Source organism: Engystomops pustulosus, chromosome 8 (assembly GCF_040894005.1).
Source record: "Engystomops pustulosus chromosome 8, aEngPut4.maternal, whole genome shotgun sequence".
NCBI classification, from domain to species: Eukaryota; Metazoa; Chordata; class Amphibia; order Anura; family Leptodactylidae; genus Engystomops; species Engystomops pustulosus.
In genome coordinates this window covers 84341002-84545959 of record NC_092418.1, presented here as the reverse complement: position 1 = coordinate 84545959, position 204958 = coordinate 84341002, and the positions used below count along the sequence as shown (strand labels likewise).

At 41.2% G+C, this 204958-nt stretch overlaps 2 protein-coding genes across 3 annotated transcripts; one reads left to right on the top strand and one right to left on the bottom strand.

The window, feature by feature from the left end:
- Window positions 1–2765: 2765 nt before the first annotated feature.
- ITGA4 (integrin subunit alpha 4) lies at window positions 2766–88356 on the top strand. Of its 2 annotated transcripts, none has more exons than XM_072121582.1 (28): window positions 2766–2834; window positions 4629–4750; window positions 25318–25424; window positions 26168–26294; window positions 26761–26828; window positions 28580–28709; window positions 31020–31105; window positions 33117–33179; window positions 34477–34614; window positions 41676–41784; window positions 55874–55968; window positions 57222–57312; window positions 60105–60150; window positions 60856–61010; window positions 62622–62776; window positions 66049–66201; window positions 70049–70125; window positions 75416–75563; window positions 76589–76687; window positions 78594–78670; window positions 78936–79025; window positions 79685–79772; window positions 79862–79969; window positions 80122–80241; window positions 80601–80720; window positions 81410–81505; window positions 82235–82354; window positions 85215–88356. In XM_072121582.1, exons 1-28 carry the CDS (start codon window positions 2782–2784, stop codon window positions 85305–85307), a joined length of 2934 nt encoding a protein of 977 aa, XP_071977683.1. In that variant the 5' UTR covers window positions 2766–2781; the 3' UTR covers window positions 85308–88356. The 2 variants fall into 2 exon arrangements, with proteins under 2 accessions (XP_071977683.1, XP_071977682.1); XM_072121581.1 differs by lacking the exon at window positions 2766–2834 and adding an exon at window positions 3995–4332.
- On the bottom strand, window positions 88114–188757 carry CERKL (CERK like autophagy regulator). Its single transcript, XM_072121583.1, has 13 exons — window positions 188451–188757; window positions 154623–154862; window positions 135106–135237; window positions 125425–125488; window positions 112530–112672; window positions 107979–108053; window positions 107309–107486; window positions 105956–106018; window positions 105361–105386; window positions 91282–91390; window positions 89856–89952; window positions 88856–89022; window positions 88114–88441 (listed from the first exon to the last, which is right to left on the bottom strand). Exons 1-13 carry the CDS (start codon window positions 188728–188730, stop codon window positions 88360–88362), a joined length of 1656 nt encoding a protein of 551 aa, XP_071977684.1. The 5' UTR covers window positions 188731–188757; the 3' UTR covers window positions 88114–88359.
- Between the last annotated feature and the right edge of the window lie 16201 nt (window positions 188758–204958).

Here is a 204958-nt window from a genome sequence, read left to right as displayed (position 1 = left end):
CTAAGCAGTGTAACAAAGCTATAACTGAGCATTAAGTATTCATTTGTCTGTTGAAAACTGAACTAGGCACATAGTATGGCGCTAATGACTATACACAGTATGACGCTTAAAATGAGTAATAAAATCCACAGTATAACGCTTCATTGATATGCAAAGTTTATATTATGGCTACATTTTTGAGTAATTGGATAGCACTTTAGCAATTTCTTAATCTTGATTAAATTGACTTGAAAAATTGACTTGAAAAAAAACCATTTAGAAACACTTGACCGATAGATCCAGGGACATTGCGAAAGCAAGAAAGTATAAAAATGTTCAAAAATGTGCCATCAAATTTACATAGGGATAAAGGGGAACCTGATATTTATAGTTATTATATATTTTGATAATTTTGTTATTTATTATTCAGTACAATTATCAACCTAAATGGACATCTACCACTGATATGACAAATGTCCTCTTTAAAGATTAAAGGACTAAAAATGTTAAATTATTCTTCATAACCTGGGTACAAATCTGTGAGATCAGGGATAAGAGTATCCAGAATGAATTTCCACGTCTCTGGCTTACGCTGTAGTTACTAAGCACGGAGGACTGGTGATAAAAATAGCACAAGAACACTCTGTCCAAGTTTGTTTCTGGTTTCTATGACACTTGCTATGACTAAACCCTATTTTCAATAATTATAAAGGTCATTTTGGGTTTCTACATGATGGGCGTGTGCCATACTTTAACCATGCACTGGTCCATTTGGAAGAGTTCCCTTTTCAGTTGGCATGAAGGAGTCCTGTGTGAGACACAGCTGTAGGCTCCCCACCCTGGGAGGGTCATTTGACACGTTCAAAAGGGGATCATGTGTGAAACATGACAAGAATCAAGAAATGAGATAAAACCATCTTACAATCTGACAATGTGCAGTAATGTGAGACGTCTTGTTCACTCCTTAAGACAGAACAACAGATTTGAGATTCTTGATCCAAGTTGGATTTCAGTTTTTCTTGGATCACATCCATTGCTCCAGTGCTGCCACTGATCTTCACTTTATTGGAAATTATAGGAAATCTTTGCATCCTCTTCCTTTTTGTTTGAGGCTAGATTCACATACTGAAGGCCAATGATAACCTCCTTGCAGCAATCATTAGAGCCTGGATATTTGGAAGTGGATCAAACTTGGAAGATAAGTGCCACAAACTACAACCCCTGAAATTCCGCAATTCCTGGTGCACACCAGGAATTGTGTCTTTTTCCCCCTTTACCAAGTAGCATGGAGGGGCATGAAGACAGGTGTGCCTAGTGGCAGAGTTGGTCGGCCTGAGGTGTTTGTTCCCTGGGCCTTCGCACTACCTTTATGAACTGGCAAAATCTATAGTGCAATTTTAAGCAAGGCTGGGCCTGGCATTATATTTCCCAGCAACCCAACCCCTGCTGGATTTATGGATTTAGTAGGGAGCCAGAAGGTGCAGGGGTGGGGGGAAATTAGGATAAATTCCTGGGCTTATGCATATTTCCCCCTTTTCGCAACCTCCACGCCAAGTGTGCATGAAGGAGTATGAAGGGAGGTGTGTCTGGTGGCGGAGTGGGACAGAGTGGGGGCTAAAGCCTGATAGATCTGGTTGGTGCCGGGGGGCTGGGTGTAACTTGTACACTGGCACCAGCATATGGCAAATCCCACCAAGTGAATGCCATAAATATCAGACATATGCTGGTTCCACCTTTTTCCTTGGACCCCTTAGACAGTTGTCTGTATGAGGTTACTCCAACCCCTTCCCACTGCCTGGTGAATGGAAGTTGTGCATGTATCCAATATTTCTAACATCATAAAACAAATGTCTACAAACCCCCTTTTTGGGGTACAAGTAGATGGAAATCCACATCTGACACATTGACTACTTAATGACTGTTTTACATGAGCACCAAGCTCCTGAGTCTAGGAGGCTCATTATCAAGTTCTGGTACTGACACATCAATCCGAAATTGGCATGAAAAATAATTCTAATTCCCTAAAGATCATACAGTAGATCCTTTTTATTTAAATATGTGTTACTAAATTGAGTCCTGACCCCGAAAGCAACAACATGAAATGATCTTCTAGAAAAATTGTATCCTATGATTTCAAGGCAATCCAAATCTCCTGCAGAGCTGCAGGGGAAATCCACACCCTCTGGGGGGTTCTCCACTATCTATTACCAGACTACAGGGAATTTTATGGTTTTGGTCTGGTTTTCATTTAGACACTGCTGGGGGTATAACCTGCAGTCTTCACCATGCTGACAGATACTAGGAGAAACCACAGGGAAACCACAGGGCCGACCTGTATTATTTTACTATTGCTCTTTTAGCTAACAGAAGCCACTCTGAAAATAAGATAATGAGAAGGAGTGAATCTCTTGGCTGTTATTATAATAGTGTGAAGCTTTACTATAAGTGGGGGATTTATCATTCTGAATGAGAAACTTATGTGGGTTCAATTTAGAGTAATTTTGCATATTTACTTTGCTTATTACAATGTTGAAAAGAGAATGTGGTTACAACTAGCTTGCAAATTGGTGAATACCAATTTTTTTAAATGTTACTTAAAAAGTCATGAAAATTCTGGAAGTAACATCTCAAGATGGAAATGCTAAAGAAGAAACTGTTTTTGAAGGTGCTAGATTCTTGCGTTGTTTCTATGTTGGATGGAAGTCATACCTGGTGCCTTCTCTTCTGTTTAGGGTGCCCCAATTGCATTATCTTCTCCATTTGGTCTCACCTAAAACCATTTTACTGGTCTGAACTGAGGTAATGGGAGGAGACGAAGCTTTTCTGCAGAATTTGGAGAAATCCTACACCAAAAGGTATGTTGACTCTTCTTGCCCAATTTAAATTCAGATATTGTGATTTCAGTAGTGGGTAGCTTTCAAGGACAGATTAAGACTGCCATGGGCCCTGGGCCTTATATGAATTGGGGTTTCACAGGTTTTGACATTTAATGTCTACATTAAGTTCTATAATAAGCTTCTTGGGCGTGTCCCTTTTGTCCACATTCAGTTTTGCAGTTTAATAACTTTTGGAGGACCTTTTAGGGTCCTGGAAAAGCTCTTGTACACATGTATGAGGAGATGCCTCTCCTTATTATCTGTAAAGGGCAGTATCAAACTAGGTGAGTAGTTTGGGTGGCCATGGGCCCCCTAGAAGCCATGGGTCCAGGGCTCCCGCCCAAAACTCCTCCTTAATAAGTTAAGCAAAATTCACCAAATTTCTGGGGTAATAGGACAAAAACCTTTTTTCAATCACGTCTATGACAAGTACAAAAAGAGCCGTGACTTATCTGAAATAAGTGTAATGTGCCATGTAAAGTCAGAGTGGCCCGATGTTAGGACAACCAATGCCACAAAATGCACAAACATTTTAGTACATTTTCTGGTGTAAAACTAAACCATCTAACAGGAGGTGTAAAGTTAGGCTCGAAGTAAGACTAAAACTTAGTTGGGCATAGTCTATAACTGCAATAAATTTACTATCCAGTTTTTGACTATAACCTGTATAACTTTCTAAAAGTTATACAGGTTTCAAAGTTTAGAAAGTTATACAGGTTTCAGGATATCTCCCCCGTTAATATTTATATGCAAATACTTCACTATGAATAAACAAGGCCCCTCCTGTGGTCCCCCAAATCCTCACCTTGGATATGACAATGTTAAAATACAGATACAGCATTCAGATACAGTAGAACTTTTTGTTAAAACCAAAGCCCCTCTTTAACTACTCAAGCGATACAGCGGTAGTATAATCACTTGTCTAAATAAGCAAGGCCAAGTATTTGCAGTAGTCAACTGGAAATAATAAAATGTTGTAGTCGTGTATCATCCATGCTACACGCAGAGGGTGTAATTACTAGAGAGGACACACGTCCAGAGGAATAGGTTCTGACTGTGCAGTCTCTGTCCTGGAGCAGCAAATTGTTAAAGAGAGGAGGGGGGAGGAAGAAGGAGTAGGGGGCGGTAACCTCAAAAAGTTTTTCTCCCTGAGCTCTACAACATGGGCTGCTGGATGCTGGTTACGGGCAGTTATCCTGCAATCACAAGGCTCCAGTACACACAAGTATCATTCCAATGCTATGAAGACATTACTTTGGGGAAGGCAGTAAAATTGTAGAATGATCATGAAGAGAGGAGAGAGCTGCAAACTTTTCAAAGCGTCCCACATCTGGAGTCTTACGCTGATCTGGGTGCTCGCTGCAAACCCTGCTGGAACTTACAATATAGATGAAGAGAACGCTTTGGTTTTTAAGGGACCAGCTGGATCACTCTTTGGCTATTCTGTAGTCTTCCACAGCTATGAACGAGAGAAGTGGTAAGTGTTCACATGAATTGTAGCACATGTTTGCCATCATGAAGTTTGTTGCAGCAATCCCTGCATTACATCATGTTCAAGAATGTGAAGCTGGTTGCTATCATCTTTTTTTAGGTTATAGTGCATGTTCTATGCTATTTTAATTACAGTTATTAAGGCAATTGTATTGAATTTCAAGTTAATATATATATTTTTTTCACTTTTTCTAGTATGTTTTTTTATTTTTTGTTATTTATCATTATTTATTTTATTTTTACTATCATTTTGGTATTTATTTGGTTACTTTTTCATTCCAGGGTTATCGTTGGTGCACCAAAGTCCAACCTGACCAGATATGATGATATTGTCACCCCTGGATCAGTTTTTAAGTGCAACCTTACAGATAATGTTAATGGAGAATGTGAACCAATGTTTGTGGGTGAGTGTTCATAAAGTTTATGCTATCAAACAATCCCTTTTAAACTTTAAGTTTATCCCAGGGGACCCAACAATCAGCTGGTATATCCAGGTTAATAACTGTGACACATATACAGGGTGCTTATACTTTAATGAAATGAATGGACTTCTACAGTATGTGATATAATTGTGGTACTACAGAGCAGGAATCCACACTTGTTGCTACCCTCAGGTCAGGATCATGGGAATTGTAGTTCACCATAACAGGACATTCCATTGGTTACATGGCTTTCACTAATATTTTCCCATTTTTCTCTCTTCCACGAAATATTTGGTGTTGCACAATGAGTTTTTTTGTACCAGAACATTACACCGTCATGTGATTGCTCTGCTTCAGCTCATTATGAACTTATGAACCACTTCTACTATTCAATGGACACTATTGAGTAGGAGCCACTGTAACAATCCATTAGTCAATGGCGGAAAGGTCTAATTCTATTTGTATACGCCTCATTGAAGCCAAAGTAATCTGTGAATCTTCGGGTGAACTATTGATTTGTAAAGCGCTACGGAATTTGATGGCGCTATATATAAATAAAGATTATTATTATTATCAAACAGCCAGGACGCTCTGAATTGAACTCCTAGGTTACGTTTTGTGGTTTTGGAATATATTGATTTCACTTAGGTCTGTTGGAGAACTTTATGAAAAGTATTTTCGATAATTGTGTAAATATGGACGGATAACGCTCCATCTAATATGTTCTGTCCCTCAGATAATATCAGTAGCTACTACTTCAAGGAAATGTCTGATTGTTTGCACACAGCATGGGGTGTACTACATACCTCCATAGAAGGCAATTTACAGGTCCCATCCCATGCATAGAGCATCCTCTACACGTAACAGAATGTGAATATGGGAAAATTCATATACAAATATGGCAAATATAATAATAATAATAATAATGTCTCTTGTATCTGAAAGATTGACTTCAACTGTACTTTGTGTAGATTGTTGCCATCATTTGCAATGTTTTAAGAAAATGAGTGGTCTAGAATATGTAATTGATGTACATAGAAACTAAACAGTTCCATAGAGTAACATTCACCCCAGACCATGGTGAAAATACTTAATTTTTGTCTATTCTTTATATATAAGAAAACCACAATAAAACCAAAGAAAATAATAGCAAAATATCATACTATTCCATACAAAGGTATAAAAAAAAGTTCACAAAAGCTATACACATCTGTTTTACTATGGAACCCTCTGGGTGATGGATATCTCTATATGGCATCTGCTTCATGTATACATCCTGGCACATGCTTTAAACAGAGGTCAGGCTGTGAAGTGAACACCCACCATAGTAACACATACTTTTTTACATTTGATCTGATCTACAATACAGTAATAGGTGACTTATGTAGTATCCCAATTAAATATTTATATTATTTTTCATTAACATAAACTCCGAAATGTCTTTCATTTGTGTAATTTTTCTTTTATTATAACAAATGAATGAACATCCGCACCCGGTTCTGTAAGTTTTATGCCACCATTGTCACTGCTTTCGCATTGCGTGTGAACAATGACATCCATTATTGTGTTTCACAATTAGATGGGGCTCAAGGAAGCTTGTTGTAGTGGATGTGTAAAGGATGTGTATGTTTTGGAAAGAGGGTGGGGGGGATGGGAATTTATCACATCTGCTACATTACATGCCTTGGTGGGATGTTCTGTGCAGGAAACAGAGTTGATCTGAAAAACACAACTTCCTTAAAGTTCTAAAGAAGAGGTTGGTATCCTGTGGTTTCTCAGATGATAGAAAACCTAACACTGTAAACGCTCTGCCTATAATTATCTCCAGAAAATTAATTAACTAAAGTTATCACTACTTGCTATGATTTCTAAACCGTATGTATAGCTGTATGTTCTGCCCAACATTCATAGTTCCAGTAGAATTAATAACTAGATTCTATTGCATGATCCGGTACACACAATGATATTATATACCATACATTCTCCAGGTTGATTGGTAAAGTAATATCGCACATATATTGACCTATAAAATATAAAAAATATCATCTGATTTAGAATCGGAATATGTGCTATGTTCCAGAACATGCCATCCAAAAAAAACTTTCAAACATGTGCAATTGTTGGTTGCAAACAATAGACTTATGGTCCGTTGTTTGCTGCCAATGTGACATTAAGGTCCGCTCAAGTGCCACAGACAAGAGAAAAAACGACCTCAGCCACAGACATTGACAGCAATGGGCAGGAATAAGACTGAACTATATAATTGGGCAGTTGGCTCATAGACAGGGCTGTGTTAATGAACCCATAGAAATACATGTGGCTGTGTGCTAGCTGTTGGCTAGCACGTAGCCAAAATCAATGTCCGTGTGCATGTGGTACACATGGTACTTTAGGTAATGCCTATATCTCTGTAGTAAAGTACTATAGGGACATAGTACTGTGTGCATGACATCCTTGTGGGTACAGTGTGCCCTAACAAGGGTCTATGGATGTAAGCTGTAAAAATAAATAATTATATTAATTTTCTACAATCCTGATATAAAATAAGACAAATGCAAGGTTTATTGGTCAGGGGCGTGTGGATAGACATGCAGATGCTTCCTTACATAGATCACAATTGATGGTGTAAAGCACAGTCACAGCTCACAATGTAGAGCCAGAGGACACATGCTTTGCTTGCAGTTTTTTTAAAGTTCAGGGTCAGAGTTGGTGACCTCTCAGTACATTACTGGCGCATGTCTAATATAAATAGTTCATGTCCAATAAAGATGACATTTTGTGACAGTCTAGGGCCTCTAGGCTCTATTTCATCTGCATTTAATATCTGGATGCCTGGTTACATAGATCTGTTAGGCATTTTAGGTTTCTTTTGCAGGGTTTCCAGTATTTTAGATGACACAGAAAAACTACAATTGAAACCAGGCAGACCATATATAATTCATCAGGGCACAATGTATCAAAATTTTGAGACTGTTCATGGTGCTTGTGCTCATGTTCGACTTTTTTTTGTGCCTAAGACAGTCTCTCTTCGAAGTTAGTCATTGTCTAGTTTGCTGCAGTTTTCCCTGAATCATCTGAATCCAGATGTGAAAGTTGCAACTTTTTTAAAAAGTTGCAAATTTTGTTGAAGATATACCGCTGCCCCCTGACCAGGCGTATAAATGAGCTTAGAACTGATTGCAACTTTTGGAGACCTTTTGTGACCTATGTTTTAAAAAGTCGCAAATTCACTAAAGACCAAACGCCTACATGTATCAATAAGTAAAAAACGCTAAGATAAATCTGACCAGCAGAAAAGCCAAGAAATGTCCTAAAAACAGATGACAAAGCCAGACTTATGATACATGTGCCCCATTGAATCCGCCAGGATTCACCCTGATCTATCTAAGGGTGGATCGGGCATATTGCCTATGACTTGTCATGAATGGAAGGTATAACTTATTTGGAAACGACCTTGAAATGCCCATATACCTCCTCTAACTAAAGCTATTCCATCCACCTCCTCTTCTCTACACTATCATACACATGCATTCTTGGTTTGGCTCAGTGTGCATGTTTCCCTCTCAATAGGAGAGGGGGTGACCTGCTTCCAAAAAGCTGCCCCCAGAAAATTATAGACTTTATACCCCTTTGCTCCTTTGAAGTATGGAGTCTATGGGTGAATATAGGCCATTTAGAGTACCACAGCCTATTCTATAAAAAAAATAGTAATCTCAACTGATTCCAATGGCACCTGATGGACCCCACTGACTTTGTTTCGGATAGCAAAAGTATTGATTTATGTTATTTTTTCCATAAAATGAATGAATGTCAGACGGAGGCTCCAATGGCAATATGAGCGCTCTTCCTGCAATGGGCCCCTGTTTATGTACATTTCTCATGGGGTAACCATAATTTAGAATATTTTTGTGTTCTTTCAGCGCATTGGGCTTCCAGTCTGGACAGGTCCTTTCCTTCACAGCTCCATGGGAGAATGAAAGTTATAACAGCTGTGAACACATTTCTAGCCGTTCTTTCCTAGTACTCAAGTGGGTTCCTTATGGTTTAAATCTTACAGTGAGAATTCAATATGGGGAGGAAATGTCCTGATATTCTCCATATCTCACCAGGATGCTGCGCAGGACTCCACATGTCTCACCTGTCATGTCCTATCAGCCAGCTCTTCCTGACACAGATCTAACTAAATATCAGTATAATATCCTTTCACTTGACAGATTAGGACAGCTGACGGACCTATATATAGTGGAGATATCTGTTTTTAGGCTGGGGTGGGGGTCTGCAATTGAATCAATGATATAACTAACAGGCCTCCAAATATGGACACAATACTAAGCTGGAGTGAATACTGGATTATCCAGTGGAAAAAGGGATTGGGTCTGCTCCAGTTGGGTTCAGGAATCAATGCATTCCTGAACCCAAGTAGCACCAACCCATTCACTTATTCATCTATCCAACTGTGCACACAGATAAAAAAATGTTGATTTCCTTAGGGTTAAAAGACTAAAATTGTGGCTTACCTTTACATGTATGATAGCTACATACATGTAGGTTGTGGGTGTTGATTTGGAACATGTCCCAAATAATATAACCTGACTTTTGTTTTTGTAATAAATAAATTTGGCCATATGATTCTGTCTGGGATAAGCACTTTACTGCTAGGAATTTACCTTATAGTTTCGGCTTTCAACCCATCTTCTTCCGCTATGCAGTAGGTAGGTTGGACCTTCCAGCTGTTTTACTAAGAAATCTAAACTATTACAGAAAATTACAGGGAGTATATTTCACAATGGCTACTATTCTTTGTTTCTAGATTTGCTACTATTATCAGTATAAAAGGCATCATAGTGGAGATACCGTAATATACAACAATATTATATTAGCTTTAACTCTCACCACTAAAAGGACATCTTCCACCAGGATCAGGGAATGTAAACCAAGCACACTTACATGCTGGTGTGCACCTCCTCTGTCAGGATCTGCTTAAAAAATTATGCAAATTAACCTAAAGGACTCCGGACTCTATGAACAGCTATGGAGCTCAGAGCCCCTCAGGCTCATTTTGCATATTTTCAAAACCTTTCTTTATATAAAAAAGAAGGGCATAAGGAGATAAAAAGAAGAGCGGATCCTGCCAGAGGGGTACAAACTTGGATGTAAGTGTGTTTGGTTTACAATCCTTCATACTGATGGATGTGAATTATGGAAAACATAGTAATAAAAATGGATTGCAAGTAATGGATTGTGCTCCTTTAAGAGGGATTTTTTGCAGAAAAACTCAAGATTTGGCCAATGAATATAGAGAAAAAGCGACAGCTCTCACTATCTGATCAAAACGAAGTGATCTTACAATATCCACTTCCTTTTTCCTATTTATCACACTAATAGGAATTCCTCTTTCCTGGACTCGCAATAACATCCTATTACTTGACTTCTGCCCCCCACTAACATACAGACTCCACATATCAGAACTGTCTGAACATCCAGTAAGATAAAAATAATATGTCAGTTTAATGGGGATTTTTTTCCTTGTTAATAGTTAAACGCTTTTTTCTTTACTTACAAAAAGTGAATAAAGTGGTGATATGGATAAAAGTTGCTTCATCTGGGCAGTACTATAGATTTAGCACCAAGGCCCTGGAGCCTAAAGTTACACTTCTAACAACGAAGCTGCATTCTGCTTATGTGACAAGTGTGGATATATCTAATTTAGGCCAAAGCCATGGTGCTATGATACAGATGTTTCCTTTCTCACCATTCTTCTGGAAGTGACACGATATGTGTGAGATATTTTCAAGTAACTCTGTAAATCTTGTGAACCTATATGTATAACCACATTTTGACCTAACCTTTAATAACAAATTCTCCCTTGTAATTATGGGAAGTAAAAGACTTTGCCAATTAAGGCATGTGGAGACTTATATACATTGGGGCTTATTTACTAAGGGTCCGCGGCCGCACTTTCATTGGCTTTTCCGTCGTTTTCGGCTCTTCAAATTTTGGCGCGGCTGCGCTGGCTTTCATGCAACAGAAATGGGGGGTCAGGCCGTCAGACGATCTGGCGGTTTCGGACTAAGCGCAGGATTTAAGTTTCAAATTATGTCACAAGACCATTCACTTACATACACCAGGAAGAAGAAGGTGAACTCTGTCGGACCTGAGCAGAGAAGCGACACATGCAGGATATCGGGTGCACGATCTTTGTGAATCGTGCCAAAGTGCATGATCGTCGGACACTCCATATTTTGTGAACTTCAGCAGCCAGGTAAGTAAAAGTGCCCCATTGACTTCACTGGGGGATTCTGGAAAAAATGCAAATACGTTTTATGGGATAAGGAAAACATTGCCTCTTTTGACTACCTTGTAAGGCAGCCCCCTTACCATCAAGCATGACTTTCAGGAAGCCTAATACCATGATGCGGGTTCAAAGCCAAACAGTATATCTATTTCAAAAGTAACCAGGCTTCTTGAAAGTCATGCTTGATGTTGAGGAGGTTGCCTTACAAGGTAGCCAAAAGAGGCAATGTTTTACTTATTCCTGGAAACTGTATTTGCGTATTTCCTCTTATAATTCCAGCATTTAATTTTTATGTTTGACTCTTGCAGCCAGTATTTTGGAATTCGCTAACATTCTCCAAATTCTAAGAAGCAAAGAATTAGATTTTTCCCAATCAAAGTAATCTAGAATCTATAAATATTTGGGTGGTAAAGATGATAACAGTTTTCTTTACATGTGAGAAAAATATCTGCATGTAGGTATTCTGTAGTATATCTGTAGGTATTCTACATTTTACTATAAATTAATGGAATTTTGAAGGCTACACATATTCAGTAGTATTGTCTTCAGATTAGTCTTTGTCCCCTGTGGAGCTTACATTCCAACTTCCTTAATTTAGAAACATTTTGTATCAGGACTCATTTCAATACAATTGGCTGTTCTGTATGTATTTGGAGCGCGGAGGATATCAGAGTATCCGGAAGAAGTTCATGCACGCATGTGAGAATACTGTATAGAGAATACTGTATGCGGATGTTGCCTCTGGCTGGATTTGAACTTTCGTGATACTTTTTGCGTCTTTGTGTGTGTCTGGGGCCACTGTTTAAGTCATTGGCGAAAAGGATCATGGATATTTATATTTTACTTATTTGTAGGATCTGAAGAATTTGAGAGTGTGTAAGAACTTCTTACTTTGTTCCCTCTATTAACTTTTTGCTAACTATCTTGTGTCCTAATCATTAAAGCAACCAAAGAACCAGCCATAAGGAATCAATTGGTTGTGTCTCATGTTGTATGTTTTTGCCCTGTAGGGTGGGGGGTGACTGTTTAATTGATGACAGGCACCCCTGACCTCTCTCTCTCCATCAGCAGGGGACGTTCCCTAGTTTTCATTCCTGTCTATGGACAAGCATCGGTCATCCATACTAGATCACTGTATCAGATAGATCCCATTTAGTATTATCTTTGTCATTGATATCTGATTGTCATTCCTATGTGTTTTTTGTAATGTTTTATAACAGATAGCATGCCACAAACCAATGGAGCATCTTGTTGTGATTCCTTGATGGACCATCTCATCCTAGGTGGATTTGGTTTGCTACCTTGTGTGTAGAATGCTTGTATTTGCCATATACATGTTGTATACACATATTGTAGAGCAGTTTTGGAGGAAGGACTTACGTCAGAAGTCAATGAGCCATAAACTCCTATGTGTGGGAATGTATGGCTAGTGGATAGGAGGGATCTGAGAACTGGAGGGCATGTGTCCAGTCAATTAACCTTGCTCTTAGGTCACTCACATGGGAGAATTTTGAGGGATGACTGTAGAAGGGTATAGGAAGAGTTGTAACAGATGTAGAATGCAATAGTATAAAACTAAGGCAAAATGTTCCAAAGTGACATATTAACAGTAAGCAAACAAACTTGTCATATGGTTGTGACATGAAGGTCATATAGTAGAGGATGTTTATTTGGCTTTGTCAGGGTCTTACTTTTTTACCCATTTTAGCACAACTGTAAATGTCTTGTTAAATCGCTGTCTATTATCAATGAAAGCAAATGAAGCTATTAACAGAGTAGAGAAAAGTGGATGTAACATTTACTGGCAAAGACAGACGTGACTCCTCTTGGCTCCTCTGACTGGCACACATCCTGTAACCTTACAATAAAAATAAGAGATTGTCATTCGGAAATTATTAGAGGCTTTCATAGGTCTTCTAAGCTTTCAGTTATCGCTCACATACCAGGTATTGGCTTCCTTTACCACATTTTAGTTTATAAAGGGCTGAAATGAGATGGCATGGGAGCATCAGGAGGGCACATCATTCATCAAAGAGAATACTTTTTAAAATTGTTGATTTGTAGTAGGTCATCATACGTTACCAATCTTTGGTGGTGCCTTTGATCCAACAAAGTAGTACCCCCATGCAGCCCCCATTACATACAAGTAAACAGTATAAGGAACCTTGCACCCAAACTTTATATACAGCCGTCTGCTACGTACTCTGCCAGATAGAAAGCATGGCTGCCCATTTTTTTATGGAGAGGTGAGGAGCTCTCACTGCCTCCCTCTGCAAAAAGGACACTGCAGCACAGATTTATTTTCTAATTTGTGCCAGTATTCTGTTGGTCTGTGTACATAAATACATGTGCAAACTTACTGCACGTGTAGTGCGTTTCTGACAGTATTGTGTCGCGGCTGTACTGCGCACATAACTGGGCGTTCCGGTGCACATTCGCACCGTGCACCACATTTATGTCGCCAAGTCCAACAAAAATGTGTCACATGCCCATCAAACTGAGTGCACCAGAAAAATATCTGGTGCACACAGTTCATGCACCAGAAGATCTGGTCTTCATGAATGTGTCATGCGCTGCATATTAGTGAGGCAAACTGCGTGTAATTTGCCTCACTAATAGTAAATCTGGCCCTATGATTACTCTCCTGCTGTATAACATGCATATAGAACTCTATGTTCAATCTGATCAGCTCATCCTGCTCTATAACATGCTGCCTGTAATTAGGACATTGGCCCACATTTATTAAAGCCTTTGTGCAAGTTTTCTGTCAGACTTTGCACCGAAAAGAACGTGCCAACTGCTTGCACATGTATTTATAAAGTGTCTGCACCAGTTTTGTGTCACGGCTGCTCTGTGTCCGACAAGACAGAAAAAAGGTGCACCTAAAGGGGCTGTTACTGCTTATGTGCCACAATTGGGTCTGCCCCACAATTCTGCCGCATGAGCAAAGTGTACCAAAAAATGGTGCACCAATTTCCTGTTGGACTTTGCACTTTCTTTCTAGTGCACATGCTTGAACTGGTATGTAAGAAGTGTCTGAAACACATTAGGTCCCGTGCGACCATTTTGTGGGGCGGCTGCATCATGCTTCATGCGACAGTCAGCCCGTGCACCAGATTTAACATGCAAAGTCCGAAATAAATGTGTTGCACCAAAAAAAGTGGTGCACTCTGTCGGAGCAGTGCAGGGGGCGCCAGATTAATGCAGAATGTGCTCCAGAAATCCTGAATCTGGCGCCCTCTGCACACTACACAGGCAAACTGCACACAGTGAAGACTGCACTGTCCTTAGTCAATGTGCCCCGGCACAGTTTACACTATTTTTGAATAAATGTGGGCCACTTGTTCAATGTAAAAGATTAAGTTTAAAAACATTCATTTTTATGAAAACGATTTTCATAAAATAGTAATAAACCTGTAGAAGAACAGTAAGCAGATGTAACTTCCCTTGGCATTCCTTTTGTGGAATATCACAAAGATGTATAATAGTCTGGTAAATTATTTGGCAGCTGTATAGTAAATCCTGCCATGTTCTTGTACACATGTGGTATAGCTACAAACTGTTTCAATCAGGTTTTAGCAATTTCTGTGAAAAATCATGAATTGTAAAAAAATAAAAACTGCCAAAACCATATGGGAAAATCCCATGTACGGTATCCCTGGAAGCCTCCTTGGAGGTGGGAGAGCCTCCAAATCTAATAATAACCAGACATGGATGCTTTATTGAAAGGGGGTTGAAAACATGTGTTCTGTCTATGTTTTAGGTAAAAACTATGTCATGTATATACAGATGTGTTCAGGCCATTTGCTTTGTACCATGGAAGGGCTGAAATTTGCATCCAACTTGCACATTTTCTGGCTCTTAACCACAGTCCCTGAATATACAGGTTTATTTAAAAATATGTGGTGACATAATACGGGCAGGATATACATAATAGAAGAGTTTGTTAAGAAGTGTTTAGAATGAGGGAGATTTATCAGAACTGTCTGAAAGCAGAACTGTTCTAGTTGCCCAATCAGAGCTCATCTTTGAAAATTCCCACAGCTGTTTATTAAATCAAAGCTGAGCTCTGATTGGCTGCCATGAGCAACTACAACAGTTCTGCTTTCAGACAGTTCTGATAAATCTCCCTCATCAGATGTTTCTACACAGAAACGTGGGCAAAGAGTTTAGATATAGTAAAAAGAGATACAAAATCATGTAGCTTGTGTATTGGGTGTGCCCGGTGCTAGAATCATCCTTTATGCAAGATCATGACCACTGTAATGTAATTCCACAACTAATAAAATATCTTTCATGTGACACAAATGTGATTAAAAAGTACATTTTTGTTTTACTTTTGCTGTACCCTACAGCAATGATCAGAATATGATCTATTATAAGTAGAAGTCTGCATTCGGTTATAATTTTGGGCAATGATTAGAAAATAAGATTTTAGATATTTTGGGGCAAAATTTTAAATAGTGTCTTGATGAGATGTGCCATCTTTTTCACTAAGACACAGGCTGGATGATAAACTGATGGACCTTTAGACACTGTATGACACAACGGGAGGGATTTATCAAGGATCAATTGTGCATGGAGGGCTGGGGAGGGGGTAGATACACTAGCTATAGTCTGTTCTTGTCACAGGTTACAGCAAAGTTCTATACCAGGCAGGACTGGAGCCTCTTAGGATATCTGGTGCTTCCTGTGGGGTGGCTTGAACATCAAGCGCTTGTTAAATACCCTCCCTATATACCCTATATCAGTGGTGGCGAACCTATGGCACGGGTGCCAGAGGTGGCACTCAGAGAGCTCTTTCTGTGGGCACCCAAGCCTTCAAACCAACACAGAGTGCCAGATACGACTCAAGGTTTCCTCCTGTGGTCCAAGACAGCCCAGGACGTGCTCACCAATATTTTAAAGCGATATCCTTGGCTGCCAGGAATACAGGAGGAGCGAGAAGGTGTGGATAGAGATGGATTGTCATTTGATCTCCTGCTCTGGGTCCCCTGATTCTTCCTCTTCAGGGGACTCTGGAGGGAAGCTACAATCCAAATTTCTCCATCATCTATCTATTGTATTGGTGAACTCAGGACACCAATGTGATTAAAACCTGTGATACAGCAGGGATCAATAAGTTACTGGCTAAATTGTCATGTTGGCACATTGCAACATACAAGTGGGGTTTGGTTGTAGTTTTGGCACTCTTTCTCCAAAAGATTCGCCATCACTGCCCTATATGGACAATTGTACACTCACCCAGACACCAATGGTATGCAGAGACTGCACCAAGCACAGCGCCGTACATTGTATAGTGGCTGTACTTGGGATTGCAGCTCAGCAACATTCACACTGCAAACAGGCTGCACGATAGATGGATGTGACATCAAATTCTTTTGCAGTGCCAAGCATCACAAAAAGACAGGATGTAAACAATGTAGGTATTCTTTATTCAAAAATGAATCATTTAAAAACAACTAAAAAGCACTTCCAGTGCACATACAAAAAATCCAGCAGCTCCCATACCACACAGTTTTAATCAATAGGTAAATATATATATATATCAAGAATCTTGTGATGACAAATCTATATGTATTAGGCCTAGGAAAATATCAGTCACTCAATATAATTATCACCTAGTTAGACTCAATTCATATCCTATATTAAATATTATACATTTCCGGCCTATCAAAAAAAAAAAAAAACGGGTATAGTTACCTATAATGCATAGAGAGTATGGAGAGCTAAAGGAGCCAAGTCCCAAATTCTTTTACAGCATAGTAACTACTTCAAACAGCTGATCGGCGACGGTGCTGGGGGTTGGACCCTTACAGATTTGCTAGTGATTGGCTCTCCAAAACAAAGGGGGTAAAAATGAATTAAGCAAAATAGCAATAATTTCACTTGGTTTTCCTATTCCGGCTAAGGTGCGTATAATACACTCTTATTGTGTAGACATATTGTATACCAAGTTAACGATAAAGCTAATGTGATCGGTCGGTAACTTCATGATCCACAAGATGATATCTTCCGTAAACTGATGTAACGTACGTAAATTTTAGACCACATAACCGTTATTTGATCTTTCATGGTGTCTAAGTAATTTCCGCAAACTTGAATTTCTGTGAACTCCCTAAATGAATGTAACTGAGTTATAATGTCAGACCAAGTAATCTTAGAGCAATGAGTCACATGGCTGCGTGCTATACAGCATAAAGCCACCTTGACGTATCTTCAACAGTAAGTTAGTGAAACTCAATAGTTTCTATTTTAGGTTTCTTACTAGGGGCTGGATGTCTTACTCATAACAACACAGTGACATCACATGGACAGTATGGTTTGCAACCCATAGCGTACAACTTCCAACTCTGGAGAAAATCTATGAGTTTATTCACATATATCAGTTGCATTAGTTCTTTTATCCTCAACTTATAGTAAAAAATACTGATTTAGAGAAAATTAACCATCAAAATAAATCATGATAAACCACATAGACCCAGACACCATGACTGTGGTAATCTTCTTAGATTTGTTATTCTATGGTCTCCTCCATTCTAAAATCAACTGCTTACAAGCCAGAAGGGCTATGGGTGTGTTAGAAGTGCTTTGGCTTCACAAGGCTGTTGTTACACTGCAGCAACACATTTATGTCTAACCCTACCCCTGCACTTCATGTGATCAAAGCAGCAGTAAGTACACAGTGGGAGGGGGGGGGGTGCTCCTTCAGAGTGTACCATCCTGTGAATCTGCAGCACGGAGGGGCCCATAGCCCTTCTGGCTGATTAGTATAATTTTAAAAGTTGATGTAAGAAGGAAGGAGGCCATGGATAACAAATATCATAAGATTACCACAGTCACAGTTTCTGGATCGAAGTGTTCTAGTTTGTCATGCATGGTTCTGATTTCCTTTAATATTGAGAAAAAATGATGCAATTTTTCATCACTAAGATATGTGAAAGCTCGGTAATGTATATGGGCAGCATTAGCATAATTAATAGGGGTTGGCCATCCCTCTCAACTTTTGTGGAAGTGAAAGAAGGACAAAACTTGCACAGAGCGTAAAGTTTTTCTTGTCCCATATTCTACCCCCACACAGTACAATTCCCCTTTTGTTCCCTACCTTCTCTTCCTCACATTGTTCCCCCCAGCTCCCTGGCACATTGTTCTCCCTCTCCCATTGCGGCCCCTGTATATTGTGCCCCTCCAGCTCCCCCTCATATTGTGCCCCTCCAGCTCCCCCTCATATTGTGCTTGTCATCATATTCTGCCCCCCGGCTAGATATCATATTGTGCTCCCCTCGTTTTACCTTCAACTTGTGCCGCCCAGCTCGTCCTCCATAATTCCGTCACATAGAGTGGATGCCCTGGGATAAAACTTCCGCCACCCAGGAAAGTGGGACAAAATGTGAGATTGTCACCTTGGATCCAGGACAGTTGGGAAGCATGGCTGGCCACTTATACCAAACTTTAACAGGGTGAGTATAAGACTAATAAGGTCACCCATATTATACTTAACCTGATAAAGGAGCCATGGGTCACATGACCCCTGGGTAGCAAAACTCTGGACTTTCTATCACATCATGTGTCCTGCTGACTTCTGGCGGATGAAGGGAGGCCAAGCTGACAGTAATGCCTTTGTTATTGCCACTCCCAAATTAGTGGTTGGAGGGGCATCAGGATGCATCATTACAAACTATTAAACCTTAACTTTCTATATACTTCGAGATCAGGCTAATAATAATAAGAGCTAAGTGGGTTTTAAAGTTTTTACACATTCTTATTGTTAGGAGATTGCTGATAGAGCATTTGCTACATATGTGTTACATATTACATGTGTAAGCTCCCAACCTTTAATAACCTCTAAGGTTTATTGAATGTAAACTTCTTCAGATAATAGGAGGGTAGGATAGTAGGAATAAGGAGAGTGCCTTTGTGTTAAGGTACAGTGTCTCACTCTTCACATTTTTGGAAATGTTTTATTCTATTTTTTTCATGGGACAGGAGATATGACCCTTTGATATAATGTATAGTAGTCGAGTACAGATTGTATGTCAGTGTACATTTCATGTGGCCTCAAAATAACTCAACACAAAGTAATTAATGTCTAAACTGCTGACAACAAAACATACAGCACTCCAAAGTGTTATTAGGATCTTACAACATTGGAAATGCTTGTCACGGGTTCAAAGCCCATAGGATCCGGTCTGTCGTCTGTCCCTGGCTGCAGTCTCCATGTCATTAGTTCCAGCTGAGAGAACATTGCCTAAGGCGACATGTAGTTGCTTAACATAAGATTGTAAAGTCCTACTTCTTTACACCTATCGATAGTGAAGTGGTCGTAAAGTGATACTTAAGTGTCCACAATTGTGACACAAGAGTCAGCAGAAATCCAAAGCTGCTGGTTTCCTGAACTAAAACCATCATATTTTATAATAAACCTGAATTGTGCGAAGATCTAACATGTAATATAGTTTATGTGACGTTTGCATACATCATGACAGTGTTCACACTGTTACATAAATTGAAGAAATCTAAAAATATACATCTGATGTTTGCCAACTGAACCCTCAAGTTAGGTGGGATCTCCCGACCATCCTATGGTTTATGTGGCCTCCTAACTCTGGAGTTTGAGGAGAGGGTTTCGCATGTTAGATTTCCTAGATGTTCCTAATACTTTCTCTTTTCGAGGAGGTAAGCAAGAGCCAGGGAAGTCAGGCATCACATGTCTCCCCATCCTCTACCTAGTCAATACATAAGCAAACTCAAATGTTTGCAGATCTGGAGACATATCATTAGACGAAAGGTAGGCAGATCCTCTAACATACAGCAGAACAGGTTGACCTTCCGATATGTTTGGGTATTGTATAAATATCTTGACTCCCTTCCGATAGCAGAGGTTTAGGAAGTTGGATTTCAACATGGCAGATACTTTATTTTCTCTCTTCATTGGATTTCCAGGGAATTATATGGACTATTCTCACTTTTATTACTTACTTTTCCTTTTTACAATGTTTGGCATTTTCATGGAAGACAGCTAGCAGTTGTGTCTGGCATATGCCGTTCCCCTCTCCCCATTGAGAACACATTCATGTGAATGGAGTTTGGGAGGAATAGCTGTCTGCTGATCCCCTGTGTGTACACAGCTTTCTTGTGTATGTGACCACCTTGAGGCTACTGTTGTCCTGTCTTCCCCAGTAATTACATTTCATTAGCCATTTGTTGTTTATTAAGGCAGGCTTTGTTCCTTAATTGACCATTTTGTTTGTGTCCTGTTGATTTTGGCTATTGAAATTCCACAAATTTTAGACCCTTCTAGACTGGTACTGAGCAAGAACATTAAAGGAAATCTGCGATAAATCAGGGACACTTACTTATAAATCCAGGCATCATGATTGCAGTATTACTTATATTTGTTATCCATGGCCTCCTTCCTTAGGGTAGATTTCCTTTAAGTGGCTCTTTATTTTAATGTCTTTTTTATTAATAATATTTGGAATCTCACCTCCTGGATTTTATGTTGCTTATTCCATAGTTTAAGCAGAATAAAATGTAATTCTTTAGAACAATGGTAGTAGGCTGCACAATGGTATCAACCCCAGATATGTATTGAGCAGACATTGTGGGTTAGTAAGGCTGGTGAATGTGGTTGTGCAATTTGTATAGTGGTTGGGGCACAGTCAGTCTTATCTTCTTTGGTTACAGTTTGTGTTTATTTGAGTATGCCTGTGTGATTTCATGGATCAAGATAAAGGGGTTTGCAGAGGATCAAATGTAATGTCTGGAAATGTTATGCAATCTTTAGGGGTGTATAGACTCTCCACCTTCTCCTCTGATGGAGGAAATGTTAATGTTGGCGTCCAACTTATAGTACAGAATTGTAGAGCGATGATAGATAATATTAATAAATCTTTAACTTAGTCTACAGGACTTAACAGATCATGGGGGAAATATACAGACATAATAAGAAATAGCAAAAATAAAATAACATTGTCAGATGAAACAATAGCCTTGCTCACAAGAGCTTACACTCTATGTAGAGGAAGGGTGACAGTGCTTGTGCAGTGGTCCAGACAATCTTTACAAGGTATTAGAATACATAAATAAGTGAACTAAATAAATACATGTCAGAGATATATTTTTCTAGAAGATGCCATTTTGAACCAAGCGGACGCCATTTTGTCATAAGCCCAGGTGTCATGCTGACCAATATCAGCCATATTGTAAAATGTCTATTCATCCCATGATTCAAACATAAAGTTCTGTCCTTGACTCTTGTCCTAAATATTTCCTTCAGCACCAGTTTATCTTATGGTGTCTTCATCACAGGACTTTTGGTAAAAACATTGTCTCTCTGGAGACAGTGCTCTGTGTGAGAAATAATATGTAAATTTCATCTTCATGTTTTGGGAAAGTGAATTTAGCTGGCCTATAGCATTGCAGTATTTTATCACCTTTTCACGCCCCTATGCAGATGATTGGATGTGTTTTATATATACGGCTGCGCGCTAATAAAGATTGTCTGCATTTTCTAAGAGACTGGTGTGTCTTGGTTTCTGCTCTCATCCCGGTACCAGCAGCCATTTTTGGCTAGCAGGGTTGATTCGAAAGTCACCTTAGAACCGAAGGGCTGTTTGAGCCCCAGATAAAGATCTTCTACAATACAAATTTAGCATGAATCAGTCATCAGCCGTTATCTTTAAATTCATAGTTGGAAGTTAGAGCTGCAGATATCCAGGCCGAATGTAACTAAAAGATGAGATTCTCATCTTTAATCTCATACCAGAACCTTGTATCTAGCTCCTATAGCACCCAAAATAGAGCACCTACAGCACGTGCTGATTCACTAGCAATTACGGTTATTTTGAGGCTTCTATACCAGTTTTCTGTCATAGAAGCCCTAAAAAATCTCCCCCATAATATGGAATTGGATCTTTAACTGTAGCTAACATTTTCGACTATGACTATATGTGCCCATATCTCTGGTTCTGTAACTCTCAGAACCACAAATTGCAGTTTGAAGGGTGAAATTCTCTTAATTAATACAATACAAGATCCATGGTTCTAGCCTCTGAGCCTGACTCTTGTCGGCTGATTTTCACATTTTGGAGGTAGATGGGCAACACTGCACATAAAAGAGGGAATTCTAGAAATAATACTTTATATCATATCTAAAGTGACTACTAGTTTAGCGGGGTAAAAGTGGAGGACCGTTTCCCTTTAAATTTTTTTTATACAAGTTAAAGGAATGTGGACTGAACACACAAATATAAAGGGAATGTACCACATGGATGCAGTACCTCTAAACCAAGCACCTTACGAGCTGGGGTGCGCCTCCTGAAACAGGATCCATTAATTTTAATGCTAAGTTTTTGAGAAAAACATCTTTTAAAATTCTGCAAATTAGCCTCAGGGGCTCCTGTCTATATCACAAAACCCCTGCTGCATCCATTGTCTGATAATTAATTACGCCACCATTCAGCATTTCTGGCTCGTTATTGTCAAGTGGGCGGTCCTTGGCTAAGCAGACATCCTAGCATTACCCACCTAACAGTAGAGCACCTAATTAATATAGTATGTACTAATAATCTTATTGGTATATTGTGCCAAAATTAAAATATACAGCGATATCAGAAATATAAATTATATATTAGCTTGTATAGCATATACATGCTACGTGCTTCAGCCATACTTTTTTTTTTAAGGCTTTGACTGGAAAATGTGAAATAGAGAAGAAGAAATGTCACCATGATGTTTTTAGTTTCACACAACAGATTTTATCTAACATAATGAGAATCTTCTTCAGTCAAGTATATGATGAATACGTGTAAACCAAGGCCACTAACCAAACCTCAAGCCACTAATTCACCACTCTTAGAATTGCCATGGTTACAAGAGGTTATGTTTTGAAAACCATAAAAAAAACAAATTTCAAAAATGAAAAGTAACTAAAATTTAATATGAATCTGTATCTACTTAGTGATGAGAAATGTAGAGGTTTTTGAATTGCTGATGTTGTCTTTAAGAAAAATACTTGTAGTTTATATTTGTATCATAATCCTGACATTAATAATAGGAAGTGCAGTTTCTCTGTTATTCTTCTGCAAAATTTCTGAGAGTAATAAAACTTCTTAATATGATCAATATAATATTTTAGATCAAAGTGGTTGGTACCGTGGTAGCCTGTTAAGGGACGTTCAGGTAGGGTTTGAAATGTCCTTTCTAGGACTCCCTTTTTGCCTAAAATAAGTCAATTTTAGAGGCTGCAAGAGGATTTTTACTTTAGATGCTCATATATTTTGAATCCTATAGTACCTAGAATTATGGCTCAGATATTTGTAAATGTGACATTGATTTTTTGAATAGCAAGACACTGTGGGACATGTATCAATGTGGTTAGAGAAGACTAGACTTTTGCTGCGCCCTATTTATCACAATGTTGATAAATCTTGGGTAATGTAAGACCGTTGAGTCCTTCTGTGCACCTTCTATTAGTTGGTCTGCTGTCAGCTCTAGTGATGAGCAAACCCGTTAAAATTGTATTTTATAATCCTATCGGCACTGATTGCAGTTGTTAATTGCCGCATGCAAAGTAGCGGTGTCATGGGTGCTCCTGCAACCAACTTACCGGGTCGCAGGTGCACCCGCGCCCCTCTCTTTGGCCCTGCTCTCCCCGGCATCATTCACCTGTCCATGCTCCTGCTCCCGTCGCCGGCTTCGAAGCGTGCATGTCCCCGTCTCCTAGGGCGTGCACACCGGCACTCCTAGATTTAAATGGCCAGCCATTCCGTTGTGGCCTCGGAACTGTTCCTGTTTATGCTCCTCCACTGCCAGCCCTGCTCTGCCTCTGACCCTTTGCCGCCTGTCTTGACCTCCTGCCTGTCCCTGACCACGAATTTGCCTTCTGACTATGTACCTCACCTTGGCTGCCACCACGGACAAAGTTGCACCTGTGGAACGACCTGGTAGTACCACACCGCAAGAAAATCCAACCCGTTCTGCGGCGGGCTCCAGTGAAGCCCACTTAGACTCCAGTCCCAGGTGTTGGCTTATGTCATCGTGCGCGGTGGTCCTTTGGGTCCACTACCCGTGAAGCCTGACAGGCGGATGTGAACCGTGGGGGATGAGCCAAGTCGCTCATCACTAGTCAGCACCTAAATGTGACGCAATATTTACATTTTTTTTGGTGCATTGACTTGTTCTAGAAATTAGCTTTACAGTTTTGGATATTTATCTTTTATTCCTGCCGGACTTGCTTGTTTTTCTAGTAAGGACCAGAATGTTTTCTCACCACACATGAAACCGAATACTATAGCCTGGTATTTTCTGCTTCCCAATATTAAATACATTTATAGAATGCGTTAATGTTTGTGGGATCCTATAAATGAAGATTCTTCTCAAGTGGAGCCAAATATGATTGTGGTTGCTTTTATGTCTGTTAGTTTATAATTGCAGTCAAGCATGTGGCTTCCATTACACTTTCAATAACTCGAAGTGCACAAGGTTGCAGTATTACGGTCCTCTAGTGTTGATTTTTACCACCTGCGTAGGAAATGTGCCACAAAGGCACAAAAGCAGAGACCAACCATGTACAATAACATTTCCTACAATATATTGAGCTTGTCATTAGTGTTGAGTGCATCAAAACTGCAAAGAACAATTGGAGCAACATGCACATGGAGCCAAACCAAATCATTTAAAAAATTCAGATTCGTCAACTCGAATCTTAAGTGGTTCGCTCATCCCCATTCACTGGTTAAAAATATTTTTGCATTTTTGGTGTAGTAGTCAGACCAGGTTTCTATTCATTAGAATGGTGACTAGGCTGCAGTGACTTGGTTCAACCACCTCACTGAGAATGAAGCTGTCTGCTCCTTCTTCAATACTTTGTTACCAGCTGCTGAGAACTTCTGATCTGTGGGACCCAACCAATCTGATATTGACAACTTAGCTAGAGAAGCGTTTTCACGCTGCCGTAGCAGTTTTCTGGTCGAATGCTACATAACCAGAGGGAAGCGGCTCTGGAGTAATTCAATGGAGAGAGCTCAGAGCAGAGCGGGTATTTGGGAGTATATATGCATTTTTCACAGTCCTGCTGCTACCAATAATACACACAAAAATATGGTACACAGATCTCTAGGGCAGCTACCTAAAACCATCTGTAAATTTGCATGATGGGCTCACTTTAATCTTGATATGTGTCCTGAGGATGTAATAAAATAATGGATATGTTATTTAAAAGCCTTTATTTTTACCCATTGTTTTTCTTTAGGTGAACCAAATGGTAAGAGATGTGGAAAGACTTGCACAGTAGATCAAGATAATCAATGGATGGGGGTCAGCCTCTCAAGACAACCAACAAAGGATGGAAAAGTATTGGTAAGTACAAATATTGTCATTTAAGACTGCAAAGGTGCAGTGTGAAAGTGCTGGTTTTTGGACTGAGGATAGCCATCAATATCTGCTCCTCAAGATTAAAGGGAACCTGTCATCAAGAACAGGCACAATAAACCTTACTCTACCCCCTCTGTGCTTTTGTTGAAAAGTGCAGTGCTGGCGTCCCAACTTAAATCTGCATCCTCCCATGAGTACAATCGCTCCCCAAATTTTTCTGCCTTTGATTATATTGGGTCCACTCAGTTGTTCCCACATAGTGCTCACTGCTAAATTCACCATCAATGATGGGGACATTATTCTGGTTACTATTCAGGACAGGAAGTGTAAAGAAAGAGGACTTCCTGTCAGCTCAGATATGAGGAGACATTGAGCTTTTAATCAAAAGAGGCAGGCATGGTTGACTGGCAGCCTGGACAAAATATTACTCTTCTATTCAGAATATGACGCATCTATACTCATTTGCATATGAGAAAAAATGGCTGTATTTAAGGAACATAGCCTCAGTGGCAGATCATTTTAGGTAATATGAGGATGACTTTTAACCACCAGGTTTACCACCAGGTATTACTGGTGTGAGGGGTACAATTCTGGTGAAAGAACTTTCTTTGAGTCTCAGACTTTTTTACAAAATATGGCCCCTTTTTTCATTTACTGCTGTTGAAGGAAACAGGAAGTTTCCTGACTTAAACATCAGTTTCAATACCTTGTTATTATTTTTCTTGCAGGTTTGTGGCCATAGATGGAAAAATGTTTATTACAAGAATGAGCACAAGCTGCCTCTTGGAGTTTGTTACTCAGTACCTGCAAATTTACGTACAGACCTAAGCACTAAGATATGTCCATGTTATAAAGGTAAATTCCAAAAGATATGCAAAGTCCTGCTGAAGTCAATTGACTTGTGGTCGTAAGGTTAGAAGTGGACCATGCTGCAGACCGGAGCTTTGGCTCCTATGTGCATTATAACCTTCTGTACATGTGTATAGGTCATGTCCACCTAAACTTTTACTATTATTTTATGCTTTATACTTTATGAATTTTCTGTGAGGTCAAAGTTGTGTGTACACACTGTGTGCAAGGCAAAGGTGGAGTCTATTTACATGGCCAACCATGAGTAAAGAGTGTGAAATTGTATTTTTGCAATTTTCTACAAGTTTGTAGGTTTGGCATAGTCCCATACTTTATGTGTGTTTTTTACCTTTCGAGATTTCCAAATTTTCTTCTTTCCCCCATCCCTTTCTCTGGTTCAACTTAATTAAATCTAATCTAGGTTATTCTATGCTGTATGGTTCTATGTAACCAATTTGTACATCTTTTGTAGATTTTAGTAAGAAGTTTGGGGAACTACATGGCTCATGTCAAGCTGGGATTTCAAGCTTCTACTTGGATGTAAGCTAGTCCTTCCGCATTTAATTGTTATCTATTTCTGGAAGTAATACAGTAGTCTGTATTCACAAGATAAATGATATGCGTTTGATTTGTACAGGTTCCACTGCTAAGATTTTCACCTATCACACAAATTGGGTGCATCTCATTAAAGGGAATTTACTATCAAAACCAAACATGGATAAACCACGCACACCTACTCATAAATCCAGGCACTGGTAATCTTCTTATATTATATCCGTGGCCTCCTTCCTTCTTAATTCAAACTAAAATTATGCTAATAATTCAGAGAGGCTCTGGGGACTTTACCAGAGTCCCTCCTTGGTGTAGCTTTACAGGTTGTTACACTGTCTCTCCCTCCCTGCTTCCTCAGCACTGTGACCCTCCCACTGCTTGCTGTGATCTCACACAGTGGGAGTTGGGAAGTGTTCCTGCAAAATGTAACAGCCTATGAAGCTATAACACATATGGGCTCTAGTAATGCCCCCCAGAACCCTTCTGGCTCATTAGAATAATTTTAAAAGTTGATTTTAGAAGTAAAGAGGCCATGGAACAAATAATAATAATACGAATAACAAATAATACGAATATTACCACATTCTCGGTGCCTCGATCTATGAGTATGTGTCCTTTGTTTATCATGCTGGATTTTGATGGTACATTTCCTTTAAAGGACACCTAACATTTGATTTGATGCATTATGAAGCAAACATACCTTGAGAATGCTGTAGCTACACTGATGCAGGATCACATCTTGGTTATTCCTTGTGCTGAGTGGTTTTGCTGATAAAACAATTATAAAATTATGATAATGAAGCTGTCTCGCTTCAGTGGCTGGTTCATGGCTTCTTAAAGCATGAGATATTCACTGGTTCACAAGATGATGTAATCCATGGGTTGTGCCTGAAGGCAGAATAATCAATGGCTGCACCATCCCTTAGCTACTGTGTGTGAGTGATCCAGCTCAGGTTGATTTGTCATGTCTTGACCAAACTCCATGTGCATTACACGAGCTCCTAGTGTAATGTGTTTATGTCGGCAGCCAGACTCACCCAGTTTTCCAAACTTCCTGAATGTTTTAATAGTTTTTTCAGCAAAACCACTCAACTCAGGGATTAACCAATATATGACCCTGCATCAGTGTAGCTACAACATTCTCAAGGTATGTTTGCTTCATAATGCATCAAATCAAATGGTAGGTTTCCTTTAAATTTCTACAGAGCTGATAGAGATAGTTACATACAGCTTTGAATAGAGTTGCAACATGATCAGTGGAAGTATCAGTGATGAGAACCCAGTCACTAATCCAATGGATGGAGTATGTTATTAGTCTGGGAAACCCACTTCAGGGGGATTTAACCCTTTTGAAGTTGTAAACAAGAATAAGCTGTGATAGTTTTTTTTAATGGTCAGCCACAACAATGTTTCTGTACTAGATTTTTTGTCCCCTGTAAACTTAGATTACCTGTAGGAAACAAGGAAGCCATCTAGTTGTGGTCTTCTTGGATTAGCTAGTTCTTTCTGTACAAATTACTTCTGCAGGTGTCCAAAGATGTTATAGACCTATAACTTGAAGGAAAGTTAAGGTTCTTCTGTCGAAGGATGATTTGAAATTTTAAAATTCATGACCTGACTGATCTGATACCTGGTGGACCTACTTGGTAGCATCTCACGTCTGGTCCACGATCAGTCATCCTGTCACCTTCACTCTTGGAAAAACTAAAATAAATTGTGTTTTTGCTGCTTATTTGCAGGACTTCATTATCCTGGGGGCACCAGGCTCTTACTACTGGACTGGAGCAATCTTTCTCTACAACACAGCAAGCAACCATATCTACTCCTATAACAATGTTAATAATACCATCAAATATGGGAGTTACTTAGGTAAAAGTATATTGATATTTACGTAAAATTTAGAGATATACTGTATAAGCCAACCCCAGTATAAGCCGTGGCCCCTAATTTTACCACAAAAACCTGGTAAAACCTATATTTTTTTACTCAAGTATAAGCCAAGTTTGGGTTTTCAGCACATTTTTTGTGCTGAAAAACTAGGCTTATACTCGAGTATATATGGTAATTTGTTTGAAGGCAAATTTATCTGGTTGTTAAACGTTCACATATTATGGTAAGAGTTATGGGTTTTCTTTGGAAGAATCAGCTTTGTGATTTAGAGTCAGTAAAAGGGTAAAAAGGCAAAAATTTGGAATCTCTTATTGTTTAGAAACAGGAAATTATTCTTGCATTAGCCTTTAGTGCATCAACCTAATTCTTTACAGGTCACTTCCCCCGAGATGGTCACATTCATTTCATGAGTGAAGTTACTTTTGACACTGTATTCTGAAGATAAGTCCAGGAACAATCCACTATAAGACCATTTTATGGATTGGATTTACTTTTTACCCAGATAGACATTATGACCAGCAATGGTGATGCTGTTAGACACTGAAGCCCACATTTATCAAAAACAGTGCAAACTGTACCATGTGTAGTTTGCCTGTGAAGTGTGCAGGGGGCGCCAGATTCAGGAATTGTGGTGCACCGTCTTTATGAATCTGGCGCACCCTGCACTGCTCCGGCAGAATGCATCATTTTTTTTTCTGGTGCACTTTATTCATGCTGCAGTATTGTGGCGCAGACACAATTGTGGCACATTTGGGACAGAATTTTGGAGCACGGTCCGACTAAGCAGTAACACGCCCATTTAGGTGTACATTTTTTCGTCTTATCAGACACTGTGAAGCCGCGACAAAAAACAGACACAGACACTTTCTAGATACATGTGCAAGTAGTTTGCATGTTCTTTCTAGTGCAAAGTCAGACAGAAAACTGATGCAAACACTTTAATAAATGTGCGCCTGAGTGTCCGAACTACAATCAAAAACCACATAAATTTCTGAGGACATCAATACAGTAGAAAGAAGGAGTAGAAATTTGGATTATCATTGTAACCTGAAGAGATAGAATTACGGGACCTAGAGCCAATGTATCCCTGACCACCTCTCTCGCTCCTCCTGCAGTTCCAGGCAGCCAAGGATGCATTGCTTTAAAATGGGCATCATCCTGGCACTACAGGAGAATACTGAGTCCTCTCTGGCAAACTCTGTGCTGGTGTGATGGCCAGTAAAATTATAAAAAATAGTTATCTATTGTTTTTGTTGTTTACCTTTCATGCACAAGACAGGAAGATCTTCATGCACCTCACCCAGAATGGTTTGCATTAAATTCGTGTATTTTTGCTCAAGGACAAAGGAAGTGGTTTCTTCATGTATGTTCTGTATTTGTCAGCTGGTTCTATTAGGTTAAATGTGAAAAAAAATGTGTGAATAAATACATGATCTGCCATGTACAACACGGATTCTCATACCCGAAAAATATGACAATAACTGTCTAGGCCCACCACTAAGTCGGGTGGGCATATGGTGGCGCAGAGGAGGAGAGAAAACAGTGCTGCATGACTGTACACATAGGGAAAAGTTAGAGAATGTTTTATATCTTTCCCCTGTGTACGTAGTGTAGTAGAATTACAATTAATACATGACCACTAATGCGAAGTAGTAAATTTAGTGGTCAAGTATTAATTGTAATTCTATTACACTTGTAAATGTACTACTTGCAACTTTTGAACAGATTATAATGTGATACTAAATGTGAATTATTCTACCATAATGTATCTTTTTTATTACTGGATATTTGGGGTCTTCTGTTTGTTTGAAGCACTTATTTGTGCAATTTTAATCGTTTTTAAAAATTGATTGAATTAATAAAGATGTACTTTATACTTTGATTATACTTTGATTATACGGTACTTTGATTATTTGTGGACATCCGCTTTTCTTTATTCAAATGGTGCCACAAGTGTGTGGAACCATACCGCCACTGGATCGTCATAGCCACCTATGGGGACGTATGTTAAGCCGCAAATTTGCGGCCGGATATATGTCCCCACAACGGTTGTGTGAATGGGGCCTAAATGCTGTTACTGGAACAAAAAGAAACTCAAGCAATGTGGCTTCCCCTATAGTTATTCATAGAAAAGAGTAGTTTCAAAAATCAACAAAATTTGTGATATGTTACAACCACTTGTCAACAAAACTATATATTATGATATATATTCTGATATATATTATCAGATGAAGTTCATTTATATTTATTAACATTGCCCAAACTAAGATATCACGGTTTGATTTCTAGGTTACTCAGTTGGAGGAGGACACTTTCAGTCACCGAACAGCAAAGATATTATAGGAGGAGCCCCACAACAAGAGCAGATTGGTAGGGTAAGGGAATGTCTCGTTTCACTATTATTTGTTTGGACACTAAAGACAATTCTACTTTTCTTGTGTTATTTTATATCCTACCCATAATGCTCAGCAGGTATGGAGCATTCATTTGTGGAAGTTGGGTTAGTTACTATTATTAAGGACAACCAGTCCTGTGATGTCTGTCGCAATATGTAAAAACAGAGGGAGTGAAGCTGAACCCTATAATGTATAGGTTTATATAGTATGGAACAGGATTTCTGCATAACAGTCTTGGGGGATACTGACAGGACTCCTAGCAGAGACAGTAGGAGTCCTGATAACTCCTCCCACATAGTATGATTCCTGTATTACTGTGTGCATACAGAAGACTGTCAATTTACTGTCTGCCAATTCAGCACCCAGGACTCTTACTGTCTCTCCTGGGAGTCCTGTCTTGACAATTTTACTTCAAATTGTTCTTATTTATCTCTATTATGATACATTGCTTTGTATAGTAATATACGCCATAATCTTTTATATTACAAATATAAATTGCCCCTCTCCTTGAAAACCAAGTTTAAAATAATCTACATCTGTGATATATATTCTCTCTATATGAATGAAGCCTCCAGGAACTATAGAACTACTTAGGTTTGTTTGTGGCTGAAAGAGTTTACCCACAGCTTCAGGGCATTAGGTCAAACCACTATACCCTCTACTTTCAGAGGATTACGGATGAAGATCAAGGTGATACAGTCATAGTTTGTACTTTCTAGACTTTTGAAGTAACTAAATATAGTGAAAGATGTTGAGCTACTATTCATGTATGCATGTACCCTATATGTTTGTATATTGTGATTGTTTATGAAACATTACATTGCAAAACTTGTTTTATGTTTGTTTTGTTGGTTATTATACTATTCTCATACTTTGGGGGTTCCCTTATACTCTTTCCATTTTTGGACACTTTGTCATATTTGGTGCTCCCCATAAACAGTGCAGTGTTTGTGACTACCTGTCCATTCCATTCACAGCAATCTTAGTCCCAAGTAGAATGGGATCACAGAGTTGACAGGACAACTGTTCTGAAAATAGATGTGGTCATCTGGATTCTGGATCTATTAACCCCTTAAAGGAAATCAACCAACAGAAACAATACACTTACACACTTACATGTCAACAGCGGCATAACTTGAGGGGGTGCAAAGGGTGCGGTCGCAACTGGGCCCAAGAGGTTAAGGTGGCCCATAAGATGTCATTTTCCCATATGAGAAGATTACTACTATAACCATACATTATAGTCAGAGGCCTGGTACAGACTTTGCACTGGGGCCCAATAGTTTTAAAGTAAGCCACAGTATGTCTCCCTTCATTATGGATCAGTTGTTATTGTAACTTCAAGTGGTGTCATTTTATAAAAATTGAGTTTTAAAAAATGAGCCCAAGGCTCTCTGCATTACGTCATCTGAGCCCCTAAGGCGCTGATGTCTTTTAATAATTCACTCCCCCGTCCACTTAGTCTCCGCCTCCTCCTGCCCCCTCTACAGCCAGAGAGCCAGTGATGCCAGTGGGCTCTCAGCAATTCCTGCGTTTGCGCAGACAGTATCCACATTGCTACAAAATTTACACCATTTCTACAAAAATAAAACCGCTTCAAGTTACAAAAATAACATGTTTTGGGGTTAATATTTATGTGAACATATTCATTTTTTACATTTCTAGAAACTTCCTTTTTAAGCATGTCCATCATCTAACATCTTTTAATGTTTGACACTTCTGATAAAATTTATCAGATTAGAGCAGAGAGGTAAACCGTTCTAGTTGCTCTTGATAACCAATCAGAGCACAGATTTCATTTTATAAACTACTGTGGGAAATTAAAGATGAGCTTTGGTTGGTTGCCATGAACAACTAGAATAGCTCTGCTCTCAGACACTTAAAGATCCTATGACAAAATGAGAAGATAAGACTTATATTATATAATAAGATAAGATAAGACTTTCTCCATATTATTTTTTATAGTGTGTTTGCTTTGGGGTTTTTTTAGGTCTACATCTTTGCATTTGATGGGACAGAGCTTCATATAATTTTTGAAGCAGAAAGCAAAAAGGTGAATTTCATTCTATTTCATTTTATTCTAAAGATATACAATGTCATTATATGTATTTGGGGTATATGGGTGTGGATACAAATGTAGGAGCTGTGGAAAAAGAATGGCCTCTCGAGCTCTGGTATTAATGTGGCAGCCCTATACTATTTACCCAGTGTACCACATACAGTATCTACTCAGCAGTGAAGGGAATGCTCCATGTAAATACTGTGTAAAGGGTTTGGATGCTTTTGCTCATGTTTTTTGTATAGTGGGTGTAAGTGTGGGCGGGCAGGATATTAGGTAAGTTACCCATATACATCTATTAAAAGTTCTGCTTCACCTTCTTGATATGTAAAGTGACGCTTCCTGTCTTTTACCTTATGAGCCAGAGATTCCTGACCATAAAATGGCTGCAGATGGAGGGTCATGTGATCTCTAATTGTCCATGAGCAATTGCCATGCCAGGATCTTGATCTTATATTCATGAATACTATCATAAGGTCCTGGCAGGGAGATTGCACATGGATTTATAAAGATCACATGACCCTCCATCTGCAGTCATGTTATGGACAAGAATGTCCGGCTGATAAGGTAAAAGACAGGAGACCTCACTTTACATATCAAGAAAGCAGAGCATGTATATTGGTAAATTACCTAATATCCCGCCCCCACACTTACACACTCATTACAATAAAACATGAGGTAAAGTTGTCAATCCCATTAAAGGTTTGTCCAAATTGTCCAATATTATCATTTCTTGGGATAATCAAGTCACCATTATCCCAGAAGTCATAAAATGCCTAAAATAAGAATGAAGTCCCACAGGAAATACGGATTTTTTAAGCCATGATGGGAACTATGTTATATGTTCTTACTCATTTAGGAGGCCTGAGGTTAAATAACATGTTCGTCCTCATAACCAGACTCTACTGGATGGGATATTTTCTTTTCATTTCCCGGAAGTTTGTCCTGACTCTACATTCCTGTGTACATGCTTCTTCTCAAATGGGGTTTCCCACAGAGTTGTTTGAGGACATGGTGCCCTATAAACTAATTGGCGCAAAGAATAAGCTCCAGTTCTGTCAAGTGTGATGTTGTTGTATGCTTTTATTCCACTTGAAAATACAAAAAAAAAAATCTATGAAAAAGGAATTTTAACCGATAAGAAAACACATCGAAAGACACATCCTGCGTGTTAACATGCAAAATTGTCATTGTCCATATGGTGAATAAATACTACCAAGTGTCTCCTACAAATAATGAAGGATGGAATCTAATTCTCTGTGCCTCTTGTTCTACATGTTTGTTTCTCTAGCTTGGCTCATACTTTGGGGCGTCTGTATGTGCCGTGGATTTAAATGGCGATGGGTTGTCAGACTTACTTGTCGGAGCACCGATGGAGAGCACAGTGCGGGAGGAAGGGAGAGTGTACGTCTACATGAACAACGGAGGAGTGAGTCATTTACTTTAACAATATAATATGGTATAATATATAAGTTATAAGAGGATTATATTGCCTATTGATTGTACTTACTCTTTTAATGTTTTAATAATAATGAAGAATTGTGGTTGAAAAGCCAAGAATTTTAAGTCATTGTCAGCTCTATGTTCAATGAAACAGTGGTATCTTTCTTATCTGTGTATTTGTGGGGGGATTGACTGCTCCTGGTCATTCCCCCCTACTGAAGGTTAATTACAGCTGACTTACAGGGCAACATCCCAGCAAGCCCCTTCCCTGTTCTCACAGCCACTACTCTGAGTCTGCAGTCATGGTCCCTGGCTCCTACTCCAGCTTCCATAGGTTTTATAAGTTTCTTAAAGGGCCAGTGTGTGCATGAGCACTTGTGTTCCCAGCCTATGAAGGCTCACTAAGGGCTATGTAGTCAAGGATGCTCCATTCCTCAACGTCCGAACCAAGGAACTTAGTTTATCTAGTCCTGCTATACAGAGCTCTTGTTTCTGCTGATGACTTATATTTGACCCTTGACTTGTTCTTTGACTGCCTTCCTGATCTGTAACCCTACATCTATGGCTTGTTTCTGATCCCATGCTGCCCTCCTGGATCTTCTGCCTAATACCTGGCATTGTTTTTACACTGCCTGCCCTGATTTTGGACTGTTCCTGACAACTGTCTTGCCTGATCCCTCAGGTTCAAGCACCGATGGCCGCTATGCTAGCTATTATCCACATTGGGACTGCCACAAGAGGTAGCAACCTTGCAATTTGTCCACTATGAAGATCAGATCCTTGTATAGGGGTGAAAGGGTGAATACCTATGAGTCAAGATAGAACAGCAAGTTCCCAACCCACTGCTTATTACAGTATAACATATATTTAAAGTTTTCTGACCCCTACTGTCTCCAATAAATACTAAGAATAGCCTTTTAATTTATTTATTTAAGTTTTGGAGAACTCCTTTAAAGGGAACCTGAGTGTAGAAATTGCCCTAGTAAACCACTACTAGTCTATTGTCAAGCAGGTTAGCACCTTCAAGATCACGTTTGTTTCATGGCCGGCGTGGAGGCATCTTCCAGAAAATAAGCTTTCACATGCGATATAAAATAGTTGTTTAAAGTTAACGAGGCGGAGGGTTTAGTACTAAAGTCATGGTCTTCCCACCTCAATATGTTGCCTCTGCTGTGATTGAGATCATACACCAGACTTATGGAGAGCTGGTAATTGATGTTCCTGGATGGAGGACTGTCAATTACATTGCAGGGAATGATCTGAGGAGAAGAGAGCATGACTTTAGTACTTATCTCTCCGCCTCCATGACTTTCTTCAACCAATTTAGCTAAAGCAATATAGATCCTCAGATCTTTTAAAGTTGATTTTCTGGATGCTGGTTTATTAGGTCAGTTTCTGCTGACTGGTTCCCTTTAATGTATTGACTACATACATCCATAGAAATCTGTATATACATGACACATTTAGAGATGCAGGAAATAAAGTTGTGATCATATGTATAGTGGAGTTCTTTTGTGATTTGCTGGTTTAGCAAATAAGTGTATTTTTACATCATGTATTGTGCTGTTTCTTTGTTGGTTGTCTAAACTTAAATATTTACGAATAAATTGACAGCTGAATAATACCTAAGCAGTCTCCTCTGATTGGACAGAGTGAAAAAGGGTATGCAGGGGTATGCCACCAATTGTTAACATCAAGTTGCTAATTTATTTAAAAATATCTAGGAGACATAACAGAAAAATAACACTACAAATAGTTAGAAGAGATGATCCAAAATTGTTATTTCATGAGGAACCTGTACAAATATTTGCTAAATTGTAAATGAGAAGAGAATCATCTTTAACGGCAGAGAATCTCTTTAATTTAGTAGATGTTTGGAGAACCCGAGGTTATTAACACATAAACTCCAGCTCACTAGGGTAATAAAACTCTATGCTTCACTGCTTTATAGTAAAAGATTACAGTAAAAGTGCTAAAACAGAAAGACTATTTCTTCTCCGGTGTTTATGAGCCGAAGCTCCATATAATTGCCCGAAGGCACAGTGCCCTATAAACTAATGGGCGTAACCAATAAACCACATTTCCCGATGTTCCTGTTGTTTGCCTTTTTTCCACTTAGAGTTGGGTAAAAAGAAATCTTTTCCATAGATGTTATCTACAATCTGAATAGATGCAAAAGGTCTTATTTCCTGAAATTGCACATGTAACAAAGCCTCCAATAATAACACAGATATATTCCAACTCAACAACATGAAGATAATAAAAATTAAGTAAATCTCTTTTTGCTAATTTTCGACAAATTCTTTCATTAGGGTTGGGGTTCATGTTAGGGTTAAGATTAGGGTTAACCCTACCTGTTATGCTAACTGTAACCCTAATTTAAAAAAAAAGGTCAAAAGTGAACAAAATCAGATAGGCTTTTTTTTAAATAAAAAACTAGAATCTTGCCTAAATGTGGTTATGTACCACTTTGGAGCCACATCAGTCCGTCTACTGTAAATCAGGGAAAAAAATGGATTTGATTCATTGACAGAAAATCATCAGATTTGTTCCAAATCTACATATCAATGAATCGACTGGCTCATCTCTAGATGTCAGGAATCGGTGAACAGCAAGATCTCTTGATAGCTGAAGGTCCCGGGGTTGGTCATTGAACATGCATGCATAGAGGTCCCCATTCTTCCTGCTTCCAATAAACAGACCTATAGTCGACTCACATACAAGGAGGAACACCAGTAATTGATTCTCACCTGTAGAAGGATCTCTCAGTATCATTATTAGGTGATAATTTTGGATGACAAGCCACTTCACAGGTCACTTGCAAAAAACTGCAACTTAATACAATGTTCAAGCAAAGTGACAACATTAGGTGATAATGCTGTTTAGGATGGCATGTTCTCCAGTAATCGTCACCTCTCAGGCACTAACGCCTCGTGTTAGAAGAACCTGCAGTTCTGTAATTAGACAGAAGGTTATTCATTATCTTCTCGCCTCATCTCATTCCCATAAATGGTTACGTTTTGGTAGAACGTGAGATCATTCGCTAATTGCCAAGTTACATTGAGATCCATATTTGATACATCTTTTGTTCTGCCTAACCAAGAATGTTAAACATTGGTTCCACTGTAGAAACCTTTGTCACAATGGAAACCCCAACACAATCCATATTGCATGAATCCTATCCATCTATCTATCTATACATCTCAATAGTTCCTCTTGTCCTGATGCATAAAAAGACATTTACACACAAAGAAACCTGCACAACCAAAGGGTAATTTAGAGTAACAAGAAGCGGCCAACACACTAATATAGCAATCAAATAGCACCAACAAATGACAAAGGGAAGTGTGTATCGGCCAAAAAATCTATACAAATCTTTATTAAGCATTGACACCACATAACATCAGATTAAAAACACCTAAAAAGTACATAAGTACATCCTACCATGACCCATGTATAAGACCACAATAGATCAATACATATCACATTGCACCAACAAACAATAAATATATTGCCTTTTGTCCCATACAAATAAATCAGTATGAACTATAAACCATACAAAATGTTGTTTGCAATCAATAAATGTAGTTCACACATGAAAAAAAATGCATACAACACTGATGGAACAGATGGCATACTCTAATGAAAAAAATAGCTGATCAGCGGTACATAATTACCAATCCATATTGTTTGTAGCAAGCAGAGTGTTTATAGGGGGCAATGTGGGCAAAATATGCCACGCGTTTCGTCGCTATATGCGACTTCCTCAGGGGTCCTTGACTGGACCAGGGGCTGGTCCACAGGTTCTACCACAATACTTACCCTAAAAGTCCAACAATATACAACTTAAAATTGCAAGTTACTAGGGTCTATCTACTAGGGTCTTGATGCACGTTGGGCCCCCAGAATACTTGTATCCCAAGAAACTCGAGTCCAGCACTGAGCCAGATGCATGTGTTTTCATTGGGGAGAGATTAAGCAGCTGCATCTAACATCTAACCCTTTATATTCTTACCTGCTACCACATCCCGTGATTAAAACCTTTTTACAGATAACATTTGCTTGACTTGTATACCCAGCATATCTGGTGCAGATCACAGGGGTGAATAATATTCATGTCTTGGGATGTGAACATGTTAATAAATTTCCTACTTTAAATTTCCTAATAGTAGAAAGAAGTTGAAGATTGGCTTTGAAGAATGAATTGGATTATTGCTCTGTGATACTCACTTTATTGCCTTTAGTTACTGAGTATATCATATCATGTATAGGTATGGATGTATAGATGTAGAGATAATCACTTGTTGCGATCACTTTATATCAGAGCGGCGCACGACTCTTCGCAGGCCCATGTAGTTGTTTTGCTGGACATCTCTCTTCAGTTTCATACTTGTCCTGGTTTTTTCGATCTGGTTGTTCCCACTATGATATGTGGTTGAACATATCTATTTCTATCTATATGTTTGTCTGTTTCCTTTCCGGCTTAGATACTTGCTTACGCAGTGTGAATCTATGGGTGTGATGTGATTCATCTATTTTCCTGTCCTGTAAGTTAGCACCTGCAAGAAGGGGGGGGCATGGGTGCTTCATCTTGTCTTTCCGCATGAAGGCATCTCATCTAAGGGACTTGTGTAGTTTCATATGACCTGTTTGTATAGTGCTTTGTCATCTCTACACGGGTTATTTATAAATACTCCATATAACATCATGTAAAAAAGGCAAATAGGGTGCAGGCAATTGAGGCCTAAAGAATGACCTATAGAAATTGTACAAATATGTCTAGTCATTTTATTTTTAAGTTCCCTACCTAAATTTTGAACTATTTTTTAATATATTTTGCACACTACATCAGAATTCTACTACTACTACTACTACTCTAATGGAAGATAGAGCCTTAGGTGTTTTCCCCTTAAAAATATTGGGTTGACAATTTATCAGTATAGATTCAAAGCTTTGCATTATACTGATATGAAATTATGTCTATTAGATTTCTGGATGTAAGGTGTTAATCCACAGATTTACTATCCCTAATATAGGGCAGTCAGTGAGTGGTTGGGCTTGTTTAAATTGTGCCTTTTATTCCAACGTTGCCGTGTAGCTATGCACATAATGCAGAAGCTGGACCATTGGAGGAAGATACTTTATTACAACTATTTATTATGAACAGTTAATAATAGATTTTACTTAAAGGTAGGGATAAGCAGACCTGTCCAGGTTTTGGCAAGTCGACCTAACCGAAACCTTAAAGTTTGATCCAAACCTGCACACTTACCCAACCCACCCCCACCACCCGGGTAACACCAGAGATTGGTGCTGGTACCAATCTTTGGTGTTACCATTTAAATGCTGTCATAGAGGAGCCGGAGATCATAGAGTAAGTGATGGTGCTCTGCTGGCATTTAGATGTCTGTGCCAGTGGTATTTAAAAAGTTGACACTCGTGAATGTTGCCGGCTGGTGTTACCGGCAGGGAAGGAGGGGTTGTAGGAGGGGTTGCTGAAATCCAGGTCCATTCATCAGTACTTAAAGGAGCAATCCAGGATTTAAAAATATGGCTAACTTTTCAATAGAATAGGTTCCTATATCCGATGTTCGAAAATACACTCACCCCCACGGGTACACTGGGACAGGAATCAAACAGCACCGTGCTCGGTGTGGTGGTGACACCAGGTCATCGCAAGTTGGCTCACATGCACTTAAATGGTAACTTCGCTGCTGTGACTCAGTCCAGCCACTACACTGACAATGGAGCTGTCTACTTTCTGTTTAATTTTCTGTGGGGTTATTTGGTGTTTCACCTGTCTGATATTAATAACCTATCAATATTTAGACTATGTTGGTGTCACATATAATAATGTCACTTTGTGTTTACAATGAATACACGGCTGCTCGGCTAATATAGGACACATCTAATATTGGACACGGCTAATATAGGACACCTAATACAGAAATACCATTCACTCTCATGCAGGATGTCCGTTTTAGGTTGAATTCTGCTCTGTACCCAAAATGAAAATGTTGCAATGTTCCATACGAAAGGAAATTTCTGTTGTTACTACCGCTTTGGTTTTGCTTGCGCCTCTTAGTGAGCGTCTCAAAATGTTTTCCGTAAGATAAGATAAAGGAACATCAGTATAAAATCTGATAAAGATGCAACTGCTTGTGTCGAGTGATCTACAGGATCAGATATGGAAACCTTGTGCCCTGAGCAGTGTGTCAGGGAAATGATTAGCTTTATCTACCATTAAGATGCGGAGAGCGGAGTAATTTCTTTCTTTTTTTACACGCTTCTTAATTTTTCCATTTTCAAGAAGCTTTAAAGGGAACCTGCCATCAGAAATTGACCTAATAACACATTCCAGATCATGCTTCTTTCATGACCTAGTGTGGTGGTGTAACTCAGAAAATCAACTTTGAAGTGAGATGTAAACTGGGGGAAAATGTAAAGGAGGCAGAGATTTTAACACTGAAGTCAAGCTCTTTCTTCCACAGAAAGCCCTTCACTATAATTGATGGTCCTGCATCCAGCGACATCACTAACCAGATCTCCTGAAGTCCAGAAGAGGAGGCATTTAGAGTTCCCCACCTTAACTTCAGTGTTAAACTCTCCACCTCCTTGACTTTATCCAAACTATTTACATCACACTTCAAAGTTGATTTACTAGTTGATGCACTGGACCATGAAAGTCATGAAACAAAAACTAGAAGCTGTTACGCTGCCTTACAATATTCTTGTAGTGGTTATTAGGCCAATTTCTGATGACAGGTTCCCTTTAACCTCTCATGAACCTATGACGCCTCAACCTATCAGGACTAAGGTAAATATTTGCCTAGATTTTCAAATCTAAATTCTAGATTTATTTTCCAGTTGGTAACGAGCATTTTAATACATTTCTAGGAGGGATAACAGGGGAAGGTACAATGCAGAGTTGTATTACTACACTTTACATTCACAATAACTATTATCTCTGTAGCACATAGACAATGCACAGCATGCAATCGTACGATGGAAAATATAAACTTATATATACCTTTTATTCATTTCAAGGGGCAGATGTCAGAACTTGATTTCCAACTTTCTGGAAGCGACTTATATGCAGCAAGATTTGGAGAATCGATAACTAATCTCGGAGATCTTGACAATGACGGATATGAAGGTATTTTTTAATATTTTAGGAGGGCAATCTAATGTATTTCATGACATACTGTAGCTACAGCAGTAGGTCACAGGGAGCTGTAATAGATTGTTCATGTGAAAAAACTCTTGTGAAACTGAATGTGAAATTCAGCTCACTACTTCCCCTTCCGGACATCGTCTTATACCAGCTGAGCACAGGCCTCCCCCGTTGCAAGGGTTAGTGTTGACTTACATGACTTATATTCTGTGAATATATATATATATATATATATATATATATACTGTGCTACTATGTATTTGTGAATAAAGGTTTTTGGATACTGTTAACCGAAGCTGGACCATAAACTTCTTTCGGGAGCTGTAATAGAATAAAATGGCAACAAAATATCATGCGCTGTGCACCGTTCCAAAATTGGCACGTGGATAATGAGGCACAAGGCCAATTTTACTTTAACCTGAAATATTCAGCGGGTTGGACCTGGCTTCTAGTGTATCAGTGGGGTGGGATAACTAAGAGGTAAGAACCTCTAGGTAATTCTGGTAGTAGCATGCTGGGTGCAAAAATGATTTAAAGAATCCACTATCAAAATCCATCATGATAAACCAGGGGCCAGACATGGTGTCTCTGGTAATCATCTTATATTTGTTATCCTGCCTTCTAAAAACCTACTATAAAATTATACTAACGAGCCTAAAGGGTTCTGGGAGGTTTTACTAGAGCCCCTCCGTGCTACAGCTTCACAGGCTGTTTCACTGTCTCAGCCCTCCTCCTTTCTCCCTCCCAATGTGTACTAAAACTCCACCTGCTACTGCTGAGAGATAACAGCAGGAAGAGGGAGCCCATCAGGCGCATTAACATAAATTGTTAATAATAAAGTTGATTTTAGAAGGAAGAGGGCCATGGTAAAAAATATAAGAAGATTACCCCAGTCACTGTGCCTGGATCTATAAGTGAGTGCCCATGGTTTATCATGCTTGATTTTGATGGTAGATTTCCTTTAAGACTGGCACAAGATGTACCAGTATACATTAGGCAACTGTTTTGGACCAACTTAGTTCACAATAAATTGTAAAAAAAAAAATTATAAAAAAAATCAGCACCAACTGAAAAAAGAAGACAATTGGGTGCACAATCAAAGAGAGGTTATGACAAGCCCCTATTTACACTAATGTAAAACAAAAAGGGGTACTATATTCACCCACTTGGATGAACCCTCACATGGATGGATGAAGTACCCCCTTTTTTGTTTTGCCTTATTCATTGTTTTTTTCTGCTTAGAATTTATAATATTCAGTTTATTATCAGGTCATTTTATAAGAAAAAGTCTTGTAACATCAAAAAAATATTCAGTACAAGAAGCTGAATAGTTGTAAGAAATGATACAAAGATAAAACTCGGAGTAACAGCTTCATCTTACAATACTGAAAGTTCCGTCTATTATGAGAGATGGGAGAGGTCGGTGTTTTTATGGCTCTGCACTTATGTCGCTCTCCTCTGCTATAGTTAGTTCTGCCTCGCAGATTGTTTAGGGTGTGTTCACATATTTAGCTTATTTGACACAATTTTAAAGTTGGAAATAAGTTTTCTATTATAAAGGGAGAGGACATATAAAGGACAAATAGTACTTCCCATTTTGGTAAGGAAAAAATACTTGCACAATTCATTTATTACAGGTAGTTAAATCACCATCACAGATGTCTTCTGCACCTGTTGAAAACACATGCATGCTTTACCGATCTGAGCATGCATGTGTATAGGGGATTGAAAGAAATAACTACTTGGATAACAGCGATTTAGTAACGGCTAGGGAGAGAAGATTAAAATTTGGAGGTAAAGAATCTGCAAGTAAAATAAGAAAAAGGTGCTGATGAGGAAAAAGATGATACATTTGGGATGTAGCTGATCTCGGGGTGTGACTTTAAGATGCAAGTTCTTTAAAATTTTGAGCCCGAGCCCAGAATTTCTATTATTCTTTAAAGTATGACATTTTCTTTACAGAATGGGAGGATTAAGATTTTAGCAGACTGCTCCAAGATATTACAAGTATAATTGGACACTATATTCCCACAACTCAGACACCTGTCCTGCTTTCTAGATTAGCTCATTTAAAGGGATCCGTTCATTAGATATTCAGAAAGTAACCTGATGTCCTGTTGTAATACCAACATTCCCATATGTTGGTCATTTCACAGTACTCTACGTATAAATCTCTCTGTAGCAGTCATGTGGGAGGATTGGGGGTGTATGTTTACATACAACCTACAACAGACTACTAGGGTCTGTTATGGTGTTGATAAGGGAGTGTAATTCTAGAATAATTTAACCGGTGGTCCCAAGAGTGAATAAATGAGAAACTAGTCAATATCTATCCAAATTTTATCTCCACTAAAGTCTTACTATGCAGTAGATGTTCTTCAAAGATTGTAAACCCATACTTCAACTAGAAGTCAGGGCTCTAGGAAGAGAAATCCTGCCATAACCAGAAGGATACATTAGGCAATGCCCAAAATGACTTCCAGGAGGTTGGAGAAGGCTTCCATGATCACCCAGTTTTGCCCAGGAGCCCCAGGCTTGTCCCATTCCCCTTACCAAGTCCCCGCTCAGGGAGTATTGACTTTTCAAGTAAAAGGGGTTTATTTACAGGGCTCCGTGCCTAGCACCTCATCCTGGAGTCATGACCCCAGAAATTCTTCAACAATTGAGACGCTTTCAAAAAGTATCTGCCTTCCTGAAACCCTGACTTATCCTTGGGGGATCAGTACTCTGATTTGGCAAGCTCTGTATAGTGCTGTGTAATCTGTGAGTGCTATATGCATGAAAATGCAATAAAAACTCCACCTAGACTGCCTGGATGGGCACTACCTGATGGACGTTTCCTGGAAACTGTCCGCCACCTGGAGGAGACAAGTCGAATCAGGTTCCCCGGGGGTGCCTACTTTTTTGAGAGACTACAGGTCCTGGGATAAATTTTGCCACCACCAGGACAAGGCACCAGGAACCAATGGTCTCCATTCGGTTGGTCACAATTTCTAATACTTCCTGGTCTCAGAATTTCATTTGTTCTAGTTTTGTATTCCTTGGTTAAAGCCTGCAAAGATAGTGAAACTTCACATTTAAATTTCAGTGTGTGCCATGTACATACAGGGTGTGAAGATGTTAACCCCATGATGGGGTCATTGTTTATTTATATAAATACATGTAGAACACTGGGAAGGGGGGGGGACCTACAGCCAAGAGACTAATCGCTCCAAGATATTTAATAGACGGCTTGTCACTTTCTACAGCTGTCATTACAAGTGTACATAAACAAACACTGGCCATATGTCACTATTCCACTATGTAAATATCTCAAGGCTACGGGTAGCACACGCACTGCAGCCTTGAATTCCATTTGCAATATTGATCATGTTATTTTTAGGCACCGATAAAGGTCTAATTTAATCCAATAAAAGTTTCATACTATTGTTGTTGGCTTTCACTGTATGAATAACATAGCAAGTTAAGTATATTTGCTCTACAATGTTTTCAACAGATTAGATACTTCTACTGTTACATCTGTGTCAGAGTCTTCCTCAGAAGATGCAGAATTTCTATTTGGTTCACGCTATTCGACAGTCTGAACAGTTCTCTAGTGGCTGGGCTACTGACTGAATCTGGCAGACCCAGCTCTATTCTGGACCTGCTCAGATTCTCAGAGCTCTGCCCTTCTCACCTGGACAGACTTAATATTCAGATAAATATCCTCTGTTTGCTATACTCATTGCTGGTTAAAGGAAATCTACCAGTTAAAAAAAAAAAAAAAAAGTAAAAAACATAATTAGCAGCACCGAGAGCAGGGACAATATGTCCGGTGCTCCAGGCTGCCAATTGTGCACGCCCCCAGCACCTCCCACTCTCATGCTGGGAGCATGGGAGAGGGAGGCATCTATCATGCAGGGAGGCGTGAATTCTCACCTGTTGCATGGCAGTGAGGTGCGGGAAGTGCATAATTTGTCTGGTTTAATGTCCATGCTTTGGAGTGAGTAGGGACCATCTTTGTAGTTGTCTCGTATTGCCTAGGATACACTGAAGTAAACAGGCAGGGCTGTAGAGGGGCAGGAGTTTTAGTGTTCACTGTCTTGTCCAGTGTCCCCATTACATCTACTACAGGCGGTCCCCTACTTAAGGACACCCGACTTACAGACAACCCATAGTTACAGACAGACCCCTCTGACTTCTGGTGAAGCTTTCTGAATGCTTTACTATAGTCCCAGATTGGAATAATCAGCTGTAAGGTGTCTGTAATGAAGCTTTATTGATAATTCTTGGTCCCATTGCAGCAAAAATTGTTTAAACTCCAATTGTCACTGGGGCCAAAATTTTTTTGTCTGGATCTACAATGATAAAATATACAGTTTCGACTTACATACAAATTCAACTTAAGAACAAACCTCCAGACCCTATCTTGTACGTAACCCGGGGACTGCCTGTACTATGGAAAGATGGCACAGTAATCAAAGGGGTATTCCGGATTCAGAAAATTAGTGTTTTTGTTTTTATAATTAAAAGTGCTACAATTTTCTAATATACTTTCTGTATCAATTCCTCATAGTTTTCTAGATCATTGTTTGCTGTCATTCAACAGGAAGCTTCTATATTTACTTCCAGTGGACAGAAATCTGTTCATGGCACAGCTCATTATATCACAGAGAGTAATCAGAGCTGTGGGTTATAAGAGCCGTTCACCTGTGTGACCATGGTCAGATTTCTAACCACTGGAAGTAAATATCGAAGCTTTCTATAGAATGACAGCAAGCAGACATCTAGAAAACCATGAGGAATTGATACAGAAAGTATATTGGAAAATTGTATAACTTTTTATAATACAAACAATAACATTAATTTACTGTAATGAGAATATCCCTTTAAGTTTTAGAGTGTGGTTAATGGGTTTAACTGTGGGAGGAACCAATGGATCTCTGAGTGTCTGTGGGGCCTAATGGCATCCCTGGCCCATAGCAGTGCTCATAGTGCAAATTTGGCATTGGTGCTAGAAGTTTTTCCTCTGCCAAGAATTTCTGTCTGAGATGTTTACAAACAAAGGCTTAAGAATAAAGTTCCATTTCAACGTCCCAATTTATCAAATCACTGACATTGTTTATTCATGATTGTTTTTTGGTTTTACACTGTATTTAATGCAGATATACACTCACCGGCCACTTTATTAGGTACACCTGTCCAACTGCTCGTTAACACTTAATTTCTAATCAGCCAATCACATGGCGGCAACTCAGTGCATTTAGGCATGTAGACATGGTCAAGACAATCTCCTGCAGTTTAAACCGAGCATCAGTATGGGGAAGAAAGGTGATTTGAGTGCCTTTGAACGTGGCATGGTTGTTGGTGCCAGAAGGGCTGGTCTGAGTATTTCAGAAACTGCTGATCTACTGGGATTTTCACGCACAACCATCTCTAGGGTTTACAGAGAATGGTCCGAAAAAGAAAAAACATCCAGTGAGCGGCAGTTCTGAGGGCGGAAATGCCTTGTTGATGCCAGAGGTCAGAGGAGAATGGGCAGACTGGTTCGAGCTGATAGAAAGGCAACAGTGACTCAAATCGCCACCCGTTACAACCAAGGTAGGCAGAAGAGCATCTCTGAATGCACAGTACGTCGAACTTTGAGGCAGATGGGCTACAGCAGCAGAAGACCACACCGGGTGCCACTCCTTTCAGCTAAGAACAGGAAACTGAGGCTACAATTTGCACAAGCTCATCGAAACTGGACAGTAGAAGATTGGAAAAATGTTGCCTGTTCTGATGAGTCTCGATTTCTGCTGCGACATTCGGATGGTAGGGTCAGAATTTGGCGTCAACAACATGAAAGCATGGATCCATCTTGCCTTGTATCAACGGTTCAGGCTGGTGGTGGCGGTGTCATGGTGTGGGGAATATTTTCTTGGCACTCTTTGGGCCCCTTGGTACCAATTGAGCATCGTTGCAACGCCATAGCCTACCTGAGTATTGTTGCTGACCATGTCCATCCCTTTATGACCACAATGTACCCAACATCTGATGGCTACTTTCAGCAGGATAATGTGCCATGTCATAAAGCTGGAATCATCTCAGACTGGTTTCTTGAACATGACAATGAGGTCACTGTACTCAAATGGCCTCCACAGTCACCAGATCTCAATCCAATAGAGCATCTTTGGGATGTGGTGGAACGGGAGATTCGCATCATGGATGTGCAGCTGACAAATCTGCGGCAACTGTGTGATGCCATCATGTCAATATGGACCAAAATCTCTGAGGAATGCTTCCAGCACCTTGTTGAATCTATGCCACGAAGAATTGAGGCAGTTCTGAAGGTAAAAGGGGGTCCAACCCGTTACTAGCATGGTGTACCTAATAAAGTGGCCGGTCAGTGTATACAGTATGTGTTTGAAAGCAGGTATTTATAGAGCACAAGAGTATATAATATATAAATGACAAAACTTTTGTTTTAAAACACAGTGGTCAAATAGAGAATCCAGTAAGGCATGAGCAAATTTGTCAATGATAGTTGGAAAATCACAGTAATGAATACAATAGGCAAATATAATTATTTTACAAATTAGTCTGATTTAATAGAAATAACTAAATAGGTGAACCTGTTTAGGTTTGGGTTTGGCCAAGTTTGGGGTTGTGGTACCAAACTCGAGCACTCAACCCCAATGGTAACACCCGTGATCAGAGCTGGCATTGATCGAGGATTTCACTCTTTAAGTGCAGCACATGCGACACGATTTTACAGAGGATCGTCGCTCCCAATGATACCATCGAGCATGTGATTCCTTCACCATTTAAAAAGTTAACACCCGTGATCGTTGAATTTGCGGTTTGGGTCCTCTCATCAATAGAAATAAATATATAAAAAGAATCTCTATACATGTACATGTACGATTGTACTGTTAGTCCACCCAGAAAATCCAGCATCTCAAACCCTAATAAAATCACCTATTTAACAAAAAATGTTATGTACTTCTTTAGTTCCCCTTTGGCACTTTTCCAACTCCCTCTTTTCCCACCATAAATCTTCCATGAAAGAGTTTTTAAAACATTAGATAAAAAAACACCAAAAGGGACACCCTTTGAGAAAAAAATTAAAAAGCAAAGAAACATCTACAACAGCAGTGGTTCTATGGTCTCCAGGACTCATGGATCAGGAGAGGCGGGGTCATGTAGACAGTGGACCGCCTCCAGTCCAATAGGAACCTAGAGACTGAAGATCCAGTGATGGAATTGGATGCCTGCATAGAATTTCCGAGGGCTTGCACCTCTATAATAGTTATGACCCAATTCAAAAGTTTTTTCAAAATGTTATAAGTGAGATTTTCAAATAGTGAGGAGGAGGAGGAGAAGCTAAATTTGCAGCTCCTTCATGTTCTATACCCTCGGGGGAGTTAGTGCCAACACTTCAATATTTCTGTTGGATCTCCCAAGCTTTCTGTGCTAGTGTTGGATTTTATCATTTTTATGTAAAAAAGAATTTGATCAAAGAAAACTGATCTTATTTTTGATTCTTAAATATACAAGTAAAATCTAGAAGCCATATTCCAAAAATAGTTAATTCACTAACATTGTGAAACCGATGAGGACAAACTAGAAAGCTACCATTTTTATAACGTTCTGGACAAGGGGTGGGTAAGGTAGGTGTCCCCCTTCGATTCCATAGAGTGGGAATTACACTATAATACAGTAGGTGTTATAAATGATAATGTTCTGTCTGTTGTAGATCCCTATAATACTATTAATAGCAATGACTTTTCGCCTCTTTTCATTCATACGCTTTGTTCTGCTTTTACATTTTATTCTATGGTAGAAAATGCAAGGTAATCATATAATTATTTTCTGTCGGTGGTCAGGCTTGGCCTTAAGACTCATCATGTTCATCTCACTTGAGCTCTCATTTTCTCTTTGGCACCAGTCTCGGTGATTTTGGCTCAGTTTCTGAAATGTGATCCTTTCTCTTTATATATAATGATTGGAGTCAGCTGCTCTCTGTCGATTCTTGCATTCTTTAGGCCAATGATTGACTTGACGTTTGTTCTGGAATATACACTAAGGCTGACGATGCAAAGGTCATGGGTTTACAAAAAAATATGGTTTTCATGCAAGTTCCATTGAACAGACAGCCAAAATATCTGATATGGGGGGAGATGGGAATCACAGTAGCACGCTCTAGCAAAATCACAACCCAGATCTATGGGTCTAAAATCATAATTACTGTGTCCATCAAAAATAAGTAATTCCTTTCCTTTCTTCAAGAGAGGAGGTTACACGCTGGGGCATCGAGAGAGGACAGAAAATATTGGCATGCAAGGGGCTTGATAAACCTCGTTAAAGGGAATCGGTCACCACTTTTTTCACAAATACAACTAGTGACATGTTTCCATAGAGTCTTATTAACTAAATGGCACAATTTTTAGCTAAAAATTGTTTCCCTAACATCCCCATAAAATAAACTTTGTTATTTTATTTACAGCTAGATCCTGAACAAGTTAGAGAGAGTCACTAGTCATTTCCACTCATTAGCATGCCTTCTTACCATTTAGCACTTCATGTCATGGGATCAGATTGATGTCATCGAAGGTCCTTTACCCACTAACATTTGCAAAATCTACTCCATGTATGTATCTGATCTGATGAAATCACAGCAGGCTCCATGGACTTCCACTCCTCCCCATCCTCCATGGAGGCTGCTGTGATTTAATGTGATCAGATACATACATGGTTAGATTTTGCAAATGTTAGTGGGTAAAGGACCTTAGATGACATCACCCTGGTCACATGACATGAAGTGCTGAATGGTAAGGAGGCATGGGTCATGCCAAGGAGTAGAAATGAGTAAGGACTGGAGAACACTCCCAGTTTGACTCAGATTTGGCTGTAAGCCAGATATGATATGAACAAAGTTCATTATATTTGAGGGAAACAGTTTTCAGCTAAAAGATGGCGTTTATTTAATAGGGCTCTACGGGAACCTGTCACTAGTTCCAAAAGATGTGGTGACCGGTTCCCTTTTAGCCTCACAGAAGTGAATGCAGCTGCTAATATGTGGTTCATTCATAGAGAGGACTTTTGTTCCCACATTTTAGTGGAACTCTATAGATATTATTCATCTATAGCTGGGTTCCCGTTCATTTTGCCCTTCCAGTGTACAGTTATATGGACTGTGACATCACTGGGGACCTCACTCTTGGTCGTTGACACATATGCTCAGCGGAGTTTGGGGGATGAATGCAATACTTTGCATCTGTCCACCATTGAATCAAAAGGCCTCCGCTAAACATACACATCGCTCAGCTATAGGGAGCGGGGTGGAAGTTTGCAACTTTCTACATGTTTCCGTCCTGTGGTTTAGAAGATATATACTGTGCAGACACAAAGTCTATGGGTACGCTCAGCACATACATCGGAAGCGTATACATAAAAGGTGATGTGAATGTTGCCTAAAACATAGCATTTTTTTGCTTCATTTAAAAAATTAGCTTCTAAAGTCCACATTTATTTTGTTATGTCCTGATACGTAAAATCACAAAATTGGAAGAGGATCAATTTTGTAATATTTTTGATAATATTAAGGGTAAAATTAATTTTCTACTCTATGTTCAGATTGAGTGTTCTATCATTTTCACAGACAGAAACTTCTCATTTGTGCCCGTACTTCCCCTATAGACACGCAAGCAATGATATTTTTTCTTTGAAGTAATTATTGCTAAAGGACATTAAGAAGGAAGTGGCCTTGAGAAGCTGCTGGAAAAATACAAAATATACAGAATTGAAATACATAACTAAATCCAAATGATGTCCCCATAGATTTTAAAGAGTTGCAAAATGTTTCCTGAAAACAAGGGGTTGAAAAGGCAAAGTAAGCAAAAGTTCTACAGTAAAAGCAAAGACAACATAGAGCAGAAGAGCCTGGAGAGTAGGCGTCTTATTGTTGTGAGGCCAGGATCACCCAAGTAGGGTTGTAACCTAGAGTCCCACATGGATCTCCCATTGAAAGAATTTTCTAGAACTTTGTAGATGATGTTTATGAAGGATACATTGCTGGTTCCCATCGTAACCCTGGTGAGAAAATAATAATGTAAACTATGCATCTGTCACGCTTGCTATATATGAGCCCTAGACACCTTCTTGCATATCATCTGCTTCAGCGATGTACATGTATGTAGGTCAGAGGTCATGTACATGTATGTAGGTCAGAGGTGTCATGGCAAAAATGTGTGATTTTAGTACAAATGACAAAAGTATGCAGTAAAATTGAAATACGCGTCAGCCAGGAAAGGGCTAGAAGATCTAAGAAGCTTTATAGGCCGAGCTTCCACCACGATGGGAGAAGATGTTTCTGTATATTGTGATGTCGCTATAGTGTTGTATTTGTTATATGTAACCTCAAAGTATATATTACATTTACAACAACCCAATTTTAAATTCTTCCAAAAAAACATTTGTGATGCTGTATTATGGTATATACCAGCTCAGGGGCGTTACTAGGGTGGTAAAAGATCCGGGGCACAGGCCCCAATGTATCACACTTTCAGTAATGGCCACTCGTGTACAGAACCCCTCACATGTGATTGTGCCAATAACAACTTTACTGACAGTATATACAGTACAGCTACGGAAACCACAGGAGAAATCCCTACTTGTGCCATCCAGTGCCTGCAGGTGACGTGTCCTCTATCGTCTCCATTAGGAGTATCCACGTGTCCTTCCTGTAGAAGACATCTTATATTCTTCATTGTCCCGTCATCTTGGCTCTCTGAGGCTGCGGTCACATGTTAACATAATGTTAACACACACATTGTCAACACTTTGTTAACAATTACATTAACATTGTGTAAATGCAATGTTAACAACAATGTAATTAGGCAAATCTCCTCTTCAGATGTTTGAAAACGCATGTGTTAAACATAAACAAAACGCAACATTTGAATGCAGGCTGAGGGAGCGTTCACACATTGCAGTTAAAACTGCATCACAATCAGTTTTTGGGTGAAAGACATTTATGGAACAGTTTTACCCTTCCCACTCAAATTCACCCATTCAGTTCATGTGTATGTGACTGCCCCCTGACAGGGTTATCAAAACACATGTGTTAACAAAATGAATGTGTAAACACATTGTTAGCGCGTGTGTTAACATTGTGTTTATGCTGCATTTTGTAAACGTAAATGTTAACAGAAATGTAATTAGGCAAATCACCTCTCCTCAACGCAATGAAAATGCAGGCCAAAAGGCAACATGTGAATGTGCAATCAGGTTGTGTTCACACCTTTGCCTTGGATTTAAGCACTACAAGACATCAGGTGCTTGTTACCAATCGCATGCTTTTCACTGGAAATGCATATGATATCAACCCGAGGCCATCCTAGTGCCATGTGTAAACACACCCCAATGAATCTCTCCCACATAGCCCCTCAGTAATGCCCTCATGTTCTCCCCCTTCTCTCACCTCACTGGTGCAGCTCTCTGCTCAGGCTTCCCTTGCAGGTCATGTGATCATGACATCATCACAGGTCCTGTAGCCTTCAGGTAGTAATATTCTCCTGCAGGCTACAGGAGCTGCAGGGGAAAGCAGAGCCTAGTGCACACTTTCTCATCAGGATCTATGCAGGGCTCTGGCTTTTGACCTAGCGATGCACCTGTACAGCTAAACCTGTGGGATTCACAATTTATTGTTCACAATTCCTGCTCAGTCTTTGAGTGTCTAGTGGGTGCTCCAACTCAGGGACTATCTATATATAATATCTATCTCTGCGTGCATTAACATACAGATTGGGATCCTGCACAATATGCTCAGCTCATCCTGCTCTTTCACATTCTGCCTGCAGATAGGACAGTATGATCAATTCACTCATCTTTTGCTGCTCTATAACATCCGGCCTGCAGATAGGATACTATATACTAGTGATGGTGAACCTTTTAGAGACAGAGTGCCCAAACTACAACCAAAATCCACTTATTAACCGTGAAGTGCCAACATGGCATTTAAGGCAGTAACTTATTGCTACCTGTTCTTCCACATCTTTCAATCGTATTGGCGGTCTGAGGCAACCAATGCAGTTGAAAGAAGGAGGACAAATTCAGATTATCATTGTAGCTCCTCTCCAGGGTCTCTCCGTACAGGAAGAATGGTGGGTCCAGCAGGATGACTTCCAATGATAATGAACTTCTTTCAACGCCTCACTTTTCAAGCAGTTCTAAACAGTCAATGAAGTGTTGCTTTAAAATAGCGCTGTGTGCAGCATCTCTTAAAGGGGTATTCTCGCCTCACCTACCACAGCTAATTCAATGTGAACTGCGTATGCGCTAGCTATGCACGTTCACATATTCCCGGCAGGTTCAGAGAAGCCTCATTCTAAGATCCTGCGCGGCCACCGCTGCTGATGAGCAGCCATGGCCGTATCTAGTGTCAACAGCGGGTTGTTACTAGGGGGAGGTAAGCCCCATTTACAGTATATTATGGGAATATAGGTAATTTTTTTTAATTAACAATGAATTGAAGAAATGTTTTCGGGGGTTAGGGATCTAATTAACTGTAGTAGGGGAGGTGGAAATACCCCTCTAAGTTGCCTGGGACTGCAGAAAGATTTGGTGGATTTGTTCCTGTCTGATGAACTCTGTCTTGGGGCAATGGCCTGAGTGCCCAAAGAAAGGGCTCTGAGTGCCACCTCTGGCACCGGTTCCATAGGTTCCCCACCACTGCTATATACAATCTGCATAACTCCTCCTGCTCTATAACCTACTGACTGCACAAAAAGCACTACATACAATCTACATAACTCCTTCTGCTCTATAACATGTTACCTGTAGATTGCTCAGTTCTTTAGTTGCACACACATAGAACACGGTATATCGATCTATACCACCATTTGGAAAAAAAAGGTCTGGACCGCAAATTGCATAAGCCCATTAAACTCTTCATGGTGACTTTTTTAAGGGGTCCCTGCACTAACGGGTCTTGGTCCCTACTGGCGCTGTGTTACGAGGTCACCCTGAAGGGGTTAGTGGGTTTATGCAGTTTGATCAAAATGTAACTAAGAACCTTGAGTTTGTTTTATTCATGTAGCCTTGCGGCAACAGATCTTTGTAGGATGTGTGGATGTGCGGTCCAGATCTTCCTTTCTCCCAATGTTACTTTATATCAATCTACTCAGCACCTCCTACTCTATTCAATGTTGTATGCAGGTAAGACACTATGGACAATCTGTTTAGCACCTTTTGCTCTATAAGATGCTGCCTGCAGATAGAATACTTAGCACAATCTGCTCAACTCCTCGTGCTCTATAACATCCTGTTCAGATAAGAATCTATTAAGAGTCTGCTAAGTACCTCAGGGTCAAAGGAGAGGAGCTGATTAAGAATTGGAATATTTTTTAATAATAGACTATGTAAAATGAGACTATTGTTCAAACTATCTTGACATTAGCAGTGAAAATCGATTTACATTAGATTTCCCATCACTGCTTGCACCTAATCTAATTTGCATAATCCAGATGGTGCAATGATTTGTCAGCTCATTATGATTTGTAAAGTGCTACGGAATATGATGGCGCTATATAAATAAAGATTATTATTAATATATGCTATTCATTTCTATGACACACAAACACACACTGTTCAGCATCCAAGTACTGGTGTTAAAGAACCCAGATAAGTTAGATAGTTAGGTCTCTTTGACCTTTATATATAATACTAAAAGATGCATATTTTCTAAAACTACAAAACCAGGTTAGCGATTTTATCTCTTTATAATTTGACAAAAATTTAATTTTCAGGGAAATGGAAATATCTCACGCAATTAATAGGTGATGTACAACATCGCCCCCTAGTGTTTCAACAAGATTCTTCTCATGTTTGCAAGTCATTCTAAAATGTTCTTGAATTCCCTATTCTTATATATACATATAGAGAGAGAGAGAGAGAGAGAGAGAGAGAGTATATATAAATGTGTGTATATATATTTATATATATATATATTATATGTCTTTTCATTGGTTGATAGTAGTTTTTTTAATGAATGCATATTTTACATACTTTGTGTCTTCAGATACTTTACTTTCTATAACTTTTGATTCAGATGTGGCAATTGGAGCCCCCCATGAAGAGAATATGAAAGGAGCCGTTTATATTTATAATGGACGAGAAAAGGGGATTACACTGACATATACACAGGTATTGTTCCTCTTCATTTTTCTTCACTTGGGAGAAGCATCCTGACTATCATAGAAACTCTAAAGAGTCTGTATAGTGTAGGACAATTTAAAAATTCAAAAGTACAAATAAAAAAAAAGAAAACTAACCTTTCCATGATGTATGTGATCCTCTGTTTTGCCAATCACCAGGGAACCCAGTCGTCAGGCCTGTGGATAGGATTCAAATGTTTTAAAGGGGTTGTCCAGTCACAACAAGTAACTTGCCGCAGCAGTGGTATCCTCACAGATCACGACAACTGGGACCCATGTTACCCTCAAACGTGTAGAGCTGTTGGTTGTGCATGTGTCCTGCTGCACAGTACTAGGCTACCTCAGTGACAGTGCACATGTGTGATCCCCACATGTGTGACCCCCTAATCCATCCATTTGGGGTACAATGGACTCTCAATTTCTTGATTCCTGAGGGTCCCACCGATGGGACCTCCACCAATCAGCGAGGTATGCCTTATCTAGACAAGCCCTTTAATTATTAAACCTGTAAACCTATGACATAGCACATGCAGTACAGAATTGTCCTAGTTTCAGGGTCACTTCAGTAGCCAATATAGTAAGTAGGCACTTTACTGTCAGATGGGTGGTCCTGGGCTGGGCACCACCCATCTGTCAGTTGGGATTGGAAAATAATCACAAGATTGCTTCAGAACGGTGAGGTCTAAATAGAAAGGGAAGTTACAACTACAAAAAAAGTCAGTGGAAGAGTGCCCTTTAAAGGATGCAGAGAGTTGATTGGAGTGGAGAAAAATGCAAAAATCCTAGTAAATTCAAGCTTTGATAGATCAGGGAGTAGGACTCTGGGGGTTTTATCATGGCATAAACGCCTGAAAAAAGGCATACAAGCCGTGGTTAGGTCGTAATTCCCAATGCAGAGCTGGGAATTGTGACTATGCTGGGCCGTGGTGCTGTGGTGGTGGTGCTGGGCCGTGTAGTGGGCCAGTGTGTTGTGTTTCTATACTGCGTATGCGCAGAGCCTATAGCATTGCACAAATTCTACACCAGAACACACGTGGCATAATTGTGTCCTGCTGTGAGGAGGGGGAAGTGCATTAGGGGAGCCGCAGGGAAACTTCGCTCAGCCGCATAAATGTGTCTGAGGCAACGTTTACACCAGGGCCCTCAACTTTTGCACCCCTAAAGTCACATTACAGTATTAAGTGAAAACATCATCTTCGATAACAAGAATAATAAAAAATCTTTTTGTCTGCTTATTTACAGAGAATACGGGGACAGAATCTTGGCTATTCATTGAGCACGTTCGGACAGTCAGTTTCTACAGGATTAGATGCAGATGGAAATGGATATCAAGGTAAATAATTGGGGGAAAAAACTTTTTAGGGAGTTTGTAATAGATCAGAGATAAATGCTTAATAGAGATGAGCGAGTATACTCGTCCGAGCTTGATGCCTTTGCTCAGACGAGTATTTTCCCTGATCGAGCAAAATACAGTGAACAACAATGAAGAATAAAGTAAAAACAGCATCGGGGCAGCAGCAGCATGGAGACATGGGGCAGCACGGAGACATGGGGCAGCACGGAGACATGGGGCAGCACGGAGACATGGGGCAGCAGGGAGACATCGGGCAGCATGGAGACATCGGGGCAGAGAGATCGGGGAGACTTCAGTGGAAGAAGAGCAGCGGATCCCGGGACAGCGTATCTCCCGACAAGTAAGCAGATGTGCCGAACATCTGTAATCTATTCTTCACTGTGTTTTTCACTGCGTTTTTCACTTAAATGATCCTGTGTTCACTGTGTTCACTGTTTTTATTCTATTCTTCACTGTTCTTCACATCTGCTAACTTGTCGGGAGATAATATACGCGCGGAACTGTGAAGAATAGATTGCAGATGTTTGCATACATCTGCTAACTTATCAGAAGACATTCTTTTTCAATTAAATAACACATTTTATTCCCGAACCTTGGTCCCTTTGAAAAATGCTCGAGTCTCACATTGACTTCAATGGGGCTCGTTATTCGAGACGAGCACTTGAGCATCAGGAAAAGTTTGTCTTGAATAACGAGCACTCGAGCATTTTAGTGCTCGCTCATCTCTAATGCTTACCTTTCCTCTCATCACTTTCTGTAAATAGCTTCTAAATCTGCCTTGTTCTTCCAAGTTAGACTGATAGTCTTAGAGGGGTCAGATTACAGCTGTACACAGTACTCCATGGAGAGGAGAGGGGGAAATCTACTGTTTTCACAATGTGCTGTGTATGGGAGATATCAAAGCAACAAGTTTACTCTGTCCATATCTGAGGCAACTGAAAATTAGAGATTGAGGAATAAACTGTTAAAATGCAGAATTCAAGTCTTAATGGTCAGATACAGTAGTATTTCTTGTGAAAAGTCATCGTAATGCAAGTTCTGGAGCAGTTTATGGCACCATAAATAAGGAAAACCATCTACCAGTGACTCCAAGTTGGAACTTAGCTTCGGCTCACACTCTTCCTAGACTGCAGGGTACAAAATCAATACCTTTACAATCCATTATTTCGGTGGGTGTCATTTCACAGCCGTGTACCAGGAAAGGTAACATCACAAGATCTGCACTAGCTCGAAAGGGACATTTTTTGGAAAGAAATTCAGTTTAAAATAATGATTAAACATCAAGATCGGGCAGAGGTGTCATAGACATTTTAAGAGAGGTGTCAGCACTACTTTGCCGTTGACTGTCTCCAGCTCTGTCTGAAGGAATCCAGGGACACTGAAGACACAACTGCTGCCCTTCAATTACCGCAACATGTCAGAAGATTACAAGGTGGATTTCCTTTTAAAGGATCAATCCCTGCGCAGACAGTGAGAGAGAATTCCTGTGTACAGCGCCAGGACAGAACAAGCCTCGTACATCACTCTGACATTAGGGAGACATTCATACAATGCACCAGTGTAGGGATATTGCCTGGAGACAGCAGGATCTGCTTTGTATTATCCCAGGCTAATACACATAGTGTAGCGTGTCCTTACACATACAGCACTGCACGGACAAATGTCTGAGCACAACAACTGCTGATACATAAGAAGCTAAAATGTGCCCACTCCATTTATAAAACTTATATAACTGATAGCTATTATTTGGGCACTCTCTACACAAGGAGCTGTTATTTGGGCACTCTCTGTATATGGAGCTATTATGTGGGCCCTCAATACCCCTACATATATAGAGTGCCGATATAATACCACTATATATTATATGGGCACTCTGTGTATGGAGCTATTATTTGGGCACTCTATATTTGGAGCTATTATTTGGGAACTCTATACTTGGAGCTATTATTTTGGCACTCTACGCATGCAGCTATTATTTGGGCACTCTATGTACGGAGCTATTATTTGGGCACTCTATGTATGGAGCTGTTATTTGGGCACTTTATATTTGGAGCTATCATTTGGGCACTCTATACTTGGAGCTATTATTTGGGCACTCTCTGTATATGGAGCTATTATGTGGGCCCTCAATACCCCTACATATATAGAGTGCCGATATAATACCACTATATATTATATGGGCACTCTGTGTATGGAGCTATTATTTGGGCACTCTATATTTGGAGCTATTATTTGGGAACTCTATACTTGGAGCTATTATTTTGGCACTCTACGCATGCAGCTATTATTTGGGCAATCTATGTATGGAGCTATTATTTGGGCACTCTATAAATGCAGCTGTTATTTGGGCACTCTATATATGGAGGTATTATTGGGCACTGCATGTATGGCGCTGTTTTTTAGTTACTGTATGTATTTGGTTATTTTATGTATGGAGCTATTATTTTGGCACTCTATACATGGAGCTGTTATTTGGTCACTATATGTATGGAGCTATTATTTGGGCCCTCTATATAGTAACATAGTATTTGGTCCCTTTGTGTATAAAAGTTGCTCTGAGAATAGTTTCATCATTTCAAATGATTTTAATCATTTGAAGAAGGTCTGGAACAGTTGGAAAGCTTTAAAGTAAAACCTCAGAAATATAAAGAATCCTCTCCAGAGTTATGGCACCAGTGTTTATACATAATGTTAGAAACTGATTGTTTGTACATTATAGTTTAAGCATTTCCTTCTGCATATTATTACTCCATGTATTGTTTCTTTTACAGATGTCGCAGTTGGCGCATTTCTTTCTGACTCTGCTGTTCTGTTAAGGTGAGGCCGTATCATTGTTTTATTAGTAGTATTATTATTATATTATTATCCTGGATTGTTGTACTTTTTTTGTACTTTTATCAAAAAGTACAAAAAATGGAAATAATTCAAGGTCAGGAGTACTGCCAGAAGTTCGGGATTAGTTCACCTCCTCCACCTGAGAATGGTTCCAGAATTCTACTCTTTAAAGGACATCTACCACCAGGATCAAGAATTGTAAACCAAGCACACTTAAATACTGGTGTGTAGCCCCTAAGACAGGATTTGCTCTTCTTTTAACTTCTTATTCTCTAGTTTTAACAAAAACTTAATGGAGCCTGGAGCCCCTCAGGATCATTTGTATAGTTTTTAATGCCTTTTATTCTTAAAAACAAGGGCATAAGAAGTCTAAAGAAAAATGGATCCTGCCAGAGGGGGCACACACCAGCATGTCAGTGTGCTTGGTTTACAACTCTTGATTCTGATGGTAGATTTTCTTTAAATGCCATCGGCACACTTACACTAGGATTGCTGCATTTAAGGGGTAACAGGTATGTGGCTTGGATGTAATGGGTAACACCTGCGATAGGTACCAGCACCAGAAGTTAGAGGTGAGGGCAAGGGTTTGAACCTAAATGGATCCTCTCATTCTTTACCAGCAATAGTTAATTTTTTTTAAAAAAATTCCGAAATATCCACATTCATATTTCTCTTTCTTACACTTAGGACAAGACCAGTAGTAACTATCAGCGCCTCCTTGAAGCTGCCTGATTCTGTAAATCGGACAAGATTTGAATGTATCGAAAACGGGTATCCAGCGGTGTGCATGAATGTGACAATCTGCTTCCAGTATGAAGGACGGGGTGTACCTGGTCACATTGGTAAGATAACATGTCGAATAATGGGAGGGTGCAGTATTTTTCATATTAAATATATATTTAAAGGGACATCATTTAATGGGATGCAGACTATATAAATGCAAGTATATTAGCGATTTTAGTTCATATTGGCCTGTGGAGTGTGCAGGGGGAGTGATTCATGAATTGTGTATGGCAGTGCCAGATTAAAACTGGTGGGGGCCCTTCCAATAATGTTTTTCAAAGTATATAGCCAGCAAGCCCCTGTAGTATATAGGCTGTCTGCTGACGCAAAATAATAGACCTTATACTTACCTCACCTTCATTTCTAGTGATCCCACGATGCTGCAGGCTCTTCCTCGGTTTTCGGGCAGCTGCCGACCTCTGAAGACACAGCTGCCATCGCTGGGGGAGATCGCCAATGCATGTAGTGATCAGACGCCGTCATCACTCCCATCACAACCTGCTGCCGCCGAAACAGTGCATCGGCGATCTCGTCCAGTGATAGCAGCTGAGTCTCACTGACATAGCCGACATCCTAGACCCCTATATGTGATGCTGCTCATCACACATAGAGACAGTGGTGTCCATCGGGCAGAATTGTGGCGCACGGTCCAACTAAGCAGTAACAGCCCCATTAGGTGCACAGTTTTTCTGTCTTGTCGGACACAGGGCAGCCGCAACACAAAACTGGCGCAGACACTTTATAAATTTATGTGCAAGCAGTGTGCACGTTATTTCTAGTGCAAAGGCTGACACAAAACTGGCGCAAACGCTTAAATAATTCTGGGCGTTTGTTTTGGTCATGAGCTAGCCACACAAACGGCAGCTAACTCGTGGCCCCATTACTTTCTATTGGGCATGGTGTATGCACCATGCATCACTGTGCCATGAACCTGCCACAAAACATAGGGCACATTTACTTACCCGGTCACCGGACTTCCCAGACAGTCCATTGTCCGACGATAATGCACTCTGCCGCAATTCACTAAGATTGGGCACCCGATATCCTGTGCTTCTCTGCTCAGGTCTGCCGGAGTTTACCATCTTTTTAGTTGTGCATATAAGTGCTTGCGCTTGCGACATAATTTGAAAATTAAATCCTGCAGTCAAATCAGTCGGACCTACTGATGGCACACCTCCTAATTTGTGTCGCATGGAGACCGGCGCAGCTGCGCCACAAAAATGGTCATGTCCACCACAATCCCAGCGAACACACTTATTGAATACCTGTAGAAGCCGTTTTAGCCCCGAAAACTGTGAACAGTCCGACAAAAGTGCACACGTGACCCTTAGTAAATGAGGCCCATAGAGTAACTTTGTTTGCAGTATCCTGTGCCGGCTACAACTCGACAAATAGAGCTGGACAACTGGTGTTCGAGTGTTCAGATGTTCAGGGGTGTTCTAGCCTGGGACTAAGACATCTGAGTGGGAATATGCAATTCCCTGCAGCTGGATTTCCCTATATATGTAGATATTACACTTGGCTAACAATTCATTTCTACAAAAACTTATATTTATTCATATATTTATAAAATTATTTATACTGTATATTATTCACTATATAAGATTGGGATTTCTTAAGAATCTGAGATAAATAATAGTTTCTTATTTATTCCTATTCTTTCTTTTCAGTCTTGCACTATAATATCAGCTCTGATGTGAGAAGAAAGAAAGGCACACCGGCCAGATTCTACTTTTCTTCCAATGGAACAACAGAGGTTTATTCTGGGAAAATTGATCTTCGACAGAAAGCTGAAAGTTGCAGAACGCATCAAGCATTCATGAGGGTGAGCTAGATGTCAGATATTAATCTATGATGGGATTTTTGCAATATCCTCTGACCAGTTTTATATGAAGTGGAATAACCTTAATAGAAAAAACACCTGTAACGTCTTTGAGATGTCCTTGGCTGGGCCTGGGTTATATGGCTATAACTACCCTGGAGGTTGGAGAGTGTGGTCACATTAGGTTCTTGGTCATGTGTTCTTGGTCAATGTGACCCATTCACTAGTTAGATGTGTCTGAGGGGCAGGTATTGAAATATTCCCCGCAACTGACATTAATTGCATATTCGTAGAGTGTCTTTGTTGGCCAAATAAGGTGGGAGACACTTCAATCAAAGACTGAATAGAAAAGTTCTAGGTACTCGCTCTTATCCATGTGCCACCAGTTGGCAGTGATATCTGTTACTCCATTCAATTATTTGGAAGTTATGGAAAAAGCAAAATGACATATCCTGTACTAGGAATTGGGTACAGCCCGTTGTTTAAAAACAATATTGCACCAATATTAGTATTAGCATGTATCATATGCTGGTGCATCCTACGCCAGTGTATGATCTGAACCCCATTCTCCCCCTCACACACCGAGTATACCAGGAGGCATTGCACCCCCAGGCAATTCTACACCAGGTCCTACCTCACTTAAAATTTACTAAAGGCAGCGTTAGCAGACCATAGCAGCTGAGAAGGGGCCCGCAGTGTCAGCATCCAAGCTTACACACTAAAGAATGGAAGATGTGCAGCATTATATACATATTATACTGCACATTGTACAGCATAATATGTATAAAATATGTATAAGTATATATGTGCACATCTTTCACAGTACACAGCAGTATCGGTAGCTTAGATATGAAATGTCGGTGGTAGAGGAAAGGGACAGTTGAACGACAGGACTAGGGATATCTCATCTCTAATTCCTGCCATGTACTTGACCCATATGATCAGCAGATGTTGGGACAGATCCGTGTGTATGTATGTAAGGCTACATTCACACGAACATATGGGGAACGTATATATGGCCGACATATATACGGCGTATATATGTTCCCCATACACTTCTATGGCCTCACAGCGCTGTACGGGAGCGATATGGACATGTCCTCTTCTTCTATGGAATACGGCGCCATGCGCTGTGTATTCCTATGGAGAGGGGCGGGGGTGAGCATCCCCTGCTCCTCTCCCTGGCGCCGATGTATGTCCACCGTACTAGGGTACGGCGGGCATACATTGTGTTAATGTAGCCTAACAGTGTATAAATTTGTGAGTTTACAAATATGTAGATTTTCTGAGGGGGTAGGGGGTCCCATTCATAAGTCTGCTATGGGGCCCTGTCTCTCCTAGTTACGCCCCTGATTAAAGGTAGTGCATAGGCGCAGGATGTCTCCTCCCCATGCCAGCCCCCTCCAGAGCCTAGGCACCGCCTCCTCCCCACCCAAGAGGTGTGGCAGCTCTACACCAGGAATTGCAACTAAGTCAAGGTTTTTACGACTGTATTCAGACCTACAAGACAAGACGAATCCAACCCAATGGTTGATTTTTATGTGAAAAATGATAGATAGATAAATAGATAAATCTAATAAATAGATAGATAGACAGATCATATCTCACTGAAGATTATGAAGAGCTTGAAAAAATCTGCTTAAGAGTTAACATTGCTGCCTACACAGTGCAAAGTCCGAATTTCTTTATAAAATAGTTTAAATACATCTAGCCTTTAATGCCATACGGTCCATTCCTGCGGAAAATTGTATAAATGGCGGTGATTTCATTTTCAGCACTGTCATGTTTTCCATTTCAATGCAATTAATAAATTATCATATAATTATTCATGTAAATATTCATGCAGTATATATTATGTTCACCTCCGTGGCTTGGCTGCTGAAAATCAAGCAAACTATATTAAAAGTGGCTGACTTTTATCACATTTTTTATTCTTCAGAATATATTCACATTTCATTACATTTGAAAGGAGAATAATTACTAGCCAATTAATTCTCTCCTTAAAATATGGGAAGACATTGACTGTAAATTGTGTTTCTGGTTGAAGTTATGTGGGTTGGCTTGTTACATTTTCTTGAAGAATATAACTCAAAATGATTCCTTGTAGTAATTGGACCTTGTGCACAAGACAAGGTTCCCCCTGCTGCTCTGTGAAACAGAAGTGTATTTTTTACAAGCTTCTAAAAGTAGTAATTAAAGGGAACCTCTAGGCAGAAATTGACCAAGTACAGGCAGTCCCCAGGTTACGTACAAGATGGGGTCCGTAGGTTTGTTCTTAAGTTGAATTTGTATGTAAGTTGAAATTGTATATTTTATCATTGTAGCTCCAGAAAAAAAAATTTGACAATTGGAGTTTCAAAATTTTTTGATGTAATTGGACCAAGGGTTATCAATAAAGCTTCATTACACTTTTAAGCTGATTATTGCAATCTGGGACTATAGAAAAGCATCCAGAGAGCTTCACCAGAGGTCACAGTGGGCAGAGGGCTCCGTCTGTAACTATGGGTCATCTATAAGTCGGGTGTCCTTAAGTAGGGGACCACCTGTATACCACTATCTGTATGTTGTGGAGTACGTTAACACCTTCCAGATCATGTTTTATCATGGCTCAGTGTGGTGACATCATCCAGAACTTTGGAGTGAGATTTATTACTGAAGTCAAGCTCTCCTCCACCTGAGAATGCTCCTTCTGACATTATGCACTAGACTTCAGGAGAGTTGATTGCTTATGTATCTGGATACAGGAGCGTCAGTCACAGCAGGGACAAAGGAAGAGGGGCAGCAATCCAAAACTATAGTAGCTCAAATATAAGGTGCACGCAGCCGAGGGTCCTGGCGCTCAGAGAAACCCCATGCGGACATAGTAATTGGAGAAGACCACAGCACCGGAGGAGTTAAATTCCAACGAGTCTTTATTTACAATTCATCCAGGCATAAAACAGCGACGTTTCGATTCTCATTGAATCTTTATCAAGCATCACAGCAGGGGGTGTTCTTAGGAATGGAGAACTTGACTTCATTAAAAAACACTCCGCCTCCTTGACTTTATACAATCAATATACATCTCATTCATTGTTGATTTTCTGGATGATGCCACCGCACTGGGTCATAAAAGAAACATGAACTAGAAGGTGTTGATCTGCTTGACAAAAATGTTAATTAGGTCAGTTTTTGCTGACAGGTTCCCTTTAAGTTCATAATGAATGGACATAAAATTCCTGCATAAAATGACCAATGACGATTATAATGATATTAATTTGTTCATTTTTTCACAGAAAGACGTAAGAGATATTTTGACTCCGATACATATGGAGTCTCGCTATTATCTTGGAAAACATATTGTATATAAAAGAAATGCAGAAAAGTTCAAACCGCTGCAGCCAATCCTTCAAAAGAAAGATGGAGAGGAAAATATATTAAAGAGTGTGGTAAGTAAAATATTATTATAGAACTCACTTTATTTCAGTTTATGTTATTTAAATGGTAAATAACTTTTCAACAATCTTTGCATTAAAGGGGTTGTCCGAGTTTAAAAAAAAAAAAACTATATGTGGCCGGGAGCGGGCTGCCTAAAACAATAAAGCTGTACTTACCTTCCGGTGCCCTCCCGTATACAGCGCTGCTGTCGCTCCGGTCCGGGGGCGATGTAAACATACATGGCCGCCGGAGCAGCGCTGCATTCACCTTCACATGGCCGGAAGCTGAATGCAGTGCTGCTCCGGCGGCCATGTTTGTTTGCATGGCGCCCGGACCGGAGCGACAGCAGCGCTGGATACCGGAGGTCACCGGAAGGTAAGTACAGCTTTATTGTTTTAGGCAGCCCGCTCCCGGCCACATATATTTTTTTTTCAAAACTCAGACAACCCCTTTAATTGATAGTTCAGGTGAGAATACCTTAAAGAACATCTACCATGAGAATCAATGATTGTAAACCAAGTACACTTACATGTTGGTGTACCCCCTCTGGCAGGATCTACTCTTCTTTTATCACTTTATGCCCTTATTTTTACAAAAAATTTACTTTAAAACTATGCAAATGATCCTGAGGGCCTCCGGGCTCCATCATTTGCATAATTTTTAAAGCCTTTTTTTTGAAAAACAGGGGCATAAGAAGCTATAAGAAGAGGAGATCCAGGTCACACACCTGCTTGTAAGCGTGCTTAGTTTACCATTCTTGATCCTGGTGGTAGATTTCTACTAAGGGCTTCTTTCTGATCTCTTGTTGGTGTTATGATAATATGAATGTTATAAATGTTGATGATTTGTCAGTAGTCCACTTTATACCAATCAACCGGGTACTAATCCAGGACAGACAACCTTGGTTCTCCAGAGATGAAGCTTACTTTGTTGGATTTCAGACCACCAGACATTGACAATGGTGTTAGTATATAATGTCCATTCAGCTCCACATAGCAATCCTCTGTATCCTTCCACCCTTCTTTCTCTCTCTCTAACTACCCAGCTTTATAGATTATTTCCCACTGACTAGCATGTGGAAGGTATCTTATTGGCTACAGCAGAGATAACTGGAGTTCCCATAGCTGTAGGTGGCTAAATAGTGACAACTGACCAAACCTCTTCTCTATGAAATGCAAATGTACACAATGGCTGTAGGAGGTTATGGTGTGATACTAGAATATTTACAAGGGCAAAACGCATATTCTTAGGGTCACTGAACAATATTATGTATGGATGTAACATTACACAAAATTATAAAAAAAAATTTGGAATTTTCTTATGACTAAATATTTGTCCTTCAGTTTCTTTATTTTCATCTATATCATTGTCATATGTAGTTAACCTCTAACCTCCTTCGACCTCCTATTCCCAAGGGACCCCCAATCACTAGGATCATATGACAGTGGTATCAGTGATTTAAGTAGTGTACACATAGTGATCAGTGACCGTGCCACGGGAATGGGGAGCCCAAGAGGGTTAATTACATATTCCCCCAACAACAACCCATAGGAGTTCTCTTGTAAACCCGAAAAAACCCTTTAAAGGAAATTTACCATCAAAATCCAGCATGACAAACCAGGGACACTTACTCATAGTTCCAAGCAGTGAATGTAGTCATCTTTTTATATTTGTTATCCACGGTCTCCTTCCTTTATAATAAAATCATATTTTAATATGAAGCTAATAAGACAGAAGGGCTTATTTATGTCAATTGTTCTCACCTAAATGGAACCTTGATAAAGTTACACACACATTTTATAGTTTCCATTCATTTCACCATCAACACTAGAGTGAGCTTATTCCCCAATTTGTATGATGATATGTAAATGAGTAGGTATGAGTCAACTTCTGAAGAGTAGAGTCAGTTTTCTCCCAGGCTTCCAGTGAACCACGCCTCCTTCTTTTGATTGACAGCTCTGTGTCTCTTCAGACCGGAGCAGACAGGACGTTCTCTCCCTTTCCTCTTCAGAATGATGTCCCTCTCACGTGCTTGGGGAATTTAGCAGTGAGCACTGTGTGGGAAACTGCCAAATTATTTCACACAATGTGCAATGGGCAGGGCCAAGTGGCAGTGGGCGTGGCCACATGAAGTGGGTGGGCCAACATAGACAAAGGCAGAACAAGTTTGGGTTTTACTGGTGGGAGGAGGCAGATTTAAGTTGAGGCACCGGCGCTGCCTTTTACAACAAAGCCGCAGTGGTGGATGAGTCAGGTTTATTGTGCCCATTCCAGATGACAGGTTCCCTTTAAGTCATTTTATGCAGTATTCAAAGTTGCAATCCATATGGCTTGCTGCCTAATTTTCCCATCTGGCTGGGCTAGATAAAAAACTCTCTACCCAATTTTGTATTGGGGTTGTGTAGTTACACTAGATGGAACCAGGGCCTATCCTGATGTGTAGCAGTTCCCCAATACCAAAGTTATACTGTAAAAAGTCTATTTAGCAATGGATCAAATCCTACTATAAATATGAGGCCATCCTGAATATTTCGTTTTTCTTCACTGCGTTGACTATAAATTTTGGTTCCTCGTTCTGTTCATTGTCACATCTGACAATTCTCCCATTTTACGAATCGTCAGTAGGTTGTCACTATTGCTGTCAGGCTCTTCATCAGATGGAGGGTTCGCAAGGTGTAAAATGCACACTAGTGCCAGGGTAACACTGTCAAAACATGTCAAGTAATCCTTATGAGGTTTCTATGAAGTGGCGCACGTTGTGGGTGGCAGATGGCACTTTTCCTGTTGCTTAATTAATAACATTGAGACACCGTGTTCCCTTCAATGTGCTCTGTACTGGGGAACACAACTCATCCAAAATCATCTCATTTCATGGTATATTTTTTTAGGAATTGTAGTGTATTCATGTTTGGTAACTGTTAGAATGTGTAGAATATACAAGTAATGGCACATGATGATCACTTATACGAGTTACTGGTATGTGGTTCAGTATCACTGGTGGCAAATCCAATGTCAAAGGAACCTGGGACTTGCCAATCCGAATGTAATATTTGAGTGTCGGATGGGGAATGTAATGTCTATCATAATACAGTTATAATTTTATACTGTTTATGCTCCATATACAACAAATTATTTGGCAATGGTTCAAATGGTGACCCCTCAGCCCTATATGTAATGAAGAACAGTCAGGCAGCTGGATTTCAACATACTCCATTCTTTTGAGATCTTGTTTTTTGTGGGCTAAGATGTATATTTTAATGTCCCTTGTATTACCCAGTTCCATTCTGTATTGAGAATTATTAGAAGAGCATAACATGAACAAAATACTAAAATTAACAGTAGACCTTCCGTTCCACATATTGTTCCATATGCAGAAGCTTAGCTTTAATCTTTTGGTTCTTAATAGCAGAAAAATCTAACTTGTACATCTTTATATACACATTGATAGCAGAAAAAAATGATTGCAGCGGGTAGCACAGCATTCCTATGATGCCATGGTCATTATTCACCATGGCATCTGAGGGGTTCAGCAATCATTGGTCCCCAAATCCTTCCCCAATCCTGTGTAGAGGTTACTGGGAGAGATCAGAGGGTTGGACACCAGAATCCCAAGGAGCAGGAGAAGAGTGGTATAGTAATTAAACATGGTGCAATGATAATAAGTGTTTTATACCCACTTATCTTTATTGTAGGCCTTTGTCTATTCTTGTGTACATTGTATTTTATTACTCACTTGGAATGAGGTTGTATGGATGTACAATACACTTTTGGTACATGAGAGTTTGACAACCCAAGTGTCAGGCCTAGAGTTCATTTTACATTGTGTGATTAATAAGTACTTTATGTGTCTTTTGTCAGGTTTCATTTGCACGGTACTGTGCCTTGGCAAACTGCTCCGCCGATTTACAGATCTCAGGAAAAGTTTCCTTCCCGGGGTGAGTAGATCCTGTGTTAATCCTGTATTTCATTTTTTCCTATAGACGTTTCAATGGTTTGTACAATCTGTGCTGTTCAGTGATTCAGTCTTTTAAGTATGATTACAGTCATTACTATTTATATATATATATATATATATATATATATATATATTAGGAAACATATATTTATACTATATATATATATATATATATATATTAGGGAACAGTAAACGCTCACATCTGAACTGTCGTTAACTATTTGTATTTGTGCATTTTTTATTATGAATATGACAACTCTATCGATGGTACTAAAGCAAAAGGATAAAGAGGATCCCACAGTAGGCCCAGAATCTAAACATATAAAGAACCCCATAGTTACCATTGGAAACAACCTAGCTCCCTTCTATTGGTGCTTAATAAAACAATAAAATAAAAACCAACTACTTACCTCTCCCTGTTCCCCAGCAGCCGCTCCCAACTCCTTCTGTTGTGTGCCACTCTGAAGGGGACAGATGGGATGACACCATCAAATTGCATCTGTCGACCTCTGTAGCTCACAGCAGCAGTAGAGGCAGAGTGATAATGCAGAGAGCAGATGGCTTATCACTGTATTCAACAGCGGGATAAAGGCCTGAAAACCAGGACTGTCCCGCTGGATCCGGTAGGGTTGGGTGTATGTGTACTTTATGAGAAAGAGTATTAGGTTTTGATTCCTTTGAATAAGCTTACTTGGTACGCAGTTCAGAAGAAGATACAAGCCTTTGCTTTGACAAATAAGATCTAGTGTCAATTTGCTAGGACTAAGTTTCTGCAGTCTCATATACTGCTGAATATATATATATGGAATATTTCCAATTGTTACATAGTTCTAGTATTGTATAGACGTGAGCTTTAGTATGTTAAATAATAAGGACAAGGCGTAACTGGTAGATAGACAGCAATAACATCAGTAGGTTATCAGTCAATTAGCGAGCACTAACCGGCTGCCATTTCCAGGGGCTGTACAGGAGCGATATGCTATGTATTGAGATCACACATTCACATTTGCCCTGTATCAGTGCTTTATCAGCACAACATCGGCCAACAAAGGGTGTCCAGCGAGAAGAAGGATTAGCCGTAATTGAAAAAGTAATGTTATCCCCGGCTTATCAGAACTACTGCTCGCTCCCTTTGTTCTAGCTCTGGGATATAATAAATCATGGAGAATAAACACCAAGCCCGGAATATAACCCAGGGAGACTGTAATTATTCTTACAAGATTTAGGAATAGCGAATGTCTGTCTAGAATTCAGGAGACCCCTACGGTTTTGTATCAGAATGTGAGCATCATTAAATCAAGGCTTTGCGTAGAGATATACAGGCGGTCCCCTACTTAAGAACACTCGACTTACATACGACCCCTAGTTACAAACGGACCTCTGGATATTGGTAATTTATTGTACTTTAGTCCTAGGCTACAATAACAAGCTATAACAGTTATCACAGGTGTCTGTAATGAAGCTTTAGTGTTAATCCTGATTCTTATGACAATCCAACATTTTTAAAATCCAATTGTCACAGAGACCAAAAAAGTTCTGGCTGGGATTACAATGATAAACTATACAGTTCCAACTTACATACAAATTCAACTTAAGAACAAACCTACAGACCCTATCTTGTATGTAACCCGGGGACTGCCTGTAGTGCAGAATAGCACAGTATAGACTACAACATAAAGTCCAGCAGATCTTCAGAAATTCCAACTTTTGCTTTTGTCCATATAATGTTACTAACTGGTTTGTGGAGGTCCAACTGAAGGAACCTCATCAATGGATTGAGGGAGAGAAGAAGGGCAGTCACTTACAGGCTAAGGAGTCTTATGGGGGTCCAAAGTTGTCTATTCCAAATACAAGGTGGTCTTAAAGGGTTTTTTTCCCAAAACAAGTTATCCAAGGATAGGGCCTAACTTGCTGATCAGTGGGGTCTCAGTGATGAGAGCTCCACAAATCACTAGAACGGAGGGTCCGATGGGGTTCCAGGTACCTCCGTCAATCTCTTGTCGCTCCCGAGATCAATTGAGCAGACAGCCTCACATGTCCATTCTGCTCTCTTCAGCGCTATGGAGCTGACAGCGTGGTGCTCGGCAATCTCCGTCAGCTCCATAAAGAGAAATGGAGCAGAACGGCTGTTAGCTCCATTAATACTGGGAGCGACGAGGGGACAGATGGAGGTACCTGGGACCCCATTCGACCCCTCGTTCTCGTGATCACTGAGACCCCCCACCGATCAGCAAGTTTGGCTCTACCCTTTGGATAGGGCCCAACCCCTTTCATTGGCAATGACTCTGTAAGAAGTCTTATTTCCTGACCCTATTCCAAATACATAAAGCACCAATTCTATAAATGATACATAATAGTTGGGGGGCTTGTAAGCTTTTGGCACTGGGGCCCTCCAACTTCAATGAACACCTCTGTTGAGACCCCCCAAGCGCTGACTATAGAGTAACATTTACTCTTGTAGTAAAATAGATAATTATACAGTTATACTGTTTTAAAATGATTGTTATCTAGGTCAGCACGGAACAGATGTGCACGTTGTTATCTTTTGAGGAATTCATGTGATGTCTTCATTTTTAGAAACAAGAAAGTTCTAAAAGATTCTTAAGGACAATGCCTATTCTTAGCTCATCTTACAATCTATTGTATGTAAGGGGGACATCTTTACTCAAATACCCTTCCATAAGGCTTGATCTCCAATTCTGCTGCTGTGAACTGATTTACAGTCTCGGCTGGGTCGGGAAATATGGCAGCACATAAACTGTTTAAATCTGGTTTGGACACAGATCTGTGTAAACAGCCTAAGGGCCCATTTACATTGCCGTTTGGGGGGAGTGATCTGGTTGCATGATTTGTGGCCAGATCACGCCCCCCATAGATCTCTGTGGCTCCTGGTTACAGCACAGTGAACACATCACGCATCACCGAGTGACCGAGTCGGGTATCCAGTCGTCTCCCTATGGAGGGAGGGGGTGAGGAGCGCTCACCCCTCCCACCTCCTGCGTTGAGCTCCTGTTTTTATAATTGGTGCAAATGGTGAGATACATGCTGGAATTACTAACAGGTTCCAACTCAACTTTTGGCTCAACGCGCTCTCAAAGATATTGAAATCTACACCTGGTTTGGTCTTATATAAATGTTAGCAGAGCCGATTCTACCACATTTGCTGCCTGAGCCAAAAATTACAATGCCGCCCCCCTCTTCTTCCTTTGTATTGTGTATTGTACTGGAATTATAGTATGCACAGCACCCCAATAACATATATAAAGCATCCCCCAATGTGTTTCAAACTAATATCTCCCATCCTGTTATTATCAGGTTACATACAGCTACTAATGATACAGTTCCACCCTGACTAATGAATATATGCATCACCCCTTAATATATATACTGGATGGATATATATATACAGATCTCCTCCATCTTTAAATAAAATCTGGCCCCACATATACAGCCAGCCCAGCTTAGTTATATACCGTACCCCATATACAGCCGCCCATATATATATTCCCCTCAGTTTCATGTATATATGGGCAGCAAAAATAATAAAACTTATATTTACATGCATTCCATTTGCTCCAACGCTGCGTGTCTCTCTTCTTCTCCCGGCTTTTGTCAGCCCTGTTGCTGTGTCTCGGCAGGGCCACATACTATGCAGGGACACAGGCGATGTGTGATGACATCACAGTGCCTGTGTCCCTGCATAGTACGCACAATGCCGACAGCCTAATACATGAATTAATCTTAGAGAAACAGTTGCAATTTATTTACCTGGCAGCAACAGGCGCCCAAATCGTACACACTAGAGTATCAAATTTTGCCGCTCCCTGAAGTGCTCTGCATTCTGCCGCCTGAAGCAAGATAGTCATCTCGGCAGATGTGGCCCTGTATATTCATTATAGCCTGCCGCCGTTTTTCATTGGTAACCTTCTGTGGATAAACACCAGTTCCTGATCATTCTTATGTCACACGGGTGCACAAGATATTGTAACACACAGCTCTGATTACTGTAACGAGCCATGCACCTGTGTGACATCACGTGACCAGGGAACGGTTCTTATGAACAGGAAGTCAGAAATGAAGCTTCCTGTTGAATAACCGCAAGCAAAGATCTAGAAAACCGGGAGGAAATGACACAGGAAATATATTGGGAAATTGTGTAACTTTTCATTATACAAACAGTATCAATTCTTTGCTGAAATGGGAACACCCCTTTATTGTAGCAAACTTTGAACAAGACGAGACAAGAGGGGCTATCAAGACTGACATGAAAAATTCAGTCTTGATTAATGTTCGTCAATCACTTCTTGTACATGTTAATCTTACCTGTTGTCTTCTTATGCATAGGTTATATTATATATTAGAATAATGTACATTATATATATACTGTACACTGTAATACTGGATAACCTGTCTATAAATTCTACATTCCGGAAATCAAAACCGAAAAGAAATTTGTTCCTCTCAGTAATTAATTCATTTGGAATTTTTTTCCCCTCTCTTTGCTACAATTCCTAATACAATAAGATATATAAATAAGCACCAGGACGACGAAATTCAGCAATTAAATTGCTACAAAGCCGGCAATATGTTTCTGTGTAATTTGCTGTTGTCTTGGAGCCTGGCTGTTTATGCAGCGCTTTCACCTTCTGTTGCTGATGTCTGTGCCAGCTTCTCTCCCTAAGGTGTACAATGAGTAATGCTTTAGTTTTGTGCCAGAACATTCTATAAATGTCACTTTCATTTGTGTGATTTTGTTTTTAGAGTTTTTTTTTTTTTACTGTATTAAAATGTATTGAATACATCTGTATTTCACTTTCATACAAAGCCTGCTGTTTTTTTTTATTCACTTCATGAAAGATTTAAAGCTATATTTCCCGATCTATCATCATGGATATATATACAGATACTGTAAATGATAGACATCTAAGTTGTCTTGAGGTATATAATCTTCTTATATTTGTTATCATTGGCCTCTTTCCTTCTAAAATCAAGTTATAAAATTGTGCTAATGAATTTAAATGGCTCTGGTGGGTGTTTCCAGAGCCCCTCCGTGCCGTAGCTTCACAGGCTGTTACACTGTGCAGAGCATGTTTCCCCTCTGCACAGTGTAACAGCCCATGACCGTGCACGATAGACCTCAATAGGGGCTATGACTTGGCTGCTTCTTCTGCGGCCAGCAAATATGGCCTACTTATACTGCAGTATCCTAATTTTTTGGATAAATATATAATAAAACTTTATTTACTCGATATCTGGGGGTTTTTTTACAGATCGGAAAACAAAACGTATCTTGTTGTTGGAGGCACGAAGACTGCAATGATCAATATGTCTCTGTACAATGCTGGGGATGATGCCTACCAGTCCACTCTACACATGAGACTTCCTAAAGGCGTCTACTTCATCAAAGTTCTAGATCTGGTAATACTCATCATAATGCTGTATAACACACAAGACAGAAACCCCTACCCAGTATAGTTATCCTGTATATCTGTATTAGTTATTTATACTTCTTCTTTATAACTATATGTGTACAACCAAGTAAAAGGTATAGAAAGGTAGAGTTTTTGTTGGCCCTGGTGGGCTGTAGATTGGAGGACGAGTACTAACACAGATGAGTTGGCTTTCCCCATGTTGCACCCAGATTAAATGTACTCCAATAGCTATAGGCTACTGTTATGCTACCACCATCTCTATACAGACTTGATTTTTTTCAGCCAAGTATGCATGTGTTCTGAAATGAAAAGGGAATTGCTGACATACACCTGGTAGGGGCTCATCTCCCTTAAGACCAAGAGAATTGGATATGAAAAGTTCAATATACAATGTTTTTATGCAGCTAAGGAACTAGCAACATGTAAGAAGGTGCCCCTCGTAGTGTATGTATGTAACTGTAACCTTATAACTGTAACAAATGCCTGGACACTATGAAATTCACCAAAGAATTTCCCCCCAGGGGATCAATAATGTACTATTGTATTGTATCCAGAGTTAGGGCAGCACCATACATATCAGATCAGAGCTATAGAATGGCGCCTCCACCACCCCATCCAGAAGTAATATATCAGATTATTTTGTTTTGTATGTGGCTTCTATGTGCAGTGTCTCACACCCATGCTGCCGTCTGGTGTGAAGAAACACTATCTTTATGTTGCAGGTTCTGCTTTGTAGCAGGTGACTGCTCCCCTGATGCTGCCCCCCATCTTATTGCAGATGGTGCTGCCTGAGGCAAGAGGCTCAACTCACCTCATGGCTGGTGCATCTTTGGCTAGACACACAGGATCACATCATCTAACCCAACCTTGGATTTCTTCTACACTAACCTTGTACCTTTAAAATAAACCTATTTCAGTGGCCCATGTCTAACTCAGATGTCCCTTGTATTACAGATTTTTCTCTTAATATGTTTAATGTATAAAACTATTATTTTTATCTTGGGTTTTCAGCTGGAGAAACAGATAAACTGCGCGGTTAATGATGAAGAAGATCAAATGACAAGACTGGACTGTAACATAGGTCATCTTTACGTGGACTCCTTCTCAAGAGTAAGTTCTCTAGAAGACACTAGATTTGGTCTGTGTGTGGGGTGGGGACGGACAATACTTTATTATGAGGAATGGGGGACATCCAGCCGAAACTTGAGAACATGAGTAGTTTTTGCAATTCTCTATGATCAGCACTTTTTTTTTTAGATGTAGAGGTGGTAAATTGCTCGAAATTGGCATGAGGAATAGTGTGTGAAATTGTAAATTGGTCACACGTAGAAATATCACAGCCAACGTGTCAGCGAAGGGGGAGGATCAGCGCTCCAATGCACAGGGGAACAAGGAGCATGAACCATGAGTTACATGTCCCAAAATATGAAGAGATTATGATGAGGATTGGTAAAAATGAGCAGTTCATCTTCAGGGTTGACCTAGAAGATCTCATTTTAAATTGAGCGCTTACCCAAACCAAGGTACCTAAAAATTACTTGATAGCAAAGGTCAATAATTGATGGTTCGGACTATTTGTAAGTCCAGTCCAGTAATCTTATGCAATATTGTTTAGATCAGGGGAGTTATATGCAATATAGGCAGCCCATGCTTGAGTTTGGTAAGATGGGGTCCAGCACTAGTTGTTCTGAATCCGTTTATCTATTGGTTGTGAAATTTGGGAATTGGGGCAAAGGTTACAATAAGCTTTTACATTGCCTTACAGTTGGGTAGATAAAAGCACAGTCACTCGTGTTAGGTAATCCTGCAGCGGATTAGTGCTCTAGTCAAATGGGTGTGTCCCGAAAATGTCAGTCATTACTGATTGGGCAGAGCGTGAGGAGACACACCCCTGAATAAGAGAAGAATTGTACAGCACAGAGTCAAAATGTTGAAGCACTTGAAGTAGATGAAGTTTACATTCATTTTCTTTTATAAATGATTTTCACTTTAAAGTTGATGAAATCTTTCAACAAACGTTACCTACACCTGTAGTCCAGTGTGTGCACATTAGGAGTAACACTATTTCTGGTCATTATGTGACTTATAATCTTCACTTTCTAGCAGCTATTCTGTTTGCAGTCTGTATCTAGAATTTGCACTCCTCTCAATGCTGGTGATTGGAGACCTAGGTGCTGTGACTCCTTGCTTCCCTCCCATTATGTAATTTGACACCTCAGTAAACCTCTGTCCTCTTGCTAGCAATATGGAACTCAGCAGAAATTTTGGGGTTAGGAGGGAAGATGATAGGAGCCCAAGTAAATGGGATGAAAAGTACTTTACTCAGATGAGTTAAGCTGCTCACTACACGCTGCTGGCAGGGAGGCAGGTAATGTGAAATAAAGTTTGTAATAAAGTACTGAAATGTTTTAGAATGCTAAAAAAAATCAGCATAGCGTTACTAGGAGAGGCCGGGTCCATAGCAGACTTGTAAATGGGGCGCTCCTTCTCCCTTAAAAAATTGTATATGTTTGTTTACGCACAAATGTGAGTTACAATTACACAAATTTATACATTCATATATACACATATTTATATACATTCAGTATATACACACACTATATGTACATACATACAGCATATACACATACCTACAATACCACATAAACCTTTGCAGCATATACACATATACAGTGTATAAACACACCACACACACAGAATACACACCCAATACCCTGGTTACTGGGGCCCTCTGACGATGTGGGCCCCATAGCAGCTGCTATATGGCTGCCACCCCTGTAGTTACGTCACTGATAGCATAGGCTATTCCGACCTGTCACCACCTTAAAATGACATTACTGGAGACAGGTTCGCAGGTTTAAATAAATATGGTAAAAGTGTTCCAGAGTATTATCTGTATTGTGTCTAGGTTATCGTTTGTTACCAATGTTTAGTTCATCATTGGTCAGATGTAGATGTGAGAGTAACCTTTCAATTACCACGGATTCCACAGCATTTTTTATTCTTCTTCCCACAGCAAGATTTTGTCTTTTTGCTGGACACCAGTTACGTCAGCACCACAGAAGATCTTATAATCAATGTCAGTGTGAGCTGGTAAGTCGCATTATAACGCAACATAAATACACTGTATTATGGTTCATGATAAGGCCACACATGGTAACTTGGGGGTTAAGCAGTAAGAGATGTTATTAGGCAGGTACCTGGGTATCATAACTCCACTAGGGGTGGTATGAACTAAACATGGTGGACGATAACAATTGTGTAAGGGCTCACTCAGAGGTTGTAGTTGGACCTCATTATTTTTAGCATACAATGTGTTCTGTTACTTTAATTCTTGTTTTTATTTTATGGAAACCAGTCAGAACGAAGTAGATGAGGGCTCCTTATGGAACAATGAAGCCATATTCACCATAGCCACAAGATATGAAGTCAACGTAAACGTCGGCGGGTGAGTAACAAGTTATTTCCGCTCCTTAAGATAGTGGTGTATTATATTGTATTGTGCTCAATAACATCAGATACAGAGAAAAAAATTGTGTTCTATTTTGTTGGTTCGATTTTCGTTCTAGTCCCATAGGCAAAGAGTTTGTATGCTCTCTCTGTGTTTACGTGGGTTTCTTCCGGGTCCTCAGGTTTCCTCCCACACTCCAAAACATACTGTTAGGTTGTTTGGATTGTGAGCCCCATGGGGACAGGGACCAATTTGTCAAGCTGTGTGCAGCGCTGCGTAATCTGTGTGCTCTATATAAATAAAGGAATTATAAGCATTGATGGGGATTACAGAAAGGACGTGCATTATAAGTAGCTGCTAAAATGAAGATCTGCATTTTGGGGCAGATCTATGAAGTGCTGGCGCTCGCTGGATGCCAGAGGTTCAAGCCTTTTGAAATATACCCAGGGTGGCTGGCGCACTACAGTTCATGCCTGGCATAGAATTGCGCTGTAGCTTGTGCATTGACCTGGCCCTCCGTGGCCCAGAACCACATCCGACCCACTCTAGTGGTCTAGAGGAGGAATTACTGACAAGTGACTCTGCTTGGTATTGTAGGTGTAATAGCCATGATAAATCCCCCTATGCAATCAATTCTCTTTTTTTCTTGTTTGTAGTCACGTATCTCCGATATCATTCGTGTACGGACCTCCAGAAGATGAGGACATACTCTGTATCAAAGAGACTATAGAATACACATTCAGTGTAAGGATTATACATGGGATACAGATTTACCCTCTACTCTACTGCCAGAGGAATATGATGTCATCAATGGATGTTTTGTTTCATTTAAGGTGATCAACGCTGGACCAAGTCTTGTCTCCAACACCACATTTCAGATTATGATCCCCAATATATTTGCACCAAGAGACTTCAAACTCTTTCATATTTTGGATGTCAAGGTAAGTTATGTGAATCGTAAATATTTTATACTTCACCATTGATCTTTTTTGTAAAGTAGATACTGATTAAGTTACCCCAAATCTGGAATCTCTGGAATACATGATTTTCCATCTACTGCTTTATGACATGTTGCAATTTTGTTTTGTTCCAGACAAATTTAGGAAAATGCCATTACACTTCTAACACAGATGTATGTGACTCGGTGCCAAGCAATAGAACAATATTTGGTGATTTAGTGACATTCTTCTCAAGGTCTGGAGCCAGGAATTTGGTAAGTAGAGAGATGAAATCTCACCTGGCCTCTAGTGATAATGAGATGGCTCTGCAAATGTGTCAAAGGTTATACGGCAAAGCTAACATGTTACATAAAATATCCACCAATGGTGTCTGCTCTAGTGGCCATTTGTTTCTTATTAAAACTATCTTGGATGTCCCTTTCTGATTATACATTCACTTATGACCAAATAGAGGTATAAGTATAGGGGAGCAATGGCTTTGGTTGCCTTGTACCCCATATTAGGAGACCAATACATCAATGATGTGTCATATGTAGAGGATTTTCTGTTGGGGGTGGACTCTTGGCACATGTTCTCTATATAATCCTTCATCATATATATGGTCCATTCCCAGTACTGCTTTGATGATGACACAACCTGTCTACGTATTGACTGCACATTTGGAGACATGGAAAGCAACACTGAAGCAACTGTGGACGTGAAGATTGAAACAAACCATGCACTTCTAGAGCTTGTAAGTAACTGAATACAAATGTTCCGAAAAATTACAAACTCTCCCTGCTTAAAAAGGACACTTTTCTTCTGTTCCGTTTTTTTAATCAATCCCATGATATCTCAGCACAACATCAAATGACCAGCCAGGCACAGAACCATCATTTCTATCTGAGGATGAAAATCCTCCTCATCTAAAGGACATAGAGAGAAACTGAGAGGCTGACATGTGAAATATCATAATGGAGCACATGGGAAATTTTTGTTCATTTTGGCCGGCATGTCCTTTTTACTGATCCACTCCATGTGACTTGGTTTTTGGTTCTTTACTTGTAGATACATTTTGATCTTATAAGTGCTTAGAATGATCATTTATTTGTAATGAAAATTGCTAAATCGGGAACCAAGGTTTTCTAAAATTCCACATTGACTATAAATGGTAGTAATTGCTACAACCAGAGGTTGGACTACCTAAATTTTACAAAATTTAACAGTAAGAAGAGGACCACCTAAAGGCTGCAAGCAGCACTGCACTTACAATAAAATACCGCACGTCTGTATTGTGAGATAAAGTGCAGTAAAATCAGTCTGAATGGTGCCTGAATATTGCACAGTGTTTGTTTAATGTTAATGTATAGATTTTTAATGAAATTGTATTTTATTCCTCTTCCATAAAGCTAAATATTTTTTTTTTTGGTTTTTAATATTTAGGAAGAAGTTTCATCACTACAGTTCATCACATTAGGAAAAGTGAGGTCTGAAGAAAACCCTAAAATTATCTATCTCAACCAGGAGCATTACACACATGTAAGAAATGGAAATGTTTATATCAGTCGATATAATGGGGAGGTTTATTGCTCAAAATGTGCCATATATTGTCTAATATGGTTATGGTTAGCTAACCATGGGGGGTTCCGTATCAGGATGGAGCCTGGGTCCACCATTAGATCTTCTAGTACTATGGGGAGACCTTTATATATAAATTTTTTGGTGAAATTGGTGGGACTATTTGATAGGAATTGATGGAGGTTTGGTTCATTACATAATTTTATCTGGTGGTCCCAAGGAACCCCAGTCCGGACAGGATCATTCTCTCAACCTGCCAATAGACATCTCAGGCAGTGACTTTGCCCTTAGAAGAAACAATTGGGGATGCAGAACGTCTAACACGTGTCATTGAGGGAGAATTCACACCCCAAATACATTGAATTGTTGGCAGATTCTACCAACTTTGTTTTGATAAGCAACATTAATTTTATTTGTATGGACATCCATCAGCTGCCAATACACATTAGACAAAAGTCGGCCAAACATTGCAGGACAATGGTCATCAAATTGTCCAATGAAGATCTCAGTGTAAACTGTATTGAGAGAAGCTGCAATGCCTCCGTGTGCACATTTGACATGTTCATATATAGCGGGAAGGGGAAGTACTGCAGTCATAGCTGAATAGGATTCCTCGATATGCAACATATTTTACATGAATGTACAAACTGTGTTTCTTTCTTCATTGTGTGACTTGTCCTTTTTCTGCAGGTTCTACTAGAAGCCGTTCACAATCAAAAACCAAGAAAATATGTTTTATATTCAATAATTGGAATAAGCTTAGTGCTGGGACTTCTGCTATTCTCCCTCATGACATTTACCCTATGGAAGGTAAGATTCTGGCTTCTCAACCCTATGTTTGGTGATTTAAAGACTTTTAACACCTACAGGAGCCATTGTCTTTTATTGATGCAGAATAATTTTCTAGGTTTTAAATACAAAACATTTTTATGTAATTTGTAAAAGCTTCTCTATATGGTCATTGGTTTCTGTCTTGTGCATAGAAATCTGTCAAAAAAGCCTCTGGGCAGACTTCTTTATCAACCTAATTGAGTGCTTTAAACCTCTTAGTAGAAGACAGATAAGACGAACTAAGGCCCCTTACACACTATAAGGTGTGATGCATCCAACTCACATCACACTCGCAGCATGTGCTGGCTGGAACGTCCAGTCCCAACACTGACAACCGGAACCGACATGCTGAAATCACTTCCGCTTGTCAGCATTCGGGCTGGAAGTTCCAGCCAGTCCATGCTGCTAGTGTGATGCAAGTTGGATGTAAGTGTATGAGAGGCCTAAAACATCAGAATGCTTCTATAATGGATTTCTCTGAAAAGAGAAAAACCAGCCTGCAGAGAATGTGAGATCTACATCACCTTTAAAGGACATCTACCCCCAGGATGAAGGATTGTAAACCAAGCACACTTAAATGCTGGTGTGTGCCCCCCTCTGGCAGTTTCTGTTCTTCTTTTAGCTTCTTAGGATCTTGTTTTTACAAAAAAAAAAACCTCTTAAAAATTATGCAAATGAACCCAAGGGGCTTCAGGTTCCATAGATATGACTAGAGTCTGGAGCCCCTCAAGTTCATTTGCATTATCTTTAAAACCTTTATTTCTTAAAAACAAGGGCTTAAAGGGAACCTACCACCACCTTTTAAGGGCTAATCCCCACATCCCTGCAATCTTTAGCAAACTTTTATTCAGTATATATGTAAATTTCCGTACGCGGCTACTGGGGCATGGAGTAGCCGGAGCTGAGGCCACACGTTGCGGCTACTCCACTCCCCCGTAGCCTTTTTGTTCCGCCTACCAAAATCTGCGCGCCCTCGTCCGATGATTCTTCCATCTGCGCATGCGCAGAACAGCGGGCCCGAGGCTGCACGGTCATTGATCCGAACCCGGAGCCACTACACATGCACAGATGGCAGCATCATCGGACGAGGGCGCGCAGCTACGACGAACTTTTGGTAGGCCGAACAAAAAGGCTACGGGGGAGTGGAGTAGCCGCAACGTGTGGCCTCAGCTCTGGCTACTCTACGCCCCAGTAGCCGCTTACAGAAATTTACATATATACTGAATAAAAGTATGCTAAAAATTGCAGGGACGTGAGGACTCACCTCCTATAGGTCCACCTACCACCCGTTTTACCTTTATAGGTAGATATGTGGTGGTAGGTTCCCTTTAAGAAGCTAAAAGAAGCATAGATCCTAGCAGAGGGGGCACCCACCAGTATGTCATAGTGCTTGGTTTTTAATCCTGGTGATAGATGTCCTTTCTTTCCCATTGCTGTGCCTATCGTGCCTTTTTAAGAAGTCTTAGCACCAGAATATTGGTGCTCTTCGGACAATTTCTGGCACACACTAAGAGCTGCAAAAGACTGGTTTATGGGGTTCTTTTTCACCCTTATGAATGTGGAGACAGTTCTCACCTTTCTCAGTCCTGTGCCAATTCATTAACTTAAAAACACAGACCGCCAAAATTGATAAATGCCCACACAATGGCCCACATTTATTAAAGCCCCAGTTTTTTGTTCGACCTTGCATGTTCTTTTCAGCGCAAACTGCTAACACATGTATTTAAGAAGTGAAATGTGACGTGGACGCACTATGGGGCACATTTACTAAGGGTTCGGCAGACACATTTTTGTCGGGTTTCACATTTTTCCATTTTGCGTTGAATTGCCCCGTTTTTTTGGCGCACGCAATCAGATTGTGGCGCATTGGCGACGGCTTGCATGTGAAACAAATTGGGGGGCGTGGCCATCGGACAACCCGACTGATTCGGACAAACCGCGGAATTTAAAAAGCAAATTGTGTCGCAAGATCAGCACTCACATGCACCGGGAAGAAGGTGAAATCTGGCGGACCTCAGCGGGTTAAGCGACAGATGCAGGAAATTGGATGCATGATCTTAGTGAATCACTGAAGTCCCGGATCCTCGTCGGACAACACACAGCGGAGATCGCGACGGGATGGGTAAGTAAATGTGCCCCAATGTTCTGCTCTAAAAGCAGCAAAAAATTGTAGGTGCACTATGTCGGCCTATGTGGGCCTATGTCTACAAAGCACGGAAACATACCCTTAATGCTGATGAGCACAATAAAGGGGCAGGATAATATGTATGAATGTGGTTTAGTGCATGCAGCCCCTACATAGTTCTGATACGAATTAGTCCTAGTCTTAGTCCCACTGGTCAAACTTTGAAGGTCTTTACTGAGGACAAGCCCTCAATGATTAGAATCCAGTAAGATAGCTATTTAGACTGAGATTCCCTCTATAGTTCAGAAAAGAGTGGCTCCTGATGTGGTGGACCTAAGCTGTCATACAGTTTCTCTTTCACCAGAAATCTGGCCATGGTTTCCCTTGCAAACACACTTCCAGGGGTGCCGGGAGCAACTCTTATCTTAGAAACCCCTTTAAATATTTTATATAACCAAAATAAAAACCAGTTCCCAATAAGGAAAACTAAATCTCGATTTTCCGCTTTGTCGCCCAGAAGAATTCATCACCTTCCGATATCTTGGTGACAGATGTACATAGCTGTGTTCACACGTAGTCGACTTATTCAACACTTGATAATTAAAGAATCTAATCTATGAACATGTCATCCATCATGATACAGTTTACAGCACTTAAAATGATATCTCATTTGGGTCAGACCAAACCTAACTAAGTTGTATCATTGTTCCCTAGATGGGATTCTTCAAGAGAAAGTACAGATCACTGGAACCAGACGAAAATGGAAAAGAAAGTTGGAGCTTCCTTACCCAAGAGGAAAAAGAATAGAAATAAACATATTTCTGAACTTATAGATGTTTTAAATATTCCATAAATTATGGGAAAAACCACAAGGAAAGAAATGAAGTTATTTTTCTTTACAGAAGAGAACTGATTTTTTTCAGATATTTATCTAGAACTTATCAAGAACTTGTGATGCCTCCAAAAGATGTCTATTTCATGAATGGATATGTTCACGACTTCTTCATGAATATGATCAACCAAGGATCTCAGGAAAGTGACAATTTTATTATTATAGAAGAAATGCAATGAAACCCCAGAGTAGGAGCTTATTGCATTTGCCGGTTACGTGGGACTTCATTGAAGAGAGACATGTATCACTGGACAAGGTGATCCCTGGTGGAACATCTGAGGTGCTAGAGGTCTCCTAAGCATATTGCCTTTCATTTCAGCTGAAGCGACTTTGTTCAAAAACACTACGGCTCGTAGGATCACCTTTCAATGTATCAGCATTAGTTGGCAACTGTTGACAGTAAATGTGGGCAGGACCTACCGAGTTATGAAACGATTTTAGAAGGTCCTGCTTCCGTGCTGACTATGGTTGTTAGTTTAGCCTTCACCTTCTTTGCTTCTTGACCAGTATGTGATTCAGTGCTGCATAGTCACCCCACTGTCACTCCAAAAAGAAGGGTCTACAGGAACTATGGTTTAGTAGGGTGAGGAATTTGCTCTGGCAATGAAGCCGAATTGAATGTAATATGGAATGTAATACATTTCCACCCAAAACTTGGCCATATATAAGTATTTCAGCTTAACCAAATAATATTAATACAACACCTATCTGTCCAATTGGTTTTGACCATTTCAAGACACTTTAGCATTGACCCATGGAAGACACTGATGTGGTGAGAACCATTTTTGGTTGGCGTTTGCATATGTTCACCCTTTTTAGTGGTCCTATCCCAGCAAAAATGTTGCCAAGCATGTCTGTTCGCATAATTTATTGTTACATGGATAACCTGAATGTCCTTTATGATTACCTGATGATGGAAGTTGGGTGTTAATGGATTTAGGACATCTCTCACTCTGGAAACCTGACCTGTCCCACATCACATGGACAGAACAGTAATTTGGATGGAGGTTGTGTAAGGTTTCATTTCTCCTGTGGTGACAAATAATCTGTAAAATTTTGTTTATTTTTTGGTTACATACAAAAAATATCAAAACTGTATTATTTTTCCATGCCCATTACTGCAAATACATGGAGAGCAATTTCTGTCCTGAACCTGTGATCGTTTTTCTTGGCATGAGAGGGGAGCACCAGCGATGCATTGCCAGTCCTTGCACAGTAATGTATGAGTAGATAGAATCTGAGGTAGGGTTGTAGGTTGCCTTTTGCACACTGAGACATTTACATGCACACACTGAATACATAACATAATTCTTGTTTCGTTTTGGTTGACTATAAGTTTCTGTGTTTAATAATTTTTCCTGTACTTGACAATCAACAGAGACCCGGTCCGACCTTACAGAGAATTGTAATGACAATCAATTTAGTGTAAAATGGGACAACATGCAGCATGTTATAGAGCAAGTGGGTTGAAGCAGAGTATAGGGAAAAGACTCAGTATGACTTCCCATTTGTCCTTTCTATGCTTAGAAACAGTTACCTAGTCATGGGGAGGTCCGACCAGTGGTTGGTCCTCCACGTGTGACTGAGTAGACGAGGATCGCTGTCAATGACTGATAGGAAGGCCTCATGACTTGATAACCCATACACATTAGATGAAAATGACCATCTAGAAAATCTGGAAATGGCTCTCTTTATTCATCACCCGAGCATGAGAGACCTTGGAGAGTTTTGATCTCTTATATATGGAGGTCATAGTATAGAAGAACAAAGATAGAAATCAAAAAACCTGATTTTCTACTAACAAAGTATTTATCAATCAATTCAGCCTCTCTTGCTCCATAACAAGCTGCCTGCAGATTACACTACATTTATGCTGACAGGTTCCCTTTACAATGCCATTTCGTAGCCTTTAAGGGGGTTCTCTAGTTTCCACGGAATCAAAATATTTGGTTGTCTGATGTAAAATATAAAATGTGAAAAAAATATTGACAAAATATATCACCACTTTTTTTCTACCTGATAAATGTCCAGGAACCTTTTGGGTCATTTAAAATGGGTATCAAAGAATATAATGACAAGCACAAGACCTAAAAACATGGAGAGCTCCTTTAAAGGAAACCTGTCTCCACATTCTGACCTATTGCAGCCAATATAGCACTCTATAAAGTAAGGGTCACCCTGTTTTAGCTAAAAAAAGCAGATCTCTCTATCACCATAAAATCAACTTTATACTCTTACCTGGCAGCACCAGAACCAGCAGCGAATCAGAGGGGGTGTTTCCTTTTCCGCCAGATTTAACCACCCCTATTCTAACTCCCAGCTACTCCTCCCCTTCTCGGTCTCGCTCCTTTCCAGCTCCGGCAAGAAAGATGATATTGGGAGAGGGGAGGGGTAGCTGATAGTGAGGGGTGGTTGGGTTCGGAGGTAAAAGAACCACCCTCTCTGACTCGCTGCTGGTTCTGGCAAGCTGCCAGGTAAGAGTAAAAAAGTTGATTTTATGGTGATAGAGAGACCTGGGGTTTTTTTAGCTAAAAAGGGATGTCCATTACTTTATAGAGTGATAGGTTCCCTTTAATCCATACAAACGGGACTTTAGTGAATGAATAGGTTAATTCCCCTGTGTAAAAGGTGAAAGGTTGGAGAGATAAACGATAAACGAATTAGACTGAAAAATGGAAAACTGCTTTACGAAAACTTCATTTATTGCACATTTTTTTTAAAAAATGCTACTACAAAAACTAGTGCAGGTTTACAAATTCTATAAAAATTTATATTGTAAAATAGGCTTTGTTCAAATTTTTTTTTTTATTTTGTGGAAGAATGTTGTACTATTGTCTAAAGTGTCGATGAATTGTATATTTGTGGGCGTGATCCGTTCTCATTGAACATTGTCATTCTAATGTCTCTGCTGCCACCAATCAATAAAAGTGACATTTGTATAAAATCAGGATACAGCTTTTTTTCTGGCTACAGACAGTTGCATGTAGCTTTCGCCTCGTCCAGTTCCTCGATGTTACTCCCGTAAAGATTTATGAGCTCAGGATGTAAGCTGGAAAATAAAAGAACATGTATATTAATCTTGCTGAATATTCAAGGACTAAACTAAAAGGGCTGTCGGGTTTCACATACTTTATTACAGGATGCAGGTCTTCTCTGCTGAAAGGGGCTGATGATTTTTGGGGAATTTATAGTCTGGGAATTGTGTCAAGTCAGAGAAAAAACATCACTCACCTGTTATATGTCCCCTGGTCCAGCGCCAGTAGCCTATTCAGGAAGTAAAGTTGCTATACAGGAAGTGATGTTGATCACATGTCACAGCTAAGGCCACTGATTGGATGTGGCATTCATGTTATATTATATGTTGTCCCTTACAGTCCAGCTGTAACACAGTGGAGACCAAGTCACTGGTGCTGGAACAGGGGAAAATATAAGTGGGGACCAAAAGTCGCTAGTCATCACTCACCGAACATGAACTTCAGAAGATGCTTCCAGTAAATCCCCATCAATATTCCATGGGTGAAGGTCTTCACTAAGCTCCGTATGTTCATAGAAGCCATTGCCATTTTGAGTGTTTTGGGGACAGAGTTTTACTTCTTTAACCAAGTGTGTTTCAACAAAAGGAAAGTCAAACTAGGAAGAAAAATTTTCATTCTTACAACTTAGAAGATGTTTTTTGATTATTTCAATGGAGGGTGGACTGCCTGAATCCCCATCTATTGTACAACAGAAAAACTTAAACCCCAAAAATTCACACCTGAGGAATGCTAAATGTCCCACTCCATTCATCCAGGAGCCCTTTGTTTAGAGGATGATGTGAAGTTAAGGGTTTTTCAGATGACTGAGGTCAGCCCGTGACTCACAGACCTGCAGGGGGCGGATTTGACAGACCGACTACAGTGCCGGAGATGGGACTCCTGCTGTTCTGCAGGGAAGCAGGGACTCCTTGCATCTTGTTTGTGTCCATTGCCTGAAATCTTACCACTTTACATCTGTGATTCACAAAGCAACCAAGGCAATTAATTAGCCATAACAGGAATACCACTTTATTGAGGGCTTGTCACCTCGTTCTGACATGTCTGCGGACACTTCTACAACTGGAAGAACCCAGTTTTACAGCTCCAGAATTGTAATTTTATGAAAAACATCATTATTTAGGATTATAGAAATAATAGGAGTTGCATGTAATTCTACTACCCATGCACATTCTTGCTGTAAGCTACTTGTAAGGTAAGCAGCCGCTCCTATTATAGGATACTATAGCTTCCTGTCTCTCCTCCTCAGCACTGTACTCTAAATAGTATGGGAGGGGGGGGATTACCATGGACTAAGCTGCAATAAACTGATTGGAAACTTCCAAATCTGTCACATAATGGCTAATGTATCCTGATGGGACTCAGGGAGTTAAGACTTCTTAAGAGGTCACTGGTATTAATCTGCCCGGTATTTAACAACTACTTCCCTACCTGATTTTTCTGAGTAGCGTAACGCTTCAAGTGCTTCACAAACTCTGGTCTGGAGGTATTTCGTACAATGATCAGCTCCATTGTGCCATCATTTAATCTAAAGAAGGAGAAGATAAATATAATTCACGTTATTATTAATGTCACAAGACTTTGTAATCTTTGACAGTGCATGGGCTACTATTTGTTCCCCTATGTTGTAAGGATTAGTCCCCATGTGTCCTTACAGCGGAGGCCTGGGACATATCCCACTGTAAGCTCATACGGTGAAATACATTCTCATCTTCCTTCTCTCCCCTCTGAAAATAGGAGGAGGAGCGAACATTGGTAGCAGCTATTCATCAGCTGATAGCAATGTTCAGGGTGTTTCCCCAGTATTGTAACTGTCCTATGGACCTCCCAGAGAGTACGTTCAGTGGAGGCCCGAAGTGTAGGCAATACAGTAGCATCTGTCCCCCCATTGCCTCCAATGTCCTCCGCTGAACACAGATGTTGCTCAGCAGAAGGGAGCAGAATGGAAAGGCGGCAAAAATGATGTCCCCCACCTGCAGGTAAAAATCTGTAGATACGCTTAACTTATACACAGGGAGCTTTCCTGGCAAGTGTGCTGAAGATTTTCAAAAAATGTGGTGTGAATGTAGCCCAACTCTGTAATGTTAGTGGGCACCGTAAGCGGGACAATAAAGACAGGCCCGCACTTACCTGCACCAAGAAATAGAAGGTGAACTCCGGTGAACTCCAGCGGACCTCGGCGCAGCAGCGACACCTAGTGGATATCAGCGCACGGACCTTAGTGAATCCCGGTCGGACCCGAATCAGCATCGGAGAACCCGCCGCTGGATCGCGACTGGACCAGGTAAGTAAATCTGCCCCACAGACGCTTGGAAAATGCTTCCTCGGGATTAAACGTGTTACCATTCAATGGGGATCTTGTGTCAAAACCGTTTCAGGGTTTTATTTTATGTGCTATTAATTTATAGCCACGCACAAAACCTCAGCACTTCCATATTTGTTATCATATTTGTTAAGTGCTATGGAATATGGTGGCGCTATATAAATAAAGATTGTTATTATAAGCAAGGTATTTTCTATAATATGATATACAATAAACCATTTTCCATGATGGTTGGGATGGAGCGACACGTCACATATCTCCGCTGACTTCTCAGCTACACACCAGTGCTGGTAAGGCTGGTGCTGTAACCCGGCCTGCTGTTATAGTAATACGATCGCAGTAATTATATGTGAAATATTCCAGCTAGACTACTTGACCTAATTTTGCAGATCCTATAATTGTCTCTAATCCTTCACTGACGGCAACCTATCTTGGGAGATCACGAATCCTTGAGCAATCTGTAGAAACGTTTTCACAAAAGTTTAAATGAAGCCGGTGGTGGGGGCCGAGGTGACGCGTGTAACTTCTACTGACCTGGTGTTAGGTGCGAGGCCTCCTGGGGCCAAGGAGCACAGGCAGGGGATTGCCATAATACTGACATTCAGTAGCTCACCCCCAATGTGCTTCCACTCATCCTTGTCCTCTGAAAGAGGGAAACAAAAGAAGAAACTGAAAAGAATGTATCAAAGTAAGTCTGTAAAAGCAGCCAATCACATCAAGGTTATTGTGTTTTAAAGGGGTTTTCCCACAAACGTCACTTATTTCCTGTTTGTAGCGTCCTAATTTTGGTTCCCCATTTTAAGTTCCAAAATACCATGTGTAAATTCTGCAGATATATATATATATATATACATATACACTCACCGGCCACTAGGTACACCATGCTAGTAACGGGTTGGACCCCCTTTTGCCTTCAGAACTGCCTCAATTCTTCTTCAACAAGGTGCTGGAAGCATTCCTCAGAGATTTTGGTCCATATTGACATGATGGCATCACACAGTTGCCGCAGATTTGTCGGCTGCACATCCATGATGCAAATCTCCCGTTCCACCACATCCCAAAGATGCTCTATTGGATTGAGATCTGGTGACTGTGGAGGCCATTTGAGTACAGTGACCTCATTGTCATGTTCAAGAAACCAGTCTGGGATGATTCCAGCTTTATGACATGGCGCATTATCCTGCTGAAAGTAGCCATCAGATGTTGGGTACATTGTGCTCATAAAGGGATGGACATGGTCAGCAACAATACTCAGGTAGGCTGTGGCATTGCAACGATGCTCAATTGGTACCAAGGGGCCCAAAGAGTGCCAAGAAAATATTCCCGGAAAGAGATACAAAAACCGCCCTAGGGCGGCACAAAGGAGCCCATATCCTGACAATAAGGAGTGGCGATTAAAACTTAACTTTTATTTATGAGCTAAAGTATACAATATAGGGTATGAATAGATACTTGGTGCTCAAAACAGAATTCGTGATTTAAAAGCACAAGTGTCCTAAATGAGGTGGCCTTAGGGTATAGGATCGTAGATCTGTGTATATAGTAACATCGGAGTGGGCTGGACTCGGGTAGTGATAGCTAGTATGGCAGATATACAAACCTGAACGCTATGGGTTATTATCATTTAAACCCAAGCGTTGATTCCTGTGGTATGGGATCAGTGAGATCCCAGACTTATACAGGAATCTATTGCGGTATCCACAGCCCACAAGACCCTAAGTCTATCCAGCCTACAAAACCAAGGTACCACCCCTAGATAGGACCACTGCAATTTAAAATAAGAAAAGAAATTAGCCCCCCGACATGTTTCGCCAGTGACCTGGCTTCATCAGGGGTCGGGCTAATACTAATCGGCGGCGCTGTCTCGCCGGGTATATAAAGATCTTAGCCCCTCCCCTCTGAGGGTATTTGACCTATGGGTGAGGCGGTTGCTCGCCGCCACCTACTTTTCTAAAGTGATTGAAGTGTAACAGAGGTGGGTGGAGCCGAAATCCGTGCCAATGGAGCGGGGCCAGGGGTGGTGCTACCTCAGACAGCTGGCGATGACACTCACCAATCCCTGCGAGCGAGTGTGCGCATGACAGGTTCGGCAGTGTTGATTCAGCGGTGAAGACGACTGCGCATGCCCAGGTACTTTGCCTCCGGAGTACGGCCGGCGGAGAGATGCTGTCAGCAATAGAGCTGACTGCGCACGCTCAGGCACTCTGTCCACAAACGCCACGGTGGAGATCAGGCAAAATGCACCCATCCGCTAGGTTAGGTAGGTATACTTCTGAGCATTTCCCATATAATATCCTAGGTCAGTAAAATGGTGCATAGAGGGGGAGGGGTATATGGGTATAGAATTCTTGGTTGGCACACCAAGTAATGAATATCCATCCTTTAAGAAGTGATGAGGTATACAATACCACTTCTAATAAAGACAAAAAAAAAAAAAAAAAAAAAAAAACTTTAAAAAAAAAAAAAAAAAAAATTTTTTTTCTTTTTTTTTTTTTTTTTCCCTTTCCCTTTTTCTTTTTGAAAAAAATGAAGAAGATAAAGATGCACGTAAGTGGCCCCTTAGAGAAATGCTGCGAAGGTAAAGCCTTCATTCAGGCCCGATGGGCTCAGGGATTTAAGTCGGTGGATCCATCTGGCTTCCAACTGTAGAAGCTTATGGTCGATGTTTCCCTGTCGGGGTCCCGATCGGACCTGATCTATGGCCCAGAAACGCAGGACATTGGCATCTCCTTCATGATGCAGTCTCACATGTCTGGAGATCGGGGTATCCTTCCCTGTCGTGATGGAGCTGATGTGACTAGATATTCTCCTGCGGAGCTGTTGGATCGTCTTGCCCACATACCATCGTGGGCAGGTACATTGTGCCACGTATATCACAGCTGTGCTTTTACAATTTAGATGGTATTTAATCGTGTAGGTAGAACCATCTACTGGGTTAGTGTATGTTTTCGTTTTTAGCATCAACGGGCAAAACGAGCAGGACCCGCAGGGATATGAACCTTGTAAAGTGCTCCTTGGTCTCTGGGCCGATTCAGATGATTCACTAAAGTGACTGTGTACTAAAAGATTGCGTAGATTTAGGCCTCTCCGATAGGTGATAGTGGGTTTTGCTGTTAGTTTTTCTGCTAGGTCGGGGTCAGCCGTGAGTATTGGCCAATAGCGAGACATGATGTTCCTAATGGTCTCAGCGTATGCATCATATGTACCGATGCATCTGACAATTTGTTCAGTTGGTTGTTGGTCTTTTTTGGCAAACAGTGTGTTCCTGTCAGTGTTCTTGGCTCTCGCATAAGCTTTATACAAGCATTTCTTCGGGTAACCCCGACTCCTAAACCTACGGTAGAGGTTGTCGCATTCCTTTTTAAACAGGGCATCGTCAGAACAGTTTCTTCGTGCCCTCAGGTATTGTCCTATCGGTATACCTGACTTGAGTGGTTGCGGGTGCCAACTCTGCCACTGTAAAAAGCTGTTGGTGGAAGTCGGTTTCCGATAGATATCCGTTTTGAGGCATCTTAGTGAATCCATACTGATTGTTAGATCTAGGAAGCAGATCACGTTCTCATTGATCTCTGATGTAAATTTCATCCCGATCTGATTACAGTTCAGTTGGTTGACGAATTCCTTAAATAGATCCTTACCTCCCTCCCACAGGATAAGGATATCGTCAATAAATCTGCCCCAGTATGATATATACTGGGTGTACTTGGTGTATTCCTCGGAGAACACTATGGTGTCCTCCCACCATCCAAGAAAGAGGTTGGCGTATGAGGGCGCACAAGTCGCCCCCATCGCGGTCCCCCTGACTTGGTGGTAGAAGGACCCATTAAAGAGGAAGTAATTGTGAGTAAGAATGAAGTACAACAGTTGGAGTATGAACTGATTGTGTTCTCTGAACTGTATCGCCTTAGTGGTCAGAAAATGTTCGACTGCCTTCAGGCCCAGCTTGTGCTCGATATTGCTATACAAAGACTCCACATCTAGACTAGCAATCATGGTGGTATGGGTCAATGGTAATTCCTGAATTTTCTCAATGATATCCTTCGTATCACGTAGATACGAGGGAAGGGCTACAACAAATGGCTGCAGCATCTTATCAATGTAGACGCTGCAGGATTGTGTGAGACAATCGCAACCAGAGACAATCGGTCTCCCTGGAACAGGGGATCGACATTTATGCACTTTTGGTAGAGCATAAAATGTGGCTATGGTAGGATGTTTGTTGTAAAGAATTTTATATTCATCGTCACTAATCAGGTTCGCATCTTTGGCTTCAGAGAGAAGTAGATTCAATTCACTGATATATTTTGATGTGGGGTCATTATGGAGGACTTTATAGGTGTGTCTATCCGATAACAATCGCATGACCATGTTTATATAGTCCTTGGTGTCCATGACGACTGTGTTGCCCCCCTTGTCAGACGGCTTCACTGTCAGATCATGGTCATTTCGAAGTTCCTCCAGTGCCCTCACCTCATCAGTGTTCAAATTCTTGAAAATGTGTTTCCTGTCCATTTTCAATCCTTCAATGTCTCTAGAAACCAGTTGTACAAAGGTTTCTATATTTTTATACTTAGAGAAAGGGGGGGTATGTTTAGACTTAGGTCGCATATCTGTAAGTGGTGCTCTTATGTTGAGTGAGCCTACAGTGTTTTCCTCTTCCAGGGTGAGAAGTGCTTCCAGGGCTTGTGTTTCCCTCTGTCTAAGTCTTTTTTTGTCCGTGTCTGCCTCTTTGTGCCACTTGTGTAATGCCAACTTTCGTGCAAATAAATTAATGTCCTTGATCCACAAGAACTTATCGCTGGGGGGTGTGGGTGTGAAAGTGAGACCCTTCTGTAATAGTGCCAAGGTGTGTGGAGAAAGTGTTTTGGATGACAGGTTGATAACTAGATTTTGTGTGGAATCATGTATTGGTGGGGGGATTATTTCATGTTGTGCCCCCACTTCTCGCGATCTCTCTGTGGTGCACACAGGGCTTGTGTGCCTAAAAAAGGTGACGGTAGGGATGTGGTTGTAAGGTGTGGGATAATCGAGGTTTGAGTGTTGAAGGTAGGTAATTGCATCGTGGTCATGGTGGAACGTGGTGTTTCTTGTGTAGATCTTAGTTCTGTGCTCTGCAGTGGTGTCATTATCGGGTTGAGGGGACACAGTGAGTTGTTTACAGATGAGAATGAAGATGAGGTAGATGGTTGTGGTCCTGTGGAGGAAGAATTGTGGGCTACTGTACATACTGGTCCTGAGGAGCGGCTGTCTAAGTAACTAGTGTTATTCGTTGTTCTCTTATGATGCGGTGACTTACGGCTCTTGAGATTTTTACGTTTTGTACCCCCCTGTGGATTGGGATGGTTAGACCTAGAGTCTTCTGTACTGGAGAGATCAGATTCCGAGATGTCTGTATACACTGGTTTTGTAGAGTATCTTTTGTTACGTTTTTGATTACTTTTCTGAGGGTAGACCTGCCCTGATTCAAAGTCCTTTCTGTCACGCAGGTATTTTTGATGTTTTTTATCCTTTATGTCCCTTGTGAGTGTATCTATGTATTTTTGGAGTTTATTTTCAAGCGATGAAAATTCAGGGTGTTGCCTGAATTTCTGTATATCCTGAATGTCCCTTTGTAATTTCTCTTGTATTCTACAGAGGTTCTGTTTCTCATATATGCTCAGGTATTCAATCATGCGTAGGGAATTGGATGTCAGGATGGTTTGCCAGCCCTTAAGAAATTCCGGGTCTTCCTGATGTGAGTTAGGGGTGATCTGTATCCTGAGTCCCCTGTACACTAATTTCTGACTTAGGTAAGTTTCGAAGCTGACCACTTCCCAACTTGCTCTGATATATTGTTTGTATGTTTTATTGAGGTCATTGAAGGCTAGGTGAATATCACTCTGATTCAATGGCAGGTCCTGGGTGGAAAAGACCTGTGCAGCCTGCTGTGTAATAGTCTCTAGACTGATAGCCTGTGATAGAAAACCTGCCATAGCCAAAGTGTGTGATGGTAACACGAGACACACTATTTATCCTGCGTGTGGTGCAGCTGTGTAGGGGCTTAGTAACGTGCACTCAAGAGTCCCGTCTTGGCAAAGACTGGGAAGGTGGGAGTAAATTCCCCCGTGGTCCTGTAGTGGAGAGTTAAAGCTCCAAAATAATCAAATTTTACTAAAAGGAATTGGACCAATTGTCAGGCAGGGTTTGTTACTGGAAAGAGATACAAAAACCGCCCTAGGGCGGCACAAAGGAGCCCATATCCTGACAATAAGGAGTGGCGATTAAAACTTAACTTTTATTTATGAGCTAAAGTATATAATATAGGGTATGAATAGATACTTGGTGCTCAAAACAGAATTCGTGATTTAAAAGCACAAGTGTCCTAAATGAGGTGGCCTTAGGGTATAGGATCGTAGATCTGTGTATATAGTAACATCGGAGTGGGCTGGACTCGGGTAGTGATAGCTAGTATGGCAGATATACAAACCTGAACGCTATGGGTTATTATCATTTAAACCCAAGCGTTGATTCCTGTGGTATGGGATCAGTGAGATCCCAGACTTATACAGGAATCTATTGCGGTATCCACAGCCCACAAGACCCTAAGTCTATCCAGCCTACAAAACCAAGGTACCACCCCTAGATAGGACCACTGCAATTTAAAATAAGAAAAGAAATTAGCCCCCCGACATGTTTCGCCAGTGACCTGGCTTCATCAGGGGTCGGGCTAATACTAATCGGCGGCGCTGTCTCGCCGGGTATATAAAGATCTTAGCCCCTCCCCTCTGAGGGTATTTGACCTATGGGTGAGGCGGTTGCTCGCCGCCACCTACTTTTCTAAAGTGATTGAAGTGTAACAGAGGTGGGTGGAGCCGAAATCCGTGCCAATGGAGCGGGGCCAGGGGTGGTGCTACCTCAGACAGCTGACAGCATCTCTCCGCCGGCCGTACTCCGGAGGCAAAGTACCTGGGCATGCGCAGTCGTCTTCACCGCTGAATCAACACTGCCGAACCTGTCATGCGCACACTCGCTCGCAGGGATTGGTGAGTGTCATCGCCAGCTGTCTGAGGTAGCACCACCCCTGGCCCCGCTCCATTGGCACGGATTTCGGCTCCACCCACCTCTGTTACACTTCAATCACTTTAGAAAAGTAGGTGGCGGCGAGCAACCGCCTCACCCATAGGTCAAATACCCTCAGAGGGGAGGGGCTAAGATCTTTATATACCCGGCGAGACAGCGCCGCCGATTAGTATTAGCCCGACCCCTGATGAAGCCAGGTCACTGGCGAAACATGTCGGGGGGCTAATTTCTTTTCTTATTTTAAATTGCAGTGGTCCTATCTAGGGGTGGTACCTTGGTTTTGTAGGCTGGATAGACTTAGGGTCTTGTGGGCTGTGGATACCGCAATAGATTCCTGTATAAGTCTGGGATCTCACTGATCCCATACCACAGGAATCAACGCTTGGGTTTAAATGATAATAACCCATAGCGTTCAGGTTTGTATATCTGCCATACTAGCTATCACTACCCGAGTCCAGCCCACTCCGATGTTACTATATACACAGATCTACGATCCTATACCCTAAGGCCACCTCATTTAGGACACTTGTGCTTTTAAATCACGAATTCTGTTTTGAGCACCAAGTATCTATTCATACCCTATATTATATACTTTAGCTCATAAATAAAAGTTAAGTTTTAATCGCCACTCCTTATTGTCAGGATATGGGCTCCTTTGTGCCGCCCTAGGGCGGTTTTTGTATCTCTTTCCAGTAACAAACCCTGCCTGACAATTGGTCCAATTCCTTTTAGTAAAATTTGATTATTTTGGAGCTTTAACTCTCCACTACAGGACCACGGGGGAATTTACTCCCACCTTCCCAGTCTTTGCCAAGACGGGACTCTTGAGTGCACGTTACTAAGCCCCTACACAGCTGCACCACACGCAGGATAAATAGTGTGTCTCGTGTTACCATCACACACTTTGGCTATGGCAGGTTTTCTATCACAGGCTATCAGTCTAGAGACTATTACACAGCAGGCTGCACAGGTCTTTTCCACCCAGGACCTGCCATTGAATCAGAGTGATATTCACCTAGCCTTCAATGACCTCAATAAAACATACAAACAATATATCAGAGCAAGTTGGGAAGTGGTCAGCTTCGAAACTTACCTAAGTCAGAAATTAGTGTACAGGGGACTCAGGATACAGATCACCCCTAACTCACATCAGGAAGACCCGGAATTTCTTAAGGGCTGGCAAACCATCCTGACATCCAATTCCCTACGCATGATTGAATACCTGAGCATATATGAGAAACAGAACCTCTGTAGAATACAAGAGAAATTACAAAGGGACATTCAGGATATACAGAAATTCAGCCAACACCCTGAATTTTCATCGCTTGAAAATAAACTCCAAAAATACATAGATACACTCACAAGGGACATAAAGGATAAAAAACATCAAAAATACCTGCGTGACAGAAAGGACTTTGAATCAGGGCAGGTCTACCCTCAGAAAAGTAATCAAAAACGTAACAAAAGATACTCTACAAAACCAGTGTATACAGACATCTCGGAATCTGATCTCTCCAGTACAGAAGACTCTAGGTCTAACCATCCCAATCCACAGGGGGGTACAAAACGTAAAAATCTCAAGAGCCGTAAGTCACCGCATCATAAGAGAACAACGAATAACACTAGTTACTTAGACAGCCGCTCCTCAGGACCAGTATGTACAGTAGCCCACAATTCTTCCTCCACAGGACCACAACCATCTACCTCATCTTCATTCTCATCTGTAAACAACTCACTGTGTCCCCTCAACCCGATAATGACACCACTGCAGAGCACAGAACTAAGATCTACACAAGAAACACCACGTTCCACCATGACCACGATGCAATTACCTACCTTCAACACTCAAACCTCGATTATCCCACACCTTACAACCACATCCCTACCGTCACCTTTTTTAGGCACACAAGCCCTGTGTGCACCACAGAGAGATCGCGAGAAGTGGGGGCACAACATGAAATAATCCCCCCACCAATACATGATTCCACACAAAATCTAGTTATCAACCTGTCATCCAAAACACTTTCTCCACACACCTTGGCACTATTACAGAAGGGTCTCACTTTCACACCCACACCCCCCAGCGATAAGTTCTTGTGGATCAAGGACATTAATTTATTTGCACGAAAGTTGGCATTACACAAGTGGCACAAAGAGGCAGACACGGACAAAAAAAGACTTAGACAGAGGGAAACACAAGCCCTGGAAGCACTTCTCACCCTGGAAGAGGAAAACACTGTAGGCTCACTCAACATAAGAGCACCACTTACAGATATGCGACCTAAGTCTAAACATACCCCCCCTTTCTCTAAGTATAAAAATATAGAAACCTTTGTACAACTGGTTTCTAGAGACATTGAAGGATTGAAAATGGACAGGAAACACATTTTCAAGAATTTGAACACTGATGAGGTGAGGGCACTGGAGGAACTTCGAAATGACCATGATCTGACAGTGAAGCCGTCTGACAAGGGGGGCAACACAGTCGTCATGGACACCAAGGACTATATAAACATGGTCATGCGATTGTTATCGGATAGACACACCTATAAAGTCCTCCATAATGACCCCACATCAAAATATATCAGTGAATTGAATCTACTTCTCTCTGAAGCCAAAGATGCGAACCTGATTAGTGACGATGAATATAAAATTCTTTACAACAAACATCCTACCATAGCCACATTTTATGCTCTACCAAAAGTGCATAAATGTCGATCCCCTGTTCCAGGGAGACCGATTGTCTCTGGTTGCGATTGTCTCACACAATCCTGCAGCGTCTACATTGATAAGATGCTGCAGCCATTTGTTGTAGCCCTTCCCTCGTATCTACGTGATACGAAGGATATCATTGAGAAAATTCAGGAATTACCATTGACCCATACCACCATGATTGCTAGTCTAGATGTGGAGTCTTTGTATAGCAATATCGAGCACAAGCTGGGCCTGAAGGCAGTCGAACATTTTCTGACCACTAAGGCGATACAGTTCAGAGAACACAATCAGTTCATACTCCAACTGTTGTACTTCATTCTTACTCACAATTACTTCCTCTTTAATGGGTCCTTCTACCACCAAGTCAGGGGGACCGCGATGGGGGCGACTTGTGCGCCCTCATACGCCAACCTCTTTCTTGGATGGTGGGAGGACACCATAGTGTTCTCCGAGGAATACACCAAGTACACCCAGTATATATCATACTGGGGCAGATTTATTGACGATATCCTTATCCTGTGGGAGGGAGGTAAGGATCTATTTAAGGAATTCGTCAACCAACTGAACTGTAATCAGATCGGGATGAAATTTACATCAGAGATCAATGAGAACGTGATCTGCTTCCTAGATCTAACAATCAGTATGGATTCACTAAGATGCCTCAAAACGGATATCTATCGGAAACCGACTTCCACCAACAGCTTTTTACAGTGGCAGAGTTGGCACCCGCAACCACTCAAGTCAGGTATACCGATAGGACAATACCTGAGGGCACGAAGAAACTGTTCTGACGATGCCCTGTTTAAAAAGGAATGCGACAACCTCTACCGTAGGTTTAGGAGTCGGGGTTACCCGAAGAAATGCTTGTATAAAGCTTATGCGAGAGCCAAGAACACTGACAGGAACACACTGTTTGCCAAAAAAGACCAACAACCAACTGAACAAATTGTCAGATGCATCGGTACATATGATGCATACGCTGAGACCATTAGGAACATCATGTCTCGCTATTGGCCAATACTCACGGCTGACCCCGACCTAGCAGAAAAACTAACAGCAAAACCCACTATCACCTATCGGAGAGGCCTAAATCTACGCAATCTTTTAGTACACAGTCACTTTAGTGAATCATCTGAATCGGCCCAGAGACCAAGGAGCACTTTACAAGGTTCATATCCCTGCGGGTCCTGCTCGTTTTGCCCGTTGATGCTAAAAACGAAAACATACACTAACCCAGTAGATGGTTCTACCTACACGATTAAATACCATCTAAATTGTAAAAGCACAGCTGTGATATACGTGGCACAATGTACCTGCCCACGATGGTATGTGGGCAAGACGATCCAACAGCTCCGCAGGAGAATATCTAGTCACATCAGCTCCATCACGACAGGGAAGGATACCCCGATCTCCAGACATGTGAGACTGCATCATGAAGGAGATGCCAATGTCCTGCGTTTCTGGGCCATAGATCAGGTCCGATCGGGACCCCGACAGGGAAACATCGACCATAAGCTTCTACAGTTGGAAGCCAGATGGATCCACCGACTTAAATCCCTGAGCCCATCGGGCCTGAATGAAGGCTTTACCTTCGCAGCATTTCTCTAAGGGGCCACTTACGTGCATCTTTATCTTCTTCATTTTTTTCAAAAAGAAAAAGGGAAAGGGAAAAAAAAAAAAAAGAAAAAAAATTTTTTTTTTTTTTTTTTTAAAGTTTTTTTTTTTTTTTTTTTTTTTTTGTCTTTATTAGAAGTGGTATTGTATACCTCATCACTTCTTAAAGGATGGATATTCATTACTTGGTGTGCCAACCAAGAATTCTATACCCATATACCCCTCCCCCTCTATGCACCATTTTACTGACCTAGGATATTATATGGGAAATGCTCAGAAGTATACCTACCTAACCTAGCGGATGGGTGCATTTTGCCTGATCTCCACCGTGGCGTTTGTGGACAGAGTGCCTGAGCGTGCGCAGTCAGCTCTATTGCTGACAGCATCTCTCCGCCGGCCGTACTCCGGAGGCAAAGTACCTGGGCATGCGCAGTCGTCTTCACCGCTGAATCAACACTGCCGAACCTGTCATGCGCACACTCGCTCGCAGGGATTGGTGAGTGTCATCGCCAGCTGTCTGAGGTAGCACCACCCCTGGCCCCGCTCCATTGGCACGGATTTCGGCTCCACCCACCTCTGTTACACTTCAATCACTTTAGAAAAGTAGGTGGCGGCGAGCAACCGCCTCACCCATAGGTCAAATACCCTCAGAGGGGAGGGGCTAAGATCTTTATATACCCGGCGAGACAGCGCCGCCGATTAGTATTAGCCCGACCCCTGATGAAGCCAGGTCACTGGCGAAACATGTCGGGGGGCTAATTTCTTTTCTTATTTTAAATTGCAGTGGTCCTATCTAGGGGTGGTACCTTGGTTTTGTAGGCTGGATAGACTTAGGGTCTTGTGGGCTGTGGATACCGCAATAGATTCCTGTATAAGTCTGGGATCTCACTGATCCCATACCACAGGAATCAACGCTTGGGTTTAAATGATAATAACCCATAGCGTTCAGGTTTGTATATCTGCCATACTAGCTATCACTACCCGAGTCCAGCCCACTCCGATGTTACTATATACACAGATCTACGATCCTATACCCTAAGGCCACCTCATTTAGGACACTTGTGCTTTTAAATCACGAATTCTGTTTTGAGCACCAAGTATCTATTCATACCCTATATTGTATACTTTAGCTCATAAATAAAAGTTAAGTTTTAATCGCCACTCCTTATTGTCAGGATATGGGCTCCTTTGTGCCGCCCTAGGGCGGTTTTTGTATCTCTTTCCAGTAACAAACCCTGCCTGACAATTGGTCCAATTCCTTTTAGTAAAATAAGAAAATATTCCCCACACCATGACACCACCACCACCAGCCTGAACCGTTGATACAAGGCAGGATGGATCCATGCTTTCATGTTGTTGACGCCAAATTCTGACCCTACCATCCGAATGTCGCAGCAGAAATCGAGACTCATCAGACCAGGCAACGTTTTTCCAATCTTCTACTGTCCATTTTCGATGAGCTTGTGCAAATTGTAGCCTCAGTTTCCTGTTCTTAGCTGAAAGGAGTGGCACCCGGTGTGGTCTTCTGCTGCTGTAGCCCATCTGCCTCAAAGTTCAACGTACTGTGCGTTCAGAGATGCTCTTCTGCCTACCTTGGTTGTAACGGGTGGCGATTTGAGTCACTCTTGCCTTTCTATCAGCTCGAACCAGTCTGCCCATTCTCCTCTGACCTCTGGCATCAACAAGGCATTTCCGCCCACAGAACTGCCGCTCACTGGATGTTTTTTCTTTTTCGGACCATTCTCTGTAAACCCTAGAGATGGTTGTACGTGAAAATCCCAGTAGATCAGCAGTTACTGAAATACTCAGACCAGCCCTTCTGGCACCAACAACCATGCCACGTTCAAAGGCCCTCAAATCACCTTTCTTCCCCATACTGATGCTCGGTTTGAACTGCAGGAGATTGTCTTGACCATGTCTACATGCCTAAATGCACTGAGTTGCTGCCATGTGATTGGCTGATTAGAAATTAAGTGTTAACAAGCAGTTGGACAGGTGTACCTAATAAAGTGGCCGGTGAGTGTATATTTTTTTTTTTTTTAAACCTGGACAACCCCTTTATGGGAGTGATCCAGCACCCAAATAATGCAACAAGGAAAAATCTGCATTACGTAGATCATGATATAAGATTTCCAACCATTCTTGTTTCCCAGTTTTTGTTTTCTATTTTTATCTTTATGCATATGAGATGTTCAGGGCTCCAGGGGCGGAGCTGTATCTACTGGTGCTCCCGTTTTCTTCTCTCTATGTCTTCTGTCTACAACAGGGGTGTCAGTTATTTTATAAAGGAGGGCAGCTGGCAGCTAAGAATTGTTACCTGCCCCCTGCACATAGAAGATTATTTACAGTAAAATAAAACGGACTGATCACTCGCACACAGGAAATATATTGTATGTCTGAAAAGCTTATACGGTTTATACTGGTGGGGTGATTTGGGTGCTGGTATCTCTTTAAGCAATGGTGAGAAAACAGAAAAAGTATTTGAGAGTAGCACTTATCAACCTTTATCTATGATTCCTACGTGCTACCACATAATCTTCTACACCAAAGAAGAAAAAATTTGTAAACAAGAATTTTTATATATACTGGATGTGGGCACTAAGTGTGAACTGTCACAGACTTTGTTGCAATTTAAACAATAAAATTTTAATATGAAAAAACATTCAAAAAATAAAATAAAAATCATTAGATGACATACAATAAATATTATGCACTTATATCCAATTGTACAATATTATTCTAGATGGTTTCTGAGAAAATGTCCAATAGTGTTTCGTCTTAGTTTGAAGTTAAATAGTGTAGCATTAGTCCTATTATCAGAAAAGATATTTGTAATTTTAGTATGAACTAAATATCTTTTCTGATAATATAATAAGAAGAAACACTATTGGACATTTTCTCAGAAACCATCTAGAATAATATTGTACAATTGGATATAAGTGCATAATATTTATTGTATGTCATCTAATGATTTTTATTTTATTTTTTTTTTAATATAAAAATTTTATTTTTTAAATTGCAACAAAGTCTGAGACAGTTCACACTTAGTGCCCACATCCAGTATATATAAAAATGGTGAGAAAACCCCTTTAATACAAAATGAAGTCTACAATCTGATTTGTTACTGGGGGTAATACTGTATACACTAAATGTGACCCGAATTTTCATAGATAAGGTACAGGTGGACATATTAAACAGACTAACAAACACACACATAACACTTACCAGGCAAATTATCCTCATGTTTCCTTCTAGGAGAAAAGAATATTAATAGAAAGGAAATTAATATTTGCTCTGTAACAAATCTGTAAAAGATCTGGCTACAAGCCTATATACAATGTTAGATAACCTATATACAATGTTAGATAATCTATCAGTGTGCGCTGATGAATGATATAGCAAGTCAGCGCTCAATCAAGATGAAATGAATGAAATCTCTATAACGTATATGATCATTAGTTTTTGCACTATATATAATAATGAAGTATTCAATCCTTGTAACCTGTACATGAACTTACAACGTGTACAAATGGCACATAGGGTATTAAGATACTAATAGTCGTAGCTCTGACACTGTGATGGGTTCAATGTGTGACAACTGTAAACCATCGAAAACTGACTCTGAAGGTTCAACTGGTTTCCTGCATTTCCGACAGCAAGAATAACTCCGCATGCTGCTCTATCCCTGCTGCCAAAATCTAGGAAAACTGATGAAAACTATTGAAGCAAATGGGAGCCGAGCCCAAAGAAATATTTGTACAGTAAACAGCGGCGCAAAATACTGTCTGTGCTGCTTCTAATACAAGGTGAGTGCTCTTACTTGTGATGGAAGGGTAACTGCTGGCTGCTTATAGGTACAAATGACAATTCACAGTTATCCGGTCTGTAAAAGAAAACACTAATTATTATTAAATCCAAAAAAACCTTAATTGGAAGCTTATTACTATTAAGAGTATACAGATACATCTATTATCAGAGGAGCAACTGAGAAAATTGTACACAGTGTCCTATCTGCAGGCAGCATGTTATAGAGCAGGAGAAGCTGAGCAGATTGTACACAGTGTCCTATCTGCAGGCAGCATGTTATAGAGCAGGAGAAGCTGAGCAGATTGTACACAGTGTCCTATCTGCAGGCAGCATGTTATAGAGCAGGAGAAGCTGAGCAGACTGTACACAGTGTCCTATCTGCAGGCAGCATGTTTTAGAGCAGGGGAAGCTGAGCAGACTGTACACAGTGTCCTATATGCAGGCAGCATGTTATATATAGGGCAGAGGAAGGGGAGATGTTAATATTTAGTCTCATATGTGTTATAGAGCAGGAGAAGCTGAGTAGACTGTAGTTTATGTTCTATCTTACCAGATTAACAGAGTGTTCATAGCATCCTATCTGCAGGCAGAATATTATAGAACAGGAGCAGTTTAGCAGACTACTGTAACCTATTCAAAGGTCACAAAAGCTTAACTTATTAATATTTCTGCTCCATCTAAGCTTGCAAGTCCAAAGGGGGGTCTAAATCTGCATATAAAAGTTATTCTATATTATTATAATATTAAGAATATTAAGCCCACCCCCATGAAATATAATTAGCAGGCTGAAGCACGGGGACAAGATGTCCTGAGCTCTGGGCTGCTAATTATTCCCGCCTCTCGCGTGATGTCACCTCCCTCTCCCAGCATCTTGTCGCCGTGCTTCGGTCTGCTAATTATAATTCTTTTCTAAGCGATTCTGATGTGTCAACGTTAAAGAAGACCGAGCCGGAATCGTAAATACTTTCATCAGAGTGGTGGGGCCAATCAGACCCTCGATAGGCTCTAGATTTTATCCCAATCCCTATGTGTCATTATGCTAATTTTGGCATAGCTGAACCACTCCATTCCCAGGAAATCTGTGCTGTTAATTTTGGCATCCAATGTGCTAATTGAGCTTTCTCTATTGTCTGGTGAGTGGGCCCAGACTGTCTACTCCTCCCGAGGAACAGCCCCCATGACAGTAAACAGCCTGATTAGCATTCTGGGTTCCCAAACTAACAGGAATGATTGCTTGGGAATGAAGGAAGCTGCATCTATTAATCAGTGGAGGTTTTAGTTGTAGGCGGAGAATGGTCCTATTTAACCTCTGAACTCATCAATGTGAATAATACTACTCTATGCAATAATAGAAAAATAAACCAACTTTAGACTTGCAAGGGTTTTAATAACTGCAAAGTCTCTTCTCTGACTAGAGGGCATCCAGCGATGCTTTTCTGCAAGGGCGAGACTCCGTCCTCCAAATCCAAACATTGACGAGAAGCCGAACCGGAGGAGCTTGTCCTCAGTGCTGAAGGTGCAGGCGTCCACCGGCTGGATGTTTCCTGAAATGTTAACATGGATTGTATGTGATTTAAAGGGGTTGTCCGCTTTCAGCTAATAATTGATATTTTTTGCAGAGTGAAAACTTTATTTAATTTTTCAATAGACTTTCTGAATCATTTCCGCACATTTCCACTACATCTCTGCTTGCTGTTATCTAATCACATCACATCACATGACCAGAGAGCAGGTTTTATCCACAGGAAGTAACCAATGAAGCTTCCTTGAAAAGTGTAAAATATACTATCATGTATTGAAGTTTAGATGCTAAACTAAGCAACTATGGGCAGGTTTCAGGAGAAGAGGACAAAAATGGTGCCACATCTACTATATAGAGCAGCTACTTAACATGTTGTGCTTTGTATCTGAACAGAGGATGTAGGAAGTGTATCCTATAGTAAGATGGCCATTGATGGTCATTATTAAAATAATATTAAAAAAAATTTCTGAGGAAAGCCCTTTAATATTACTCGGTACCAGAGAAGAATCCTTACCCATAATGATGTGTAATGCTGCAGTCACCGGGTGTTTAATGCCATGAAGAGAATAAGCCAAGACATCGGTGGTGCCTGGAAAACAATACATACAGGTTATAACTCAACATGTGGAATCTATATACAACTTTAATGAACATGATATCTACAAGAGCTCCAAAGGCAACATCTTCTACACAGAATCAATGGGTCTCTAAGCTGGTAACATTGTGAGTATTGAGGGGTGTGTGACACCCGAGACTACCACAAAGCAGGAGGAATGCAATACTTGGAGGAGCACAGTAGATTCTCTGTATAGTGGCTATGCTTGGTATTGCAGCTAAGCTCCATTTAAAGGTCCTTTACAGGACATCTACCGCCAGGATGATAGACTGTATGCAAACGAGCCTGAGGGACTCCGGGCTCCATTGACACCTATGGACCCTGATGCCCCTCGGGCTCATTTGTATACAGTTCTTCATCCTGGCAGTAGATGTCCTGTAAAGGACCTTTAAATGGAGCTTAGCTGCACTACCAAGCATAGCCACTATACAGAGAAGCCAGAGGACATCTACCATCAGTTGCATCAGATCAAACCAGCAATGTGACAGATGGACGCAACATCATCGGCCTGTGGAGCAGGGAAAGATCTCACCAGGCTGATTAGTAGGGACGGACCCCTGAAGGTTTGATATTGGCCAGGTACCTTCATTCCCCTACTATAACAGCATGTGTGGGAGGCACCGGGATACCCAGAGATTCGGAAAAACCGCAGCATTTTTTTTTTAAAAAAGTGTCGCGGGACTCGCGTTTACCTTCACCAGGAATAGGCCGGTGAACTTCAGTGCATTCCGGTGGGCCTCGGCGGACTTCAGCGCAGCAGCGACACCTGGTGGACGTCGGAGGAACTACCTTAGTGAATCCCGGCCGGACCCGAATCCACTGCAGAGAACGCACCGCTGGATAGTGAATGGACCGGGTAAGTAAATCTGCCCCAATGTGTTATCTCCAAATAAGGTGGAACACTACTAATCCCTGCAAAAACTTTATTACCCTATAAGCGCCTTCCTGTTCTTGTCTTTCTATTCTGTCTTTCTATTGATGACATATCCGAAGATGAAAAAAAAACAGACCTGAAATATCCCTTTAAGTAGAGGACATTGGCAATTATTCAGACTATTTCTTTAGGAACAATGCAGGGAATATTTTTTTCGCAGGGTAACAAAACCTATTCTACTCCGTCACCATAAAATCTTGTATTTTATCATATCACACATGACATAAATGGTAAGGTACGAGACAGGAGTAAATACATAAATTCTGTGCCATCAGACGCCACAACCTCCGTATAAGATATTTTTCAATTTAGGAAAATAAATAGCTCCAGACATCAAGCGAGGAAGATGAATCCAAGCGAAAATTGCAAGACAGAAATAAAGAATGTCCTTGGATGAGAAAGCACTTTCTGTACAACAATTAAGTTAATTAACCAGATGACATGAATATTCATGAGGCTGTTAATGTCTCCCACACCAAGGAGATAAATGTGATGTAATGAGTTGCCATCCAAGCATGTCTGACATCTTCCTGAAAAGCTAAGCAGCACTTCACCACTGATCCCAATGTTTCCAGAGAGATCTTAGAACATCTTAGTATTATATAACATAGGGAACATAAGACACCGCCATGTTTATGTGCTTCATGCCTGGCAGTGACGGAGCCTTTTTGGCTACTTATCTATGGATTCCACAGCAACAAATGCCAATGGAAATAGCCAGAAGAGCGGCTCCAGGCCTCGCCATATGCTCATGCATTAACAATAGGTGACAGGACAGTCTTTCCTATATCCTAGAAGTATACTGCGGCATACTGATATGGCCCAACAGAAACACATTTATAGTGTAGTAGTCTAATTCTAATCATTTAATAATCTAACTTTTTTTTTTTTTTTACAAAATTTCTCCTGTTAAAAACACAGTTCAATCTGCAGATGGGAAGCCGAGCTAAGCGTAGCACTCTGCAATTTCAGTTAGCTCCATAGAGATTAATGGATCAGAACCGTCATGCGCGACCATCTGCTCCATTAGTCTGAAGGAGCGACGAAGGGTCCCCTGGAGGTACTAGGGACCCTATCAGTCCCCTTGTTTGTGATCTGGGTCTCAGAACTGAGATCCCCACTAATCAGCAAGTTAGGGCTTATCCAGGGGATAGGGCCTAACTTTTCTTCGTGGGAAAACCCCTTTAAGTTGGCATCTTTTATAAAAATCCTCAGATTTAAAAAATCAATTTCTACTTGAGAGAAATCCACCCAAATGTATGAAAAATTTTATTAACAGAGACATTGGGGAGACACCCAGTCCCCCATCGGAGTTTACCAAAAGTGCAAATGCACTGTGCCGTGATTCCCTAAGATCGTGCGCCCAATATCCTGTATGTGTCGCTTCCCCGCTCAGGTCCGATAGAGTTCACCATCTTTTTAGTGGTGCATCTAAGTGCTTGGCTTCGCAACACAATTTGAAAGTTAATCCTGCCCTCAGTCCTAATCGGTCGGATCGTCCGACGGCACGCCCCCTAACTTGTGTCGCATGGAAGCCAGCGCAGCTGTGCCAAAAAAAGTTTGCGTGCGGCAAAATCCCAGTGCAGACACTTGTTAAACACCTGTGCAAGCCGTGTAATCCCTAAAAAAGGCGCACATTCCGACGAAAGTGTGCGACGCGACCCTTAGCAAATGAGCCCCATTGCCTACTCAGATGTAATTAAAGTACATCTGTAAAGTATAAAAACTTTTGCCCAACTTTGCACTAAGCAAAAATAAACGATTCTCTAATTTACTATCGTTAACTATCTGCTGGTTTTTAGCAGCTAACAGAGGTTTTAACTTGCCCCCAGGCTAATCTCCATTTGTCATGCTTTCTTGTTGCCATGGGAAACCATATAGTAAAGCTAGAGAGGACAGGAGGCTCATCACATGCTTCAGGCCGGCCAATCACAAAGATGCTGCCCTGCATCATTTGAAAGTACTTAGTTCAATGCAAAGGACCTGTAGTGATGTCACAAGCATGTGACTCCTCACATGCTTCAGATCGGCCAATTACAAACCTGCTCTCCCCAGTTGTGCTCACACTATTTTTTGTCAGTAACTTTACAGTTTAAACTTTAAAGAGAGCCATAAAGGAAAACTAGGCTAGGATATTAAAAAGGGAGAAGAATATCGGGAAAGACATCGCTCTGGCAGAATGACTTTCCACTATGAATAACTCTCAAAGAACACTATTTATACAACCATAGCAAATGCCTTTATAAAATTTTAAGAAGATGGTATCTGTCCCCACGACAACTTGCTCGTATTTATCTGGACAAGTCCAATTTATGCTGTAGAGGCTGTGGTTTATCAGCTTATATCCACCATTTATGGTGGAAATTCCCCAAGCTTTGAAAGCCTGCCATTTAAATTAACCCACATAAAAATACTTTACAAAATCTATGAATAAAAAGCATTGCCTTATCCCTTAATGGTTCCAATCAGTTTGTAAACTTATATGCAAATCACCTGAATTGGGTCCAGTGATATTAATGGAGTCCTGCATATTACAATTGATATGCATTGCCCCGCCTCCTTGTTCCTGATTGACAGGTCTCACTGCTAGGACATGTTGCTGTATGGTACTAGTACTTAGAGACCATCTGCCAATATTCAACTACAGATATATACAGCTGTGTTCACTTAATATTAGGGGTAGAAAAAGATATGTCAAATGTGCAAGTGTCTTGCTTAAGGGAGAGCTGTTACATCATTGACCACTTTATATCACGTGACTAGGGTGATGTCATCGAAGGTCCTTTACCCAGTAACATTAACCTAATGAATGTATCTGATCATACATAAAAGACTTCTACTCTTCCCAATCCTCCATGGAAGCATGCTGGGATTTCATGTGATCAGCTACATACATAGGGAAGATGTTAATGTTACTGGGCAAAGGATCTTACATGACTGAATAGTACGGAGGCATAAGGTATGGAGAGGAATAGATGGGAGGATCCTGGAGAGCAGGACACGCCCCCTCTGATGCCAGGTATATAAAATAAAGTTGATTTTATGGGGATATAAAGGAAACAAGTTTTAGCTAAAATAAGGGTGTCATTTAGTTAACAGGGATCTATGGGAATCTGTCAATAACTGTATTTGTGAAAAAGTGATAAGTTCCCTTTAAGTCCTCTGCTTAGTAACCGGTAGCCTTTCCTTTTTTCCTTTCTTTCCATTTTTTACTATTCCTCTTACAATGATGGGGATCTAGGTGGCAATCTGTAACAAAGTAGTTTATCGTGTATTGACAATGTTAAATGACTAGTATAGGAGGATGTTGGTGTGAATATATTGTATGTATTTTTGTTTATGCCGTATACTATGCAGGACAGATCCTGATTTGAGACACTAGCCATTGAGTGTTACAAATCGCCCTGACTGGATCCTTTTAAGGAAGAAGAGTACTACCTATCCCAAATGCAAACAACATCCTACCATACGGTATAATAAATATGCCTCACCATGATGTGCGGATAAACACTCACCTGTCGGTATTATACCAAGAGGCAGAGGAGCTCTGACAGGAGAGAGGCTTCCATTTACTGTCTTCCCAGCATCCATCTGGGCTCTAAGCAAAAGACCATGAACCACTTCACTGACTGTTCCATCACCTCCAACACAAACTATCCTGAAGAAGAAAAGAGAGAAATAGAAATGGAATTATTGGTTCTGGTTATAGTTTAAAGGAAATCTACCACCAGGATCATAGAGTGTAAACCTAGCACACTGACATGCTAGTGTGTGCTCCCTTTTTCCGGATCTGATCTTCTTTTAGCTTCTTATGCCCTTGTTTTTACAAAAAAAGCTTGATTATGCAAATGAGCCTGACGGACTCCAGGTTTCAGCTGTGGAGCCCGAAGCCCTTCTTGCTCATTTGCATAATTTGTACAGCCTTGTTTTGTGAAAACAAGAGAATTGGAAGGTAAAAGAAAATCAGATCCTGCCAGAGGGGGAACCCACCAGGAAGTGTGGTAGGTTTACAATCTTTCATCCTGGTGGTAGATTTCCTTTAAATGAAAGAGGTTTTAGATGAATCTGGGAAACCCACTAGGGGGAAGGGGGAATAGAAAAAAGAACACATGCTTACCCTGCTCGGGCTCCCAATTTCTGCTACTGCTATATCTGTTTGCAACCCCTGGGTCGGGGTTGAAGGTTTTGGGGGTCATGTGATCTACTTCATCCAATGAGTGGTCTCCTTGGACCAGTGGACAATGTAGGAAGTGAAGTCTCCTGGAAAATGGAGTGACATCCCGAAGTCACTCACTGGATGAAGCAGTTCCCATTACCCACTATAACTTCTGGTCAGATCTGGACTGGGGTAAGTACGTGTCTTTTTTTCTTACCAAGACTCCTGGAGGGTTTTCATATTCATCGAAAACTGTTTTAACATCTGAGAGATGCCTAAATTGTGATAAACACGTTATGCAATTTTTTACCATATTATATTGAATATTACATTATATTATTTAACATTTTATTAGGAGAACGGGGAAAGTGACTGCTTAAACAGAAGCTAAACTTTAAGAAAGTAGAGCGCAGCAGCTCAGTCTAGTAAATCATATGTCACGGTGATCTACGTGCTTCTGTGTAATCTATCATCATAATATTCTACCGCTTTCCTATGACTTATAGAGGTGCTGGGAGGCCGTAAACATTATAAATAAATAAAGTCATAATTTAAGAGGTTGTTAATTGCTATTAATATGCAAGGGAAGTAATTACTTGCATGCATTTGTAATGACGATTTATTTTACATTGCTTCTTTATGGCGGTATTATTTATACTCCACGATTTAGACAGCACAGATTACTTTGTGGGCAATGTTTTTAGAAGTGGACGTACTTATAATTTACTCTCCCCCTGAGCTATAGGAATTACTAAAATTGCATTACCAAAGAAACTTTTAAGCATTTAAGGGAAGAGGATTGTATTGTTACAACACAGGAAAAAAAATGTGATGAAGGGGCTTGGTCGGGGAATACAATAGAGTCCAATATAATAATAAACGGAGAGAACAGTGTCCCGGCACCATCCGGCTGCACAGACTCTCTTCCCGGTGGGGTCCGGTACGGATCTTGGCAGGTAAGGTTTGCCTTATTGCACGGTAATCCGAGTGATGGTGCTCAGCTAGAGCAGTAAGAGTACATGAATAAAGTAAGCAGAATACAGCGGCACTCGCCAGTTTTGTGCGAAGGAATCTTTATGTGTACATAGGCAGAGCGGGGCTGGGCAACGGGCCGTTGGCTTGATGATGCGCTAGACTAGCGCGAAACGGCCCGTCGCCCGGCCCCGCTCTGTCTATGTACACATCTCAATAAAGATTCCTTCGCACGAAACTGGTGAGTGCCGCTGTATTCTGCTTACTTTATTCAGAGTCCAGTATAATCTAATGCATTTTTTGATCCGAATTGAATAATACATGTCATGACCACATGACCATTTACACCATTATATATTAGCATCAATCCCTCCAAATTCCATGGCAACCTATCATTTAAAGGGATCATACTGATGACCTCATAGTAGTTCTGTAGTAGTCCCCAACCAGCACAGCTCCATATACTGTAAAGTGGCCAAAAATGATACTACACAGGTAATCCTCACTAATATGTATATTAGTAAACTTCTTAAATTCACACAATTGTGTAATTGTGCATTTGTAAAAGGGAACCTGACATCAGGTTTTCCCCATTGGACCTAATGACAGGTTCCCACAGAAGTCTTCTCACTGTTTCTTAGTTAGTTTTTGTTATATAAATCCATCACACATGTCTTAAAGAGAACCCGTCAGGCAAATTAACCCCCGGAAATAAATATATTGTTATAAACTGCCATTAGAAAGCATTGTCTCTATCTCTTCATTGTCCCTCTACATGCCTGTAAACTTAAGCAATGAGGCCCTAAAGCTGTATGTAAATGACCTGTGAAATGTCAAATGAGTCATTAGCATATTCAAGCTGTCCAGCTTATTCATGAGTGGGAGGCACAGCCACAGCCTGTATAATGATGTGAGGTATAATGGCGTAATGGCTCCTCCGTGTGCTTCCTGGTGCTGGTGCCCCTGCAGCCTGTGTGTGTATGAGATACTCCTATACACATGACTTACAGCCTGTATAATGGTGTGAGGTACAATGGTGCAATGGCTCCTCCATGTGCTTCCTGGTGCTGGTGCCCCCTGCAGCCTGTGTGTGTATGAGATACTCCTAGACACATGACTGACAGCCTGTATAATGGTGTGAGGTATAATGGTGTAATGGCTCCTCCAGGTGCTTCCTGGTGCTGGTGCCCCCTGCAGCCTGTGTGTGTATGAGATACTCCTATACACATGACTGACAGCCTGTATAATGGTGTGAGGTATAATGGTGTAATGGCTCCTCCATGTGCTTCCTGGTCCTGGTGCCCCTGCAGCCTGTGTATATGAGATACTCCTATACACATGACTGACAGCCTGTATAATGGTGTGAAGTATAATGGTGTAATGGCTCCTCCAGGTGCTTCCTGGTGCTGGTGCCCCCTGCAGCCTGTGTGTGTATAGGAGAGATACCACAGCTCCAGGCAGTCATGTTATAGCAGAAAATGTCAGGTCCTTGTGTAGCTGATGTCTGTGTATTAGGAGGATGCACCATGTCAGCAGATACAGCACAGACACTGGCAATGCTTTACTATACATTACACACAGACATGAGCAGGGGGAGGAGAGGGGAGGGGTAACGGGTGACATCACAACCTCTGACCATGTGACCATCCGATCGCTTGCGACACAATATCCAGTTAAATACCTGTCACAGCCTGAAAGGAGGGGGGAATGGGGGAATTTATACACCATGTGACGACTAAGACAGCACAGATTAATTTGTGGCCAGTACTTTCAGGACATAATTAATTTAATAAAGATATGAACGAGGGATTTTTATAATAAAAACTGAATAGAAAACAGTGAAAAGATTCTGTGGGAACCCATTTTAGGTCTAATGGTGAAACCCTGATGATAGGTTCCCTTTAAATACTAAATAATGTAACTGAATGTATTATTAGCTTTGAGAACCCATTACTGGTATATATAGAGAATGAAAAACATGAGCACCACGGTGTAATTCTAGGCAGGCTCTTCCCTGTGGTCGGCATAAATGCCTTTCTCGTCTTCAAACCCTTCCTCTTGTGGATGGCATCGACCCATGATTTCTCTCATCAATTTACCTAAAACTTCCAAATGAGTAATTGATTTTTTAAACTGTGTTGTGATAATGTAGGAATAAAACCTCAGTGAAGTTACAAGGTAATTTTATGTTTGATACTGTGATGTTATAACTCTGTGATTTCTCTGCAGAGAACACAAAGACCAGGGATAAGTGTTACCCAGTCCTGTCCTAGTTACATTCTAGTCACGTTATATTCATGGTATACACCAGTCCTGGAAAATAAACAATAATATAAAGGCTTAAAGGGGTGATCTGTAAATTGCTATTTACATTCTTTGCTGAAGTGGAAGTAGTGGAATTCAGTAGTGGAATTCACCGATTTTTTAAAATAAATAATATATATAATTAATAATTACATGGCATGAGTTTCTATCACATTTAATGGTAACTATCATATAGACAGCACCGTTTCCCTATTCGTGGAGCCCCCCTCCTGTTTTCTCTCTATCATTCCTTAAAAAGTCCCCCCCCCCATTTCTTCTTTAGTTTTTCTGCACAAATTTGTGGCAAGATCACAGCTTCCATAGAGGTCTATTACACCTGGTCAGCTGTCCCATCATAGATAATGCAGGTCCTTTTTTTGACCGTATTTGCAGCATGGCCACTCAGCTTCCTATGGAGAGGGTAGGGGTGAGCAGCGGTCAGACACGGCCGTTTCCAGGAGGTCTACTCTGTATTTTATTTTCTTCTTTATTACTCTGCCCTGGCTATAAGACCTCATGCACACAAACATGTTTTTTACTTTCTAAGGGCTCATGTACACTGCCTGGTGTCCCCGTGCATGAGCCGGAGCTGAAATCTGTGATAAATACATACGCAGTTGTCCTTACTCAATGCTCTATCTACTTAATGTTTCTGAAACTGTTGGCGCTATGTAACCGTTTTTAAAAAGTTTTTTTTTTTAATGGAGTATCTGAGCACTAACCTAATACCGATAACTATATGAAATCCAAAAGTAGTGGGACAGTGGATGTGCTATCGGTGTTATACAGGTGCAAGCACAGGTATTAGTGTTGGAAAAATGGCAATGAACTATAACGATAATGAACAGATCACAGGCTGGGCAGAAAAAGAGGCAGAGTAGCACTTAAGGGTCTAAGTGCACACCTCCAACGTAATAATATTTGAAAAAATCTTTTTTTTCATTAAAATGGTACATCTATGGTTAACTAACTAAACTGTTGTCCAATATTCGGATCCCTTTGACTAATGAGAAGTGCATGGTTATTACACTTTGATGACAACTCTACTCTGTCTGCAAAGGATCTTATAGCTCTCTAAACAACCTACGGTTATAAATACCATTTTTATAAAAAAAAAAAAGATTTTTTCAAATATTTTTACGGTGGAGGTCTGTTCATTATCGCTATAGTTTTATGTTATATGTATTTTAAGTGTATATTTTACGTTGGTATATTGCACCTTTGACCCTTCCTCCAATGGTACATACCATTTTTTGATTCTAATGATCATTTGCCTAGTTTTTAGATTCAAAAATAAATTCATTTTATGGGTTTTAAAAAGTTTGTTGGAATTCGTTTTGTTACTTTAACGTATATTTAGGGCAAGTTTCTAAGCAGATGTAAAGGGGTTGTACAGAGTTTGCAAGCTGTCTCATACAGAGTGGGGGGAGATAAGAAGCTATCAGACTTCTCACCAATCACGAGAATGGGACCCACTACTTATCAAGAGAACCATTCTATAGTATGGGATTGTCAGAAATCGCAGAGCAAAATGCTTGGCTCTTGTCTGACACTGTTACCATAATATCATAGTAAATAAGGTTAGAAAAAGACATCAGTCCATCAAGTCCAACCAATTAAATTATACTGCGATTCTTCAGAAGAAAGCAAAAATCCTGCAAGGCTGATGCCAATTGGCCCAAAGAAGGGAAAAATTCATTCCTGACCCCTAATAAAAAGTTTTATACAATTTTATTCCCATACAATGTGATATTATTGTTATCTATGAGCATGTACAAATTATCAGCCATTATAAGATCTTGTGGAAAACAGTTTCACAGTACCACTCCTCTTACAGTGAGGAATCCCTGTCTATGATGATGGTAGAACCAACTCTCCTCTAGGTGTAGTGGATGCCCCATGTCTATGATGATGGTAGAACCAACTCTCCTCTAGGTGTAGTGGATGCCCCCTGTCTATGGTGATGGTAGTACCTCCTGCCCTCTAGGTGTAGAGGATGCCCCTGTCTATGGTGATGGTAGTACCTCCTGCCCTCTAGGTGTAGAGGATGCTCCCTGTCTATGGTGATGGTAGAATCGCCTCTCCTCTAGGTGTAGAGGATGCCCCCTGTCTATGATGATGGTAGAAATGCCTCTCCTCTATGTGTAGTGGATACCCCCTGTCTATGGTGATGGTAGAACCTCCTCTCCTCTAGGTGTAGAGGATGCCCCCTGTCTATGGTGATGGTAGAACTGCCTCTCCTCTATGTGTAGTGGATACCCCCTGTCTATGGTGATGGTAGAACCTCCTCTCCTCTAGGTGTAGATGATGTCTCCTGTCTATGGTGATGGTAGAACCGCCTCTCCTCTAGGTGTAGAGGATGCTCCCTGTCTATGGTGATGGTAGAACCGCCTCTCCTCTAGGTGTAGAGGATGCCCCGTGTCTATGGTGATGGTAGAACCACCTCTCCTCTAGGTGTAGAGGATGCCTCCTGTCTATGGTGATGGTAGAACTGCCTCTCCTCTAGGTGTAGAGGATGCCCCCTGTCTATAGTGATGGTAGAGCCGCCTCTCCTCTAGGTGTACAGGATGCCCCCTGTCTATGGTGATGATAGATCTGCCTCTCCTCTAGGTTTAAAGGATGCCCCCTGTCTATGGTGATGGTAGAACCTCCTCTCCTCTAGGTGTAGAGGATGCCCTCTGTCTACGGTGATGATAGATCTGCCTCTCCTCTAGGTTTAAAGGATGCCCCCTGTCTATGGTGATGGTAGAACCACCTCTCCTCTAGGTGTGGAAGATGTCCCCTGTCTTTAGTGATGGTAGAGCTGCCTCTCCTCTAGGTGTAAAGGATGCCCCCTGTCTATGGTGATGATAGAACCGCCTCTCCTCTAGGTGTAGAGGATGCCCCCTGTCTATGGTGATGATAGAACCGCCTCTCCTCTAGGGGTAGAGGATGCTCCCTGTCTATAGTGATGGTAGAACCACCTCTCCTGTAGGTGTAGAGGATGCCCCCTGTCTATGGTGATTTTAGAACCGCCTCTCCTCTAGGTGTAGAGGATGCCCCCTGTCTATGGTGACGGTAGAACCACCTCTCCTCTAGGTGTAGAGGATGCCTCCTGTCTATGGTGATGGTAGAACTGCCTCTCCCCTAGGTGTAGAGGATGCCCCCTGTCTATGGTAATGGTAGAATTGCCTCTACTCTAGGTGTAAAGGATGCCCCTGTCTTTGGTGATGGTAGAACCTCCTCTCCTCTAGGTATAGAGGATACCCCCTGTCTATGGTGATGGAAGAACCACCTCTCCTCTAGGTGTAGAGGATGCCCCGTGTCTATTGTGATGGTATAACCGCCTCTCCTCTAGGTCACAGGCCGAGGTATAAACAGATCTTTGGAGAGATTCTTGTACTACTCGTTCAGGTATTTGTATATTGTAATGAGGTCTCCCCTCAACAGTCTTTTCTCTAAATTGAATAATCCCAAATTTTGTAATCTATCATTGTATTCTAGTCCCCCCATTCCCCTAATAATCTTGGTTGCTCTGCTCTGCACCTGTTCCAGTTCTACTATGTCATTTTTATACACTGGTGCCCAAAACTGTACACAATGGCCAAGTTTTAGTAAAGCCCCTGCACCAATTTTCTGTCGGACTTTGCAGGACTTTAAATACAGCAAATGAGTTCACAGTGACTTAATACAGTGTACAGTGGGAATAGAAAGTATTCAGACCCCTTTACATTTTTCACTTTGTTTCATTGCAGTAAATAGGTAATATTAAAAAAGTTGATTTTTTTGCTCATTAATGCACACTCTGCACCCCATCCTGACACAAAAAAAGAAATGTAGATATTTTTGCTAAGAAAAACTGAAATATCACAGAGCCGTAAGTATTCACACGCTTTGCTCAGTATTGAGTAGAAGCGACTTTTGAGCTAGAGCAGCCAGGAGTCTTCTTGGGAAGATGCAACAAGTTTTCCACACCTGGATTTGGGGATCTTCTGCCTCTTCCTTGCAGATCCTCTTCAGTTCCCTCATGTTGGGTGGTGGATGTTGGTGGAGGCCATTTTAAGTCTCTCCAGAGATGCTCAATTGGGTTTAGGTCAGGGCTCCTACTGGACCAGTCAGGAATGGTCAAAGTTGTTCTGAAGCCTCTGCTTTGTTACTTTAGCTGTGCTTAGGGACATTGGGGGATATTTATTTACGCCAGTGGCGCAGAGGCCCTGAAATAATCGCAAATGCTAGCTTATTGCTAGCTTTTGCGATTATATGCCTGGATCCGCCACCTTCACGCCAGTTGGGCGTGAAGGGGGGGGCACGGCTGGCCGAGCGGAGGGTGCAGCCGGCCGGGAGTGGGCCGGCGTGGGGCGCTATTGTTTCCGCGCTTGCGCACTCCCTGCCGCCAGCGACTTTTCATATGTGAAAAGTCTCTGGCTGCGTTTTTTCCTACACCAATCTGCTGCGCAACCAGCTGCCCCGATACATCACGACGCGGAAGCCTTGTGATGTATCGGGCTGCGAACATGCAGCGGCAAAGCTATCATACTGTTGGACGCTGAACGTTCGGCCGCTTCTGAGGTCCAGAGCATTCTGGCAGTGGTTTTCATTCAGGATATCTCTGCACTCAGCCGCATTCATCTTTCCATCAAGTATAACCAGTGATCCTGTCCCTGTAGCTGAACACCCCCATAGCATGATGCTGCCACCACCATGCATCACTGTTGGGACTGTTAGCAGTGCCTGGTTTTCTCCACCACATACTGCTTAGAATAATTTATTGCAAATAATTCTTCTTTTTATTGCAAACTGTATGCAGGCTTTCATGTATTGAACTGATGAGAGGCTTCCCTCGGCACACTGTTCCATAAAGCCCTAACTGGTGGAGGCTGCAGTGATAGTTGACTCTCTCACCAAGGCTCTTCTCCCACGATTGCTTAGTTTGGATGGATGGCCAGGTCGAGGAAGAGTTGTGGTCGCCAAAACTTCTGGTCATGGTTGCCAAAAAAGCTGGACTCCACTGAAGGAGTAGAACCATCTCAAGGAGGATCAGAAGGATATGGACAGCATGTGAGTTGTCACAGTAAAGGGTCTGAATACTTACTTGCTTAAAGGAAACCTACCATTTGATTTCATGCATTATGAAGCAAACATACCTTGAGACTGCTGTAACTACACTGATGCAGGATCATATCTTGGTTAATCCCTGTGCTGAGTGCTTTTGCTGATAAAACAATTATAAAATTATGATATGAAACTCTGCCCTTCTATGGCTTCTTCAGTGCTTGCTTCCGCGCTTCTCCTAGCCTGTGAGTTTCTCTCTGCGAGACAGAAAAATCAATTGCTGCACCAGCCCCCAGCTGCTGTGTATGAGTGATCAAGCTGAGGTTGATTAGTCATGCTTGACTAACCGCCATTTGTAATTCCAAGCTCCTGTGTGCAATGTGTTGATCGAGGCAGCCATGCTGACCCAGCTTTCCCAAGGTCCTGAATGTTATAATTGTTTTTTCACCACCAGCTCAGGGATTTACCAAGATATGATCCTGCATGAGTGTAGCTACAGCATTCTCAAGGTATGTTTGCTTCATAATGCATCAAATCAAATGGTACGTTTCCTTTAAATTAGCTAAAATATCTCCTTTTTATTCTTTCAAGATGGGGTGCAGAGTGTACATTGGTGAGCAAAAGAAAAATAACTTTTTTGACCTTACCAATTGGCTGTAGTGGAACAAAGAGTGAGAAATTTGAAGGGGTCTGAATACTTGTCATACCCACTGTACAATCTATTAAGTCACTGCCATCTGTAGACTCATTTGCTATATTTAAACTCCTCCAAAAACAGCTCAAAAGTTTTATCCAAAAGGATGGCCTGGATTTCATATGACCTTGTGTCATGGTATCCATGATTGTTTCAAGTACAAATAAAGTATATTCATTACTTTCATTAATTACTTTCTATACTTTTCTTCTTTTAAGCAACTTTTCTCCCAATTATTGTATTTTGCCTATTTGTCTGTCGTCTGTCGGGTCCTGCAAACACAGTCAGCAATATGTAAATAGGAAGTAATGAAAAGGACGAGGTTTTAGCTGAGAGGACAAAGCACTTTTGCCAATTCTGCATAAAAGAAAACAATGATACACGCTGTGTCTAATAAGGAGTGTAATTATGGGAAAATTACTTGTAAACATATGCTCAGAAATTCTTCCATTAACTGTTTTTCTGCTTCTGGGATCCACTGATGTTATTATAGGATTGTGTTCTGCTTCTATTATATTAGCGCTGAGTGTCTTTATAAGCAACAATGACATTACACGGATGACGGACTGGAACATTACATAACACGGACAATTCTGTCACTATATCTCACCTTCCTTGTCTACTTGAAATATCCTTTTGGCCTCTAGGTTTGATTGACTTGACGTTGTATGAAATATGGAACGTGCAACAGACGAGACGAGTAGCAAGGAACAGCCCAAAGATGTGAGAGATCTGTATTTACAGCAGTTTTCCTTAAAGTTTTAAGTTTATTGTCTACTCATGGTGTACAGATGGATATCTCCAATTTGCCTAAGGGTCTGAGCTAATTCTCGGAACAAGAGAAATGCTTCAATTTTGGACTGTCCTCTCATTTTTGGCTACTAATACTGTACCTGACGTCATTGTTAAATCCCAGATCTAACCATTAGCAAATAATTCTATCAATTCTTCGCAGTTTTCTAGATCTCTGCTTGCTGTCACTCTAGGAAGCTTCATTGTTGGCTTCCAATGGAAAGAAATCTGTCACTAGTCATGCAATGTCACACAGGTGCACGGCTCATTGTATACATTCACAACTCTGTGGACCGACTTGGCTGTATTAGCCCCAACAAATCATTACACCGAAGTGCCAGCATGCCAAATTAAACCTTTTGCGCCAATAAAATATAACTTTTAATTAGATTATTAAAATTACAAACAAAAGGATTAATTTGTCATATTGGCACTTCTGTGTAATGGTTTAGTGTATCACACAGCTCTGTTTACACTGTCTAAAATAAAAAGCCGTGCACCTGTGTGACATCACATGACCAGGGATATAAAGAGCCGTGCACCTGTGTGACATCACATGACCAGGGATATAAAGAGCCGTGCACCTGTGTGACATCACATGACCAGGGATATAAAGAGCCGTGCACCTGTGTGACATCACATGACCAGGGATATAAAGAGCCGTGCACCTGTGTGACATCACATGACCAGGGATATAAAGAGCCGTGCACCAGAGTGACATCACATGACCAGGGATATAAAGAGCCGTGCACCTGTGTGACATCACATGACCAGGGATATAAAGAGCCGTGCACATGTGTGACATAATATGACCAGGGACTGGTTTATATCCACACGAAGTAAACAATGAAGCTTTCTATAGTATGACACCAAGCAGAGATCTTAAAAACAATGAGGAAATGATACAGAATGTATATTGGAATATTGTATAACTTTTCAGTACACAAACAATATCTTTTATGTTCTTAAAAAGCGGGCAACCCCCTTTATGCATTAATGAATAGTCTGTATAATTTGTAGAAGAATCAGGGAAACCTGGGTGTTCACAGTAGGGCTCTGATTTGGTGCTTAAAGGGGTAATCCCAGGAAGACAAGGCTTTTTATATGTACTCAGCAAAACAAAATAACACATTCTTTAATTCACTGTTAACAAAAATTAACAAAAATGCAGCATTTCACAGATATAAGTCCAGCCTGTCTCTATCAGTCCTGGTGTATACAATTTCAGTTTCCCCTAGACACGACCCAGTCACTGATAACATCCTGCCAGGAGATTATGAGCAGAGAGAGAGGCTGTAGACTACAAACTACAAGGAGATAAGTGATCCGGGGGAAGGGGGAAGCAGGCACATATCTGTGAGATGTAGCAGAGCTCACAGTGTAACAGTGTAATGGTCTGTCAGCCTGTGTCTATCAGCCTCTGTGTTAGTATAATGTCAGAAGCCAGATGAAAGTGCATATAAACCTTGTACCCTGATAATGTAACCACATTGTCACCCCACAGAATTAGATTGATAATACAGTAATGTGTCTGCTTAGTGAGGCCCCGCCTACACCCTGGGATTTTACACTCAGCAGCATAGATAGTGATAGAAGCTAAAACAACGATAAAACTGAGTAAATTGTAAAGTAAGGGGTTAAAATGATCTTTATTGTGTTAACATCACTAGGGGAATGAGATGTGAGAATTTTCTTTTGTGGGAAAACCGCTTTAAGGACGGTGACATCAGGAATATGGGTCCTTATTAAAAGAACAAAACCACGCGATTCGCCTTTACAGTGATGTCTTTTTGGATCATTCACAACAGACAATATAATAGTGGCTGTATATCAGTTTCTTATCAGTCGGGAAAAGGATAATGATGGGGAACAAATATGTAGCCACATTTCTACTGCCTGATCTGTGTGACCTGTAGAATACATTATTCTAATGGCTTCCAAACACTTATTTCTGCGGTAAACTTCATACAGACCCATGTTTGTGTTGTGGTCATCATTTTGAACCAATACGATACCAAAGTGACCTCCAATTTGTCCCAGATTCTTCTAGTACTACCCCAAAGTTGAAAGGGTGGAGGAGTGCACATCACAATTACAGGTGTCTATGGGGCCCCATTTGGAAGTTGTGTTTGGCCATACAGGGATGGAAGCAGCAGTGGATCCGCATTAACCAGACATGGGATTAGACTGTGGCCTCAGCATGTACTGGTGTAAGGCTTTGTCTACCGCGCATTAAAGTAAGGTAAGTTGAGTTTTCATTAATGTAAACCCACTGCAAAAAAAACATATACCATATGGTATATGTCTATTTATAATGGAAAGTTATGGATAGGTGGATGATTTGCAGCTTAAAAGTAGGTGATAAAACAGTTTCAATTGTAAACTTTGTCACAGTATCTGCACTACATCTACTACAACACTACAAGTTACCTCTACCTCGCAGCGTTCGGAGGAAACCTACCCGTCATACTCCTGGAGTTCACATTCTTTTAGTAATGTAAGGGCATGTCCTTTATAATTAGTTTCTATAGAGAGAAAACAACACAATATTGAGATGTATTTGTACACCTTTGCATTAAACATATCAATTTTTTAAATATCTTAAAGGAAATCTACCATCAAAATCCAGCATGATAAAGCAGGGACACTTACTCATAGATCCAGGCACCGTGACTGTGGTAATCATCTTATTTTTATCCATGGCCTCCTAGTTTCTAAAATAATTTAAAAGTATGCTAATAAACCTGAGGGGTTCGCCCCACTGTGATCTGGCTTCACAGGCTGTTACACTTATCCCTCCCTGCGTCAGCATTTGTACAGTGAGCACTTTCTGCTCACTGCACAAGAGCTACGGGAGCAGGGGGGGGATATGTGTAACATCCTGTGAATCTACAGCATGGAAGGTCTCTGGTAATGCCTCCCTAGAGCCCTTCCGACTCATTTGCATAATTTTAACAGTTGATTTTAGAAGGAGGGAGGTCATAGAGAACAAATATAAGAGGATTACCACAGTCACAGTGCCTGAATCTATGAGTAAGTGTCCCCGATTTATTCATGCGTGATTTTGATGGTAGATTTTGTCTAAGGCTACTATAAAATACACAAAATCATGCTAATATCTGAAAGCGACAGTGCAGGCTCTCCTGATATTTCTGGTTTAAGTAATACATTAATTGTAACCAGATGTAACCCGGGCGAGCACACAGCCTGGAGGATTAGGTGTGAGAAAGCCAGGCAGATTTTATTCCAGCGGCCGTCACAGCGCAGTGAGACCATATGTGGTCACTGCATCATCACCTCGGCCCCGATAACGGTGTGTGCATGAGCCCTTCACACGGCCCATAAACTAGACATATTTGACATACGTTACCTGGTAACTGATATGGACTGCACAAGGTTGATACCAGTGTTGCATCAGTATTTGTCACAGCTCCATAGTCTTCTATGGGAGGGAAGAGGTGCAAATACGGCCCAGAACAGGACCTGCTCTGAGTATTTCTCTGGGGAACTGGGCTCAGAAACAGGACTATAAAATCCTCAGCTGTGGTTATGAGCCCACAGAAAGGCACGAGAATGTGAGCTACATTACAAGTAGTAAAATCATGTTGTTGCAGATATTACGTGTACAAATCTGCAGGTAAAATCTGCAGCAAATCTGACCTATGTGAATTGACTCCAAAAAGCAAATACATAGTAGGTTCCACCTAAGGCAACATCCAATAAGAATACTCATTCAGAACAGAAACAATCATCTGCTGTAGATAAAACAATGTAATAAAGATAATAAAATACAGGTGATCCCCGGCTTAACGACACTGGACTTACATGACTGTAAAGCTCTCTGGATGCAGTGATCAGATGTAAGTTGTCTGTAATGACGTTTTATTCATAATCCTTGCTCCCATAACAGCTCATTGGGACAAAAAAAAACATTTGCCTAGAGTTGCTACAGGCGGTCTCCTACTTAAAGGGGTTATCCGGGTATACAAATCTACTTATGGCTGGACTTGGGCGGTCTATTTAAAAATAATAAACATCTACTTACCTCCTCCGGCGTTGCTGATGTCCCGCACTGTGGTCCGTTTTATCCGTTTGTTTACAGGGGCACAGAAGCCGCGCACATGGAGCTTCCTGTCCGTGATGTGTCCGGCTCCCCCCATCCGTCCCTATCTCTCTGCGTTGTAAGCTGGCCGGAAGCTCCCTGTGCGCCCCTGTATACAATCCTGCACACAGATGAGACCGACCACGGCACGGGACATCAGCGTCGCCGGAGGAGATAAGTAGACATTTATTATTTTTAAATAGCCCTTCCCAGCCCAGCTATAAGTAAATTTGTATACTCGGATAACCCCTTTAAGAACACTCGACTTACATACGACCCCTAGTTACAAACAGACCTCTGGTAATTTACTTTACTTTATTCCCAGGCTAAAATAAACAGCTATAATAGTTATCACAGACGTCTGTAATAAAGATTTATTGTTAATTCTTGTTCTTATGACAATCCAACATTTATAAAACCCAATAGTCATAACAATAGACCAAAACATTTTTGCCTGGGGGTTACAATTACATACAGTTCCGACTTACATACAAATTCAATTTAAGAACAAACCTGCATAACCTATCTTGTAAGTAACCCGGAGACTTCCTGTATTCTAAAATGTACCTGTTTGACTTACGGTACATAAAAATTCAAGTTATAACCTGTATTGTACTGCCTATAAATATTAATGATATTGAAGTGAAACTGATTGGTTGGCAATTTATCAATGATCAGTTTCCGGTATTGTCTATAATCCTGGTAGAGAGTCGTCACACTCAAGAAACAACTGCTAAAAAAAGCCAAATACCAGTAACAATGCAAAAAAGCTCAAAAAGAAGGGTGGCACAAACCACGTACCAGAATCCGTACCCTCCAGAGGAAATGAATCTGTCACTCTACATTGTCGTCTTGGCCTCTCGTGATGCCCTGCACAGCGTAGAAAATGCCAGAGCAAAACGGGGAAAGCTAAGCTGCAGATGGCAGAGAGCAGCGCGACCACGTTTAGCATTTTCTGGGGCGGCGATGCCAGAAGAGACTCCACAGCTGTAACCAACCATCAAAGATTCCTCTTGACTGACATGACACTTACAGATGGATGTATTGTGTAAGAATGTGCAGCGTTATATGCAAGATTACATAAATCTTTCATGCCTGTCTGTTTTTGGTCGATGTCTGGTATAAGAATGAGTTACAGGGCTTTTTGATATTCTATGCAGGGGTAATATGGTAATTAGAGGGGAGAATAAAGCATAGAAATTTGGAATAGGTCGTTAACAATAATTATACATTAACAGTCATAGACCCAAATAGGCTGCAAAAAAAAAAAAATTTGTTTTTTTATTAAACTTCCCATTTTTCTTTCTTTGGATTTTTTGTGTGACCTCAAAAAATGTGTATGACAACAGATGCTTAAAAAATAGTTGCCAGGGGTGTTGCCAGGACATGCTATTACATTAGTATTGTGGTGTCAGTACTAACTCATTTAATATATGCAAAATATACTATAGTTTATAGCTTTGAAATTTTGACCTACTGAGGGGTGTATATTGTGGCCTCCTGTCCTTCACCCCCCTCATATTGTATTGAGTCCCCCTTTCCGTCATCTCCTTCATATTGTGGCCTCCTGTCCTCCATTCACCTCATATTGTGGTCTCCTGTCCTTCAACCCCTTATACTGTGGCCCCTGTCCCCAACCCTCCTTATACTCTCACCCCCTGTCCTCCATCCACCTCATATTGTGCCCCCCAGTCCTCTCTCATATAGTGGCCCCCTGTTCTCTCTCATATTGTGGTCCCCACCCCTCATATTGTAATCTCCTGTCCTCTCTAATATTGTGGCTCCCTGTCCTCTCTCATATTGTGACCCCCTCCTGTTCTCTCTCATATTGTTGCCTCCTGTTCTCTCTTATAATGTGGATTGTGGTCCTCTCCCCTCATATTGTGGCCTTGTGTTCTCTCTCATATTGTGGCCTCCTGTTCTCTCTCATATTGTTGCCTCCTGTTCTCTCTTATAATGTGGATTGTGGTCCCCTCCCCTCATATTGTGGCCTTGTGTTCTCTCTCATATTGTGGCCTCCTGTTCTCTCTCATATTGTGGCCTCCTGTTCTCTCTCATATTGTGGCCTCCTGTTCTCTCTCATATTGTGGCCTCCTGTTCTCTCTCATATTGTGGCCTCCTGTTCTCTCTCATATTGTGGCCTCCTGTTCTCTCTCATATTGTGGCTCCCTGTCCTCTCTCATATTGTGACCCCCTCCTGTTCTCTCTCATATTGTTGCCTCCTGTTCTCTCTTATAATGTGGATTGTGGTCCTCTCCCCTCATATTGTGGCCTCCTGTTCTCTCTCATATTGTGGCCTCCTGTTCTCTCTCATATTGTGGCCTCCTCTTCTCTCTTATATTGAGGTCCCCTCCCCTCATATTGTGGCCTCCAGTTTTCTCTCATATTGTGGCCTCCAGTTCTCTCTCATATTGTGGCCCCCTGTCCTCCCCTGTTTCTGGGTATTAAACTATTATTAAACTGGGTAAAAAAATGGGACTTTGTTACTTACCTTTTCTTCGTTCCCCCACAGTCTAGCTTCCACTTCTCCCAGACTCTGAGATGACGGAGGAGGGGCGGTGGGGCCAGGCAGGGGTGACATGTGGGTGCAGCAGGAGCTGATCCCGCCTCCTACCCCCAATGCTATTGAGCTATGCATCAATATCTAAAAGTGGGGGGAGGAAGTACCCAACAATACCCTGTTTGCACTTCGTGTGTCACGGCCTTCATGGAATGGCCTTATGCATGAGAAGTTAATAGAGACGAGTGCTAGCTGTAGAAAACATGTAGTTGTGTGCATGAGCCCTAATGGCCGGAAGCAGTAACTGCAGCCGCAGCTGTCACTTCTTGCAGATAGGCCATTAACTTCAATTCCCAGACAATCTCTTAAAACAGGTATCTGAAAATGGCTAAAGCTTGATCACACTGGAGAATAAATCTGGTGCGGCTTTACACTGCCTCAGTTTACACAGCACCTTATTCTGGGTTCAGATTTTATGTCAATTTTATACTCACCTTCACGCATTTTCTGTAAAGCCACAGAAAAATAAATCTAATAATATTGTGCTAAACAACATGCTGCAAACAGCAAATATTTCCAATCACTTTATTGGAAATTATTGCTCATTTTATTCCGTTAATTTTTTCAAAACATGATTCGACAAATAACTACAGACAGTCCCCGGGTTATGTACAGGATACATTGAGGCAGATTTACTTACCCGGTCCATTCGCGTTCCAGCGGCACGTTCTCTGCAGAGGATTCGGGTCCGGCCGGGATTCACTAAGGTAGTTCCTCCAACGTCCACCAGGTGTCGTTGCTGCGCTGAAGTTCCTGGGAGTGCACTGAACTTCACCAAGCGGGGCCGAGTGCAGGTAAGCGCGTGTCCAGCGACACTTTTTTTTTTTAAATGCAGTGGTTTCTCCGGATCCGTCGGGTTTTCGCACGGCCACGCCCCCGATCGCGTGCACCAAAAACCTTGGTCAATTTATGAAAAATTGGTGCAAAACAGAAAAATTCGGTTAACCTGCCGTAAAAACGCGACTCGGGCCCTTAATTGTCCTAGTGACAATTGTATTTTTAAAATTTTGTGTTGACATAGGAACAGCATCCAGAGAGCTTCACCAGAGGTCACAGCAGACAGAGAGGCCTGTCTGTAACTAGGGGCCATCTGTAAGTCAGCAACCACCTCTAATTAATTTACCAAAAACTTTATGTAAAAAGTTAACCTTTTTAGTGAATATATATACGGTATTTACGATATATACATTCTGCATTATAGACTGTAACCCAATATATATTCCCATAAAATAACCCTGTGTGTATATAGATTTCATTGTATATAGCTAGCTTACAATAAGAACTGTACGAGTCTTTATACAATGAGATCTAGTAGTCACCTGGGTGGATAAAGACTGTATGAAAATTGTGGGCCATTACAAGTCTAATCTTTTAATGGCATTTAGTCTTTTGCCTTAGACTCAAACTACATGGGAAAGGAGGGGGTCCCTTCTGTCCACTTTTAGTTCTGTAGTTTGAGGACTTTTGGAGGACCTTTAAAGGTCCTGAAAGGACCTTTATACAAGTATGTGTTGAGAGCATGAGGATTTCATGGCTGGAGGTCCTTCTCTGTATTATCTCTACAGGATCAAACTTGGCGATTGGTACAGGTGGTCATAGGCCCCCTAGAAGCATTGGGCCCTGGACGGCCTCCCCAAATGCCTATATTATAATCCGCTACTGATACTCACTAATATACTCCATGTATAAATATTAACCCCAGCCCCTGTAATAGAGAGCCTACAGTTTCTATCTGCTCTTCCATCTTACACAACCTCATCTTTCTAAGGATGATGATATCTTAAAGGAAACCTACCACTTGTAGTGGCAGGTTTCTGATGGAAATACCGGGCACCAGCTCAGGGTGAGCTGGTGCCGGAGCTTATTTTCGTTAGTGTTTTAAACCGCGGTATCGCAGTTTAAAACACTTTTTAAACTTTATAGCCGGCGCAGGGAGGTACGCGCTCGGCGCTTACCGTGCACGCGGCTACATAGGAAGTGAATGAGAGCCGCGCGCATGGTAAGCGCCGAGCGCGTACCTGCCTGCACCTGCTATAAAGTTTAAAAAGTGTAACGAAAGTTTAAAAAACTAACGAAAATTAGCTCCGGCACCAGCTCACCCTGAGCTGGTGCCCGGTATTTCCATCAGAAACCTGCCACTACAAGTGGTAGGTTTCCTTTAAGATGTGTTGGTTTCATATGTCTGCAGCTTTTCTGTACAGCAGGGGCCAAAGGCCAAACATATACATATACAGGCAGTCCCCAGGTTAAATACAGGATAGGTTCTCTAGGTTTGTTCTTAAGTTGCATTTGTATGTAAGTCGAACTGTATATTTTATAACATTTTGATAACTATTATAGCTGTTTATTGTAGCCTAAAGATAAAGTACAGTAAAATACCAACATCCAGAGGTCCGTTTGTAACTAGGGGTCGTCTGTAAGTCAGGTATTCTTTAGTAGGGGACTGCCATATATAAATAAGTGTCTAAATTATTCATTATAATCTACCTGCTTCCTGTACATCTACTCTCTGAATCCCCCTTAGAAATAGCAGGTCTACTAGTAGGGCATCTCCACGCTGCGGCCACCAGGTGTCAGAGTCAGCAAATGAAACCTGCGATGTACAGCGAGAGATCACGTCGCTTCATAAAAAACATGTCATAAAACTAAACTAAAAGAATAACAGCTTATATGTACTTTCTATCAGTATCACGTAGATTTCCAGAGTCTACAAACTTTCATAACCTTTTCTTATTTAGAATGTGAACAGTTGGAAATTGAATCCATGCCGGGAGCGTGGGATTTGGAGATTCACATGAGAAAAACAGATATCTGACTGCTGTATATGTAATATATCTATACACAATATACCGTAATAATAATGCTAGAGGTCATCAATAGCCAGAAAGAATACATTCATCTCAATTCTCAAAGCTCCTGTTCACATGACTGATTGATGGAGGGGTTCATTGTCAGACTTCTTTCAGATCAACAGCTCATCAATATTCCTAAAATAATAGTCACATCCATCTTTTTGAAGAACACATTGTATGAAATAATTTCGGGCGAACCTGATAAAGTCTAATCTGTGGGCAGCATGTTATAAAGCATGAGGAGCTAGGAAAATTGTACGGTGTCCCATCTGCATGCAGCATGTTATAGAACAGGAGGAGCTGAGAAATTGTCTAATCCCAGTGTCTAATCTGCTTGAAGCATGTACATACCGTAGTGTCCTATCTGCAGGCGCCATGTTATAGAGCAGGAGAACTATGAAATTGTCTAATTTAATTCCAGTGTCTAATCTGCAGGAGACATGTTCATACTGTAGTGTCCTACCTGCAGGCGGAATGTTATAGAGCAGGAGGAGCTGAGAAATTTTCTAATCTAATCCCAGTGTCTAATCTGCAGGAAGCATGTACATATTGTAGTGTCCTATCTGCAGGCAGAATATTATAGAGCAGGAGAAGCTGAGCAATCGTATGCAGTGTGCTATCTACAAACACCATGTTGTACAGCAGGAGGAGCTGAGAAATTTTACATAGTGTCCTATCTGAAGGCAGCATGCTATAGAGCAAGAGGAGCTGAGCAGATTGTTCATAGTTACTTATGTGCAGGCAGCATGTTATAGAGCATGAGGAGCTGAGCAGATTGTCCACAGTTACCTATCTACAGGCAACATGTAAGAGCAGCAAGAGCTGAGAATATTGTAAATAGTGTCCTGTCTGCAAGCAGCACATTATAGAGCAGGAGGAGACTAACAGATTGTCCAAATTGTCAGATCTACAAGCAGTATCTTATAGAGCAGGAGACACTGAGTAGATGGAACTTATATAAACATGCGTGAGAAAGGTGCTGGAATAAAGACATACGTGCGCCAGCGTATGATAGCCCCGCCGCTGCATGTTCGCCGCCTCTTGATGTATCGGGGAAGCCGACTGCGCAGCGTTTATCCTACGCAGCCGACGACTTTTGACTGGCGTGACGGTGCCGGTTCGGGCAAATAATCGCAAAAGCTAGCAATAAGCTAGCATTTGCGATTATTTCAGGGCCTCTGCGCCACTGACGCAGAGGTCTCGATAAATATGCCCCACTCTGTTTTTCATCACACATCGAAGTGCTGTCTATTCCTCGGATTATATATGATATAGAAAGCCGAGTGTATGCGTGTTTGTGTATAAACTTGACAGTGCAGATTCCTTTAGCGGACATACATACAATCACCATATTTTTTACAGCCGCTCACTGTGACTCAGGAAACGTCATAGACTCGCTTTTTAGTGGACATTTTTACCCCACGCTTTCCAGAATCACAATATACAGAAACCATTGTCTGCTGCTGGGGCAGTTAGCAACCAATCACAGCTTAGCTTCTATTTTGCGGTAATATGAGCTCTGAGCTTCGATTGGTTACCATAAGCAATGAGTATAAAACGCTTATGTGTGAGATAAGATGAATAGAGAGAAGATATTATTTGTTAACCCGTTCTATTTTGTTAAAGCTAAGAGAAGTTACTTACTATCCCGGGCTACAGCTAATGTATATACAGGCAGTCCCTGGGTTACGTACAAGATAGGGTCCGGAGGTTTGTTCTTAAGTTAAATTTGTATGTAAGTCGAAACTGTATATTTTATAATTGAAGATCTAGACAATTTTTTTCTTACCTAAGTGACAATTGGAGTTTCAAAATTTTTTGCTGTAATAGGACCAAAGATTATCAAATAAATTATTACAGACGCTTTATGGCTGATCATTGCAATCTGGGACTATAGTAACATCCAGAGAGCTTCACCAGAGGTCACAGTGTGCAGAGGGGTCCGTCTGTAACTATTGGCCGTCTGTTAGCCGGGTGTCCTCTTTGTTTTATTCATTTTTATTTTGCCATGCATTTGGATTATGTTTATGAAGAAATAACCCCCCCACCCTAAAAAAACATCCTTGGTTTATTGGTTTCCTATGCAATGGGCCCTTATGTGACCAAGATAAAATGCGGGAGCTTTGCCAGAAGTCGCCAAGATCAAGATGGTTGCCCATTGCAACCAATCAGAGCTCAGCTTTCATTTTCCCACAGCTGTTTATAAAATTTAAGCTGAGCTCTGATTGGTTTCCATGGGCAACTAGAACACTTTTACCTCAGAGACTTCTGATAAATCTCCCCCAATGTGTTATGTAGACAGCGGGGAGTAATAAACTCTATTATTATACAATATGTTATATATAATCCTATACACATCTACTGTATAATATTCATTACCGATTTCAATTTATAGAAGACATTATACTTTTATACTAGATTGCAATTAACTTCTGATGGAGAGATGTCTGTGAGTGCAGAGGACAGGAGATGAGACGATATAGTAATATCGGGTATGTAACCTGATTTACTGTACTTTAAGCTGCTGCTGAAAGCCGGTGGGGATTAGCTGAAAGTTCAGCGTGTATTGGTTGCTTAGCAATATTTTCTGTCTCTATTCAGCTGATTTATTTATTGAAACAAACTTACCTGTTACGTGGGCCTGAATGTCCGCAAGCTTGAAAAGAGGTGCAACGTGGCGGTAATACACATTGGGCGCTTCTCCTTTGTGGCTGTGAGGGTTAATGATTACTTTAAGACACTTTGGTCGATTAGGGAAACCTAAAAAACAATAAAAAGAAATATTATTTAGCAAGGATGAAAGGCATTGTGTTTTTTTAATGTAGTTGTTGTTTGTGGCAACAGGGTTGTGCCTGATTATCAGCACAACCTCACAAGGTTAGTACTAGAGATGAGCGAGTGCTCGTTTCGAACAACGAGCCCCATTGAAGTCAATGGGAGACTCAAGCATTTTTCAATAAAATGTGTAATTGTATTGAGAAATAAGGACGTCAGTCCTGTTTTTTTTTTTTTTTTTTTATTCAATGGAATCTTCGTGGAACTTCAAAAAGGAGAATGACCTGTGTTAAACATCTGCTATGTGTTCTTCACACATATTGTTCTTCACATACTATTGTGAAGAACACCTTTCAGCACTAATGTCTTCTGATAAGTTACCAGATGTAAGGAAACAATGGGGGTCATTTACTAACGGCCCGATTCGCGTTTTCCCGACGTGTTACCCGAATATTTCCGATTTGCGCCGCTTGTACATGAATTGCCCCGGGTTTTTGGCGCACGCGATCGGATTGTGGCGCATCGGGGCCGGCATGCGTGCGACAGAAATCGGGGGGGCGTGGCCGAACGAAAACCCGACGTATTCGGAAAAACCGCCGCATTTAAAAACCGAAATGTGTCGCTTGGGAAGCGCTCACCTTCACCTGCTATGGGATGGTGCATTCCGGGGCGTTAAGATTATTTTCGGCGCAGCAGCGCCACCTGGTGGACGGCGGAGGAACTACCTTCTTAAATCCCAGCCGGACCCGAATCCTGTGCAGAGAACGCGCCGCTGGATCGCGAATGGGCCGGGTAAGTAAATCTGCCCCAATGTGTTCTTCACTGAGTTCACTGTGTTCTTTACTTAAATGATCCTTAATGATCCTTAAATGATCCTGTGTTCACTGTTTTCTTCACTGTTCTTCACTGTGTTTCCTTAAGTGAAAGCTCGTTCTGGAGCAGGTGAAATACTCGTCCGGGCTCGCTCATCTCTAGTTAGTACCTATCTATTCCACTTACACCATCGATCGGTCTAAAGATAATATGATAATATTTATATCTCTGCTTATATTTTTTCTGGGGGCAGGTGGCTGGCTATATACTAGAGGCACGGGGCCGGCGGGCTATATACTGAGGGGCAGGGTGCAAACAGACTATATACTGGGGGGCATGGGCTGGCTAGCTATTCACTGGTGGGCAGGTAGCTGGCCAACTATATACTGGAGGGCATGGTCTGGTGTGCAGGGGGCTGAGTAGTTATATACTGGCTGAAGATTGTGACCAAAGCATTTACCACCCTAGGCTTATACTTGAGTCAGTAGGTTTTCCCAGTTTTTTGTGGTAAAATTAGGTGCTTTGTTGGCTTATACTCGAGTACATACAGTATATGATTTGAAGAATTTAAATAAGAATTCTTATAGGTTTATGTATAATAATCAAAATTCTTAACAGTTTATTTTTAGAATGTGGTAAATTTCCATGGGCTAAGCTTTTTTGGTAGCTTATTAATAAAAGCATAATCTCTAAAAAAAAAATATGGTAATTTTCATTTTTTTTGGATTTTACACTTTCCATTTCACCAACTGTAATCAGAGATGAGCGGACATGTAATCTCAGTTCAGGTTTGGCTTTCAGCTTCTAGCCATGGCCATGATTGGAAAGGGGGACACCCCCTCTAATTGTGGGTGTTACAGCAGAGTGTCAGCTGTAATATAAAGCTGACACCTTAGGCTTCTGGCACCGACGCAGTTGTGAGCTGGTGCCATTAGCATGACATAATAGTACTGTGCAGCTCTGCAAGTCTCTGCTGCCCAAGCAGTATAATTACGTCTCGCATCAGGCTGGGGCTAAAAAAAATGTGTGTGGTTTGTCTAGATTCAGATAATGAATGTGGAGTAAGGTGTGCGATGTGAATAATGGAATGAGATGAAGCCTTTAGACAGTCTCATGCTGCTCCAGATTTATCAGTGTCCAACCTGGAGTACTAGCCCTGATATAGGCACAATTCCTGGTGGTACGCCCCACATGTAGGGGGTTGGGTCAGGAGAACGAGTAGATCGTCGTGGGTAGGTCCTCCCCCATGCTTGCACCTTGCCAATAGCCTCTGCCTGTTCAGGCCGGACACACCCATCAGTGTAACTATCATAATGTATAGGTGTCCCATACATTTGTTTTTATTATGATGATTTTTCCAGCAGTGTCTTGGTCTGCAGTATCTGATGGTGTTTTACTCCATCAATTTCAACATTTTTCTTTCTTTTTTCATTGAAAAATTAATTTTAACATGACTTTTTTTAAGTACAGTACAAAAAAATGTATCTGTATACCTGGCCCAATATATAGCTTTAGTTATTATGGTGGCGATATATGGGGTCTCTTAACAGGTTTTTTTTTACACTATTTAACATTTTGAGACAAATCTCCTAAAAGCCAGAAAGTGATCAAAGTTCCTGCGCAGAATATTATTCAAGTCTAAGTAACATCTATGACTTTCTGATATTGCTCCTGAAACCCTTTGAAGTAAAGAAGCACTAGTGTTGTTTTATTTTATTACATCTCAATAAATGTAACTGATGTAGAGACAAAAAAGCTAAAATTTGATCCCCAAGTAGCTCGAGGCAAGTGAATAGCTGACCTACTAATGAGGCTATGGGTGTAAGGATACTTTGCAACTTCTCCGGGATGAGCCACTTCTGCTGCACCTATTGCCTGATGTAAAGAAAAGGGCTTGGGTCAAAGTTCAAATCTGCAACAGAGGGACCGGGAAAGCAAATATCCAGAGGGATTTGATGGGAAACGCCTCTCAGCAGGGATTTGATGATAGTGCTGCTGCACAGTTGGTGAGGAGATTTGATACTACAATTTTCAGGATTTGTAGACGCTATATCACTTAGGCCACAGCAGGAGCAGGTGCACAGGAAATTCGCTACTACTACCGAGCCTCGTAAACCAAAAGAAAAGAAAATGGCAACGTAATTAATTTTAACAACCCACTGTCATTTGCCCTATTAATTTTAATATATTTCGCTTTGCAAAATAACTTCAATAAAATTAGCATCAAACCCAAACAGTGGCTGTGATGTTAATTTAGGACCCTAGAGAGGGATGATAATTAATATCAGGTATTTTACTGGAGAGTTGGAATTTAAGGGTGGGGGTCGGGGCCGGGATGGATTTTTCAGACATATTTTTCTTTTTCCTTAATGATTATAATTATAACGCGTGTATCAATACGGAAAGTAAAAATTCAATAATCCTGAATCGGGAACTTCTCGCCTAATTCCGTCTCTTGGTATAATTGCGGCGTTCTGTTTATAAATTTCATTAAACAAATATCACGCTGGTAAATCTTTCTAAACAGTAAATTATTACCTACAGTGTCTGAGTAATAGCGTAAATTGAAACTCCAGATGAGATCGTGTTCATTAGGCTAACGCAATGGAAGCATATAATGTTTCCACGCCGGCTCTGGGAAGGTTCTAATCCTATATAAAAAGTCATCATTACAGCATTTTCTATAGGGGTGGGGGGGGGGCGCACATATTAACCCCTCACCTCCCAAGATTCTGGCTCTCGCAAATTAAATGCATAGCGCTGCATAATAAATAAAACCGCCTACCGGCCCATTTACAAGTTTCGTAGCAACACAGGAAAATTATAGTCCTGGCAAAGTCCCTGGAGATGAGATGTAAAGGAATTAGTGATATTAGCATAAACAGTCCATGGGATTGACAGTGGCGCTCGGATCTGCCGCCACCTGGACTCAGATTAAAAACCGAGATACGGTCATTGATTTTTTTTTTATGTTTAGCATGTTCCAATGTACGGCCCTAGGACGTAGGCCATTTGGGTAAGTTATTTTCTATGTAAGTGTTTATTCTTGTATCTGGCAGTAATGAAACAAAATCTTAATTGCAAATTCGGGGGCTGCTCTCTGGTTCAGATGAATGGTAATGGCACTGATGGAGGATTTAGGTGACAGAATGTTTTAGTCCATGACAAATGATCAGGGGAATGCTTAGGTTACATGTTAATACATTGGGGAACTACACGTGAGTTCCCTCCATTATAACTGATGGCATAAATATAAATAATAAGGTCCATTTAGGCTTGTAAGTTTATATCTGTGAGTGAAGGGAGGTTTCCTCTCTAATTTTTGCTTTATAACAGATTATAAAAGAGATTTATAACAGTAACTGTCTTACTTTCAACACATTGGCAAAAATGTTCGCTGAAAAGAAATGAAAAAGGCCTGCAAAAACAAAATATTGTAAAAAAATTTTTTAAAAACCCCTAGAGGTATTTTTAGGGAAGGTCTTCTCAGAGGAGGGGTCAGTATGCGTAATATAAGGTGGATGTAAAATTATAAGAGGTTTATCTTATGAACAGGTTAAGGGCAGATGAACAATACACAGTGGCTGAAATAGAACATGTGACATCCATTTTTGTTTTTGAAGACTCCGCACACGGCGGCAATAACTTTTTAATGGATCGGTGCCGTTATTTTAACCAGCAATGCATCTGATCCGTTAGAGAGTAAAGCATGTCAGAACCGTTCCTTCCTGATAATTCATAGACTATAGTTTATGAGGATCCAAGAAACCATTTTTGGCACTTGATTTTGGCCACATGTAGCCTAAAACATAACAAAATATAACGTAGCAGACTAAACAGACTAAAAGCAAGAATCTGAATTCTTGCAGGGTGAAGTCATTCCTCTTAGATAAGAGACTTTTCGACCTTTCTTGTATAAGGGAGTCTGAAGATTTTGGCCTACTCAAGCACTAAAACTGTAATAAACAAGGGGGTGAAGAGTGGACATATACCTTTCCTGGTGGGACCAGGCCCTTGACTATAATGTATGGTTTATGGTAAAGTCTTCTCATATGGGTAAGTGACACCTTATGGGCCCCCTAAGCCTCTTGGCCCTGTTGCAGCTGTACCCGCTGCACCCCCTCAAGTTAGGTCTTAGCCATTTCACAGACATTCATAGTAAAGGAATAGATTAGACACGCTATGGTGGCATGTATCCACTAGGTGTCTCCAAGGCAGGGATGTGTGGTTATTTGTCAGTACAGGCAGTCCCCGGGTTACGTAAAAAATTGGGTCTGTAGGTTTGTTCTTAAGTTGAGTTTGTATGTAAGTCGGAACTGTATACTTTATTATTGTAACCCCAGTCAAACTTTTTTTGGTCTCTGTGACAATTGGATTTTAAAAATTTTGGGTTGTCATAAGAACCAGGATAAACAATCAATCTTAATTACAGACACCTTTGATAACTGTTATAGATGTTTATTGTAGCCGAGGACTAAAGTACAGCAAATTACCAAAATCCAGAGGTCCGTTTGTAACTAGGGGTCGTATGTAAGTCAGGTGTTCTTAAGTAGGGGACCGCCTGTATCAGGACTAGAATTACCGGTGCTACATAAACAACTGAAAAGGGGCATTAACAATTTGCATCAGATTCTTTTCCAATCCACCTGTCCGCTTTTAACAAGTGGCATCCATCTGTCATTCATTTTTCTAACAGATCCGTAAAAAAAATAATGTGATTTTTTTTTCAGTCATTCAATAGTTTATACAAGAAACCATTTGTTTAAAATGGTCAGCAAACATAAAGGACCCATCGACTTCTATTGGAGAATGGGTCTGTGAAAACGTGTGTGACTAGGACTTGTTCTACTTTTTGATGGAATAGATGCATAGTCTATTAAAATATTGGACATCTGCATCTTTCCAGTAAAAAGATTTGCATTTATTGCACCTGTGCGCTGGTCCGATCAGAACACGGATGTGGGCCTCTGCCCTTATTTGAAAAGATAGATAAGGTGCAAACTATACATGAACTATGAATCTAATTCACTAAAAAGCATAAGATTAAATTTTTGGATGACATGTCAAGGGATCAAAAGTGGGATCAACCACACTACCTCTAAATGATAAATCACAAGCCATGATGAACCTCACAGACCGAGCACAAGGAGGTGATGTATTACTCCGGGGAGTTCTTCCAGGTCTCTCTTTAGAGTTGCCAGATAATTTGTCTAACAGCCCATAGAGTAGCTTCCCATAGAGACAAGCATGGCTGACATGTATTGCCTCTATTATCAGTTCAGACCAGCTGAACCCTTACCACCGACGGATCCCTTGTGGAAGAGGCGACATCCAAAAGGAATATGCCACTAAGAACAAGTACAGGCAGTCCCCTACTTAAGAACACTCGACTTACAAAAGACCCCTAGTTACAAACAGACCTCTGGATATTGGTAATTTATTGTACTTTAGTCCTGGGCTACAATAAACAGCTATAACAGTTATCACAGGTGTCTGTAATGAAGCTTAAGTGTTAATCTTGATTCTTATGACAACCCAACATTTTTTAAATCCAATTGTCGCAGAGACCAAAAAAGTTCTGACTGGGATTACAATGATAAAATATACAGTTCCGACTTACATACAAATTCAACTGTACTCTACGTGTAGAATACTGGCAAACAAAAATGTATCCAGTGACCCTTTTTTGGCTCTTTTTTTTTTTTGCACCATGTGAGCCATATTTATTTTTATATGTCAGCGCCACAATTTATATATTTTTTTCAACTCTCACTGCGTTTTTGGCGCTCAGTTTGGTCGCCACTTTTCCTGCACTTCTAGTTTCCCCCACACTTTTGAGGTGCATAATTAGACCAATAAAAAACCTAAATGTGGTCTGACATTTCGACGCTAATTTGTTCTTCTTCCAGTGAGCCAAATACATTAAGGCCATAATATAAAATCACAGTGCAAAACAATGCTAAATTTGGGTGCCAAAAAACCTTGCGCCCAAAATAATAAATGCCACCCAAAGTGTTATTAGACTCCTGTTTTCATTTTTATTCTTGCTGTGATACAAATGAGTAACATACAAAATTGTCAAAAATATCATATAAATGTCCAATAACAAAAACATAAATTTTTTTTTTGTAAATCCCGATTGCCCCTATATTGTATAATATAAATGTCAGTGTTTTCCTCCTGAGGGTTATATAAAAATGTTCAATAAATATCCACTGAAACCCGAAATACAATTGAATAAAAGAAATATTCTAATGAAGTTAAGGTCGAGTTTGTGTCGCCATCTAAAAACGTATTAACTTGAAAGCACTTTATGTTTTTATGAAACACAAGTCCTACAATCCAATCCTCTTTCTAATCTGCCGACAAACGCCTCAATTCAGTCATCTCGGGTCTGTAAAATAAATTGTACATAGCTGTTACCCAATCTACTTTGTAAGAGCGCGGAGTATATCGACGTTATATTGTCTGCACTTTCTAAGACCATTATGTTCGATTGAGCGCTAACTGGAGTATAATATTTAAATCCCATTGTGAGTCGCCAATTCATATTCTATTACTTTCTCTTCAGCTTTCAGCACTGTAGAGAAGCGGCAAAGGGATAAAGAATGGCCAACTGTTCCTCTCATAGTAACAAACCTACTAATATGTGCTAGTTTAAACTTGATCTATCTGTGACTCAGTGATCCATGAAAAGTGGGGGTTAATCAGGGTGTTCGCTAAACAAAAGCTGATAGGGTAGCAGAGACGCTACGAGCAGACTCACATCTGTGCAGTTTTAGGGCTCCTTTTTATGGCAATGGGTTCATGCAAAAAAACAAACCAAAAAAAAAAAAACCTCAGTTCTTTGAAAATATATTTACATTCGAGCTCATAGATTAATCACTGCAGAAGGAGAAGCAGTTTAATCCAAAGGCAACTAATAAATTATAGCTGTCACTCGCCATTGTAACTACAGATAAACTGTACACGTTAATCATAAGCCACCATGGTTAATAAGTAACGTAGAGAGGATCATAAACTGTTATAGCAACGTCCGCTCCGGGGAGTCAATATGCAAAACACCAAATCACATCTCAAAGTTGCATTTTTTTTTTTTTTCTTGTACGGTGAGGTCAGTTTTGGTTCTTTTTGAAAGAAAGAGAAACTAAAATAATTAAAATAAAACGTTAAAGTATGTTCTATTCATATCGTAAAAATAAAGATCTGATTGAAATAAAACCAACAATAGATGATTGTTATTTTATTTTGATTATATACATAGTGAAACTTCTTTGAGCAGACCAAAAATATGCACAGAAAATACATTTATGCTGTCGCCAAAAACACCCGGATAATGATGTGAGTATCAAAAAAATGTATTTTATGCCTTGTATCAGCATACTAATACAATGAGTAATAATACTGTACACAAGTCATCCCAGCTCACACACATAACTGTAGGTGATATCCTCCCTTTCTTAGCCAACAGGGTGACCTACAGTACTCAATTCCTAGTTCAGATTGTCCCATGAGTCTCTGTTTGTTCATTCCTATTTTCCTATTTTTAGGGTATCTCCCGAAATTCTGGTCATTGGGATGGCTTTTTTACACCAAACATTTTCCCTCTTGACTGCTAACCTTGTCTGTCCTAGCAGACATTTCATTGACTTAAAGCAGAATACTTAAAGGGGATATCCACAGGATTGGTGATAACAATCTGATTGTTGGCGGTTTGACTGTTGGGAACCCACTAACCATGAGGACGGCCCCCAATCTACTAAAATGATAAATAAGGTGAGCATGCGTCCCTCCACTCCATTCAATACTACGGGAATTCCAAAAATTGCCAGTCGTAGCACTCAGCTGTCTCCAGTACCATCATAGACAGTGAGTGCTGGAGATAGCCGTGCACTGTGCTCACCAATTTCCAGGACACCTGTAGTATTGCCTGGAGCTACAGGAAGCATACATTCAATTAGTGGGAACAGAACTCTTGTTCCCGAGACCAGCAGCCCCCCCCCCCCATCTATCAGAGCTCATACGCTATACTTTGGATTGGTGGATAACAATCAAAGTTGGTACAACCCCCTTTAAGCCCCACCTGAAAACACCACATAAACACCCACTGAAGAGTTGCTTCTGGTCTATATGGATATAAGAGCACTGGAGTCATGGCGGTGTTTCAAAAAGCGGTGTCATAGTCCCCACAGTAATCATGCATAAAGGCTGCTGTCTCAAGAGCATGACCAGTGTGCCCAGTAACCGCCAGCAATTGTAATTATTTCCTGCTTCGCAGAGTGGCATGAAGGGGGCGCAGCCGGTGGCAAAGTTGGCTGACACGGGGCATGTTAGCCCTATCCTTCGCACTCCCTGTTATCATGTTTGTCTCAGATTTAACCTCTGATCTCCCACTGTCTTGGCCGGGAGATCTACTACACTGACACTTCTGCAGAACAGGCAAATGTTAGCGTTAGGGCAAGCATAGCTGCTTGTAAATGATGCTGGTTTCTGTAGTGCTTTGATCCCGCACTGTGCAGTAGAGCAGTACAGCTGATTTCCTTGTTGCATCTTTAACAACACTGCCTGCACGCAGCTCAGGCAATACACTGATCTCACCCCACCGATGTGAGTTTGCTGGTGAATGGAATCTTTCCCTGCAGTGAGTAGCTCTTGTCGCGGCCGTTTCACAGAGGTATAACTTTGCTTCCTGTGAGCGCCTTAATCCGGCGGCACCGCTCCCCCCCCCCCTGTCACTCAGTGCCAGAGTCAGCAACCCCCTCGCTCTGCAATGGCATCTGCTGAGCAGCCCAATTGAGAAGCGACCGTGAGAAGAGTGCCGTGGGCCCCACTGGAAGCTACGGGCCCCGGCACTTGCCCGGGTATGCCGGGTGCTGACGCCGGCCCTGCTTTTATTGTGTGCGGTACGGTGCGGCATGGTGCCCCGATGTCCACCCAGCCAAATTGGGCTTCAAACAGGCTTGTAACACACAAACGTCCTGTAACAAGGCCTCCTGCACATGGCCATTATTTTTAGAAATGTGCTAACCATTGTTTCAAGGGATAGTACACGCTGCAATGTATTTCGACCGGATCATACATGCGACAGACTGTCAGATACACAAAAACCGAGGACTGGTCCTATTCCGGAGTTTGCAGCTCGGATTTTTTTTTTTTTTCGTCATCAGTGTGTGTACATGGGGCCTAAACGTACAAGATCTAAGCACACGTGAGGAAAGAGCGATGCATGGGCATGATTACTCTGACCTGCTTCTTAAAGCATCCACATGACTACAGCTCCATGGCTGCCATGTAGACAAGTACATTTCCCAACTTCAATTTCTACAAAAAAGAAGTGGTGGTATCCTGTGTAATGTGACGAAGCCTGACATGTAAAATACTGATGACAAGTTCTCTTCAATAAAAGGTTTTACACCTTTCTGCAACTTTAGAGCAAGAAGAAATATTAATACAGGTACGACCGAATAAAAAATATCAAAGATGGAGATGTTTCCTCGGCATAAAACACTCCTGCTTGCCCTGTTAGGAAATAATAAAGAGTCATTTTGGCTCCTCTGATCCAGCTCTGTCGGCCTCTCGGGACAATGATTCAACAACAGCTCAAAAGCTTAGAAACAATAAAGCTTATCTAACCAGAGAAAAAAGGCATTTTATTTCCTATTGTCAGAGCCACAAGGGCATTACATCTGAGCACAGACTATCACTACTCATAAGCTTATTATTTTGTGAAAGTCGCCTTAATGATGGCATACAGAGAATGAAAGACATCATAAACGCCTAAAGATAAAATCTCCCTATACCTTTGTAATGAGAAACACAAGTTGTGAAAGATTTATAAAATATAAAGTCTTTACCATGTTACAGGCAGTGTGTAATCTACATCTATTGGGGTCTTCCGGCCTTCTGAATTTGCTCCTCAATTTAGCTCATGTAGATCATTGGTCATTCAACATTGGTCTCGGCTGCCAACACCATGAGATAAACTGAGAAGTTACTTATGAGTCGTGGCATGGTCATGGCCTCCATTGATAGGATCTTTCCTTTGTCAGGAATAAGTTTTCAGCTACTGCATCCAACACTGCACAAACCATAACCAAGACATGTCAAAAAAGTTGTCAGAAAAAGGTCAGAAAACTGCCTTTTCATCCTTCTTTGATGGTGGCCTGGTTTAATAGACTTTTTTCTCCAGTATAACAGCCCATAAAGCTAAGGTGAAAAGGAAAAATCAAGCATGGATAAACCAGGGACACTTACTCAGAGATCCAGACACCATGACTGTTGTAATCTTCTTATATTTGTAATCCATGGCCTTCTACAATCAACTTTTTAAATTATGCTAAAAAATCTTTAGGACTTTGGAGGGTGGGGGTGGGACATTGCCAGAGCCCATGCTTCCCGTAGTCTCACACTGTGCACTTCACGGACTGTTACACTTCTTCCCATTTCACTATGTGAGATTATACCAGGCAAAGGGCGGGGGGAAGTGTCAATGGAGGTGAGGTGAGACACCTCCATAGTCAACCTACTGAGGAACCTGTCCCGTAGGAAGAGATTCAACTCATTTAAGGCTAAAGTTGGCCATTCGCTATAGTCCAAAGTAGATCAAAATGAAAATTTTCAACTAAAATGTATATTTGTGTCAGGACGTATGGCCCCTAGCTTGAGTGAATCAATCCCGAAATGGCTGGGAAACCTTTACTAATAACAGTGCAAACTTCACTAAATGCAGTTTGCCTGTGTAGTGTGCATAGGACACCATATTTAGGAATTTTGGCACACGTTCTTCATGAATCTGGCGCCCCATGCACTGCCCTGACAGAGTGCACCACTTTTTTTGATGCACCTTTAACAAGGGACCGATACAACTCAAATCTGTTGGACTTTGCATGATAAATCTGGCACATGGTCCGACTGAGCACCGGAACAACCCCTAATTTGTGTTGCATGGTGCTTAGTGCAGCTGTTCCACAGAAGGGTCGCGTGCAACACAAATGTGGTGCAGACACTTCTTAAATACCTATGTTAGCGGTTTCCACCAAAAAGAACGTGCAAAATCTGACAGAAAACTGGCACAAACCCCTTAGTAAATGTGCCCCTGTGTGTTCCAATTTTGTAAATTTTGTTCTATTTTCCTATTTTTACAGTCTCGTACATAATTTTTAATAACATTGGATAAAAGGACACGGTTGGAGAAGATACGGTTCTGATAAAGGTCACTTTTTTTAGGTTCCAAATAAAAAACCTAATAGTTCCTAATAGTTAGCGAACAGAAGTGCAATTATATTGATCGTTTCTTAATCCCTCGTCTAGAAAGCGTTATAAAGAAAGCATAAGGAAGACAAAAAGAGCAAACGGCCGCTGACTTCATGTCAGTTACAGCAGATGTGACATCACCGGCCACGTTCCCGTCAGTAATGAAATAATTCAATTACTTTCTTTGTTTAAAAGGAGGACAAGTCAATGAACAAAGCCTAATGAGCCACACAGAGACCAACGTAATCCGCACTATGAAAGAAGAATGGATAGATAGATAATCCCATACAGATTATTAATTTCTTCAGATTAACATAATAGGAGACCAGAGAGCATCATTCCAGCCTCTATACCAAAGCTAGACGGTATTTCTAACCACATGGCTTAAATACTTTTCATCACATTTTTCTAATATTTTGTCCTAACAAAAGGTCGTGACAATGATTGTGAGGCTCCAAACACTAAAGCATCACTGACACAAGGGACGCAGTCTCCCCAGTGTAATGAAAGCTCAGCAAAAACAATGAGCTATTACAACATTTTAATAATAACTCAAGGAATTGGAGTATCAGTCATAGCGGGTGCCTGTGCCCGCACTGCCCGGAACCTCAGGATAGATGAAGTCGGAGCCACAGGTTGAAGAGGTCTTCATTATATTTATGGGGCCTCCGCTGTGGACATTTTATTGGAGGGGGGGGGACATTGCTGGGGGCATTATATGGGTGGAGCACTGTTGGGGGCATTTCATTAGGGGGGTAGTACTGCTAGGGGAATTTCATTGGGGGCACTGCTGGAGGCATTTTCATAATGGCGGAACACTGCTCAGGGCATTTCATGGGGGGCACTGCTGGGAACATTGCATTAGTTGTGGGGAGCACAACCTTTTCAGTACTAGTCATGTCAAATGCAGTTGTGCCTGATTTATTTTATATGTGATCATTGGAAATGGGGTGATTAACATTTTTAGATTTTTATTTTTTGGCCCCCCTGGGAACAGTAAAAGTTTTGATAGGCCATGTAGTACTACTGTGTTACAAGATATTGGGGCACATTTACTTACCCAGTCCCGCGGAGTTCACAGAAAGTGCATTGTCTGACGATCATGCACTGTGATCGTGCGCCCGATATCCTGCATGTGTCGCTTCTCCGCTCAGGTCCGCAGGAGTTCACCTTCTTCTTCCCTATGTATGTAAGTGCATTGTCTTGCGACACAATTTGAAAGTTAAATACCGCGCTCAGTCCGAATCAGTCGGATCATCTGATTGATCTCTGACCCGCATGGAAGCCAGTGCATCTGCTCCACAATCCGATCGCTTGCGACACAATCCCAGCGCATACCCCCGTTAAATACCTGTCAAAGCTGCGCAAATCCCAAAAACCAAGAACAGTCCGAAGAAAGTGTGATCCGCGACCCTTAGTAAATAAACCCCATTGTACCTATACAGGCAGTCCCCGGGTTACATACAAGATAGGTTCTGTAGATTTGTTCTAAAGTTGAATTTGTATGTAAGTTGGAACTGTATATTTTATCATTGTAATCCCAGCCAGAACGTTTTTGGCCTCTGTGACAATTGGATTTTAAAAATGTTGGGTCGTCATAAGAATCAATATTAACACTAAATCTTCATTACAGACACTTCTGATATCTGTTACAGCTGTTTATTGTAGCCTAAGCCTAAAGTACAATAAATTACCAATATCCAGTGGTCCATTTGTAACTAGGGGTCGTATGTAAGTCGAGTGTTCTTAAGTAGGGGACCGCCTGTATTTCACATTTATTATACCCTGGACCCCATGTGCAACCATAGCTAAAATGGCAGTGTTCTAATTGATCCAAAGGGTTAACAGCTGCTATGTGTGCTGACGCACCGTTCACAGCTGATGGTGGCAGGTGCTTTGGATTTGGGGTTTTCTAAAAATTTGTACAGGCATTTTTCCAAGAATTTTGAAGTCATATAAAAAAAAAAAAAAACACAGTCATGTCCATCTTGTACATCAGGATGAACAGAAGATATAGAAGCGGCTATGTGCTGGGCTATGACTGCCATTCTGACTTCATATCCTTTGTTACCACCATGATTTCTAATATCTTCACTTATGCCGCATATTAAAGAGTCATTACAAATCCTCACAGCCGGTAAAATAAATATATGACAGAGATTATACTTGGCTTCCAGCTGTTATTCAATTTCATTGTTTTAAATAGAATAAATAAGGGCTTTGTAACATTTCCCTCTAGTAATGACATCTACTCAATTATTACATTATTATCATTATTACTACTACATGTCTGAACACTTAGCCTGTCACCATGAAATCGCTGTGAACTCAGCTTAGAGCAGGAGGAGCAGAGCAGATTGGAAAGTATCCCATCTGTAAGAAGCATGATATAGAGCAGGAGGAACAGAGCAGATTGTACATAGTGTCATGTCTTTAGGCAGCATGTTCTAGAGCAGGATGAGCTGATTATACATAGTGTCATTAGTGTCATATCTGCACTTATAGAGCAGGATGAGTTGAGCAGATTGTACGTAGCATCATATCTGCAGACAGCTTGTTATAGAGCAGGATGAGCTGAGCAGATTGTATATAGTGTCATATCTGCACTTAGCATGTTATAGAACAGGATGAGCTGAGCAGATTGTATATAGTGTCATATCTGCACTTAGCATGTTATAGAACAGGATGAGCTGAGCAGATTGTATACAGTGTCCTGCAGGCAGTAAGTTATAGAGCAGGATGAGCTGAGCAGATTGCACACATTGGGGCAGATTTACTTACCCGATCCATTCGCGATCCAGCGGCGCGTTCTCTGCGCTGGATTCGGGTCCGGCCGGGATTTATTAAGGCAGTTCCTTTGACGTCCACCAGGTGGCGCTGCTGCGCTGAAGTTCCCTGGAACGCACTGGAATACACCGAGCCGGGCTGAGTGAAGGTAAGTGCAAGCTCCGCGACACATTTTTTGTTTTAAATGCGGTGGATTTTCCGAATCCGTCGGGTTTTCGTTCGGCCAGCGCCGATGCGCCACAATCCGATCGCGTGCGCCAAAAACCCGGGCCAATTCAGGGAAAATCGGCACAAATCGGAAATATTCGGGTAACACGTCGGGAAAGCGCGAATCGTGCCCTTAGTAAATGACCCCCAGTATGCTTTTGGTAGGGAGCATGTTACAGAGCAGGAGATGATATTTATAATCACTCATCTTGAGGGCTATAGTCTGTGTTGTTTCCCAATTTTTTAATGTGCTCACAGTTGGTCACAGATGCGTTTTCTATTCATACATTATATGGGTCTCCTGCAAAAACTAATTTTGAAAGTCCATTGGAGAGTATATTGAGAGGTAGTGCACGTGCATGAACTCCCCCCCCCCCCCCCCTCCAATTGATCAATGACACATCTTATGATGACTGATCTGCTTTGTTAGGCTTAGGGGTCTGATGACAAACGTGTGTTGCATAAATGTTAATGGTGGAAAACTTTGTAAATTAGAAAAGCCCAGGGTGCAATATCATGTGTGGAGCAATCCCTGCACCTTCTCTTCAGTAATAGAGATATAACTTTCTGTATAATAACAGGTTGTCATTAGTGAAGGTAAATGACTACGACCATATTTGCGGATTAATATTCACTCCCTTCACAAATCAAGCAATTTCCATTTCCCCAGCATACCATCAACCTAGCAAAGCAGAACAGATGGCAAATCACAAATTGCCCTGGAGACCACGCAGCGAGTATTTACTTAGGTAAATGTGACCCCATTATGGAGTGACATAGATATTGGTCTGTGGTAACTAAGCATTGCTATCTAAAGAAGGCAAATTATTAGCGCTCCATTAACATGGCTTAGATAGCTGGGTAGCATTATACAGAGTGTGTTAAGGTTAGTTCAATAGGTAACATGAAAACACCTAAGAAATAGCCCGAAAACTAAACACATAAATACCAGTATGCAGGATCCATGCCCAGTAGATAAGAAAGGACCACAGTCAAGTCCAGCCTAAGGGAGCCTATTCCCTAAACCACACACAAACATTAAGGCCATAGACACACGGCCATGATGAGTCAATGAATCGTGGACCGTGTCGCTGACGGATTTCACAGAGCAAACATATTTTCCTATCTCTAAAATTCATGTATACAAACTTGATATATGATGCAAGGATTCCCTTCTTCCTTGAAGAACAGAAGTACCAAACTGCAATAAGAAGGGAGTCCTAGTATCATATATATAATTGATACAAGGATATATTGTTTGTGTGCAAGGTGCCAAAGTCCAAATTGTGCCTTAAAGGGGTATTCCTACGAAAGCTGGATTCTTAAATATACTCAGGATAGCAAAATATCACATACTCTAATTCACGGTTATTAACAAAAATACCGCATTTCACAAATAATTAAACCTGTCTTTATCAGTCCTAGAGTACACAATTTTGGATGATCCTGGCCGTAAATCTTCTGACTATAGTTAGATTTTTCTCATGAATAGCTTCTCTCTTCTGCACACTGCACTGCTCTCTGCCTCCTGTCCCTCCCCCCTGCATTGCAAGACCAGTTCAGACACAGGCACTTCCTGCCGACAAGCAGTGTGCAAAGACTTACTCTACAAAGTACAGACAAGATAAAATATTTATAGCAGGGAAGGAGGTTTAGCAGAGCTGACTGTGTGTGTTCTAGCTGAGTTGAGGGTGTCATTGTGTTTTATATCCATCTCATGGATCTCATCATTTCATCTCTGATATGTCTCATCTCCCTCTTTCTATGTGTCAGATACTAGTGAATGTTCAGAAGCTAAATAAAAGTGTAGATACAGCTTCTCATAGCACAGAGGAATCATGAAGTGTCTGCTTAGAGAGCCCACATCCACTGGAATTTTACACTGACCATCACTGAGCTATAGGTGCTAAAACAGCAATAAAATTGAGTAAAATTGTAAAGTAAGGGGGTACAAATCTTTGTTGTGTAAACATCACATGGGAAAACCCCTTTTATTAATATATCGGGGTATGATTAAATCATAAAGCAACTTAACGTATTATTGACATGTGCTCCTCCTCTTTCATCATCCACTTCTGGTTTTGGTTTCAAAAACTGCATTCAAAAACCTGAATGTGGAAATCCAGCCTATATGTGGCACTGGTACTTGCTATCCTCCTAAAAAGCAAGTATAGGTGTGGCCCATTAAATAGCCTATGGATCATGCAATTACTGCTGCTTGCCAGGCTGTATATGTACATTGCATCAAATAGAAAATACCTTTAACTTTTCACAAACTTTGCACAGACTCAGAATCCACACTATAAATAATTCAATACATGATTAGAACAATGATAGTAAAACCTTCATTAGGCTCCAGTTCACATGACGTCAGCAGTGAGCAGTCCATGCACATGAATGGATGCAGTGGTTACCTGCCCTTGAATGGAATGGTACGGGAAAAGTGGGACACCGGTCTCACCCTCTATAGTACAGGTGCTCAGGTAACCGCTCCAGCCAAATCAGTGGTTTCTGCATTTGCAGGATCGGGAACGATGATGTCAATATTGAATTTTATCTTTCCACATTCTTTATCCAATTGCTTAAAATCTATCTTGCATAAATTGTTGATCAATATAAACTACAGTGTCAAAATAACATCTGTGGAGGAAATTTTCCTTAATATTTCAACATTTAGATTCATCAGTTGAGGACACTGTGGGGCACATTTACTTACCCGTCCACTAAGACTTACCCGTTCACTACCCGTTTCCTGCACGTGTTGCTTCCCCGCTGAGGTCCGCCATCTTCTTCCCGGTGCATGTGAGTGCTTGCCTTGCGACACAATTTTGAATGTTAAATCCTGCCCGGTGTCTGAATACATCAGATCGCCCGATGCCCCCCCCCCCCGATTTGTGTCGCATGAAAGCACGCGCCGATGCACCCAAGTCCGATAGCGTGCGACAAAAAGCCCTTCGAAAAGCGGTGCACATCGGAAATCATTGGATATTCCAACTACAGTGCCGTCCCTTAGTAAATGAGCCTCTGTACATGTTGATGCTAGCGGACACCATTAAAGGGGCATTCCCATGAAGACAAGTTTTAATATATACTCAGGATAACAAAATAACACATTCTCTAATTCACTGTTGTTAACAAAAATACAGCATTTCACAGATATAAATCCAACCTGTCTCTATCAGTCCTGGTGTACACAATTTCAGTTACCCTGAATCCTCTGACTTTAGGGTCGGCAGCCATCTTGTTGGACCCTGTGGAGCTGAGCTATTCTCTGCTTCCTTCAGTGGCCCCTCCCCCTGCATACCAGGATGAGCTCACACACACTGACTTTCTGCCGGAAAACAACATCAGCGAGAGGAGAGCTACAAGCTACAGGCAGATAAGTTCTTTATCCGGGGGAGGGAGGCAAAGCAGATCTAGCAGTGTGAGAACAGATACACAGCAGAGCTGACAGTGTGTAATAAGCATCTCATGGATTTCATCATCTTATCTCTGATCTGTCTCATCTCTCTTTCTATGTGTCAGATACTAGTACAATGTTCAGAGGCTAAATAAAAGTGTATATAAACCTGGACCCTGATAATCTATCCACATTGTCAGCACACAGGATCTCATAGCACTACAGGGATCATGAAGTGTCTGCTTAGAGAGTTCCCGCCCACACTCTGGAATCTTACACTGACCACTGGGGTTAAAAAGGATCTTTATTGTGTAAACATCACTAGGAGATTGAAATGCGAGAATATTCTTTTGTGGGGAAATTCCTCTAATCTGCGAAACATTAAAGGGGTTATCCGGGTTTAAAAAATTTCTTCTGGCCGGGCTGGGGAGGGCTATTTAAACACAATAAACATGTACTTACCTCCTCCGGTGCTGCCGATGTCCCGCGCCGCGGCCGGTCTTCTCGGTGCGCCGGTTTCATTACACCGGCGCACAGGGAGCTTCCGGCCGGCCGGATGCTCCCATGCGCACTATCTCCCAGCGCTTACAACGCTGAGAGATAGGGACGGATGGGAGGAGCCGTCCACATCGCGGACCGGAAGCTCCATGTGCACGGCTTCCGTGCCCCTGTAAACAAACAGGGGCACGGATCGGAGGGACCACGGCGCGGGACATCAGCGGTGCCGGAGGAGGTAAGTCCATGTTTATTATGTTTAACTAGCCCTCCCCAGCCCGGCCATAAAAAAATTTTTAAACCCGGATAACCCCTTTAATATCATTGTACTCCCCTAATGAAATGGCAGATCTCCTTTATAGCAAACACTATGTAGTTCTAACTTTATAATGAACCATATTCCAGATGAACTCACCGTTCAATATTTCCTTCAACTGCCGGTGCCAAATATCACAGAAGTCTTCACTTAGATTATGGAAATCAATAGCCTTTTCTTTCAGCTTGTGTCCCTTTCTGATGCACACAAATATTGTCAGGCCCAACAAGGTGCCACCTTTTTCCTGTCCTGCTAGCCTACGTCTCTTCAGTTTTACGGAAAAGATGTCCTTCAGTTCAATGGATGCTTCTTGAGGCTGCGCCTGGACCTTCGAGCTTCCTGAGTAAGAGAACACATATAGGAAATATTTTATAAAACATAAAGATAGGGAAAACTACAGTCTAGAACAGTGGTGGCGAACCTATGGCACTGGTGCCAGAGGCGGCACTCGGAGCCCTCTCTGTGGGCACCCAGGCCATCACCCTAGCATGAAGTTCACCAGACAGGACTCAAAGAATCTTCCTACAGAATCTTCCTACAATGATAGGCCAATTTGCCCTCCTCCTTTCAACTCCGTGGGTGTCTTTAGGAGGCTGAACGACTAACAGTTGTCAAAGAACAAGGAGAAGGGGCACTCCAGCTCTAAAAGGTTAGCCATCACTGGTCTAGAATCTACTTTTTTTCAACACTAAACATGAGCCAGACAAAGCTGCCTATAGGTTTAACTTTATTACATTTATATGGAAATTACCTACAGAGGCTACTTCGGGCGTGGAGAAGCCTCTATGAGCTCCCGGGGCTAAGGCTCCTCCATGCCCTTTGTAGCCCTGCAGATCCACCTCCCTCCATGTCCATGTTGCTTGTAAACTACATGGCACAGCACGCTCAGTGGCTCTCGGCGCAAGATAGGCTACAGGGGAGCTCTGTGCATGTGCAGAAGCTCCTGGTCCCCTGCTGGAGCCACTGGTCCTGTGGAGGCCGTGCTGCCACATTCACAAGCGGAATGATCTCACTGGGAGGCAGATCTGCAGGTAATTTGCATATTTTGGGAGGACAAATGGATACACTATTACTAAGCAGGGGCACAGAGAGGTACATTGATACAATCAGGTGGTTGGGGGAGTTTTAGGTGCACAAATGGACTATGGGTAATAGATGACTATGTGGAATATGGACCTGAAATGAAGAAGGTGTTACCAGTAAGTCATTGGATATAACTGTACTGTGATCACTTTTCACTGTGTAAAGCTGGTATTTTAGTTTGTGACACTGCAATATGTTAGAATGCAAAGAGCTTGGTCAACGCTGCTTACCGGCATCTTTTTGTGTGGTCTTTGTGTTATATTGAGAGTCAAATAGGTAATATCCGATGGACAAATTAATTTAAGGTGGGCAGTCCAGGCAAAACTAGATAATAGAGAAACTATTTAATATATTTGGTGTGAAATATTTGGCAGTAAAAGAACTCTTGTGCTCTCTGGACCTATTGTTCCACCCAAACTGCTTGGCTTTGGGCTACTCCTAAGGATGTTATAGCATTAACACTGCCAGTATTCACCCTTCAACTCTTTAACAGGAATCTGGACTCTGCTTCAAAAGGGTCACCAGGTCGCTACCTCTCTGAGCAGTCCCAATGTGGGTGACAGGGAGCTGATCCAGGTGGGCCAGAAATGGGTGATGGTAGAGAATAGTCAAACAAGCCAATGGTAGCTGGTTTAGTTCAGTTCTTTGAATATCGAAAGGCTAGTTAGGGACGCTTGTTACAATGATCGCTGGTCCAGGAAACAATTATGAAAAGAAAAAGGATATATAGTATTCAAAGAAAAAAATGTTCCAGCATGAAAAAAGGTGAAAAATCACCCCCCCCCCCAAAAAAAAAAAAACGAGGTGGAGAAAAAATTAAAAAATTACATATTTATTGAAACATGTTAAAAACTGATGAGATCAAATGAAGAACTGTGAAGAATTTTTCGGGCTATTTAGATAAGTCCTTAGGTATACCTCAATGGAGGCAACCAGGCTTCAGGTCGTCAAGAGAGCATAATCAGAGTATAGACAAACAAGGTCAGAACAGAGGCTCCAGACTCTTAGTAACACTGAAAAAATAAACCGTCGCCCTGATTTTCACCAGGTTTTATTGGTTTAGACAAAGGCAAACCTGGTCTAAAATTCAAGAGAGTCTTTTTCAGATTTTTCTGAAATTCGAGGGGCTGGGATGTTCACACCCCAGACACCTATGTTAGAAACAACGGGCCTGACACAGGGCTCTAGGACGCAGGAACCTCAAGCGGCCAGAACAACGAGAGAACCGGCACTTACGCTTTGATCAGAGGAGCGGAGCCTACTCAAGGATAATGAGGGTTGGTGTTGAGGGAGGTTGGTGTTAATTTTCCACTACCTACAAGTATGTTTCTACATTGTATAGAATATTTAGTGAAGGCTACGTCGCTTTTTAATTTGTTTAACGCCCTTAGTAACATAACGAATCTAAGCAGCAAACGATGTTACTGTTCAATCAGTTTATCTGTGATTATATTGTATTCCATCGAGATATTCTATCTAGAAATAATAAAGCACTACTATAATAAACAGCATAAGATCCCATGCAGAGCACCACATGGCATACCACAACATGGGGCCAGAAATCAGCCACATAGAGGTAAGTACTAATCAGCTGTTTCTTGTTGCTTCTCTATTACAGTTACAACCTGGTCTGGAAACGTATGTAAATATAAAAACGCCAATAATAAAGCTAATAAAACTTAATGTATTGCAATGTCTTCACACGCTACTTACAAGACTTAAATTTAATATGTAACCTTTATTTCTCTGGACCCCCGGGGGGGGACACGACTAATCAGTGCTGGAAAGAATCTTTGCTCCCATCTGCTCGCAATAAACTTTTCTAAAAGACTGAACAGTATTATTTAATCCTGTGACTTCTTACTGTGATCTAAATTAACTTTTGCTACTGTTTTGTCATATCACATTGATATCAAATTAACATTGACGAGTCTAGTGGTCCAGTTAAGAGAAGATAATAATGGCAAGGAGGGGAAAAAAAGAGCTTCTTGGAGTAATGTCACTTAGCTGGTAATCGCAGCGTACGTGCCGCAGTCACAAAGAGGGAAGGGATTCGGAGTAGCTCTATTTTTTTATCATTTAAATGGCAGAAATTATGAATCGCACGCTGCGCAAAAGCTCACTGTACAATACTCAGCCTCTGCACACAAATTATTGTGATCATTCCTAATGTTTGTTACCTTGGAGACACAATGACAGCTTTATTAGACGCTGCTTCCCCATCATTAGGCTTCTCTTTTGCAAACAGGAACTCCCAGAAGTTTTAACATATAGCAGTAATGGAGTTCTGTAGAAGTATAGTACTACAATACAGACTATCCTTGCTACAATATTAATATTACCTATCTATTATTACTATCATTGTTGTTCCAAGCCCCCTGTACTCGACTGTTACTATCACCCACATAGTTATCGACAGTTTTGTCCATACGATTTTTCAACGTTAAATGTTAAACTTTGGCTATAGAGATCTGTGTAATCATACGTTTACTAGGGTTGTTAGCAGCAGGACTGTGAAATATGAATTATATATTTCAAGATTGTAGCTACATTTGAGGAACTAATAAATCTCTACTAGTGTTAATGGGAATCTGACAGTGTTTTCACCATAAAAACTGCAGACAGTGTTAGGATTGGGTCCGTTAGATCTTTGCAATTGCATTTATATTCTAGGATTGTAGATGGACTTGTTGCACTGGGTGGGTGGAATATTTTCAATGAATCCAGCACAGCTCCAGTAAAGCTTCTTTTCCCCAGTAAGTGACGTAGTGATTAAACGGAAGCCTGGAACAGCAGTGACAAATAGCACGGGGAGGCGCTGTGCTGTTTTCAAGAGATCTCACACACCAGAGTTCACCAAGTCCAGCTACAATCCTAAAATATAAATGCATTTTCACTCGTGTTACTACAACAACACACGTCTCCAGGGACAATACCTAGCACCACCTAAAGCCTTGTATGGTCAAAATACTGACAGATTAGTGTCCCCTTTAACACTAGGAGAGATTTATTAATGTCCTAGTGTAAAATGTGGCTAATTTGTTAGAAAATGAATATACAAAATAAGATGTATCACCTGCGATGTATGTACCAGAATCTCAAATCTTAGGCAGAAGAGGAATCTGAAGTATATTATAGTAAATATGCTGGGTCGTAGGGGTAGTGTGGGGGGGGGGGGGGTTCCCACCTGATAAGGCCCAAAAAATGACATGCAGGACAAAAGCTACACCTTTTTGTGACTATAGTGACACTTTTTTGTGTGGACTATAGTTAATAAGGATCCCTAAAAAAACAGATGCCACACTGATATAAATGAGATATGAGAACGGACGTTGACATGACATCCATTTATCATGTCTGTTTTTGCAGATACTCTTAGGCCCCATCTAAACTCGCCAGTGTGATGCGTTAAACTCGCATCACATTCGCAATGCGTGCGGCCGGGATCTCCTTGCCCGAACGCTGCAAACCGGAACTGACATGTTGAGTTCCGTTCCGGTTTGCGGTGTTCGGGCCGTGCGATCAGGGCAGCATGCGTTGCGAGTGTGATGCAAGTTCATCGGGGCCTTAGTAATCCTATTTAAGAACTCATTGTAGAAATAATTACCCACTTTTTTATGTTTTAATCCCATGTGATTCTGAACATTAATAGTCAATTAGTTCATAATTTTCGATCCTTGTGTTGATATAGTGACATAAAAATGACCTGATAATTGTAACGAATAAAAACCTATTCCCTGAGGTATATCAATTACAGAAAACACATTATCCTCAGTATAATTAAAAGTTATTCGATTTTCCAATATTCTTTCTGCATCCAATTTATATGAGGAATTGAATATAGAAAGTACATTGTAAAACTGTGTAACTCTTCATTACATCAAGGATATCACTTATCTGTAAATATTAATGAAGTAATCGTACTAATTAAAAAAAAAGTAACATACACAGTATATTTATGCAGCAATAATAAAGCAAGTGAGAAGGAAAGTGGGAATTAGATCTATTTAGATCAGCTAAAGTACTATGAAATTAATGCTGTGCTTGTGTTTTACGGATAACAAACACAGTGGGGACGATGTAGTAAGACTGGAACTATCCATAACAAGACAAGACGCAATTACGAACCGAACCGAATCTGACTTCGAAGTAATTTTTGTGTGGCACAGCAGAATTATAATCTATGCCAGACCTGGGGTCGTTTGCAGCCAAAAGCTGCGCCAGTTTCTGTACATGGTGCCCCTGCCCTGGCCCATCCGGTGCCCCAACTCATCGGGTCCTCTTCTTTTGAAAGAAAGTGACGTGTGTGATGCAAAAAGGCCAAAGAGTCACAATTTCAATATCATACGCCAGGAATTGCGACTTTCTCGCCCTATAAGCGCCCAATTTTTCTTTTAGGTTAATTTATAAATCTATGTTTTTGCGTGGGTTTCCTCCGGATCCTCCGGTTTCCTCCCACACTCCAGAAACATACTGGTAGGTTGTTCAGATTGTGAGCCCCATGGGGACAGGGACCAATTTGACATGCTTTGTGCGGTGCTGCATAATATGTGTGCGCTATATACATAAAGAATTATTATTATAATATGTTGGCCTGTATAACACAGCAGTATTACGCTTAGTATTTTGGAGTATTTTGAAATTAAAACAAATCTTCCCATTATACTTTTTCTATGTAGAATCCATTCCTGGTATTGCCTTACAAATACTGAAACAAAGACAAACAAATTTCCATTTTTACATGTCAGTATTTTTTCTACATATTTGGGTTCTGGATCTACTCCTGGTTTCGGTTTAAAACTACTACAGTACAGGCGGTCCCCTACTTAAGGACACCCGACTTACAGACAACCCATAGTTACAGACAGACCACTCTGACCTCTTGTGAAGCTTTCTGAATGCTTTACTATAGTCTTAGATTGCAATGATCAGCTGTAAGGTGTCTGTAATGAAGCTTTATTGATAATCCTTGGTGCTATTACAGCAAAAAATGTTTAAACTCCAATTGTCACTGGGGCCAAAATTTTTTTTGTCTGGAACTACAATTATAAAATATACAGTTTCGACTTACATACAAATTCAACTTAAGAACAAACCTCCAGACCCTATCTTGTACGTAACCCGGGGACTGCCTGTATTGGAAACCACTGACCCAAATAATGTGGAATGAAGCTGATCTTATAGTGTTATATTATCAACTGCCTCTCTGCTCTTTTATACAGGACTGCTTACTGTATATTACAATTGAACTAAGAAATGCTATCATTTTGCCATATATACAATAATACAGTAACTATAAAAACATATGTATCACATGGCTAATGTAACTGGAAAAAATTCTAAATCAATCCTAATATAATATGTTCCCAAACCAGTATCAGTATATAAAATTACAACTCAGCATTCAAAAAGAGAGAACCCTTACCTGAATGATAAGAAATTACAGGTGTTAGAATAGGGCAATACAAAACTTTCCCAATTTTTCAAAGGTATTTTTATTTTATTGTGATCATACTGACCTACAGGACAACCTCCTTGATAACCTAGGAAAACTACTTGGCACAATATTTATCAGCTTCCTGGTACATTGCGCATGATAAGTAACATGTAAAAAAAACACAAAAAATAAAGTTATGGCTTACAAAACAGAAATCATTTTTTTTTTAAATGACCTAGTCCGTTAAAGGTTAATTCACAAAAACCAACAGTATCCAATCATGGCACAGCTTTCATTTCTGACAGTGTTCCGGTAAGATGAAAGCTGTGCTGTAATTGGTTGTTATCATTTTCTATTGGTATATTTTACCATATGTGGCTGAAAATTGTCAAATTTCCTTTATGTTAAAGCCCCATTACGATATTAAATCTCCTCCGGAAAACACCAAATTATGTACAATAAATGTGATTTAACTGATTAGCAAGAAAATGGTGAGTTTTCCATTTGCGTATGTGTGTATTGTGATGTACGGCTCGTGTTCTCCCACAGACTTTCCCCAGTGTGCGGTGTATTCAAAGAGAATTTAATATTCTTAATTATTAGAAGATTAGATAAGGTATTCTACGGTAAAATGTGCTCGGATCCCCCTACTGCTTCATAGCCAAGTGCGGCATAAATCTCCACATAATATAGGCCGGCAGAGATCTATCAGGGAAGCTTATTTTTCATGCTGTATTAAAAAAAAAAAAGTAATAATAATAATAAAAGAGGAATGTTTAAAAACTGCAAGTACAATTAGCGTCAAGCAGATAAATCCTGCCCTAATCCTGTTTACGGTCTACATCAGACAGATGTGCCAAGATTGATTCAGACACAACCTCGGCTTACAGTAATATTTCTTGTTACGTGTCGAACACTAGTCTATTTTTTGCTAAATAGTCTTGGCACCGATTGATTTCTGCTATTACGGCAGAAGTGCACAAATATACAACCTGCAAAACCCAGATTATATGGGGGGGCCCAGTAATTAAATTGTCTCCCCCAACGAAGATTTGCCAATTTGGTAGAGAATTAAATAGCATTATATCCTATAAAATACCTAAATCTGGAGAACAGATGGTAGCGAGCGCCGTAGTAAGTGTTGCGAGATGGGCGCTTATTGTGAGTAACGGGATATCGCTGCTGATACCTTTCTGTAACGTGATGCCGGTATAAAAGTGATGCCGATATTCTCAACAAAGTCGGAACCTTGTTAACCAAACAAGGGCTGCAGACAACAAGGTTTTCATCATTTTTATTAATCAACTGGTTTGGAAAAATGATGATATTATTTCTGGTGCTTTTTGTTTTTTTCCCGAAACAGAGAACTCATTTAAAGTAGAAGTCAAATGGAAATTTGAAATTTTTACCATAGGTATGGGTAGAGTAACACCCATACCTGTTGACTTAGTACACATACTGAACACCCATACCTGTTTACTTAGTGCCCATACTGATCACCCATACCTGTTTACTTAGTACCCATACTGAACACCCATACCTGTTTACTTAGTGCCCATACTGAACACCCATACCTGTTTACTTAGTGCCCATACTGAACACCCATACCTGTTTACTTAGTAACCATACTGAACACCCATACGTGTTTATTTAGTACCTATACTGTACACCCATACCTGTTTACTTAGTACCCATACTGAACACCCATACGTGTTTATTTAGTACCCATACTGAACACCCATACCTGTTTACTTAGTACCCATACTGAACACCCATACCTGTTTACTTAGTACCCATACTGAACACCCATACCTGTTTACTTAGTGCCCATACTGAACACCCATACCTGTTTACTTAGTACCCATACTGAACACCCATACCTGTTTACTTAGTGCCCATACTGATCACCCATACCTGTGTACTTAGTACCCATACTGAACACCCATACCTGTTTACTTAGTGCCCATACTGAACACCCATACCTGTTTACTTAGTGCCCATACTGAACACCCATACCTGTTTACTTAGTACCCATACTGAACACCCATACCTGTTTACTTAGTGCCCATACTGAACACCCATACCTGTTTACTTAGTACCCATACTGAACACCCATACCTGTTTACTTAGTACCCATACTGAACACCCATACCTGTTTACTTAGTGCCCATACTGATCACCCATACCTGTTTACTTAGTACCCATACTGAACACCCATACCTGTTTACTTAGTGCCCATACTGAACACCCATACCTGTTTACTTAGTGCCCATACTGAACACCCATACCTGTTTACTTAGTGCCCATACTGAACACCCATACCTGTTTACTTAGTAACCATACTGAACACCCATACCTGTTTACTTAGTAACCATACTGAACACCCATACGTGTTTATTTAGTACCTATACTGTACACCCATACCTGTTTACTTAGTACCCATACTGAACACCCATACCTGTTTACTTAGTACCTATACTGTACACCCATACCTGTTTACTTAGTACCCATACTGAACACCCATACCTGTTTACTTAGTACCCATACTGAACACCCATACCTGTTTACTTAGTGCCCATACTGAACACCCATACCTGTTTACTTAGTACCCATACTGAACACCCATACCTGTTTACTTAGTACCCATACTGAACACCCATACCTGTTTACTTAGTGCCCATACTGATCACCCATACCTGTTTACTTAGTACCCATACTGAACACCCATACCTGTTTACTTAGTGCCCATACTGAACACCCATACCTGTTTACTTAGTGCCCATACTGAACACCCATACCTGTTTACTTAGTGCCCATACTGAACACCCATACCTGTTTACTTAGTAACCATACTGAACACCCATACCTGTTTACTTAGTAACCATACTGAACACCCATACGTGTTTATTTAGTACCTATACTGTACACCCATACCTGTTTACTTAGTACCCATACTGAACACCCATACCTGTTTACTTAGTACCCATACTGAACACCCATACCTGTTTACTTAGTGCCCATACTGAACACCCATACCTGTTGACTTAGTACCCATACTGAACACCCATACCTGTTTACTTAGTGCCCATACTGATCACCCATACCTGTTTACTTAGTACCCATACTGAACACCCATACCTGTTTACTTAGTGCCCATACTGAACACCCATACCTGTTTACTTAGTGCCCATACTGAACACCCATACCTGTTTACTTAGTAACCATACTGAACACCCATACGTGTTTATTTAGTACCTATACTGTACACCCATACCTGTTTACTTAGTACCCATACTGAACACCCATACCTGTTTACTTAGTACCCATACTGAACACCCATACCTGTTTACTTAGTGCCCATACTGAACACCCATACCTGTTTACTTAGTACCCATACTGAACACCCATACCTGTTTACTTAGTGCCCATACTGAACACCCATACCTGTTTACTTAGTACCCATACTGAACACCCATACCTGTTTACTTAGTACCCATACTGTACACCCATACCTGTTTACTTAGTACCCATACTGAACACCCATACCTGTTTACTTAGTGCCCATACTGATCACCCATACCTGTTTACTTAGTACCCATACTGAACACCCATACCTGTTTACTTAGTGCCCATACTGAACACCCATACCTGTTTACTTAGTGCCCATACTGAACACCCATACCTGTTTACTTAGTAACCATACTGAACACCCATACCTGTTTACTTAGTACCTATACTGTACACCCATACCTGTTTACTTAGTACCCATACTGAACACCCATACCTGTTTACTTAGTACCCATACTGAACACCCATACCTGTTTACTTAGTGCCCATACTGAACACCCATACCTGTTTACTTAGTACCCATACTGAACACCCATACCTGTTTACTTAGTACCCATACTGAACACCCATACCTGTTTACTTAGTACCCATACTGAACACCCATACCTGTTTACTTAGTACCCATACTGTACACCCATACCTGTTTACTTAGTACCCATACTGAACACCCATACCTGTTTACTTAGTACCCATACTGAACACCCATACCTGTTTACTTAGTAACCATACTGAACACCCATACCTGTTTACTTAGTGCCCATACTGAACACCCATACCTGTTTACTTAGTGCCCATACTGAACACCCATACCTGTTTACTTAGTGCCCATACTGATCACCCATACCTGTTTACTTAGTACCCATACTGAACACCCATACCTGTTTACTTAGTACCCATACTGTACACCCATACCTGTTGACTTAGTACCCATACTGAACACCCATACCTGTTTACTTAGTACCCATACTGTACACCCATACCTGTTTACTTAGTACCCATACTGAACACCCATACCTGTTTACTTAGTGCCCATACTGATCACCCATACCTGTTTACTTAGTGCCCATACTGAACACCCATACCTGTTTACTTAGTAACCATACTGAACACCCATACCTGTTTACTTAGTACCTATACTGTACACCCATACCTGTTTACTTAGTACCCATACTGAACACCCATACCTGTTTACTTAGTACCCATACTGAACACCCATACCTGTTTACTTAGTGCCCATACTGAACACCCATACCTGTTTACTTAGTACCCATACTGAACACCCATACCTGTTTACTTAGTACCCATACTGAACACCCATACCTGTTTACTTAGTACCCATACTGTACACCCATACCTGTTTACTTAGTACCCATACTGAACACCCATACCTGTTTACTTAGTACCCATACTGAACACCCATACCTGTTTACTTAGTGCCCATACTGAACACCCATACCTGTTTACTTAGTACCCATACTGAACACCCATACCTGTTTACTTAGTACCCATACTGAACACCCATACCTGTTTACTTAGTGCCCATACTGAACACCCATACCTGTTTACTTAGTGCCCATACTGAACACCCATACCTGTTTACTTAGTACCCATACTGAACACCCATACCTGTTTACTTAGTGCCCATACTGAACACCCATACCTGTTTACTTAGTGCCCATACTGAACACCCATACCTGTTTACTTAGTACCCATACTGTACACCCATACCTGTTTACTTAGTGCCCATACTGAACACCCATACCTGTTTACTTAGTACCCATACTGAACACCCATACCTGTTTACTTAGTGCCCATACTGATCACCCATACCTGTTTACTTAGTGCCCATACTGAACACCCATACCTGTTTACTTAGTATTCCCATTTTAGAACAAATATTTTCCCGCTGACTATATATTTTGTTTCTTTTTTTTTACATTTATCATAAATCCCAGTTTAGTGGAAAATCTATCAATTATTTGCAGTAAGAGTCCATGCCCATAATGGTCAGGGCCGACGCCAGCACTGGGCATACCCGGGCAAGTGCCTGTGCCCAGACCTGCTGGGGGGGAGGCTCACATAAGTCTGTACTTAAGCAATCCATGGAGGTGAGGGGGGCTTTATATAAAATAACCATAAGGGGAATGTATATAAAATAACCATGGGGGGGCTGTTTGGGATGATAAACAAGGGAATATTTTAGGCAACAGGAGACTGTTTTAGTTTCAAAATTTTTACTGCCGTCACGTGAGTTGACTGTAAAGGGGCCTACTGAGGCTCTGTCGCCCAGGGGCCTACTGAAATCTGGAGGCGACCCTGATAGTGGTACCTAATATAGACAACATTTTTATTGAATGCCATGCAGGTGATTTTTAGTTCCAACTTATAAATACAAAATGCATGAGCATGAAACTTACTATTATACCATTTAAGATAAACAAATATTATTTTTGCTTTTCCATTTTTCACTTCCCACATTCCAAAACCCGTGTTTTTTCCCCCCATTTACAGAGCCATATGAAGGTTTGACCTCTGTCCTTCTTAGTGGCACATTGTAGTATTCTGTGAAGCTGGAAAAAAAAATGACATACAATCAAAAATCTTTTACTGTATGTAAAATCTTCATATCAACATACTGGGACCGTTGTTTTACATGAAGACTATTGGTGTAAATATCTTATTAGGGTAATGGAGGATCATAGGGATGCCTAACCTGCTAACCCCCCCTGTAGGAAACCCTTACTTGCAGGCAGATTTGAGCCATCCTTCCCATTCATCTGAGAAGCTACAATGTTATACTCCACCCCCTCTGCCCATATCAGGAGTGGTGCCGGTGGTCCCAAATAAAACAAAAAGCCACAGACAGTGTTTGGAAGCGGCCTTGGTGGTCTGTGTTAGCTTTTTGTATGTTTTTAGTAGCTGAAGGACAGTGAAAATGCATTTATATTCCAGGATTGTAGCTGGACTTGGTCACTGGTGTGTGAGATCTTTTTAATGTACTTCTGCACGGCACCTCCCCCTTGCTGTTTGAATACTACAACAGCAACTAAAGGAGGGGGCTGTGCTGTGCTCAGTGAAGAGATCTCACACACCAGTGCACCAGAGAGCTCCAGCTACAATCCTGGAATATAAATGCATTTTTCCTAGTCCTGCTGCTGCTAACAACACACATAATGATATGATCTATACTGTTTGCAGTTTTGTATGGTCAGTCTCCCTTTAAAATACCTGGTTACCTCCTTTTTCATTTGTACTTTCCAATTAGTCAAATTAATCCTCTTTTAAGCTCCTATGGTGTTGCTTATATGGTTAATTATAGCAGCACGATACCTGGAATCAGATATACGGTATACTTCCATATCTCTGCGCTGGAAAAAGATGTTATTTAAGCCATCGGCCGCCAATGCACAATTTATCTAATACATTATCCCCTGTCCCTAACATAACAAGTGCTCAGGTTTCGTCAAAAAGAACACTTCATTCAGTTACAGTTATTTAATGCTGATGTCAGGGATTTCATGCCATCTATTTGCCGAATGTTTGTTTTTCTAAGAATCGGCTTGTGCTCGGAAAAGATTAGTCTCTAGGAGACGTGAAATGGTGGAGATGGAAACATCTGCCGGTATAAATGTCCCTTCTTCTATCTTCTGCATGTATGCATTCCTGCATGGACACAACGTCGGGCTCACTTGTTGTATATAACACCCATATACATGACCTTGTCGCGCCCATGGTGGTTTGCATTCTGCAAATAATAGCGATTATGGGTTGTTCCCATGTCTGTCGAAAGGCTCCAAGCCTCTACTATGATATAGGACAATGACAATCCAGAGGTTCCGGATACTTCTAACATAAACCATAGCTATGTTCTGCCTATGTGTTTAATGCTTATAAAGTCCTTATATCTAAAGGGGACTTCCAGTAGTGACAAATAATATCTAAAAGTCCTCCCTTCCCCTCATAAAGATAGAAAAAACTATTCTCACCCCATGGATCCCTCACTACTATGTTCCTGATTATGAACGATTCACCAACTCTACACTATCTGGTCCAGCAATGGCATCTGGAAACAGGGTTGCATCAACAGGGGGCAGTAGTGAAGTCAGCAACAGGACCCGGATCATTAGTCAATAGCTACAGGACGCACGGGGGTCCGGAAGGAATATTTCCCTGCTTTGGGCCAATTGGCAGCAGCCTTACAGAGTTTTTGGGGCTTATTTACTAAGGGTCCCATGGCCACATCTCTGTCGGGTTTACCGATTTTTCAGGGATCGCGCCGAGGATTGTGTCGCATGCGATCGTTGTGTGTCGCAATTGCGCTGTCTTTCACACGACAAATCGGGGGTTGGCCGCCAAACGATACAACGGATTTGGACTATGCGCTGGATTTAACACTTACTTAAATACACCAGGAAGAAGAAGGAGAACTCTGGCGGACCTCATACATGTCAAGCACCCTCCATAAATCACGCCAAGCAGGGACGAGACTGCTCCAAAAACACAATTTCTCAGAAATCAGTTGTACAGGATAGGAAAGAAGGTCACACGTTTAGAAATCCAAAGCCACATAATCCCAGCAGAAGCCAGGGCAGCATGCAGTGTACTAGTGAGAGAGACACCATAGAAGTGCAAAGCTTTTCTTTAAGCAACATTTTGGTTTACCTAAAAAAAAATAAAAGATAAAATTTTGTATCTGCATATGATGTTTGATGTATTAATATATAGGACTGAAAATTCTAGTATTAGCGTTTTTTTTTTAACTTTCAATATCATAATATCCTATCTAGCAGTGGGAGGGCTTGTTTTTTGCAGGATAAGTTATGCTTTTCAGAGATAGAATTTATGGATTAAAGTAATTTGTTTATCATCTATTAGAGTGATTTGGGTTTTTTTTGTGGGAGAATGTAGTGATTTAGTTTTTTTTGTGGAAAAATGGAGCGAGTTGGGTTTTTTATTTGCCCTTCACTGTATAGTAAATGTAACAAGTTAACTTTTTTTTATACAAATCTGCAATAATAAATGTGCATTCATAAAAAGTATAGCTTTTATTATTTAGTCATTTTTTGTTCAATATAAAAAAAATTAGTTACTACCAGATTTTAGCCAGATTTTAGCTACTACATAAGCACTGACTCACCTTATTCCCCCAACTGCGGCACAAAGTTGGATTTTCTATGACATGTGCCACAAATTGTGACTTGTTTATTTATCTTCTAATCTGAAAACTGGTGTACAAGGAATAATCGGCCTCAATGAAGTTTTCTTCGGAAATCGTTTTTGTTTGCTTTTCTTCTTGTCGGTTAAAATAATGTTTAGTGCTGTTTTGACGCACATTTAGTAGGAATGCAAAAAGAAAAAAGAAGCAGCAGATCTGCCACTGTAATTTTTATTTTTTTGTATTTGATATTTTCGATATGAGAAAATTAAGCTTGATTTAGCACAAAAAAAAATTATTTCATTTTTTAATCTATTTTATAATTTATCGTTTCTTTTGGCTGTATTCGGCCTGAAAGGCAGAAGAGGGATGTTTAACGGCTAAAGTAAAAAAAAAAATCTATGCAGCATATCATGTTAAAAAAACACCAGTTTTCAAATGATTTATATTTTGCAGGATTCTTTTTTCCCGCATTCACTGATTATTTCTGTTCATAATCACACAACATTGGGGCTCATTTACTAAGCGTCTGAATCGCGCACTTTCGGCGGGTTTCCTGATGATTTCTGATTTGCGCCAATTTGCCCCGGGATATGGATATCGGGCGCACGACCTTAGTGAATCCCGGCAGACCCGAATCCTCGTCGGAGAACGCACCGCTGGATCGAGACTGGACCAGGTAAATGTGCCCCATTGAGTAGCTTAGCTTGAGACAGTCCCATCTAAACTAGTAGGCAAAATCGGACTATGGGAGATGTCTGACCAATATAATATACACTACCAACATTTCTGTGGTTCTGCTACTTGTGGGTAAATGCAGGTCATTGATGTCTCTTGGCTCATTGGGGGTCAACCATCAACAAACTGGAAGTGCATCAACCTGGTGGTTCAGATCTTTGTATCAGGGTTGAAGGGTGAACACCTGGAGACCACATAGACAATGTGCCTTCTGGAGCAGCCATGAGTCAAACCAGTTTAATGGCACAGTTTATGTTTGTAGGATTGTGTTTAATGATGGGTGTGTGAACTGTATTACATACATAAAAAGTATGTGTAATGGGAAGACTGGGGATGACAGACAAGACAGTGAGCCCTGAACTAAGCCCCCAAACTGTCACCTGATTACTTACAGGGCGCCACCCTAAGTGGTGCCCAATAACTGGTCGACAATCGCCCCTACGCCAAAGTGAGAACACAAAACAAAACTACTTGCAAACAAGTGAGATCAGAGGTCCAGGAAACATTAAAGATAGCATATACAGTACAAAAAGGGATAATCAAATGTTAAAGACCCAAAATCAGAAAACCAGAATAACCAGCAGTATAATGACAGCACAGCAAACACAAAGCTAAGTTAGAGTATAACCAGCAAGGTGTAATGGAACAGGGCAGATATATAACGGAGTTCCTGGATGCCGCCCCCAGCAGCTGACTGGACTGCCGTCCATCACTTAAGTTAACCATTAGCTGGAAAGAGCTGATCTGCTGACGAACTGGGTGTCCCAATGGAGCCGCAAACTAAGCCACAGTTCACACACAAAGATATACAGAGGAAAATCAGCGCCTTCTAAGTCGCAGTCTGCGGACAGAAGACCATGATGACATGGATGTTACAGTATGTTCATGCAGCCTGTGATTACAGTTTGGCGTCAGGGTGCTGCACCATGAACATGCTTTATAGAAGGCTTTGGGGCCACAAGTTTTCTACAATTATGCGGATAGCTTGTATTCTCTACACGGCCATTTCTATAAGGTTGCATATGCTGTAGGTATACATTAAGGAATATTCTGAATACATAAAGTCTCAGGCCGGATATGGAAAGAACCTTATTGGAAATGTTTATCATAAAGTCCTAGGTGCCATTTTCTTTTGCTTCTATTCCTGGGTCAACAATAATGTTCCTCTATCGCTGCCTTGTAAAACTAATAGGTGCTTGTGTCGAAACACTAAATATATACTGTATACTACTCTCTGCAGTGTTGACTCCTTTGCTAATGATAAGCGTAAAGGTAGATGGTTAGTATAATTGAATGTGTGCCACCACAATGAATGTGTACAATGCAGTCCCTTCATGTACGCACTTCCCTGCCATTGATTCGGCAATGATTAACATGTCACGTCAAGGCTGTGGATGTGCGCAGCTCGGGTGTCTTGTGACAAATGGCAGAATCGAGATATTGACAATATTTACCAGCAATAAGTCCTTATGGGCTGGTAGATGGGAAGGAGCTAGTTTGTCAAACTGTTGGCGGAGAGGATACAATTCACATGAAACTTCAGATACCACCACAAACCTAACAGATGTTCCAGGGGTCATCTGTGCAAAAACATAGGCATATGTGCAGGAAACGTGACCCATCATGAAATCAGATGGTGTCTGTAATCATAGCACTTCCTTATGGCTGTGTGACAATATAGGTATCAGATACACAACACATTCTGCTTCTGAATTACGTGCAGCAAAAAGGGCATCCGTGTCTCAACGGGAAAATGTGTGATGAAGGAAAATTCCAAAAATAACATCCAAATCCATAGAAATGAAGATATATAATGATTAAAAACAGACCAGTGATGTGTCTGTGTAGATATCCCTCATGCCGCCTGTGAGATAAAGCAATGAGTCATGTTCCATAATTTACTCTTCACTACAGAAACTACTTCCTATATGTAAAAACAAGTTGAGTTTGTTAAAGGGGTTGTCTGGAAAAGGAAACTTTTTTTAAAGGGCTCAGCAACACTTTGAAAGTTTCCCAGGTTTCCCATAACTTCTCTTTACTGCATCCTCTTGACACACAGGAAGTTGCTGCTCAGCCAATCACTGGGCAGTAGGGTGACCCACTGGAGCCAGTGATTGGCTGATAAGCAGTTTGAATAAATCACAAAGAATCAGTCTCTGACCAGGAGGAGGGGGCAGAAAACATCAGAACAGGAGCAACAGGGGATCAATGAGGTAGGTAATGCTTCTTTTAGATTATTCAACCCCATTTCTATGTTTTTTCCAAACAAGAAAACCATTTTAAAGCATGCATGTCTTTGTCAGCATTTTGAATCATTTCAGTACTTTATAATAGTTTTATTCACATTACCTGGATCCCTGCCAGCATCACTTGGTGTGTCCTGGTGGGGGGTCAGCTGCAGCTTGTGTGTGCGCTTCCCTCTCCTCCACTATCATCCAGATCCCTCTCTTCTCCCCACATCCTGCCATGTGCATTGATCTGGTGTGGGGGAGGGTTGATGGTGAGGAGAAAAATAATGTAAGAGGAAACAAAGGCAAACATAGGCTACAGCTTACCCCTCTCCACAGGGACTCACTACATGCTACTGGCAGGGAGCCAGGCAATACAAAAAAGGTCCGCAATAATTCAGTTTGCTGACAAAAGCATTTTTAAAATCAGTATTAGCTTAGGCTATTGGAACCGGTCAACAGCTAAAAATGACATCCCTGGTGAAAGTTTCATTTTAATCCCTTTCCAACAATCACTCTACATGTATTAAACTTATATAGAAGTACATGGACGCCGGCATATTGGATTAGGTAGCCCGATCCTAGCCATCATCGGTGGGCGTAGATCAGTTACTGATCTCCATACACTACAGTCCATACTGTACATAAAAGAGGGCCTGTCTGTTCCATGAATAATCTTACATGTACTGCACTCTTGCCAAGGACAATGCGATCCACGGAACCATGCGCCACTTTGGAGTTGAAACAGGAACCATCAACTTTATTTGACTGAACTTCAGTAAATAAGCGTCAATATTTCATCTAACAGCTTAGAGTCCAAAACCTTGGTCTCCATTCACACTGCAACCTAGAATATACGCACCACTTGATTCCTACGCGCATTTGTTTTTGACCTTTCCAGATCTCTCTGATCACCCAACTTTCCCAGGCCAGGCCGGGACATTGGGGCTTATTTACTAAGGGTCGCGGATCGCACTTTTGTCGGACTGTTCAACGTTTTCGGGGATTGCGCGGCTTGGTCAGGTATTTAACATGTGTCTGCGCTGGGATTGTGTCGTGCGTGATCGGATTGTGGCGCAGCTGCGCCGGCTTTCATGTGACAGAAATCAGGGGGTGCGCCGTCGTACAAACTGACGGATTCGGACTGAGTGCAGGATTTAACTTTCAAATTGTGTCACAAGACAATGCACTTACATGCACCAGGAAGAAGAAGGTGAACTCCGGCGGACCTGAGCGGGGAAGTGACACATTCCTGATTTCAGGCGCACGTCTTAGTGAATCGCGGACAATGCACTTTCAGTGAACTCCTCCGGATGGGTAAGTAAATGTGCCCCATTGATTCTGTCTTCCAAAAACAGCTCCTCCACTGACCATGGGTAGTGCAAGGTATTAAAACTAAGCTCCACTCATCTCATATACATATGAGCTGCAATACCAGCACAAACCATGGCCAGGTGTGGCGCTGTTTTTAGGAACACTGGTGAATCTTGCTTATTCTAAGAAAGAATTCAATTCACTACACATTCAATATTTTCCACAATGGAAAACAATATTGGGAATAAGCAGCAGCAGCAGCAAGTAAGAGTGAAATATCAGAAGCAGATGTCTGCAGAACTTGATGTACTTTAGATAACTATACACTGAGCGGGAGGCAATATAATAGTGACCATGACAATAAAAATGGCAGATGTTCAACACACAGGTAATTTACATCCAATATCTCACCTAAGCTCACGGCCGGGGGCTTCCAGCCCTGGAGAATATTTCATTATATGGATTAGAGAAGCATCTAAATTTATTATTACATTGTCACAAAGTTACAGTACAAGTTCTTACATAAACTTATATATTTATATAAACCTATGTAAACCCGCTCTGGACTATAATACACACTGTAAGACAGAATCAGAAATATTTTATGCAAGACATGCTATCACTTGCATATGTCATGTCCAGAACTGGGGATGCTCCTATAGGGGGCGCTCTATTTGGGTTCCTGAGCTGGACTCTATTAAGTCACCATGTATGGGCTTAGAATGTGAAACAGACTCATTTAGTCATATGTTGCTTTTATGTTGCCTTTATCTCACTTTTAATATAAGGTAGACATACATGCATATTGTATATACTGTATATACTCGAGTATAAGCCAACCCGAGTATAAGCTGAGACCCCCAATTTTAACACAGAAAATTGGAAAAACCTATTGACTCGAGTATAAGCCGAGGGTGAGAAATGCATTGGTTACAACCTCCCCAATATATAGCCAGCAAGCCCACTGTAGTATATAGCCTGCCAGCCTGCCGTAGTATATAGCCAACCAGCCCCCTGTAGTATATAGCCTGCCAGCCTGCCGTAGTATATAGCCAACCAGCCCCCTGTAGTATATAGCCTGCCAGCCTGCCGTAGTATATAGTCAGCCAGCCCCCTGCCAGCCCGCTGTAGTATATAGCCTGCCAGCCCCTGTGATATATATAGCATGCCAGCCCCCTGCAGTATATAGCCTGGCAGCCCCCTGTAGTATATAGACTGGCATCCGCCTGTAGTATATAGTGTAGCCAATATAATGCCTGTAGTAAAAAAACAAACAGTGTACTCACCTTCCGAATCCCCCCCCCCCTCCATCTCAATGTGTGCCGATGCCAGTGCACATAGTAGAATGTCAGTGAGCGTCTGACATCACAATCCCTGCATCGGACAGCGTGGGGACACGGAGCCGATGCCGGAGCATCGCTGTATAGAAGATGACCTGCCGGGGGGGGGGGGGGGAGGGGGCGTCGGAGGGTGTACTTGAGTTTGTGTTTTTTTTCTTGACTTGGCTATAAGCTGAGGTGAGGTTTTGTGGTTTTGTGCTTAAAAAACGCTAGAGCCAGCCAATTATATAGGAATCAGAATTTTCTCCATATTCGGCAATGTTTGCCTTACATTGTAATTCATTAACCTTCATTATCCACATGAAATCTATTTTCAGCATATGAGGCAAAGTATAGAATTCTATAAAGTTATTGCAATTATGAGTGTTACTACCAGGATAGCAGGTGTAGCAGCTGCCATGGGGCATATATAAAGGGGCCTATGTCAACTGACAGTAGGAGGCAGCATGTATGATTTACCTCATCTCTACTGAACTTTACTGTGAAGATGTGTGCAACCTGCACTCAATACAGCGTTTCTGGTTATCACAAAGTGTATTATCCCTATACTGTGACACCGCTGTGTGTATTATCCCTGTACTGTGACATCGCTGTGTGTATTATCCCTGTACTGTGACATCGCTGTGTGTATTATCCCTGTACTGTGACATCACTGTGTGTATTATTCCTGTACTGTGACATCACTGTGTGTATTATCCCTGTACTGTGACATCGCTGTGTGTATTATCCCTGTACTGTGACATCACTGTGTGTATTATTCCTGTACTGTGACATCACTGTGTGTATTATCCCTGTACTGTGACATCGCTGTGTGTATTATCCCTGTACTGTGACATCACTGTGTGTATTATCCCTGTACTGTGACATCGCTGTGTGTATTATCCCTATACTGTGACATCGCTGTGTGTATTATCCCTGTACTGTGACATCGCTGTGTGTATTATCCCTGTACTGTGACATCACTGTGTGTATTATTCCTGTACTGTGACACCACTGTGTGTATTATCCCTGTACTGTGACATCACTGTGTGTATTATCCCTGTACTGTGACACCACTGTGTGTATTATTCCTGTACTGTGACATCACTGTGTGTATTATTCCTGTACTGTGACATCACTGTGTGTATTATCTCTGTACTGTGACATCACTGTGTGTATTATCCCTGTACTGTGACACCACTGTGTGTATTATCCCTGTACTGTGACATCACTGTGTGTATTATCCCTGTACTGTGACATCCATGTGTGTATTATCCTTGTACTGTGACACCACTGTGTGTATTATTCCTGTACTGTGACATCACTGTGTGTATTATCTCTGTACTGTGACATCACTGTGTATTATCCCTATACTGTGACACCACTGTGTGTATTATCCCTGTACTGTGACATCACTGTGTGTATTATCCCTGTACTGTGACATCACTGTGTGTATTATCCCTATACTGTGACATCACTGTGTGTATTATCCCTGTACTGTGACATCACTGTGTGTATTATTCCTGTACTGTGACATCACTGTGTGTATTATTCCTGTACTGTGACATCACTGTGTGTATTATCCCTGTACTGTTATATTACTGTGTGTATTATCCCTGTGCTGTGACATCACTGTGTGTATTATCCCCGTACTGTGACATCACTGTGTGTATTATCCCTGTACTGTGACATCACTGTGTGTATTATCCCTATGCTGTGACATCACTGTGTGTATTATCCCTGTACTGTGACATCACTGTGTGTATTATCCCTGTACTGTGACATCAGTGTGTGTATTATCCCTGTACTGTGACATTACTGTGTGTATTATCCTTGTACTATGACATCACTAATTAACATCTCTGTACTATAATTTCACTGTGTATATTATCTCTTTACTGTGACATCATTATTTATCTCTGTACTGGGACATCACTATTTATATTATCTTTGTACTTGTGACATCACTGTGTGAATTATCCCTGCACTGTGACATCACTGTGTGTACTCTGCAATGTAATATTATACGTTATTTGTATATGTCCCATGTGGTTTGTAAAGTGCTGCAGAATTTGATGGTACTATATAAATAAAGATTATTATTATTGTTATTATTATTACTGTGACATCACTGTGTGTATTATCCCTGTACTGTGACATCACTGTGTGCATTATCCCTGTACTGTGACATCACTGTGTGTATTATCCCTGTACTGTGACATCACTGTGTGTATTATCCCTGTACTATGACATCACTGTGTGTATTATCCCTGTACTGTGACATCACTGTGTGCATTATCCCTGTACTGTGACATCACTGTGTGTATTATCCCTGTACTGTGACATCACTGTGTGTATTATTCCTGTACTGTGATATTACTGTGTGTATTATTCCTGTACTGTGACATCACTGTGTGTATTATCCCTGTACTGTGATATTACTGTGTGTATTATCCCTGTACTGTGACATCTCTGTGTGTATTATCCCTGTACTGTGACATCACTGTGTGTATTATCCCTGTACTGTGATATTACTGTGTGTATTATTCCTGTACTGTGACATCACTGTGTGTATTATCCCTGTACTGTGACATCACTGTGTGTATTATCTCTGTACTGTGACATCACTATGTTTATTATCTCTTTACTGTGACATCACTGTGTATTATCCCTGCACTGTGACATCACTGTGTGTACTCTGTAATGTAATATAGAGTACGGTATTTGTATATGTCCCCTATGGTTTGTAAAGTGCTGCAGAATTTGATGGCACTATATAAATAAAGATTATTATTATTATTATTGTTATTATTATTACTGTGATATCACTGTGTGTATTATCCATGTACTGTGACATCACTGTGTGTATTATCTCTGTATTGTGACATCACTGTGTACTACTCCTGTACTGTGACATCACTGTGTGTATTATCCCTGTACTGTGATATTACTGTGTGTATTATCCCTGTACTGTGACATCACTGTGTGTATTATCCCTGTACTGTGATATTACTGTGTGTATTATTCCTGTACTGTGACACCTCTGTGTGTATTATCTCTGTACTGTGACATCACTGTGTGTATTATCCCTGTACTGTGACATCACTGTGTGTATTATCCCTGCACTGTGATATTACTGTGTATATTATCTCTGTACTGTGACATCAGTGTGTGTAGTATCCCTGTACTGTGACATCAGTGTGTGTAGTATCCCTGTACTGTGACATCAGTGTGTGTATTATCCCTATACTGTGACACCACTGTGTGTATTATCCCTGTACTGTGACATCACTGTGTGTATTATCCCTGTACTGTGATATCACTGTGTGTTTTATCCCTGTACTGTGATATTACTGTGTATTATCCCTGTACTGTGATATTACTGTGTATTATTCCTGTACTGTGACATCACTGTATGTATTATCCCTGTACTGTGACATCACTGTGTGTATTATCTCTGTACTGTGACATCACTGTGTATTACTCCTGTACTGTGACATCACTGTGTGTATTATCCCTGTACTGTGACATCACTGTGTGTATTATCCCTGTACTGTGATATTACTGTGTGTATTATTCCTGTACTGTGACACCTCTGTGTGTATTATCTCTGTACTGTGACATCACTGTGTGTATTATCCCTGTACTGTGACATCACTGTGTGTATTATCCCTGTACTGTGATATTACTGTGTGTATTATCCCTGTACTGTGACATCAGTGTGTGTAGTATCCCTGTACTGTGACATCAGTGTGTGTATTATCCCTATACTGTGACACCACTGTGTGTATTATCCCTGTACTGTGACATCACTGTGTGTATTATCCCTGTACTGTGATATCACTGTGTGTATTATCCCTGTACTGTGACATCACTGTGTGTATTATCCCTGTACTGTGACATCACTGTGTGTATTATCCCTATACTGTGACATCACTGTGTGTATTATCCCTGTACTGTGACACCACTGTGTGTATTATCCCTATACTGTGATATCACTGTGTGTATTATCCCTGTACTGTGACATCACTGTGTGTATTATCCCTGTACTGTGACATCACTGTGTGTATTATCCCTGTACTGTGACATCACTGTGTGTATTATCCCTGTACTGTGACATCAGTGTGTGTATTATCCCTGTACTGTGACACCACTGTGTGTATTATCCCTGTACTGTGACATCAGTGTGTGTATTATCCCTGTACTGTGACATCACTGTGTGTATTATCCCTGTACTGTGACATCAGTGTGTGTATAATCCCTGTACTGTGACATCACTGTGTGTATTATCCCTGTACTGTGACATCACTGTGTGTATTATCCCTGTACTGTGACATCACTGTGTGTATTATCCCTGTACTGTGACATCAGTGTGTGTATTCTACTGTGACATCGCTGTGTGCATTATCCTTGTACTGTGACATCACTGTGTGTATTATCCTTGCACTGTGACATCACTGTTTGTATTGTCCCTGCACTGTGACATCACTGTTTGTATTGTCCCTGCACTGTGACATCACTGTTTGTATTGTCCCTGCACTGTGATACATTTTAGGGTAGAGGAAGGTAAAAATACTATTGTATATTAATATAATGCTGATATATTCTGAAGCAATGTTAAAATTACAGGTACCTGTAGAAATAAAGACCCTGCAAATCAGCACTTGTAGACAAATTATCAGGTACTAACTCAGTAATATGAAGAATTCATAAAAAGATCCCGGATTTATCCAACGTTACCATAGACAATGGATTCTAAAATGAGAATATGTGGCAGATCATACAGCAGAGGGAAGCACGGAGCGTCCAGCACTATCCCCTTACACAGCGCTGCCTTATAAACTGACAGATGTCTTACTTTAGGTATCCAAAACAGACTAAGAGTATCCATTTCAATCACATCTGTTCACAAAGAGCCTCTGCAGAAGAGGATATACACTCAGAATTAATTATATTTCAGGATCTTTCTGTCTTTGTTGCGTTTTTTTATAGCAATCTAGCCGGTTTCATGTGCTGCTATGATGTGGGGGGGGACCAATATACAATGATACAGGCTATAGGGGGCATCACTTGTATCACATTATACAAAGTGTCTCCAAACAGTAAACATTAGGATGGGAAACAATTTATGTTACAATGGGTTAATAAATTAGTTTCGTCATGTGAATGACTTTATAATAGTAAGTTACCTTATTGTCTCACATTACAGGAACCATAGCGTAATCCCTGGTAGATACTATTCTACCCTTCCATATCAATCCTGGATCAACTTCACCTAACTGGTGGCAGCAGTCTCACATATAGAAGCAGGTAACCATCTCTTCACTATTGCTGCAGTGTGTTATGGCGCTTAGTTTATGCTGCAGCAGGGTGGTATGGTGCTTACCTGATGCCGCAGCAATGTATTATGATACTTACCTGATACTGCAGCAGGGTGTTATGGTGCTTATCTGCTATTGCAGCAATGTATTATAATACTTACCAGATACTGCAGCAGGGTGATATTGGTGCTTGTCTGCTGTTGAAGCAATGTATTATGGCTTTTACTTGCAGCTGCAAAAGTACCACAAGGCTTTTGTCTTACTGCTGCAGTGTGTTATGGTACTTACTTAACTGCTGCAGCATCATGGTGCTTGTCTGCTGCAGGAGGGTGTTATGGTTTTTGTCTGCTGTTGCAGCAATATACTATGGCGCTGAACTGATGCTGCTGCAGTCTGTTATGGTACTTACCTGTGTCAGCAGTGTGTTATAGTACAGGGTGTTGTAGTGCTTACTCACTGCTGCAGCATCATGGTGCTTGTCTGCTGCAGGAGGGTGTTATGGTTTTTGTCTGCTGTTGCAGCAATATACTATGGCGCTGAACTGATACTGCTGCAGTCTGTTATGGTACTTACCTGTGTCAGCAGTGTGTTATAGTACAGGGTGTTGTAGTGCTTACTCACTGCTGCAGCAGTGTGCTTGTCTTCTGCAGCAGCAATGGATTATGGAGCTCATTTGATGATGCAACATTGGGGCTTATTTACTAAGGGTCCGCAGATCGCATTTCCAACGTTTTCAGGGATTGCACGGCTGGGACAGGTATTTAGAAGGGGATTGTGTCGCACACGATCGGATTTTGGAACAATCCCACCGGCTTCCATGCGACAGAAATGGGGGGGCGGTCCGTCGGATGATCCTACTGATTCGGTTTAAAATTGTGTCGCAAGACATGCACCAGGAAGAAGAAGGTGAACTCCAGCAGACCATTAGCGTCGGAACAATGCACTTCGGGGGAACGCCTCCGACAGGTAAGTAATCAGTGCCCCATTGTGTTGCTGCACTTACCTGCTGCAGCAGCAATGTATTATGGTCCTCACCTGCTGCTGCAGCAATGTATTATTGCCATTACCTGCTGCTGCAGCAATGTATTTTGGCCTTTACCTGATCTTGCAGCAATGTGTTATGGTGCATGATTTTGCTGTGTGCATTCTGGCGCTCACCTGTTACAGCAGTTTATGTCACTTACTGCTGCAGCAATGTGTTATGGTACTTACCTGCTGCTGCAGAAGAAGCCATTCATCCTTTATGGCGCAGAGGTTGATATCAGCACAATGTTTAATAAAATTACTTGTGTTGAAGGAGAAAGACGTTTGTTTTTTAACAACTATGTGGTGTTATCAGCCTTATGTATGTCTCTGCGTGTAAACATATCACCAAGCAAAACCATAGAGAGAAGCTACAGAAGAGTCCATGGAGACGCTATAAATGACTTCCTTATACAGGCGGTCCCCTACTTAAGGACACCCGACTTACAGACAACCCATAGTTACAGACAGACCCCTCTGCCCACTGTGACCTCTGGTGAAGCTCTCTGGATGCTTTAAAATAGTCCCAGACTGCAATAATCAGCTTAAAATTGTCTGCAATGAAGCTTTATTGATAATTCTTGGTCCTATTACAGCAAAAAAATTTGAAACTCCAATTGTCACTGGGGCAAAAAAAAAAAATTGTCGGGAACTACAATGATAAAATATACAGTTTCGACTTACATACAAATTCAACTTAAGAACAAACCTACAGTCCCTATCTTGTATGTAACCCGGGGACTGCCTGTACAAGGAGGAAGAAGGGTAAGAGCATTGTTCTCATCCTGTTATTACTCTACGGTGTAAATGACTCTGTTACTAGGTGGCAGTGCTCAAAATAAGGAGGAGGAAACTGATATAGTCAGATGTCACACTCCTCATATTGCCATCACTGCTCTACAGACAACAGAGAGAAAGCTGGGGAGGCAAAGCCATGTGTATATAACTAAGGAATGGTCTTCTGTATAATGGCCAAGTCAATATTACCTCTTTCCCTGCAGCAGCATTCTACACAACTTACCTCCTGCTGCAGCAGAAAAGAGACATCTGTCATTCACTCAAGTCATCCTGGACGAATGGAGCAAGGAGGCGAGATAAGAACCACGGGACCATGATCCCTAAAGGAGTATTTTGGACTTCTATACTCTAGACAGCTCCCTCCATAATGTATTGGTTGTATAGCCACACTCCAATTAAAATCTCTCATTCAACCCCATAGGATGGATCAGTCTTAGTAGTAAAGGAGCACATAAAACCCTTTACCCCCCTGCTCCTCTCCTGGTCCCTTTGTATAAGAAGGTGACTGTGACTATTTAATGTCCTGACCATGTTATTTTTAATCACTTTCTACAAAATGATAGAAAACCATTTAAAAGAGACTTTGTTGCCAGATTTTACTCCACTAAACTACTAGCAGGGTATGAAGTGTCCTTCTAGTTTTTCCAATTTTTTAAAACGCCTGTATGCCCTGTTTGTAGCTCACAGAACCATAATGGGTTTGAAAGATGAGATTCTTATCTTTAATATGACACAAAAAGTTTGTTTATCGGTACTACCAAACCAAAGATAGGGGACTTGTGAAGTGACACTGCCTCTATGACCACTAAACTTGACTCTTCTCATAGGAAAATAGGATGAGAAGAGTCATATTTGCCTTACTTTGGGTGAAGATATTTGTTCGTAGGTAAATGTGTGAGATTAAAAGATTTAAAAGAGGAAGTTTACAAAGGACAGTTCATCCCCTACCTGAGGGGACTAGTAGTTTAGAGGGGTAAAACCTGGTAACAGGTTCCCTTTAAGAATAGGTGTACTGGCAGATCCACACAACAGGAATTTCATCCCCTCTGAATAATTGGCCCTTTGCAGGTTTCTTGGCCTTCCTCCAGATCTTTGGGTCCGGTGGGTCTCATCTCATGATAGTGGCCTGCTCCAACATACAACCAGATCTTTATCCGCAGCTCACATTCCCAACTATGGGGCATATTTACTTACCCTGTCCAGTCGCGATCCAACGGAATTCTCCGATTCCGGTCTACAAGGTGTCACTGTTGCGCCGAGATCCAGCGGAGTTAACCTTCTTCGTCCCGGTGCATGTAATTGCTGATCTTGCAACACAAATTCTTTTTAAAATTCAGCAGTTTTTCAGAATCTGACGGCCACGCCCCCCCCCCCCCCCCCCCCCCGATTTCTGTCGCGTGAAAGCTGGCGCTGATCCGATCGCGTGCACCAAAATCCCGGGGCAATTCTGCCCAAATCGGAAAACGTCGGGTAACCTGACGAAAGTGTGTGATTCGGACCGAAAACTAGCGCTTTGCAGCTGTAAATCTGCACCTAAAATTGTGTCAAAAACGTGTCGGACAAAATTGTGCACCCAAAAAAAGAAAAATGTGTGGAAAAACACCAATATTGTGGCATACCACTTCATAAATATGGTGCAACAGACGCAGCATAGGAAAAAATAAATCCGTTAATTTCCAAAGCCAATATGTGGTGGAGTGTGGACCTCAAGATTGGGGCGCCTCTTACAGCTTCATCTCGGCTCACATGAATTTGGAAATGACTTTTTCATAGGTGATTGAGCGAGATTTCACATATGGGCGGAAAAGAAAGGACATTTCATACCCTCCCTGAGGGGGCTGCTAGTTTAGTGATATAAATTCTGGCGTCCCTTTAAATAAGATACCGTGACATGAGCAGTAGGAAGAGGATGACAAATTTTCACATATATAACACTATGCTTGTAGTTACAAATAGAAAGGAGGCAGAAGCTGCAGAAGAGTCCATGGAGACGCTATAATGACTTCCTTATACAAGGAGGAAGCAGGAGAGAGCATTGCTGTGATCCTGATATAACAAGAAGAATAGTTCTCCGCTGTATATAAGACTCTGTTACTAGGTTCTAGTACTAAGAAAGAAATCAATTAAATAGTCTGAGGTTTTGGAGAGAAGAGGCAGAATCCCTATGGCCATCTTACTTTATGATGTATCACACAGGTTCTATATGAAGGTTCTATACACTATAAAGAAGTGATACGTGAAGCACAAACAGAACATAAGGACAAGTAAATGATATAGAAATGCCGCCATTGTGTTCCCATAGATAAGCCCTCTATATGCATTTGACCTGCAGTCACTACACTGCTCACATGGCTGACCCCAGTCACCTCAGGCAAAGCTGAGTTTGTTTTAGGGCAGATCTATAAGGTCAACACCAGAACTTCCAATACAAGGCTTCAGTGTGTTCTAGGAAGCCTGAGAAATGCTGCCTTCAATAGTAACCTGATAGCCAGGACAGGACCCTGTGTGTATATAGCTCTAAGGATACAGCGCTACAATGTTGTGACCGGCCATGTGCAGGACAATTGTTCTCCTTGTTAGTTCAAGTGTCCTTTGTCTGGCCCCAGCAGCGGCCATAGAGGTCCCAATGTGAGCCAGAAGAACAATAGCTATCCTCTGCTATCCAGCGGTAGTCAGTAATATCAGGTAAGGATCTGACTCCAGAAACTATGGGGGCATTTATTATTTTTGGTGCACGATTTTAAAAACTGTCATAAAGCCAATAATAAATGTCCCCTTTTGTGCTTTAATTGAGTACTGCAGTACCTACCCCCTCCACTACACAGTGTTTAGCGCTGTTCTAGTGTTGCTCTGCTCAGAACCCTAAAAACAGAAAATGATAAAACTCCTGTCATTGTCTGATTCCTGCAGTTTTCTGAAGCAAGAAAACTACACATCACCTGAATATACAGCGGTTTTCTGGCACTGAGAGTGCGGTCACACATTGCATGTTCAACTGCATCACCATCAGCTTTGAGGTGGTTTTAGATGAAGTTTTGTTATTTTTACAGGTGAAAGACATGAACTGAACCGGTGAATTTGATTTTGAGGGCGCGTTCACACATTGCGTTTTGGTCGCGTTTTCATTGCGTTTGAGACGCATATACAACAGCTGATGAGAGGTGATTTGCCTAATTACATTACCGTTTACGTTCGTAAACGCAATGTTAACACATGCGTTAACAAAACGCATATGTTAACACAATGTTAACGCATGCGTTAACATTGCGTTTACGATGCGTTTTGTAAACGGAAATGTTAACTGTGATGTAATTAGGCAAATCACCTCTTCTCAGCTGTTGTATATGCGTTTCAAACGCAATGAAAACGCAGGTCAAAACGCAACGTGTGAACGCGCCCTGAGGCCGGCGCCACACAGGGCGCTTTGTCTGCGCTTGCAAACGCAAACGCAGACAAAGTCGCGCCCACCGGGGCGGGCCTCGGCCCGATCGCATCGGCGTTTCTATGGAAACGCCTGCGATCGTGAACGAGCCGCCGGTGTTTTGCGTGAATTTAACGCGAAACACCGGCGGCTCGTTCACGATCGCAGGCGTTTCCATAGAAACGCCGATGCGATCGGGCCGAGGCCCGCCCCGGTGGGCGCAACTTTGTCTGCGTTTGCAAGCGCAGACAAAGCGCCCTGTGTGGTGCCGGCCTGAGGGTGCAGTCACACGTCGAGTTTAACGCATGCGTTTAAAAACATTGAAACGCATTGAAACAGCTGAAGAGAGGTTTGCCTAATTAATCTCTCTTCAGCTTTTGCAATGCATTTTTAAGCGCATGCATTAAACGCGACATGTGACCGCACCCTGAAGGGGAAACCTGTTCCACAAATGTCCTTCACCTGTTAAATCAACAAAAGTCAACCTAAAACCACCTCAAAGCTGCTTGCGATGCAGTTTTAACTGCACCCTGTGACTGCACCCTGACTTTTGCTCATCAATATAAAATGGGTAAGGTTTCCATTTCTGCTACTCCCTCTAAAAGAGGATGGAAGTGCAGTACCATTCAATACCACTATGCAGTGCATGGCGCTGTGTAGGTTCCACAGCACCACAATAGTAATAATTAATAATAATAATCTTTATTTATATAGCGCCATCAAATTCTTTAGCGCTTTAAAAACTATCAAAACATTTAGCTTACTGTTAAGGTACGGGGATCGGTTCACCACTGATCTGATTCTAATTACATATCGTAAGGATTGGTTGATAATAATACACACCTGAAACACCCCTTCAAATTTCAAGCATCCCTTCATTATTAGATTGGGGGCATCCAAGCCAGGATCATGTTATCTAAGGTATTTTACTAAGTTACATTTGCAAAGTCTACCCCCATGCACGATCACATGAAATCACAGCAGCCTCCATGGACTTCTACTCCTCCCTATTCTCCATGGAGGTTGCTGTGATTTCATGTGATCAGATACATACATGGGGTAGACTTTGCAAATGTAACATGACCTTAGATAACATCACCCTGGTCACATGACATAAAGTGGCCAATGATGTAACAGAGCTATCTCTCAATGTTTTATATAGCAGCAGTTCTGTAGCAGTAGGACCTGTCAATCAGGAACAAGGAGGCGGGGCAGTGTACTACCCACTGAATATGCAGGGCTTCATTGGACTGACATAGTGACATTGGACTCACCTCAGGTGATATGCATATAAGTTTACAAACTGATTTTTTAACATTGCAGCAATGGAGAGGAACCATTTAGGGATAAGGGCAATGATTTTTATCATCCTTTTTAATAAAGTTTTTATTTTGGGTGGTTTAATCTGCATGGCAAGTTCTCTTTAAAGGGAACCTACCACCACGATTCTACCTATAAAGGTACAACGGGTGGTATGTGGATGTATGGGACTTTAGGATAGCCCTTTTTAGAGCTAAGGGTGGTGGCACATGTGCCGTTTTGGCTGCGTTTGCAAGGCTGCGTTTGGCCGCGGGCCGATCGCATCGGCGTTTCTATGGTAACGCCTGCGATCGGGAACGAGACGCCGGTGTTTTGCGTTAATTTAACTATAGAACCATACCATAGAATCGCTAATGCACTCGGGCCTCGGCCCGGTCCGGTGGGTGCGGCTTGGTCTGCGTTTGCGTTTGCAAACGAGGCTAAAACAGCACGTGTGCCACCACCCCAATCCTCACGTCTCTACTATCTTTTAGAAAATGTTAGTAGCCGGACATGAGGCTACACGTCGTGGGTACTCCACGCCCCAGTAGCCTCTTTACTCCTCCTACCCTGAGATCTTCGGCACACAGCTCCTCGCCCAAGAAGCCGGCGTTCTGCATGCGCACGTCCCAGTAGCCTCTTAACAAAACTTACATATAAGGGTAATAAAGTTTTCTAAAAGATAGTCGGGACGAGCGGATTAGCTCTAAAAAGGGCTATCCTCACGTCCCAGACATCCACCTACCACCCGTTCTACCTTTACAAAGCCACAAAAAAAAAATCTACCCCAAAATTGTTCATTTATACCACAACTGGTTAACCTAAAACAGACATTTCATTCTATATTTTAAAATTAAGCCTAAAATTTTGTTTAAGTAAAAATTCCGAAAAATAATTATAAAATAAGAATGTTGAAAAAAATTTACAAAAGTCTACAAACCCCCCCCCCCCCCCCAAAAAAAAAAAAAACATGACAAGTGACAATGAAAAACACCCTGAGCCTCAACTTGTTAAAATAATTCTTGGTACTACCCCTTTAAGTTTTGCTATTCCCTATCAACAGTAGAAGGGATCACAATCCGGGGTCACCGCAGTTAGACCCCCAACCAATCAGACTGTAGACAGAGGGTAACACTATCACCTGGTACAACCCCTTTAAGGCAGCAATGTGCTAAAGTAAGTGACATAAACTTTCAGCTCCAGTCACTGGCCAGCTGAGGTCAGTCACTCGGGATATCAGCACTCGGGAAAGCTGGGTGGCTGCTCCTGCATGGACCATTAGGCAGTGAGCTATTACCTACAGTCACTAACTAGAGGAATGTACATAGAGCACTGCTAGTCACCCAGCTTTCCCAACCACAGACAGCACACACCTTTCCCGGGGAACATATACTCTGCAGGTTCTCAGTCTGCTAGGAGTTGTAGTCCCCTGTGACTACTCACCCGGGGTGTCGGGGCGGATAGGGCTCCACAGCAGGCGGCTGGAGGTCAGGGACACGTCGCAGCTCGTCTTCTCTACGTGGAAGATCCCGCGGAGCAGAGGCACGAGCCGCCCGCCGCCTCCTCCCGGGTCACCGCCCGCCCGGGCCCCGCCATCCTCGCTCCAGGCGCTGACCCTGCGGCGCTCCCCCATGCTGTCACTGCGGGCGCTCCGGGGTGACAGGTGTTTATTCACACCCGGGCCTCCGCTGCCAGGGAAACGCACGGGAGCGCGCGACGCCATCTCTGTGTCACCTCAGCGCGCACGTCAGTCATTAATCCCCTGCACAATGCCTGGGCCGAGACACAGGACACAACTTCATACAATTGCACGACTAATAAATCCCTCATATAATATAGCTGGGTGCAGGGACCCCGGATCAGCCAATAGGGGTGCAGAGGATACAGTATGGATGGAAGCAGTGCAGAAACTAGTCATCATAGGAGTCTATGGCTGCCAGGTCACTTAGGCCAGTGGTACTGCGAATTACGGATCGTGTGCTGTCCGGATTTCATTAACCGTGCACAAAGCAGAGGACAGAACTCTGTGCATCCTTTATCACCATGATAAAGTCCTGTGCACTGTTCTTAGTCATGATATCCATTATTCAGCCACCAATCTAAGGCCGCGGTGACACATTCCGCTAGTGTTGCATTCATAACGCCACGCTAGCGCACAGGGGACGGGCCTCTGCCTGATCGCATATGCGTTTTCAGGGATCGATAGCGTTATGAACGCTAGCCGAACGTGTGACCGTGGCCTAAGGGTGATGGCACACGTGGCATTTTGAATCCGTTTTTGGCCCGTTTTTAAGCAGTCCATCAAAAACCGCATCCTTTAAATTAAGATGATTGGTCAAACCTGTCAAAAACGGATATGTTTTTAAACGCCACAATACTGCCGCTTTTATGAAACTCACAAATTGTTCTTTTTGGGGGGGGGCACAATTTGGGCACCACAAGGAAATTTGGCACTTTTCCTGCGCATCCAGTTTTCCGACATGTTTTTTGGCACAACTTTTGGTGCACACTTAGAGCTACGTGTTCCAATTCATGAATCCTTAGCGCCACAATCTTGCATCCCTATGCAAAGCATAGCACGATACGTGTGACCATAAAACGGACCCTACGCCACAATCGATGAATGCCTGACAATAAATCTCCCCCTCTATGATGATTTAGGAGGACTAGTCTGTGGTGTATATTTTTTGGCATCTCGTGAACGGGTCATATGTATCATGTGTGAATCAAATCAATGATGTGCTTGTCATTGCGTAATATTAAGTAAAAATAAAAAATAAAATCACATCTTCTTTTCAGAATCCTCTGGGTGTTAATACTCACAACTTTTCAGATACACCGTTTGTAACTAAAAGCTTATCAGCTGAGTTAGTAGGACAAATTCTAGTCGGTCCCTGTGCCTTTGGCTACTGTACCAGCGATAGTGAGGAGCTAGGATGCTACACGTGCCAGTGCTACAGGCTGCCAAACACCTGACACTATAAAAAGCAAATATTATTGTTACTATTAAGCATCCATATTGAATGCACATTAGTGTTGGTGAACAAGTAAGAAAAACACTTCTGTTGTATCCAGTACAGCGCCAGCTTATGAAGCTCCAACACAGCTAATATCACTAATGGAAAGTTCCTTGTTAGAGAGTTGGACTCTTTCTAATAAGATTAATGGAGTTTCTTGTAAATATTGATAAAGGACCCAAAATCCTCATAAACTTTACTTTTAAGTGTTCTATATTCTAAGGCTGTTATCTAAGGACAGCACTTAATAAAAGGAGCCTTGCGCTGTTCTGTAGAAGTGCAGGCTGTCTTTTTTTATAGCTCTCCATAAAATCCTTTCCGAAAAAGATGAAGCTCAGAAGCCATGATGGGTCTGAACCAGTCTGTTAGGAAACGGGTTGCAGTGAATAATCGCACTTCTGTCAGACTGTTCCCCCGTTTTTGGGATTTGCACAGGTTCAACAGGTATTTAACAGTGGTTTGCCCTGAGATTGTGGTGCACCCGATCGGATTGTGGCGCAGCTGCACTTTCATGCGACAGAAATCGGGGGGCGGGCTTTCTGACGATCCGACTGTTTTGGACCAAGCAGGGTATTTAACCCCTTAACGCTCTGCGCCGTAGCTCTACGGCGCAGAGGTATAAGGAGTGTATGAAGAGGGCTCACGGGCTGAGTCCTCTTCATACAAGGGTGGGGGTTTTTGCATATTGCAGAAAACCCCCACCGCTAATAACCGCGGTCGGTGCTTGCACCGATTGCGGCTATTAACCCTTTCATTGCCGCCAGCGATCTGACCATCTAGGGTTAATATACCCTAGATGGTCTAAGATACAGTGAAAAAAATAAGTTTAAAAATAAAAAAAAACCAAACATATTAGGTATCGCCGCGTCCCAAAATGCCCGATCTATCAAAATATAAAAACGGTTACAGCCGGCGGTGACCTTCAAGGCGGGAAATGGCGCCCAAATTTCCAAAATGCGACTTTTACACCTTTTTACATCACATAAAAAATTAAATAAAAAATGATCAAAATGTCGCACAGACCTCAGAATGGTAGCAATGAAAACGTCAGCTCATTTCGCATAAAAATGACACATCACACAGCTCCGTGCGCCAAAGTATGAAAAAGTTATTAGCGTCAGAAGATGGCAAAATTTTTTTTTTCTTTTTTGTACACATTCGTTTAATTTTTGAAAATGTTTTAAAACACAATAAAACCTGTATAAATTTGGTATCACCGCGATCGCACCAAACCAAAGAATAAAGCTGAGGTGTTATTTGGAGCGCACAGTCAAAGTCGAAAAAACTGAGCCCACAAGCCCACAATTTTTCCACATTTGGAATTTTTTTGCAGTACACGGCATGTTAAAATAAATAACATTACGGGAAAGTAAAATTTGTTACGCACAAAATAAGCCCTCACACAGGTCTGAACACGTAAAAATGAAAAAGTTATGGATTTTTGAAGTTGGAGAGCGAGAAATGAGCGGAAAAACCCTGCGTCCTTAAGGGGTTAAGAATCAAATTGTGTCGCAAGACAATGCACCAGGAAGAAGAAGGTGAACTCCGTCGGACCTGAGCGGGGAAACGACACATGCAGGAAATCGGGCGCACAATCTTAGTGAATCGCAGCACAGTGCATGATCATTACACTTTCTGTGAACTAAGTAAATGTAAGTAAATGTGCCCCAATGTGTCTGAACCACTGGGATAACAGTACACAGTCTGTGCTGCTATGAAGTTGGTGAATATTTAAGCGAAACCTCATGAAAGGCAGTGCAATAGATTTATTAATACTGTTTATGATTTCTTACATTTTGTCTTAAATTGCACCAGATTTATCATCGTAGCTGATGTTGATAATAAATTCACGTGTGTAGCCTACCTAGCCAAATTTAACACCACTGTAGTTCTTGACAAAAGTGAATGGAAATTTTGCCCAAAATTTCAACACATGATTTAGCAGAATAAGTCACACCTTTTTCAAACGAAGCCCCACCCCTTTCATACAAGCTCCACCCCTTTTTGACAAGGTGAAGAAAGTGTCTAAAACATTTAATAAATGTGACATGAATTTGGGCACAGCTTGCATAATAACTGTACCCCAATGTTTAAGATGGCTCCTCATCCATTCTTACAGGTCTGATTTAAAAACAATACCTGAACATGTTTTTTCTTACAAATAACATGTTGTACCATTCCCCAGGCATTCCTTCCTTCTGATGAAAATATTCATACAATCATGACATCATCAGACTATGTAGGGGAATATTAGCTAGGAGTAACACAGGATAGGGGATAACAAAATGTTGGTGAGGATTCGACTGCTGAGACCCCAAAGATAAAGGCAAGGGGATCTAGTTCTGCCTTAGTAAATGCGTTTTGGAATTGTCGCATGTCCGATTCATTTGCGCCTAATTTTGCGCCAAATTTGTCTCTAATTATTAACCTACCAAGTAGATCTCATTTGAGACTAATAATGGAACAAGATAGAAAAAAGGTGACAGAACGTTCAGGGCTTCATTTTTGCACAAAAAAGTATCATTGTGATGTAACTGCAGGGACTAAAAGTAAAAAAAAATTAAAAAATTCTTGCTCAAATGAGTCTTTGTCTTATTATAATTTACAGGAAACGGAGACTGATAATATTATCAGATCAGTACAATATGACAATAATCACTCACAGAGATGATCCTATAGAAAATGATAAAGTCGTTAATGGTGAAATTTTACATTTTAAAACTGAGCAGAAGTATTTTTTATGTTGCATAGAGATCATTTTTCATTTGGCAAACGAAAACCTATGTTTTAAGTACTGAAAAGTGACGTTTTTTGGAAGTGCATTTTTGCGCAGATTAGTGATAGATCCCATGCAAACATCTGAATAGCAGCCTCTCACTATGTCAGATAAGGCGCAGGTACAATAAACCACTAAGTGTCGGACTTTGCCGTATATGCGCCCTATTAATGAACTGCGCCAGATTTTTGTGCACAAAAACATCAAAAGCAATCTAACAAACTATGATTAATGTCCCCCCTCGACTTCAGCGCACATGTGCCCAAGCAGTGGACCTAGGTGAGGATATGTATTTGGTTCCTGGGCTGCGGAACAAGTTCCAAGTCGCATTGCTTGCATCCATGTTAAGGGGATCAAGTGATTTACCCACCTTATTAGCCCCAATAGGGCACATTTACTAAGATGCCCCACACTTTTGTTGAAACGTGCACGTTCTTCATGGCTAAAGAGGCTTGCACTGGTATTTAAGAAGTGTCTGCATTGCGATTGTGTCGCCCGCGACCCTTTTGTGGCGCAGCTGCACTTCCATGCGACACAAATTAGGGGTCGTGACGTCGGTCAGCCTGACTGATTCGGACCAAGCGCTGTATTTAACTTTCAAATTGTGTCGCACGCCCTATGTTATAGATGCACCACAAAAAAAGATGGTGAACTCTGTCGGACCTGAACGGGGAAGCGACACATTCATGATTTAAGGCGGACGTTCTTAGTGAATCGCCGCACGCAGCATTATACACGGACAATGCATTTTCTGTGAACTTTGTACTTTGACTTTGTAAGTAAATGAGCCCCAATATGTTCTGCACAGGACCTATAAAGAATATATCTGGTGATAGTAGGTAAATTATGTGGATGCTGCCTTATTGCTTCATATGGACTGCAGTCTGCCAGGGGCCTTCTAATAATCGGATGGGTAAAGTATAAGCAGCTGTACACTATGTTGACACACCGAAAGAAGTTTAGGTAAAAAATGTTAGCACAGGGATGATGCAATTGAATGACATGCCGGGAAAATGTCCTTGTCATTGTCCTGATGGACTTGTGATAAAATATGCTGTTGGAGATGTTGTACTTTACACTTGGGAATGGATGATTTCTTCTGAACATGACAGTTTAGGGGATTATTTGAGATTTCAGTGGACATTTTCCAAACATTTGGTCCCTGTTACTCACATACCTTAAGTAATTTGTGAGCAGATGGCACCAGCTTAGCACATGCAAAACACCTAAATTTGGTGCTTGGCAGCTAATTCAATCTGAGTGATAGGCATGTCATGTCCAGAATGAAGGTGTAGACACTTCACAGCACAATCGGGAACATGTTTGAATATAGAATTTATAAGTCTGATTTCGCATAGAATGGTCTGAAATTTGTAAAATGTTTTAGTCACTTGTGGATAAAGGAAAAAAGGAGAGGATTCTGGAGCTAATCGATCGAGAAACTTCATACTTAAAGGAGATTTATCATCACAATCCATCATGATAAATCAGGGGCACTTACTCATAGATCCAGGTAATCTGCAACACTGAGGGGCTCTGGAAAACCCACCAGAGTCCCTCAGGTTCATTAGCATAATTGTTTACGTTTATTTTAGAAGGAGGCCATGAATAACAAATATAAGTAGCTTACCACAGTCACAGTGCCTGGATCTATGAGTATGATAACCCCCCCCCCCCCCCGGCTGTGTAGTGTGCAGGGTGCGCCAGTTTAAAGGAACTGTGGCGCACGTTTTTCATGAATCTCCAACACTATTCTGTCGGACAATGCATGATAAATGTGGGGCATGGTACAATTGTGCATGTGAACGCCCCTTTAAGTGAAGAATTTAGTGGCGCTGACACTGTATAAATACATGTGCAAGCAGTTTGCACTGAAAAGAATGTGCAAAGTCAGACAGGAAACTGGTGCAGGGACTTTAAAGGGAACGTGTCACCAGGAGACCCATTTTTAGCACTCCCCCAGTCCCCCCAGAGCATAGTACATACACTGCCAAAGTGTTTTTGTATAAAAAATAGGTTTTATTGTACCTTTCATTAGCATGTCACTAGGCACTTGTCCCCTGGAAGTGGCTGGAAAGGAGCAGTTTCCCAAGGGTGTCCTTTTCAAATATATGAATAACTCCCCTCACTCGGGATTGGCTGTAGTGGAGCAGGGGGCGTGGCTAAGCCAAGTGATGGGTGTTTTCATATATTTGAAAAGGACACATGGAGGAGCAGTTTCCCAAGGGTGGGGGGGGGGAAACTGCTCCTTTCCAGCCACTCCCAGGGGACGAGTGCCTAGTCACACAGCAGATGCTAATGAAAGGTACAATATAACATATCTTTTTTCCTGTAAAAACTATTTTTTATACAAAAACACTTTGGCAGTGTATGTACTATGCTCTGTGGGGACTGGGGGAGTGCTAAAAATGGGTCTCCTGGTGACAGGTTCCCTTTAATAAACTTGGCCCATTGTGTCACCGGGTGTAATATACCTCTGTGGGGGCCATGGTCTGACCATAATTTGTGCGGCCAGATCTCAGCCTCCAACATGGTTGTGTGCATGAGCATTAGTATGTTACTGAACATCCTGTGTGGGGCTGCAGAATGTGTTGGTGCTATATAATCAAAATAACTCAATATAAATATCTGCATGGCTCATACACATCACATTGCTTTGTGTGCATATCCTGTATTGTATTATTGCTGTGCTGTGTTGCGGTGCTACGAAGCAAAAAAGATCAATTTTACTTAAACCACAGCCAAAATGTTTTAGGTCTCTATGACAATTGGATTTTAAAATGTTGGGCTGTTATAAGGATTAACAATAAAGATTAATTGCAGACACCTTTAATAACTGTTATAGCTGCTTAAGGCTAAAGTACAGTAAATTACCAACAGCCAGAGGTCCGTTTGTAACTAGGGGTCGTCTGTAAGTCAGGTGTTCTTAAGTAGGGAACCGCCTGTATTATTATATTATTTATTATATTATTATATATACAGTATATTATGCAGAGGCCATAGTAGAGACGCTTTCACAGAACAAAGCAGGGTTCCAGGTCCGGAGGACTCATTGGAACATTACATAGTTGGCTGTTCATAGGAATGGGCCATCATTCAAATCTATATCCCTTCTCCGGTGCCTAAAGCAGGAATCATTTGCAATTGCTATCAGCTCCCTTGGGCAATAACAGCTGATCTCTAAAGCTTTAGCTGCAATCAGATGGTCACCGGCGGATGTCCATTTACAAGGGTTGTCCCATATTAAGGGACACCTAATAGGCACACATGGCATGCTGTACACTGTTGGGTAACACGTTTTAGTAAAGTTGAGCAAATTCAATTTAAAAAATATTTTCACCTAATTCTACTGTGTTTTAGACACATCAACCAAAATAATTTTAGGATATCAATGGGCTGCTAATCTCTGGCGTTGCTCAGATAGTAGAGGAGTCAATGAAGAAGAAATACACTGAATATAGTGATCACACTGCCCCGGTAGACCAACAGATATCAGAATACATTGCATAAAGCCTAATGTATTCCAGACTATGAGTATACGCATTTATCAAGAAGCCTAATATATTACAGTGATAGACATTTGTCACTATTCATTCTCATAATTGAGAGAAACCGGTTTGGATCACAATGAGAGAGTCCACAAGACAATAGCAGAAAAACACGAGACAAATGTCTTCTGCTGTCATCCAGATGGGGCCATGCAAGATAAAAAAAGACGACCCATAATAAGATTTAGGAAATTGCAAACTTTTCTACTACATTGAGATTTAGTTGATATGAAAAAGTAGAGGAGGATCAAGGCCATCGAAAGAAAAGGAGGTTTCTGCATATTGAACAGGATTCCATAAATGAAAGAATAAGTCCGGGGCATGGGATAGTTATGAGGGTGGAAGTGATGGTCCCCAGGGGAGGAAAGGTAGAAAGACAGGAGGAGGTGGGGTGGGAATAGCCAATGTGTGATAAAGGAAGCCCGGGCCTCAGAGAGATTTCCCCAGAGACAAGCGGCAGAATAGAGACACTGCGACGCTTTGTAACTATATCTTACAGCCACATAGTAGTTATGGCATTGGAGAGAAATACTTGCTTTTAATGTTCCATTCGTAATATTAATATTTCCCTCTTCAGCTTTGTCAAAGCCCTAAATACACAGTGAACTTGATTATTTTGTGTACCTGTGTAGGAAGAAGAAATATATATCTATGTGTAATTGGAAATGTCAGGCATTAGAAGAGCAGGCTTTCCTTTGCTAGTATTAAACAGGGACCCAGCTGGTGATTTGTGGTTCCACACTGCAGTTAATCCAGGCTTTGTCTGGGTAGACAGCCAGCCTCCATAACCAGAATCTACAGGAACATAGCCAGGGTTAAACCGTACTTAATCCAGTGGAAATTTGCTTGAAGGGGATTATTGTTTTATTTATTTATTTATTTTTGCTCGTTCTCGCTCCGAAAACACAACAACAACAATACATCTCCGCTAATGGATCTCTTCTAGAAATGATTAGAAATGGAGGATTTACATTCTTTCCGAAAACGTTCATACGAGCAGCCCAAAAGAGCAGAGTTCTATGTGTTTTAAACTGGTATTTAGTAAATTCTAGTTCATTTCCAGGAAGGAAAAACATTTAGGAGGAGATTCATTGTAATGGGGATTGTTTTGCTGGCAACTGTGTCGCCCCAATCTGATACTTGTGGTACAAATATTTGATACATTTTGTATACTTTTGATTTCAAAATAATGGGGCTCATTTACTAAGGGTCCGCGGAGCGCATTTTCGCCGGGTTTCCCGTCAATTTCCGTTTTGCGGCGCATCATGCCTGGGATTGTGTCGCACGAGATCGGACTTTGGCACATCAGCGCTGGCTTGCACGCGACAGAAATAGGGGGTGTGCCGTCGGACAGCCCGACGGATTCAGACAACGCACAAGATTTAACATTTAGAATTGTGTTGCAAGACACGCACTTACAAGCACCGGGAAGAGGAAGGTGAACTCCGGCGGACTTCGGCGCGGAAGCGACAGATGCAGGGCGCACGATCTTCATGAATCGCGCCGGACTTCATCTTCGTCGGACTGTCCGAATCGGGGATCGCGACAGGACCAGGTAAGTAAATTTGCCCCAATGTGCGATCTGTTTTGTGATAGATGTAGACAAGTTGTAGTGAGTGGGAAGGCAGTCTAATTCTTAAAGGGGTTGCGCCAACTTAGGAAGTTTCCTTTATACATAGGATAGAGGATAACAAGGTGATCAATCCGATCTATCTGGAGAACTGGGGGACCAATCCTAAATAATGGGTTGAGCAGAGGATGAACATGCTACCTATCACTCCATTGAATAGTATTGGAGTGTGGGAAATTGTTGAGCACAGCACAATGGGAGTGCCACAAATAGTCGGCTGTTATGTGGGCAATACACTCCCATAGAACTGAATGGTTCAGCAGGACACATGCTCGTCCTGCTGTTTCACCTATTAGTGAGAAGAAGGGCCCCATTCTACATATTAATAGAAGTCCTGTTCTCAAGATTAGTAATAAGACTCATAATCAGACTCATGTCTCAGCTTGTTTCCCTTCTATGGATATGGGACAACTTCCTAAGTTGATATAGCCTCTTTACCATTGGCCATTGATGGCGTCATTTGTGACCAGACACATCCATCAGCACCTTTAAAGGAAACCTAACATTTGATTTGATGCATTATGAAGCAAAAATACCTTGAGAATGCTGTATCTTCACTGATGCAGGATCATATCTTGGTTAGTCCCTGAGCTGAGTGGTTTTGCTGAAAAACAATTATAACATTCAGGACCCTGGGAAAGCTGGGTAAGGCTGGCTGCTGTACATAAACACATTACACAGGGAGCTTGTCCTTACATGGAGCTTAGTCAAGGCATGGCTAATCAACCTGAGCTGGATCACTCATACACAGCAGCTGGGGGATTGTGCAGCAATTGATTATTCTGCCTTCAGGCACAACTCAGAGATTGCATCATCCTCTCCTGCAGTGAATAACGAATGTGCTAGGACAGTGATGGCGAACCTTTTAGCGGCCGAGTGCCCAAACTCAACCCAAACCCCCCCTTATTTATCGCGAGATGCCAACCAAAAATTAAAGCAGTAACTTATTGTTCCCTGTTCATATTGGCCTCCTGAGGACAGCAACACAGTAGAAAGATGGAAAATTGGCATCATTTTAGCTTCTTTCCAGTGTCCCTCTGTACACAGAGAATAATGGGGCCAGCAGAAGGTCCTCCAAAGATAATTTGTCCCTGTCTACACATTCCCCTCTTCCTACAGTCCCTAGTAATGAAGTACCGTATATACTCGAGTATAAGCCGACCCAAGTATAAGCCGAGGCCCCTAATTTTACCACAAAAACCTGGTAAAACCTATATATTTTTTACTCGAGTATAAGCCGAGTTTGGGTTTTCAGCACATTTTTTTGTGCTGAAAAACTAGGCTTATACTCGAGTATATAAGGTAATCAAAATATGACTGAAAGCAGCATCTTTTAAGTTGCTTGGAACTGCAGGAAGATTCTTTGAGTCCTGTCTGGTGTGCTGGGGCGATGGCCCGGGTGCCCACAGAAAGGGCTCTGAGTGCCGCCTCTGGCACCCGTGCCATAGGTTCGCCACCGCTGTGCTAGGAGAAGAGCTGAACTAGACATAGAAGCGAGACAGCTTTATTATCATAATTTTATAATTGTTTTATCAGCTAAACCACTCAGCACAGGGATTAACCAAGATATGTTTCTGCATTAGTGTAGCTACAGCATTCTCAAGGTATGTTTGCTTCATAATGCATCAAATCAAATGGTAGGTTTCCTTTAATTGAAAAACACATATCCCAAACAGAATGACCAATCTCGCATGGTTTAGGGAGGAACTGGGTGCAGACCTCAATTTCCCTATTCCCAGGGTTGAAATTTGCAATATTTTAAGCAGGATATAAGAATAGAAGGACATTGGTAGAACTCAACTCAAGCATATACAAAACCTTTTCTATTTTAAATTTTTTCCAAATCAGTTTTTTCTATTATTTTCTGGGGTTGTCTACTTCAGCATATAATTAATATTGTTTATGTAATGAAAAGTTATACGTTTTTCCAATATACTTTCTGCATCAACTCCACAGGGTTTTCTAGATCTCTGCTTGCTGTCATTATATTGTTTACTTCCTGTTGATAATAACTGGTCCCAAGTCATGTGATGTCACACAACTTGTTATAGCACAGATAGTAATCAGAGCCGTGCACCTGTGTTTCTATCCATAAGAAATAAACAATGAAGCTTTCTATAGACTGACAGCAAGCAGAGATCTAGAAAACTGTGAGGGAAATTAGAAATGAAACTTATACAAACAATATGAATTATTTGCTGTTTAAATGTTGCCCTTCAATAGAAGCTGCTTAAAGGACATCTACCACCAGGATGACGGATTGTAAACCAAATACGCTTACATGCTGGTGTGTGCCCCCTCTGGCAGGGTTCTTTTAGCTTTTTATGCCCTTGTTTTTACAAAAAAGACTTTAATAATTATGTAAATGCACCTGAAGGGCATAAAAAGCTAAAACAAGAGCAGATCCTGCCACAGAGGCACAGAATGACATGCAAGTGTATTTGGTTTACAATCCTTGATCCTGGTGGTAGTTGTCCTGGGGGTATTCACACGAAGACAAGTTCAGGTACAGTTCACAGTGTAACCATGTCAGTCTCTCGGTCAGCCTATGTCTGTCAGTCACTCTGTCAACCTATGTCTGTCAGTCTCTCGGTCAGCCTGTGTCTGTCAGTCTCTTGGTCAGCCTATGTCTGTCAGTCTCTCGGTCAGCCTGTGTCTGTCAGTCTCTTGGTCAGCCTATGTCTGTCAGTCTCTCGGTCAGCCTGTGTCTGTCAGTCTCTCGGTCAGCCTATGTCTGTTAGTCTCTCGGTCAGCCTGTGTCTGTCAGTCTCTTGGTCAGCCTATGTCTGTCAGTCTCTCGGTCAGCCTGTGTCTGTCAGTCTCTTGGTCAGCCTATGTCTGTCAGTCTCTCGGTCAGCCTGTGTCTGTCAGTCTCTCGGTCAGCCTGTGTCTGTCAGTCTCTTGGTCAGCCTATGTCTGTCAGTCTCTCGGTCAGCCTGTGTCTGTCAGTCTCTCGGTCAGCCTGTGTCTGTCAGTCTCTTGGTCAGCCTATGTCTGTCAGTCTCTCGGTCAGCCTGTGTCTGTCAGTCTCTTGGTCAGCCTATGTCTGTCAGTCTCTCGGTCAGCCTGTGTCTGTCAGTCTCTTGGTCAGCCTATGTCTGTCAGTCTCTCGGTCAGCCTGTGTCTGTCAGTCTCTCGGTCAGCCTATGTCTGTTAGTCTCTCGGTCAGCCTGTGTCTGTCAGTCTCTTGGTCAGCCTATGTCTGTCAGTCTCTCGGTCAGCCTGTGTCTGTCAGTCTCTTGGTCAGCCTATGTCTGTCAGTCTCTCGGTCAGCCTGTGTCTGTCAGTCTCTCGGTCAGCCTGTGTCTGTCAGTCTCTTGGTCAGCCTATGTCTGTCAGTCTCTCGGTCAGCCTGTGTCTGTCAGTCTCTTGGTCAGCCTATGTCTGTCAGTCTCTCGGTCAGCCTGTGTCTGTCAGTCTCTCGGTCAGCCTGTGTCTGTCAGTCTCTCGGTCAGCCTATGTCTGTCAGTCTCTCGGTCAGCCTATGTCTGTCAGTCTCTCGGTCAGCCTGTGTCTGTCAGTCTCTCGGTCAGCCTGTGTCTGTCAGTCTCTCGGTCAGCCTGTGTCTGTCAGTGTCTGTGTATTCTCATGCATCTCATCTGATCTGTCTCATCTCTCTCTTTCTATGTGTCAGTGTGTTAGTACAATGTCAGAAGTAAGATGAAAGTGTATATACAGGCAGTATTACGGGTTACATACAAGATAGGTTCCTCGGGTTTGTACTTAACTCAAATCTTTATGTACCGTATTTTCCGGACTATAAGGCGCACATAAAAGCCTTGGATTTCCTTGGAAATCCAAAGTGCGCCTTATAGTCCGGTGCGCCCTATGTATGGCGCAGGGCAGCGGACCATACTTACATAGGTCCCCGCTACCGGAGACCGGAGACAGCAGATCTCCAGCGGGAACTGCAGACCACACGGCACGAACAACTTCTGCCGCGTCGGTCTGCAGTTCCCGCTGGAGATCTGCTGTCTCCGGTAGCGGGGACCTATGTAAGTATGGTCCGCTGCCCTCCTCCACCTCCCCCTCACCTTCCCCGCTCACCTTCCCCGCGTCGCCGCGTCTCGTCGGGTCTCGTCTTCGGGTCGCGTCGCGTCTCTTCTCGTCGGGTCTCCGCTCCGCCCCCGGACCTCCGCCACGCCCCCGGACCCCCGCCACGCCCCCGGACCCTGCGCCTTATAGTCCGATGCGCCTTATATATGGAATTATTACATATATAAGGCGCATCGGACTGATGCACCTTATATTCCGGTGCGCCTAATGGCCCGGAAAATACGGTAAGTGGAAACTGTATATTTTATAATTGTAGTTCCAGACAAAAAAAAAATTGCCCCAGTGACAATTGGAGTTTTTTCCTCTAGTAGGACCATGTATTATTAATAAAGCATCAATACAGATACTTTACAACTTACAGCCTGGAACTAAAGTAAAGCATTAAGAGAGCTTCACCAGAGGTGACAGTGGGCAGAGAGGTCCGTCTTTAACTAGGGGTTGTCTGTAAGTCAGGTGTCCTTAAGTAGGGGACCGCCTGTACACCTGGACCCTGATAATGTAACCACATTGTCACTCCACAGAACTAGTGGGATCATAATGTGTCTGCTTGGAAATGCCCCGCACACACCCTGGGATTTTGCACTGAGCACCATAGATAGTGATAGGAGCTAAAACAGCAATAACACTGAGTGAAATTGTAAAGTAAGGGGTTAAAATTATCTTTATTGTGTTAACATCACTAGGGGTTTGAAATGTTAGAATTTTTTTTTCGTGGGAAAACCCCTGTAAGAAAAAAGCTGATGGCTGTAAGTGCAATGTAAAAATTGTAGGAAGCTATGTGGTGCATTAAGGTAATAAACTGCAGTCAGACATAGATCAGGACAAGTGGTGTTTTTTCACATGCAATATGTCAGTTCTTGACAGATGGAGATCAAAAGCAGGTTGGTACAGAGGTTATGCCTGGCAGCCAACTGGTAGCATAGCTGCCAAAAAGGTGGACAAAAAGGAGGTTAGAACATGCTGATGACTGGGGCTTCATATTCCCGCACCTCATACATTAGTGAATTGATATAAAGAATCTGTTCGGATTTAAAGAGGGTTATTAATGATAATCTTTATTTATTCATATTTGGTAGCGCTTTACAAATCATAGAGGACATATACAGATATAATATTACATTTCAGAATACAAACTGTTATACAGAACAATAGGAGTGGGGGCCCTGCTCACAAGAGCTTACCGGTAACTAAATTAAGGATCATTACCAAGTTCTTATCTCACTAATAATCTCCTTAGATTGTATATACTGTATATACACATTTCTTGAGTTTTGCAGTTCTTCTTGTCTTACTGCATCAGCTTCACAGGAAGAGTCTAATGGATTAGCATGGAGACCATGACAAGAAGCTAATGATAATGGCAAACCAACCTTCACATTGATCTACCTACATACACTGTGCATGTTTTCTATTACCTCAAATTTTCATTCTTTGGGATTTCTCCTGGACTTCCAGAACCGACCTTCTGGTTAGTGGTCTGAGAGGTCCTGCAGAAGTCAATGAGACAAATATCCCAAATCCTGTGCATAAGGTATATACATACTCAATAAGAAAACCCTTTAGTTTTCTTGAAATATATATAATAATTATTTATATAGCGCACACAGATTACGCAGCGCTGCACAAAGCATGTCAAATTGGTCCCTGTCCCCATGGGGCTCACAATCTAACAGTATGTTTTGGAGTGTGAGAGGAAACCAGAGGACCCAGAGGAAATCCACGCAAACACAAAGAGAACATACAAACTTTTTGCAGATGTTGACCTGGGTGGGAATCGAACCCAGGACCCCAGTGCTGCAAGGCAGAAGCGCTACTCACTCAGCCACCGTGCTGCCCTAACATAATATAATATAATATATTATAAATATATATAAGAATAGGGCGCTGTGGCCATATAAGATATAGAATATAAGCCAAGTACAGTAAAGTATACAGAATGGATTAAACAATTTGTTAAATTTTTAGTTTAGTTTTTTTTTTTTTTGCTGTACTTGATGCACAAATAACATGGCACCAAATGTCATTCTCCTAATACTGCCAGCGAGCTATTGTGGGTAGATTTTAGCTTTCATTGCCATCAGTGCAATGTATAATGGGCAGGACACTGTATTCAGTGACCCATCTGACCTGTTTATATGAGAGCCTTTAGGGATATTAGTGCAGAAGGAAGCCATCTGTATATTATCCATTCACTAATGTACCTTAGCCAAAATCTTGTCTGTGCCAGATCAGCTTGTGAATATATGACCCCGGAGTTCAGTCTACATTTGCATGTTATGTGCCAGTTTTCTGTGTCATATTTTGTTGTTAATATCTTGGATGTTCACATTAAAGTTGTGAAATATTAACTGCAATATATAACTTCCACCTTCCAATTTCTAAATATTGTCAACGAGCATTGTTGGGATTTGTGTGATTCTTTTCATCGTAAACCTTGTCAATAATTCATTTTTAATCTAATTCAACACTATTACATAAAAAATATGGGTAAATGCTGTTTGACTCTAATCATGGGCGTAACTAGAGGGGTAGAAGCCATAGCAGCTGCTACAGGGCCCGCAGTGTCAGGGGGCCCTGCCATCTATAGAATGGAGAATGTGGACAATTGTATATATATTATCATACACATTGTACAGCATAATATGTATATAACTGTGAAGATCTTTCACAGTACATACTCAATCCTGTAGTAAGAAATGATGGGGAAAGACAGAGCAGATTGGCAGGACTAAGAATCCCTCAACTCTACTTTCTGCCATCTATTTCCCCATGTGGTCAGCAGCTACTGGGCTGCATGGAGTCAGATCTGTGGCCTCCAACCCTCCTGGGATAAGAATACTGCCTGACAGTGAGTATATACATATGTTTGTATGAGTGTATAAATATATGGATGTGTATATGTGATGTGTATATTCTATATATAT

Coding starts and splice junctions, on each gene's coding strand:
- ITGA4 (XM_072121581.1), top strand. CDS start 4,136: ATGATCATGAAGAGAGGAGAGAGCTGCAAACTTTTCAAAGCGTCCCAC. Junction 4,333..4,628: donor AGCTATGAACGAGAGAAGTG/GTAAGTGTTCAC, acceptor TTTTCATTCCAG/GGTTATCGTTGGTGCACCAA. Junction 79,970..80,121: donor TTCATATTTTGGATGTCAAG/GTAAGTTATGTG, acceptor GTTTTGTTCCAG/ACAAATTTAGGAAAATGCCA.
- CERKL (XM_072121583.1), bottom strand. CDS start 188,730: ATGGCGTCGCGCGCTCCCGTGCGTTTCCCTGGCAGCGGAGGCCCGGGT. Junction 107,487..107,978: donor AGCATTACACATCATTATGG/GTAAGGATTCTT, acceptor TTAACATTTCAG/GAAACATCCAGCCGGTGGAC. Junction 106,019..107,308: donor AAAACCCTTGCAAGTCTAAA/GTTGGTTTATTT, acceptor TTTCTTTTACAG/ACCGGATAACTGTGAATTGT.